General features: G+C 46.1%; 2 protein-coding genes across 4 annotated transcripts; one reads left to right on the top strand and one right to left on the bottom strand.

The window, feature by feature from the left end:
* Positions 1-5,035: 5,035 nt before the first annotated feature.
* LOC138665669 (WASH complex subunit 2C-like) lies at positions 5,036-157,745 on the bottom strand. 3 transcript variants are annotated; one of them, XM_069753347.1, is made up of 30 exons: positions 157,379-157,668; positions 153,831-153,995; positions 151,493-151,558; positions 148,183-148,356; positions 147,458-147,551; positions 142,288-142,358; positions 139,854-139,901; positions 139,024-139,116; positions 131,118-131,205; positions 130,949-131,020; positions 130,710-130,846; positions 121,503-121,572; positions 121,361-121,420; positions 119,069-119,224; positions 117,509-117,636; positions 115,945-116,034; positions 115,708-115,812; positions 102,666-102,788; positions 93,460-93,614; positions 85,059-85,149; positions 68,846-68,986; positions 38,682-38,855; positions 38,258-38,389; positions 28,881-28,982; positions 20,400-20,510; positions 11,299-11,361; positions 10,820-11,023; positions 7,878-8,474; positions 6,691-6,871; positions 5,036-6,070 (listed from the first exon to the last, which is right to left on the bottom strand). In XM_069753347.1, exons 1-30 carry the CDS (start codon positions 157,487-157,489, stop codon positions 5,934-5,936), a joined length of 3,939 nt encoding a protein of 1,312 aa, XP_069609448.1. In that variant the 5' UTR covers positions 157,490-157,668; the 3' UTR covers positions 5,036-5,933. The 3 variants fall into 3 exon arrangements, with proteins under 3 accessions (XP_069609448.1, XP_069609449.1, XP_069609450.1); XM_069753348.1 differs by lacking the exon at positions 11,299-11,361 and having other exon boundaries at positions 157,379-157,745; XM_069753349.1 differs by lacking the exon at positions 102,666-102,788.
* On the top strand, positions 155,208-230,655 carry LOC138665670 (beta-microseminoprotein-like). Its single transcript, XM_069753351.1, has 5 exons — positions 155,208-155,360; positions 216,724-216,813; positions 218,033-218,135; positions 229,818-229,923; positions 230,404-230,655. The coding sequence occupies exons 1-5, from the start codon at positions 155,229-155,231 to the stop codon at positions 230,513-230,515; spliced, it is 543 nt and encodes a 180-aa protein (XP_069609452.1). The 5' UTR covers positions 155,208-155,228; the 3' UTR covers positions 230,516-230,655.
* Positions 230,656-246,289: the final 15,634 nt, after the last annotated feature.

Genomic DNA, 246,289 nt, shown 5'->3' with positions numbered 1-246,289 from the left:
TCATGAACAAGTTCCCCCTGGGGAGTTTTAGGCTGATCTCTCACCTTCCTCATGATCAAGGGTACCCCAGATTGGTCGATTGACAGTGATTTTGTATTTCTTCCATTTTCTTACTATTGCACCAACAGTTGTCTCCTTCTCACCCAGCGTCTTATGGTTTTGTAGCACATTCCAGCTTTGTGCAGGTCTATGATCTTGTCCCCGACATCGTTATAAAGCTCTTTGGTCTTGCCCATGTTGTAGAGGTTAGAGTCTGACCGAGTCTGTGGACAGGAGTCTTTTATAAGGGTGACTATGTCTTTAATACAGGTAACGAGTTGATTAAGAGCGTCTAACTGGTCTGTAGGAGCCAGAACTCTTAATGGTTGGTAGGGGATCAAATACGTATTTCTCACTGCAAAATGCAAATAAATTTATATCATTTATACAATGTGATTATCTGGATATAATTTTTGATATTCTATCTCTCAATGTTAACATTAGCCTACCCTTAAAATTATAGACTGTTCACGTCTTTGTCAGTGGGCAAACTTACAAACACAGCAAGGGATCAAATACCATATATACTCGAGTATAAGCCGAGATTTTCAGCCCACTTTTTTGGGCTGAAAGTCCCCCTCTCGGCTTATACTCAAGTCATACCCAGGGGTCGGCAGGGGAGAGGGAGCGGGGGCTGTGTAATTATAATCACCTACTCCTGGCGCGGTCCCTGCTTCTTCCAGCGCTGCAGCTTCTTCCTGTACTGAGCGGTCACATAGAGGTGGAGCCGCATATTCATTACTGTAATGAGCGGTAACTGTGACCGTTCAATACAGGAAGAAGATGCAGCGCTGAAAGAAGCAGGGACCGCGCCAGGATTAGGTGAGTATAACGTGGAGGGGAGCGCTGCGCGATATTCACCGCTCCTCGTTGCGGTGCGGCTCAGTCTTCAGCGTCCTCTGGCTGTGACGCTCAGGTCAGAGGGCGCAGTGACGTGGTCAGTGCGCGCCCTCTGCGTGAACGTCAATGCTGAAGACGGAGCCTCACCGGTACGAGGAGCAGGTGACTATTGAAAGTGCCGGGGGTCCTGAGCGACGAGAGGTGAGTATGTGATTTTTTTTATCACAGCAAAAGCATATGGGGCAAGTGACTGTATGGAGCATCTTATGGGGCAATAACGTTTGTGCAGCACTATAAGGGGCAAGTGACTGTATGGAGCATCTTATGGGGCAATAACGTTTGTGCAGCACCATAAGGGGCAAGTGACTGTATGGAGCATCTTATGGGGCCATGTGCAGCACTATATGGAGCAAGTGACTGTATGGAGCATCTTATGGGGCCATGTGCAGCATTATATGGGGCAATTATCTGTATGGAGCAATTTATGGGGCCCTTATTACCCTTTATGCAGGATTATATGGGGCATATTTTAATATGGAGCATCTAATGGGGCCCATCAAAGTTTATGGAGCATTATATGGGGCTCCTGATTCAATATGGATATTCAAAAAAACTTAACCTACTGATGTCTCAATTAATTTTACTTTTATTTGTATCTATTTTTACTTTTGTCATTTACCGGTAGCTGCTGCATTTTCCACCCTAGGCTTATACTCGAGTCATTAAGTTTTCCCAGTTTTTTGTGGCAAAATTAGGGGTCGGCTTATACTCGAGTATATACGGTACTTATTTCCCTCACCGTACTCACCCAAATCTGAGTCCAGAGAGCTGAACTTTTCAGTTCGGTGCATTTCTGCAGCCAGGTTATCTTTTTGGGTACCTCAGATGAGACAGGATTTACAGTGCTGTAAAAAAAAAAAAAGGTTTATGCAGGTGTAGAAAAAGTGCTGCAAAGAAAGGACTGGCAGTTTATTTTTTGCAAAGTGAGTGAACAAAAAAAGAAATCTGAGTCACATCAATATTTGGTTTGTCTGCACTTTGCGTTAAAGCAGCATCACTTCTTCTAAGTACGCCTGCATGCAGTTTTTGAAGGAACTCAGCATGGAGGTTGTTCCCAACATCGTGGAGAACTAACCGCAGATGGTATATGGATGTCGCTTGTGCAAATTCTTCTGTCTCTTCATGTAGTCCCAAATAGTCTCTGTGGTTGAGATCGGGGCTCTGTGGGGACCAGATCATCACTTCCAGAACTCATTGTTCTTATTTATGATGGAAATAGTTCCTAATGCATTCACGGTGTGTTTGGGGTGGTTGTCCTGCTGCAGAATACATTTCAAGCCAATCAGACGCCATCTTTATGGTACTACATAATGGGTTAAGATCTGCCTGTATTTCTCAGCATTGAGGACATCATTAATCCTGACTAATCTCCAACTCCTTTTTGCTAAAAATGCAGTCGACAACGTGCAGGATCTTCCCCTATGCTTCATGTTGCCCCTACAGACAATTTTTATTATACCACTTTCCAGCCGCAGAGCTGTGTGCACGCCATGTACCAGGCAGATCTACGCGCTGCAGAGCTGTGTGCGCGCCATGTACCAGGCAGATCTACGCGCTGCAGAGCTGTGTGCGCGCCATGTACCAGGCAGATCTACGTGCTGCAGAGCTATGTGCACGCCATGTACCAGGCAGATCTACGCGCTGCAGAGCTATGTGCACGCCATGTACCAGGCAGATCTACGCGCTGCAGAGCTATGTGCACTCCATGTACCAGGCAGATCTACGCGCTGCAGAGCTATGTGCACGCCATGTACCAGGCAGATCTACGCGCTGCAGAGCTATGTGCACGCCATGTACCAGGCAGATCTACGCGCTGCAGAGCTATTTGCACTCCATGTACCAGGCAGATCTACGCGCTGCAGAGCTATGTGCCCGCCATGTACCAGGCAGATCTACGCGCTGCAGAGCTATGTGCACGCCATGTACCAGGCAGATCTACGCGCTGCAGAGCTATGTGCACGCCATGTACCAGGCAGATCTACGCGCTGCAGAGCTATTTGCACTCCATGTACCAGGCAGATCTACGCGCTGCAGAGCTATGTGCACGCCATGTACCAGGCAGATCTACGCGCTGCAGAGCTATGTGCACGCCATGTACCAGGCAGATCTACGCGCTGCAGAGCTATTTGCACTCCATGTACCAGGCAGATCTACGCGCTGCAGAGCTGTGTGCGTGCCATGTACCAGGCAGATCTACGTGCTGCAGAGCTGTGTGCGTGCCATGTACCAGGCAGATCTACGTGCTGCAGAGCTGTGTGCGTGCCATGTACCAGGCAGATCTACGCGCTGCAGAACTGAGTGCGTGCCATGTACCAGGCAGATCTACGCGCTGCAGAGCTGTGTGCGCGCCATGTACCAGGCAGATCTACGCGCTGCCGAGCTGTGTGCGCGCCATGTACCAGGCAGATCTACGCGCTGCAGAGCTGTGTGCGCGCCATGTACCAGGCAGATCTACGTGCTGCAGAGCTGTGTGCGCGCCACCCACGTGCCAGGCAGCTCTACGTGTTGCAGTGCAGCGTGTGCACCACGTGCCAGGCAGATCTACGTGAGGCAGAGGTGTGTGTGCGCGCGCCATGTGCCAAGCAGCTCTACGTGTTGCAGAGCAGCGTGCGCGCCATGTACCAGGCAGCTCTACGTGTTGCAGAGCAGCGTGCGCACCATGTGCCAGGCAGATCTACGTGTTGCAGAGCAGCGTGCGCGCCATGTGCCAGGTAGATCTACGCGCTTCAGAGCTGTGTGTGCGCCATGTACCAGGCAGCTCTATGTGCTGCAGAGCTGTGTGCGCGCCATGTACCAGGCAGCTCTATGTGCTGCAGAGCTGTGTGCGCGCCATGTACCAGGCAGCTCTCTGTGCTGCAGAGCTGTGTGCGCGCCATGTACCAGACAGCTCTTCGTGCTACAGAGCTGTATTCGCGCCATGTACCAGGCAGCTCTTCGTGCTACAGAGCTGTGTGCGCGCCATGTACCAGGCAGCTCTACGTGCTGCAGAGCTGTGTGCGCGCCATGTACCAGACAGCTCTTCGTGCTACAGAGCTGTGGGCGCGCCATGTACCAGGCAGCTCTTCGTGCTACAGAGCTGTGTGCGCGCCATGTACCAGGCAGCTCTACATGCTGCAGAGCTGTGTTCTTGCCATGTACCAGGCAGCTCTTCTTGCTGCAGAGCAGTGTGCGTGCCATGTACCAGGCAGCTCTTCGTGCTACAGAGCTGTGTGTGCGCCATGTACCAGGCAGCTCTACGTGCTGCAGAGCTGTGTGCGCGCCATGTACCAGACAGCTCTTCGTGCTACAGAGCTGTGTGCGCGCCATGTACCAGGCAGCTCTACATGCTGCAGAGCTGTGTTCTTGCCATGTACCAGGCAGCTCTTCTTGCTGCAGAGCAGTGTGCGTGCCATGTACCAGGCAGCTCTAAGTGCTACAGAGCTGTGGTCGCACCATGTACCAGGCAGCTCTATGTGCTGCAGAGCTGTGTGTGCGCCATGTACCAAGCAGATCTTCATGCTGTAGAGCTATGTGTCATGCGCACGGGGCCGAGCTGCACGTTTCGTACTCACAGGGTCGAGAGAACTGGATCACAGTACACAGACACTCAGATCAAACTCTGATTAGAGTGTCATTAGCATAATCAACCCGATTCTCTCAGATGAACCTATGGTTCAGGGAAGGTAAAATTAGCTATTATTTGAACCAGTGGTCATCCCCCTTGTTATCTAATTTGTGTATGAGTGATTCATTACTAAAATGTAAGAGGGGACTGGATGCCTTTCTTGAAAAGTATAATGTTACAGGATATATACACTAGATTCCTTGATAGGGCGTTGATCCAGGGAACTAAGTCTGATTGCCGTATGTGGAGTCGGGAAGGAATTTTTTTCCCCAATGTGGAGCTTACTCTTTGCCACATGGGTTTTTTTTGCCTTCCTCTGAATCAACATGTTAGGGTATGTCAGGTTAGGCTATGGGTTGAACTAGATGGACTTATAGTCTTCCTTCATCCTTAATAACTATGTTACTATGTAGTTAGGTATGTTACACAAGTTTTCATAAAAGACATACAATAATCTTGAAATTCGATTACAAAATAATTTTGACCCCCTGGTATAGAATTAGTATTTATTAGTTAGACATCTGGATAGAATTATAGTTTTCAGATAAAGATGTTACAGTATTTTAGAAATGTCCTGCATCATGGATACAAGTTGGAACTGAACACTACAACACTGTATGCAATCCTTCCTGATGCGGATTTGGTTAGAATAAATATAATAATACAGCTGGAAATATGGAAATAGTATTTGGTGAAATGAAATGGCGAGAACAAGCTACTCAACATTTGCTGAAGATATGCGAGACTGGAGAATGTGCATAGTGTCACTGAAGGATGGTCTGCCATTGACAGTCAACTTTCCAACTTGAACCACATTGTGTGTAAATGCCGCTGTCAGTGGCTCCTTATCTAATTAGGTGCAATGTCACCCTTGTGGTGTCACACACATACAATGTCGTGCTAGGCCAATAAGCCAAAACAGAAGCAGTGGATACTGGCAAGTAGGAGGCGGTTTGCAGGGTTTGTATCTATCGACCACAGAAAACTGACCTGTGAATCAATTCGCCTGTCTCAGCAAGTTTTTCACTTTCTTTGCAGTTTACAAGAAGGTATTTCAAGGTAAGAACTGCTTTGAGAATGCACCAGAAATACATAAGACTGTACTCGGCGCCAATGCCAATAGAAACCACTAAAGAGCACGCGAGTAATGGAATGTGTCCTGCAATGGCCGATCCACCAGCCCTCGTTCTACACAACACGAGAGATGAGCCCGTCGTCCGGGTAAGAAAGTTTGGCACAGACATTTAAGTGCTTATAAAAACTAAAACCATTCCGACTTTAGCCTAAAATGTAAGTAAAATATCAGACTATTGATAATATTCCTGGAGTATGGAGTAATGACAAAGTTGTGCAAAGATTCTGTTGTCTGACGGCCGGCCGTTCCCACTCATTATCCAAGAGCGTTTAAGGGATCATCAAATGTTGTGGAAACCTTGCTGTCTGGCTTTGCTTCAGGCCCTGGCTGACTTGACTTAGATTTCGACTTGGTTTTCTTTACGTTAGGCACGGTTGCTGAAAATATATCATCTGCAGGGAAAAAGAAATTCACATGGTATCAAAATACATTATTGAGAAAGCAGCATCTTTTAGAGTATGTGCACATGGCGTCCTTTAGACACCAGTGTACCTCGATCGTTTTTTAAGCAGAAGACACTTCAGGAAACCGCTGGAGATGGTTTCCCCGAATTGTCTTCTCTTGAGGTGGCTTAGCCGTCGCTGTTTTTCTTCTTCTATAAGTAACAGTCGTGGCTTGGAAGCTGGCCAAAGAATGGACCAGTCATTGCTTTTAGCCATTTCACAGTATTCGAAGCTTGAAGAGGTTAAAAGTCACAAAAGACAGAACATGTGTCCAACATGTTCACGTTATTTTAGTGCTTTTTCAGGAGGGTTCCAGGGAGAATCCACCTGAAAAAGACACCGCGCACATACCCTTGTATAAGAATACTCATTGCAAAAGCTGCCTGCTAATTAAAACATTAACACGAAAGTCCCCTAGGATTAATTAACCACGTTTTTTCCTTCTCTTCTTCTGGGAACCATCAGTTTGTTATTGTTTTGTAAGCACAGATAGATGCAAACAGCAGAACACGGTCAGTATAGACCAAGCAGACATTGGCTGAATTATGCCAATGATTGTACCCACATACCCATGTCATCATCAAATATGGATTTAGGCTCGCTCTTCTTTTTGGATTTCTTCTCCTTAGGTTTGTGTGTGAAATCGGCAAAAATATCAGCATTTTCATCAAACAGATTAACTTCTGATGACGCTTTTTTCTCCTTTGGTTTCTTTACTGGTTTAAAAGCTTCTGCTGCAAATATATCATCCTTTAAAACAAAAGATGCCAAAAAGATATTAGTGGCATCGTCATTACTCGTTTATTGACATTCTTGATACATTGAATGCAAAAAGTTTTTTGTTTAGACATCTGGAGAGAAATTATCTATTGTCAGATCACTACATTTAGATATTTACATATGCAGCCATTTTAAGCTTTTTTTTTTAAATGATGAAATAATGCTCCTTGCTCTTCTTTATCACTTTATTGGGAGATCTGATGATCAGCGATTTAGGTATTTTTTATATTGGTTTCACAGTGTTTACAAATGTGGCAAGATCAATTATGTATCTTTTTTTCATTACTATTTCATACAAATAATCAAGGACATTAGATTTTCATTTTCTATATTTAAAAGTACTTTATTTCTTTATTTTTTTAAGTCTCTGGGATTTGTAAAATAAATAAATAAATACAATAAAACAATCCTTTGCTCACTCATAATATACTGCAATACTTCTGCATTACAGTGTATTATTGACCTGGATGTGCTGGATAGGATGACAGGAAGAGCCCCTTCCCTCTATCTAAGGGTGGGGTCACAGGGGCGTTAAAAAATTCAGATTGGTGCATTTCTGAGATAGGAGATGGCAGTTCCTACTGATTAGCGTTTATGTAGATGGAGGCGGAGAAGGAGGCAGGCGCTAGAGACAGCTCCACCCTCCTCCTCTTCCGTCTACATAGAATCCTAGTAGTAGCAGCTGTCATCTCCTATCTCAGTAATGTAACAATCTGCCTTCACCGAATACAGATTTTACCTGTGAATTGAGCATTTTGAAAATGAAAGATCATTCATGAGGGGAGAAATAAACATTTCTCTGATAAAATATATTATAAAGTTGCTTATTTTCATGGGTGCTATTGATTTATGAAATAAAACGACAGTTACTTAAAAAAAAAAAAAGTTACAAGAAAAAGCAAGAAATTGTAAAGAGTAGTAGAAATTCCAAATTAGTAAAAGAAAAGGCATCAACTTGATAAGAAACATCACTTACGTCAAACATGTCGCTGGTTGTGGACTTATCTGTTGAAACAGCTGGCTGAACATCTACTTTCTTCTGAGGTTTCTGAAACCCAAAAAGATCATCATCAGGTTCTTTGTCCCTTGGAGAGCTGGACTGAGAGGTCGTCTTGGGTTTGCCCTTAACAGACTTGAATAAGTCATCATCACTGCCATCACCATCAAACAACACTCCAGAAGATTTCTTCCCCCGCTCCAGGAAAGGCTTTTTAGAAAATTCACTTGTTGGAGACTCTTCTTTCTGCTGTTGAGATGCAACTGATTTAGGTAGTGAGTTATCTGCAAAAAGGTCAGATCCAAATAAATCATTTACATCAGGAGTCAGCGGATTTACAGCTGCTTTTGTGTGTGTTCTGGGCTGAATATCGTTTTCTGAGAAGGATAACTTCATACTAGAAATCTCCTCTCGATCTGTTCTCAAGTTTGATTCCAATAGTCCAGTTTCAGGCTTAGCAGCTGATGTAGACCATTCTGGAGAGGACAGATCTTCATTCTCCCCAGATTCTTGGGATGCAAGTTTTCTGTTCGCTCGTGTAGGGGGTCTTCTTTTACGACCAACTTTTGCACGAGTCTGATGAAAACAAAGCCATAAAGCAAAGAATACTTAATAAATTGGTACAAAAAAAACTCAATAAAATAATATAAATCTGATATCAAATTGTTCTGGATGATCGGATATTCGGCTTATTTTGCAGAATGCTAATCATATTAGTCTCATAGGTAACAATCAGGATGAAGCAGAAGTCTGTACACTTACTACCGAAATGATTGCTAGCATTGCTCTAGAGATAGAAAATGAGGTGCTCCAATACTTCCAACTCCTTGTTGTGCCGCCTTTCCTCTATTATTCCTCCTAAAAATGTATAAAATAAATTGACAATAGTGTTCTCTGGGAGGAAGCCACTGATGGACATCTTTGGTGGTGGCTTAAGGCCCCTTCACATTAAGCGACGCTGCAGCGATACCGACAACGATCCGGATCGCTGCAGCGTCGCTGTTTGGTCGCTGGAGAGCTGTCACACAGACAGCTCTCCAGCGACCAACGATGCCGGTAACCAGGGTAAACATCGGGTTACTAAGCGCAGGGCCGCGCTTAGTAACCCAATGTTTACCCTGGTTACCATCCTAAAAGTAAAAAAAACAAACACTACATACTTACCTACCGCTGTCTGTCCCCGGCGCTCTGCTTCTCTGCACTCCTCCTGTACTGGCTGTGAGCACAGCGGCCAGAAAGCAGAGCGGTGACATCACCGCTCTGCTTTCCGGCTGACCGACGCTCACAGTCAGTGCAGGAGGAGTGCAGAGAAGCTGAGCGCCGGGGACAGACAGCGGTAGGTAAGTATGTAGTGTTTGTTTTTTTTTACTTTTACGCTGGTAACCAAGGTAAACATCGGGTTACTAAGCGCGGCCCTGCGCTTAGTAACCCGATGTTTACCCTGGTTACCAGTGAAGACATCGCTGGATCGGTGTCACACACGCCGATCCAGCGATGTCCGCGGGAGATCCAGCGACGAAATAAAGTTCTGGACTTTCTTCAGCGACCAACGATCTCCCAGCAGGGGCCTGATCGTTGGTCGCTGTCACACATAACTATTTCCTTAACGATATCGTTGCTACGTCACAAAAAGCAACGATATCGTTAACAATATCGTTATGTGTGAAGATACCTTTAGTTCTTAAGAAGAAGAGTGGCCATCCGGCAAGCCAGATCCTTATCTCCCTCAACTTTATGTGTCAGAGGAAGAGTTTAGAGGCCACAATGTGCATTAGATTGTTGCACGAAGCTGTCGATATTGGCGGGTTTGTACTGGGAGGAGAGGTGTGAAGTAAGGGAGACAGGAGCAGAGTCCCCACTACGTACATTGACCTTAGTGGTTGGCTTCAGGAAAATGGCGCCAGCGTCCACACACACGCAGATTTAGATCTCGGCTTAATCACCATTTTACTGAAGACCTCAAGGGGGTCAATGTGAGCATGTGCCAACACCAGCACCATTTTACTGAAGCCCATTGCAAGGTGAATGTTTTTCAAGCACCGTCCACAGTTAGGACTGTGTCAGCGAGAAATTTAAACCAGTAACAAGATACTGATCCTACCCACAGTCTCGCCCCACAAGCCCGGACAACCAGGCTACGGATTTTTACAGTGAAGGTACCTATTAAACCAGTAGGACAGCGACATTATGCCCATACATTTAGTTTAATGTGCCTGATCCTGATGACAGGTTCAACATTTTTTTCCTCCTCTAAAACCTAAGTACATCTTATAGTCTGGTGGCTTAATACCATATTTTTCAATCTTGATTTTTCACATTAGGATGATATATTTAATTGTCAATTTCTAGAAAGATTAAAAGGTGTTGTTCCACTATATGTTCTACGGCCTCCTTCCCCACCATCCTGTAGAATGTAAGCCCGCAAGGGCAGGGTCCTCGCCCCTCTGTCAGTCTGTAATTGTTAGTTTTGTTTACTGTAAGTGATATTTGTGTTTGTATGTAACCCCGTCTAATGTACAGCACCATGGAATCAATGGTGCTATATAAATAAATAATAATAAATGTATGATTACTGGGGGCCAGACACTGTGAAACCCACTGACCATGAGAAAAGGGATCCTAAAATTCCCTGTATAAAAGGCACAGTAGCCTGCATGCATGTGTGAATGATGGAAAGGCCATCTCCGTCAGTTCCACGGGTGTGAATGGAGCGGAATTAAAAAATGCACACTACTGCAATATGCACAAAGAGGACTGAGATCTAATTGTAGGGATTTGTGGGGTCCCATTGGTTGGACCCTTAAGGTGTGAATAGTTGATGAGAAAACCCTTTCAATACTGGTCTATTCTACAATACCTTTGCCTACATTTTATATACACCCACTGATCAATATATAACTGAGAAAAACATTGTGACATACCTTATTAGCATTATGAAGGGTATCTACTTGCGCTGGGGTCTCGAAGCTTGCGCCCTCTAAATATTTGCTGTTAGATTTTGAATCCAAGTGGTCTTCTGCAAATGATGAAGATGCGGCTTCTGTCTCGACAGCAACAGTTCTGGGTCCTGACAGTTTTGGAATAGCGCCCGGTAACAATGCCGCTGGATTAATAAGCAAATTTGCCTGGAAAAAAAATTGTATATAGATGATGATTTTTTTTTTTTTATGTAGTTCTTATCAAGATTTTAAGATGGTAAGCTCCTGTAGTAGTAGTAATAGAGATATGGAGGAGTGTCGCATTGGTAACAGAATAAGCCACATGCACTATGCAAACAAAAGGTCAGCCCGGTTCCAAGCATCGCTAGTGGGAGAAAAAGGAAAATTGGAGGAATTTTAGATTTTAAAAATAGAAAAATCTGAAGAGGAAGAACAAGAGAATGGCAATATTTAATAGTTACTTGAAGTTTTCCAATCCGAGAGGAAGGACTTTTTGTTTTAATTGGTGCTGGGCCTGTGGTTTTCTGGTCAAGATTAATATAAAAAAAAAAAAGCAAGATTAATAAATTTCTGAAAATAATTATGAATGTGTATGGTAATTCATATAGACGTTCTCACAAAGTGTACAGATTGTCCTTGAATTTCTAGTGACAGGTAGGAAGTCTTTAAGACAATGGTCTGCGGTAAGAGTGTATGAGATAGCGCTACTTCAGAGAGAAGACAAATGTCTCACAATGCCACCCAAGGGTAAAATGTCAGATGCCACCAGACCATGTTGACTTACAATGGGGACCCTCTGGATTCTACTTTAGTATCCATTGGTTTAACATAAAACTAGTGCGGTTTCCAATGTAAGCGATTCTTACAGTCAAATCCAAATGGAGTACCCGACACAAATGGGAGCAGAGTCTGTACATGTTTCTTGATTGAAACATTCCCCAAAAAAATTGGAACAAGGGCAGTGGGCTAAAGTCTAGCCAAAGTTTTCTCAAATGAATTGTCTAATCAAAATCATAAGCCCATACAAGAATAGGTGTTAGGCACTTCACAAGTTCATTAGAAACACTAAAGAAAGGTGGTGGGTAAAAACCACCCGTTAAGAAGAGCTTCCAAACATTTTAGCGATAAAAATATATATTTTAATTGAAATACAAAATTAAAATTACTTTAAAACCTCAAAATAAGGAGGGGAATCTACTGGTAGACACTGGGAAGGTAGGACTGGTGGTGGAGTGAGGCTGTAGACAAGTATACTCTTTGGAATCTCTTCTTAACAGGTGGTTTTTCCCCACCACCTGTCTTTAGTATTTCTAATCAAATGAATTGTCTGATAATAATATTGTAAAATTATTATTATTTTTTTTTTGGCATGGATTGATTAAAAACAGGGATTTTTGTGTACTCACCGTAAAATCCTTTTCTCCGAGCCAGTCATTGGGGGGACAAAGGACCATGGGTGTTATGCTGCTACCACTAGGAGGACACTAAGTAATACAGAAAGAATAGCTCCTCCCCTGCAGTATACACCCTCCTGCTGGCTCCAAGTGAACCAGTTCGGTAACAAAGCAGTAGGAGCTTAACATTTAACCAGGATGAACTACATCAAAACCAAGCCAACACAGAAAATGAAAAGCCGTTAGGCTAACAAGGGTGGGTGCTGTGTCTCCCAATGATTAGCTCGGAGAAAAGGATTTTACGGTGAGTACACAAAAATCCCTGTTTCTTCTACGCCTCATTGGGGGACACAGGACCATGGGACGTCCTAAAGCAGTCCCTGAGTGGGGAACAATCAACTGTAATTGCTCCTTGTACCCACAGGTTGCAGATGCGGCACAGCCGCCTGCAAAATTCGTCTGCTGACAGTCGCATCTGCCGAGGCCTGAGAATGAACATGGTAATGTTTTGTAAAAGTATGCAGACTGGACCAGGTCGCAGCTCTCCAAACTTGTGCTGCCGAAGCTTGGTGGCGGATGGCCCAAGAAGCACCCACTGACCGAGTGGAATGAGCCTTAATCCCTGCTGGGACAGGATGCCCTCTGACTCGGTAGGACTCCTGAATAGCTGAACGAATCCATTTGGCTATTGTCGCCTTGGAAGCGGGAAACCCCTTCCTTGGCCCTTCCGGGAGCACAAACAGGGCATCTGACCTGCGGAATGACGCCGTCCGTGAGATGTACCTCTCACTAAATCCAGTGTGGAGGGCCTTCTCGAAGCGATGTACTGGTGCCGGACAGAGTGACGGTAAGACAATCTCCTGATTGAGATGGAAGGATGAGACAACTTTTGGCCGGGGATGTTCTCAAAACCACCTTATCCTGATGAAAATTCAGGAACAGAACTTGACAAGACAAAGCCGCCAGCTCTGAGACTCGTCTAATGGACGTGACCGCAACTGGGAAGGCAACCTTCCATGAAAGAAAGGACAGGGAAACCTCCTGTAGAGGTTTGAAAGGAGCTTCTTGCAAGACTCCGAGGACCAGATTAAGGTCCCATGGTTCCAACGGCATCCTATAGGGCGGCACTTTATGGGAGACTCCCTGAATGAACGTCTTCACTTGTAATCTGTTGGCAATACTGCGTTGGAAAAGAATGGACAGGGCTGAAATCTGCACCTTGAGAGAACAAAGGGTGAGACCCAAGTCGAAACCGGTTTGTAAAAATTCGAGAATGGAAGAAATGGGAAATTAAAGAGGAGAAAGTCCCCGGTCGTTGCACCAGGAAAAGAAGGTTTTCCAAGTGCGATGATAAATACGCATAGACGTAAGCTTTCTAGCGCTGATCATAGTAGAGAGGACTTCTGGAGAGAAACCTGCCTGGGTTAGAAACCAGGACTCAACGGCCATGCCGTCAAACACAGGGCCTCGGAGTTCTGGTGGTAAAAGGGGCCCTGTGATAGCAGGTCTGTGCGATTCGGTAATCGCCAGGGAACATTAGCGACTAGTTGAACTAGTTCCACGTACCACACCTGGCGCGGCCAATCTGGCGCAATCAGGATTACTGGTACTCCCTCTGCTCTGATCTTCTTGATGACTCTCGGCAGTATGGGTAGCAGGGGATATATGTACGAAAGCTGAAAATGATGCCACGGGAGTACGAGTGCATCTGCCCCGATGGCTGTTGGGACCGTGGGACCGAGCTATGAAGTCGGGAACCTTTGAATTTAGCCGTGAGGCCATCAGATCCACGTCCGGAGTTCCCCAACGACAGCAGATCTGGTGGAAAATCTCCGGATGGAGAGACCACTCCCTGGAGTCGAGGCTTTGACGACTGAGGAAATCTGCCTCCCAATTGTCCACTACCGGGATGTGAACCGCAGAAATCATTGAGCGGTTTTCCTCGGCCCAACAGAGAATATAGCCTACCTCGCTCATGGCTGCCATACTGCGGGTTTCCCCCCTGTCGGTTGATGTATGCCACTGCAGTGGCATTGTCGGACTGAATCCTGATGGGACGACCCGCCAGGAAGGGGTGAAACTGGAGAAGAGCCAACCTGATTGCCCGAATTTCTAAGATGTTCATCGGAAGGCGTGATTTCTGAAGTTACCAGTGGCCCTGAGCAGTGTGATGTAGGAACACCACCCCCCAGCCTAGAAGACTGGCATCCATTGTCACAACTAGCCAATGTACTGGAAGAAAAGACTTCCCTTGATTCAGGGAGGACTTCAATGTCCACCACCTGAGAGACTGTCTGACTTGCTGGGGAAGAAAGAACCAACGGTCGAGGGAGGACGGGTTCCTGTCCCAAACAGCCAGGAGGGCATGCTGTAAGGGGCGGAGGTGTAATTGGGCAAATGGAACCGCCTCCATAGCTGCTACCATCCTGCCGAGGACTCTCATACTGAAGCGCAGAGAGTGAGTGCGAGGTTAAGAGAGCTTCTGAGCTTCCCGCTGTGAGGCTGAGATCTTTTTCGGGGGGAGAAGCACCAACCCCTGGGACGAATCCAGTATCATTCCCAGACAGGAAATTTGCTGAGCCGGTACTGGGGAAGATTTTTTGAAGTTTATCTTCCAACCCAGGCGAGAAAGAGAATCCATTGTGATGTTTACGGCCTCCTTGCAGGCGCGGAAAGAGGAGCCTTTGATGAGGATATCGTCTAGATACGGTGGCACCACCACGCCTCGGGTGTGAAAGATGGCCACGGCGGCCGCCATGACCTTGGTGAATACGCTGGGAGCGGTGGCGAGGTGAAGGGCAAAGCAACGAATTGGAAGTGCTGTTCCTGAACTGCGAAGCGAAGGAACCTCTGGTGAGAGGGGAAAATTGGAATGTGGAGGTACGCGTCCTGGATGTCTATAGACGCCAGAAACTCGTCTTTTTCCATGGAGGCGATGACAGAAAGAAGCGATTCCATTTGGAACCGTTGTACCCTGACGAACTTGTTCAGCAGTTTTAGGTCCAGTATGGGCTTACTGTACCATCCTTTTTTGGAACAATGAACAGGTTTGAATAAAAACCTTGAAACCTTTTGCTCTGAGGGACAGAGATAATAACCCCGTCTTCTTTTAGAGAGCTTATGGCTTGGAAGAACTCTGATGCGCTTGCCCTGGGAGGAGAAGACAGGAAAAAATGATTTATTGGGAGAGAGGAGAATTCTATCTTGTATCCGGAGGACACTAGGTCGCGGACCCATTCGTCGTGAACGACAGAGACCCACGCGTCGCTGAAGGAAAGCAGGCGGCTGCCTACTTTGAGGGTGTCCCCCGGATACCACAGGGAGTCATTGTGTGGGAAATCTGCCCGGTCTGGACCCCCTGGATCCTGACGGCCTAGGCCTGCCTCTCCATGAAGAGGAAGGTTTGTAAGAGGTCTGGGGACTTCTATACCTACATTGTGCCCGGCCGGGTCCGGAAGATGTGGAAGTAGAGGACCAATTTGAGTTGGAACGAAAAAAATCAAGACCGAGCCTGCTGTTGCTGGTTCCGAAAGGGCCGACAGGGTCTCTGTTGTGGGAGAAATTTACTCTTCCTTTTAGAGGCGAAGGAAATTAAACCCTTAATCCCATTGGACGTACTATCCCGTCAAAGTGACCTGGGACTTAATTTACAGTGACGGGATAGTACGTCCAGTGCGATCAGCCGCGCTAACGGAGGGAGCATGGCCGATCGCGGCCGGTGTCAGCTGACTGTCGCAGCTGCCATTCAGCACTATGTGCCAAGAGCTGTCACGGACCGCCCCTGACACATTAGCCCCCGGCACACTGCGATAAAACATGATCGCAGTGTTCCGGCGGTATAGGGAAGCATCGCGCAGGGAGGGGGCTCCCTGCGGGCTTCCCTGAGACCCTCGGAGCAACGCGATGTGATCGCGTTGCTCCGAGGGTCTCTTACCTCTTCCTCCCTGCAGGCCCGACTCCAAAATGGCCGCAGGGCTGCATCCGGGTCCTGCAGGGAGGTGGCTTACCAGCACCTGCTCAGAGCAAGCGATGGTAAGCCTCCCTGCTTTGCCTGTGTGATCGTTGATCTGACACGGTGCACAGTGTCAATATAATCTGATGTCCCCCCCAGGGCAAAGTAAAAAATTTAAAATAATTTTTTTTACATGTGTAAAAAAAAAAAAAATAAAAAAAAAAATTCCTAAATAAAAAAAAAAATAAAATATTGTTCCAATAACTACATTCCATTATCTAAATTTAAAAAAAAAAAACAATAAAAGTACACATATTTAGTAGCGCCGCGTCCGTAACGACCCCACCTATAAAACTGTCCCACTAGTTAACCCCTTAAGTGAACACCGTAAAAAATAATTAAAAAAAAACGAAGCAAAAAACAACCCTTTATTATCATACCGCCGAACAAAAAGTGGAATAGCATGCGATCAAAAAGACAGATATAAATAACCATGGGACCGCTGAAAACGTCATCTTGTCCCGCAAAAAACGAGCTGCCATACAGCGTCAGTGAAAAAGTTATAGTCCTCAGAATAAAGCGATGCAAAAATAATGATTTTTTCTACAGTTTTTATCGTATAAAAGTGCCAAAACATAAAAAAATGATATAAATGAGGTGTCGCTGTAATCGTACTGACCCGAAGAATAAAACTGCTTTATCCATTTTACCAAACGCGGAACGGTATAAACGCCCCCCCCCCTCCCCCAAAAGAAAATTCATGAATAGCTGGATTTCTGTCATACTGCCTCACAAAAATCGTAATAAAAAGCTATCAAAAAGTCACGTGCCCGAAAATGTTACCAATAAAAACGTCAACTCGTCCCGCAAAAAACACAACACCTCACATGACTCTGTGGACCAAAATATGGAAAAATTATAGCTCTCAAAATGTGGTAACGCAAAAAAATATTTTTTGCAATAAAAAGCGTCTTTTAGTGTGTGACAGCTGCCAATCATAAAAATCCGCTAAAAAAAAACACTATAAAAGTAAATCAAACCCCCTTCATAACCCCCTTAGTTAGGGAAAAATAAAAAAAAAAATTAAAAAATGTATTTATTTCCATTTTCCCATTAGGGTTAGGGTTAGGGTTGGGGCTAGGGTTTGGATTACATTTACGGTTGGGATTAGGGTTAGGGGTGTGACAGGGTTAGGGGTGTGGTTAGGGTTGGGGTTAGGGGTGTGGTTGGGATTAGGGGTGTGTTTGGGTTAGGGTTTCAGTTAGAATTGGGGGTTTCCATTGTTTAGGCACATCAGGGGCTCTCCAAACGCGACATGGCGCGTTGAAAAAGCCAATTCTGCGTTGAAAAAGTAAATCAGTGCTCCTTCCCTTCCGAGCTCTCCCATGCGCCCAAACAGGGGTTTACTCCAACATATGGGGTATCCGTGTACTCAGGACAAATTGGACTACAACTTTTGGTGTCCAATTTCTCTTGATACCCTTGGGAAAATAAAAATTTGGGGGGCTCCAAAACCATTTTTGTAGGAAAAAAATGATTTTTTATTTTCAAGGTTCTGCGTTATAAACTGTAGTGAAATACTTGGGGGTTCAAAGTTCTCACAACACATCTAGATAAGTTCCTTGGGGGGTCTAGTTTCTAATATGGGGTCACTCGTGGGGGTTTCTACTGTTTAGGTACATCAGGGGCTCTGCAAATGCAACGTGACGCCTACAGACCAATCCATCTAAGTCTGCATTCCAAATGGCGCTCCTTCCCTTCAGAGCTCTCCCATGCGCCCAAACAGTGGTTTACCTCCACATATGGAGCTAAAGTACATTTTTTGTGAAAAAAAAATTAAATGTTCATTTTTTTTAAACTTTCCAAAACTTGGGGTGTGTGTCCTGACTGCCTATGTGAGCGGATGCACAGAAGAGCGCTCCCGCTGCTAACCTGCTAAAATCCTGTGCGGACGCTGCTGACCAGACCTTTCTGCCCCATACTGGCTGGCTGAGGGTCTTTGGAGTGCGGCGGTGCCGAGCGGTGGTCCCGGTGTGAGAGGAAATGACCAGAAGGCGGCAGAAGGACGTGGGAGCTGGCGATGCGGGAGCCAGCCAAGATGGCGCCAAGGCAAGAGAGGACGCTGATAAGATGAACGCCGCATGTCAGAGGCGCATGGAGGTGGCAGCGAAGCTTCAGCAGTTTGCCAGAGTGGAAGGAGCGGAGGAGGCAGAGAAGGAAACCGGAGCTGGAGCCGATATGGAGGAGGAGGATGTGAGCCTGGCAGGACAGCATGAGGTACAGACGGGGAGGGAGAAGAGCAGTATGGCGGGTGCAATAGGGGGACCTGAAGATATGATCCCAGGAGCTGAGCCGACCCTCAGGAGGTTAAAGGAGACACAGTACAGATAAGCGCAGTCCTGCAGAGGATGGACAGACGCATGGGGGTGGTGGAGGAGAGGGTGAGCACTGCAGAAGACCACATAATAAAACTGCAAAAAGCGGAGAAAAAGTTCGCCCAAGCAATATCAGAGCTGACCGCCAAAAATGAGGATTTGGAAAACAGATGGAGGGCTACTCCATGTGATCGCCTGCTATGGAGGGGAGATCGGAACGCGAAGGAACCGTCGCCCGTAAAGTGAGCTCAGGGCTGGCATCCAACGGTGCAGGAAAGGATACCGGGAGGGACGCTCCGCGTTCTTGCCTGTTGATGGTTCGGGGGAGATCGGAACCTGGAAAGGATCCGTTGACCCCATTCGCTCCATAAAGGGAAAAATAGAATAAAAATAAAAATGGTGGGGTCTGAAAGCAGACCCAAGTGCCTCTTAAGGCCCCGTCACACATAGCGAGATCGCTAGCGAGATCGCTGCTGAGTCACAAGTTTTGTGACGCAACAGCGATCTCAGTAGCGATCTCGCTATGTGTGACACGTACCAGCGATCAGGCCCCTGCTGTGAGATCGCTGGTCGTGTCGGAATGGCCTGGGCCATTTTTTGATCGTTGAGGTCCCGCTGACATCGCTGAATCGGCGTGTGTGACGCCGATTCAGCGATGTCTTCGCTGGTAACCAGGGTAAACATCGGGTAACTAAGCGCAGGGCCGCGCTTAGTAACCCGATGTTTACCCTGGTTACCATCCTAAAAGTAAAAAAACAAACGCTACATACTTACCTATCGCTGTCTGTCCTCGGCGCTTTGCTTCTCTGGTCTGGCTGTGAGCGCCGGTCAGCCGGAAAGCAGAGCTGTGACGTCACCGCTCTGCTTTCCGGCCGCTGTGCTCACAGCCAGACCAGAGAAGCAGAGCACCGAGGACAGACAGCGATAGGTAAGTATGTAGCGTTTTTTTTTTTTTTTACTTTAACGATGGTAACCAGGGTAAACATCGGGTTACTAAGCGCGGCCCTGCGCTTAGTTACCCGATGTTTACCCTGGTTACCGGGGACCTCGGGATCGTTGGTCGCTGGAGAGCTGTCTGTGTGACAGCTCTCCAGCGACCAAACAGCGACGCTGCAGCGATCCGGATCGTTGTCGGTATCGCTGCAGCGTCGCTATGTGTGACGGGGCCTTAACAGACACTAAGCAAGAACTGGTTCACTTAGAGCCAGCAGGAGGGTATATACTGCAGGGGAGGAGCTATTCTTTCTGTATTACTTAGTGTCGTCCTAGTGGCAGCAGCATAACACCCATGGTCCTGTGTCCCCCAATGAGGCGTAGGAGAAATAGGGTTGATCGAAGAGCTTCGTATAAGTGCTTACCTTCCAGCACCCCACTGATGCAACACGGGCTTCTCCGGAGGTCTGCATTGACTCCGACTGTGTCTGCTCCATTTGGATACAACAGGGTTACTGCAGCCTGTGACTGGCTGCAGCGGTCAGGTAAAGGAGCACATCATTGGATGTTTCTCCAAAGACATGCTCTTCTAGTCACTAGAGCATTGCAGCCAAGTACAGGCTGCACAGGAGATTTGACTTTCAAAAGGGGCAGACACTGCTTAGAAGCAGCCAGACAGCTTTTGGAGCATCTGCCCACCTCTGAAGTGGGCTATTTAGGAAGACGAGTATACCACACATTATTAATTTGTAATCAATACATGCCTAAAAAAAAATTAAAAAAAATAGTAATTTACTGTTGCTACTTTTGTTCATAGCAGGGCAGACTGATACACACTGTTTCAAGCAAGCAAACTGGTGTGACATGTATCACTATCTTTCCTCTTTAATTTCCATTGAGATACGAACCTCGGCCTCTTCATGTTTCACAACTGCCGCCTCACTAACTTCTGATGGTCTGACACATTCTTTAGGAGTTTCCAAGCCTTTGCTTTTGATAATGGTTTTCTTCTCTGGAACCTGATACAGTAGGAAAATATATATATATTACATCCATGAATAACGTGACAATAGAAAGCTGTGATCTTACAGATGTATTCACCCCTAAGACGAATAGCTGCTACTCTTCAGCTCTTCCATAGAGCAATTATTAAGACAGGCTCCGTTATTGCAAATATGTAATTTTCACTCTTAAACGCTGAACAAAAGAGTGTGTCCAATAGTGTTGGCTGCAAAATCATATAAATCATATATATGTGATCAGCTGTAATCACAGATATCACACCTTGATACTCATTAATATACATGGCCGTACGTGCATGTTTGGTCTATTGTAAGGGACGGAGAGGGTTTATCAGTTATGCTTTTTGTGAATGAAAAGTTAAAATGCCACAAACACTACCTACCATGGTAGCCAATCATTAGATATGTTATTCAAGTCATGTGCATAAAAACATGGTACAGTATTCTTAATATTGCACAGTAGATATTAGTTATTACTAGTGATGAGCGAATATACTCGTTACTCGGGATTTCTTGAGCATGCTCGGGGGTTCTCCGAGTATTTTTTAGTGCTCAGAGTTTTAGTTTTTCTTGCCGCAGCTGAATGATTTACATCTGTTAGCCAGCATAAGTACATGTGGGGATTCCCTAGCAACCAGGCAACCCCCACATGTACCGTGTATACTCGAGTATAAGCCGAGATTTTCAGCCCAAAATTTTGGGCTGAAAGTGCCCCTCTCGGCTTATACTCGAGTCACGGTGGGCGGCAGGGTCGGCGGGTGAGGGGGAGAGGGCGCTGAGGCATACTCACCTAGTCCCGGCGATCCTGACGCTCCCTCTGCCGTCCCACGGTCTTCGGTGCTGCAGCTCTTCCCCTGTTCAGCGGTCACATGGGACCGCTCACTAGAGAAATGAATACGTGGCTCCACCTCCTATAGGGGTGGAGCCACATATTAATTTCTCTAATCAGCGGTGCCGGTGACCGCTGATAGAGGAAGAGGCTGCGGCACCGAAGACCGTGTGACAGAGGGAGCGGGATGCCGGGAGCAGGTAAGTATGTCATATTCACCTGTCCACGTTCCACACGCCGGGCGCCGCTCTGTCTTCGCGTCCTCTTGCACTGACTGTGCAGGTCAGAGGGCGCGATGACGCATATAGTGTGCGCGGCGCCCTCTGCCTGATCAGTCAGTGCGGAGAGACGCCGGGACCGGACGCCGGGAGCTGCAAGCAAGAGAGGTGAGTATGGCATTTTTTTTTTTATTGCAGCAGCAGCAATGGCACAGCTTTATATGGCACAGCTATGGGGCAATACTGAACGGCGCAGAGCACTATATGGCACAGCTATGGGGCAATAATGAACGGCGCAGAGCACTATATGGCAGCTATGGGGCAATAATGAACGGTGCAGAGCACTATATGGCACAGCTATGGGGCAATAATGAACGGTGCAGAGCACTATATGGCACAGCTATGGGGCAATAATGAACGGTGCAGAGCACTATATGGCACAGCTATGGGGCAATACTAAACGGCGCAGATCACTATATGGCACAGCTATGGGGCAATAATGAATGGCACAGAGCACTATATGGCAGCTATGGGGCAATAATGAACGGTGCAGAGCACTATATGGCACAGCTATGGGGCAATACTGAACGGCGCAGAGCACTATATGGCACAGCTATGGGGCAATAATGAATGGCGCAGAGCACTATATGGCAGCTATGGGGCAATAATGAACGGCGCAGAGCACTATATGGCACAGCTATGGGGCAATAATGAACGGTGCAGAGCACTATATGGCACAGCTATGGGGCAATACTGAACGGTGCAGAGCACTATATGGCACAGCTATGGGGCAATAATGAATGGCGCAGAGCACTATATGGCAGCTATGGGGCAATAATGAACGGCGCAGAGCACTATATGGCACAGCTATGGGGCAATACTGAACGGCGCAGAGCACTATATGGCACAGCTATGGGGCAATAATGAATGGCGCAGAGCACTATATGGCAGCTATGGGGCAATAATGAACGGCGCAGAGCACTATATGGCACAGCTATGGGGCAATAATGAACGGTGCAGAGCACTATATGGCACAGCTATGGGGCAATACTGAACGGTGCAGAGCACTATATGGCACAGCTATGGGGCAATAATGAACGGCGCAGAGCACTATATGGCACATCTATGGGGCAATAATGAACGGTGCAGAGCACTATATGGCACAGCTATGGGGCAATAATGAACAGTGCAGAGCACTATATGGCAGAGCTTTCTATGGCACATCTATGGGGCAATAATGAACGGTGCAGAGCACTATATGGCAGAGCTTTCTATGGCACATCTATGGGGCAATATGCAGCATTATATGTGGCACAGCTTTATATGGAGCATCTTATGGGGCAATAATGAACGGTATGGAGCATCTATTTTTATTTTTGAAATTCACCGGTAGCTGCTGCATTTCCTACCCTAGGCTTATACTCGAGTCAATAAGTTTTCCCAGTTTTTTGTGGCAAAATTAGGGGGGTCGGCTTATACTCGGGTCGGCTTATGCTCGAGTATATACGGTAATTATGCTGGCTAACAGATGTAAAACATTCAGCTGTGGCAAGAAAAACTAAAACTCCAAGCACTAAAAAATACTCGGAGGACCCCCGAGCGTGCTCAGGAAATCTCGAGTAACGAGTATATTCGCTCATCACTAGTTATTACCATGAATGTAATATATTTAGATTATGAAGATTATAGAAACTTAGAATAGCCTGTAATCCCAGAAATACATTTAGTTCCCCCTACAATATACAGTCCTTAACATTCCACATTGTGGAATTATGGAAATCACAGTCTGGATAGACATTTTTGTGATCTGCAAATGATGAAAAACTGGAGATAAAATGTTATTCAGTATGGAGTATGAGCTTCATATGCAGAAATCCCAGCATTTAAACACCTTGGCTGCCATCAATAGTTGTCTGAGGAATTTTCTACCACAATCAGTGCACTTTATCAAGATCCACTGCTGGCAGCCCCTTTGCAATCGCCGACCAGTGATGTACCAGATGTGCTCGATGGTACAGAAATCTAGAGCTGCTGTAGGCCATGGTAGCACATTTAGGGCAAACGGGCTGCTCACAAAGGTCATTTATGCAAAGTGTCCCAGGAGCCTTTTTTCAGCATGACAAAACCAGGCTGCATGTTGCTCATGCTATTGTTAACAGCTTGCATGGCCTAAATGTACTTACCATGGCCTGCAGTGTCTCCAGACTGGTCTCCTATCGAGCACATCGGGGAGGTCATTAGTTGGTAATTGCACAGGGATCTGCCAGCAGCGGATCTTGATGATTTGCCAAACTGCATTCAGCGTGGCAAGAACATTCCTCAGACAGCCATTAGTAACTTCAGTGATAGCAGCAAAGGCTCTAGGTTTGGGGATTTCTGCACTTGCTGCTTATACTTAACTAGATGGTAGCCCGATTCTAACGCATCAACAAGGAAGAAAAAGACTAGACCAATAACAGTATGCACACCCATAGAATATACAAAATATCAAAAACTTTTATTCACCTCAAAAGGACAAGTACACAGTAAAATCATTTAAAAAGGCCTGGATACAGAACCATAGGCCGCCACTCCTGAATCCATGTTACAAAAAAATTATAACACACATAGATAAGGTGCTTAATATTAAATATATACAATGTCTCCTGTTTATGCAAATAATATTTTAAATCACAAAATAATACATGTCACAACCAATGAACCTACACTGGCCAGTAATCAATTTGCTGAGATTCTATAGACAGAACATATCAGTATAGTGATCACAAAATAATACAGTGGGGCAAAAAAGTATTTAGTCAGTCAGCAATAGTGCAAGTTCCACCACTTAAAAAGATGAGAGGCGTCTGTAATTTACATCATAGGTAGACCTCAACTATGGGAGACAAACTGAGAAAAAAAAATCCAGAAAATCACATTGTCTGTTTTTTTAACAATTTATTTGCATATTATGGTGGAAAATAAGTATTTGGTCAGAAACAAACAATAAAGATTTCTGGCTCTCACAGACCTGTAACTTCTTCTTTAAGAGTCTCCTCTTTCCTCCACTCATTACCTGTAGTAATGGCACCTGTTTAAACTTGTTATCAGTATAAAAAGACACCTGTGCACACCCTCAAACATTCTGACTCCAAACTCCACTATGGTGAAGACCAAAGAGCGGTCAAAGGACACCAGAAACAAAATTGTAGCCCTGCACCAGGCTGGGAAGACTGAATCTGCAATAGCCAACCAGCTTGGAGTGAAGAAATCAACAGTGGGAGCAATAATTAGAAAATGGAAGACATACAAGACCACTGATAATCTCCCTCAATCTGGGGCTCCACGCAAAATCCCACCCCGTGGGGTCAGAATGATCACAAGAACGGTGAGCAAAAATCCCAGAACCACGCGGGGGGACCTAGTGAATGAACTGCAGAGAGCTGGGACCAATGTAACAAGGCCTACCATAAGTAACACACTACGCCACCATGGACTCAGATCCTGCAGTGCCAGACGTGTCCCACTGCTTAAGCCAGTACATGTCCGGGCCCGTCTGAAGTTTGCTAGAGAGCATTTGGATGATCCAGAGGAGTTTTGGGAGAATGTCCTATGGTCTGATGAAACCAAACTGGAACTGTTTGGTAGAAACACAACTTGTCGTGTTTGCAGGAAAAAGAATACTGAGTTGCATCCATCAAACACCATTCCTACTGTAAAGCATGGTGGTGGAAACATCATGCTTTGGGGCTGTTTCTCTGCAAAGGGGCCAGGACGACTGATCCGGGTACATGAAAGAATGAATGGGGCCATGTATCGTGAGATTTTGAGTGCAAACCTCCTTCCATCAGCAAGGGCATTGAAGATGAAACGTGGCTGGGTCTTTCAACATGACAATGATCCAAAGCACACCGCCAGGGCAACGAAGGAGTGGCTTCGTAAGAAGCATTTCAAGGTCCTGGAGTGGCCTAGCCAGTCTCCAGATCTCAACCCTATAGAAAACCTTTGGAGGGAGTTGAGAGTCCGTGTTGCCAAGCGAAAAGCCAAAAACATCACTGCTCTAGAGGAGATCTGCATGGAAGAATGGGCCAACATACCAACAACAGTGTGTGGCAACCTTTTGAAGACTTACAGAAAACGTTTGACCTCTGTCATTGCCAACAAAGGATATATTACAAAGTATTGAGATAAAATTTTGTTTCTGACCAAATACTTATTTTCCACCATAATATGCAAATAAAATGTTAAAAAAACAGACAATGTAATTTTCTGGATTTTTTTTTTCTCAGTTTGTCTCCCATAGTTGAGGTCTACCTATGATGTAAATTACAGACGCCTCTCATCTTTTTAAGTGGTGGAACTTGCACTATTGCTGACTGACTAAATACTTTTTTGCCCCACTGTACATGCCACAGCTAATGGTAATACACTGACCAGGCATTGATTTACTGAGACTCTATAGGAGAGCTCTCGCCTCACCCCTGAGCTTGTCTCCTGCTTTTGCCAGGCATCCTGCTTCATGGTATACCATTACTTAGCATTGGTGCTGTATTTTTTGGCACATTCTTTTCTCCCTTTTTCATTCAATTCTATGCAGGCTATTGTGCCAGACTTGCGACAGATCTCTTTCTGCTCATTTCAATTAATAGGGGGTGACTAGTATGTGCTTGGTCAAGGTCTTGGGCGTATAGTCTATGCTCATGCTCAGATAGTCTTATTCATGCCATCAATACACTGGGCAAAGAGCATGCTCATTTAACACTTCATGCCTTTATTCTATCTATACTGAACAGGATAGTGAGCACGCTCATTTAAAACTTTATACTTTCATGTTCCACCTATAGAGTATCAGTAAATCAATGACTGGTCAGTGTATTACCATTAGCTGTGGCATGTATTATTTTGTGATCACTATTCTGGGCAAAGAGCATTCCCATTTAACACTTTATGCCATAATATTCTTTACATTGAACAGGACAGTGAGCATGCTCATCTAAAACTATACTGATATGTTCTGTCTATAGAATCTCAGCAAATTGATTACTGGTCAGTGTAGGTTCATTGGTTGTGACATGTATTATTTTGTGATTTAAAATATTATTTGCATAAACAGGAGACATTGTATATATTTAATATTAAGCACCTTATCTATGTATGTTTTTATCTATTTTTGTAACATGGATTCAGGAGTGGCGGCCTATGGTTCTGTATCCAGGCCTTTTTAAATGGTTTTACTGTGTACTTGTCCTTTTGAGGTGAATAAAAGTTTTTGATATTTTGTATATTCTATGGGTGTGCATACCATTATTGGTCTAGTCTTTTTCTTCCTTGTTTATGTATTCTACTTAACTGGCTAAGTTTTGCACCCCATTTTTCATGATCTGCGCAGGAGTGCACTGCCTATCTATATTTATACGATTCTAACGCATCGGGTATTCTAGAATATGCATGTCCATGCAGTATATTGCCCAGCCACGCAGTATATTGCCCAGTCACGCAGTATATTGCCCAGCCACGTAGAATATTGCCCAGCGACGTAGTATATTGCCCAGCCACGTAGCCACGTAGAATATTGCCCAGCCACATAGTATATTGCCCAGCCACGTAGTATATTGCCCAGTCACGTAGTATATTGCCCAGCCACGTAGCCACGTAGAATATTGCCCAGCCACATAGTATATTGCCCAGCCACGTAGTATATTGCCCAGTCACGCAGTATATTGCCCAGCCACGTAGTATACTGCCCAGTCACGTAGTATATTGCCCAGCCACGTAGTATATTGCCCAGTCACGTAGTATATTGCCCAGCGACGTAGTATATTGCCCAGCCATGTAGTATATTGCCCAATCACGTAGTATATTGCCCAGCCACGTAGAATATTGCCCAGCGACGTAGTATATTGCCCAGCCATGTAGTATATTGCCCAATCACGTAGTATATTGCCCAGCTACGTAGTATATTGCCCAGCCATGTAGCCACGTAGAATATTGCCCAGCCACGTAGTATATTGCCCAGCCACGTAGCCACGTAGAATATTGCCCAGCCACATAGTATATTGCCCAGTCACGCAGTATATTGCCCAGCCACGTAGTATATTGCCCAGCCACATAGTATATTGCCCAGCCACATAGTATATTGCCCAGCCACATAGTATATTGCCTAGCCACATAGTATATTGCCCAGCCACGCAGTATATTGCCCAGCCACGCAGTATATTGCCCAGCCACGTAGTATATTGCCTAGCCACGTAGTATATTGCCCAGCCACGTAGAATATTGCCCAGCGACGTAGTATATTGCCCAGCCATGTAGTATATTGCCCAATCACGTAGTATATTGCCCAGCTACGTAGTATATTGCCCAGCCACGTAGTATATTGCCCAGCCACGTAGTATATTGCCCAGCCACGTAGTATATTGCCCAGCCACGTAGTATATTGCCCAGCCACGTAGTATATTGCCCAGCCACGTAGTATATTGCCCAGCCACGTAGTATATTGCCCAGCCACGTAGTATATTGCCCAGCCACGTATGTCACAGGTTAAAAAATAAAAAATAAACATACTCACCTTCGGATCCGAGGGCCCATTGTAGTTCTAACATACGGATCTGGCGCAGGCGATGAGCGCGCGGCTGCCGCCATCTTCCGTTCCCAGGTTGCATTGCGAAATTACCCAGATGACCGCTAAGTCTTCTGGGTAATTTTGCAATGCATCGCCGGGAACGGAAGATGGCAGCTGGCTCTGCGGACAACGGAGGGTGAGTATAGCAGGTTTTTTTTTTATTATTATTATTTTTAACATTACATTTTTTCACTATTGATGCCGCATAGGCAGCATCAATAGTAAAAAGTTGAGGACACACAGGGTTAATAGCAGCAGTAACGGAGTGCGTTACCCGCAGCATAACGCGGTCCGTTACCACCGGCATTAACCCTGTGTTAACGGTGGCTGGAGGGGAGTATGCGGGCGCCGGGCAGTGACTGCGGGGAGTAAGGAGCGGCCATTTTCTTCCGGACTGTGCCCGTCGCTCATTAGTCGTGGCTTTTTTTTTCCGCGACTAATCAGCGACATGGATTTCCTTGACAAACAGAGGCCGCGACCAATGAATATCCGTGACAGACAGAAGGACAGAAAGACGGAAGTGACCCTTAGACAATTATATAGTAGATACTGAATTAAGATGTTTTGAAAATGTTGTTTCCATTTTTTCATAATTTCCAGATCATTAACATATCTATCCTGTGATAATTCCACGGCTTCTCCTTCTTGGTGTTGCAGTTTCAATGTTCACGATTGAATAGTAAGAGTGATACATTTAATATTTATAAAGAAATACTTACTGGGGGCTTTTTTAATTTAGGTGAACTGAAGAGGTCATCATTGTCATCATCACAAAATAATCCAGCTCCAGTTGACAGTTTGGTGCTTTGGGATTTTTCGGACTGAAATGGAACAGTTTAATTTAAAAGGTTAAAAAACAAACCATCAAAAAAACTGAATAAGATACTGGCGCGTCTCCTGCAGGAAAGAAATTGGCCATAAGACATACTGAAATACAAGAGTCCCATCCCTCCTTTCCCCCAACATTTACCACTGGGCATAGTAAGGACATCACATACGCAGAGCCGTACAGTCCTGCCAAAAATCGGAAAACCTCACCGACTCGCATATAATGTGATCTGGCCACCAGAGTACTTTTTATGTGACTGTCCAAGTGTGGTAATGAGAACATATCTGCACAAGATAAATATATATGCAAAGGAAAAAGGAAGGGGAAATGTCCAGCTTACCAGTTTGAAGCAGAAGTCCTTATGTGCAAACTCGCACAGGAACAAAAGTCTTGATTGACTTAGAATGAAATTCACGCATGGAGGTGCCAGGATCACAGGCGTTGTCCACAACAGAGAAAGAAAGGAAGTAAATCCCCAGCGTGGAACTTGGATAAAAACAGGATTTTTGGTTGATTACCGTAAAATCTGTTTCTCGGAGCCTTCATTGGGGGACACAGAAACGCATGGATGTATGCTGCTGACACTATGCACAAAAAAAGCTAGCTCCTCCTCTGCAGTGTACACCCCACCGACAGGAAGTAGGATATTCAGTTAGTGAGAAAGCAGTAGGAGAAGCAACATGTAAAACAGAAAGAAAACTAAAACTGTAACAATATAACACAATAAACAGAGCTGTTCAACTTGGGAGGGTGCTGTGTCCCCCAATGAAGGCTCCGAGAAACAGATATTACGGTAAGCAACCAAAAATCCTGTTTTCTCTATCGCTTCATTGGGGGACACAGGAACCATTGGACGTCCCAAAGCAGTCCGTGGGGAGGGTACTCCAATCAGGTCGGAGAAACTCACCACCGTCGCCTGCAAGGTCTTTCTACCTAAACCGGCATACGCCGAAGCCAGGCATGGACTCTGAAATTTTACTTATTTATTTTCTTGCGACCATGTGGAGGACCGATCAATGCTCTGTAGAAGTGCAGGGCGGAGGTCCTATGTGTAATGCCAGGAGGCGCCCACTGCCCGAGTAGAGGGCGCCTTAAACCCAGAAGAAGGAGCTCTCCTCTGACCTGGTAAACCTAAAAATTGCTGACCAGATTTAGCGAGCATTCGTTGACCTGGAGGCCGGAGGGCCTCTCTACGCCGAGTCTGTATACTGAAAAGGGGGAGGGGTGGCTTTAGCTGGATAGACGCACGTCGCCCTGGCCAGGTAGCCTGATGAGAGAACTCTACGAAGGATGAGTCCGAGCCGGACGAAAGGAAGGGAATCAAGAATGATGGACAGATCCATGGAGAACCTCAGCAAGGGAAGAGCACTGAACTGCGATCCACAGAATGTGCAAAACTGCTGTTGCAGACTCTGCGAGACTCTGGGAGTGGTTGAGAGCCCAAAAGGGAAAGCTATACAATGAAAATGGACCCAACTCTCGCCAAATGCAGGAATCTGGAGCTGGAGGTTGGTCCCAACACTACAGTAGTGAAGGGGAAGGAGCAGCTCCCCTCTCTAATATATGCCAGAGCTCTAAAATCATTGTGTTTAGAGTAATGGCTGAGCCTTGCTCTGCTGAAACCAAGGCACAGAAATCTAATAGGGGAAAAACACAACAGCAGAGTGATGTAGTGGAAAACGTGCAAGTCAAGCATTCCTCAGAGCAAACAGCGTACGGCAGGATTTATAATGCCCATCTCCCTGTTAAGGGCGCAGAGCGGGCAGTGATACAGATGACGGCAGCCTGGGGTGCACCGCCTTACCCAATACTGCTGACTGCATGGCTCAAGACCACTTAATGCACCAGTGACTGCACTGCGCAGCACTAGAGCATTTATTACACCCGTCACTGCACGGCTCAAGAGCACATAATACACCAGTGACTGCAGGGCAGAAGAGCACTTATTGCACCAGTGACTGCACGGCTAAAGATCACATAATACCCCAGTGACTGCACGGCTGAATAGCACTTAACCCCAAGGGTGGTTTGCACAATTTTTACAATTCTGACCACTGTCCCTTTATGAGGTTATAACTCTGGAACGCTACAACGGATCCCGGTGATTCTGACATTGTTTTCTCGTGACATATTGTACTTCATGATAGTGATAACATTTCTTTGATATTACCTGCGTTTATTTGTGAAAAAAACGGAAATTTGGCGAAAATTTTGAAAATTTCGCAATTTTCCAACTTTGAATTTTTATGCAATTAAATCACAGAGATATGTCACACAAAATACTTAATAAGTAACATTTCCCACATGTCTACTTTACATCAACACAATTCAAATTTTTTTTTTTGTTAGGGAGTTATAAGGGTTAAAAGTTGACCAGCAATTTCTCATTTTTCCAACACCATTTTATTTTAGGGACCACATCTCATTTGAAGTCATTTTGAGGGGTCTATATGATAGAAAGTACCCAAGTGTGACACCATTCTAAAAACTGCACCCCTCAAGGTGCTCAAAACCACATTCAAGAAGTTTATTAACCCTTCAGGTGTTTCACAGGAATTTTTGGAATGTTTAAATAAAAATTTAACATTTAACTTTTTTCACAAAAAATTTACTTCAGCTCCAATTTGTTTTACTTTACCAAGGGTAACAGGAGAAAATGGACCCCAAACTTTGTTGTACAATTTGTCCTGAGTACGCCGATACCCCCATATGTGGAGGTAAACCACTGTTTGGGCGCATGACAGAGCTCGGAAGCAAAGGAGCGCCATTTGACTTTTCAATGCAAAATTGACTGGAATTGAGATCGGACGCCATGTTGCGTTTGGAGAGCCACTGATGTGCCTAAACATTGAAACCCCACACAAGTGACACCATTTTGGAAAGTGGACCCCCTAAGGAACTTATCTAGAGGTGTGGTGAGCACTTTGACCCACCAAGGGCTTCACAGAAGTTTATAATGCAGAGCCGTAAAAATAAAACAAAAATTTTTTCCCACAAAAATTATTTTTTAGCCCCCAGTTTTGTATTTTTCCGAGGGTAACAGGAGAAATTGGACCCCAAAAGTTGTTGTCCAATTTGTCCTGAGTGCGCTGATACCCCATATGGGGGGGGGACCACCGTTTGGGCGCATGGGAGGGCTCGGAAGGGAAGGAGCGCCATTTGGAATGCAGACATAGATGGAATGGTCTGCAGGCGTCACATTGCGTTTGCAGAGCCCCTAATGTACCTAAACAGTAGAAACCCCCCATAAGTGACCCCATATTGGAAACTAGACCCCCAAGGAACTTCTCTAGATGTGTTGTGAGAACTTTGAGCCCCCAAGTGTTTCACTACAGTTTATAACACAGAGCCGTGAAAATAAAAAATCTTTTTTTCCCACAAAAATTATTTTTTAGCCCCCAGTTTTGTATTTTCCTAAGGGTAACAGGAGAAATTGGACCCCAAACGTTGTTGTCCAATTTGTCCTGAGTACGCTGATACCCCATACGTTGAGGCAAACTCCTGTTTGGGCACACGGGAGAGTTTGGAAGGGAAGGATCACTGTTTTACTTTTTCAACGCAGAATTGGCTGGAATTGAGATCGGACGCCATGTCGCGTTTGGAGAGCCCCTGATGTGCCTAAACAGTGGAAACCCCCCCAATTATAACTGAAACCCTAATCCCAACAGTAACCCTAACCACACCTCTAACCCAGACACACACCTAACCCTAATCCCAACCGTAAATGTAATCCAAACCCTAACTTTAGCCCCAGCCCTAACCCTAGCCCTAATGGGAAAATGGAAATAAATAAATTTTTTTTATTTTTCCCTAACTAAGGGGGTGATGAAGGGGGGTTTGATTTACTTTTATAGCGGGTTTTTTAGCGGATTTCTATGATTGGCAGCCGTCACACACTGAAAGACGTTTTTTATTGAAAAAAATATTTTTTGCGTTACCACATTTTGAGAGCTATAATTTTTCCATATTTGAGTCCACAGAGTCATGTGAGGTCTTGTTTTTTGCGGGACGAGTTGACGTTTTTATTGGTAACATTTTCGAGCACGTGACATTTTTTGATCCCTTTTTATTCCGATTTTTGTGCGGCAGAATGACCAAAAACCTCATTTATATCATTTTTTTATGTTTTGGCGCTTTTATACGATAAAAACTATTTTATAGAAAAAATAATTATTTTTGCATCGCTTTATTCTGAGGACTATAACTTTTTTATTTTTTTGCTGATGATGCTGTAAGGCGGCTCGTTTTTTTGCGGGACAAGATGACGCTTTCAGCGGTACCATGGATATTTATATCTGTCTTTTTGATCACGTGTTATTCCACTTTTTGTTCGGCGGTATGATAATAAAGCGTTGTTTTTTGCCTGTTTTTTTTTTTTTTCCTAACGGTGTTTACTGAAGGGGTTAACTAGCGGGACAGTTTTATAGGTCGGGTCGTTACGGACGTGGCGATACTCAATATGTGTACTTTTATTGTTCGTTTTTTTTTTATTTAGATAAAGAAATGTATTTATGAGAATAATATTTTTGTTTTCTTTAGGATTTTTTTTTAATTTTTTTAAAACATGTGGAAATTTATTTATTTTACTTTTTTACTTTGTCCCAGGAGAGGACATCACAGATCGCTGATCTGACAGTTTGCACAGTACACTGTCAGATCACCGATCTGTCTGAGAGCACTGCAGGCTTAGCAAGCGCCTGCTTTGAGCAGGCACTTGGTAAGCCACCTCCCTCCCTGCAGGACCCGGATGCCGCGGCCATCTTGGATCGGACCTGCTACAAGGAGGGAGGTAAGGAGACCCTCGCAGCAACGCGATCACATCGCATTGCTGCGGGGGTCTCAGGGAAGCCCGGAAGTGAGCCCCCTCCCTGCGCGATGCTTCCCTATACCGCCGGCACACCACGATCATGTTTGATTGCGGTGTGCCAGGGGTTAATGTGGCGGGGGCGGTCCGTGACCGCTCCTGGCACATAGCGCTGGATGTCAGCTGCGATAGGCAGCTGACACCCGGCCGCGATCGGCCGCGCTCTCCCCGTGAACGCGGCCGATCGCCTTGGACGTACTATTCCGTCCTTGGGAATTTAGGCCCACCCCACATGGACGGAATAGTACGTCCAATGACAAAGGGGTTAATGCACCAGCGACTGCACTGCTCTAGAGCATCTACAGGTCCTTCTCAAAAAATTAGCATATAGTGTTAAATTTCATTATTTACCATAATGTAATGATTACAATTAAACTTTCATATATTATAGATTCATTATCCACCAACTGAAATTTGTCAGGTCTTTTATTGTTTTAATACTGATGATTTTGGCATACAACTCCTGATAACCCAAAAAACCTGTCTCAATAAATTAGCATATCAAGAAAAGGTTCTCTAAACGACCTATTACCCTAATCTTCTGAATCAACTAATTAACTCTAAACACATGCAAAAGATACCTGAGGCTTTTATAAACTCCCTGCCTGGTTCATTACTCAAAACCCCCTTCATGGGTAAGACTAGCGACCTGACAGATGTCAAGAAGGCCATCATTGACACCCTCAAGCAAGAGGGTAAGACCCAGAAAGAAATTTCTCAACAAATAGGCTGTTCCCAGAGTGCTGTATCAAGGCACCTCAATGGTAAGTCTGTTGGAAGGAAACAATGTGGCAGAAAACGCTGTACAACGAGAAGAGGAGACCGGACCCTGAGGAAGATTGTGTAGAAGGACCGATTCCAGACCTTGGGGAACCTGAGGAAGCAGTGGACTGAGTCTGGTGTGGAAACATCCAGAGCCACCGTGCACAGGCGTGTGCAGGAAATGGGCTACAGGTGCCGCATTCCCCAGGTAAAGCCACTTTTGAACCATAAACAGCGGCAGAGGCGCCTGACCTGGGCTACAGAGAAGCAGCACTGGACTGTTGCTAAGTGGTCCCAAGTACTTTTTTCTGATGAAAGCAAATTTTGCATGTCATTCGGAAATCAAGGTGCCAGAGTCTGGAGGAAGACTGGGGAGAAGGAAATGCCAAAATGCCTGAAGTCCAGTGTCAAGTACCCACAGTCAGTGATGGTGTGGGGTGCCATGTCAGCTGCTGGTGTTGGTCCACTGTGTTTCATCAAGGGCAGGGTCAATGCAGCTAGCTATCAGGAGATTTTGGAGCACTTCATGCTTCCATCGGCTGAAATGCTTTATGGAGATGAAGATTTCATTTTTCAGCACGACCTGGCACCTGCTCACAGTGCCAAAACCACTGGTAAATGGTTTACTGACCATGGTATTACTGTGCTCAATTGGCCTGCCAACTCTCCTGACCTGAACCCCATAGAGAATCTGTGGGATATTGTGAAGAGAAAGTTGAGAGACGCAAGACCCAACACTCTGGATGAGCTTAAGGCCGCTATTGAAGCATCCTGGGCCTCCATAACATCTCAGCAGTGTCACAGGCTGATTGCCTCCATGCCACGCCGCATTGAAGCAGTCATTTCTGCCAAAGGATTCCCGACCAAGTATTGAGTGCATAACTGAACATTATTATTTGATGGTTTTTTTGTTTGTTATTAAAAAACACTTTTATTTGATTGGATGGGTGAAATATGCTAATTTATTGAGACAGGTTTTTTGGGTTATCAGGAGTTGTATGCCAAAATCATCAGTATTAAAACAATAAAAGACCTGACAAATTTCAGTTGGTGGATAATGAATCTATAATATATGAAAGTTTAATTGTAATCATTACATTATGGGAAATAATGAAATTTAACACTATATGCTAATTTTTTGAGAAGGACCTGTATTACAAGAGGCACTGCATGGCTGAAGAGCACATAATACACCAGTCACTGCACTGCTGAAGAGCATTTATTACCCCAGTCACTGCACTGCTCTAGAGCAGATATTACGCCAGCACCGCTGGGTTGATGGCTACTCTCAGCCTTGAGCCTGCAGATAGTGCTGCCCCTCAGCTTTATTTCGCTGTGCCTGGCTTGTGCACTAGCAGGTGCCAGAAGGTTAGAGAGAAGATACAGAGGTAATTCTGCAGCGCAGCTACTCACAGTAGTTGTCCTGTTTTCAGCTTCCAGGCTGTAGGACAGCTGGAAGAGGAAGGTCCCACAGGGAAGGCACTATTCAGTCCCAGGAGGCGGAACATGGTGGCCGTGAGAGGATGCCCTGGCTTCGGAGGGTAAAAGTGCACGTTACAGGGACACATGCTGAAAAACTCCACTCTGTACAAGGAGACTGACAGGCCTGGAAGAGGGGCAGAGCCAAGCGCCGGGTTCAGGAGGCTAAACATGGCGCCGGCTCAGAGGAAGAGATGAAGCCGAGGGGGGGGCGGGGCTGTAACAGGCCGGGTGTGCCAAGCTACAAAGGCCAGGAGGAACTGAGCAACGGGTGGGAAAAAATCCTGTCTGAAGGGTAGGAAGAAGGGGGCGGAGCCAGCGCTGCAGCTAGGCCCGAGTGAAGCCGGGACCTAGATTACTGCTGGTGACCGCCGGACCATGGGGGGAGCGGCGTGGTCACTGTTAAAATAGAGGAAAAATTGGTCTTCTTTCTTCTTTGATCTTCTTATCTTCTTCGCCGCACCTGGGGGGGAGAGAGAAAGTACCTCCCCATCCAAGAAAGGTCGGAAGTCCGATAATCCAGCGTTGTGAGACATCCGCGTCTCCTCAAACTGACAGGCTCTGGTTGGCGAGTGGGTGGGAGACGGAGGCAGGACCGACAATCGGATCACCTCAATATGCTTCTGTGTTAGGCTACTTTCACACTTGCGTCGGTACAGGTCCTTCGCTAAGCGTCGGCGCGACACACGTTGTGAAATTTATGCACGACGTGGGCAGCGGATGCAGTTTTTTGACGCATCCGCTGCCCATTCTAAAGTCCGGGGAGGAGGGGACGAAGTTCCGGCAGCACATGCGCGGCAGAAAATGGCGGACGCGACATACGAAAAAACGTTCCCTTGAACGTTTTTTCGTGCCGATGGTCCGCCAAAACACGATGGATTCAGTGCACAACGGATGCGGGGTATGGCCATACGTCGCGATCCGTCGGCAATACAGGTCTATTGGAAAAAACCGTATCCTGCGGGCATATTTGCAGGATCCGTTTCCCCCTTCCCCCCCAAAAAAAAAAAACAGATGGCGACGTATGTCACGCGACGCAAGTGTGAAAGAAGCCTGGGGAGCTGGGGTCCTGCCGACCAGACGTATGAGGATACGGGGTGGCATTACACGCCGTACTCATAGTCTATGTGGGAGTACAGTAGTGACCGTTCACACTGTATCCCTCCGTGGTACCTGAAAAGGAACGACCCACACTGAGGTAGATAGGGGTCTAATGAAAGACCAGTGTCCACCTCCTACCGACACTAAGCTAAACTGAATATCCTACTTCCCGTCGGTGGGGTGTACACTGCAGAGGAAAGGCTAGCTTTTTTATTTGCATAGTGTCAGCCTCCTAGTGGCAGCAGCATACACCCATGGTTCCTGTGTCCCCCAATGAAGCGATAGAGAAAGTTCATTTTATTTAGACAAATCCATTCAGATCCTTATTTCATATTGGTACAGCAAATAATGGAGTTCATGATGCGACCAATGTGTTTCGACCTGTTAAGGTCTTAATCATGGTATGGTATATGGTCAGAACAACAAAACATATATAGGAAACATTAAACTCACAACAGGTGCTTGCACCTATTGTGTGTTTAATGTTTCATATATATGTTCTATGAAATAAGGATTTGAATTTATTTGTCTAAATAAATTGAACTTTTTATCCAAGTTCCACGCTGGGGATTTACTTCCTTTCTTTCTCTGCACACCATAAAGAGGCATCCAAATTTAACTATGTCATTTCAGCCATTTACGGATCTCAAGTTAGGTATCAGTTTACACTTTTCTGTGTGGTGATATTCCATTGCAGGGTTATCTGCATTCTTTTAACCATGGCTACTAGTGATGAGCGAACGATAAGGTGTAATCTGATCATGCTCGGGTGCTAACAGTGTTTTCAGTGTGCTTGAATGAGATGTTCGAGTCCTCGCGGCCGTTAGACAGGTGCAATACATGCAGGGATTGCCTGTTTGTTAGACAATTCCTGCATGTTTCGCGGCTGTCGATTAGCATGTAGCACAAGCCATGTAGCTGCGAGGACTCGAACATATTATTCATGCATATGAAGACACCCCGTTAACACACAAACATGCTCGGATAAGACCTTATCCGAGCACAATTGCACATCACTAATGGCTACCTCTATTACACCAGTAATCACTAAAACAACTTACTGATTTTTTATTGGTGCTGGCGAATAGATCTACATCCGGGTCATTGTCCTTCTGTAGCTCTTGACTGAAGAGAAGTTCCTCATCTTGAAATACCCCAGTGCTTTTCCCCTGAGTGTTTTTTTCCACAGAATCCTAATAGAGTAAAGAAAAATGGTGTCAACGCTTTCAATTCAGGAAATGTTTTGCACAGTCCGCCTTACACACAGTATATTACCATACATCTATTAATGATTTTCTGTGACTTATATCTAGGATGCTTCAATCCAGACATATCTGTGGAGCTGGTATATTATCCTTGAATTTAAGGACTATCCAATAGTGCACCTTCAGTGTAAGATGCAGGAGATCTGGTATTGTGACTGCATAGCATTACTGCCAGAGATCGAACCCTACTCTCATGGGAGAACATTACACCCATTCTTACCTTTGGAGACCCCGACGGTACAATATTAGTTGCAAACTGATCTTCCATATCATCCTCTTCATCCCCAAAGAGACTCAGTACATTCTTACTTTTCACCTTACTTGCTTGCTTGACAGGTTGTGGTGATGCAAACAGATCCTCGCTATCTGATTCCTCAAGAGAAACTGGTTTTACCTGATAGGAGTGGAAAAAATAATCAAAAACAAATAAAAAACAAAGTCTAAATAAAGCAGTAATTGAAGACACACATTTTATGACGTCTGCACTTCTCCTTTTGTCCCTTTTTTGTTTAACCTGAATAGGTAAAGAAAACAATGTTGTGTCGACTAATTGTACAAGTTTTTTTGTAAAGGGAACCTGTCACCCCCCCAGGGCGTTTTTAAGTTAAAGAGCCACCTTCAGCATCACTAAGGCTACTTTCACACTAGCGTCGTTTGGCCTCCGTCACAATGCGTCGTTTTGGAGAAAAAACGCATCCTGCAAAGTTGCCCGCAGGATGCGTTTTTTCTCCATAGACTTTCATTAGCGACGCATTGCCACACGTCGCATCCGTCGTGCGACAGATGCGTCGTCTTTTGGCGGACCGTCGGCACAAAAAAACGCAACATGTAACGTTTTTTTGTGCGTCGTGTCCGCCACTCCCGACAGCGCATGCGCAGCCGGAACTCCACCCTCTCCTCCCCGGACCTCACAATGGGGCAGTGGATGCGTTGAAAAACTGCATCCGCTGCCCCCGTTGTGCTTTTACTTCACTTAATGCGTCAGTACGTCTGCCTGACGCACTGCGACGGGCCCGTACCGACGCTAGTGTGAAAGTAGCCTAAGGATGCATTCTGTGAAGGTGGCTCTTATGTTTAGCATCCCTAGGAATGCTGAATTAATTACTTTTATAAATTTGCCTGCGCAGTGGGGCGGGTCATCGTGCTCCATTGAAGATAGTGCTGAAGTCTTGCGAGACTTCACAGATCTCGCAAGACTTCGGCACTATCTTCAATGGAGTACGGTGACCCGCTCCACTGCGCAGGCACCCGATTCCCAGCCCCACAGTGTGAATACATCATAACACACTATGGGGCGGGATCTGGGGCCTCGGCTACACGAAGGCGCCGGTGACATCACTACAGAGAGGAGGCGGCGTCCGAGGGATGATGGACAGCTGCGAGGCGCTTGTGTCAGGGAGAAATCATACCTCCCTGACTCATAGAATGTTAGAGTTGGAAGGGACCTCCTGGGTCATCTGGTCCAAACTCAATAGAGGTATGGCGCCAAATTTATAAAAGTGATTAATTCAGCATTCCTAGGGATGCTAAACATATAAGCCACCTTCACAGAATGCAGCCTTAGTGCTGCTGAAGGTGGCTCTTTTACTTAAAACCACCCGGAGGGGGTGACAGTTTCCCTTTAAGTTACAAATCCTGTTATTTCAAAGCCATAAAGCTTAATTTGACTCATTAATAAATGATAACATTCTATTGGTCTCTCGGGGAGGGAAAAGCAGGTAGATTTATTAAGGTCCATGTGAGCGATATATACACGTGGAAGTTGCTGTATGGATACAGGATAGGAACATATTTTTGTCAATATCGATAGAGGGAAAATAAAGGAAGTACGTATCTTTTGCATTTTTATTATTTACCCCAAAGGACTATTTTAATATTTGTTCCCCTTTCTCTAGCAATTATTTTTCTACATAATTTTTTTCCAACAGATGTTGAGCTACCAATAGTGATTTGGATTGACAATATGTGAAAAAAATAAATACAAAAAAGCCAGAAATAAATAATGTTCCCCACTATAAGGTCAGAAATTACACATAGGGGTGGAGGAGGGCATTTCAACATTTAAATACTTTTTTCTCTCTTGCTTCATTAGGGACACTGGAAACCATGGTGTGGGGGAAAAATGGGAAGAAAAAGATTTTATGATGAGTACCCCAAATCTTACTTTTTTTTAAATCCGATTTCGCCTGTAACTGTTATATTAGTTCCAGTTAGGGTCCATTTATTGGTACAGCGGCAGTAAATGACCACTGATCTGTAAATATTTAATGATCAGTAGTCGTTTTAATAGCCTGCGGTAAATAATGCGCAATGTACCACCTATAGTAGATCGTTTAGTGTGCATCTGCTACCATTGTTATCGGCAGTGCTAGTATTTTTTATTTTATTCACACAAGGACGACGAGCTGCCGAGAACTTTATCCTTTTTGTGAAAAATAAAAGAGCATTTTACCCAATGAATGAATGTTTTCCTCATTTATCACTGTTAGCACTTCCTATATACTATGGACACAGTGCTTGTTCAGCTCTGTGTTTACAGCGATAGGGAAGGCAAAAAGGAGATTTTTGTGTACTCACCGTAAAATTTCTTTCTCTTAGCCTCTAATTGGGGGACACAGGACCATGGGTGTTATGCTGCTGTCCACTAGGAAATGACACTATGCATAATCTGAAAAAGAATAACCGTGGCTCCTCCTCTGCAGTATACACCCCTGGACGGCGTCAGCCTTCTCCAGTTTTAAAAGCATTAGGAGGAACGTAACATGAATAACATAACCAAGCCTATAAGAAGGCACCTTATGTACGAGCTCAAGAAAACAATATTGAGAACTCAACAGTAACAAAGGCCCGGAAAGGGCAACAGGGTGGGAGCTGTGTCCCCCAATTAGAGGTTAAGAGAAAAAATTCCACTGAGGACTGGGTATGAACCCTGTAGTGTTTAGTAAACGTGTGTAGGCTAGTCCAAGTGGCCGCCTTACACACTTGTTGTACCGAAGCCTAGTGCCGAATGGCCCAGGAGGCCCTTACCACCCATGTAGAGTGTGCCATAATACCGGCTGGAAGATAATTCTTAAGGCGGTAGGCCTCTTGTATGGTGGATTTGATCCACCTGGCAAAGGTAGCTTTGGAAGCTGGTAGACCCTTGCAGCCACCTTCCGGAAGAAGGAAAAGAGAATCAGACTTCCGGAAGGACGCAGTCCTAGACACATATATACGCAATGCCCTGACAAGGTCAAGCGTATGCAGAGCCTTCTCCACTCTATGAACCGGGACTGGACAAAGGGGAGGCAGAGAAATTTCCTCATTGAGGTGGACGTTGGACACAACCTTCGGAAGGAAGGATGGGACCGTACAGAGGACTATCTTGTCCTGGTCAAAAACCAGAAAAGGTCGTCTGCAGGAGAGTGCTGTCAGTTCAGACACCCAGTGTAGCGAGTTGATTGCCACCAGGAAAACCACCTTCTGGGATAGAAGGCGGAGCGGGACCTCCTTAAGGGGTTCGAAGGGTGGTTCCTGAAATGCTGTCAGGACCAGGTTGAGGTCCCACGTTTCTAGTGGTCGTCTGTAGGGGAGAACCAATCGGGAAACCCCCTGAAGGAATGTCCTTACTTGTGGATTGGTAGCAATGCGCCTTTGAAAAAGCACTGAGAGGGCTGACACCTGGCTCTTAAGCAAGCCCAGAGACAGCCTGGCCTCCAGACCCGATTGGAGAAAACCCAAGTAGTTTGGGGAGGGAATAAGGGAATGGGGTCTGGCCACAAGATTCGCACCAGGTAAAGAAAGCTTTCCAGGTACGGTAATAGGTCTTGGCAGAGGCTGGCTTCCGTGCCCTGATCACGGTCCTAATGACGTCCGGTGAGAGCTCTGCCTGGGTTAGAACCCAGGTTTCAAGGGCCACGTCGTCAAATTGAGGGCCCCTGAGTTCTGGTGGTAGAACGGGCCTTGTGATAGAAGATTCAAGTGGTCGGGGAGGTGCCAGGGGGCGTCTGCTGTAAGTTGTACGATGTCGGGGTAACATGTACGTCTGGGCCAGTCCGGTGCGATTAGGATGGTTGGAACTCCCTCTTGCTTGATCTTCCTCACCACTCTGGATATCAGGGAGAGAGGTGGAAAAATGTACAGAAGCTGGAACTGGGTCCAGGCCTGAACCAGAGCGTCTGCTCCAAGCGAACACAGATCGTGTGTTCTGGCCATGAAGTTGGAGACCTTGGCATTGAAGTGGGATGCCATTAGGTCCACATCCGGGGTCCCCCAGCGATGGCAGATCTGGAGAAAATTTTCGGGATGGAGAGACCACTCTCCCGAGTCTATTCCTTGTCGGCTGAGGAAGTCTGCTTCCCAGTTGTCCACACCTGGAATGTGGACCGCCGAGAGAACCAACCCTGTGTCCTCCGCCCAGTGGAGGATGTGTGACACGTCTCGCATCGCCTGGGTGCTGCGGGTCCCCCCTTGGTGATTCACATATGCCACGGCCGTGGCATTGTCCGACTATTCTGATGTGAGAGGCTGCCATTAAGTGATGGAAGGCCCTCAATGCCAGGAGGATGGCACAAATTTCCAGGATGTTGATGGGCATGGTCGCTTCCTCTGGTGACCACTTGCCCTGTGCCCTGTGGTGTAGGTGCACCGCACCCCAACCCGTCAGGCTCGCATCGGTGGTCAAAACCTTCCATTGACCTGTGAGAAAGGATTTCCCCTTTGCTAGCGAGGTTGGCTTGAGCCACCAGTGCAGGGACCTCCTGGCTGACGACATTAGCTGGAACTCCCTGTCGAGAGAAAAGGGATTCCTGTCCCAGGACTTGAGAATGGCTAGTTGGAAAGGCCTGAGGTGAAACTGGGCAAATAGGACCGCTTCTATTGCTGCCCCCATCCTGCAGAGGACTCTCATGGCAAACCGGAGAGATCGAGGGGGTGTGCGTAGGAGGGTGCGAACTCCTAGGCGGAGAGCCAGTGCCTTGTCCTTGGGAAGGAGCACTAGACCCTTGGAGGTGTTGAATAGCATTCCCAGGAAGGTCAGGGACTGACTCTGGGTTGGTGATGACTTTTGTAGGTTGATTAACCAGCCCATGCGACTCAGAGTGTCGATTGTGATTGAGACGCTGAGCTCGCAGTCCTTGAAGGTGGGAGCCTTGATGAGTAGATCGTCCAGGTATGGAACGACTACTATGCCTCTGGAGTGCAGGACGTCCATGGTGGCTGCCATGACTTTGATAAACACTCTGAGCCGTGGCGAGTACGAACGGGAGAGCCACGAACTGGTAGTGGTCCTGGTCGATTGCGAACCTGAGAAGTTTCTGATGGGCGGGTGCAATAGTTATATGCAGGTATGCGTCTTGTATGTCTATGGAGGCGAGATATTCTCCCTTCTCCATGGACACAATGATGGATCGAAGGGACTCCATGCGGAAGTGACGGACCCGTACATATTTGTTGAGCTGTTTTAGGTCCAGTATGGGCCGTACGCTGCCTCCTTTCTTGGGAACTACGGATAGATTGGAGTAGAACCCTCGGAAGCGCTCGGCCGTGGGGACCGGCACTATGACTCCTGTTTGAAAAAGCGAGGCGACCGCTTGGTGGAAGGCACGAGCCTTGGCTGGTGGTTTTTGGGGGGACAGAGAGGAAGAATCGGTCCGGTGGGTTGGAGGTGAGCTCTATCTTGTATCCGGAAGACACTAGTTCCCTGACCCACCTGTCTTCTGTAATAGGCAGCCAGACTTGATGAAAGCGCAAAAGTCGGCCGCCTACGGGTGTGGTGTCTTCCGGAGTCTGTGAGTCATGATGAGGAGAAAGTCTGAGATTTTCCTCCTCTGGGCTTAGACTGGCTTGCTTTTGACTGCCAGGTCTTGTCCGACCTTTGTGTCGATCGTGAGGTGTCACTGCATGGGGAACGGTTACGATTTTGTGCTGGATGCGAGACGGACCAGCCCCAAGTTTTCCGAGAGGATCGGAATAGAGTTTGGTTACGCTTCTTGTATGTGCGTTTAGGTTTCAGTTGGGGAAGAGAGGTACTCTGACCCCCGGTGGCGTTGGATATCATCGTGTCCAACTGTTCACCGAAAAGTCGCCCACTGAGATAGGGGAGGTGCGTGAGGGACTGCTTTGAGGCTGTGTCCGCTTTCCATTCCCGCAGCCAGAGGATAAGCCGAATGGCATTTGATGCTATCCCCGCTATACCTCTTGCTGAATCCAGAGCTGCATGAAGCATGTAATCTGCTACAACTGCTATTTGAACCGCTTGGTCCGACAGCGCAGGAGCGGATGCTTGGAGGCCAGCTTGTAAATTTTTGGTCCAGGCCAGAATGGCCTTGGCAGCCCAAACTGAAGCTAACGCGGGAGCCAGGGATGCCCCTGCAGCCTCAAAAATTGAACGAGCCATGCGTTCTACCTGCCGGTCTGCTGCGTCCCTGAGGTTTGAGCTATCTGGCAGTGACAGGAGGGTTTGTGCTGCTAGCCTAGAGACCGGGGGGTCAACTTCGGGTGGATCTGTTCATTCCTTGGTGTCCTTCTGCGGGAAGGGGTACCTCGCCTCCAGATATTTGCGATTAGCGAATTTTTTCTCAGGTTGTGAGAGCTGCTTTTTAAGGATCGCCTTAAACTCCGGGTGGTTAGAGAAATTCTTAGGCGGCTTCAGAGGTCCTTTAAAGGAAATCTTGTGTTCTGGGGCCTCTAGTGGCGGATCAGAAATGTCCAGCACCCGATGGATGGAAGAGATTATGTTCTCAACTAGCGCTGTATTGCTAGGGGGGATTGGGATCAGGGACCCCTCCGTTTCCTTGTCTGAGTAGGAGTCACATATGCCTTCCGAATCCTGTGTATCACTGAGGCGTCCCCTGCTGGGTGAGCTGGGTCTCTGGTCGGGGATTGCGGAGATCTGCATCGTCTACCCCTGGAAGGGGACGGTCTAGATGACCTTGAACTACGGTGCCTCTCCCTAGAAGGGGATGACCGTGTGCTATGGGATGACGCAAATGGACTTGACCTATGGGTCTGCTTGCGTCCTGAGCTAGACGTGGATGTGCCAGGGTTGTCCTGTTCCTGAGTCAAGATCTCCCTTTGCTGGGTAACGGTCATAGCCGAGGCATGACTCTGCAGAGCCTGAAGCAATGTGGAGGTTAGGTTATCTATAGACTGCGTCATAGATTGCGACATCTGAGTGACCCATTCCGGCGTGGCATTAGACACCGAAGCATTGGCAGGGGCTTCTTGGGGCTCTGACACAGTAGTCTGGATGCAGTCCTGGCAGTGCGGGTACGTGCTGCCACTGGGGAGAGCGGTCCTGCAGGCTGTGCAGAATGCATAATAGCAGTCCTGCCTGGTTCTCTTGGACCTTGAGCCCGGCAAAGTGCACAGAGTGCAGAAGGGCTGGCTATGCAGAGGAACCTATAGGGGAGCCTTATAGGGAATATGGATTCAGAGCCGAGTAACAAACCCAGCTGTGATCTTACCCCACCAGTTTGCCCCTAGGTCCAGTGCCGAAGATCCACAGTCCTGTGCCCCCCCGGAGACAGGCTGGCCTGGTCCTGCTGACTGGGAGATGCATGGTTAATCCTTGTGCTGCAGCAGAAATGACTGCCGAGAAGAAGAGGAAGAAGGGCGCGGAGAGCTGAAAAAGGGCGGCAGAGCTGTGTAAAAACGTGCCCTTTCAGTCTCAATCCGCCCCCTCTATGACACTGTAGAGTGTCATATTTGTCATCCGGGGGGGCGGAGAGGAGGCGGCAGCTTCAGCTAGGCCGAAGCCGGGGCCTAAATTAGATGCCTGATGCCCAGAAAGGCTCCAGGCTGGCGCGAAAGTCCGGGAGGGGGTCTGATCTGAACCGGACCCCCCCAGATTTAAAGGCAGGATAGCGGTAGGGCTATAAGCGGAAGGGGGGCCCGGTGAGGGGTCCCCCTGAGGCAGTATAGAGATGGTGCTGTCGCTATAAGCGGAAGGGGGGCCCGGTGAGGGGTCCCCCTGAGGCAGTATAGAGCTGGTGCTGCCGCAGAGACAGGGGCACAGGGAGCCCTGTGTCTCTATTGTGCCATGCCTGCCTGCACTCCCTCTGGCCCCAACAGGAGCCCATAGCTGGGCTGGGGTCCCGGGATGCAGCCGCAGTGTGCTGGCCCATTGCTGGGAGCTGCAGAGTGCTGCCTGTACATGCCCTACCTGAGGCGTCTCAACCTAATGCCCCCAGAAGGGGATTAGGGAGGGTGCTGTGTCACCATCAGGGGGCTTTATCCTCGCCTCGACCTCAACCCAGAGACCAAAAGGAATTGGGGAAGGAGGGGGGTCTCGACTTCGAACCAGCACCCGAGGGACTGGGAAAGGAGCGACATGGGGAATAGCCATCTCGACTTCAACTGGGCACCCTGTAGTAGGGGGCCGAGGAAGGAGCCATGCCGGGAGTCTCACAGTAGACCCACTTTTCTTCATCTGTAATCCCGTCGGAAAAAACGGGAGTAAAACATTTTAGGTGTGCCTCCTATAAGACACTAAGCAAAAACTGGAGAAGGCTGACGCTGTCCAGGGGTGTATACTGTAGAGGAGGAGCCACAGTAAATCTTTTTCAGATTATGCATAGTGCCGACTCCTAGTGGACAGCAGCATAACACCCATGGTCCTGTGTCCACCAATGAGGCGACAGAGTAAAGGGTAATAACCAATCTCTGCCTATTGCCTTACGATTAGTATGAACATCTTAGATAATGAGGTTGAAGAGCTGCATAAAACTATCAAGAAACAGTTGGCTGCTGATAATGCAGCGCCCCAGAGACCTGGTCGTTGCAGTATGGCGCTCTGCCGCTAAGGGGAGCAGCGGTACGTCTGATGGCACTAAGGAGTTCTCCTGACCAGGTATCACTAGAACACATTACACTTCACACTCTGGCCACTAGGGGAAGAAAAAGGCTTTATTTATTGGGCCACTCCTCACACTGGTAAAACTAGGGGCTGGGGAGGAAGTTAGTCAGAAGCTGACTGGGTTGGAACCAGGCAACATCCCGTGGCAGGGGGTGTTGCAGGGAGAAGGCACAGGGGGGTCCCTGTCAGGCGTGGGAACCTGGCAGGTGCCTAGCGACAGAACAGAACGTAACGGAACCGCGCCTGCACACCTTGCGGTGGTATCCTAAGAGAGAGACAAGAGGGGAAGAATACTGTGGAACAGTGTAAACGAGATCAGCACAAAGGAGAGCCAGTAAGAGTCGTGCAGAGAGAGGAAAGCGCGTAGTACTGAGGCGCGTAGTCGGTGGCCGGATCACCGTAGGAGTAACTGACTTCAGGCCTTACTTCAAATTCCGCTGGACAGTTGATTATAGGTTGGCTGTCTACCTTTTACACCTACGAAGACATAGGGGGCAACATTGGGAGAGGGGCGTCTCTAGGGTCCCGGAAGACCTCCAAGCCTTCCCGTCAAACGGGTGGCGTCCTAGCCATAACTTACCTGGGGGACATTAGAAACTAGTAACATCTGGAACCAAAGAACGAGAGAGAGAGCTGTAGAGAACGAACGAAGAGAACAGCAGTTGTGAGGACTATTTCGAATGCTCAGCAGGGTAGGACTACAACACACAGGCGCTATTGGTAGGCAACAATTTCCATCTGCGAGGGAAACTCTGGATGTGTCCATCGGACCGGCCGGTCTCTGAGAGCCCTGTTAAACATACTCTGGATTGAGGATCCTGAAGCCTTCAGTAAAGAGGTAAAGAGACTGCAACCTTGTGTCCTCGTTATTGCCGGCTCCTCACACCATCACCATCCACCTTACTGGGAAGCCCTGGGGATATACTTCACCTGTGGGAAGGTATACCATCCGGCTGCCATTCCATCACCCCAGCGGACCCCATAGCAGCGTCGGTCCCCCTGACCGAACACCACAGGTGGCGTCACGAACCATTGATAGACTGTACAAATCCCTTTACTGGACGCCCCTTAGCAGGGTCACGGACCGGGTCTAGCCACCGTGACAGCCTCAGAACCGAACCAGAGAGGCCCGGTACCGAGAACTCGTGGCCCTGTGTCTGGGGGCGATCCAATAAGATGGAGAGCTTTATAAAACAACAGAGAAAGACATTGATAAGTGGGAAAGTGAAATCAGTGAGCTTAAATTAACCCTGCTGTTCTGTTCGGGGGTCATAGTGACCCGAACAGACTTTTTGCGGCCCTGTAGATTTTTTTCTGTAAGTCTCTAAAACTTGAGACTCCTTGACTTTTCCTCATTTGGGGGGACCTACCTATGAGTATTTTTTTTTTTTTTCGTTTACTTTTTGCTACACGCAAAAAGTTACACTTGTTGTGTTCGGGTCATAGTGACCCGACATGGTTTTTTACAGCTGTGAGGCCATATTTTCAGTGAAATAAAGGAGTTATAACCCTCAGTTGGGTCTATTTATTGCATCTACTATTGTATATCAATTGATTTATTTCCTAAATTATTTCAATGGGGTCGTACACGCGCTTTGCCGGGGGTATGCATTGAGATGTGTGCACCATAAAAATGGCTTTATATTGATTATTTTTGGTGCGCAGTCTATTATAAAATGTAGAGTGCATCCGGAGAGATCACTAGGTGTGCACTACACATGTATATTATGCGCAGAACGGACTGCTCAGAATGCGCTGTCTAAGACGCTTTTTTTTTGTAAAGCTGAGCTGTAAAGTCTTGCAAATAATTTTTTTTTGCTAAGTAAGTCTGTCTTCCTGGCTTATCTGCTTGTTTTCAGAAGGGTTCTTATCTTCTCTGCTCTTATCAGTACACATATGCTAGCCCAGACATGTTACCTTTCAGTTTCTTTGGAGAGCAGCTGTGTGCTTCTACCCCCATTGCCTCTTCCGGCATCAAAAGAAAAAGATGCAGCTATTGCCCTTCTACTTGTGACAACAAGACGACTATAACATGTTCTGGCTGTAAAACATTTCTATGCAAAAATCATGTGTATTGTTTTTCATGCAAGAATCCGTAAATTTATATGATCATGTAAATATATTCACATTGTAATGTTTATTATCTTTATTTTTTTATCACAAAATGTTTGATTTGATTGTTTTGTTTTTTGTTTTTTTACAAAATATGTGTAGTTTTCTATTTTCGTTTTGCTCATTGGATGGATCTGTTTTTTCAGAATAAAAACAAAAAAAAAAGATTTCTAGTTCATTTTTTTTTTTTTACTACCAAACATGTTCACAAACAATCTAGTAAGCAAAAAGTATAAAAAAATGGAGTTAGAGTGTCTAAAATCAAGGTTTAATAAGCCGGGTCATAGTGACCCGGAACACTACAAGTGTATAGTAAATGCAAACAAAACAGCAGGGTTAAAGAAATGTATGAGAGATTCAGCTGATTTTGAAACAGACAAGATTTTTAGATGGCAATTTCCAAAGAAAAAAATCTGTGGTTGCTGGAGGAAAATTTAATGGTTCAGGATGTGAACAACCATATGCTGAGAGAAGCACTTCATGTAGTGAAGCAGAAAGTATTAATGATTACCGTATGCATACAAAGACAAGTAACCGTGAGAACCGTGAAAACAAGAAATATCCGGATATCTTTAATCATAAAGCCTTGACTACTGCAACATCCTTTTCTGTGGCCTCCCTGCTAACACCCTTGCACCTCTCCAGTCCATCCTTAACTCTGCTGCCCGACTAATCCATCTCTCTCCTCGCTACTCCTCCGCTTCCCCCCTCTGCAAATCTCTTCACTGGCTCCCATTCCCTCAGCGTATCCAGTTCAAATTGCTAATACTGACCTACAAAGCCATCCACAACCTGTCTCCTCCATATATCTCTGAACTAATCTCTCGATATCTTCCCTCACGTGACCTCCGGTCCTCCCAAGACCTCCTTCTCTCCTCCACACTTATTCGCTCCTCATCCAATCGCCTCCAAGACTTCTCCCGAATATCCCCCATCCTCTGGAACCCTCTGCCCCAACACGTCCGACTATCAACCACAGTCGGATCCTTCAGACGGAACCTGAAAACTCATCTCTTCAGGAAAGCCTACAGCCTGCACTGACACCGCTGCTGCCTCATCACCAACGAAGCTACCGCCTCACCAACACCGGAGCTACCGCCTCACCAACACCGGAGCTACCGCCTCACCAACACCGGAGCTCCTGCAACCCTCAACCTACTGTCTCCTTCCCCATAATCCTGTAGAATGTAAGCCCGCAAGGGCAGGGTCCTCGCCCCTCTGTATCAGTCCGTCATTGTTAGTTTGTTTTCTGTATGTGATATTTGTAACCCCTTCTCATGTACAGCACCATGGAATCAATGGTGCTATATAAATAAATAATAATAATAAGAAAATGAATAGGCGACATAATGATAAATCCAAGGTAATTAACCTATCTAATCATGTCTTAAGTGATTCGCAAATAAAATTGTTGGAAAAGGGTCTGACATTTTCCCCCTCCTCATATTTAGATAAATAAAGTAGTGAAGGATTTACACTTATTTGCACGTAAAATTATCTTGCAAAAGTTACATTATAGAAGTGATTTGACCATATGTTCCATACTGAGGTTGAAATGGAAGCCTTGAAAAATTTGGAGGAACTATTGGAAGAAAATGAAAAAAAATGAGGAGGGTAAGTTTTCAACTCACTTGATTGGAAAATCAAATACATTTCCAAGTTTGAGTGCACGCTTTGCTGTGGAAATATTCACAAAAATAGTCATGGAAGAGGTAGAGAATTTACCACTAATTCCGAACTGGGTCTCTAATTTAAATGTTAATGAGAATAAAGCACTGTGGGAATTACAGGTGTTAGAAGGTGTGGTTATAAACAAGGCCGACAAAGGTGGGAATACAGTAATATGGCCTAACGTAATGTATGAGAGGCAGGTAGATAAGATCTTAAATAACAATAGATGCTATAAAAAATTACATTACAACCCTTTGACACAGTTCCAACAGAAGCTAATCAGTATCCTTGAATCAGCTTATGAGGATTGGATCACCCCAAAAAGGCTAGTTGAAACAGTAAGCAAACTGTAACCAAAATTGGCCACCTTTTATATTCTACCGAAGTTGCATAAAGATCCTGTGGATCCACCCAGAAGGCCAATATTGTCTCGCATAAACCACCAATGCCAGACACTATGTGCAGTAATCGATCATTATCTTTAACCGCTAGTGCAAACATTACCGTCATACATAAAGGATACCACCATGATGTTAAAAAGGTTAGATTCTCTACAGTTGGAGGAAGGTGCAGTCTTTGTCACAGCTGATGTTCAAGCGTTCTATTCTTCAATCAGACATGTTGATAGCCTAACTGCAGCCTCTCATTATGTGTATGAAAGTAATTTGGATCCACTTTTGATGGAGCTAATTTTGACATGATTGAAATTTGTCTTAGAGCATAATATCTTTACTTTTAATAAAGATATATACTTGCAAGAACAGGGGACAGCAATGGGGGCCATGTGTGCCCCCGCATATGCAAACCTATTTATGGGGTTCTGGGAGCGGATGATTTTCCAAGAAGATGGGATTTTGGGAAATGAAGCCATACATGGGTGGAGTCGTTATATTGACGACATTATCTTTATTTGGGAAGATTCTACTATAAATCTATTATGCCTAATGGAAAGACTAAACCAAAATAATCAATATAAAATTGAAGGTTTAATTATGGCAGAAAGGTAAAGTTCCTTGATTTAAACATAGAGGTACTCCCACATGGTAAAGTTGTCACAGTTGTATTCAGAAAGAAAACGGCGACCAACACCTTGCTACATGCTTCCTCTGCTAACCATAGATCAACGGTAAATGGCATTCCCACCGGTCAATTTATGAGAATAAGAAGAATCTGTACTACAGATGAGGATTTCAAACATCAAGCATCGGATTTTATTCGAAGACTAAGCGACCGGGGGTACAGCAATAGGCAAATAAAAAAAGCATCAAAATTCACCAGAGAAGAGCTTTTGCATAAGTATAAGAAAAAGGATGAAGTAGGGGCAGTTAATTATGTGAGATTTATTACAGAGTACAACAAGTAATGGCCAGAATTGGTAACAATTATGCAGAAGCATTGGGGTATATCACAAACAGACCCAATATTAAAGAAAATTTTACCAAATTGCCTGTTGATGACTCCAAGACGTTAAAGAAATCTAAGTGATTTCTTGGCACATAGCCACTACTCGGTAATTCCACCAAAAAGAATAAAGTCAGAACTAAATGTTTTTTTTTCCCCTGTAACACCTGTAAGGCCTGCAGTAACCATTTTAAAAGTAACGCATTTGAAAATCATGATGGAACCAGAGTGTATAAAATATGGAAGACGCTGACTTGCACCTCAAGTGTATCATGCCCGCTGTCCCTGCAATAAAATTTACAAAGGTCTAACAACACGAGAAATAAGAATAATAACTAGAGAGCACATAAGGGACATAAAAAAAATCAGCCACAATTGAGGATATTAATTCTCTTAACCCCTTCATGACCCAGCCTATTTTGACCTTAAAGACCTTGCCGTTTTTTGCAATTCTGACCAGTGTCCCTTTATGAGGTAATAACTCAGGAACGCTTCAACGGATCCTAGCGGTTCTGAGATTGTTTTTTCGTGACATATTGGGTTTCATGTTAGTGGTAAATTTAGGTCAATAAATTCTGCGTTTATTTGTGATAAAAACGGAAATTTGGCGAAAATTTTGAAAATTTCGCAATTTTCACATTTTGAATTTTTATTCTGTTAAACCAGAGAGATATGTGACACAAAATAGTTAATAAATAACATTTCCCACATGTTTACTTTACATCAGCACAATTTTGGAAACAAAATTTTTTTTTGTTAGGAAGTTATAAGGGTTAAAATTTGACCAGCGATTTGTCATTTTTACAACGAAATTTACAAAACCATTTTTTTTTAGGGACCGCCTCACATTTGAAGTCAGTTTGAGGGGTCTATATGGCTGAAAATACCCAAAAGTGACACCATTCTAAAAACTGCACCCCTCAAGGTACTCAAAACCACATTCAAGAAGTTTATTAACCTTTCAGGTGCTTCACAGCAGCAGAAGCAACATGGAAGGAAAAAATGAACATTTAACTTTTTAGTCACAAAAATTATCTTTTAGCAACAATTTTTTTATTTTCCCAATGGTAAAAGGAGAAACTGAACCACGAAAGTTGTTGTCCAATTTGTCCTGAGTACGCTGATACCTCATATGTGGGGGTAAACCACTGTTTGGGCGCACGGCAGGGCTTGGAAGGGAAGGAACGCCATTTGACTTTTTGAATCAAAAATTGGCTCCACTCTTTAGCGGACACCATGTCACGTTTGGAGAGCACCCGTGTGCCTAAAAATTGGAGCTCCCCCACAAGTGACCCCATTTTGGAAACTAGACGCCCCAAGGAACTTATCTAGATGCATAGTGAGCACTTTGAACCCCCAGGTGCTTCACAAATTGATCGGTAAAAATGAAAAAGTACTTTTTTTTTTTTTCACAAAAAAATTCTTTTAGCCTCAATTTTTTCATTTTCACATGGGCAACAGGATAAAATGGATCCTAAAATGTGTTGGGCAATTTCTCCTGAGTACACCAATACCTCACATGTGGGGGTAAACCACTGTTTGGGCACATGGTAAGGCTCGGAAGGGAAGGAGCGCCATTTGACTTTTTGAATGAAAAATTATTTCCATCGTTAGCGGACACCATGTCGCGTTTGGATAGCTCCTGTGTGCCTAAACATTGGCGCTCCCCCACAAGTGACCCCATTTTGGAAACTAGACCCCCCCAAGGAACTTATTTAGATGCCTAGTGAGCACTTTAAACTCTCAAGTGCTTCACAAATTGATCTGTAAAAATGAAAAAGTACTTTTTTTTCACAAAAAAATTCTTTTCGCCTCAATTTTTTCATTTTCACATGGGCAGTAGGATAAAATGGATCATAAAATTTGTTGGGCAATTTTTCCCGAGTACGCCGATACCTCATATGTGGGGGTAAACCACTGTTTGGGCACTCGGCAGTGCTCGGAAGGGAAGGCGCGCCATTTGACTTTTTGAATGGAAAATTAGCTCCAATTGTTAGCGGACACCATGTCGCGTTTGGAGAGCCCCTGTGTGCCTAAACATTGGAGCTCCCCACAAGTGACCCCATTTTGGAAACTAGACCCCCCAAGGAACTTATCTAGATGCATATTGAGCACTTTAAACCCCCAGGTGCTTCACAGAAGTTTATAACGCAGAGCCATGAAAATAAAAAATAATTTTTCTTTCCTCAAAAATGATTTTTTAGCCTGGAATTTCCTATTTTGCCAAGGATAATAGGAGAAATTGGACCCCAAATATTGTTGTCCAGTTTGTCCTGAGTACGCTGATACCCCATATGTGGGGGTAAACCACTGTTTGGGCGCACGGCAGGGCTCGGAAGGGATGGCACGCCATTTGGCTTTTTAAATGGAAAATTAGCTCCAATCATTAGCGGACACCATGTCACGTTTGGAGAGCCCCTGTGTGCCTAAACATTGGAGATCCCCCCAGAAATGACCCCATTTTGGAAACTAGACCCCCAAAGGAACTAATCTAGATGTGTGGTGAGGACTTTGAACCCCCAAGTGCTTCACAGAAGTTTATAATGCAGAGCCGTGAAAATAATAAATACGTTTTCTTTCCTCAAAAATAATTATTTAGCCCAGAATTTTTTAATTTTCCCAAGGGTAACAGGAGAAATTTGACAACAATATTTGTTGTCCAGTTTCTCCGGAGTACGGTGATACCCCATATGTGGGGGTAAACCACTGTTTGGGCACACGTTGGGGCTCGGAAGTGAAGTAGTGACGTTTTGAAATGCAGACTTTGATGGAATGCTCTGCGGGCGTCACGTTGCGTTTGCAGAGCCCCTGATGTGCCTAAACAGTAGAAACCCCCCACAAGTGACCACATTTTAGAAACTAGACCCCCCAAGGAACTTATCTAGATATGTGGTGAGCACTTTGAACCCCCAAGTGCTTCACAGACGTTTACAACGCAGAGCCGTGAAAATAAAAAATCATTTTTCTTTCCTCAAAAATGATGTTTTAGCAAGCATTTTTTTAGATTCACAAGGGTAACAGGAGAAATTGGACCCCAGTAATTGTTGCGCAGTTTATCCTGAGTACACTGATACCCCATATGTGGGGGTAAACCACTGTTTGGGCACACGTCAGGGCTCGGAAGTGAGGGAGCACCATTTGACTTTTTGAATACGAGATTGGCTGGAATCAATGGTGGCGCCATGTTGCGTTTGGAGACCCCTGATGTGCCTAAACAGTGGTAACCCCTCAATTCTACCTCCAACACTAACCCCAACACACCCCTAACCCTAATCCCAACTGTAGCCATAACCCTAATCACAACCCTAACCACAACCCTAATTCCAACCCTAACCCTAAGGCTATGTGCCCACGTTGCGGATTCGTGTGAGATATTTCTGCACCATTTTTGAAAAATCCGCGGGTAAAAGGCACTGCGTTTTACCTGTGGATTTTCCGCGGATTTCCAGTGTTTTTTGTGCGGATTTCACCTGCGGATTCCTATTGAGGAACAGGTGTAAAACGCCGCGGAATCCGCACAAAGAATTGACATGCTGCGGAAAATACAACGCAGCGTTTCCGCGCGGTATTTTCTGCACCATGGGCACAGCGGATTTGGTTTTTCATATGTTTACATGGTACTGTAAACCTGATGGAATACTGCTGCGAATCCGCAGCGGCCAATCCACTGCGGATCCGCAGCCAAATCCGCACCGTGTGCACATAGCCTAATTCTAAAGGTATGTGCACACTGCGGAAAACGCTGCAGATCCGCAGCAGTTTCCCATGAGTTTACAGTTCAATGTAGACCTATGGGAAACAAAAATCGCTGTACACATGCTGCGGAAAAACTGCACGGAAACGCAGCGGTTTACATTCCGCAGCATGTCACTTCTTTGTGCGGATTCCGCAGCGGTTTTACAACTGCTCAAATAGAAAATCGCAATTGTAAAACCGCAGTGAAATGCGCAGAAAAAAACGCGGTTAATCCGCCATAAATCCGCAGCGGTTTAGCACTGCGGATTTATCAAATCCGCAGCGGAAAAATCCGCAGAGGACCAGAATACGTGTGCACATACCAAAACCCTAACCCTAGCCCTAACCCTAGCCCTAACCCTACCCCTAACCCTAACACATTAGTATTTCCAGCCATGGCCGATGATATTGCAGCATCGGCCATGGCTGGATTGTAATATTTCACCCGTTATAATAGGTGAAATATTACAAATCGCTCTGATTGGCAGTTTCACTTTCAACAGCCAATCAGAGCGATCGTAGCCACGAGGGGGTGAAGCCACCCCCCCTGGGCTAAACTACCACTCCCCCTGTCCCTGCAGATCAGGTGAAATGGGAGTTAACCCTTTCACCGGATCTGCAGGGACGCGATCTTTCCATGACGCCACATAGGCGTCATGGGTCGGATTGGCACCGACTTTCATGACGCCTACGTGGCGTCATGGGTCGGGAAGGGGTTAAAACCTTACCGAGGCATTTTAGATTGCATCACAATTGTGATCCGACTGGCTTAAAGATTCAAGCCATTGCTCAAGTATGCTTAGGTCTTAGAGGAGGCAACCTGGGGAAAGCTTTAGCGCAAAGAGAGAGTAGATGGATTTATTTACTAGGCACTATGGCTTCGCAAGGCCTTAATGAAACTCTGGGCTTCAATGCATTTCTATAAAAATATAGGGTCCCTATTATTAAAAAATTCCCCGTTTTTCAGTTTTTTAAAATTTGTGTAGTTGTGTGTTGTATTTCGTTGGTTTTAATTATTTATTTAATTGTTCAGTGAAGACATATTATAGGAGGTGTCTCTTTGCTATGGTGTGGATAGGATCCATGATGTCTGAATATTAGAAATTCCATTAAATTTTTGAATCCAGGAGCCCTTTCTCTTCAGCAACTCATGGAAATAGGGAATTTTGTGTACTCACCGTAAAATCCTTTTCTCCGCGCCACTCATTGGGGGACACAGGACCGTGGGTGTATGCTGCTGCCACTAGGTGGCTGACACTAAGTAAATACAAAAAGGGTTAGCTCCTCCTCTGCAGTATACACCGCCCACTGGCTCCGGATAATACCAGTTCGTAGCCAAAGCAGTAGGAGATTAACAAGATTTAACCATAGGAACAACATGTCAGAGACTAAAACACTCATCATAGGCAACAAGCCAAAATGGGTGGGTGCTGTGTCCCCCAATGAGTGGCTCGGAGAAAAGGATTTTACGGTGAGTGCACAAAAATCCCTATTTTCCATCGCCACATTGGGGGACACAGGACCGTGGGACGTCCAAAAGCAGTCCCTGGGTGGGAAATAACAACCCAACAGTGTAAACTTATGGCACCTGCTGTCTACAGGTGCGCTACCGCTGCCTGCAGAACATGCCTACCCAGGCTTGCATCTGAAGATGCCAGAGTATGGACATTGTAATGCTTTGAAAAGGTGTGCAGGATAAACCAGGTCGCAGCTTTGCAAACCTGCTCTGCAGACACTTGATTCCTTATGGCCCAGGAAGCACCCACCGACCGAGTGGAGTGTGCCCTGAAGCCCGCAGGGATAGGCTTGCCTCTGACGTGGTAAGCCTCTTGAATAGTCGACCGAATCCATCTGGCGATTGTCGACTTGGAAGCGGCCAGTCCCTTCCGGCGTCCCGCCGGGAACACGAACAGAGCATCCAGCTGTCGAAAAGATGCCGTCCTGGACACTTACTTCCTGAGAGCTCTAACAAGATCCAAGGACCTTGTCCCGAGGAAGAGGCACCAACCCTAAGGAGGTGTCCAGGGTCATGCCCAGGAAGGAGATCCGTTGAGCTGGAACAGGAGATGATTTTTTTAAAAATTGATCAACCAGCCCAGCCGAGAAAGAGTATCCAAGGAAATGCAGATGCACTCCTCGCAGCCTCGGAAAGATGGGCCTTTGACCAGTAAGTCGTCTAGGTAGGGAAGCACGACTAGACCCCGAGAATGCAGAATGGCCATGACCACCGCAATGACCTTTGTGAAAACTCTAGGGGCGGTGGCAAGGCCGAAAGGCAAGGCCGTGAACTGAAAATGTTCCTCTCCGACGGCGAAGAAACCTTTGATGAGGTGGGAAGATTGGGATGTGGAGGTACGCATCCCGGATGTCGATGGATGCGAAGAATTCGCCATGTTCCATCGAGGCATTGACGGAACGGAGAAATTCCATCCTGAAATGACGGACTTTGACAAATCTGTTCAAGAGCTTTAGGTCTAGGATGGGTCTTACTGTTCCATCCTTTTTGGTGACCATAAACAGATTTGAATAAAAATCGCAGAACCTTTTGTCCTCTGGGACAGGGACAATCACTCCGTCTTGTCGGAGCGACTGGATGGCCTGGGAAAAAAGCCTGAGCGCGCATTCCCACTTCGGGAGGGCGGGAAGCGAAAAACCGAGTTGGAGGAGGAAAGGAAAAATTGATTTTGTAACCGGAGGACACCAGATCCCTGACCCACTCGTCGTGAACGACTGCGAGCCAGGCATGACGAAACAAGAGAAGGCGTCCGCCTACTTTGCTGGTGTCGTCCGCACGAGGTTGTGAGTCGTTCAGAAGATGGTTGGGGTCTGGATCACCTGGACCTAGACTGTGTGGAGCGGCCCCTCCAGGAATGGTTGGGTCTGTATGAAGCCTGAGGGCTTTTGTCTCTGCCGGCGCAGCGCCCCGAACCAGGGGAACTGGCTGAGGAATGCCATGCGTAAGTTCCACGAAAGGGCCGAAAACGAGCCTGCGGCTGTCGTCAGAACGGTTGCCTGAATCTCTGCTGGGGAAGGCAAGTACTTTTTCCCCCTGTAGCATCTGAAATCAGTTTGTCCAGCTTTTCACCAAATAGACGGCCACTGAGATATGGCAGAGACGTGAGGGACTTTTTAGATACGGAGTCCGCTCGCCAGTCCCTCAGGCATCGCACTCTCCTAATCGCCACAGCGTTTGAAGCCATAAGTTCAGAGCAGTTTACCGCGTCCAAGGAAGCGTTTACTAAGTAATCGCCAGCCAAGGAAATTTGATTTGCTAGCTCCGCTATGTCAGAAGGAAGGTCACTGTTCTATAAGGCCTTATGCAGAGAGTCTGCCCAACAAGTCACGGCTTTGGCTACCCAGGTAGCAGCAAAGGAGGGAAAGAGTGCCGAGCCAGAAGCCTCAAAAGCTGAAAGGGCGAGACTGTCAACTAGGCGGTCTGGGGGATCTTTGATAGAAGATCCATCCGGCACGAATAGGATAGTTTAGAGGACAAACATGAGACAGGAGGAGCCACAGGAGGGGATTCTCTCCATTGTTTATGGCGATCAGGAGAAAAAGGATATTTGGACCCCAGAGATCTCTGGCCCTGAAAGCGTTTGTCTGGACGCTCCCTATGTCCCTGGACTATGTCCTGGAACTCCAGGTGATTGGCAAACACCCTGTGAGTATGTTTGGTCCTTTTGAAAGACACCGAATTATCCGTACTGGAGGTCGCCGATTCCTCATCAACCTGAAGGGACTGGTTGATGGCCTCAATGAGACTATCTATAGTGCTCTGATAACCTGGCGACTCCAGATCTTGAGGCCCATCAGACTCAGGATCAGAGTCCTGGTCGGAAGAAGTGCCTGGGGAGCGAGAGCGGGAAGAGGAGCTAATGGACGCCGAGGCACCAGAGGGCCTGGGGGACGAGCTACGGACGCGCTTCCTAGATGGCCGCTTGTGCTTAGAGTGAGAGCGGCCCCTGCAGGCTGAAGATTCCGCAGCCGTAGGGGGAAGCTTCCTGAACAGGCGGATTAGTGGTCCTGAGCCTGGTTGGATCCTGGAGGGACTCAATAGCTTTAGTCAAAGAAGCCATAGATTACGAAAGTGACAAAGCCCACTCAGGGGGACTGGTCACCGTGGGCTCGTTTGCGGCAGGGGGCTCCTGAGCGCATTTAGGGTCACAAGCATTACAGAGCGGAGCAGTATGCCCGCTTGGTAGCACAGCCTGACAGGAGGTGCAAGAAGTGAAGAACACTATGTGTTTTTGCGCACTTTTTGGGTTTAGGCAGAGACATGTCAGTTAACCTCAGTGCAGGGCTGTGGGGCACCTGTGCAGCTAGAAGGTGGAGCACTGTGTGCAGGAGTATGAGGGCCTGTGTCAGCGTGCCCCTACCCAGGTCCTGTGTCCTGTCGCAACGCTGTGACAAAGAAGGTTGATGTTGGGGGAGATCGGCCCCCTTAAAAGGGTCCGACACCCCCTTCATCCTCTTGCGCAAAGTAAAAAATAAATTAAGAACGTCTGGAAAAAACTGACGCAGTGTGCCTCCTACGGACACTAAGCAAGAACTGGTATTATCCGGAGCCACTGGGCGGTGTATACTGCAGAGGAGGAGCTAACCCTTTTTGTATTTACTTAGTGTCAGCCTCCTAGTGGCAGCAGCATATACCCACAGTCCTGTGTCCCCCAATGTGGCGATGGAGAAAATTGAAGTCATCTGGGTTGCCATCAAACTCCCCTTTTTCTTTCCTCATTTATCTACCCATGGTGTGGTTGTTCAATCGAGGCTTATTGGGGTTGCTATCAATTTCCTCATTTTTCTTCTTTTTTTGTTGTTATTATTGTATAATAATAACCATATAATGTGTTATTTAGCTAAAAAATCATGTGTATATTTAATTTATTAATTGATCTGGTAGTAAATGTCACTAGTGTAGTTCGTGTATTTAATAATTAATAATTATTTATGATTATTCACTTTATTATATGTTAATACTTATATATGAAATTTATTATTAATTTATTAATCCTGTATATTTTAGTTATTTAATAGGTATTTTTGTGTTTCTCCACTTTATTTACTTATTAGCACATTACTAGGTACACTGTTTCCTTTAATACATTTAACCCCTTAGCGACCGCCGATACGCCTTTTAACGGTGGCCGCTAAGGGTACTTAAACCACAGCGCCGTTAATTAACGGCGCTGTGGAAAAAGTGAATAGCGCCCCCCAGAGTCGGATTTTCTCCGGGGTCTCGGCTGCCGGGGGTAGCCGAGACCCCAGAGAACATGATTCGGGGGGTTTTTAACCGACCCGGCATTTGCGATCACCGGTAATTAACCGTTTACCGGCGATCGCAAAAAAACCCCCAAAAAACGCGATCTCTTTAATTTCTCTGTCCTCCGATGTGATCGCACATCAGAGGACAGAGAAAAGGGGTCCCAGATAGCCCCCCGATACTGACCTATCTCCCCAGGTGCTCCTCGTGGCTCCCGGTGGGCGCCGCCATCTTCAAAATGGCGGGCGCATGCGCAGTGCGCCCGCCGGCCGGCACCGGGAGAGTCTTTGGGATCTCGGCTGCCGGGGGTAGCCGAGACCCCAAAGAACATGATCGGCGTCGGTTTTACCGACCCCTGTTTTGCGATCGCCGGTAATTAACTGTTTACCGACGACCGCAAAAAAAAAAAAAAAAATCAAAGTGTAATTCTCTGTCCTCTGATGTGATCGCACATCAGAGGACAGAGAAATAGGGGGATTCGGGGACCCTATCATACTCACCGGTGTCCCTGGATCCTCCTGCTGCTCCTCCTGGCTGCCGGGGAAAAGAAAATGGCGGGCGCATGCGCAGTGCGCCCGCCATCTATCGCCATCTGCCGGCCGACAGAAGAGCAGTTGGGGCTAAAATTAGGGTTAGGGCTAGGGTTAGAGCTAGGGTTAGGGTTAGGGTTGGGGCTAAATTTAGGGTTAGGGTTGGGGCTAAATTCAGGGTTAGGGTTCTTTCACACTTACGTCGGTACGGAGCCGTCGCAATGCGTCGGCCCGACATACCGACGCACGTTGTGAAAATTGTGCACAACGTGGGCAGCGGATGTAGTTTTTCAACGCATCCGCTGCCCAATCTATGTCCTGGGGAGGAGGGGGCGGAGTTACGGCCAGGCATGCGCGGTCAGAAATGGCGGACGCGACGTACAAAAAAAGTTACATTGAACGTTTTTTCTGCCGACGGTCCGCCAAAACACAACTGATCCAGTGCACGACGGACGCGACGTGTGGCTATCCGTCACGATCCGTCGGCAATACAAGTCTATGGGAAAAAAAAACGCATCCTGCGGGCACATTTGGAGGATCCGTTTTTTGTCCAAAACGACGGATTGCAACGGATGCCAAACGCAAGTGTGAAAGTAGCCTTAGGGCTAGGGTTAGGGTTGGGGCTAAAGTTAGGGTTAGAGTTCTGATTAGGGTTAGGGTTTGGATTAGGGTTGGTATTAGGGTTAGGGTTGGCATTAGGGTTACGCTTGGGATTAGGGTTAAGTTTGGGATTAGGGTTAAGGTTAGGGTTGCGATTAGGGGTGTATTGGGATTAGGGTTAGGTTTGAGGTTAGGGTTGAGATTAGGATTAGGGGTGTGTTGGATTTAGGGTTTTAATTAGGATTATGGTTAGGGTTGACATTAGAGTTGTTTTGGGGTAAGGGTTGTGATTATCGTTAGGGTTAGTGATTAGGATTATGGATCGGGTTGGGATTAGGGTTAGGGGTGTGTTGGGGTAAGGGTTGGAGCTAGAATTGGGGGGTTTCCACTGTTTAGATACATCAGGGGGTCTCCAAACACGACAGCCAATTTTGCGCTCAAAAAGTCAAATGGTGCTCCCTCCCTTCTGAGCTCTGCCGTGCGCCCAAACAGTGGGTTACCCCCACATATGGGGCATCAGCGTACTCGGGATAAATTTTGGGGTCCAATTTTTCCTGTTACCCTTGTGAAAATAAAAACTTGGGGGCTACAAAATCTTTTTTGTGGAAAAAAAAATATTTTTTTATTTTCACGACTCTGCATTCTAAACTTCTGTGAAGCACTTGGGCATTCAAAGTTCTCACCACACATCTAGATAAGTTCCTTGGGGGGTCTAGTTTCCAAAATGGGGTCACTTGTGTGGGGTTATGTTGTGAATTCTGTTTTCGAACTCCCTCCTGTGGTCATGAATGGTACTTCGGCGAGTTCTGTTCATGCACTCCCTGTGGTGGCTGTGAGTGGAGCTGCTGCTTCTGAGGTTCCTTCCACAGGTGACGTAGTTTATTCTTTAGCAGAAAAAAGAAAAAAATATATGCCAGCTCACCTGTCGGCATGTGTTGTGGGGAAGCACGGATAACGTGTAGTCATCACGTGAGCAAGCAATCCAAAAAAAGAGAAAAAAATCCAGCTTCCAAAAACTTACAAATTTATTCAGGATAAAAGGCAAAGTCCAGTCCAATCCAATAAATCACATAGTGAAGAGTAGCAAGCTACGCGTTTCGAACAATGGTATGTCCTTTCTCAAAGCTAAGGTTCATGCCTTTCATTTGGCTCGTCCTGATCGGCCTGGGAGCTCTGGTGAGGGTTCGGTGAACCCTCCTCAAGGGGGGGGGTACTGTTGTGAATTCTGTTATCGAACTCCCTCCTGTGGTCATGAATGGTACTTCGGCGAGTTCTGTCCATGGACTCCCTCTGGTGGCTGTGAGTGGAGCTGCTGCTTCTGAGGTTCCTTCCACAGGTGACGTAGTTTATTCTTTGGCTGGCTGTTCTATTTAACTCCACTCAGATCGTTACTCCATGCCAGCTGTCAATGTTCTTGTACTGGTTCAGTTCGCTCTTGGATCTTTCTGGTGACCTGTCTACTCCAGCAGAAGCTAAGTCCCTGCTATTAATTATTTGTTCTTTGTTTCCTTGTCCAGCTGTCTATGATGATCTTGCCTTGCTAGCTGGAAGCTCTGGGATGCAGAGTGGCACCTCCGCACCGTGAGTCAGTGCGGAGGTCTTTTTGCACACTCTGCGTGGTCTTTTGTAGTTTTTTGTGCTGACCGCAAAGATACCTTTCCTATCCTCAGTCTGTTTAGTAAGTCTGGCCTCCCTTTGCTGAAACCTGTTTCATTTCTGTGTTTGTGACTTTCATCTTAACTCACAGTCAATATATGTGGGGGGCTGCCTTTTCCTTTGGGGAATTTCTCTGAGGCAAGGTAGGCTTTATTTTCTATCTCTAGGGCTCGTTAGCTCTTAGGCTGTGAAGAGGCGTCTAGGTCGTGTTAGGTACGCTCCACGGCTATTTCTAGTTGTGTAATAGGATTAGGGGTTGCGGTCAGCAGAGCTCCCACTTCCCAGAGCTTGTCCTGTGTGAGTTTAACCATTAGGTCGTTCCGGGTGCTCCTAACCACCAGGTCCATAACAGGGTTACTACTGTTTAGGTACATCAGGGGCTCTGCAAACGCAACATAACGCCCACAGACCATTCTATCTAAGTCTGCATTCCAAAACAGCGCTCCTTCCCTTCCGAGCTCTGCCGTGCGCCCAAACAGTGGTTTACCCCCACATATGGCACATCAGTGTACTCGGGATAAATTGGGCAACAACTATTGTGGTCCAATTTCTCCTGTTACCCTTGTGAAAATAAAAACTTGGGGGCTACAATATCTTTTTTGTGGAAAAAAAAATATTGTTTATTTTCACGACTCTGCATTCTAAACTTCTGTGAAGCACTTGGGCATTCAAAGTTCTCACCACACATCTAGATAAGTTCCTTAAGGGGTCTAGTTTCCAAAATGGGGTCACTTGTGGGGGGTTTCCACTGTTTAGGCACATCAGGGGCTCTCCAAACTCGACATGGCGTCCAATCTCAATTCCTGCCAATTCTACATTGAAAAAGTAAAACGGCGCTCCTTCACTTCCAAGCTCTGCGGTGCGCCCAAACAGTGGTTTACCCTCACATATGGGGTATCGACGTATTCAGGAGAAATCGCACAACAACTTTTGTGGTCTAATTTCTCCTGTTACCCTTGTGAAAATAAGAATTTGAGGGCGAAAAGATCATTTTTGTGTAAACAAATGCGATTTTTTATTTTCACGGCTCTACGTTATAAACTTCTGTGAAGCTCTTGGGGGTTCAAAGTGCTCACCACACATCTAGATAAGTTCCTTAAGGGGTCTAGTTTACAAAATGGTGTCACTTGTGGGGGGTTTCCACTGTTTAGGCACATCAGGGGCTCTCTAGACGTGACATGGCGTCCGATCTCAATTCCAGCCAATTCTGCATTGAAAAAGTCAAACACGCTCCTTCACTTCCAAGCTCTGCGGTGCGCCCAAACAGTGGTTTACCCCCACATATGGGGTATTGGCGTATTCAGGAGAAATTGCATAACAAAATTTATGGTTACATTTCTGTTTTTACACTTGTGAAAATAAAAAAAATGGTTCTGAATTAAAATGTTTGCAAAAAAAAGTTAAATGTTCATTTTTTCCTTCCACATCGTTTCAGTTCCTATGAGGCACGTAAAGGGTTAATAAACTTCTTGAATGTGGTTTTGAGAACCTTGAGGGGTGTAGTTTTTAGAATGGTGTCATACTTCATTATTTTCTATCATATAGACCCCTCAAAATGACTTCAAATGTGATGTGGTCCCTAAAAAAAAAGGTGTTGTAAAAATGAGAAATTGCTGGTCAATTTTTAACCCTTATAACTCCCTAACAAAAAAAAATTTTGTTTCCAAAATTGTGCTGATGTAAAGTAGACATGTGGGAAATGTTATTAACTATTTTTTGTGACATATCTCTCTGATTTAAGGGCATAAAAATACAAAGTTTGAAAATTGCAAAATTTTAAAAATTTTCGCCATATTTCCGTTTTTTTCATAAATAATTGCAAGTAATATCGAAGAAATGTTACCACTAACATGAAGTACAATATGTCACGAAAAAACAATCTCAGAATCAGCGGGATCCATAGAAGTGTTCCAGAGTTATAACCTCAAAGTGACAGTGGTCAGAATTGCAAAAATTGGCTCGGTCATTAAGTACCAAATTGGCTCTGTCACTAAGGGGTTAATGATAAGCACTATATACATGGTTCTAATGAACATCGCAGTATTATACTAACGAGGTATTGGCAGCACACTAGTTCATTTGATTTTATTCCATTAACCAACACTATTATTACCCGTATATCCTCTCCGGTTTGTAGTATACTGATTCTTTTCATTGATTCATCTCAGCATCCGGTTGATGCATGCGCAGATCAGAACAACCCCGTGACTTCCTGCTCTACTCAGATATGGTGACGTAGAGCGTTTCACGGTTGCGGTCCAGGCGCGGAGAACAGGAAGTCACTGTTTACATTGAAGGAAGTTCATGGATCAACGCATGTGCAAATATGGGACGGTAACGCTGACATTGAGATCAGCTGTGTGCGTGGGGATAAATAGATGGGCACAATGCGGCGTACACATAAGCCCCTATCTGAGGAAGCCATTACGGCGAAACGGTGCTGTCGGGGTTACTGACGGGCATCCAGGACAGGACATATACTTATGTGAGTAAGAGGATACATGGGCTGGAGGGGGGGTAATGCTTATTGAAGCACCCTTTCTGCACTAGACACTTTATCTAACAACTTGCAGCATGAATTCAGGATTACCGTATATACTTGAGTATAAGCAGAGATTTTCAGCCCATTTTTTGGGGCTGAAAGTCCCCCTCTCGGCTTATACTCGAGTCATACCCAGGGGTCGGCAGTTGAGGGGGAGCGGGGGCTGTCTAATTATACTTACCTACTCCTGGCACGGTCCCTGCAGGTCCCTGGCTTCCCGGTGCCGGCAGCTTCCTCCTGTACTGAGCGGTCACATGGTACCGCTCATTATAGTAATGAATATGCAGCTCCACCTCCCATAGGGGTGGAGCCGCATATTCATTACTGTAATGAGCGGTAACGGTGACAGCTCACTACAGAAAGAAGCTGAGGCAACGGGGAAGCAGGGACTGCACAGCGCCAGGAGCAGGTATGTATAACGGGGAGGGGAGCGCTGCGCGATATTCACCTGCTCCTCGTTCCGGCGCCGCTCCATCTTCAGCAGTGGCGCTCAAGTCAGAGGGCGAGGTGACGTGGTTAGTGCGCGCCCTCAGCCTGAACGTCAGTGCAGAAGATGGAGCGGCGCCGGAACGATCAGCACGTGAATATTGAAAGCGCTGGGGGCCTGAGCGACGGAGAGGTATGTGATGCAGCACTATATGGGCCCATAATGTTTGTGCAGCACTATAAGGGGCCATAACGTTTGTGCAGCACTATATGGGCCCATAATGTTTGTGCAGCACTATAAGGGGCCATAACGTTTGTGCAGCACTATATGGGCCCATAATGTTTGTGCAGCACTATATGGGGCCATAACGTTTGTGCAGCACTGTATGGGGCAAATATCTTTATGGAGCATCTTATGGGGCCATAATCAGCATTTGCGCAGCATTATATTGGGCAAATATGTCTATGGAGCATCTTATGGGGCCATTATTAAAGGGACTCTGTCACCTGAATTTGGGGGGAACAATTTTCAGCCATAGGGGCGGGGTTTTCGGGTGTTTGATTCACCCTTTCCTTACCCGCTGGCTGCATGCTGGCTGCAATATTGGATTGAAGTTCATTCTCTGTCCTCCATAGTACACGCCTGCGCAAGGCAAGATGGCCGCCCCTATGGCTGAAAATTGTTCCCTCCAAATTCAGGTGACAGAGTCCCTTTAACCTTTATGCAGGATTATATGGGGCATATTTTAATATGGAGTATCTTATGGGGCCATAATGAACTGTATGGAGCATTATATGGGGCTCCAGATTCAATATGGATATTCAAAAACACTTAACCTACTGATGTCTCAATTAATTTTACTTTTATTGGTATCTATTTTTACTTTTGACATTTACCGGTAGCTGCTGCATTTCCCACCCTAGGCTTATACTCAAGTGTAGTTTTCCCAGTTTTTTGTGGCAAGATTGGGGGGGGGGGTTCGGCTTATACTCGGGTCGGCTTATACTCGAGTATATACGGTATTTGATTATTTTGCTCTTAGGTTAAACTATCTAGCATACTGCATATAGCAGCGTTTAAGTGGAAGTTTTTGTACTTGGTATCCCCTTTAGCCTTTACGATTTTTTCCTGGTTTATCCTCAGTAGTTTTATGAAATTTCCTTGTCTGGCTTTATTTCTATGTTAAATAAACTGATGTTTTTATAACGCATTTATTTGCCAATGCCTTTTTTTCACCTGCAACGGGCATGGTGTATGTGAGAAGTAACTTCACTATGGGGAGTCCGGCTGTGTCTGACAGCTGGCTCTCCTCTCCTGCAGCTGTTTTAAAACATCACTGCAGAACAGAATGTGGACCACCCAGAGGATTATCATTTATGGATGATCCAGAAATAGGTAAAATACATTTCATTTGATGTTTGCCAAACTAAATAAGCAGTTGACTTCTAGTGTTGCTTGTGTTCCTAGCAAACAATGAGATTAGGCCAGTTTCCCCAGATTGTAGCCCTTGGGCAACGGTATGACTGACTCCACGAACAATCATTTCACCTACTTTCACTTTGTTATCACAGAGTTTAAAGAATATCGGTTTTCATACATTTGTTTGAAGCTTACCTTATTTTCTTCTGTCAGTGGAGGCAACTGTTCCTCCACAGCTTGTATTTTTACTTTAGGTTCGTGTTTCTTATATGAATGATCGGTTATGGATGTGTTCTCATTTTCTTCTTTTACAGTAACAGATGTCTTTGGCTGATCCTATGATAAAAGAAAAAAAGTTAGTAATTAAAAACATCCCAAAAACTTTTAAATTTGCTGAACACTGTAGCTAGCGTCATTTGCTGAAAATAAATCCTGGAATACAGTTACTAAATAACATTTTCAGATCTCAACTTGTGGATATTTCACTAGCACCGGGAGTAAATTTCAGAGGACTACATAATCTGATCATCAGCAACAAAGAAAAAACAAGAGACAGAAAGTTCCAAAGATAATTTAAATAATCAAAATTAAGTTTATTAAATGACCAGGTACAGATGGAAAAAAGGAAGAACGGGAAGGGTTAAACCCACCAACACATGCTGAGAATAGGATACTCAGGGGACATTATTGGCATTGACAGCACAGGCTGCAGGGACATATAGAGTCTTATAGAGTGTGATCACATATATATTGCACGTTACCCAAATAGCCTAGTGAATCAATATCCTAGGTCCTGTAATACAAAGCAATAAAACAGCCACATTAGCTCATGTCATTACCGGTAATCAGCCAGGAGTATGTCCACGAGCATCCTCCCCGACGCGCGTTTTGGCAATATAGCCTCTCAAGGCTCCAGGGCACCGCCATGGGTGCTTCTTTCGCACCGGCGTATGCAAATCTGTTCCTGGGCTGTGGGAGCTGGACCTCTCCCTGTCAGATCAGTCGTCGATGGACCGCATCCCCATTTTCATGCGGTATATCGACAACATATTTTTGATCTGGCAGGGAACCAGTGATCAGCTGCAGGAATTCATAAAATCATTAAATAACAATGACAAAAATATCTTCGTCACCTATCATGGTGATAGAGATAGGATTGACTTTCTTGATGTGACGATATGGAGAGATGAGAATAACATGCTGCAAACCACGATCTATAGGAAAGAGACCTCCACCAACAGCTTACTGCACGCCTCGTCTGCCCACCCCAGACACATGATTGATTCTATCCCCATTGGACAGTTCCTTCGATTACGAAGGATCTGTTCCAATGATGAGGACTTCGAGATGAAAGCTAAAGATCTAAGTGAGAGGTTCTGTGAGAGGGGTTATGGTGGACGTACTATCAAACGGGCCTACCAGAGGGCGAAATATTCTATTCTTTATGCTCGGGAGGGTCGTAGGAATACTTCCAATAAAATACGATTTATTACGAATTACCATACCCAATTCTCTCGGATGAGAGAATGCCTCCAGAAAGCATGGCCCATTTTACAAACAGACTCTATCCATAAACAGATCCTCCCAGAAACACCAAGTGTAGTCATCCGTCGTTCTAAAAATTTGAAAGACTGTCTTGTTAGGAGTCACTACAGGGGGTGTTTCTGGATCTGGATTTATTGATGGTGTGGGCCCCAGGTGTGGATGTGTGCCTTGTGGCCGGTGTGTCGCATGTCCCAATATACATTGCATTGACACATTTACTAATTCCTCTGGATCGAGGATATATGAAATTAGGAAACATATCACATGTACCACCAGGAATGTGGTTTATTTTGCTATGTGTCCTTGCAATCGGATTTATATAGATCTTAATACACGCCAATTAAAAGTGCATGTACGAGAACACGTACTTGGGATTGAGGCGGCCGCCGGCCATGATGACACATCCACACTTCGGACTTTACCTCGTCATTTTAAGTTGCATCACAACTGCGACAGTTCCACACTCAGAGATAGGGGGATTGATATGGTGGATCCGGGGATTCGTGGTGGGAAAATCAGTTCCAGATTGGCCCAGCGGGAAACCAGGTGGATCTGGACACTGGATACCGTGCATCCCAAAGGGCTGAATGAGAATATAAGTTTTGTCCCTTTTCTATAAATTACTGGTGGTTGAAATTTATACGTTTTATATGTTTTTATATTTATTTGTGTTTGTTTTATTTCATTTAGTCCCACCAATCTCTGCCTTCCTGTGATGAAGTGTTCAATATACTATGGAGATCTCTGACGGTATCATATTGATATATCTAAGTCTAGCAATGAACAGTATGATGGTGTGTCACTTTAAGGATACAGGATATTGAATGACATACAATCCTTCGTAGATCATCATACTACAGTTTATACCACCATATATTATAACTCTAACGCTATCGAAGTCCATTAATGAACAGTATGATGTTGTGGCACCAAAAGGATACTGGATAGCGAATGACAATCTTTGGTAGATCATCATACTACAATTTATACTATTATGTATTGCAACTATATAATGTATGGGGTACCTGTGACTTATGTCTCCTGTTTATATTACCATGTGGATGTACCATGACTAATTTATGATTATGGATATGAGTGTATTAACATGCGTTGGGCTATTTATGTTATTTATTGCTTTATTATATTGGAGATTCAGCTGTACATTTACTAATAACTGTATCCATAGAACATCATTCCTGTCTGAGATGTATACCACGTATTATTCAATTCGAGACTCCATTTATAGCTTATAGAGACCCAGCCATCTGTATCTAGTTATCTCATCCCGGTGAATGAACATTGCCCTTATAAGCCACAGCACGCATGCGCGCCATGGTCTCGGCCCGCCTGTCAGCTCTCGGCGTCTATTGTTGCTGCAGCGACGGTCATGTGACATGACGTCGCGCGGCAAGTGATGCTGCCACCGTCTGGCGTCCTGTCACCATGGCGCTGCACCATGCGTCACAGGAAGTGGCTGTTAAGTGTTCCGGGTGCAGGGCATCGCTGGACTCCATGTATTGAAACTGATCGTGATTGGTGTCTGGCGTCTTTGGGCACCTGTTCATTACGGAATTGGGTTCTGATTGGTTCTTGGGGCTTTTTATACCCTCACTTCCCCTCTTTTCCTTCACCCCTTGAGAAAGGCTATACTGCCGAAACACACGTCGGGGAGGACGCTCGTGGACATACTCCTGGCTGATTACCTGTAATGACATGCGATGATGTGGCTGTTTTTTTTTTGTATTACAGGAGTTAGGATATTGATTCACTAGGCTATTTAGGTAATGTGCAATGTATATGTGATCACACTCTATAAGACTCTATATGTCCCTGCAGCCTGTGCGGTCAATGCCAATAATGTCCCCTGAGTATCCTATTCTCAGCATGTGTTGGTGGTGTAAGACTCATGCTGGTGTGGTAGTTGGAGGCAGGTATATCTCGCCCAGGTGTTTGTCCTATGTGAATTAGGCCACTCAGTATCTTCAGGGTGCTAAGGGGTTAATGATTGCAGGAATAAAAGATGACCAGCTGGGGGTTTCCAGTGTCTGCCTGGGGCACACAGATTGCCTGTCTGTGTGAGACAACCGTGAGTGAGAGCTCTGCTCAAGAATTGTGTGATGTTAGCTGGGTGGGAGAAGCCCCCCCAGTTGTTAAGTTAGCAACGTGTTTGTTTAGTTAGTGCCGGACAGGCTAGGATTTATTTTTATGTTTTGTTTTTCTGTGTTGCTTTCACTTTAATAAATCTGACCTGAGGTCAGCCTACTTGGAAACCTGCTGTACGCCTCAGAAATTCAATGCACAAACCACGTGACCTTTGACCCCAGCAAAGGCGATCCCGGAGTGTTTTGTCACATTGTGGTGGAGAACGCGGGCATACCGTGGCACAGGCGACAGCATGGAAGCCGTGGTGAAAGCCTTAGTACAGTCCACTGCCGTACAGCAGCAGGCCACTGCCACACAGCACGAAGCTAATCGCTTGATGGCCGCACAGCTGAAGGAGTTAGTGGACATGACGGTTGCAGACCGCCAACTTCTCCAACAGGTGGTGCAGCGCCTGGTGAGCATGCCTGACGCTGACCCGGAAGCAGAGTCCAGAAGGATCCATGTGAGTCGATACTGGCAAAAGCTGACTGCAGAAGATGACGTCGAGGCATACCTGACAACGTTTGAGCGGACGGCATTGAGAGAGAAGTGGCCGAAGGCACGATGGGCCGATTTGATTGCCCCGTTTCTCTCCGGCGAGGCCCAAAAAGCTTACCATGATTTGGACCCGGAGGTCGCTCAGGACTTTGAGAAACTGAAAGCTGAGATCCTGGCCCGGCTGGGTGTGATGACGGCTGTCCGGGCACAGAGGGTACATCAGTGGACATACCAGCAAGATAAACCGGCGCGGTCTCAGAAGTTCGACCTGATCTACTTAAAGAAATGGCTGCAACCCGAGGTACTGACAATACCCGAAATAATCCAGCGGGTTGTCCTGGACAAGTACCTGAGAGTACTACCCCCAGCGCTGAAAAGGTTGGTAAGCCAAGGAAATCCCACGACAGCGGATCAACCTGTGGAGTTGGTCGAGCGTTATTCCGTGGCAGAAGGACTTCCCGACGACACCGCCAACCCCGGTCTGTGCCTCCTCCTCGTGGAACCGGTAAGACTGTTCCAGGGACTACGGGTGAAGGAAAATCGCTTAAAACTGTGGGGGAGGAGTCCGGGACTGCTCGCACTCCGAGTCCAAGAGTATTGGACGGTGGTCTCAGTAGGGGACCTGTTAGGTGTTTCCGCTGCCATGAGAAGGGTCATGTTTCTGCGAACTGTCCTGTTACCGCTGAACCCATGCAGTGCGACGTTATAGACTCTAGAAAACGCATGTCTTTGGTTACACAGCTAGTGAGTGTGAATGCGGGTCAAAATGATACAGTGAAACACCTGTGTGAATTATCTGTTGATGGGAAAAATGTTGAGGCATTACTAGACTCTGGAAGTGTGGTGACTCTGGTGAAAGCTAGTCTGGTGGCACTTCCGTCTGGTCCGTCTGACAAGTTTTCTGTGACGTGTGTGCATGGTGACACCCGCTCGTACTTAACAGCGGTCATATGGATTTCCACTCCCTATGGGTTGGTGCAACACAAAGTGGGACTCGTTCCCGCATTGTTGCAGGATGTAATCCTGGGCAGGGATTTTCCCTATTTCTGGCAGTTGTGGGAGAATCAGTTGCTCCTTCACGGTAGCTGTACCCGTGAATCTTCTCCCATGCCATCTGGAGGTCCCGAGTCCCTAGAGGAGACCCCACAGGAAGATGTTGCTGGGGAGGTTAGTGAATCTAACCTTCAGCACCCCTTCTCCGTCATGGCGGGGGAAACGGAGGAAACTGAGGAACCTCAGCGAGAGGCGGAGGCAGACAGCCATCCGGCACCCTGCCTGCCAGATTTGGGAGTCCAGGTGGATGACTTCCACAGCGAGCAAATGAAAGATCCTACCCTGACTCTGGCTAGGAAAAATGTAAAATAGGGATTTTTGTGTTACTCACCGTAAAATCCTTTTCTCCGAGACGCTCATTGGGGGACACAGGACTGTGGGTGTATGCTTCTGCCGCCAGGAGGCTGACACTAAGTAAACTTGAAAAAAAGTTAGCTCCTCCTCCATCGTATACACCCTGACACTGGCTACCAGAGACTCCAGTTTGGTGCAAAAAGCAGTAGGAGAACAAAAACACAAAAAATAGTATAACCGCATAAATACAGAAACTTTATGTCTAGAAAAGATCCTACTGACTAATGTAATAAGATATAACCAAAGCAGCCATAAGGCTACCAGGGAGGGAGCGGTGTCCCCCAATGAGCGTCTCGGAGAAAAGGATTTTACGGTGAGTAACACAAAAATCCCTATTTCTCCTTCGCCTCATTGGGGGACACAGGACTGTGGGATGTCCTAAAGCAGTCCCTGGGTGGGAAAAATAACTCACCAGTAAAAGACATCCAGATAATGTTTGTCTACAAATGCGCCACTGCCGCTTGAAGAATTCTTCTACCCAGACTTGCATCTGCAGAGGTCTGGGAGTGAGTATTATAATGCTTAACAAATGTGTGCAGACTAGACCAGGTCGCAGCCTTGCAAACCTGCTCTGCTGAGGCCTGGAGCCGAACGGCCCAGGAAGCCCCCACCGCTCTAGTCGAATGAGCCTTGATTCCGGCCGGAACCGTCATGCCCATGGAGCGATAAGCCTCCTGGTCGCCCTTATCCACCTGGCCAAGGTAGATTTTGAAGCCGCGCATCCCTTCCTGCGACCCTGCGGAAGGACAAACAGAGCATCTGTCTGGCGAAAAGGAGCTGTACGGGAAACGTACCTCCTCAGAGCCCTCACCAGATCCAACGTATGGAGAGCTTTTTCTACACGGTGCGCAGGTGCCGGACAAAAAGAGGGCAGAACAATATCTTCATTGATATGAAATGATGAAACAACTTTCGGCAAAAAGGACGGTGATGGTCTGAGCACCACCTTGCCCTGATGAAAACGCAAAAAAGGAGGACGACAAGAAAGGGCTGCCAGCTCCGATACCCGTCTTATGGACGTTATGGCCACTAAAAATACGACTTTCCAAGAAAGAAACATCAAAGAAACCTCTTGAAGAGGCTCAAAAGGAGCGTCCTGTAAAGCCCTTAAGACCAGATTAAGGTCCCAAGCTTCCAAAGGAGTCTTATAAGGAGGGACCTTATGAGCTACTCCCTGAAAAAAAGTCCTGACTTGACGATTAGGAGCAATCTTGCGCTGAAAGAGAACTGATAAAGCCGAAACCTGCCTTTTAAGAGTACTAGGAGCAAGCCCAGAAACCAGGCCTGCTTGAAGGAAGGCTAGAATGTTTGGAACGGAAAAATGCAGAGGAGGCAGCCCGCGTTCTCTACACCAGGAAAGAAACACCTTCCAAGTGTGATAATAAATCCTGGCCGAGACGGACTTACGTGCACTGATCATGGTATCAGCCACTTCTTGAGAAAACCCAGCCTGAGTTAAAACCCAAGATTCAACGGCCAGGCCGTCAAACGTAGGACCTCTGAGTTCTGGTGGTAGATCGGCCCTTGAGATAGAAGATCCGGCCGATCGGGGAGCCGCCAAGGAACCCCGGCGAGAAGTTGTACCAGGTCTGCATACCAGGTCCGTCGTGGCCAATCCGGAGCTATCAGGATGGCCGGCACTCTCTCTGATTTGATCTTCTTGATTACTCTCGGGAGCAGTGCCAGAGGAGGGAACAGATAAGCGAGACGAAATTGGTTCCAAGACAGTACCAGCGCATCCACAGCGATAGCCTGGGGATCTCGGTAACGAGAGACAAAACTGGGCACCTTGGCATTCAACTTGGATGCCATTAGATCCACGTCTGGAGTTCCCCAAAGATGGCGTATCTGCAAAAAAACCTCGGGATGGAGAGACCATTCCCCGGAGGCTAGACCCTGACGGCTTAAGAAATCTGCCGCCCAGTTTTCTTCGCCCGGAATGTGGACAGCCGAGATCACAGAGTGATTTCTCTCCGCCCAGAGTAGAATCTGTTTTACCTCCTGCATGGCTGCCTTGCTGCGGGTGCCCCCCTGGTGATTTATGTAGGCTACCGCCGTTGCGTTGTCCGATTGAATTCGGACAGGGCGACCCGCCAGAAGGTGGTGGAAAATCAACAAGGCTAGCCGGACTGCTCGAATCTCTAAGATATTGATGGGGAGATCTGATTCCTGAGGAGACCAGCGTCCCTGAGCTGTATGATGGAAGAACACTGCTCCCCAACCCAGGAGACTGGCATCTGTTGTGACCACTAGCCAATTGGTTGGGGGAAAAGGCTTTCCCCTGAGTAGAGATGAGCTGTTCAGCCACCAAGCGAGAGCCTGCTTGGTCTGGAAAGACAACTGAAATTTGCGGTTGAGAGAGAGAGGATTTCTGTTCCATACTGATAGGATTGCACGCTGGAGGGGTCGAAGATGAAACAGTGCAAATGGAACCGCCTCTATGGTTGCAACCATCTTTCCTAACACCCTCATCCCGGACCGAATCGTATGAGGGTATGGTTGTAGAAGATTCTTCACTTCCCGCCGAAGGGCTAAGACCTTGTCCTGGGGAAGGATAGTTAGGGCTTGAGAGGTGTCGAAGATCATGCCTAAAAAAGAGATTTTTCGAGACGGCTGTAGGGAAGACTTCTTTAAATTTACCACCCAACCTAGACGGGAAAGGGTGTCCAGAGTGATGCCGACATTTTCCCTGCAAGATAGAAATGTCGGTCCCTTGATCAGCAGATCGTCTAGGTATGGCAAGACGACTATACCTCGGGAGTGCAAAATGGACACCACAGTTGACATTACTTTTGTGAACACCCTGGGAGCGGAGGCCAGTCCGAAAGGTAATGCCGTGAACTGGAAGTGTAGATTGTTTACGGCAAACCGGAGAAATCTTTGATGGAGCGGAAAGATGGGAATATGAAGATAAGCATCCTGAATGTCTACTGAGGCCAAAAATTCTCCCTTTTCCAGAGAAGCGATGACCGACCGTAGAGACTCCATCCGAAAGTGACGAATGCGGACAAACCTGTTTAAGAGCTTGAGATCTAGGATAGGCCTCACTGCTCCATCCTTTTTGGGGACTACAAAAAGATTGGAATAAAAGCCCTGAAACCTTTCTTCCTTTGGAACAGGAGAAATGACACCGCTGATACGGAGAGACTCTATGGAATTGAACAGGCTTTGACGAAGAGATTTGCACCTGGGAAGACGGGATGGGAAGAACCGGGGAGGGGGCAGCTGAACCAGCTCTATCTTGCAACCTGAAGATACGAGCTCTGCCACCCACTGGTCGTGGATTACCTGACACCAGACCTGGCGAAATAAAAGTAGACGTCCGCCTACTTTTTTGGAGACGTCCGGAAGAGGCCTCCAGTCACTTGGCCGAAAATCTTTGCGTCCTAGAACCTCTGGATCTAGAGGACTGGGGACACATTCTTCCCCCCTGGCTGGCTGTATAAGGGGTCCGACCGTCTCGGTCCTGCTTGGGCCGACCCAGCGCAGGAGAACCTGCTGCTGGGGCCCATCTGACATAGCGAAAGGTTCTGAAACGGGCCTGGAATTGGCGCCGAAAAGGCTGTCTAGCCCTCTGCTGAGGAAGAAACTTACTTTTCCCTCCTGTGGAGTCAGAAATGAGCTGATCCAGCTTTTCTCCGAACAAACGACCACCCTGATACGGCAGGGATGTAAGAGATTTTTTAGAGGTAGAATCAGCCCGCCAGGACCTTAACCAAAGGGCCCTTCTGATGGCAATAGCATTAGACGCAGCCGAAGAAGCACAATCTGCCGCGTCCAGAGATGTGTTAATCAGATAGCTACCGGCCATAGCTACCTGAGACGCCATTTCAGCCAATTCTGCTGACACATTACCTTCTTGGAGAGCCTTAGATAATGAGTCTGACCAAGAAATCATAGCCCTGGCAACCCAAGTTGCTGCAAAGGAAGGAAAAAGTGCTGAACTTGAGGCCTCAAAGACGGAACGAGCCAAGCTCTCTATAAGGCGATCCGTAGGATCCTTAATTGATGATCCATTAGGGAGAGATAGCAACGTGTTAGAGGCTAAACGGGACACTGGAGGATCTACAGAAGGATTTTCTGCCCAATCGCTACAAAGTTCCGAAGCAAAGGGATACCTAGCCTTCAGAGCTCTTTGCCCTGAAAAGCGTTTGTCCGGGTGCTCCCGATTTCGAGGACCCGATTCGTCGCACTCAGGATGAGAGGAAAAAACTATATGGGCCCGTTTAGTCCGCTTAAACGAGACCTTATGATCGGAGGCAGAGACGAGCTCGTCCTCTATCCCCAAAGACTGATTGACAGCTTCAATTAGGCTGTCTACTGACTCCTGAAATCCAGGTTTATCAAAATTAAGAGACCCTTCCGACTCGTAGTCAGTCTCAACTTCACCGCTTTCTGCAGGGGAAGGAGAGCGAGATACGGAACTCCAAGATGCGGAAGCACCTGAGTGCCTGGGAGACGCTTTGCGAATCCGCTTTCCATGCGTCTGTCGAGTGAGAGCGCGGCCCCTGCAGGCCGAAGACTCCTGAGATCCCGAGGCCCTCTCTGAGACAGGTGGATTATCGGTCCCGACCGCCGGGGTCTGCAGAGATTTGATCGCTTCAGTAAGGGACGCCATGGATTGTGACAAGGACGTGACCCATTCCGGTGGGGCTACCACAGCGTCTGCCTGAGGGACCGGAACCGGAGAGACTACTGGAGGACTGGCAGGGGGGGCTCCTGGACACGTTCAGAGTCACAGGCCTCACATAGGCGACTAATTTGGGCGTGCGGAAAAAGGGTACTACAAGATACACAACTGGAAATAAGAACCGTGTGAGTCTTAACCTTTCTAGACATAACAATCCGTAATGCTATACCCAGGGCCAGAGACTGGGACAAAAAAGAATGCTTCAGCCAGATGCAGGAAGAAGCACTTACCCCAGTCCTGTGTCCCCACGAGTACCGAGATGGATCCTAAAGGCACGATGTGAAGCCCAACAAACGCTGTCTTAAATGTACAGCAGGCCTTAGGGGGAGGGACCGCCAGAGATGCTGCGGCCTGGAGCAGGCCCAAAGCCGGGGCTTCAATTTTCCCCCCGTACGGCACGGAGAGCCGGAACCGGAAGTGACGCGCCGGAGCCTCACAGCGTGGTCCGAAGGCCGGAAGTCCTGGCTCCAGGAAGTTGCCCCATGAGGAGAAGCAGCCAGGCAGGTCCGAAGCCTATGGGGGGATAGCGGCGCTGTACCTGCAGCGCCGCTCCTAACACCGCGCACCGCCGGACCACGCTGCAGCGCCGACAACGCTACAGCGCCGCATGACACAGCAGCCGGGACCACCCGGATCATGCCACAGCGTCGCGCCGGCCGCTGAAAAGAGGTACCGCACTCCCGGAGGATGTACAGGTAAAGCCAGGAGCCCCCCTTGTGAAGACACCGCCTCCTATAGATATTGGGGGGGGGGGGGGCTGTGAACAAATCTGGACATATCCTTTCCAGCACAAACCAGTGGACAAAGAATCCACTGGATAGACGCCGACTGTTAGATTGGTGCCGACGTCCCCGCCACTAGATCCCTCAACGAGGGGTAGAAAAAATGACGGTGCAGGAACCCTATCTCCATTATCCCCAGGATAAGGAGAGGGACCGTCATCACCCCAGCTAACACCCACAGGGGTGTAGAAATCAGGGGGAACACACGGACAACTCACAGGCACCTGTACAGCCTGGAGTCTAGGTACCTCAGGGTGGTCAGGGCTAAGTCCGGTGAATAATCCCACGTAGCGGGAAAGGATACGTGGAGAAATATCGCACGTACTTGCCCGTTGATGGTTTGGGGAGATCGGACCCTCAAAAAGGTCCGTCGCCCCTTCAATCCAAAGGTGTTGAAAAATCGGGTCCACGATCCAGGACCCAGAGATGTGCCTCCTTGAGACACTAAGCATAAACTGGAGTCTCTGGTAGCCAGTGTCAGGGTGTATACGATGGAGGAGGAGCTAACTTTTTTTCAAGTTTACTTAGTGTCAGCCTCCTGGCGGCAGAAGCATACACCCACAGTCCTGTGTCCCCCAATGAGGCGAAGGAGAAAATGATAGATGGGGTACCCGTAGAACCTGACACTAGGCTAGCGTACCCGTATATGGTTCTTGAAAATGATTTGCTCTACCAGGTAGAAAAAAAAGGGGAAGACACAGTGCAACGGTTAGTGGTACCCAAACCTTATCGGCGGAAGGTACTGGATTTGGCCCGCGGACATATAATGGGGGGACATCTGGGGGTACAGAAAACCACAGAAAGGATATTGCATTGTTTTGTGTGGCCTGGAATACATAGTGATGTGCGTAACTATTGTGAGTCCTGTCCAGAGTGCCAAATCGCGGCCCCTAAATCTCAGTTCCGTAGCCCTTTGGTACCCCTTCCTATCATCGGGGTCCCTTTTGAGAGAATTGGGATGGATTTGGTTGGGCCCCTTCCCCGATCCGCACGTAGGCACCAACATATCCTCGTCATCGTGGACTATGCCACTCGTTCCCCGGAAGCCGTCCCTTTGCGTAACACAGCTACCAAGACAATCGCCAAGGAATTGGTACAAGTGTTTAGTCGGGTGGGAATTCCAAAACAGATACTCACCGACCAGGGGACTCCCTTTATGTCGAGGGTAATGAAGGAGCTCTGCAGGCTCTTACAAATAGACCCGTTGCGTATGTCTGTCTATCATCCTCAAACAGATGGCCTGGTTGAGCGCTTCAACAAAACCTTAAAACAGATGCTCCGGAAGGCGATCGACAAAGATGGGAAGAACTGGGATTACTTGTTACCCTATTTGCTGTTTGCCATTAGGGAAGTTCCCCAGTCTTCCACAGGGTTTTCGCCTTTCGAACTGTTGTACGCCCGTCGTCCCCGGGGACTGCTGGACGTCGCAAAAGAAACCTGGGAAGGTCAAGTCACTCCCTTTAAAATGGTGATCGACCATGTAACCCAAATGCAGGATCGTATTGCCGCTGTCATGCCCATTGTTAGGGACCATATGTTACAGGCCCAGGGAGCCCAGAGGCAAAGTTATGATAGAGGCGCTAAGGTCCGTACATTTGCACCCGGCGATAGGGTGTTGGTCCTAATCCCTACGGTGGATAGTAAATTCCTGGCGAAATGGCAGGGCCCATTTGAGGTCCGAGAAAGAGTTGGTGAAGTGAACTATAAAGTGTACCAGCCGGGTAAAAGAAAACCGGAACAGATTTATCATGTGAATCTGATAAAATCCTGGAAAGACCGCTCTGCCCTAACGGCGGATCTGCCCCGTCCGGTTTGTTCACCTACTGTACCGGAGGTGCAGGTTGCCGAGACTCTCTCAGAACGACAAAAATCTGAGGTTAAGCAATTTTTGTTACAGAACCGACAGTTTTTTTCCGAAAAACCTGGCCGGACTAAGTTGGTGAAACATGAGATTGTCACAGAGCCTGGCGTCACTGTTCATGTGAAGCCCTACCGGATTCCGGAAGCCCGCCGTGAAGCCGTCTCCCGGGAAGTGATGGCAATGTTGGACTTAGGAGTCATTGAGGAGTCGCACAGCGCCTGGTCCAGTCCAATTGTGTTGATACCTAAACCGGATGGCTCCATCCGGTTTTGTAATGACTTTAGGAAACTGAATGCAGTTTCTAAATTTGATGCGTACCCTATGCCCCGGGTCGATGAGTTGATCGACCGGCTTGGTAAAGCCTGATACATTACGACCCTGGATTTAACAAAGGGGTACTGGCAGATTCCTCTGGCCGAGGCGGCCAGAGAGAAGACGGCATTTGCTACACCGGAAGGTCTGTTCCAGTATGTCTATATGCCGTTTGGACTTCACGGAGCTCCCGCAACGTTCCAGAGATTGATGGATCGAGTCTTGAGGCCTCACAGACAGTACGCTTCTGCCTACCTGGATGACATCGTAATTTACAGCATAGACTGGGAAACTCATCTCCAGAAGGTACAAGCGGTGATTGATGACCTGCGAGATGCAGGTTTAACGGCAAACCCCAAGAAATGCCACATCGGGCTTGAAGAAGCCCGATACTTGGGCTACGTGATTGGCCGAGGAGTGGTTAAACCCCAGATCGACAAAATACAGGCAATTCAGGGCTGGCCACAACCAGTGAACAAAAAACAAGTACAGGCTTTCCTGGGGATTGCCGGCTATTATCGCCGGTTCATACCCAATTTTGCAGCCATGGCTACTCCCTTGACGGATCTTACCAAGGGGAAGGGTTCCGTCACGGTAAAATGGACCTCAGCTGCTGAAGAGGCCTTCCACAGCCTGAAACGGGCTTTGTGCTCTCAGCCCGTACTAGTGACTCCTGATTTCAGCAGCGAGTTTGTGGTACAAACTGATGCCTCTGATACTGGTGTCGGAGCTGTACTTTCCCAGGTGAGGGACGGAGTCGAACACCCGGTCCTCTATCTCAGTCGGAAACTGAATGTACATGAGCAGAGATATGCGGTGGTTGAAAAAGAGTGCCTCGACTCCCTCAAGTATTACCTGGCCGGTAGGAAGTTTAGGCTGGTCACAGACCATGCCCCTCTCAAGTGGATGCACCTCCACAAAGACCGTAATAGTCGGGTAACCCACTGGTTCCTTGCCCTGCAGGCTTACTTTTTTACGGTGGAGCACCGACCTGGGGTGCAGATGGGGAACGCAGATGCCCTATCCCGAGTGCACGGTTTCAAGAGTGTTCTTGCTCGACCGGAGTGGTCTGAGCAAGGGGGGGGGGGGGGGGATATGTAAGACTCATGCTGGTGTGGTAGTTGGAGGCAGGTATATCTCGCCCAGGTGTTTGTCCTATGTGAATTAGGCCACTCAGTATCTTCAGGGTGCTAAGGGGTTAATGATTGCAGGAATAAAAGATGACCAGCTGGGGGTTTCCAGTGTCTGCCTGGGGCACACAGATTGCCTGTCTGTGTGAGACAACCGTGAGTGAGAGCTCTGCTCAAGAATTGTGTGATGTTAGCTGGGTGGGAGAAGCCCCCCCAGTTGTTAAGTTAGCAACGTGTTTGTTTAGTTAGTGCCGGACAGGCTAGGATTTATTTTTATGTTTTGTTTTTCTGTGTTGCTTTCACTTTAATAAATCTGACCTGAGGTCAGCCTACTTGGAAACCTGCTGTACGCCTCAGAAATTCAATGCACAAACCACGTGACCTTTGACCCTAGCAAAAGCGATCCCGGAGTGTTTTGTCACAGTGGGTTTAACCCTTCCCGTTCTTCCATTTTCCATCTGTACCTGGTCATTTAATAAAATTAATTTTGATTATTTAACCCCTTAATGACCGCCAATACGTCTTTTAACTGACCTGAGATATAAGAGAATAGCCTCACCATACAGGTGACAATCCAGCATCTGTCAGTTGTACACTATAGCTGACAACTTGCTGTACCAGCCACGATCAGTATTTGCACCATCTAAATCTGTTTAACCCCTTAGATGCTGCTGTCAATAGTGACTACATCATTATAAATGGTTAACAGAGCGTGGGGGCTTCTTCTTTGTCCCAATTGGTGCCCTCATATCATGATTTTGTTGTCCTGATGTTTGCCATGGCAATTCATGGCCAAATAGCGGCCTTAGAGTCTGTCGGCTGTAGTAATCTGTTTAGAAGTTAGAGACATTTAGGTGGTAAAAATACACATTTTCATTTCTGTCATACCACTTTGCATTAATTTCTGTAAAGCACCTGAAGGGTTAATAAACTACCTGACCGCAGTTTTTGATATGTCAGGGGGTGCCGTTTTTAAAATGGTATCACGTTTGTGGGTTTCCCAATATATGGGACCCCTAAAGTCACTTCAAACATGGATAAGTCCCTAAAAAAATAAATTTTGTAAATTTCTTTGAAAAAATGAAAAATTGCTGCTACATTTTTAAACCTCCTAAACTGCTAACAAAATAAAATAATATTTTACAAATGGTCCTGATGTAAAGCAGACATGTGGGAAATGTTATTTATTAATGGTTTGCTGTGGTATGACCATCTGGATTAAAGGGATAATCATTCAAATTTAGAAAATTGCTAATTTTTAACATTTTTCTCAAATTTTTGATATTTTTTATAAATAAACAAAAAATGTAGAACAAAATTTACCATTATCATAAAGTATAATGTGTCACGAAAAAACAATCTCAAAATCACTGGGATTTGTTGAAGCGTTGCAGAGTTATTACCACATAAAGTGACACTGGTCAGATTTCAAAAATTTGCCTCGGTCACTAAGGGGTTAAATTATCTTTGGAACTTTCTGTCGTTGTTTTTTCTTCGTTGTTCATGAGTATTTGCGACTGTTCCCTCTAATGTCCATGAATGTATGATCACAGTATATTAATATTAGATCTAATGATATAACTACTGTGATGTTTGTTAGTCTCATGTGGTGGTTTGATTTCACAATCTGATCATCGTAAATTTGACAGAATGCTGGCGAATTCTGTGCTGGGAAGTATGGCGCTTAGAGACAGTAACTGGCCTCAACCTTCATGTCTCCAGACAAACTTGCTGTGACTATTGGGCGATGGGCCACAAGGTCACTGCCTTCTAAAGAAGGTAGGGTAGGCAGGAAGAATCAGTTGCAAGTTGTGTGGACTACAATGTGTGATTGCTGGCTTCTAGACCTGTGTAGTCTCAGCCCCAGTATATTCACATAAAAAAATAACCCATACCGAACAGTTATAATTTGCATACTAAATACTTGATGCACCTACATTCATTTTCTTTGCATTTTGCATCATACTTAATGCAGAGCACAGGGCGCTGATGAATGCAGCACAGCAACCGAGCTGATATTTTATCACCTTTTAAGACTTACGGAAGATTTGGTCACGCCAGATGAAAACAAAGGCTCTTCACTGCCAGCATCATCTTCAAATAGCAAGGAAACACGGTGACTTTTCTTCTGACTATAAAGAAATAATGCTATCAGATCTGGTAATTACTCCTCTCCTAGCTTTAATATATATCAACAGATTGACAAGGGACAGGTGTACTGCTGGGGCCAGTGAATTGTGCCACCGTTGGCTCTGGTGATCAATACCTCGGAATATTCCTTTTATTGGCCCCTTGATTAAATGTTTATGAATTAGGAAAAAGGAGTTGGGATTAGAGAGTATAGTGATTAGACAGTACTGGTGGTAAGCGAGTGACAAGGATCCCTTCACAAGGATCTGTTAGGTGTGTCTGTCCTTTTTGATACATAGCACTATGTATTTCGGGAGTTTGCTTGTTTGACCCAATCTTTTTGTGATTCTATTGTTTCTAAGAATATTACAACATATTGAGTTTAACCCACTGTGGTTCAGTGATAGATTTTGTTTTATTTATGTACATGGGAGATTTGGCCAAATGAAATTCTCACTGCACAATCTGTAAGGGTATGTGCACACGTTGCGGATTCTCTGCGGATCCGCAGCGTTTTTTTGCGTTTTTTTGCGGTGCAGAAATGCTGCGATCCACAATTGATTTACAGTACAATCTAAATCAATGAGAAAAAAAAATCCTGTGCACTTTGCAGAAAATCCGCTGCGGAAACGCTACGGTTTAAAAGAAGTAGCATGTCACTTTTTTGTGAATCTGCAGCGTTTTTGTACCCATTCCATTATAGAAAACCGCAGGGGTAAAAAATGCAGCAAATCTTCAAGAAAACCGCAGCAAAAACCCCCAAAAACCGCTGCGGAACCGCACAAAAAACGTGACAAATCCGCAGGTGCGTTTTCTGCCAGGAGAGGCAGAATCCGCACCAGAAATTCCTAAGCCTAATCAGCAACGTGTGCACATAGCCTAACAATCCCGAAAAGAAAGAAGAATTGGAAGCATTTAAAGACCAGGATGGATGAACACAGAACTTAAACACTTGCTAAAAAGGAAAAAAGAAATGTACAGTAAATGCAAAATCGGGAATGCAGAGCAAGTGTAGAAGAGCTAATGCCAGTAATGAAGTAAAGCTTGCAAGGGAGACCAAAAGTAGCAAAAAAAGATTTTGGGGGTATGTCAAAAGCAAAAGAAAAGTCAAAAGATGCTTAAGAATTTTTACAGGATGAAAAGGGTGAAGTGGTCAAAAATCATGTTGAGAAGGATGAATTTTTAAATTCCTATTTCTCTATCGCCTTTCATTGGGGGACACAGGAACCATGGGTGTATGCTGCTGCCACTAGGAGGCTGACACTATGCAAATAAAAAAAGTTGGCTCCTCCTCTGCAGTGTACACCCCACCGACAGGAAGAAAGATCTTCAGTTTAGCTTAGTGTCAGTAGGAGGTGGACACGGGTCTTTCATTAGACCCTTATCTACCTCAATGTGCGTCGTTTCTTTTCAGGTTTTCCGGAAGGGATACAGGGTGAGCAGTCACACCCGTAGTCCCACAATACGGACTATGAGTACGGCGTGTACTGCCACCCCGTATCCTCATAGATCCCTCACCAGGACCAAGATCCTAGCACACAAGCGTGCTCAGAAGTCCGGTCCTGCACTGTGCCCTTTTCCCTCAGCGTGGCGGCCTTGCAGGCAACCGCGCCGCTTTTCCTGACATCGGCACTTTACCCGCCGCCGCCGCGGCCCTTCCGGGTGGCCTCCGGCCTCAAATTTAGGCCCCGGGTTCTCCCGGGGCCTACTTCCGGCTTCCTCCTCCGGCCACACCGTGCCCCTTTGCCGCGGCGCGGCAGCCTTGCAGGCAACCGCGCCGCTTTTCCCGCCGCCGCGGCCCTTCCTGGCGGCCACCGGCCTCAAATTTAGGCCCCGGGTTCTTCCGGGGCCTACTTCCGGCGCCGCGTCCCCTCCCACTTCCTCTCTCTCGGGCGGGCTTTTCTCCCGCCCGATTATCACGGCAAGCTCCGCCCACCGCCGCCATCTTGGTGCTCCTGGCCTGGCGGTTAAGCCCGCCCACCACTCCCAGGCAGCCACAGATACTTATTTCTGAGCCAGGAACGTTTCTCTTTGCCCATCTCAAGAGCGCAAATTTCTGGCATCCTCACATCTCACACTGGCCTGCAGGCAAGCTACATCGGACAAGAGAGTGCATCAGATGTCTGCCTGTTCTCCTAGGGGCTATCGTTCCTGAGGAGCATCTTCCAAGCCGTGCAGCCTTCCATCCGGAAACCGCAGCGTCTGCCGTGAGTACCTCTACACCGCAGTTTTACTTAATCCCCTGCCAGACCACCCCCCCCCCCCTCCCCTCCCCCTCCCCACCCCTCCCCCCCCCCCTGTCCCCTACTCTCCAGACATTTCCCTCAGGGGCCCCTTCGGGCTAATTTTAAAGGTGGTCTCTCCCGGCATCCTACTTCATCCTGTGCCTTACTGAAACACTTTCAGGGTTCGTCTTGTAACCCCAAGCTTCCCTCAGGCAGGCCCGCAGCAACCCACATTATGTTCACCGCCTAAGACTCCCTTGCTGCTCCGCCTCAGAGCGAAGTCCCCTCCCCAGGCTGGGCCTCCCCTCTGTCTCTATCAGTAGCGAATCTCACACGGGTGTCCCAGACCCTTGTGTCCGTGCTCGATCAGTTGCCCCTGCAGACTTCCGTAGTAGCCAGCGGGTCGCTAGAAGCTCCGTCCGAGTCTTCCATGCAGGCCGCGAAAGATCCAGACGGGAACGCCGGTCTGAGTTCTCTTCTCGGTCCATCTCGCCCCACGGTCCTTCTCTGTGGTCGACTTCCCCCTGATCCCCTCCCCGGAGTCAGCCGAGGCCTCGGAGGATAATTTGGGGCCGAAGTTGAACCAAATCATAGCATGAGGGATATGGTTCAAACCTTCATTGGAGCGTCCAATCTGACCTGTGGCATCAAAGATCCCTCTACGGAACCTGCAGATCAGGCGGTTTCGTTTAGACGGTCTAAACTACCTCCCAAGGGATTCGCTCCTCATCCTGACTCGAGGAGCTTCTGGCCAGAGAAAGAGAGAATTCGACCAGACATTCTCAAAGAGGCAAGCGTCTTGGAGTCTCATATTTCCTTCCTCCGGATCTCATCGCCAATCGGAACGAGAGGCGATAGAGAACGACCTCTCCCTCTGTGGATCCGCCGACTGCTAGACTTGCCACCAGCACAGTCCTCACGCTGTCCGGTGGGGCGAATCTGACAGATTCCATCAATAAGATCATGGAATCCTTTGCGAATTCAGTTTTCGCAGCTGCCGCATCATCCCTATGCCCGGCTTTCGCTTCCATTTGGGTTTCGAAGTCTATCCGAAGGGGCTAAACAACTCCGTTGGGGCATTCAGGCTGGAGCTCCACCAGACTTGCTGGCGAAAGTTGCCACCCAGATTACTCGCTCTGTTTGGCTCAAGGGTCATCAAGAAGTCCCTTACGAGCCTGCCTTTTTCAAGGATCACGTCTTTTCGGTTCCAAGCTGGACTAAATTATCAAGGATGCCACTGGTGGCACCAGTTCTCTTCTTAGGCGGCAACTTCGGTCCTTTCGGCCCTCTTTTTCGTCGTTTTCGCGGCATCTGACCCCTTTTTCGCAACAGCAGAGGCCACAGGCACGTTAAGAGAAGAAGGTAGTCTTCGACTCACTCCTTCCTGGCGTTCCCGCTACTCCTAAGGTGGATTCGCCAGGTCCAGGACTGGAAATTCTACCTAGGCAGGACCCACGACTAGGCCCCAGCCCGTTTCCTAGGCTGGGCAGCCGTTCTCCTGTTCCCCAGGGATGTCTTTGTCTCCTCAACAGAGAACGCATGGGCCAGGGAACTTGTATCCTCTGGAGACAAAATAGATTAATTTCACGGTCCTGGGATCGTTTTCTCTAATCCCAACCTCCAAGAGAACCCGTTCTAGTCCTGGGTTTCTTTACAGCCATTGTTTCCCTCCTTAAATCCGGGGTAACATTCCCGTCCCTGAACAGGAACGGTTCAACGGTTCACAGGCTTCTCTTCGAACCTATTTGTACTGAAAGAGGACGACAAGGTTCGTCCCAGTCCGGATCTGAAATTGCTGAACAGGAAGTTTCGTCTGAGACTCTTCAGGTTGATATTCCCTCGTTCAGTAATCACTTCCATGGAGGCTCAGGAATTTCGGTTTCAGGCTCCCGAAAGTCTATCCCTCTTCCCCGACAGTCTTGCCGTTGCGGTGGCTCGTCAACAGGAAGAAGTTCCGTCTTGTTGCTCCAGGGTTCTCGGCTCCCCTCCTTTCTGATGGACCATAAAGGTCCTAAGGAGGTTGGTTGCAAGATCGGAAGCAATTTTTCCCTTCGCCCGTTTCATTCAAGACTTCTTCAGCAGGCTATTCTATCACAGGAGGACAGGTCTGTCTTCTCCCTGCATCGTCCGATCCGTCTTTCTACCGGGATCAAACTGTTCCTCCACTGGTGGCCGAGGTCCCTGCTCTTATCCCAGAGCACATTCCTCACAGCATATCCTTCCTTCCAGTTTCCTGGCAGGTGGTGACGACAATCTCCAGCCTTCTCGGCGGAGGCGTGGGGCTTTGTCACCTGTTCTTTTCATGGTTGTTGGTCGGCACAGGAGTCCTCTCTGCCAATCAATGTCCTCGAGTTCCGGATCTTCTTTCTATCTTTCCTTCACTGGGGTAAGGATTCTCAGCAGCCTGCCAATTCGAATTCAGACAATGACACAGCAGTGGCATATGTCAACCACCAGGGGTGGACGCGGAGTTCTCTGGCCTTGGCCGAGTTTCCAGGATCCTCTTTTAGACAGAGGCAACGGTCCTGGTGAGATCCTCAGTGCAGGTCCCTGGCATGGACATTTTGGCCGCCGTCTTCCTCGGGCCTCGCGGCAGGGGAATGGTCCTTACTTCAGAAGGTCTCTTATCGGATTGCTCTTCGTTGGGGGACTCCAGAGGTGGTCCTCACGGCGTTCCGATTGAACAGAAAGGTCCCTCGGGTCGTCCCAAGGTCCCGCGATTCTCTCGCAGTGGTGTTGACATTTTGGCCATTCCTTGGTCGCAGTTCCTGCTCCCCTATTGATTCCCACACCTTCCCTTGCTTTCCAAGCTATCGTAAAAGATCAAGGTGGGATGGGTGCCGGTCATTCTGATCATCCCGGATTGGCCCAGGAGGTCTTGGTTTGCAGGCATCGTCAATCTTCTCGCGGACACCCCTGGTGCCTTCCAAACAGACCCGATCTGCTGTCTCAGGGTCCGATCTGCCACCCGAAATATCGGTCGCTCAGTTTAACGGCGTGGCTGTGGACTCCACAGTTTTAAGAGCGTCCGGCCTTTCGGCCCGGATGAGTCACACTATAATCCAGGCTAGGAAGCCTTCGTCTTCTTCCAGGATCTACTATTGTACCTGGAAGGCTTACTTTCGTTGATGCGAGTCCAACTGCTTTTCACTTATGTCCTTTTTCCCTGCCTTCCATTTGGTTTTCCTTTAGGCAGGACTGGATTCGGGCTTCGTTCTCAGTTCCCTAAAGGGCCAGGTTCCTGCGCTCTTCTTCCCTTTAAGAAGACTTTATCTTCTCAGCCACAGGTTAAGACCTTCCTTCAAGGAGTAGTCCAGGCTGTCCCTCCGTACAGGGCCTCTGTCGATTCATGGGAATTAAAGGTTGTGTTGGTTCTTAGGGGTTCCCCCCTTTGAGCTTCTCAGGGAGTTTTCCCTGTCAGTTCTATCTCGGAAGGTGGCTTTTCTCAGGTCCATCTCTTCGATCCGCCGCGTTTTTGAGTTGACGGCCATTTCCTGCCGACCTCCTTTCTTGATTTTCCACCAGGATAAGGTGGTCCCAGGCCTCCGCCTTCCTTCCTTTCTCGAGGTGGTTTTCATCTTTCCACCTCAACGAGGACATCGTTCTACCTTCCTTTTGTCCAGCTCCGACTCATCCTCTGGAGCGATCGTTGAACAGGCTGGACCTCGTCAGGGCAGTGAGGTTCTCCCTGGCTAGCACGGCTGCTTTCCGAAAGATGGATTCTCTTTTCACCATCCCTGATGGCGTGCGTAGAGGCCTGCCGGCTTCCAAGGCGACGATTGCTCGCTCGATCAGAACGGCAATTTTGGAAGCTTACCGGGTCAAGCACGGGAGGGCCCCTCCTGAGATGAAGGCTCACTCTACCCGGGCAGTCGGCGCTTCCAGTGCGGTACGTCACAGGGCTTTCGCCGACGGCTTTGCAAAGCGGCAACCTGGTCTTCCATCCACACGTTTCGCCGAACTACGGCGGACTCCAGCCTGGGCAGAAGGATCCTGCAGGCGGCAGTGGTGAGTCCTCGGACCTGATGGAAGTCTGTTTTTCCCACCCCAGGGACTGCTTTGGGACGTCCCATGGTTCCTGTGTCCCCCAATGAAAGGCGATAGAGAAAACAGGATTTTTGGTTGCTTACCGTAAAATCTGTTTCTCGGAGCCTTCATTGGGGGACACAGCACCCTCCCAGGTTGAACAGCTCTGTTCACTGTATACGTTTGAGTTCTTTGAACACTCTTTGGGTGTTTGAATCTGTTAATCTGTGAAGTGCCGCGGATTTTGTTGGCGCTATATAAAGTTTATTATTCTTATATTATTATTCTCTTTTACACGTTGCTTCTCCTACTGCTTTCTCACTAACTGAAGATCTTTCTTCCTGTCGGTGGGGTGTACACTGCAGAGGAGGAGCCAACTTTTTTTATTTGCATAGTGTCAGCCTCCTAGTGGCAGCAGCATACACCCATGGTTCCTGTGTCCCCCAATGAAGGCTCCGAGAAACAGATTTTACGGTAAGCAACCAAAAATCCTGTTTTTGCATCAGTGTTCTCTAAGAAAGCAATTGTAACATCAACTTATCTTCACATTGACATCGAAGGAATAAAATAATCCACTCTATCTATAAACAGAGAGATGTTAAGGGAACACTTAGCTAATTTAAATTAATTTAAATCTCCTGGTCCAGATGAATTACATCCTAGGGTACTTACAGTGTCTGCAAATTGAGATTCTGGTTTGGCTATTATCCTAAGTCATGTGACAAGGCTCGTTAAAGGGTCAACATTGACTTGTAGGATTGCTACCTTCCAATAGGTGGCACTAGAGTTCAAGCTCTCTTCCTCTCTGAAGAGACAATTTGCATAATTAGCATATTACCCAGAGGAGCATTGCGGCTTTAAGTCTCCTCATCTCGGCATGCTTAGCATGTCGATCTCCGCAAGGAGAAAAGATACTTCTTGGATAACGGTCTGATGCCTCTCACACAGCCAAACCAGATCTCTGCTTTGCACTCACGAGGGGCAGTACTCCGAAACACAGTGTCTGCAAATTGAGATTCTGGTTAGGCTTTCATCCTAAGTCATGTGATAAGGCTCGTCAAAGGGTCAACATTGACTTGTAGGATTGCTACCTTACAATAGGTGGCACTAGAGTTCTAGCTCTCTTCTTCTGTGAAGAGACAATTTACATAATTAACATCCTAGGGTACTGAGAGTTAGAGGAAATTGCAAACCATTTGCCCAAATCTTTGAAAATTCCTGGAGAACAGGAGAAGTCCCATAAAACTGAACACAGGAAAAGGTTGTCCCTATCTTCAATAAAGGAAAAGATGGAGGCAGGAAATTTCAGGCCAGTGAGCCTTACTTCTATACCAGGAAAGATCTTTGAACAAATTATTACACAGCATGTATGGAAGTACTTGAATAATTAACCAGAGTCAGCATGGGTTTGTAGTCTGGCATGACATGTTTGCTAATCTACTTTCCTTCTATGATGGAATCACCGACTGGGTAGATCAGGAAAGCATTTGATAAAGTATCTCATATTATCCTTATTGAAAAAATGACCAAGTACGGGATTGACAAGGCTAGGTGGATTCATAACTGGCTCAGTGATCGTACTCAAAGAGTGGTAATAAGTGGTTGCACCTTCAATTAGAAGGGTGTTGTGTTTCAAGTGGGGTACCACAAGGCACTGTCCTGGCCCCAGTGTTGTTCTATTTTTTTTTTTTATAAATGACCCAAATAAGGGAACTGAAGGTAACCTAATTAAATTTGCAGATGATGCAAAGCTAGGAGGGATGGCTCACAAGGTAATAATGCAGAATAGTCTAAAGGCACACCCCAGAGGATCATCTGAACAGCACTCCCTTGAAAAGACCAAATAAAATAGAACTAAACAAAATGGCCTATATATCTGGAACAGTGTTCAGAATTTAAAAAAAAAAAAATCAAGACTGTCATAAGCAAATACTGGACACTATTGAACTGGTGACATGTGACCTGTAAGGGAAAGTCATGCAAATCAGGACAAAGTTTTCTGGAGTTCTGGTGACAAGTCCTTTTCAAAAGACGGATCACATGGGGAGAAAATAAGCATACCTCTCTCTTGTAATTGCAAATAGATCATCATCATTGTCATCAAACACACTAGATTTCTTCCTGCTCTTCTCTTCTTTCTTGTGCTTTATTGGACCATCAGTATCCTTTTTATTTTTCTCAGTTGGTTTTATGCTGACAGACTGAGCAACAGGATCCTGCAGAAAAAAACAAAGTATGGTCGAATGAAAGTCTGAAATCTTTACTCGGCTCATGTATGGTGTCTCCTTGCCCATTTTTTGACTACTGGTCATTGCAGGTCTAGTTACAGTGGCATGTAAATGTTACGACACCCCTCGTCAAAATAGGGATTTTTGTGTACTCACCGTAAAATCCTTTTCTCTGAGCCACTCATTGGGGGACACAGGACCATGGGTGTTATGCTGCTGCCACTAGGAGGACACTAATTTAACACAGAAAAATTAACTCCTCCCCTGCAGTATACACCCTCTCACTGGCCAATATTCAACCAGTTCGGTAATAATGCAGTAGGAGTATTAAACACTAGAACACTAGATGGTGGCCCGATTCTAACGCATCAGGTATTCTAGCGTATGTATGTATGTATGTATGTATGTATGTATGTATGTATGTATGTATGTATGTATATAGCAGCCACATAGTATATAGCACAGGCCACGTAGTATATAGGAGCCATGTAGTATATAGCAGACACGCAGTCTATAACACAGCCCACGCAGTATATAGCACAGCCCACGCAGTATATAACACAGCCCACGCAGTATATAACACAGCCCACGCAGTATATAACACAGCCCACGCAGTATATAACACAGCCCACGCAGTATATAACACAGCCCACGCAGTATATAACACAGCCCACGCAGTATATAACACAGCCCACGCAGTATATAACACAGCCCACGCAGTATATAACTCAGCCCACGCAGTATATAACTCAGCCCACGCAGTATATAACATAGCTCACGTAGTATATAACACTGCCCACGTAGTATATAGCAGCCTCGCAGTATGTAACATCGTAACATAGTTAGTAAGGCCGAAAAAAGACATTTGTCCATCCAGTTCAGCCTATAACATAGCCCACGTAATATATAACACAGCCCAAGTAATTTATAGTACAGCTGACCCAGTACAAAAGACAGGCCACATAGTATATAACACTGCCCACGTAGTATATAACACTGCCCACGTAGTATATAACACTGCCCACGTAGTATATAACACTGCCCACGTAGTATATAACACTGCCCACGTAGTATATAACACTGCCCACGTAGTATATAACACTGCCCACGTAGTATATAACACAGCCCACGTAGTATATAACACAGCCCACGTAGTATATAACAGCCCATGCAGTATATAACACTGGCCACGTTGTATATAGCAGCCACGCAGTATATAACACAGCCCACATAGTATATAGCAGTGTGGCCACCATATTCGCTAAGTCTTCTGGGTAATTTTGCAATACATCTCTGGGAACGGAAGCTGGCGGCAGCAGCGCACACAACGGCGGACGACGGAAGGTGAGAATAGCAGGTTTTTTGTTTGTTTTTTTTAATTATTTTTAACATTAGATCTTTTTACTACTGATGCTGCATAGGCAGAATCAATAGTAAAAAGTTGGTCACACAGGGTTAATAGCAGCGTTAACAGAGTGCGTTACCCGCGGCATAACGCGGTCCGTTAACGCTGCCATTGTGTCAGCGCTGACTGGAGGGGAGTATGGAACGGGCGCCGGGCACTGACTGGACGGAAGTAGGGAGGGACTAATTCTCGGCCGGACTGTGCCCGTCGCTGATTGGTCGCGGCCTGGCGCCTGGCCAATCAGCGACGTGGGATTTCCAGGACAGACAGACGGAAGTACCCCTTAGACAATTATATAGTGAAAAAGACAATAAAACTATGTCAAAACCCAAGAAGTAACAACAAGCCAATAGGCTAACAGGGTGGGTGTTGTGTCCCCCAATGAGTGGTTCGGAGAAAAGGATTTTACGGTGAGTACACAAAAATCCCTATTTCTCCTATGCCTCATTGGGGGACACAGGACCATGGGACGTCCTAAAGCAGTCCCTGGGTGGGGAGCAACATAGCTGCTAATACCCCATGTACTATAGACTTATGGCTAAGGTACTACCGACTGCAGAATGCGCCTGCTAAGGGCAGCGTCTGCAGAGGATAGAGAATGGATGTGGTAGTGTTTTGTAAAAGTATGCAAGCTGGACCAAGTCGCAGCATTGCAAACCTGTTGTGCTGACGCATAGTGCCGGATGGGCCAAGAGGCGCCCACTGACCGAGTAGAATGGGCCTTAATCCCTTTTGGGATAGGAGCACCCCTGACACGATAGGATTCCTGAATAAAACGATCAAATCCATTTGGCTAGAGTAGCCTTGGAAGCGGGTAAGCCCTTCCTTTGTCCCTCTGCAAGTACGAAGAGAGCATCTGACTTGCGGAAGGGAGCTGTCCGTGAGATATAGCGTCGAAGGGCCCTAACCACATCCAGAGTGTGCAGAGCTTTCTCAATGCGATGGACAGAATGAAGGCAGGACAATCTCCTCATTGAGGTGGAAAGAGGAAACGACTTTGGGTAGAAAAGTGGGAGAAGTCCACAAGACTACCTTATCCGGATGAAAAAACAGAAATGGAGGACGGCAGGAGAGAGCCGCCAACTCCGAGACTCGCCTGATTGACATAATAGCCACTAGAAAAACTACCTTCCAGGAAAGGAAGGTCGGAGAGATGTCCTGGGTGGCTCGAAAGGAGGCTCCTGAAGAGCTCCAAGGACCAAATTAAGATCCCATGGATCCAAAGGCATTTTATAGGGAGGCGCCGCACGGGAAACTCCCTGAAGGAACGTCTTAACCGGTAATCTGGTGGCAATTTTTTGTTGGAATAAGACTGACAATGCTGACACTTGTCCTTTGAGGGAGCTAAGTGCAAGGCCCGACTCTAGTCCTGATTGGAGAAATTCCAATATGGAAGAGATGGAAAATACTAGAGGAGATAGTCCACGGGCGTTGCACCACGCAAAGAAGATTCTTACGGTGATAAAGGCGCATGGACACGGGCTTTCTAGCACTAATCATGGTGGAATACATCTCAGGGGAGAATCCAGCTTGGGCCAGGGCCCCGGAATTCTGGTGGTAAATCGGGCCCTGAGAGAGAAGGTCCATGCGATCTGGAAGCCGCCAGGGGACGTAAGAGACCACCTGAACCAGTTCCGCGTACCATGCCCGGTACTGGTACCCCCTCTGCCCTGATCTTCTTGATGACCCTCAGTAACAGGGGAAGAGGAGGAAAAATGTATGGAAGGCGGAATTGATGCGACGGTAGGACCAAGGCATCTGCTCCCATGCACGAGGATCGAGTGATCAGGCAATGAACTGGGGGACCTGGTTGTTTAGCCTTGAGGCCATGAAGTCCACATCCAGAGTCCCACCAGCAATGGCAAATCTGCTGGAAAACTTCTGGGTGGAGGGACCACTCGCCCGAGGTGAGACCCTGGCGACTGAGGAAGTCCGCACCCAATTGTCCACACCTGGTATGTGGATCGCTGAGATTGGCGAATGGTTGCGGCCCAGCGGAGGATGTGGATCACTTCGAGCATGGCCGCCTTGCTGCGGGTTCCCCCTTGATGGTTGATGTACGCCACCGCTGTGGCGTTGTCGGACTGGATTCTGATGGGGTGACCTGCAAGGAGATGGTGAAAACTGAGCAGAACTAGTCTAATCGCTCGTATTTCCAGGATATTGATGGGGAGACACGATTCTCGAGTGGACCACCGCCCCTGAGCTGTGTGGTGACTGTAGACTGCACCCCAGCCCAAAAAGCTGGCATTGGTGGTCACCACCAACCAGCGTACTGGGAGAAAAGACTTCCCCTGGTTCAGGGAGGACTTGAGTGTCCACCACCTGAGGGTCTGCCTGACCCGCCAAGACAGACGGAAACGACGGTTGAGAGAGGACGGGTTCCCGTTTCATGCTGACAGCAGCGCATGCTGTAAGGGACGGAGATGGAACGGCACGAACGGAACCGCTTCCATGACTGCTACCATTTTCCCGAGAATGCGCATGCTGAAACGAATGGAGTAAGAGACTGGGCGAGAGAGACTCCGTGCCCCCTGCTACTAGGACAAGGCCTTTTCTGGTGGGAGAATGACCAAGCCTCGGGAAGTGTCCAGAGATATTCCCAGGAAAGAGATCAGCTGAGCTGGGACTGGGAAAGATTTTTCGAAGTTTATCTTCCAACCCAGGCGAGAAAGAGAATCCACCGTGATGTCGACGGACTCCTCGCTGGATATGACGGGCCTTTTATCATCAGGTCGTCCAGTGCCACCACTCCCCGAGCATGAAGGATAGCCATGACGGCTGCCATGACCTTGGTGAAAACTCTGGGAGCGGTGGCAAGGCCGAAGGGTAAGGCCACAAACTGGAAGTGTTCCTCGCAAAAAGTGAAGCGAAGAAACTGTTGATGAGGAAAAATTGGGATGTGGAGGTAAGTATCCTTGATGTCTATGGATGCTAGGAACTCTCTCTTTTCCATGAATGCGATGACAGAACGGAGGGATTCCATTCTGAAGCGTCGGATTTTTACAAAGTGGTTCAGGAGCTTTAGGTCCAGTATCGGTCGTAGCGATCCGTCCTTCTTTGGGACCACGAAAAGTTTGGAATAAAACCCATTGAACCTTTAGTCTAGGGGGACCGGAATGATGACTCCGTCCTCTTGTAGTGCCCTCATGGCATGGAGAAAAGCCGTTGTTTTTGTTTTGGGAGGACAAGACTGGAAAAAACGTGTGGAGGGGGGGGGGGGGAAACTATTTTGTAACCCGGAGGACACCAACTCTCTGACCCACTCATCATGGACGACCGAGAGCCAGGCTTGGCAGAACGAAAGTAAGCGGCCGCCTACTGTGACGATGACCTCCGGATGTTGCAACGAGTCATTGAGTGGAAGATCTAAGGCATCTGGATCACTTAGGTCCAGATGACCTCGGTCTGGGTTTCCAGCTACGGTTAGGTCTGTATGAAACCTGGGAACCTCTATCTCCACACGAACCTCGTCCTGATCCGGAGGAGGTAGAAGACCAATTGGGATTGTTACGAAAAGGCAGGAATCAATGTTGTTGTTGATACCGAATCAGCCGGGCAGGCTTTTGTTGAGGAAGAAATTTACTCTTTCCTCCGGTGGCGTCAGAGATAATTTAGACCAGCTTTTCTCCGAACAAGCAACCAGCTTGGTATGACAGAGATGTCAAAGATTTTTTGGAAGCAGAATCTGCTCGCCAATCTCTGAGCCATAGGGCTCTTCTGATGGAGATTGCATTTGCGGAGCCTGTGCAGCGCAATTGGCCGCGTCTATTGAGGCGTTAACTACGAAGTCCCCAAGCTTGGGCTATCTGGTTAGCCAGGTTGATTGCATCTGGAGGGAGATTAATGTCGTGGATGGTTGAGGTCAGAACCTCAGCCCAAGCGACCAGTCTTAGCCACCCAAGTAGCGGCGAAAGATGGAAAGAGTGATGCTCCTGTCGCCTCGAAGACAGAGCGAACCAGATAGTCAATTTGGCGGTCAGAGGGGTTTTTGACTGAAGAACCGTCAGACAAAGAAAGGATCGTTTTGGAGGCGAGATGCGATACTGCAGCGTCCACTGAAGAAGACTGCAGCCAGTCCTTCATTAGTTCCTGAGAAAAGGGGTATTTGGCCTCAATAAGCTTGTGACCCGTGAAATGTTTACTGGGCCGGTCCCTGTGTTTCTGGACAATGTCCTTAAATTCAGGATGAGTGACAAATACTTTTGGGACACGTTTTGTCTTTTTAAAAGACACCATGTGTTCCTGAGTGGATACGGATTCCACGTCCACCTTCAGGGTCTTGTTGACCACCTCAATAAGAGAATCAAGCGTCTCTTGAGAAGTTGAGGAATCCTGGACTAAAGATGCATCGGACTCATATTCCAAGTCATGTGTATTGCGGTTCTCAGGAGAAGGAGAACGAGAAATTGACCTCGCTGAAGCTGAAGCACAAGCGTGGCCGTGTTCAGGGAATGTGACATGGGTCTGTTTTCTGGAGCCCTGAGCCCTTAGGGATAGAGTACGCCCCCTGCTGATGGACGGATCCATACCGTCGCCAGAGTCCTCTGTGGTAGGTTACATGGCATTCTGACTTGGAGAGGAACCCCGGAGGGAATCTATTGCCTTGGTCAGGGAAGCCATAGAACGTGATAGGGAAGCAGCCCACTCAGGGGGACTAGGTTCAGCCGGGTCAGAGACGGCACTGGCAGCGGCAGGAGGCGGCTGCACACAGGCCGGATCACAATCCGCACATAACGGGGTATTGTGAGCTCAGGGCAAGGCAGTATTACAAGTGGCACATGAGGTAAAAACAGTGTGCTTTTTGTTAGCCTTTTTAACCTCTTTGGGGGTGAGACATAGTGAGTCTTAAAAGATAAGGGCCAGATAGGCAGGGTATGTGCTTGCAGGGAAGGGGTTAAGCTCTCCTGTGCACAGCTTACCCACGGTCCTGTGCCTTGTGTCCCCAGGGAAGAATAGGAGAAGATCGGCGCCCTTGGCTGTCAGGTCAGCGTTTTCAGCGGGTTTTCCCCCGCAGAAGTGAGTCCCAATATGGCCCCCGAGATTTGCGGGGAGCTTCTCATTACAAACGAGAAGCGCCGAGATAGTGGGCGGAGCTCCGGCGGTGGGCGGAGAATTAAATCGCAGCCTAGTCCAGCCTCCTACAGACGCTAAGCAAGAACAGTGAGAGGGTGTATACTGCAGGGGAGGAGTTAATTTTTCTGTGTTAACTTAGTGTCCTCCTAATGGAAGCAGCATAACACCAATAGTCCTGTGTCCCCCAATGAGGAGTAGGGAGTAGGAGAAATTACTGTTATTGTGAAAAGTCAAGCAAGTTGAAGATGCAATAATCTCTAAAAGGCATCAATTTAAAGATGATACATTTTCGAATTTTAGGCAAAAAACAAATACTTTAATCTTTTACATTTTAAAAATTACAAAAAGGAACAAGGACTGAAGCAAAAGTTTGAGGACACTGCATGGTTAGTACCTCTGCCAGTATACTATGGGTAGTACCTAGTAGCACTCCCTTTTGAAAGTACCACAGATTATAAACACTTCTTTTAGCCAGCCAAGAATTGAAAGACTATTGACTGGCTACCTCATCGGTCTACAGGACTTTTTTAAAAATGGCTTGTTTAGATGTTCTTTTGTATACTTGTGATGCTGAATTTTATAGTGAGGATGCAGGAGAGGTTTTCTTCTGATGACTCTTCCATGAAGGCCATATTTGTGCAGGTGTCTCTGAACAGTAGAACAATGTACCACAACTTCAGGGTTTGCTCAATCTTTACAAAGGTCTTTTGCAGTCAAGCGGAGGGGGTCTGGTTTGACCTCTCTAGTAATCCTACGTACTGAAATTTTGCTTCTTAATTACACTTCGAACTGAGGAAAGGGCAACTTGAAAATGTTTTGCCATCTTCTTATAGCCTTCTCCTGCTTTGTGGGCATCCACCATTTTCAGAGTGCTAGGAAGCTGCTTAGAAGAACCCATGGATGCTGGGGTTTTTTTGGCACAAGGTTAGAGGCTAGGTTTTAACAAAGCTCTGAAACTTTCATCACTTGCCTTTTCTAACAATGATAGTGAACATCCCATATCCATAGCAGGCTAATTAAGGTCTGAAACCTTGGTCAAAGTTATCTGAGCACACATATCCAAGGGTGCCCAAACTTTTGCAGCAGCTCATTTTCCCTTTTGTCATTTTTAAAATGTAAAAGTTGAACGTATATATGTAAATAACAGTAATTTTCACCAAGGGTGCCAAACTTCTACATGCCACTGTATGTGATAACACTATTGCTAGCTTCATACCCTTGACCACAATCCAGACCTTGTAAAATAATGGTCTCTTTTCTTGACCAATGAAATGTAATACAGTTTTAAATAAGTAAGGAACAAATAAGCAAAGAGTAAATGACACTTCAAGATTCTCACTCACTTTGCTGGCATCAGGAAACCCCTCAGGTTTTGTGACAAATCTGCCAGAAAAACACAACAAATCTGCAAAATGTGCACAAGCCCTCAAGGGATTTTGCCATGAAGAAAGTACATTTGAATCAATAGATGTTGGAATAATAATAAGTTCCACAATTTGATGTGTTAAAAGAAATGTTCCTGTGCTGAGATAATGTGCCCCTGTTCTCTGTACTGTATAATGGTCGTGTCCGACTGCACAGCTGCTCCAGTTCATGGTCGGCACATACCACAGCTCCTAGCACAGCACAAGTCACTTATGATAAGTGAGTATACAGACGATGCAGCAGGGGCTGGCAGCTCCTGCATTCTGAGGTATCACATTCACAGACTTTTTATTTAGTCCCATTTTGTATGGTCTTTACCAAGTGGGCGTAGCTCACAGGATTTTCTTGTGTGCATTTAGGCAGCTCTGCATTATAACCTATTAGCCATGCCCCCTTGGAAAAACCATATAAATTTGCAGCAAAAAAAAAAAAGGCTCGTAACTTTGGAAATGTATGGTGGATTTAAAAAACAAAAAACACCACACATTACTCGGGATCAACGTAGGAATAAAACAAAACAAAAAACAACTGGCTGCTTTTGACCTTGTTGCAGTTTCTTTTTAAAGGGGTTGTCTACTAGTCCTATAACCCCTTCGGAATCTCTGTTGCCCCCTTGTAAAATAATAACGCCTATACTCTCCACTGGAGATGTTCCAGCAGTGTTGGCACAGACTCTCCCATGGGGTTGTGTGCCATTTTTCTAGCACGCAAACATTCTCCTCTCCTATGGACGTAATTGACTTCTGGAGAAAGTGACGGCAGCCATAGCTCTCACCTCCTCTGGATTTGTACGACAGAAGAGAAATGATGCCAGCACCGATTGGCCGCAGGATCACATGACATAATGACCCAATGCCAACACTCCTGCAATGGCGCCAGCACCAGAGGGGTGTATAGTTGTTATTATTTTACTGGGGGAAACAAAGGGATTCAGAAGGAGTTGTCTTCGTAGTGGACAATCCCTTCGAGGTTGTACTATAAAAAGGTACATATCTGTATGGTGCTTGGGTATCAGATTTTAATTTTTTCTTCATATTCTAAATCTTATCTTCCTAAATCAAACATTCAGAAGCTAAAACTAGCGGCACAACTGTTAAATTTATAAAAATCGGACAATTAATGAAAATCATTACCTCCTCGTCACTACTAAACAGGCCTGATTTTGGAGTCTTCACTTCAGCGGGCACAGCAGATTTTGGTACTGGCTTTGAGGCAGCGTTTGAAGCCTTTTTTTCAGGTACTGAACCAAAAAAATCCTGAACAAAAAAAAAATGTACTAGTTGACCTTAACAGGGAAGAAACAGATCTGACAGTTTAGTTTCACTTTTTTTGTCTCCTAATAATAAGCTGAAAGGAGTTCACTTTAGGCCATCAGGAAAGAAGCGGAGCAAGAAGCGGCTTTCTTTGATTCTGCCTCATACATGGCCACTGTATTAGTCACAGAAGGCAGGGAAGACAAATGTAACGTTCTGTATTTTTAGGCTAAAAATGAACATGAAAACTTGAAACATGAACACCTTTAAAGAATGAGAATATTCGCAGTACTTCCAACGTCTTACCTGCCCTCCAAATAAAAAATTACTGCACTTCTTAGAATCAAGATTGAAAGCTGGGGTGAGCATCAGCAAAAGTCACAAAATCACATAAAACCACTCACATAATGGAGAGTGAATTGAGAATGAATATCATGCCCCTTATGTTTTAGACTTTATTTTCCTGACAGGGTAACTTTCTGCAGAACCACAGGACCCCATTATAACATTTTAAAATCTTATTTTCCATGTTGAAGGTGTCCTTAGCCTTTAACCCCTTAGTGAAAGTACCAATTTGGTACTGAATGATTAGCCAATGTTTACAATTCTGACCACTGTCACTTTATGAGGTTATAGCTCTGGAACGCTTCAACGTATCCCACTGATTCTGAGAATGTTTTTTTGTGACATATTGTACTTCGTGTTAGTGGTAAAATTTATTCGATATAACTTGCGCTTACGAAAAAAAAAAATGGAAATTTAGCAATTTTTCATTTTTTACTTTTCATTTTTGTCCCCTTAAATTAGATTGGTGTCATACAAAATAGTTAATAAATAACATTTCCCACATGTCAACTTTACATCAGCACAATTTTGGAAACATTTGTTTTTGTTAGGATGTTATAAGGGTTAAAAGTTGACCAGCGATTTCTCATTTTTCCAACAACATTTACAAAACTTTTTTTTTTTTTAGGGACCACTTCACATTTGAAGTGAGTTTGGGGGGTCAATAAAAACAGAAAATACCCAAAAGTGACACCATTCTAAAACCTGCACCCCTCAAGGTGCGCAAAACCACCTTCAAGAAGTTTATTAACCCTTCAGGTGCTTCATGAGAACTAAAGCAATGTGGAGGGAAAAATGAATATTTAACTTTTTTTTTTTTTCACAAAAAAATTAGTTTGGAACTAAATTTTTTTATTTTCACAAGGGTATCAAGAGAAAATGGACCACAAAATTTATTGTGCAATTTCTCCAGAGTACTCCGATACGCCGTATGTGGGGGAAAGCCTCTGTTTGGGCGCATGGCAGGATTCAGAAGGGAGAGAGCATCATTTGACTTTTTGAATGCAAAATTGGCTGGAATCAACGGTGGGTGCTATATCGTGTTTGGAGACCCTAACCACAACCCTAACCCCAAACTAACCCCTAATCCTAATCCCAATACTAACCATAATCCTATCCCTAATCCTAACCTTATTCCCAACCATAACCACAACCACAACCATAACCTTAATCCCAACCCTTGCCCCAACCCTAAAGGAAAAATGAAAATAAATACAACTTTTTAATTTTATTATTTTACCTAACTAAGGGGGTGATAAAGGGGGGTTTGATTTACTTTTTTTTTTTTAATCACTGTGATAGACCCTATCACAGTGATCAAAATGAGCCAATAGGAAAGATTTCCTATTGTTGCCGGGTGCCGGCCGGCAGATCTCTGAAGGCGCACTGTGCAATCACCCACCATTTTCTTCCCGGAAGAAGACGCCGACGGTCAGGGGACTGGATTGGGGGATGCATGAAGGTCCAGGGACACCGGGGGTACCAGGAGGGCCCCACTTCTCTTTCCTCTGGTGTGCTAGATCATATCAGAGGAGAGTGCAATTAAATGGAAAAACAGGATTTTTGGTTGCTTACCGTAAAATCTGTTTCTCGGAGCCTTCATTGGGGGACACAGAAACCATGGGTGTATGCTGCTGCCACTAGGAGGCTGACACTATGCAAATAAAAAAGTTAGCTCCTCCTCTGCAGTGTACACCCTACCGACAGGAAGTAGGATATTCAGTTAGTGAGAAAGCAGTAGGAGAAGCAACGTGTAAAAGAGAAAGAATAATAATAACATGATAAACTTTATCCACATAGCGCCAACAAATTCCACGGGGCTCCATAGATTAACAGTTTCAAGCACTCAAAGAGTGTTCAAAGAACTCAAATGTATACAGTAAACAGAGCTGTTCAACTTGGGAGTGAGCTGTGTCCCCCAATGAAGGCTCCGAGAAACAGATTTTACGGTAAGCAACCAAAAATCCTGTTTTCTCTATCGCCTTTCATTGGGGGACACAAACCATGGGACATCCCAAAGCAGTCCCTGGGGTGGGAAAAACAGACTTCCATCAGGTCCGAGGACTCACCACTGCCGCCTGCAGAATCCTTCTGCCCAGGCTGGAGTCCGCCGTAGTCCGGCGAAACGTGTGGATGGAAGACCAGGTTGCCGCTTTGCAAAGCAGTCGGCGAAAGCCCCTGTGACGTACCGCACTGGAGGCGCCGACTGCCCGGGTAGAGTGAGCCTTTATCTCAGGAGGGGGCACTCTTCTTGACCTGGTAAGCTTCCAAAATTGCCGTTCTGATCGAGCGAGCAATAGTCGCCTTGGAAGCCGGCAGGTCTCTACGCACGCCATCAGGGATGACGAAAAGAGAATCCATCTTTCGGAAAGCGGCCATGTTAGCCAGGGAGATCCTCACTGCCCTGACGGGGTCCAGCCTGTACAACGATCGCTCCAGAGGATGAGTCGGAGCTGGACAAAAGGAAGGTAGAACGATGTTCTCGTTGAGGTGGAAAGATGAAAACCACCTCGTGAAAGGAAGGAAGGAAGGCGGAGGCCTGGGACCGCCTTGTCCTGGTGGAAAAACAAGAAAGGAGGTCGGCAAGAAATGGCCGCCAACTCAAAAACGCGGCGGATCGAAGAGATGGACTTGAGAAAAGCCACCTTCCGAGATAGAACTGACAAGGGAAAAACTCCCTCAGAGGCTCAAAAGGGGGGAACCCCTAAGAACAACCAGCACAACCTTTAAATCCCATGAATCCACAGAGGCCCTGAACAGAGGGACAGCGTGGGCTACTCCTTGAAGGAAGGTCTTAACCTGTGGCTGAGAAGATAACGTCTTCTTAAAGGGAAGAAGAGCGCAGGAACCTGGCCCTTTATGGAACGGAGAGCGAAGCCCGAATCCAGTCCTGCCTGAAGGAAAACCAAATGGAAGGCAGGGAAAGGACATAGGTGAAAAGCAGTTGGACTCGCATTAACGAAAGTAAGCCTTCCAGGTACGATAGTAGATCCTGGAAGAAGACGAAGGCTTCCTAGCCTGGATTATAGCGTGACCCATCCGGGCCGAAAGACCGGACGCTCTTAGAACTATGGAGTCCACAGCCACGCCGTTAAACTGAGCGACCGATAATTCGGGTGGCAGATCGGACCCTGAGAAGCAGATCGGGTCTGTTTGGAAGGCACCAGGGGTGTCCGCGAGAAGATTGATGATGTCCGCAAACCAAGACCTCCTGGGCCAATCCGGGACGATCAGAATGACCGACACCCATCCCGCCTTGATCTTTTCGACAGCTTGGAAAGCAAGGGAAAGGGGTGGGAACCGATAGGGGAGCGCGAACTGCAACCAAGGAATGGCCAGAGTGTCAACACCACTGTGAGAGGATCGCGGGACCTTGGGCCGACCCAAGGGACCTTCCTATTCAATCGGGACGCCATGAGGTCCACATCTGGAGTCCCCCAGTCAAAGAGCAATCCGATAGGAAACCTCCTGAAGTACCAGTCCCCTGCCACAAGGCCCTCGCGGCCGAGGAAGTCGGCGGCCTAAATGTCCACGGTGGGGACAAGCACTGCGGAGCTCACCAGGACCGTTGTCTCTGTCCAAAGGAGGATCCTGGAATCTCGGCCGAGGCCAGAGACCGCCGAGTCCACCCCTGGTGGTAGACATATGCCACTGCTGTGTCATTGTCTGTCTAGGCTGCTGAGAATCCTTACCCAGTGAAGGAAAGACAGAAAGATGATCCGGAACTCGAGGACATTGATCGGCAAGGAGGACTCCTGCATCGACCAACAACCCTGAAAAGAACAGGTGACAAAGCCCCGCGCCTCCGCCGAGCGGGCTGACGTCCGTCGTCACCACCTGCCAGGGAACTGAAAGGAAGGATATGCTGTGAAGGATCTACTCTGGGATAAGAGAGGTGACCTCGGCCACCAGTCGAGGAACCATTTGACCCGGGAGAAAGCCGGATCGGACGATGCCGGGAGAAGACAGACCTGTCCCCCTGTGATAGAATAGCCTGCTGAAGAAGTCTTGAATGAAACGGGCGAAGGGAAAATTGCTCCCGATGTTGCAACCAACCTCCTTAGGACCTTTAAGGCCCATCGGAAAGGAGGGGAGCTGAAAACCCTGGAGCAAGCAAACTTCCTGACAAAGGAGGGATATCCTGTCTTCGGGAAGGAAGACTCTGGTCCGACAAGCGTCGAAGAACATGCCCGGATATACGAGGCGCTGAACAAGACGGAACTTCTTCCTGTTGACGAGCCACCCGCAACGGCTAGAGTGTCGGGAAGATGGATAGACTTTCGGGAGCCTGAAACCGAAATTCCTGAGCCTCCATGGAAGCGATTACTGAACGAGGGAATATCATCCTGAAGTGTCTCCGACGAAAACCTCCTGTTCAGCAAATTGAGATCCGGACTGGGACGAACCTTGTCGTCCTCTGATTTGAAGAGAAGCCTGTGAACCGTTGAACCGTTCCTGTTCTGGGACGGGAACGATTACCCCGGATCTAAGGAGGGAAACAATGGCTGTAAAGAAACCCAGGACTAGAGCGGGGTCTCTTGGAGGTTGGGATTCGAAGAAAACGATCCCCGGGCCGTGAAATGAAGATTTTGTATCTAGAGGATACAAGTGCCCTGGCCCATGCGTCCTCTACTGAGGAGACCCAGACGTCCCTGAGGAACAGGAGAAACGGGCTAGAGTCTAGTCGTGGGTCATGCCTAGGTGGAACTTCCAGTCCTGGACCTGAAGAATCCACCTTAGGAGTAGCGGGAACGCCAGGAAGGAGTGAGTCGAAGAACACCTTCTCTTCTTAACGTGCCTGTGGCCTCTGTTGTGAAAGGAATCTGATGCCGCGAAACGACGCAAAAAAGGCCGAAAAAGGACCGAAGTTGCCGCCTAAGAGAACTGGTGCCGCCAGTGGCGTCCTTAATAATTTGGTCCAGCTTGGAACCGAAAAGCCGTGATCCTTGAAAAAGCCAGGCTCGTAAGGGACTTCTTTGATGACTCTTGAGCCAAACAGAACGACGGCTGGCAACAACATTACAGGGTGTCTGAGCGGCAGAAGACACGACGTCCAGAGAACAAATTATTCCCCGGCATGAGTAATCTGGGTGGTAACTTCCGCCAGCCAGTCTGGTGGAGCTCCGGCTTGAATGCCCCAACGGAGTTGTTTTAGCCCCTTCGGATACCGACTTCGAAACCCAAGCGGGCATAGGGATGATGCGGCAGGTTCGAGAGCCGAATTCACAAAGGATTCCATGATCGATGGAACCTGTCAGAGTCGCCCCACCGGACAGCGTGAGAACTGTGTTGGTGGCAAGTCTAGCAGCCGGCGGATCCACAGGGGGAGAGGTCGTTCTCCATCGCCTCTCATTCCGGTTGGCGATGAGATCCGGAGGAAAGAGATATGAGACTCCAAGACGCTTTCCTCTTTGAGAACGTCTGGTCGAATTCGCTCTTTCTCTGGCCAGAAGCTCCTCGATTCAGGATGAGGAGCGAATCCCTTGGGAGGTAGTTTAGACCGTCTAAACGAAACCGCCTGATCTGCGGGTTTCGTAGAGGAATCTTTGTTGCCACAGGTCAGATTGGACGCTCCAATGAGGCTTTGAACCATATCCCTCATGTTAAAGTATGGTTCGACGGCCCCAAATTATCCTCCGAAGGCACATCAGAGAAAGCCTCGCCTGACTCCGGGGGGGAGGATAAGGGGGAACTCGACCACAGAGAAGGACCGTGGGGCGAGATGGACCAAGAAGAGAACTCAGACTGGCGTTCCCGTCTGAATCTTTCGCGGCCTGTATTGGAAGACTCGGACAGAGCTTCCTGCGACCCGCTGGCTACTACGGAAGGCTGCAGGGGCAACCGATCGAGCACGGACACGCGGGTCTGGGACACCCGTGTGAGATCCGCTACTGATAGAGACAGAGGGGAGGCCCAGCCTGGGGTGGGGACTTCGCTCTGAGGCGGAGCAGCGGGAACAAAATGTGGGTTGCTGCAGGCCTGCCTGAAGGGAGCTTGTGGTTACAACGCGAACCCTGAAAGTGTTTCACTAAGACACAGGAAAAGGTAGGAGGCCGGGAGCGACCTCCCTTAAAATTAGACCGAACGGGCCCCTGAGGGAAATGTCTGAAGATTAGGGGTTTGAGTCAAACTGCGGTGCAGAGGTACTCACGGCAGGCGCTGCGGTGTCCAGATGGAAGGCTGCACGGCTTGGAAGATGCTCCTCAGGAACGATAGCCCCTAGGAGAACAGGTAGACACATCTGGGGCACTCTTGTCCGGAACTTACTGCAGGTCTGAAGAACAGCAGTGGAACAGAAAGATGGAGCTGCTGCCCTGCGGCCTCTGGTGTAATCCGCGCAGATGATGTGCTGTGCCCCCAGGAGAAAATGCGGGCACGTTGGAATCTCCTGCCCTGTGCTCAGCAGCGATGTGGAGGAAGGGGCGGAGACAGCCCAGATGGCGCCGGTGGGCGGAGATTGCAGGGCACAGTTTGTCGGGCGGGAGAAAGCCCGCCCGAAGAAAGCGGAAGTGAAGGAGCGCGGTACCGGCGGGAGCCGGGACCTAAATTAGAGGCCGGTGCCGCTGGAAAAGAGACCGCGGCCCCGGAACAGTGCACCGCAGAGCAGCGCGGCAGCCTGCCAGGACCGCAGGGAGAACGGTATAGTCGGGACGCGGCGCCGAAGTAGGCCCCGGCTGAAGCCGGGACCTAAAGTAGAGGCCGGCGCCGCTGGAAAAGAAACCGCGGCCCCGGAACAGTGCGCCGCAGAGCAGCGCGGCAGCCTGCCAGAGAACGGGACGCGGCGCCGAAGTAGGCCCCGGCAGAAGCCGGGACCTAAATTAGAGGCCGGCGCCGCCGGAAAGGGGATCGCGGCGCCGACGCCCGCAGGGCGGCCGGAGCGGTGCCGGTGTCGCCAGAAAGGTGACATTGCGGCCGCTACGCAGTGCGGCCGCAGGGAGGGCACTGCGGCCCCGATGAAGGGGATAGCCCGTAGTGCAGAGCCACTGCTCGTCTTGGTGCCCCTAGGATCCCTTTTAAAATAAAATCAGCGCCGCCATAGAAGATTGAAGCGTATTTAGGGACAACTACTCCCCCACACCGTGAGAGAGTAAGGGGAAGATCTGGAAATTTAGGGGAAATACTCACCTAAACATCCCACGCAGTTACTAACCTGAAGGTATCAGACGTCCACGGAGCTGTGATGGACGTCCTCGTCTCCTCCAACCGACAGGCTCTGGTGGGCGAGTGGGTGGGGGACGGAGCCAAGACCGGACTTCTGAGCACGCTTGTGTGCTAGGATCTTGGTCCTGGAGAGGGATATATGAGGATACGGGGTGGCAGTACACGCCGTACTCATAGTCCGCATAGTGGGACTACAGGTGTGACTGTTCACCCTGTATCCCTCCGGAAAAAAACCTGAAAAGAAACGACGCACATTGAGGTAGATAAGGGTCTAATGAAAGACCCGTGTCCACCTCCTACTGACACTAAGCTAAACTGAATATCCTACTTCCTGTCGGTAGGGTGTACACTGCAGAGGAGGAGCTAACTTTTTTATTTGCATAGTGTCAGCCTCCTAGTGGCAGCAGCATACACCCATGGTTTCTGTGTCCCCCAATGAAAGGCGATAGAGAAATCTGACTTTTTTTTTTTTTTTTTTTGCGGTCGCCGTTATTCCGTGAATAAAGGTGATCGCAACACTGAGTCGGTAAAAATCAACCCAAATCATGTTCTCCGGGGTCTCAGCTATCCCCGGTAGCCGAGACCCCGGAGAATTTCCAACGCTAGGAACACTATAACCTTATTTCTCAGCGCCATTAAAAAGCGGCGCCGAGGAATAAATACCCTTAACTGCCACTGTTAAATGGCGTAGCGGCAGTCGTTAAGGGGTTAAAGGGAATCTGTCAGCATGTTTTTATTACTTCATCAGAGAACAGCATGATGCAGGAAAGGAGACCCTGATTCTATGGAAGCATCACATCATCATATCAGAGTTCTTATATGTAGAATGCAGCAGAGCTAAGAAAGTTGATCCTGCCCACACCAGGTTGTGTACATTGTCTATTAACAGTGAGCTGCTTATCAGAGGAGGAGGCGTGGCAGTCTAGCAGTGTGAGAGCTGTAGCCCAGGCAGGGATAAACTTCATTGTAAATAAACAACAGCACACAGCAAGATAAGCGACATCTCTGAATTCAGTGTTTTAACCCCCACATCTCGCTGTCCTTAGATTAAATAGCAAAACCTGCTGACAGATTCACTTGAAATGTGTTTGTGGATTATGCCCCAGTTTAGTGGGTAACTTGCTTTATGTTAAAGAATTGTTTGCATATGCTCTTTAATGGTTTGGATAATACTTGCAAAGTAATTTACTGTTACCTGCTGGATACAACTACTGATTACTTGGCTAACTTTATTGCACTCCAGTCCCAATTTATACTTATTAAGGAATATTACCATACTTCCCAATTAGGTATGAGATTTTGCTGGCCCACTGCCCCCAATTTTATTACTGTGTTAATATGAATTTTGAAAATGGATTGCATTATTTGCACATATTTACCTTATCGTTTGATTTATTATTATATTTATTTAAAAGGGGGTTGAGTCACTATCACAATTATGATAAAACAAGATTATGGCTCTGAGTCTTCAGTGGGGGACACAGGAAACCATGGGTGTATGCTGTTGCCACTAGGCTGAAAAAAAATTAACTTGCTCCCTAGCCGGCTACACCCACTGACTTGAACCAAGCTAATCAGTTAGTAAGAAAGCAGTAGGAAGAAGAAACAGAGTTAACATAAAACTTTAACCAACAATGGCAAAACTGAAAGCGGGTGCCGTCTTCCCCCAGTGAAGGCTCAGAGAAAAAGATTTTATGGCGAGTACCAAAATCTTGTTTTCTCTATCGCAGACCCAGGAAGCCATGGGACATCCTAAAGCAATCCCTAGGTTGGAAAAACAACTCAAGATCTAAGACCAGTCCACTGATGTAAGCAGAACCTTCCTGTCCAGGCTGGCATCAGCCAAGGCATAGGTGTGAACTCAGTAGAATTTGGAAAAACTATGGACTGAAGACCAGGTGGCGGTCTTGCAGAGCTGCAATGCAGAGGCCTGATGGTGAACTGCCCAGGAAGCCCCCACGTGTGGCGTGATCAGTGACCCCAAGTGGGGATGGTCTTCTCTTCATTTGATACGTTTCCAAGATGACAGAATAGATCCAGAGGACAATGGTAGCCTTAGAAGCAGAGAGAACTCTATGAGAACCTTCAGGAATCACAAAATGAGAATTTGAATGTCTGAAAGATGCTGTAGGGGAAACTGAGATGCAAAGCTCCTACGAGATCCCTTTTGTGTTGAGACCTCTCAAGAGGATGAGCAGGAGATTGGCGGAAGGAAAGACAATGTCCTCATTGAGATAAAAAGAGAAAGCCACCTTAGGAAGAAAGGATGGAACCGGACGTAGAACCACCTTGTTCTCGTGGAACACAAGGAAAGGCAAAAGACTAGAAATAGCTGCAAGCTTGGAGACAAGTCTTATGGAGGTGATCACTACAAGGAATGAAACCTTCCAGGAGAGAGAGAAATATCCAGAATTGGCTCAAAGGGTGCACCCTAAAGAACAAATAAGACCAAATTGTGACCCCACAGCACTACGAGAGCAGATAGGGCGGGATGGAGTGAGCCAATCCCTGCATTAAAATCCTGATTTGGGAGTAAGAAGCCAAGGCCTTGAGGAGAGAAAGGGCGGAGATCTGAGACTGGCCAGAGTCCAAACCTGACTGCAGGAAAGCCAGAAAGGAGGGAAAAGAAATGGACAGTGGAGCGACTGGATTGGAAAGTCTTTTTTCCAAAGTACGCGACTACAGTACGATGGCTTATGTGGGAGAAAGACTGGTTTCTTACTTTGATAATGTCTAAATAACTTGGCTGGAGAATCCTGCGGCTTTAAAAACTCTGTAAGGCCATGTGCACACGTACAGTATTTTTCACTTTTTTTTGCGTTTTTACGCTATAAAAACGTGATAAAAGCGCGAAAAAAACGCTTACGTATGCCTCCTATTATTTACAATGTATTCCGCATTTTTTGTGCAGATGTTGCATTTTTTTCCGCGAAAAAAATCGCATCGCGGAAAAAAAAAGCAACATGTTCATTAAATTTGCGGAATTGCGGTGACTCCGCACACCTAGGAATGCATTGATCTGCTTACTTTCCGCATGGGGCTGTGCACACCATGCGGGAAGTAAGCAGATTATGTGCGGTTGGTACCCAGGGTGGAGGAAAGGAGACTTTCCTCCACGGACTGGGCACCATATAATTGGTCAAAAAAAAAAAAGAATTAAAATAAAAAAATAGTGATATACTCACCCTCGATGTCTTCCCGCCTCTCAGCGGTGCACGCTGCCGGTTCCGTTCCTATAGATGCTCTGTGTGAAGGACCTGCGATGACTGGTCGCGCGACCGCTCATGTGACCGCTCACGGCTGTTTGCAGAGGGTGAGTATAACTTTTTTTTTTTTTGTATTATTTTTAACATGATATCCTTTACTATTGATGCTGCTTAGGCAGCATCTATAGTAAAAAGTTGGTCACACTTGTCAAACACTATGTTTGACAGGTGTGACCAACCTGTCAGTTTTCCAAGCGATGCTACAGATCGCTTGGAAAACTTTAGCATTCTGCAAGCTAATTTCGCTTGCAAAATGCTAAGAAAACCACAAAAAAACGGGGGAAAAAAAAAACGCAAAAAAAAATATGCGGATTTCTTGCTGAAAATTTCCGGTTTTCTTCAGGAAATTTCTGCAAGAAATCCTGACGTGTGCACATACCCCAACGCCCTGAGACAATCTTCTTAAGGAGTTTGGGAATTAGAGGGAGGAAACAGATAAGGGAAGCTGAACTGAGCCCAGGATATTGCCAGAGCATCAGAATCAATCGCTAGGGGATCACAAGACCTGGATAAGAACAGCAGAACGTTGCTGTTCATTCTGGACACCAACAAGCCAACATAGAGGGTGCCCCACCAGAGACAAATCTGGGAGAAGACAGTAGGGTTTAGAGACCACTCGCCGGCTGAGGTAATTATAATAATCTTTATTTATATAGCGCAAACATATTTTGCAGCGCTTTAGAATTCAAGCTCGTGGCTGAGAAAAATCGGCGGGCCCGTTCTCCATCCCGGGAATGTGTACTGTGGAGAGAGTCGGGACATTCTGTTTGGCCCAAGCCAGGATGCAGGACACCTCTGACAAAACTTGTCAGCTCCATGTTCAGCCCTCTTGGTTGATGTATGCCACAGCTGTGGTGTTTCTGCATTGAATGCGGACTGGGCGGCCTGTCAGGAGGTCCTGCCAATGGAGGCGGGTCAGGTAAATGATTCTGATCTCCAGCAGGTTGATAGTAAGAGGTTGATAGTAAGAGTATGCCCTTGAATCACTTCATGTAAGAAGTGATTCAAGGACATGATCAACCTTTCCCAATGTGAAAGAAGGGTTAGCAGACAGGATGCGTGAACTGAGCAAATGGAATGTTTCCATAGCCGCCACCATCAGGCAGAGCTAAAGAGAGCAAAGGAATAGCTCAGAGACTGAATCCCGAGAAGAAGAGCTGTTGACCGGTAGGTAGCTTCGACCTGTTGACCGGTAGGTAGCTTCCTTTTACAGGAAGAACGAGCAAAGAGTAGGATTATAAGGAGCACAGGATGAGAGGAAGAGGCCCTAATGTTAGACATATAGGTAAAACGCGTTCCAGCTGTGGGGCTGCTGAGAGGAGGCCCATGTGCCTGTAGCAGAGTCTACCAGTTCCTGAAGAGGAGCAGAACCAGATGAGGATATGACCCCAGGAGAGCACAAAAACCTATTTAGTGGGTGAGCAGGCCGGAGATAGATGGAAAGTACCAGTCCATGTGTCCTTCTGTGTGGATGCCCCAAACACTCTTGATGTATTGGGGGGATAGGGTCCTGTCTGGTAAACACGAGAGGGTACTATGTGGATCAGACCAAACTGTTCACTTGGTCTCTAGGTGGGATGACAGGCTGAGCAATTACACCCTGCTGTATATAAAAAAAGGGAAATCATTAATAAAACACAACAACAAGGTAAAGATGGGTCTGAACGCAGACCTATGCCTGCCTCCTTTGGACGCTAAGCAAAAACTGATTGGCTCGGTTCCAGCTGGTGTGGTGTACACTGCTGGGGAGGCGTTACTTTTTTTGCCTAGTGTCAGTCTCCTAGCGGCAGCAGCATACACCCATGGTTTCCTGTGTCCCCCAATAAAGTGATAAAGAGTAAAGTACCTTTTCAATTAATACATGTTAATACCAATGAATTGTTGTAAACAAAAAAAACAAACTTTTTTTTATCTCGGTGCGAATAGTGCTTCTCACAAAGCTCTGATGTACAGACAAGGGAGTGCTAGTAATGCCAGGGGAGGTGTACTAATGGTAAATCATGAATATCTATGTAACAAGGGTTTGGATTTGATAGGTGTAATAGCTAAAATACTTTTTGTTTGTTTTTTTTTACTATATATGGCATGAGGGCACAATGCCTTAATGGATTAACAGTGGCAGTAGTTTTATTATATAAAAATTAACTTACATCATCTTCATCATCAAACAGAGATAAGGATTTGCTAGTCTTGGCTGCGGGTACACTTGATGGTTTCGGAATGCTGGCAGCTTGAATTGGTGAAAACAAATCTGACTATTAAAAAGAAAGCACTAAGATATAGAAACGTGAATGTTTTCTAATATTATGATATCACCGTATAAAAGTATAAACTTGTCTTCTTCATGAATATTCTGTTCTTTAATTAGGAATCTTACCCTACCGTACCTCAGAATCCTCCTCATCAGAGAAGAGACCCTTGGTTAGCTTTTTGATTGATGGTTCAGAAGGAGCTTTTTCTGTAGGGATCTTTATGTTCTTGAAGGAAGCAAAGCAAGTTATTTAGAACAAAAGCAGCAAAATACATTTCTAGTTCAGGGTCTGTTCACATTACAAGTGCAGACATATGGTGTATTTGCCGAAAGAAGCCTCAAATACATCCATTCTGCTAATTTGAGGGATGCCAGGAAAGTGCAGTTTGGGCCCGGTTTAGCCCTGCAAACATTGCTATACATTTACGGCAGTATGGAATAGTGTAGTAAATTAGGCTGTTGACGTTTAGGATCTCGGCTTCCAATAGGGGGTGGGGAAGTTCTAGTCCTCTTCCTCTCTGAAGAGACAATATGCATATTTAATTTCCCAGAGGAGCATGCATGGCTTATGAGTCTCCTCACTCTGACATGCCAGGCTTGTCTCTCTCCACAAGTAGAAACGTTAGCCCTTATACCTATAGTCTACATGCATATGTTTTAAAGGGTAAGCTACTTCCAAGTAATATTTCAAAAATATAAGCCATCTTGTGTTTGTACATAAGGAATAACACCATTTGTGGCCATTATACGACTGGTATCCTGAATTTTCACCAGATTACAGTATGCAGGCTCTAGCATTGCATACTACAGTCATGACTCGCTGATCTACCAAATTCATAAAGAGGACTTCTCAGGGGCGTGCGTCTCGCCAGAAGTGCTACTGAAAACAGTGATTAGAGTACCATTTCTGTGGTAAGAAACACTGACTCGTTTGCTGAATTTCAAGGATGGACACAGTCAAGATCCGTCTCTTCACCATCTCTGCCCCTTTTGTCAGAGTTGCTTCAAATTGGCATGAAAACACCAAAAGCCGCATTTTGTAACTTTTCAAAGCGTTTTACGAGTTTTCTTGTACAAAAGTTTTGACGAATTGGGCCCCATTTCTTAATTTGCAATCTACTCTGAGCTGGTGGGAGGAGACTTGCTGCAATGATTTTTCTCATACATAGTAAAGCACACTGAGAGGGATTCCTACTCTTCATTCGTTTAGCACATAGAGGCAAACCGTGTCATGGAGGATTTTATACAGCATTGCTGACCGGTCTAGATGTGCATCAGCTCTGGAGTGAGATAAAGGACTTATTAGAAAGGTCACCACAACCTTTGTATGCTTCCCTCTGCCTGCTTCCTCACCCTGCTCCCACAAAGAGAGGCATAAGGCACCACAGGGAGCTGACAGTCCATCTTGTAGGAGCAAGACAGATATGTACATTGTTTTTTTGTTCTTTTTTTACAGTGGATGGTGGGTCCAAGAGGTGGAGGCAAAGAAGTGACTGATAAATGGGAAAGGAAGCAGATTTCTCCAACAACATATGTTACAAATGTTCTTATATTCACCTATATATGTATTAAAATACACCAAGTTTGATGAAACCACATTTCCATTTTAATCTCCACCAATGGTAGGCTGACGTAATCTATTACTTTCCAGCTAATCATGTGAGAATCCAAGTGATTACACAATGTATCCACGGTCATACCTTTTTATCAATGGTTTTCGGATCTGGCACGTCAGTATCTTTTGATTTAACAGTTACAGTACTGATAGAACTATGGTCATTAAACAAGTCGTCTTCATCAGCAAAGAGATCTGGTAGTTTAGATTTTCCTGTAGGAAATAAAAAGGAGAAAATTGTAAATGTATGGATAAACAGACAAAAAAGAAGGATTTGGGCCAATTTAGACGATGAACTGGAAGAAAAAGATTGTCAGGGTGCAGGATGAGTCCTGAAAATACTGGAAACCCCTTTATTAAAAACAATCTTCATTTCATATATTAAAACGAACAAATGTAGCCATATAACGTAAAAAAATAATAATTGGTGACTGATACAGTAGTTACTTGTTTAGGGTCACAAAAAGATGGCCTCATAAACCAACGTCAACAAACCAATAATAAAAGGGTTTAGGTCGGTGGGAACTTCACTGTTGTGCGCTTGCCACTCAGCCTTATTCTTATTGGTGAATACTTGGCACCTCACATTCTGGCACACAACAATTTGAAGCATGATCGTTGGAATGACCGGCCAGTCATTGTGTGAGTGCCTAGAAAGATGGCAACTTTCACCTGCCCATTAATGCTTCTTTAGGGCAAACTAGTCCTAAATACTTGGATCTTGTTCTCTGTTGGCCCCCTAAAAATGAGCAAGGAAGGTCCGGGAGAATGGCATCAGGAAAGGAGGCGTGAAAATAGGGTCACAACCTCTGTGACTAGCTAAGGCTACGTTCACATTAGCGTTGTGCGGGGCAGCGTCGGCGACGCAACGCACAACGCATGCAACAACGCATGCACAACGCAGCTTTTTGTGACGCATGCGTTCATTTTTGCATGATTTTTGGCGCAGAAAAAGCTGCATCATGCAGCGTCCTCTGCGCCCTGACGGTTGCGCCAAAATGACGCATGCGTCACAAAACGCAAGACAACGCATGTCCATGCGCCCCCCATGTTAAATATAGGGGCGCATGACGCATGCGTCGCCGCGGCTACGCCCGACGCTGCCCCGCACAACGCTAATGTGAACGTAGCCTATGGAATCTAATAAGAGATTTCAGTGGACAGTCTATACCAGTATGTTGACCCATAAGATACAAATACCGGTTCCTAACACCGTCGATATTGGGTGGTCCCATTCTATTATAGACTTATAACAATGGAAACAGCAAATTAGTGTCTTATTTTTTGCTTTGGGGGCATTGATTTATGGGGTCACAAGCAACTACTGAAAATGTGTCCAATTATAGTCTGTTACATCTGAATCACTGCTTTTGTGATCTCAGGGCTTAATCTTTTTAATATTAGTAAAGATTGGAAACGCCTTCTTATAAACAATCCCTTTCAGTAAGCTTATCATTTATTAGCCCCCTTGATATCTACACTGTGGAAGCGCTTTTTAATAGATAACCAGTTTTCCCTTCCAAGACTGTATTAATCAATATATTTCATAAATATCAGATGAATGGTAACCTTCACTATCTATATAGGACTAAAAACAGACCTGGTTAAAAGGAAAATGCTGGCAAAATAACGGAGCGGTTTATACCTGAAGTTTGTGTTGAAGCTGCGCCTGTAAATATAACATCATCGTCGTCAAACAGCCCTGAAGCAGCTGAAGGATTCGGGGCAGTATCTGTCGGCGTGGGATGTTTCTTTTTATCCTTCTCTGTGAGCACCGATGAGTTGATCACTTTCTCCCCACCTGTAACATAGGCACAGTGTACATCTGACATAGGACTGCAGATTATTACTCATCACATTGGACGAGGCCGCAAAGATCACATTCTGATTGCTTTTAATAAAATATTCCATATGTACCTTATTTTTCGCTTTATAAGACGCTCCGGATTATAAGACGCACCCCAAATTTTGAGGAGAAAAAAAAAGGAAAAAAACTTTAAAATAATAAAATGGTGGTGCTTCTTATAATCCATGCGTCTTATTGCTTACCGGGGGTGGAGGCTGAGGTGAAGCGGGGGTCCCAGGGTGGCTGGTGGAGGAGGCAGGAGTGGAGCTGTGCCGCAGGCTGGGATAAGTGGATGTTCCAAAGTGCGGCACGCCGCTGTGGGTGTCCCGGAGGCGGTGCTGCACTGTATCCACTGTCCACAGTGGCTGTGCTATGCGGTGCTGTGTCCCCGATGCTGCGGGGGGCTCTGCCGACATTTTGTGAAAGGCCAGAGCCCCCGCAAGTTCTTCCATGGTTTCCTGACTCCTGTGCGGCGGTGAACTCCAGGAAAATGGCCGCCGGGAGGTGGCGCATGCGCAGATCGAGATTTTGGCGAAGAGATCTCGGGAGATGAGATCTCAATGCTGAGATCTCATCTCACGAGATCTCAGAGCCGAGATCTCAATCTGCGCATGCGCCACCTCCTGGCCACCATTTTCCCGGAGCCCACCGTTGCACAGGAGTCAGGAAACCATGGAAGAACTTGCGGGGGGCTCTGGCCTTTCACAAAATGTCGGCAGAGCCCCAGCAGCACCGGGGACACAGTACCACACCGCCACTGTGGACACAGCACAGCACCGCCACTGTGGACACAGCGCAGCACCGCCACCGGGACAACCGCAGCGGCACGCCGATAAGGTATATCCGCATTATAAGACGCACCCCCATTTTCCCCCCAAATTTGGGTGGAAAAAAATTGCGTCTTATAATCCGAAAAATGCGGTACATCTAATATAAACAACCTGATATCCGAGAGTGATAGCAGTTAAAGAAAGTGTCAAACAAATGGGGGAATTGACAAAGAAGTTTGAGCCTGCCCATAAACTGTAGTGCTACATACCTGAAAAACGCCAGCATCAAATGCAAGCAAATCCTCAAATGCCACCTGCCATGTCCAGACCACCTGAATGTCTTCGTAATCTTTGTTAAAGGAGTTTTCCATCTTTAGAAAACACTTGTCTCCCCTTTCTCGACTGTGGTTTTTTATTTATTTTTTTTAATCCTGTGCCCCACTCAGCCACCCTAGATCCAGTGGTGAGTGTCGACATCATGTTTACAGCACTGCACTCAGTAACTGAGCTTAGTGACTCTGCTCAAGTTGATGGCACGTAACACTCAAAAATTGAGTCTAAATGCCGCTGTCAATGATTGAGAGCGGATTTTAAAGGTTAAACAGCAGTGATCAGTGCCAAGTCTGATTACTGCCATTATAGTAAAAAGGTGGCTGTGCGTCACAGCCGGCATCTCCCAGGTATGATGCAGGCTCAGCACCTGAGCCTACTCCACACACAGGCACACAACATGTGACATGCTATTATGTCATATGGTAAGGGGTTAACATATATTAAAAAGATAGATGAATTTGTATTCTCATTTTATATTTCTTTTCTTGAGCCCCACCTACTTGGGCTCCCCCCTCTATTTCCTCCTCTTTCTATCTCCCCCCTGGGTGAGCTGTTCTCCTTCCACCAGTTCGGTGTGATAGGTCTGTACCATGATTTACCAGTTACTTTTATAATTATAATAATACTATTTGCGTACATGTCTCGCTCTTGAGGACATGGGCGATCTGATTTTAGGTATGCTTTCTTTTATTTACGGTTTTGAAAGTCCTCGCCTGTTGCGGGGGCAAGGAGTTTTTGCTTATAAGTTAAAGTTACCGTAGTCATTCTGGAGGGTTTACTCCCTCTAATTTTTTTTTCCTTTTCTCTCTTTTATGTAAGATTTATGCAAGGTTTGTGAATGAGTGTTTTTTGTGTTACTCTTCTCAAATTGTATATTATAAGGAAAAGTACTTTGCTCATTGTCATAGTTTTTAACTACTGTTTTTCTTGTAAAATTCTCTTCTCTTTAATAAAAATATATTTACACAAAAAGATAGATGAATTTTACCTGGGAAAAGGGAAACTCCTCCATATGGTGGTTTCTTTTTCCCATCTGATGGTAAGGTTTCTACAGTAAAGACAGAAGTAATGACTTACACAATCTGCACACTGAGAGGTGAGAACATATACTAAGCACACACACTATGTACCTGGCCTTGCTGCCGGAGTTGGCTCTATTTTTCTGTGTTCCTTTTCCTGAACATGAGAGAACAGGTCGCCCTGCAGCCAACAAAAAGTAGAAAACAGTTTACACGTCAGTGAGAGGAGTAACCACATACCGAGCCTGATGGACAAACGACAAAGTGGCTACAACTAGGCCAAAATGTCCCCAATAGACACAGTGTTTTGGTCCTAAATCACAGCTTTTTTGTAACGCTGCATGACATGATAGTAGTTTAACCCCTGAATGCAGTTGTCTATACACTTTTAGAAAAGGAGATTTTTGTGTACTCACCGTAAAATCTTTTTCTCCGAGCCAATCATTGGGGGGGACAGGACCATGGGTGTTATGCTGCTTGCCACTAGGAGGACACTAAGTAAAACACAAAGAGTTAACTCCTCCTCTGGAGTATACACCCCTTGACTGGCCAGTAACGACTCAGTTCGGTAGTAAAGCAGTAGGAGTATAAGAAAACCAAGACAAGTAAACCATGTCAAAAACTGAGGAACAAACCACAACAACAATCAGCCATAGGCTAACAGGGTGGGTGCTGTGTCCCCCAATGATTGGCTCGGAGAAAAAGATTTTACGGTGAGAACACAAAAATTTCCTTTTCTCCTACGCCTCATTGGGGGACACAGGACCATGGGACGTCCTAAAGGAGTCCCTGGTTGGGGAGCAATTGCACTGCTAAAACCCCATGTACCACTGGCTTACTGAGGTACTGCTGTCTGCAGAATGCGCCTGCTAAGGGCAGCATCTGCCGAAGCCTGGGTATGAACGTGATAGTGCTTCATGAAGGTATGCAGACTGGACCAAGTCACAGCTTTACAAAGCTGTTGTGCGGAAGCCTGGTGCCGAATGGCCCAAGAAGCACCGACCGACCGAGTCGAATGTGCCTTCATCCCTGCTGGGACAGGGGTGTTCCTGACGCGGTAGGATTCCTGAATAGTGGAGGGAATCCACTTGGCTAGAGTGGCCTTTGAGGCTGGTAGACATTTCCTACGTCCCTCCGGAAGCACGAACAGCACATCCGACTTACGGAAGGGAGCCGTGTGAGATATGTACCGCCGAAGAGCTCTAACCACATACAGAGTATGGAGAGCTTTCTCGATACTATGGGTTGGTGCCGGACAGAATGACGGCAAGACAATGTCCTCATTTAGATGAAAGGAGGAGACGACTTTGTAGGAAAGAGGGAGAGGTTCTCAAAACTACCTTGTCTGGGTGAAATATCAGGAAAGGGGGACGGCAAGAGAGAGCCGCCAACTCAGAAACTCTCCTGATTGACGTAATCGCCACGCGAAAGACCACCTTCCAAGAAAGGAGGGTGAGAGAAATGTCCTGCAATAGTTCGAAAGGGGCCTCCTGAAGAACTCCGAGAACCAAGTTAAGGTCCCATGAAGTCAAAGGCATTCTATAGGGAGGGACCACCCGGGAGACTCCTTGGATGAACGTCTTAACCGGCAGTCTGGAAGCGATCTTTTGTTGGAATAGAACAGACAATGCGGACACTTGTCCCTTGAGCGAGCTTAGGGCAAGGCCTGACTAAGCCTGATTGGAGAAACGCCAGAATGGACGGAATGGAAAAAACCAGAGGATAACGTCCATGGGCATTGCACCATGAAAAGAAGATGCGTTAGGTGCGATGATAAATGCGCATGGATACGGGTTTCCTAGCGCGAATCATGGTAGAAGAAACCCCTGGAGAGAATCCGGCTTGGGCTAAAATCCAAGATTCAACGGCCACACCGTCAAAGACAGTGCCCGGTGTTCTGGTGGCAAATCGAGCCCTGTGAGAGAAGATCCGTGTGATCTGGAAGCCGCCAGGGGACATCGGCGACCACTTGGACGAGTTCCGCGTACCATGCTCGGTGCAGCCAGTCCGGCGCGATGAGAATCTCCTCTGCCCTGATCTTCTTGATGACTCTCGGGAGCAGAGGAAGAGGCGGAAATATGTATGGCATTTGGAACCGATGTCACGACAGGACCAGAGCATCTGCCCCGATGGCGCAAGGATCGCGGGACCGTGCAATGAACTGGGGAACCTGGTTGTTGAGCCTCGAGGCCATGAGATCCACATCCGGCGTCCCCCAGCGAAGACAAATCTGCTGGAAGAATTCCGGATGGAGGGACCACTCGCCTGAGGCAAGACCTTGACGACTGAGGAAGTCCGCTTCCCAATTCTCCACACCCGGTATGTGGATCGCCGAGATGAGCGAGTGATTGGTCTCGGCCCAGCGCAGGATGTGGGAGACTGAGCATGGCTGCCCTGCTGCGGGTTCCCCCTTACCGGTTGATATACGCCACGGCTGTGGCGTTGCCGGATTGGATTCTGATGGGATGGCCTGCGAGAAGGTGGTGAAAGTTGCGTAAGGCAAGAGTGATCACTCGAATCTCCAAGGTATTGATTGGAAGATGCGACTTGTGGACCAACGACCATGTGCCGTGTGGTGATTGAAAACTGCGCCCCAGCCCAAATGGCTGGCATCGGTGGTCACCACTAACCAGCGCACTGGGAGAAAGGACTTCCCTTGGTTTAGGGAGGACTGTAGCGTCCACCACCTCAGGGTCTGCCTGACCTGTGGGGACAGGCGAAAACGACGGTCTAGGGAAAACGGGCTCCTGTCCCAGGCTAACAGAAGCGCCTGTTGCAGAGGACGGAGATGGAACTGCGCAAACGGAACGGCTTCCATTGCCGCAACCATTTTCCCCGAGAATGCGCATTGCGAAGCGAATGGAGTGAGGGACTGGACGGGAGAGCTTGCGCGCTCCCTGTTGTAAGGACAAGACCTTCTCTGGAAGGAGAATGACTAACCCGCGGGAAGAGTCCAAAATCATGCCCAAGAAGCAGATTTGCTGAGCCGGCACTGAAGATGATTTCTCGAAGTTGATTTTCCAACCCAGGCGAGAAAGAATCCACAGTGATACTTACAGACTCCTCGCAGGCAGAATGGGACGGACCCTTGATTAATAGGTTGCCAAGATAAGGCAGAACTACCACTCCCCGAGTGTGAAGAATGGCCATGATGGCTGCCATGACATTCGTGAAGACTCTGGGGGCGGTGGCGAGTCCGAAGGGCAAGGCCACAAACTGGAAGTGTTCTTCTTGGACTGCGAAGCGCAGGAACTGCTGATGAGAGGGAAAAATTGGAATATGTAGATAAGCAACCTTGATGTCTATGGATGCAAGGAACTCTCCTTTTTCCAGGGACGCGACAACGGAATTGAGCGAGTCCATCCTGAAGTGCTGGATCCGTGCGAACTTGTTCAGCAGTTTAAGGTCCAGTATGGGCCGTAGAGTCTCATCCTTCTTTGGGACCACGAAAAGGTTGGAGTAAAACCCCTTGAACCTTTGGTCTCGAGGGACCGGAGCGATGACACCGTCCCTTTGAAGCGTCTGTATGGCCTGAAGATGTGATGCCCTTGATTTGGGGGGAGAAGACTGGAAGAAGCGTGGCGGGGGGGGGGATGGAAGAAAACTCGATATTGTATCCGGAAGACACGAGCTCTCTGACCCACTCGTCGTGAACGACCAAGAGCCAATTTTTACGGAACGAAAGAAGGCGGCCGCCTACTTTGTCGGTGTCCGCCGGACACGTCGACTAGTCATTGAGTAGAAAGTTTAAGGGATGCGGATGGCTTAGGGGCAGAAGGTCTCTCTCTGGGTTTCCAGGAACGGTTTGGTCTGTATGAGACCTGGGGATTTCTGTTTTCCCGCCATCCCGAACCAGGGGAAGAGGAGGACCAACTGGAGTTGTTACGAAAGGACAGGAATCAAATCTGCTGTTGACTCCGAAAAGGCCTGGCAGGTTTTTGCTGGGGAAGAAATTTATTCTTCCCTCCAGTAGCGTCAGAAATGATTTGGTCTAGTTTCTCCCCAAATAAACATCCAGCTTGGTAAGGTAAAGAAGTCAGCGACTTTTTAGAAGCAGAATCAGCTTGCCAATCGCGGAGCCATAAGGCCCTCCTGATGGAAATTGCGTTTGCAGCCGCTTGTGCTGCGCAATTAGCCACATCTATGGAAGCGTTAACTACGAAATCTTCGGCCTGAGCTAACTGGTTAGCTAGTCTGGCCGCCTCTGGGGGAAGATTACTGTCATGGATGGTAGAGGTTAACACCTCTGCCCAGGCCACCATTGCCTTAGCCACCCAGGTAGCGGCAAAAGATGGAAGGAGTGCTGCTCCTGAGGCCTCAAAGACTGAGCGAGCCACATAGTCAATTTGACGGTCAGAAGGATTTTTGACTGATGAACCGTCGGACAGGGATAAGACTGTTTTGGATGCAAGCTGCGATACGGCAGGATCCACAGAAGGAGAGAGAAGCAACTCTTTCACCAGATCCTTCTAGAAAGGATATTTCGCTTTGGTGGCCTTTTGAGCCGTAAAACGCTTCTCCGGGTGTTCCCTGTGTTTTTGGATAATGTCCTGAAACTCAGGGTGATTAGCAAATATCTTTTGGACGCGTTTAGTCTTTTTAAAAGATACGTGTTCCTGAGTGGAAACAGATTCGTCATCCACCATGAGTGTTTTGCTGACTGCCTCAATAAGGGTTTCAAGTGTCTCCTGACCTGAGAGGCATGTACGCAGTGACCCTCAGGGGAGGGGAAGCGAGAAGATGAGCTGACAGACACTGAAGCTCGAGCATGGACGGGAAATGAGGGAAGGGTTCTTTTTCTGGCACCCCGGGGGGTCCCGTAGTACGGTACGCCCCCTGTGGTCGGACGGCCCCGCACCGTCGCCAGATTCCGTCGCAGCCGACAGAGGTGAGTTCTGGCTTAAGGAGGACCCTCGGAAATAGTACAATGCCTTGACCAAGGACTCCATTGAACGTGACAAGGACGCGGCCCACTCAGGAGGGTTAGGCTCGGTGGGGGTCGGTGGACACATTGGAGGTGGCGGCAGAAGGTGGCTGCGCACAGGCCGGGTCACAGTTCTGGCACAAAAGGGTATTGTGGGCTCGTGGCAACGCAGAATTGCAAGTAGCACATGAAGTAAAAAACACAGTGTGCTTTTTATTGCCCCTTTTTGCCTCCTTAGATTGAGACATATAGTGAATGTCTACACTTCAATTAAACTGCGATAGCAGGGCTATGGGAGCAGAGAAGGGGTTAAGCTTTTCCCTATGGAGTGGAGCAGCTTACCCACGGTCCTGTGCTGGTGTCCCCGGGGAGGCAGAGAGGGAAGGTAGAGTTTTCGCTGAGTTTTCCCTGCAGAAGTGGAGTCCTAAGATGGCGCCCGAGATTTGCAGGGCACTTCTCGTTCAGAGCAAGGAGCGCCTGAGTAGTGGGCGGCGCTTCGACGGTGGGTGGGAATTTTAAGTTGCGGCCTAGTCCGGCAGTAGAAGCCAGGGACTAAATGTATGGAGCCAGCCGGCGGAACGCACCGGCGGGCGCGCCGCCGCGCCTGATGACCATCGCTGGCATCTAGCCAGCGGTATCTCTCCCCAGGGACCCGGACAGCACCTCCCTATGCAGGCAGCGTGAGGAAGGGTAGTACTCACCAAGGAGGGGTGCCTGCAGCTCAATCGATCCTCCCTATGCCGGGGGATGGAGAGCGTCTGCGTCTTAAGATGTGCCTGCCGCAGGGGACTAATGGCTGTGCCTGCCGCAGGGGACTTACGGGAATGCCTGCCGCAGGGGACTAAGGCTATGTGCACACGTTCAGGATTTCTTGCAGAAAATTCCTGTGAAAAACCTGAAATTTTCTGCAAGAAATCTGCATGCGTTTTTTGCACGTTTTTGGTGCGTTTTTTTCCGGACATTTCCCAATGCATTTATAGTGGGAAATCCCCCCCCCCCCCCAAAAAAAACGCAAAATTAATGAACATGCTGCAGGGACAACTCATGGTCGACGCAAAGGTCGGACAAGACCTGGCAGTCAAAAGCACGCCAGTCTAAGCCCAGAGGAGGAAAATCTCAGACTTTCTCCTCATCATGACTCACGGACTCCGGAGGACACCACACCCGTAGGCGGCCGACTTTTGCTTTTTCATCAAGTCTAGCTGCCTATTACAGAAGACAGGTGGGTCAGGGAACTAGTGTCTTCCAGATAAAAGTAGAGTTCACCTCCAACCCACCGGACTGATTCTTCCTCTCTGCCCCCCCAAAACCACCAGCCAAGGCTCGTGCCTTCCGACAAGCGGTCTCCTCGTTTTTTCAAGCAGGAGTCATAGTGCCGGTCCCCACGGCCGAGCGTTTCCGAGGGTTCTACTCCAATCTATTCGCAGTCCCCAAGAAAGGAGGCAGCGTGCGGCCCATACTGGACCTAAAACAACTCAACAAATATGTACGGGTCCGTCACTTCCGCATGGAGTCCTTTCAGTCCATCACTGCGTCCATGGAGTAGGGAAAATATCTCGCCTCCATAGACATACAAGACGCATACCTGCATATACCGATTGCACCTGCCCATCAGAAATTACTCAGGTTCGCAATTGACCAGGACCACTACCAGTTCGTGGCTCTCCCATTCGGACTCGCCAAGGCTCCCAGAGTGTTGACCAAAGTCATGGCAGCCGCCATGGACGTCCTGCACTCCAGAGGCATAGTAGTCGTTCCATACTTGGACAATCTACTCATCAAGGCTCCCACCTTCAAGGACTGCGAGCTCAGCGTCTCAATCACAGCCGACACTCTGAGTCGTATGGGCTGGTTAGTCAACCTACAAAAGTCATCACCAACCCCGAGTCAGTCTCTGACCTTCCTGGGAATGCTATTCAACACCTCCAGGGGTCTAGTGCTCCTTCCTAAGGACAAGGCACTGGCTCTCCGCCTAGGAGTTCGCACCCTCTTCCGCAAACCCCCTCGATCTCTTCGGTTTGCCATGAGAGTCCTCGGCAGCATGGGGGCAGCAATAGAAGCTGTCCCATTTGCCCAGTTTCACCTCAGACCTCTCCAACTAGCCATCCTCAAGTCCTGGGACAAGAACCCTTTCTCTCTTGACAGGGAGTTCCGGCTAACGTCGTCAACCATGGGGTCCCTGCTCTGGTGGCTCAAGCCAACCTCGCTAGCTTTGCTGGGTAACGGTCATAGCCGAGGCATGACTCTGCAGAGCCTGAAGCAATGTGGAGGTTAGGTTATCTATAGACTGCGCCATAGATTGCGACATCTGAGTGACCCATTCCGGCGTGGCATTAGACACCGAAGCATTGGCAGGGGCTTCTTGAGGCTCTGACACAGTAGTCTGAATGCAGTCCTGGCAGTGCGGGTACGTGCTGCCACTGGGGAGGGCGGTCCTGCAGGCTGTGCAGAATGCATAATAGCTGTCCTGCCTGGTTTTCTTGGACCTTGAGCCCGGCATAGTGCACAGATTGCAGAAGGGCTGGCTATGCAGAGGACCTTACAGGGGTAGCTATGCAGAGAAACCTATAGGGGAGCCTTATAGGGAATATGGATTCACAGCCGAGTAAAACAACCCAGCTGTGATATTACCCCACCAGTTTGCTCCTAGGTCCAACACTGAAGATCCACAGTCCTCTGCCCCCCGGAGACTGGCTGGCCTGGTCCTGCTGACCGGGAGGTGCAGGGTTAATCCTTCCTGCAGTAGAAATGGCCGCCGAGGAGAAGAGGAAGAAGGGGGCGGAGAGCTGAGAAAAAAGGTGGCAAAACTGTGTTAAAACGCGCCCTTTCTGTCTCGATCCGCCCCCTCTGTGACACTGTAGAGTGTCATATTTGTCATTCGGGGGCGGGCCGGGGGGCGGAGAGGAGGCGGCGGCTTCAGCTAGGCCGAAGCCGCGGCCTAAATTAGATGCCCAGAAAGGCTCCAGGCCGGCGCGGAAGTCCGGGAGGGGATCTAAACCGGACCCCCCCAGATTTAAAAGCAGGATAGCGGTGGGGCTATAAGCAGAAGGGGGGCCCTGTAATGGGTCCCCTGAGGCAGTATAGAGCTGGTGCTGCCGAAGAGACAGGGGCGCAGGGAGCCCTGTGTCTCTATTGTGCCATGCTTGCCTGCACTTCCCCCGGCCCCGACAGGAGCCCGCAGCTGGATGCAGGCACAGTGTGCTGGCCCATGGTGGGAGCTGCAGAATGCTGCCTGTTCAGGCCCTACCTGAGGCGTCTCAACCTAATGCCCCCAAAGGGGGATTAGGGAGGGTGCTGCTGTCACCTTTACCCTCTCCTCGACCTCAACCCAGAAACCAAAAGGAATTGGGGAAGGAGGGGGGTCTCGACTTCGAACCAGCACCTGAGGGACTGGGGAAGGAGCGACATGGGGAAAAAAACCATCTCGACTTCAACCAGGCACCCCATAATAGGGGGCCAAGGAAGGAGCCATGCCGGGAGTCTCACAGGAGACCCACTTTTCTTCATCTGTAATCCGTCGGAAAAAAACGGAATAAAAAAATCTTAGGTGTGCCTCCTATGCAAAACTAAGCAAAAACTGGAGAAGGCTGACGCCGTCCAGGGGTGTATACTGCAGAGGAGGAGCCACGGTTAATCTTTTTCAGATTATGCATAGTGTCGCCTCCTAGTGGACAGCAGCATAACACCCATGGTCCTGTGTCCCCAAATGAGGCGACAGAGTAAAAGGTTAACAGGTTGTCATCTGGCCTTTTATAGCCGCATAGCCCCATGCGGGAAGTAAGAGGATCAATGCATTCCCATGTGTGCAGAATCCCCGCGATTTCGCACAAAGAATGAGCATGCTGCGTTTCTTTCCGGAATGCGATTCTGCTGTGGAAAAAAACGCAGCAAGGGCATAAAAAAATGTGGAATGCATTCTAATAATAGGATGCTTAATGTATGCGTTTTTATCACGTTTTTGTAGCTAAAAAACGTGAAAATTCCTGAACATGTGCACATAGCCTAACAGCCGTGAATCATGCAGCGTTCCTCGAGCATGCCCAAGATACTCGGCTAACACAATATCTGAGCACGTTCGCTCATCACTACTGCTGATGTCTTTTTGATTGACAGCCGGCTCCCTGCTGCCCAACTGTTGCAAGCCAGCTGTCAATCAGAATGACGTCAGCAGTCACGTCCCATCGCAGAGCAGCCTGGAAGAAGAGCTGCTCTGATGATATGGAACAGCTGTATCGCTGGTGATCGCTTTGAGTCGGCGCCAGGTGAAACAGGCAGGTAGTTGCCTCTGTTACCAATTACCTACCGGTTAGCTTTTAGGCCCATAGTAAAAAAATAAAATAGTCCTGGACAACCCCATAAAATATTTATAGCAATTTAAAGTGCAGTTCACCAACCTGTCCTACATCATTATCATCATCATCATCATCGTCATCATCAAAAAGTCCCTTCCCTCCACTGAATAGCCCTCCTTTATTGCCAAAGAAATCTTCATCTGTAAGTTTGGGTGGCTTAAAAATGTCATTATCTTCATCTTTAAAAGGAAAATAAAGAGGCTTTTAATCAAATTCAAAAGGATGAGAAACTTGATCTGATGAGCGCTTTGTACGTCTATGTCCTTCAAAGTACATCTTACCATCAGAGGGAAGTCTCCGCACTTCTTTTATCTCCTTCTCTTTTTTGCTTTTGATTTTTAGGGATGATATGGCTGAAGGAAGTTAAAAATCAAACAGAAAAAAAACTCATATTGCAAAACAAATTTCTACTTTGACAAAATGATATACAGAATAGTTTTTGCAACGTACATGACTGATCCGTCTCCTGCTGCTTTGGAACTTCCGACTGTATACGAGCTGCTAACTCATCGGCAAAGGATTTTGTTCTAGTCTTTATCTAAAAGAAAGAAAAAAAATATAAACAACATCAGTCACTGCTTCAGGTAACATTAACCCCTTAGTGACCGAGCCAAATTTTTTAAATCTGACCAGTGTCACTTTATGTGGTAATAACTCTGCAACGCTTCAACAAATCCCAGTGATTTTGAGATTGTTTTTTCGTGACACATTATACTTTATGATAATGGTAAATTTAGTTCAACATTTTTTGTGTTTATTTATAAAAAATATAAAAAATTTGAGAAAAATGTTAAAAAATTTGCAATTTTCTGAATTTGAATGATTATCCCTTTAATCCAGATAGTCATACAACAGCAAACCATTAATAAATAACATTTCCCACATGTCTGCTTTACATCAGCACCATTTGTAAAATGTTATTTTATTTTGTTAGCATTTTAGGAGGTTTAAAAATGTAGCAGCAATTTTTCATTTTTTCAAAGAAATTTACCACATTTATTTTTTTAGGGACTTATCCATGTTTGAAGTGACTTTAGGGGTCTCATATATTAGGAAACCCCCAAACGTGATACCATTTTAAAAACAGCACCCCTAGACATATTGAAAACTGCTGTCAGGTAGTTTATTGACCCTTCAGGTGCTTTACAGGAATTAATGCAAAGTGGCATGACAGAAATGAAAATGTGTGTTTTTACCACCTAAATGTTGCTAACTTCTAAACAGATTACTATAGCCGTCAGACTCTAAGGCCGCTATTTGGTCATGAATTGCCATCGCAAACATCAGGACAACAAAATCATGATCTGAGGGCACCAATTGGGATAAAGAAGAAGCCCCCACACTCTGTTAACCATTTATAATGATGTAGTCACTATTGACAGCAGCATCTAAGGGGTTAAACAGATTTAGAAGGTGCAAATATTGATCGTGGCTGATACAGCAAGTTGTCAGCTATAGTGTACAACCGACAGATGCTGGATTGTCATCTGTATGGGGAGGCTATTCTCTTATATCTCAGGTCAGTTAAAAGACGTATTGGCGGTCATTAAGGGGTTAAACATCTCAATATAAAGGCACCCTATGGGCAAAAATCAACTATTGATAAGTACTGTATATACTCGAGTATAAGCCGATCCGAGTATAAGCCGAGACCCCTAATTTTGCCACAAAAAACTGGGAAAACTTAATGACTCGAGTATAAGCCTAGGGTGGAAAATGCAGCAGCTACCGGTAAATTTCAAAAATAAAAATAGATACCAATAAAAGTAAAATTAATTGAGACATCAGTAGGTTAAGTGTTTTTGAATATCCATATTGATTCAGGAGCCCCATATAATGCCCCATAAAGTTTATGATGGCCCCATAAGATGCTCCATATTAAAATATGCCCCATATAATGCTGCACAAATGTTGATTATGACCCCATAAGATTCTCCATACAGACATTTGCCCCGTATAATGCTCCACAAATGTTGATTATGACCCCATACAGATGCCCCATACAGATATTTGCCCCCATATCATGCTGCACATGGCCATATAAGATGCCCCATACAGATATTTGCCCCCATACAATGCTGCACATGACCATATAAGATGCCCCATACAGATATTTGCCCCCATATAATGCTGCACATGACCATATAAGATGCCCCATACAGATATATGCCCCCATATCATGCTGCACATGGCCACATAAGATGCTCCATACAGATATTTGCCCCATATGCTGTTGCTGCGATTAAAAAAATAAAAAAAATTACATACTCACCTCTCAGGCCCCCGGAACTTGGTATACTCACCTTTCCCGTTCTACTGCTGACCGCTGCTGTGTCTTCCCATCCTCTGCGCCGACGTTCAGGAAGAGGGCGGCGCGCACTAATCGCGTCACCGCGCCCTCTGACCTGTGCGTCACTGCGGAAGACACAGCGGCGCCGATGGTGGAACGAGGAGCAGGTGAGTATCGCGCACTGCCCCCGTCATACTTACCTGCTCCTGGCGCCGTCGCTGCACGTCTGTTCCCCGGCGCCGCATTTTTTTCCTGTAGTGAGCGGTCACCGTTACCGCTCATTTCAGTAATGAATATGCGGCTCCACCTCTATGGGAGGTGGAGCCGTATATTCATTACTGTAATGAGCGGTACCATGTGACCGCTCACTACAAGAAGAAGTTGCAGCGCTGGAAGAAGCAGGGACGTGCAGGGACCGCGCCAGGAGTAGGTGAGTATAATTAGACAGCCCCCGCTCCCCCTCCCCTGCTGACCCTTGGGTATAACTCGAGTATAAGCCGAGAGGGGGACTTTCAGCCCATAAAAGTGGGCTGAAAAATCTTGGCTTATACTCGAGTATATACGGTAACTAGTGAATCTGCTTTTTTTCATAAAATAATGGCTGCCTGAAACTGCCACTAGGGGGAGCTCACTAAAAAGCAATGTAAATAGATCCAACCAGCACAAAATTAAAACTTTTCTTGGATTTCAAGGGAAATTTTTTAACCGATTGCAGCCTGGAATGTTTTACTCTGAAATGCTCCGGCGTTCCTGAGTATACAGTACATACTTTGTAATGCCAGCGGCAACTGTATCTTGGGAAGACATATTACCGTAGTTTACAGGAACAGGGACCGTACCAAACATAACCCCTGGCCGGCTTTCCAAAGTATGTTTTCTCAAGATGTGCCCAGTAAGCTATAAAAAACAATAAAGTGGACATGGTGCTGGAGTATTATTTGGCCATCAGTATTAACCCCTCGAGACAAGCCAATTTCCAATTTTGCATTTCGTTTTTTCCTCCCCTTCTTCCCAGAGCCATAACTTATTTTTCTGTCCACAGACATACAAGGGATTGCTTTTTTTTTTTTTGCGAGAGGAGTTGCACTTTTGAATAACATCGTTCATTTTACCTCGTAGAGTACTGGAAAACAGGGGAAAAAAAATTTCATGTGGGGAGTTATGACATTGTTTTTCTGGAATTGTTTTTACGGTGAACATTTAGTGGCAAAAATGACCTTGGAATAGGATACTGCTCATCAGTACGATTGTGGCGGTACCAAAACATGTCCAGTTTTTTTTATTATTATTTTAATGGGGGCAAAAAGTTTTGGAGGTTCGGTCGCCATTTTCAGAAACCAGTAACATTTTTATATTTCGGTCGATGGAGCTGTGTGATGGCTTAATCCATATTTTATAGATACCATTTTGGGATAGAAGTGACATTTCGATCATTTGTTATGGCATTTTTAGTGGAATTGCAGTAACTAAAAAAGAAAAGGGAAAAAAAAAAACCACGTAATTTTGGCGTTCTTGATTTTTTTTTTTAATTACTGTACTTACGGCATTTACCGATGGCGTTAATTATCTTTATATCTTGATAGATCGGAAATTTCTGAACATGGCGATATCACTTGTATGTTTTTAATATCTTTATTTATAATGGGGCGTTAAAAAAGCCACGTGATTTGAACTTATGTTTTTTCATATGTTTTAAAACATGTTTTTTTTTTTCACTTTTCACTGTTCTTGTTAGTTCCCTTAGGGGACTTGAAGCTGCGATTGTCTGATCGCTTCTGCTATCTACAGTGATGCCACAGCATATAGCAAAAATTACGTTCTCCTTTCAAGCCCGGCCGCCGGTAGTGTTTCAAAGGAGCGCCATAATAAGAAGCAACGGTTATCAGATCTCCGGCTGTCAAAGCAACCCCGATGGGCGCACAAAATGATGCACCGCATACCGGCATGTGTTAAATGCCACTGTCAGAGTTTGATGTTCCTGTGAACATTATAACAGTGGCATTTAACAGGTTAACAATTGTTACAGGCAGGTCCTGGCTGTAAAAACACAACCATCACCTGCCGGTATGGGGCGAGCTCACCCCGTGACTTTGCTCCTAACACCTGCTTCCATCTTGTGCCGTATACATGTATAGTGGATGTTGTGAAGGGGTTAAAAACCCCCCCTAAATAAAAGAACTTTAACCCCTTCATGACCCAGCCTATTTTGACCTTAAAGACCTTGCCGTTTTTTGCAATTCTGACCAGTGTCCCTTTATGAGGTAATAACTCAGGAACGCTTCAACGGATCCTAGCGGTTCTGAGATTGTTTTTTCGTGACATATTGGGCTTCATGTTAGTGGTAAATTTAGGTCAATAAATTATGCGTTTATTTGTGATAAAAACGGAAATTTGGCGAAAATGTTGAAAATTTCGCAATTTTCACAATTTGAATTTTTATTCTGTTAAACCAGAGAGTTATGTGACACAAAATAGTTAATAAATAACATTTCCCACACGTCTACTTTACAACAGCACAATTTTGGAAACAACATTTTTTTTTGCTAGGAAGTTATAAGGGTTAAAATTTGACCAGTGATTTCTCATTTTTACAACGAAATTTACAAAACCATTTTTTTTAGGGACCACCTCACATTTGAAGTCAGTTTGAGGGGTCTATATGGCTGAAAATACCCAAAAGTGACACCATTCTAAAAACTGCACCCCTCAAGGTACTCAAAACCACATTCAAGAAGTTTATTAACCCTTCAGGTGCTTCACAGCAGCAGAAGCAACATGGAAGGAAAAAATGAACATTTAACTTTTTAGTCACAAAAATTATCTTTTAGCAACAATTTTTTTGATTTCACAATGGTAAAAGGAGAAACTGAACCACGAAAGTTGTTGTCCAATTTGTCCTGAGTACGCTGATACCTCATATGTAGGGGTAAACCACTGTTTGGGCGCACGGCAGGGCTTGGAAGGGAAGGAGCGCCATTTGACTTTTTGAATGAAAAATTGGCTGCACTCTTTAGCGGACACCATGTCACGTTTGGAGAGCCCCCGTGTGCCTAAAAATTGGAGCTCCCCCACAAGTGACCCCATTTTGGAAACTAGACACCCCAAGGAACTTATCTAGATGCCCAGTGAGCACTTTAAACCCTCAGGTGCTTCACAAATTGATCTGTAAAAATGAAAAAGTACTTTTTTTCACAAAAAAATTATTTTAGCCTCATTTTTTTCATTTTCACATGGGCAATAGGATAAAATGGATCCTAAAATTTGTTGGGCAATTTCTCCCGAGTACGCCGATACTTTATATGTGGGGGTAAACCACTGTTTGGGCATACGGCAGGGCTCGGAAGGGAAGGAGCGCCATTTGACTTTTTGAATGGAAAATTAGCTCCAATTGTTAGCGGACACCATGTCGCGTTTGGAGAGCCCCTGTGTGCCTAAACATTGGAGCTCCCCCACAAGTGACCCCATTTTGGACACTAGACCCCCCAAGGAACTTATCTAGATGCATACTGAGCACTTTAAACCCCCAGCTGCTTCACAGAAGTTTATAACGCAGAGCCAAGAAAACAAAAAAATAACTTTTCTTTCCTCAAAAATGATTTTTTAGCCTGGAATTTCCTATTTTGCCAAGGGTATTAGGAGAAATTGGACCCCAAATGTTATTGTCCAGTTTGTCCTGAGTACGCCGATACCCCATATGTGGGGGTAAACCACTGTTTGGGTGCATGGCAGGGCTTGGAAGGGAAGGCACGCCATTTGGCTTTTTAAATGGAAAATTAGCTCCAATCATTAGCGGACACCATGTCACGTTTGGAGAGCCCCTGTGTGCCTAAACATTGGAGATCCCCCACAAATGACACCATTTTGGAAACTAGACCCCCAAAGGAACTAATCTAGATGTGTGGTGAGGACTTTGAACCCCCAAGTGCTTCACAGAAGTTTATAACGCAGAGCCATGAAAATAAAATAAAAAATTATTTTCTCAAAAATGATCTTTTATCCTGCAATTTTTTATTTTCCCAAGGGTAACAGGAGAAATTTGACCCCAAAAGTTGTTGTCCAGTTTCTCCTGAGTACGGTGATACCCCATATGTGGGGGTAAACTACTGTTTGGGCACATGCCGGGGCTCGGAAGTGAAGTAGTGTTGTTTTGAAATGCAGACTTTGATGGAATGGTCTGTGGGCGTCACGTTGCGTTTGCAGAGCCCTTGATGTGGCTAAACAGTAGAAACCCCCCACAAGTGACCCCATTTTGGAAACTAGACCCCGAAAGGAACTTATCTAGATGTGTGGTGAGCACTTTGAACCCCCAAGTGCTTCACAGAAGTTTGTAACGCAGAGCCGCGAAAATAATAAATACGTTTTCTTTCCTCAAAAATAATTATTTAGCCCAGAATTTTTTATTTTCCCAAGGGTTACAGGAGAAATTGGACCCCAAAAGTTGTTGTCCAGTTTCTCCTGAGTACACGGATACCCCATTTGTGGGGGTAAACCACTGTTTGGGCACACGTCGGGGCTCAGAAGTGAAGTAGTGACTTTTGAAATGCAGACTTTGATGGAATGGTCTGCAGGCGTCACGTTGCGTTTGCAGAGCCCCTGGTGTGCCTAAACAGTAGAAATCCCCACAAGTGACCCATTTTAGAAACTAGACCCCCCAAGGAACTTATCTAGATATGTGGTGAGCACTTTGAACCCCCAAGTGCTTCATAGACGTTTACAAAGCAGAGCCGTGAAAATAAAAAAATCATTTTTCTTTCCTCAAAAATGATGTTTTAGCAAGCATTTTTTTATTTTCACAAGGGTAACAGGAGAAATTGGACCCCAGTAATTGTTGCGCAGTTTGTCCTGAGTATGCTGGTACCCCATATGTGGGAAGTGAGGGAGCACCATTTGATTTTTTGAATACAAGATTGGCTGGAATCAATGGTGGCGCCATGTTGCGTTTGGAGACCCCTGATGTGCCTAAACAGTGGAAACCCCTCAATTCTACATCCAACACTAACCCCAACACACCCCTAACCCTTATCCCAACTGTAGCCATAACCCTAATCACAACCCTAATCGCAACACACCCCTAACCACAACCCTAACCCCAACACACCCCTAACCCTAACCACAACCCTAATTCCAACCCTAACCATAAGGCTATGTGCCCACATTGCGGATTCGTGTGAGATTTTTCAGCATCATTTTTGAAAAATCCGTGGGTAAAAGGCACTGCGTTTTACCTGCGGATTTACCACGGATTTGCAGTGTTTTTTGTGCGGATTTCACCTGCGGATTCCTATTGAGGAACAGGTGTAAAACACCTCGGAATCCGCACAAAGAATTGACATGCTGCGGAAAATACAACGCAGCGTTTCCGCGTGGTATTTTCCGCACCATGGGCACAGCGGATTTGGTTTTCCATAGGTATACTTGGTACTGTAAACCTGATGGAACAATGCTGCGGATCCGCAGCCAAATCCGCACCGTGTGCACATGGCCTAATTCTAAAGGTATGTGCACACGCTGCGGAAAACGCTGCGGATCCACAGCAGTTTGCCATGAGTTTACAGTTCAATGTAAACCTATGGAAAACAAAAATCGCTGTACACATGCTGCAGAAAAACCGCACGGAAACGCAGCGGTTTACATTCCGCAGCATGTCGCTTCTTTCTGCGGATTCCACAGCGGTTTTACAACTGCTCCAATAGAAAATCGCAGCTGTAAAACCGCAGTGAAATGCGCAGAAAAACCGCGGTAAATCTGCCATAAATCTGCCCCCCCTGGGCTAAACTACCACTCCCCCTGTCCCTGCAGATCGGGTGAAATGGGAGTTAACCCTTTCACCGGATCTGCAGGGACGCGATCATTCTGTGACACAGCATATGCGTCACAGGTCGGATTGGCACCGACTTTCATGACGCATACGCTGTGTCACAGGTCGGGAAGGGGTTAAATTCTCATGCAACAAGATCCCATAATGTGAACGTGGTACAAGGCAGAGGAGCAGACACTGAACTCAATATATCATTTTCCCAAGAAGCACAGGTGACTAACGAAAGGAGTTTGCATATGAAGTCTTACAGATTTGTCATTGTCCTCTTCATCCTCCTTGTCCGAATCAACAAACAGGTCTGATCCATTATCCTCGTCCTCGTCACTCAGGGCTGGATGGTGCTAAACAGGGGGAAATATGGACTTAGACATAATGCTCATTCACTGGAGAATATTTCCAAATTTGAACATAACCTAATTGCTGATCAGATGGTAAGAATAGATATAGAGACTAACAGAAGAACTCTCCAGTAGCGAACACTGGCGCTGTTCACACTAGGCGTATTCTGCATAGGGTAGTCTCTCTTCTGTTGTAGAACCAAAACAGAGAAACCTCCCCAATAATTTTACAGGATTTTTTTTTTTTTATCGTAAATGCAGTAAATCGGTAGCCCTGGTTCCATAAGGTAGACTTACTGGTAGCAGGCTAGCTACTTTTAAAAGGGGCAGTCCTGGGTCAGAAAACAAGGCTACTGTATTAAAAAACAATGACACCCCCCCCTTCCCACAGGTTGTGTGAGGTATTGCAGGTCAGGATCAATTAGGCTAAACAGTGACATCATCATAGAAAAAAAGGCAACCGATGGCTGCTACTGCGCAGGAAATTACCTGCACGGCAAGCACCTGCCTGCAGAAGCGGGTTTTTTTTTTTTTGTTTCTCTCTTTCTTCAGTATGTTAGGTATTCATTATGTAAACTAGGGGGTGGGTCAGTGAGGGATCAGTGACCTGTCAGCAGGCTGCGTTATGAATATATAATCAGAGCACCACATGCACCAACCCCGAGCTGATCGGCGCCGCAGCTGCATGTGTCGCGGCTGTGTCCGGAAAACATAACATAAGAACAAACAGTATATCTCACTGGCTTCTTTTCTTCATCCGAGTTGTTGCCATAGTATTCTTCGGACTCCTGTTGTTGGAAACAACAGATTAATGTTTTGTCCAAAATATTCCAAGGAACCATATAATCCGTACCAGCAAGAAAACGCATGAAAAATAGAATTACAGCAAACACTGCCCGAGAGAAGCAACACAACTATGTATACACCAACATTACTGCATAAAAAGAAAAATGACTTCAGGAAGTGACAGCAGGGCCGGTTCCAGCTCTATACAGAATAATGAGCCCCATATATTGCTCCATACAGAATAATGAGCCCCATATAATGCTCCATACAGAATAAAGAGCCCCATATATTGCTCCATACAGAATAATGAGCCCCATATATTGCCCCATACAGAATAATGAGCCCCATATATTGCTCCATACAGAATAATGAGCCCATTATATATTTCTCCATCTACTATATAATTGTCTAAGGGTCACTTCCGTCTGTCTGTCCTTCTGTCTGTCACGGATACTCATTGGTCGCGGCCTCTGTCTGTCATGGAATCCAAGTTGCTGACTGGTCTCGCCAGCTGCCTGTCATGGCTGCCGCGACCAATCAGCGACGGCCACAGTCCGATTAGTCCCTCCCTACTCACCTGCAGTCCGTGCCCGGCGCCCGCTCCATACTCCCCGCAGTCACCGCTCACACAGGGTTAATGCCAGCGGTAACGGACCGCGTTATGCCGCGGGTAACTCACTCCGTTACCGCTGCTATTAACCCTGTGTGTCCCCAACTTTTTACTATTGATGCTGCCTATGCAGCGTCAATAGTAAAAGGATCTAATGTTAAAAATAATTAAAAAAAATAGAAAATCATTATATACTCACCTTCCGCCGCCTTTCCCACTCCTTGCGACGCTCCGGTAACCGTTCCATGCAAGCGGCAGGTTCCGGTGGCAAGGATGGTATGTGCTAAGGACCTGCCATGACGTCACGGTCATGTGACCGCGACCTCATCACAGGTCCTGCACGCCTGCGCGAGAAGGATTTGCCATGACATCACGGTCATGTGACCGCGACGTCATCTCGGGTCCTGCGCTACCAACCCTGGGACCGGAAGCTGCCGAGTGCACCGCACACAGGCGACATGACTACAAGGGCTCCCTCGGAAGGTGAGTATATGTTTATTTTTTAACCTGTGACATACGTGGCTGGGCAATATACTACGTGGCTCTGTGCTGTATACTACGTGGCTGGGCAATATACTACGTGCCTGGGCAATATACTACGTGCCTGGGCAATATACTACGTGCCTGGGCAATATACTACGTGCCTGGGCAATATACTACGTGCCTGGGCAATATACTACGTGCCTGGGCAATATACTACGTGCCTGGGCAATATACTACGTGGCTGGGCAATATACTACGTGGCTCTGTGCTGTATACTACGTGGCTGGGCAATATACTACGTGGCTGGGCAATATACTACGTGCCTGGGCAATATACTACGTGCCTGGGCAATATACTACGTGCCTGGGCAATATACTACGTGCCTGGGCAATATACTACGTGCCTGGGCAATATACTACGTGCCTGGGCAATATACTACGTGCCTGGGCAATATACTACGTGCCTGGGCAATATACTACGTGCCTGGGCAATATACTACGTGCCTGGGCAATATACTACGTGCCTGGGCAATATACTACGTGCCTGGGCAATATACTACGTGCCTGGGCAATATACTACGTGCCTGGGCAATATACTACGTGGCTGGGCAATATACTACGTGGCTGGGCAATATACTACGTGGCTGGGCAATATACTACGTGGCTGGGCAATATACTACGTGGCTGGGCAATATACTACGTGGCTGGGCAATATACTACGTGGCTGGGCAATATACTACGTGGCTGGGCAATATACTACGTGGCTGGGCAATATACTACATGCCTGGGCAATATACTACGTGCCTGGGCAATATACTACATGGGCTGTGCAATATACTACGTGGACATGCATATTCTAGAATACCCGATGCGTTAGAATCGGGCCACCAGCTAGTACAGAAAAATGAGCCCCATATATTGCTCCATACAGAATAACGAGCCCCATATATTGCTCCATACAGAATAATGAGCCCCGTATATTACACCAAACAGAATGGGCCCCATATAGCCATATATAATTTGGCCCCATAAGATGCTCCATATAGAATTGGCCCCATAAGAATTGAATTACTGATTACTATAATTTTTATGGCAACGTGAATCATGATAAACCATTATTGCTGATCTTCTCCAGCATACCATATTTGTAATAGACCAGAAAAAATGCAAATTGTGCTAACATGCAACGTACATAGGGCCATAAAGGTAGAGACTACACAGCAATAATGGCGAGTGTTCTGTAAACATCAGCCAAGGAGAAATGCTGACAACATTGTAAGAAATAAACAAAAATACCTCGTCATTATCTTTGTCGTCTTCCTCCTCACTGTCAATAGCGCTCCCTCGATCATTATCTACAGACCCTTCTGTGGGAATATAAAAGCATCACTGAGCATCATCAGTAATACAGTATGTACTCTACAAGAAAAACACACATGGGTATCTTATATAAACCTGCATAAGAAAACAGTAAATTACATTAATGCTAAAAACGGAGGAGGATGGAATATTCGCCATTTTAACCCCTTCCTGACCTTTGACGTATATTTATGTCAATGGTCGGGTCCCTGCCTTTGATGTGGGCTTGCATGCCTAGCCCACACCTATCCCCGCACATGACGGCTGATTTAATCAGTCATAATGTGCCTTTCGCGAGTGGAGCAGTTCTCTGCCCATGGCTGTTAACCTGTTAAATCTCGTTGTCAGTCTCTGAAATCGAGAGTTAACATGCACCGGCAAAAACAGGATTTTTGGTTGCTTACCGTAAAATCTGTTTCTCGGAGCCTTCATTGGGGGACACAGGAACCATGGGTGTATGCTGCTGCCACTAGGAGGCTGACACTATGCACAAAAAGAGTTAGCTCCCCCTCTGCAGTATACACCCCACCGACGGGCATTGTGAAACTCAGTTTTCCGGGTTCACATTGCGTTAACAGCAGCCCGTTCAACACATACGGTAACGGGCTGCTGTTAACGCAAGTGCCAGTACGGCAGCACGCTAGCGCAGATAGAGCACCTGCTAGCTCTATCTGCACTAGCAGTGACGGACCTGGAAACGCTGCAACCCGCGTCTCAGGGTCCGTCACTCACTGACGGCACATCCCTAGCGCACGCCCATTGTGGGCGTGTGCTAGTGATGCGTCCGACATAGGAATTAATGGCGGACTTAACGGACTACGTTAGACCGCGTTTATGCCACGGTGTAACGTAGTCCATCTAACGTGCCATATAAACGCAGTGTGAACCCAGCCTTAGTGACAAAGAAGTAGGAGAAAACAATAAAGCCGAAAGAACACAGATATTTGAACTGGTAACATGGAACATAAAAGAACCAAACATAGAACACAGAACACCAAGGAACTGAACAACATGGGGGGGGGGGGGCGCTGTGTCCCCCAATGAAGGCTCCGAGCAACAGATTTTACGGTAAGCAGCCAAAAATCCTGTTTTATCTATTCTTCTTCATTGGGGGACACAGGAACCATGGGATGTCCCAAAGCAGTCCCTGGGGAGGGAAAACCGACTTCCATCAGGTCGGAGAACTCACCACTGCCGCCTGCAAGATCCTTCTGCCTAAGCTGGCATCCGCCGAAGCGTAGGTATGGACCTTATAAAATTTGGCAAACGTGTGGATGGAAAACCAGGTTGCCGCTTTGCAAAGCTGTAGGGCAGAAGCCCTGTGGTGTACCGTCCAGGAGGCACTGACTGCCCGGGGAGAGTGAGCCTTAACCCCAGGAGGGGGCACTCTGTTCTTGACCCAGTAAGCCTCCAAAATTGCCGTTCTGATCCAGCGAGCAATAGTCGCCTTGGAAGCCGGCAGGCCTCTACGCATGCCATCAGGAATGACGAAAAGAGAGTCCGTCTTCCGCAAAGAAGTCGTTCTAGCCAGGTAAATCCTAACCACCCTGACAAAGTCTAGCTTGTTCAAAGAACGCTCCAGAAAATGAGTCGGAGCAGGGCAAAAAGAAGGTAGGACGATGTCCTCATTGAGGTGAAAGGTGGATACCACCTTTGGGAGGAAGGAAGGAAGGCGGAGGCCTCAAGGTGAGGTCAGCCACCAATTGAGGGACTGTTTGACCAGGGACAAAAGCAACTGATCAAGTACGGACACGAGGGTCCGAGACACCCTGGTGAGATCCGCCACAGATTGTGACAGAGAGGAAGCCCAACCTGGGGTAGAGGCGTCACTCACAAGCGGAGCAGCAGGGGGTTCCTGGGCGGTGGGCACAGTGGGGTTGCTGCAGACCTGACAGGGGGGAGAGGACTGACCTGAGGGAAGCCTGCCATTACAAGACGAACAGACAAAGTGTTTGACTAAGGCAGAGGAAGTAGAGGAGGAAGGAGGAGGACAAGAACGACCTCCCTTAGGGTTAGACATGGTGAGCAGACCCACTAAGTGGTGCCAGTAGGTTAGGGGGCAGAAAGGCAGAGCAGAGCTACTCACAGTACTGTGCAGTCCTGGTTCAGCATTCAGGTGCAGGGCTGCTTGTACAAAAAGAGGGTCTTCAGAAGGAGGCACCAGGAAATTGCCGCAAAGGAATGCCCAGTCACAAGGGGAGACAAAGCGTGCTGAAAAGCCCGCTCTTGAAAACAGGAAGAGGGGGCGGGGCAAGCCGCAGGACGAGGAGGCGGAGCCAAGCACAGGGGCAGAGCCAAGCATCGGCAGAAAGGAGCCGAGTAAGGCTACTTTCACACTTGTGTCGGTACGGGTCCGTCGCTAAGCGTTGAGCCGACATACCAACGCACGTTGTGAAATTTGTGTAGTTTTTCAACACATTCGCTGCCCATTCTGAAGTTCGGGTAGGAGGGGACGGAGTTCTGGCCGTGCATGCGCAGTAGAAAGTGGCGGACGCGACGTACGAAAAAAACGTTCCCTTGAACGTTTTTTCGTGACAATGGTCCGCCAAAACACGGATCCGTTGCACAACGGACGCAACGTGTGGCCATCCGTCACGATCCGTCGCTAATACAAGTCTATGGGCAAAAAACGCATCCTGCGAGCACATTTGCAGGATCCGTTTTTTGCCCAAAACGACGGATTGCGACGGATTGCTAAAAACTCAAGTGTGAAAGTAGCCTTAGAGATGGGCGGGAGAAAAGCCGGCCCGAAGAGCAGGAAGAAGAGGGGCGGAGCCAGCCATGCAGCTAGGCCCGAGTGAAGCCGGGACCTAAATTAGAGCTGGTGACCGCCGGAGGATGGGGGGAGCAGCGCGGAGGATCGAAAAAATTCGCAAAAGAATGCCTGCAAGCCCCAATACCCCAAAAATTGAAGGGGAAAAGAACGGGACCTAGATTACATCAGATGACAGTCGGAGCCTGGCAAAACAGCGAGGAGAGCCCTAAAAACGCAAAGGTAACCTGAGTTAAGGGGCCCACTATTAAATAAAGGAATTTTTTTTATTTTTTTTATTCTGATCTTCTTTCTTATTTGATCTTCTTATTTTCCACTCTGTACCTGGGGGGAGAGAGAAAGTACCTCCCCATTCAAGAAAGATCGGACATCCGATAATCCAGCGTTGTGGGACATCCGCATCTCCTCAAACCGACAGGCTCTGGTGGGCGAGTGGTTATGAGAAAGACAGGACCTGGTTCGGATCACCTAAACACGCTTCTGAGTTAGGGGCTGGGGTCCTGCCGAGTAGACCTATGAGGATACGGGGTGGCAGTACACGCCGTACTTCTAGTCTTTTGTGGGAGTACAGTAGTGACTGTTCACACTGTATCCCTCCGGGTACCTGAAAAAGAACGACCCACACTGAGGTAGAAATGGGTCTAATGAAAGACCAGTGTCCACCTCCTGCTGACACTAAGCTAAACTGAGTTTCAGAATGCCAGTCGGTGGGGTGTATACTGCAGAGGAGGAGCTAACTCTTTTTGTGCATAATGTCAGCCTCCTAGTGGCAGCAGCATACACCCATGGTTCTTGTGTCCCCCAATGAAGCGATAGAGAAAAGCACATCATTCATACAGCACATAAGTGCCCCGTCACGTGATCCCAGGCACCGATGGGTTGTTCAGACAGCCAGGGGTCAGCTGAAACCCCCCACGCCTGTCATTACGATACTCCTGTGAACGCTGGCCCGTGGCATGGAGATCTGATTTCATAGCAGTACCGAAGGCCTGCTATGCACAGCACAGGCGATCGGACGATCACAGCTTCAAGTTTTCTAAAGGGACTATTAAATAAAGTAGAAAAAAAAAGTAAAAATTAAAATTCAACTCGCCTCCTTTTACCTCATTGAAAATAATTAACTATAATAAATAAATAAAAAAGAAATCTAACATTTGGTAATGTTATGTTCATAAAAATTCTGATAAAAAACAAGTATAAAATAAATCTGATCGGTAAATGGAGTAACAAGAAGAAGAAAAATAATTAAAAAAAACAAAAAACGCCAGAATTAGTTTTTTTTGGGCTGCAGGAACAGTGCAATAAAATGCAACAAGAGGAGATCAAAACATCACATACACTCCAAAATGGTATCAATAAAATCGTGAGCTCAGTACGCAAGTCACAAGCCCTAACCCAGCCCCCGATCTTAAAAAAGTGAAAACGTTATGGGTCCTGGAAAATGGCGATACAAGCAAATATTTTTTAACTTACAAATTTCTGATTTTTTTCACTATTTAAATAATAAAAATAAATTCTTACATGTTTGGTATTTGTGTACGTGTAGTAACCTGGAGGATTATAATGCCAGGTCAGTTTTTCTATATATAGCAAATATGGTAAATAAACAAAAACAATTGTGGGATTGCACTTTTTTAAAATTTAAATGCATTTAGATTTTTTTTCCCCTCACTTTCCAGTGCGTCAAATGGTAAAATGAACGGGCTCCTTGAAAAGTACAACTCGTCCTGAAAAAACAAAAAAACAACCGTCATATGACTCTGGAGAAGGAAAAATGAAAAAATGATGGTTCTTGAAAAAAGGGGAGGAAAAAACGAAAATGCAAAAATAAATAAATAAAATTGCAAGGTCATAAAGGGGCTAATGATACTCCCCAGTCAAAGTATTTGTCTAAAGTTTCTTTTTTTTCTTTCCCATGACATCTGCCATCAAGAGAGACGCCCCAATACACATAAAGTTGGATGGTTTAGCCAAAATCAGAGGGGTTTGACTGACTTTGCTCTTATGTGCATGGGGACAGCAAACAAGGCACACAATGTCTGAAAGGGAACCTGTCATGTCAAAAATGTTATCTGAACTGCCGGCAGGGGAGGAGCGATCAGCGTAGCATATTTCATTATGGGAACATTTTCAGGAAAACTGGCATTGTAATCTCTGGTGCTTGCATGCAAGAGTCCAGTGGGCGGTGCTACTCAGTGACTGACAGGTTTCTCTGTATCACTGTGCAGTAATCAATCACTAGTAGGACTTCTGACGGATTCCCTTTAACTAACTGGGTGTTAACCTCCGCTTTAGGGAAATAGTAGACAAAAAACAACAAAAAAAACATATTACCTTCACTTGATAGGTCCCCAAGACCTACATCTTCTTGCTGCATGAATAACTGAGAGCCAATTAAATACGGTAATGGGCGATCTATGTATAAATCCTAAAAATAAGCCAGACAAACTTGTTATTCAGACAAAGTAGTTTCATCACATGAAAACTTCCAAAGTGTATAAAAACACAGAAGTGAGTGAGCGAAGCAACGGATGTCAATGACCCCTCATCTGCTGCATATCTACATGCATAGATGTAATGGCCACTGCCGTTCACAGATGTGCGGCAATACATTTCTGGCAATTTTACTCAAAATTGACTATCCGCAAATCAATGTACTTATCTCTACTACTGATGTGCCTATAAAGAACGCAATCAACTAAAGCCAAATCCGCCCTTGATGTCTGCTAGCGATGGCCATTATATTTGGCAGTGACAGTTCGCTCGTGGCTGTCATCATATACAGGACAATGTGCATAATACAGCAATGTAATTTTACAATGGAACCTAAAAGGGAACCTGTTAGTTTATTCCTGCCATCCAGGCTACACGATTACAGATCGGCATGGTTTTCTCTGAGAAGATACCGATGACTGACAGGTCTCTCCCTACATACAGAGATGGAAGAGATTTGTCAATCACACGGAGCGGTACGGGAAAAATCCGCCCAGGGAGCGCATCGAACTCAGCTCATCTTCTCTAATTCCAACTAGGTTTGCTCTGGCGGAGTGGTACTTCACCTTTGGCTCCAGAATAAGTTCCACTCTTTCATTCACTTCCTCATCTTCAGAATCAGAGTTTCCTGCCTTGATGTCAAGTTGCTCAAATGCAGTTTCCAGGACTTGTAAACCAAAATTTACAGCTTCCTGGATTTTGGGGATTAATTCTACTTCCTTCTGTTCTCTGGTTTTCTCCTTTCAAAAACGAAGAAAAGTTATCAAATCAATATGAAAAACAAAACATTTAGAGAGAAGAGTAATAAAAACACTGAGAATGGTGCAAATAATGTTACAGGTACAAAATAAATGTCTAAAGATCCATTTCACCTCCTCACTTTACTTCTGTCATGTCTTCCCTGTTCACCAGGAACATCGCCACATGTTTTATAGTGGCTGTGCCAGGTATTGCAGCTTGGTCTAGAGCACATGACTAGGGCTGAGCCATAAACCTCTGAAATATTAGGCTCACACAAAAAAAAAGTACGATGTACCGTGGTGGGTCTAATTAAGCAGCTGATTACCAGGGATGCCTGTGGTTAGACACTTGCCAATATGATACTGATGGCTTAGTCTAAGTAAGGACCATCAGCATTAGGGCATGTCCACATTGCGCCTTTTTCAACCATTTTTTGTGCAGGAAAACGCTGCAGAAAGAGGGGTTTTTTATTTTCAGATAAAAAAAAAATCAAAAAGTTTGGCACGTTGTGTTTTAAGTAAAATAAGAGGAATAAATAAAGGATATATCATAGAAAACCCATTAATGTAGCTGAGTGTTTTCGTTGTCGATTGTCAGGCAAAGTTCAAGTGCTGCATATTTCACTTTTTTTTTGGTCGCCAAAACTAGCATTGACCTTCTAGACTTCCATCTTAACAAAAAAGAAGAAAACAAAATGTTTGCAGTTGAACGTGGGGTCGGCCAGCTCAGAACATTTCATTGTAAATTCCAGTGTTATCAGATAATAGCTGAATTGCATTGTATATACTGGATGCTACAGTAAGGCGTCCTGCAAACATTAACTTGAAGAGTAACTAAACTTGTATTTATTTTTGTTAATTTTGCGCAGAATGGAAAGTTAGGAAAGTTTGCAAATGACTTTATCATGGGATTTGTCTTCATTCCTGTAACATGTGTTTTCCCCAATCTATTTGCCTGCCTTCAGCTGCATTACAATCAGATCGTTCCCATTTGGAGCACAGATGATGGCAGTGCGGGTCAACACTTGTGTCCCGAGTTTTAGGCTTACCAGAGCAATCTCCTGCAACATCAGCCAGTGCTCCTGTCTCTGTGCGGTGTGAGAGGCAGAACCCACAGCAACGCATCCAGTAAGATAAAAACATCTGGATTGTGCTACAATAAACAGACCCTCGCTGCCCCCCGTGTACTGTCAGGGAAGCATTGGCTTTGCTTTTCCACAAGCACCCTGCATGCATCACTGGGAAGGACAAGGTGGAAGCAAATCCAATGCTTCCATTACTGTATACTAGGGGCTGGGGGCCTGTGGAGCAAATCCAATGCTTCCATTACTGTATACTAGGGGCTGGGGGCCTGTGGAGCAAATCCAATGCTTCCATTACTGTATACTAGGGGCAGTGAGGGCCTGTGGAGCAAATCCAATGCTTCCATTACTGTATACTAGGGGCCTGTGGAGCAAATCCAATGCTTCCATTACTGTATACTAGGGGCAGTGAGGGCCTGTGGAGCAAATCCAATGCTTCCATTACTGTATACTAGGGACAGTGAGGGCCTGTGGAGCAAATCCAATGCTTCCATTACTGTATACTAGGGGCCTGTGGAGCAAATCCAATGCTTCCATTACTGTATACTAGGGGCCTGTGGAGCAAATCCAATGCTTCCATTACTGTATACTAGGGGCAGTGAGGGCCTGTGGAGCAAATCCAATGCTTCCATTACTGTATACTAGGGGCAGTGAGGGCCTGTGGAGCAAATCCAATGCGTCCATTACTGTATACTAGGGGCAGTGAGGGCCTGTGGAGCAAATCCAATGCTTCCATTACTGTATACTAGGGGCAGTGAGGGCCTGTGGAGCAAATCCAATGCTTCCATTACTGTATACTAGGGGCAGTGAGGGCCTGTGGAGCAAATCCAATGCTTCCATTACTGTATACTAGGGGCAATGAGGGCCTGTGGAGCAAATCCAATGCTTCCATTACTGTATACTAGGGGCAGTGAGGGCCTGTGGAGCAAATCCAATGCTTCCATTACTGTATACTAGGGACAGTGAGGGCCTGTGGAGCAAATCCAATGCTTCCATTACTGTATACTAGGGGCAGTGAGGGCCTGTGGAGCAAATCCAATGCTTCCATTACTGTATACTAGGGGCAGTGAGGGCCTGTGGAGCAAATCCAATGCTTCCATTACTGTATACTAGGGGCAGTGAGGGCCTGTGGAGCAAATCCAATGCTTCCATTACTGTATACTATGGGCTGGGGGCCTGTGGAGCAAATCCAGTGCTTCCATTACTGTATACTAGGGACAGTGAGGGCCTGTGGAGCAAATCCAATGCTTCCATTACTGTATACTATGGGCAGTGAGGGCCTGTGGAGCAAATCAAATGCTTCCATTACTGTATACTATGGGCAGTGAGGGCCTGTGGAGCAAATCAAATGCTTCCATTACTGTATACTAGGGGCAGTGAGGGCCTGTGGAGCAAATCCAATGCTTCCATTACTGTATACTAGGGGCAGTGAGGGCCTGTGGAGCAAATCCAATGCTTCCATTACTGTATACTAGGGGCAGTGAGGGCCTGTGGAGCAAATCCAATGCTTCCATTACTGTATACTATGGGCTGGGGGCCTGTGGAGCAAATCCAGTGCTTCCATTACTGTATACTATGGGCTGGGGGCCTGTGGAGCAAATCCAGTGCTTCCATTACTGTATACTATGGGCAGTGAGGGCCTGTGGAGCAAATCCAATGCTTCCATTACTGTATACTAGGGGCAGTGAGGGCCTGTGGAGCAAATCCAATGCTTCCATTACTGTATACTAGGGGCAGTGAGGGCCTGCTGAAGGAGATGGAGTGATATGACTATCAGGACAGAGAAGGGCACAAGTGTACAACCTCTTACTGCCATCACCTGTACTCCAAATGATTATGTTCTCATATCAAGGCAGCCAAAGACCTGCAAATAGACTGGTGAAAAGCAGGGGTTTAAAAGACACATGCAATTTATTTATTTATTTTTACAGGAATAAAAGATACATCTACTCATAAACTGATTTGCAAAGTTTCGTAACTTTTCAAGCTGGACAAAAACTTAGAAAAATAAATAAAAAAACTAATACAGATTTCGAAAATAAGACAAGACATACCTGTTCAGGTTTCTCTCCTACATCAGTCTTTACAACATGTTCCTCAACCTCTTCATCATACACCCTCTGGGGAAAAAACATTACGTGTTACAAATCCAAATAAAGGGAGTTTCATCCGAAAATGACTTATTGAGCAAGTCAGATTATTATGTTAAACATACCTTTTTTTAATGTTTTCACCCTGGCCACTTGGAATATTTTAGATTTATACTGCATATTCTTTCAGGAAATAACTTGCACATTCCTAACAGACTGAATCAGACAAAATTTGATATCTTGGAGACTATAATGAATGCGAGCAAAGGTAATATGGAACAGAGGGGGAGTAGGGTCATCGATGATATCATGCATGGAGATTACTAATTTTGGTTTTTAGATTGTGAAATGGCAAAAAAATATATATAAAAAAAAGAAGTTCTGCTGTTATGTTACCTCTTCATTGTAACCCTATCAGTATACTTTTCTTTTGATGAGGAGGAGGGGAAGGGGAAGTGTAGAACAATGGCAGCTGTTAGCAAGAAAAAAAAAAATCAGAAACTGGATAACCCCTTTTATGATCAAGTAATTTTTTTTCTTTGCATTCAAAGACCCATAATTTTTATATTTTATAGTCAATAAAGCTATGTGCAGGATTGTTTTTAACATGATGAACGATTCCAGAATGTAGGTGTAAACCCAGTTTAACAAGTTATGATGTTCTCTACAAATGTAGACATGCCAAATATGTATATTATTTTATGTCTTAAAAGGAATGTCAGCAGGTTGTCGCTATGCAATCTGATAGAAGCATGATCTAGGGATAGAGACCCTAATTCCAGCAATGTGTCACTTAGTTTACCGAGTGCAACAGTTATAATAGAATTACAGTTTTCTCTGCTGCAGACTTAGCAGATCTCGTCATGCTGAGCTGTGTAACTTGCCCACACCACTTATTGACAGAAAGCTGCTAATCAGTGATGAGGCTGGACTAGGAAGCACTACACCCAGTCATCTAGTGATCATCTAGTACTGATAAAACAATGATTATAACAGTAAAACACAGCGCAGTAAGTGACACATTGCTGCAATGAGGGACTCATTCATCAGGGTTCTTTAAAAAAAACCAAAAAAAAAACACAACACCTTATTGAATTTGAGCTTTATTTTTGCTGTGTCTTACTAGGAGATGTGAACCAGCAAGGTCCCTTGGATAATATACTGTGGTATCCATAACATTTCAAAGCATTATTGATTATGGTTCAAAAGGCAGACCTGGCCATTGTTAGGCCCCTATCTGCCATGGTTACGCTTCAGCACCTTACAACTTCATCCCTCTCAAACTCCTTAATACTGGGATTGGAGGCAGTGGTGGTGGGGGGGGGGGGGGCTGGCTGTATATTACAGCTGTGCTCTGGTAGAGATTTGGCGAGTATGGTGGGCAGAACCAACAAGATCATTATAACAGAATGTGGAAGCAAGTATCTCACTCTCGACGGATGCACACGACATCCGAGCTTAAAGGGGCTGGCCACTATTCATCTATTGTAGCTGTGGAACTAGTTTACGTAAAACAAGCATTTCATCAATACTCTACACATTATTTAAACACAACCATTTACTTTCCCCATAACTCCAGCACCAAGGCGCGATATGGACACTGATTCGCCCATAAAATAGGGGATCATGTGACCGCATTGTCCAAGAAGAGATGCACGTTCACGAGTAGTCACATGGTCTCTAGTGATGAGTGTAAGTGCGCATTACTCGAGGTTGCCTAGGGTGTTTGGGTATGCACCTAGTGTTGCGGGTGCTCGAGTGACATGTTCGAGTTCCCGTGGCCACAAGTTTCACGGCTGTTAGCCACAAACGATGCTGCAATTGCCCGTGATTGTCAGGCAATCCCCACATGTTTTGTGATTAACAGCTGCAAAACATGTGGCCATGTGGGGAACTCGAACATGTCACTCGAGCACCCATGATACTAGGTGCGGGTATGCATCCTTGGCAAAATCCAGTAACGCGCACTTGCACTCATCACTAGTGATTTCGGTACTACCTCTAGCCACTTTGCCACTTCCCCACAGTCCAGGCTCAGAAGAAGATGGAGGAGAAAACCTCCTGACCGCCGGCGCCAGTGTTCATCACTAAGAAAGATTTACTCTCCTACAACCTCCTTTAATAATAATGAAGCCCGCTTACGGTAGTTACCTCAGGTGCTTGAGCTAGTGACGTGTTTACAACATTTTACCACATAAAATATATAAATCGTACAGAAATAGTTAATAAGCGAGACGAAAAACAGACAATGTTTCATACACTCATGTGTACTTAGCCTAAAGATGGCAAAACAGTCACTCACATTCTCTATAAATTGAGTATTGGATAGCATGAGGAAATCATTGAAGATGTTGTGCAGCCGGCACTCCGTGCTCTTGGCTTCATGGACGAGGCCATCCAGCTGCTTCTCAATCTCGTGTGTCCTGGAGATGGTCTGGTGGGAGAACTCTTGGAGATAGTTCAGGAGCTAAAAGAAAAAACACAAACAATAAGGACATTGTGGTTTATGGTGCCGCAATAGAAGAGCACTCCAATGGGAAACTACAAGCCAGACACCTCACAGGAAGATCCATGTGTATAGAAGGGAACCCCACCTGCATCACCAGCATGTAAGCAAAACCTTCACTTTAACTCTTTTCTGGAACAAGAAAGGGTTAAAGTTTTTGCACTTTAGCTTTTTCCTCCCCTTCTTGCAAGTGCCAAAACTTTAATTGTTTTCTGAATGGCAGCATATACTGAGAAACGTAGAGAAAAAAAAAGCAAAGTGCATTACGATTGTGGGAAAAAAAATGCAATCTGACTTCATTTTTTGGATTTCTTCTTTTCAGCAGCGTGCGGTAAAATGTCCTGGCAACCTGGTTCTCCAGGTCGGTCCGATCACCGTGCTACTAAGTCGATATATACATTTATATAATTGTTTAAAAAAAAATTTCAGAAACATTAAAAAATGGGGCTTGTGCTGCCATTTTCTGAGACCCGGAACTTTTTCATTTTTTTTTTGTTGACGGAGCTTGAGGGCTTGTTTTTTGCATGCACAGATGACCCTTCTATTGATACTATTTTGGGGTACATATGTTTTGATTTTTTTATTGCATTCTTTGATGCGGGTGGAAAACGTGGTGATAAAACAAACTCTGGTGTTTTGATGTTTTTCTTTATGGAGTTTCCTATATGGGTTAAATAATTTTACATTATGATAGCAAACTTTTGTGGATGTGACTATAACTAAATTATTGTTTTTTAATGTATTCTGAACAGGGGAAAATCACATTTTTTGCTTTTAATTTAATAGATTTTTCAAACATTTTTTTTCCCCCCCCTTTTGCTTTTTTGAGGCAACACGGTGGCTCAGTGGTTCGCACAGCAGCCTTGCAGCGCTGGAGTCCTGTGTTCTACTCCAACCCACATCTGCAAAGAGTTTGTATGTTCTCCCCGTGCTTGCGTGGGTTTCCTCCGGGAACTCCGGTTTCCTCCCACATTCCAAAGACATACTGATAGGGAATCTAGATTGTGAGCCCCATCAGGGACAGCGATGATAATGTGTGCAAACTGTAAAGAGCTGCAGAATATGTTGGCGCTATATATAAAGATTATTATTTATTATTACTTGATTGATTACAAGTGCTGTATACTCCCAATACTTCAGTATATATTAAATTTAAGAATCTCCCCACAGGTTTGGCATCATAGGAGCGCAAAGATGGCGGTGAAGATAATACCTGGCTACCATGACAACCCATCAGTACCCTTCCATTGCACCACTTGTGGGGGAGGGACATCCATGTTAGCATGTCTGATGGATCAAGCTTGTGACGGACAGCAGAATTTTAAGGTAAACTGCAGTGGTTGGGGCTTGTGCCAGTATTTGTGGTTAGCAGCAGGTGCTGGCTGTGTCCGGTCACGTTCAGTATTTGGTCAGTATTTTACATCAGTATTTGTAAGCCAAAACCAGGAGTGGAATAATCAGAGGAAAAGTATAATAGAAACATATGCACCACTGCTGCATTTATCACCCACTCCTGATTTTGGCTTACAAATACTGAGGTAAAAAAACTGACAAAATACTGAATGTGTGAACACGGCCTAAGGTTATGCTTCCACTGTCCAGATTCCTTCAGTGTTTGCTGCGGATTGTACATCCAGAGCATCCAATCTGCAGCGTCCAGATGTTGCAGCACAGTGGAGGGGATTTGATGAAATCCCGTCTTCACTATACGTGCAGGACCGCATCCGGAAGCCCTGTGTAAACAGACATACGGTGCGTCTTTTCAGACTGCAGCAGGTCTATTTATCTTTCAGAGACGCTCAATCTCCGCAAGAAAAATAACCCAGTCTATGAATACAATGCGGTAAGCACCGCGCGTACAACAGGAAGCGGCGCTTTGGGCGGGGCGGGGTATCCGATGCATCCAAGGCGCAGGGAATCCTGATGTTGGAAACGTAGCGTAACAGTTGGCACTTGTGCTGTGTGGAGTGGGTTGGCAAGAGCCATAAATGTCAGGCAGAGGTTAATATGGTGATGGAATAAATTGTTGGGAGCCATAAACAGTAGATAGAAGTTGGTTGATGGTTGATCATTTCTCTGATGCAGCCATAATGGACATGAGCCAGCAGATTAGCGTTGTTATTGTTTGGCATCTAGCCCGGTCCTTCATGGCAGCCGGTGTTCACTCCTGTGCCCGGCATACTAGGTGCCTCTGGCGCTTACTAACCTGTGACATGAACACTAACCTGTAACATGAACACACATCATGACATCGGGGGGCCCGATAACCGCAGAGGTGCCCAGAACGCCGGGTGCAAGAGTGAACGGCTGTCATGGAGGATCGGACTGGAGGCCGGACCAGGACTTGTGCATTGAATTGCTCATCTCTAAGCATTCACGTTCTAGCCCATGGCAGCGGTTACAGGACAGACGACACGCGCCATAGAGAAAGAATGAGGTGGGCCGGTGTGTGCACTGCTGCTCCATAGGATACCATCCCCCGGTCACACACCCATACAGCCCCCCGGTCACATACCCATACAGCCCCCCGGTCACACACCCGTACAGCCCCCCGGTCACACACCCGTACAGCCCCCCGGTCACACACCCTTACAGCCCCCCGGTCACACACCCTTACAGCCCCCCGGTCACACACCCTTACAGCCCCCCGGTCACACACCCATACAGCCCCCCGGTCACACACCCGTACAGCCCCCCGGTCACACACCCGTACAGCCCCCCGGTCACACACCCGTACAGCCCCCCGGTCACACACCCATACAGCCCCCCGGTCACACACCCATACAGCCCCCCCGGTCACACACCCATACAGCCCCCCGGTCACACACCCATACAGCCCCCGGGTCACACACCCATACAGCCCCGGGTCACACACCCATACAGCCCCCGGGTCACACACCCATACAGCCCCCCGGTCACACACCCATACAGCCCCGGGTCACACACCCATACAGCCCCCGGTCACACACCCATACAGCCCCCCGGTCACACACCCATACAGCCCCGGGTCACACACCCATACAGCCCCCGGTCACACACCCATACAGCAGCAATCCTGCAGAGGGCAGTTCTGCTTCTCTGGACAGCTCCTTTAAGTGCTGGGGGAGGGGATAAGGAGGCGTCTGTGGCCATTGCAGGAGTTGCTAGGGCTGACATGCTCTGTGTGTGTGTGGATCGTGCACACGACTCCCGGGTCTCCTGTACACAGACCGGACCACACGGGCTGCAGGTGTTGATCGCGTGCAATCACATCGCCCGATTTCTCCTGCCTGGCTGTGATCGGATTGCCGCTATCAGTGCATGGAGGGCGGAGTGCAGGACACGAGCACAGACATCGCGCTCACCCCAGCATCGGCCGCAAGAGACCAGTTCTGGCTGCTCCTCCCGATCTCCTCCAGGGACCACGGTCTCTGCCACACGGGCTCCTCCGTCCCGCCGCTCACGGGGCCGTTCATGACTTCGGAGCACACGGCCTGGAGCAGCGTCGTACGATCCGCACAGGATGTGGAGAGGACGGGGATCCCGGCGTCACATCACTTCTGGGGTGTAGTCAGCCCGGGCCGCCATATTAGAGCGGAGCTCAGGTGACCGCCGTCATGTGACATTGTGGACACGTGACCCTCCTAACGGCCGCAGCTGGGCGGGGAGATGTCACTGCTGCTGAGAGAGAGAAGCTGAACGTCAACGCTGCGACATTCACCAATCCTGTACGGCATAAACCCGGCACATGCGCCCATATAGCGCTGCCCCCAACAAGGCAGAAGTACAACGCTCTCTAATGCCTGCCAGTGTCAGGCTCTTAGACTGTGTGCACACTGTCAGTGTTACCAGCGTTCTGGACGCAGCATATTTTCGCGGCGTTGTACAGTACAAGCATGGTCGGATTAATGCAAACGTCGTGCCTTCTGTGCTGGGAAGGGTCCATAGTTATTGGACCAGGGGCAGACACTGACAGCCTGGGGCCCCTGTGCAAGAAATGGGTCTGGGCCCCCTTCCTTTAAAGGGAACCTGTCACCCCGTGTTTTGAGATTGAGCTAAAAATACTGTTAAATAGGGCCTGCGCTGTGTGTTCCTATAGTGTATGTAGTGTACTCGGCTTTGGGAAAATGGCCGCCGCGATCTCTAATGCGCACGCGCGGCATCCCGCGGCCATTTTCCTGAAGCCCCGTGCAGCAGAGCACTCGATCTGCGCACGCGCGGCCCCAGGAAGATGGCCGCCCCCACCGACGAAAGGGATGACAGCGCAGATCGCGCGCTGCTTGTTCGCCACTACGCCACCAACGTAAAGCTGAGGAAGAACCAGCGCTGTGAACACGCCCTCCCGACCTGACCAGCCTGATTGACAGGCGAAAACGGCGACTTTGGTTAGTTATTTCTCAGCATACGTGGGGAATCGGGGTACACTACATACACTATAGTAACACACAGCGCAGGCCCTATTTAACAGTATTTATAGCTCAATCTGAAAAAACGGGGTGACAGGTTCCCTTTAATGGAGAGAGGGAGAAGAGAGAGAGCTGCTGCTAGAACTCTGTGTGGCATTGACCTGGTCTCTACTGGTCTCTAATCTGAGCTGCTGTTAACCTGCGATTTCTGAGGCTGGTGACTCGGATAAACTTATCCTCAGAAGCAGAGGTGACTCTTGGTCTTCCTTTCCTGGGGTGGTCCTCATGTGAGCCAGTTTCTTTGTAGCGCTTGATGGTTTTTGCCACTGCATTTGGGGACACTTTCAAAGTTTTCTCAATTTTTCGGACTGACTGACCTTCTTTTCTTAAAGTAATGATGGCCACTCGTTTTTCTTTACTTAGTTGCTTTTTTCTTGCCACAATACAAATTCTAACAGTCTATTCAGTAGGACTATCAGCTGTGTAGCCACCAGACTTCTGCATAACACAACTGATGGTCCCAACCCCATTTATAAGGCAATGAATCCCACTTATTAAACCTGACAGGGCACACCTGTGAAGTGAAAACCATTCCCGGTGCCTAGCTATTGAAGCTCATCAAGAGAATGCCAAGAGTGTGCAAAGCAGTCATCAAAGCAAAAGGCGGATACTTTGAAGAACCTAGAATATAAGACATACCGTATATACTCGAGTATAAGCCGAGATTTTCAGTCCCAAAAAATGGGCTGAAAGTGCCCCTCTCGGCTTATAGTCAAGTCATGGTCGGCGGGTGAGGGGAAGCGACGACTGTCAAATACTTACCCTGCTCCCGGCTCTCCTGACGTGGTCCCTGCATGTCCCACGTTCTTCGGGCATGGCAGCTTCTTCCCCTGTTCAGTGGTCACTGGTACCGCTCATAAAAGTAATGAATATGGACTCCACTCCCATAGGGGTGGAGCTGCATATTCATTATTGTAATGAGCGGTATCTTGTGACCGCTCACTACAGGAAGAAGCTGTCACTCCCGGAGACCGTGGCACATGCAGGGACCGCATCAGGAGCACCTGGAGCAGGTGAGTATTTCATATTCACCTTTCCGCGTTCCACCGACGCTCCATCTTCCGCGTCCTCGGCACTGACTGTTCAGGTCAGAGGGCGCGATGACGTATTAGTGTGCGCGCCGCCCTCTGCCTGAACAGTTACTGCGGAGAGACGGGACACTTGAGGAGCAGCGACGAGAGGTATGTCATTTTTTTTTTTTTTAGTGCAGCAGCATTACATGTGGCACAATGTTATATGGAGCGTCTATGGGGCCATAATGAACTGCATGAGGCATTACAGCGTCGGACTGGAGCACCTTGGGCCCACCAGAGAAAATCATTCTTGGGGCCCACAATGTAGCTACATAGAAATAGATACAAGACTCCCAATTGTGCGGTAAAAAGCTTTAATATCAGGGTATAATATAAGGTAGTTCACAACTTAATAATGTAGCAAGGGTTGGGGTAGCCCCCTCACAGAATATAATGTCCCCTGAGAGAATGCAGTTCCACCACAGAATATAATGCAGCCCCCCATAGAGTATACTGTAACCCCTCATATAGTATGATGTAGCCCCCCATAATATAATGTAGTACCCTGAGTATAATGCAGTCCCCCCACAGAATATAATGCAGCCCCCCCAGGGCCGTATTTAGAGTTTCTGCTGCCCTAGGCACTTTTAGTGCTGCCTCCCCTATTGGTGAGTATGACACTATCGGCAGTGACTTTGGCAAGAATCGCTGATGTGAAAGTCGCCTTTTGCAGCAGATTGGGCAGTTTTTCTGCATCTGCTGCGTAACGGATCATTTACAGCAACACTGCGTTCGGCCTCATTCATTCCCTATGGGATTTGCGGCACTTTGCCGTGATCTGGCAAATGTGGTACCATACCTCCCAACTTTTGAAGAAGGGAAGGAGGTATAAAGTTTGCTGCTCACGTAGTGCGCCGTAGCAAATTTTAGGCCACGCCTCTGACCACACCCATTTCACAACTAGTCACACCCATATCCACGTCCAAACCACAGCCATTTAGCACTGCTGATCACACTGTTTTATATACAATAATTATAAACAAAAAGAAATATGGCCACACATAATAGCCACACATGATGCTTCATACTGTATAATGGCCACACATGATGCTCCATACTGTATAATGGCCACACATGATGCTCCATACTGTATAATGGCCACACATGATGCTCCATAGTGTATAATGGCCACACACAGTTCTCCATACTGTATAATGGCCACACATGATGCTCCATACTGTATAATGGCCACGCACAGTTCTCCATACTGTATAATGGCCCCACATGATGCTCCATAGTGTATAATGGCCACACATGATGCTCCATAATGTATAATGGCCACTCCGTGAGACCTGACGGAGTACAGCATGAGACCCAGCAGTGGCTGGTGCTCCAGTCTATGGGGCTCCATGTACTGGAAGATGGAGACAGATTATCATGGGACCTCCATTTATACTACATCGAATTGGTGGGTTTTTTTTTAAATAAATGGGTGAAAGAGGGAAATTGTGGGGATTTTTTTTTTAAATAATGATTTTTTTATGTGTGTTTATTTCTTTTGACTACTGGGTTAGTAGTGGGAGTGTCTGACGGACACCTCTCCATTACTAACACATGGGCTTGATGTCAGCCACAGTTGACACTAACCCCACAATCTCATAACCCCGATTTTCAGCACACTAGGGCAATCGGATGCGCTGGGGTGACTGATGGCTGGTCTTATTTGGATGAGAAGGAACCAATATATGGTTCTTACCAACCTATTACTATCAGCCTCCAGCTGTCAACTTTGCCTTAGCTGGTTATTTAAACTAGGGGGGATTTTTTTAGGGTCCACCAATTTTAATAGCCAAAGAAAGCAGACAGTTGGAGGCTGATATTAATAGGTTGGGAAGGTCCATGGGTATTGACCACTTCACATCAAAATAAGACCCCTCACAGCTGTCTGCTTTCCCTTGGCTGGATCTTAAAAATAGGGGTGACGTCACATGGTTTTTTAAATTTATTTATTTTACTCTGTCAGGCTGGGTCATGTGGTGTGCCAACCAATCGCAGCCATGCCATTATTTGGTATTGCAGTGATGGGGCTGGAAGTGACCACAGCCTTAAAGTTTGTTGATTGGCTACGCTGCGGCCTTTCATCAAGCTTTATTAGGGTGCGGAACCCAAACAGTATCCTGGAAGTACAAACCCAGAACTTTACCATTCTGGTTCACTCATCCCTAAATCTTATGTAGTTTTGTGCATTTTTGTTCATTTTTCAGCAGTTTGTCATAGGTTCTTATTTGCCTACACATATTGTTGGATTTTTTTTTATGCATTGACCATTTTAGGCATTTTCTAATGTTGTAATGTTTTATTTTTTGCTATTTATACACTATATTGGTTCCTTTGTTATTTACAAGAACTTCCAAAAATGTGATGGAAGAGAGACTCAGATACACCCTGTATTAGACATATTGGAATACCTCATACACATTCTGTTCAAATTGTCATGTTATCGTACTCCTAGGCTCATAAAGGCTATACACTAAGTGGAAACCCTACCAAAAATAAAAAATACAAGCAGGGTCATACATACACCCTTCAAAGACCCCAGCTGTAGTACCTCATTCAAAAATTGTGAACAAAGTGTAGTTGTGGAACTTCTACACTCATAAAGCTCTGCACACAGTGCAAACCCTGCTAAAAATTACAAGAATGGTTATCCATATACCTTTGAAGGCACCAACTGGAGTGCCTCATAAAAAAATAAAGTGTAGTTGTCGCAACTCTACACTCATAAAGGCTCTGCAGAGAATGCAAAGCTATGAAAAAATTATAAGGAAATTAATACAGCCGCCCATAGACTCTTGAAGGCAACAACTTGCACGCCTCATTAAAATATTTTGAAAGTGTGTTTGATGTACCCCTACACTCAAATATTTTGCACAAACTGCAAAGCCAGGAAAAAAGTATAAGTAGGGTCATCCAGCTATCCATAGACCCTTGAAGGCAACAACTGGTGGGCCTCATTCAAATATTGAAGAATAAAAACACTTTATATGCTGCTGTCATCTGGTGGTGTGGAATAATTAGGCTAATCCAAGCCTCGTTCATTTTTATTAGAGTAAGCCTGTCAGCAATTTCTGTTGACAGGCGAAAGCCCCTGTCTGTTTTGACCATCACAGTGGCACTAAAAATCTGCTCAGACAAGACACTAGCAGCAGGGCAGCACAACACCTCCAACGCTTACGGGGGCAGCTACTGCCAGGTGTTCGGCTTTGAGAACCAATAGCTTAAGGTTGCAGAGGAATTAGGGAGTATGCTGGTTTTGTCACCCAAGTATTGCTTGACCACCTTTAAAAGTTTTCTTCCATGTAAAAAATACCTGCTCATCAGGGCCTTGACACTGGGATGTTATGAAATTGGCCCAGGCCTTTGACAGTGTACCCCTGACTCTGCTGTACCTGGTGTGTGTCTCCCTCACCTCTCCTTTGCTGGGCAAGGAAGCTTGCCCCCTGCCGCTAGCATTTTTTGATGGGAATTTTTTCAACATATTTTCCTCAATCGCCTTCTGCTATAACAACATTTTAGTAGATCTCTCCACTAGGGTTGAGCGAAACGGGTCGAACATTTTCAAAAGTCGCCGACTTTTGGCTAAGTCGGGGTTTCATGAAACCCGATCCGACCCCTGTGCGGGGTCGGCCATGCGGTACGCGACTTTCGCGCCAAAGTCGCGTTTCAATGACGCGAAAAGCGCCATTTCTCAGCCAATGAAGGTAAACGCAGAGTGTGGGCAGCGTGATGACATAGGTCCTGGTCCCCACCATCTTAGAGAAGGGCATTGCAGTGATTGGCTTGCTGTCTGCGACGTCACAGGGGCTATAAAGAGGCGTTCCCGCCGACCGCCATCTTACTGCTGCTGATCTGAGCTTAGGGAGAGGTTGCTGCCGCTTTGTCAGAAGCAGGGATAGCGTTAGGCAGGGTCCATTAACCACAAAACCGCTTGTGCTGCAGCGATTTGCACTGTCCAACACCACCCTCGGTGTGCAGGGACAGTGGAATTTTTTTTTTTTTTTTTTTCCCCTCAGCGCTGTAGCTCATTGGGCTGCCCTAGAAGGCTCCCTGATAGCTGCATTGCTGTGTGTACGCCGCTGTGCAAACCAACTGCTTTTTTCAAAGCACAAATCCTCTTGTTCCTTCCTTTCTGCACAGCTATCTTTTTTGTTTGTCCACACTTTTTATTTCATTTGTGCATCAGTCCACTCCTTATTGCTGCCTGCCATACCTGGCTGAGATTACTGCAGGCAGGGAGATAGTAGCTGCCTGCCATACCTGGCTGAGATTACTGCAGGCAGGGAGATAGTAATTGTAGGACATTCCCTGTTTTTTTTTTTTTTTTTTTTTTGGTGGGAGATTAAGATTGGCAATTTGGCATTTCTGCTAGAGTGCCATCCCTGTGTGTGCCATCTCTCTCACATAGTGGGCCATAGAAAGCCTTTTCATTTTTCTGTATTTTTTTTTGTGGGGTGTATAAATTCTCCCTGATAAAAATACAGTGGGAGATTAATATTGGCCTTTGGGCTTGTGTGCCAGTCCTGAGTGTGCCATCTCTCTCACAAATAGTGGGCCATAGAAAGCCTATTTTATTTTTTTTTGGGTTTTATAAATTCTCCCTGAAAAAAAGGGAGATTAATATTGGCCTCTGGGCTTCTGTGCCAGTCCTGAGCGTGCCATCTGTGCCAGTCCTGAGCGTCCCATCTCTCTCACAAATAGTGGGCCATAGAAAGCCTATTTAATTTTTTTTTTGGTTTTATAAATTTTCCCTGAAAAAAGGGAGATTAATATTGGCCTCTGGGCTTGTGTGCCAGTTGTGAGCGTGCCATCTGTGCCAGTCCTGAGCGTGCCATCTCTCTCACAAATAGTGGGCCATAGAAAGCCTATTTAATTTTTTTTTTGGTTTTATAAATTTTCCCTGAAAAAAGGGAGATTAATATTGGCCTCTGGGCTTGTGTGCCAGTTGTGAGCGTGCCATCTGTGCCAGTCCTGAGCGTGCCATCTCTCTCACAAATAGTGGGCCATAGAAAGCCTATTTAAATATTTTTTTGGTTTTATAAATTCTCCCAGAAAAAAAGGGAGATTAATATTGGCCTCTGGGCTTCTGTGCCAGTTGTGAGCGTGCCATCTGTGCCAGTCCTGAGCGTGCCATCTCTCTCACAAATAGTGGGCCATAGAAAGCCTATTTAAATATTTTTTTGGTTTTATAAATTCTCCCAGAAAAAAAGGGAGATTAATATTGGCCTCTGGGCTTCTGTGCCAGTCCTGAGCGTGCCATCTGTGCCAGTCCTGAGCGTCCCATCTCTCTCACAAATAGTGGGCCATAGAAAGCCTATTTTATTTTTTTTTTGGGTTTCAGAAATTCTCCCTGGAAAAAAAAAGGGAGATTAATATTGCCCTTTGGGCTTGTGTGCCAGTACTAAGCGTTCCATCTCTCTCTCTCTCTCAGTCAGTGGGCCATAGAACGCATATTTTTGGTTTTATTTGTTTTCTAAATTCTCCCTGAAAAAATCATTTTATTTTATTTGGTTTCTAAATTCTTCCTGATAAAATCATATTTTTTTTATTATTTTTATTTCTAAAGTCTCCCTGAAAAAAAAAAAAAAAAAAAACAACCAAAAAAACAGTGGGAGATTAATATTGGCCTTTCTGCTTGTGTGCCAGTCTTGACTCCTGGGTGTGCCATCTCTCTCTCTCTCTCTCTCTCTCTCTCTCTCTCTCTCTCTCCAATTGTGGTCCATAGAAAGCCTATATTTTTTTTCCTTGATTTGGGTTCTAAAATCTACCAGAGAAAATAACTACATCAATCATTGGTAGAAAAATATTGGCCTCTGGGTTTGTGTGCCACTCCTGACTCCTGTGTGCGTCATCTCTCAGTCAGTGGGCCATAGAACGCCTATTTTTGGTTTTATTTGTTTTCTAAATTCTCCCTGAAAAAATTATTTTATTTTATTTGGTTTCTAAATTCTTCCTGATAAAATCATATTTTTTTTATTATTTTTTTTTCTAAAGTCTCCCTGAAAAAAAAAAAAAAAAACAGTGGGAGATTAATATTGGCCTTTCTGCTTGTGTGCCAGTCTTGACTCCTGGGTGCGTCATCTCTCAGTCAGTGGGCCATAGAACGCCTATTTTTGGTTTTATTTGTTTTCTAAATTCTCCCTGAAAAAATCATTTTATTTTATTTGGTTTCTAAATTCTTCCTGATAAAATCATATTTTTTTTATTATTTTTTTTTCTAAAGTCTCCCTGAAAAAAAAAAAAAAAAAACAACCAAAAAAAACAGTGGGAGATTAATATTGGCCTTTCTGCTTGTGTGCCAGTCTTGACTCCTGGGTGCGTCATCTCTCAGTCAGTGGGCCATAGAACGCCTATTTTTGGTTTTATTTGTTTTCTAAATTCTCCCTGAAAAAATCATTTTATTTTATTTGGTTTCTAAATTCTTCCTGATAAAATCATATTTTTTTTATTATTTTTTTTTCTAAAGTCTCCCTGAAAAAAAAAAAAAAAAAAACAACCAAAAAAAACAGTGGGAGATTAATATTGGCCTTTCTGCTTGTGTGCCAGTCTTGACTCCTGGGTGCGTCATCTCTCAGTCAGTGGGCCATAGAACGCCTATTTTTGGTTTTATTTGTTTTATAAATTCTCCCTGAAAAAATCATTTTATTTTATTTGGTTTCTAAATTCTTCCTGATAAAATCATATTTTTTTTATTATTTTTTTTTCTAAAGTCTCCCTGAAAAAAAAAAAAAAAAAACAACCAAAAAAAACAGTGGGAGATTAATATTGGCCTTTCTGCTTGTGTGCCAGTCTTGACTCCTGGGTGCGTCATCTCTCAGTCAGTGGGCCATAGAACGCCTATTTTTGGTTTTATTTGTTTTCTAAATTCTCCCTGAAAAAATCATTTTATTTTATTTGGTTTCTAAATTCTTCCTGATAAAATCATATTTTTTTTATTATTTTTTTTTCTAAAGTCTCCCTGAAAAAAAAAAAAAAAAAAACAACCAAAAAAAACAGTGGGAGATTAATATTGGCCTTTCTGCTTGTGTGCCAGTCTTGACTCCTGGGTGTGCCATCTCTCTCTCTCTCTCTCTCCAATTGTGGTCCATAGAAAGCCTACATTTTTTTTCCTTGATTTGGGTTCCAAAATCTACCAGAGAAAATAACTCCATCAATCATTGGTAGAAAAATATTGGCCTCTGGGCTTGTGTGCCACTCCTGATTCCTGTGTGCGTCATCTCTCACTCAGTGGCCCATAGAAAGCATATAGTTTGTTACATTTGTTTTCTAAATTCTCCCTGCAAAAATCTATTTTTTTTTTTTTGGGGGGTTTCTAAAGTGTTCCTGAAAAAAATAAAAATAAAAAAAAAATAATAGTGTGACATTAATATTAACATTTGTGCTTCAGTGACAGTCCTGCGTGTGGGGCATCTCTCTAATTTGCAGCCACCAAAAAAAGAGTGTGTAACATTGGGCCTGATTTTCGCTGTGGTCTCACCAACCTGTAAAGGGGTAGCTAAATCATACAGAAGTTATAGCTCACCGTGTAAGTTGTGTGACTGCAACAAATAACGTTAGTTTGGTTACGTTTTTAAAACAATGAGGAAGTCTAGTGGAAGAGGTCGTGGCCGGGGGCGTTCATTGTCAGCTGGTAATGAGGGTAGTGGTAGTGGTGGAGCATCAGGTGGTCGTGGGGGAAAAAATATTGCACCTAAGTCTGGAGCTGTGGAGCCAGGTTCGTCGTCCGGCTACACAAGGCCTCGAACGCTCCCTTTTCTGGGATTAGGAAAACCGCTTTTAAAGCCGGAGCAGCAAGAGCAAGTTTTGGCTTATCTTGCTGACTCAGCCTCTAGCTCTTTTGCCTCATCTCGTGAAACTGGTAAAAGTAAAAGCAGCGCGTCGTTAGTGGATGTTCACGGTCAGGGACAAGTCACTTCCTTGTCCTCTTCAGCAAAAACAACAACAGAGAAGAATGCAGCAGGCGACACAACGGGTTACTCCATGGAGCTCTTTACACATACCGTCCCTGGCTTAGAAAGTGAAGCAGTTAACAGTCCATGCCCATTACAAATTGAATCTGACATGGAGTGCACTGACGCACAGCCACAGCCAGACTACTATGCTGGTCCTTTGACTCAGACCACAACATTGCCCTCGCAGGGTGCTGATCAAGAATCAGACCCTGATGAGACTATGTTGCCCCATCACGAACGCTATACCACCGAACGACACGGTGACACAGACGAAGTTGCGCAGGAGGTACAAGAAGAGTTATTAGATGACCCAGTTCTTGACCCCGATTGGCAGCCATTGGGGGAACAGGGTGCAGGCGGCAGCAGTTCTGAAGCAGAGGAGGAGGAGGGGCCGCAGCAGGCATCAACATCGCCACAGGTTCCATCTGCCGGGCCCGTATCTTGCCCAAAACGCGTGGCAAAGCCAAAACCTGGTGGAGGACAGCGTGGCCATCCGGTTAAAGCTCAGTCTGCAATGCCTGAAAAGGTATCCGATGCTAGAAAGAGTGCAGTCTGGCATTTTTTTAAACAACATCCAATTGATCAGCGCAAAGTCATCTGTCAAAAATGTTCTACTTCCTTAAGCAGAGGTCAGAATCTGAAAAGTCTCAATACTAGTTGCATGCATAGACATTTAACCACCATGCATTTGAAAGCTTGGACTAACTACCAAACGTCCCTTAAGGTTGTTGCACCCTCGGCCAATGAAGCTAGTCATCAACGCAACATCCCTTCCGGCAGTGTAGGACCACCATTTAGCGCACCACCTGCTGTATCTGTGCAGGTATCTTTGCCAGGCCAAAGCAGTCAGGGTCAGGGAATCACCAGTTTCGTAGTAGGAAACACTGCATCTAGGGCACCGGCGGCAACAATACCATCTCCCACCGTCTCTCAGTCTGCCATGTCCACCGGCACCCCCGCTAGTTCCACGATCTCCAGCTCTCCAGTCCAGCTCACCCTACATGAGACTATGGTTAGAAAAAGGAAATACTTAGCCTCGCATCCGCGTACACAGGGTTTGAACGCCCACATAGCTAGACTAATCTCGTTAGAGATGATGCCCTACCGGTTAGTTGAAAGCGAAGCTTTCAAAGACCTGATGGACTACGCTGTACCACGCTACGAGCTACCCAGTCGACACTTTTTTTCCAGAAAAGCCATCCCAGCCCTCCACCAGCATGTTAAAGAGCGCATCGTCCATGCACTCAGGCAATCTGTGAGCACAAAGGTGCACCTGACAACAGATGCATGGACCAGTAGGCATGGCCAGGGACGTTACGTGTCCATCACGGCACACTGGGTAAATGTGGTGGATTCAGGGTCCACAGGGGACAGCAAGTTTGGGACAGTTCTGCCTAGCCCACGGTCTAGTAAACAGTTGTCTGTAGCCGTTCGCACCCCCTCCTCCTCCTCCTCCTCGTCCTCCTGCAGAAGCAAGAGCTCGTCCACAGACCGCAGTCGCACAAACACTCCATCCGCACCTGCCACTGTTGCACACCAGGTCTCCCATTATGGGGCAGCTACTGGCATACGTCAGCAGGCTGTATTGGCTATGAAGTGTTTGGGCGACAATAGACACACCGCGGAAGTTCTGTCCGAGTTCTTGCAGCAAGAAACGCAGTCGTGGCTGGGCACTGTAGATCTTGAGGCAGGCAAGGTAGTGAGTGATAACGGAAGGAATTTCATGGCTGCCATCTCCCTTTCCCAACTGAAACACATTCCTTGCCTGGCTCACACCTTAAACCTGGTGGTGCAGTGCTTCCTGAAAAGTTATCCGGGGTTATCCGACCTGCTCCTCAAAGTGCGTGGACTTTGCGCACATATCCGCCGTTCGCCTGTACACTCCAGCCGTATGCAGACCTATCAGCGTTCTTTGAACCTTCCCCAGCATCGCCTAATCATAGACGTTGCAACAAGGTGGAACTCAACACTGCACATGCTTCAGAGACTGTGCGAACAGAGGCGGGCTGTTATGTTTTTGTGGGAGGATACACATACACGGGCAGGCAGTAGGATGGCAGACATGGAGTTGTCAGGTGTGCAGTGGTCGAAGATTCAAGACATGTGTCAAGTCCTTCAGTGTTTTGAGGAATGCACACGGCTGGTTAGTGCAGACAACGCCATAATAAGCATGAGCATCCCCCTAATGCGTCTGCTGATGCAAAGTTTGACGCACATAAAGGATCAGGCGTCTGCACCAGAGGAAGAGGAAAGCCTTGATGACAGTCAGCGATTGTCTGGTCAGGGCAGTGTACATGACGAGGTACCGGGCGAAGAGGAGGTGGAGGATGAGGAGGATGATGGGGATGAGTATATTTTTAATGAGGAAGCTTTCCCGGGGGCACGGGAAATTGGTGGCGTGGCAAGGCCGGGTTCTGGTTTTTTGAGGGACACAAGTGACGTAGATTTGCCTGCAACTGCCCCTCAACCAAGCACAACCGCAGATTTGACAACGGGAACTTTGGCCCACATGGCGGATTATGCCTTGCGTATCCTCAAAAGGGACACACGCATTACAAAAATGATGAACGATGACGATTACTGGTTGGCCTGCCTCCTTGATCCTCGCTATAAAGGCAAATTGCAAAATATTATGCCACATGAGAACTTGGAACTAATATTAGCAACAAAACAATCAACTCTTGTTGACCGTTTGCTTCTGGCATTCCCTGCACACAGCGCCCGTGATCGTTCTCACACGAGCTCCAGGGGCCAGCAGACCAGAGGTGTTAGAGGGGCAGAAATCAGAAGTGGCGTTGGACAGAGGGGTTTTCTGACCAGGTTGTGGAGTGATTTTTCTATGACCGCAGACAGGACAGGTACTGCAGCATCAATTCAAAGTGACAGGAGACAACATTTGTCCAGTATGGTTACAAACTATTTTTCATCCCTTATCGACGTTCTCCCTCAACCGTCATTCCCATTTGATTACTGGGCATCCAAATTAGACACCTGGCCAGAATTGGCAGAATATGCATTGCAGGAGCTTGCTTGCCCGGCAGCTAGTGTCCTATCAGAAAGAGTATTCAGTGCTGCAGGTTCAATACTAACAGAAAAAAGGACTCGTCTGGCTACCCAAAATGTAGATGATCTAACCTTCATTAAAATGAACCACAACTGGATTTCAAAATCTTTTGCCCCACCCTGCCCGGCTGACACCTAGCTTTCCTATGAAAAGGTCTTGCCTGTGGACTATTCTGAATGACTTTTCCAATCTCGTAATTTTCTTCACCTGATTGTCCAGCATACGACATGTTTCCACCTCACGAAATGGCCAAACTCCCCACACGGGGCCGTGCTATCGCCACTTTGCGCTTGGACCCTTGAGAGTGCTGTTTGTCTGAAGAGGTGGGTGTGGCCGCTTTTGGTCGACGGCACTGCCACTGGGTCCCTCATAGTACAATAAAGTGTCTCTGGCGGTGGTGGTGCGCACCCAACGTCAGACACACCGTTGTAATATGAGGGGCCCTGTGCCTGTACCGCCGGCCACAAGACAGTTCCCCCCCCCAGCTCAAACAGTGCTGTACCACTAGCAAAATTATCTCTCACAGCTTCACCAATGTGTAGTCTAGCCGCTGACATCCTTCAATGCCTGGCACTGACAATACCATTGTTTTGACATTTTTGTTATGTTAGGCCTTCGAAGCCTGTCTGCGGTCCCTTCTTTCTACAACTACTACACTGACCAGGCCACTGCTGGCCGTGTTACCCTGGAACCAATTTAAAAGTGCCTACAGTCAGCCCAATTTTGTTATGTTAGGCCTTCGAAGACTGTCTGCCGTCACTCCTTCCACTAGACTTCCACTGACCATACACTGCTGCCCATGTACCCCTGGAACCAATTTAAAGTGCCTACAGCCAGCCCAATTTTGTTATGTTAGGCCTTCGAAGCCTGTCTGCGGTCACTCCTTCCACTAGACTTCCACTGACCAGACCACTGCTGCCCGTGTACCCCTGGAACCAATTTAAAAGTGCCTACAGCCATGTGTTATTATTTTAGGCCTTCGATGCCTGTCTGCGGTCACTCCTTCCACTAGGCCTCCACTGACCACACCACTGCTGCCCGTGTACCCCTGGAACCAATTTAAAATTGCCTACAGCCAGCCCAATTTTTTTATTTTAGGCCTTCGATGCCTGTCTGCGGTCCATTCTTTCAACTACTACTACACTGACCAGGTCACTGCTGCCCGTGTACCCCTGGAACCAATTTAAAATTGCCTACAGCCAGCCCAATTTTTTTATTTTAGGCCTTCGATGCCTGTCTGCGGTCCATTCTTTCAACTACTACTACACTGACCAGGTCACTGCTGCCCGTGTACCCCTGGAACCAATTTAAAATTGCCTACAGCCAGCCCAATTTTTTTATTTTAGGCCTTCGATGCCTGTCTGCGGTCCATTCTTTCAACTACTACTACACTGACCAGGTCACTGCTGCCCGTGTACCCCTGGAACCAATTTAAAATTGCCTACAGCCATGTGTTATTATTTTAGGCCTTCGATGCCTGTCTGCGGTCACTCCTTCCACTAGGCCTCCACTGACCACACCACTGCTGTCCGTGTACCCCTGGAACCAATTTAAAATTGCCTACAGCCATGTGTTATTATTTTAGGCCTTCGATGCCTGTCTGCGGTCACTCCTTCCACTAGACTTCCACTGACCAGACCACTGCTGCCCGTGTACCCCTGGAACCAATTTAAAAGTGCCTACAGCCAGCCCAAGTTTGTTATGTTAGGCCTTCGATGCCTGTCTGCGGTCCATTCTTTCAACTACTACTACACTGACCAGGTCACTGCTGCCCGTGTACCCCTGGAACCAATTTAAAATTGCCTACAGCCAGCCCAATTTTTTTATTTTAGGCCTTCGATGCCTGTCTGCGGTCCATTCTTTCAACTACTACTACACTGACCAGGTCACTGCTGCCCGTGTACCCCTGGAACCAATTTAAAATTGCCTACAGCCATGTGTTATTATTTTAGGCCTTCGATGCCTGTCTGCGGTCACTCCTTCCACTAGGCCTCCACTGACCACACCACTGCTGCCCGTGTACCCCTGGAACCAATTTAAAATTGCCTACAGCCAGCCCAATTTTTTTATTTTAGGCCTTCGATGCCTGTCTGCGGTCCATTCTTTCAACTACTACTACACTGACCAGGTCACTGCTGCCCGTGTACCCCTGGAACCAATTTAACATTGCCTACAGCCAGCCCAATTTTTTTATTTTAGGCCTTCGATGCCTGTCTGCGGTCCATTCTTTCAACTACTACTACACTGACCAGGTCACTGCTGCCCGTGTACCCCTGGAACCAATTTAAAATTGCCTACAGCCATGTGTTATTATTTTAGGCCTTCGATGCCTGTCTGCGGTCACTCCTTCCACTAGGCCTCCACTGACCACACCACTGCTGTCCGTGTACCCCTGGAACCAATTTAAAATTGCCTACAGCCATGTGTTATTATTTTAGGCCTTCGATGCCTGTCTGCGGTCACTCCTTCCACTAGGCCTCCACTGACCACACCACTGCTGTCCGTGTACCCCTGGAACCAATTTAAAATTGCCTACAGCCATGTGTTATTATTTTAGGCCTTCGATGCCTGTCTGCGGTCACTCCTTCCACTAGACTTCCACTGACCAGACCACTGCTGCCCGTGTACCCCTGGAACCAATTTAAAAGTGCCTACAGCCAGCCCAAGTTTGTTATGTTAGGCCTTCGATGCCTGTCTGCGGTCCATTCTTTCAACTACTACTACACTGACCAGGTCACTGCTGCCCGTGTACCCCTGGAACCAATTTAAAATTGCCTACAGCCAGCCCAATTTTTTTATTTTAGGCCTTCGATGCCTGTCTGCGGTCCATTCTTTCAACTACTACTACACTGACCAGGTCACTGCTGCCCGTGTACCCCTGGAACCAATTTAAAATTGCCTACAGCCATGTGTTATTATTTTAGGCCTTCGATGCCTGTCTGCGGTCACTCCTTCCACTAGGCCTCCACTGACCACACCACTGCTGCCCGTGTACCCCTGGAACCAATTTAAAATTGCCTACAGCCAGCCCAATTTTTTTATTTTAGGCCTTCGATGCCTGTCTGCGGTCCATTCTTTCAACTACTACTACACTGACCAGGTCACTGCTGCCCGTGTACCCCTGGAACCAATTTAAAATTGCCTACAGCCAGCCCAATTTTTTTATTTTAGGCCTTCGATGCCTGTCTGCGGTCCATTCTTTCAACTACTACTACACTGACCAGGTCACTGCTGCCCGTGTACCCCTGGAACCAATTTAAAATTGCCTACAGCCATGTGTTATTATTTTAGGCCTTCGATGCCTGTCTGCGGTCACTCCTTCCACTAGGCCTCCACTGACCACACCACTGCTGTCCGTGTACCCCTGGAACCAATTTAAAATTGCCTACAGCCATGTGTTATTATTTTAGGCCTTCGATGCCTGTCTGCGGTCACTCCTTCCACTAGGCCTCCACTGACCACACCACTGCTGTCCGTGTACCCCTGGAACCAATTTAAAATTGCCTACAGCCATGTGTTATTATTTTAGGCCTTCGATGCCTGTCTGCGGTCACTCCTTCCACTAGACTTCCACTGACCAGACCACTGCTGCCCGTGTACCCCTGGAACCAATTTAAAAGTGCCTACAGCCAGCCCAAGTTTGTTATGTTAGGCCTTCGATGCCTGTCTGCGGTCACTCCTTCCACTAGGCCTCCACTGACCACACCACTGCTGCCCGTGTACCCCTGGAACCAATTTAAAATTGCCTACAGCCAGCCCAATTTTTTTATTTTAGGCCTTCGATGCCTGTCTGCGGTCCATTCTTTCAACTACTACTACACTGACCAGGTCACTGCTGCCCGTGTACCCCTGGAACCAATTTAAAATTGCCTACAGCCAGCCCAATTTTTTTATTTTAGGCCTTCGATGCCTGTCTGCGGTCCATTCTTTCAACTACTACTACACTGACCAGGTCACTGCTGCCCGTGTACCCCTGGAACCAATTTAAAATTGCCTACAGCCATGTGTTATTATTTTAGGCCTTCGATGCCTGTCTGCGGTCACTCCTTCCACTAGGCCTCCACTGACCACACCACTGCTGTCCGTGTACCCCTGGAACCAATTTAAAATTGCCTACAGCCATGTGTTATTATTTTAGGCCTTCGATGCCTGTCTGCGGTCACTCCTTCCACTAGGCCTCCACTGACCACACCACTGCTGTCCGTGTACCCCTGGAACCAATTTAAAATTGCCTACAGCCATGTGTTATTATTTTAGGCCTTCGATGCCTGTCTGCGGTCCATTCTTTCAACTACTACTACACTGACCAGGGCACTGCTGGCCGTGTACCCCTGGAACCAACATCAGAAAATATAAAAATAAGTATTTTGCTTATAAAAAAGAAAATACTGGTGAGATATCAAATGCAGACATTTTAACATTAAAAACAAACACACAACTCTAATCTGGTACAGTACTAAAAATGGCCACCAGCTACAATTACTTTCTCCTGCAAGTAGTTAACTGAAAGTTTTTTTAAATTGAAAACACACATATGGCATCCACCGAGTGTTGTCCTGTCGCGTCTTCTTTATATTATTGCCGAGAAGATGCAAAATAATGAAAATAATAAAATCATTAATTACCAAAATAATAGAGAAAGTCAACACCACATTGCAAATAAACATTCATTCCAAATAAAGAAGCAGGGCGCGTCCGAGGGTGAGTATATACCTAATAAGAATATAATCACCCTCGGACGCGCAATGCTTATTTCCAACAGCCTTCCTTCCTAAGAATCAGCCCTTCCGTCGTGTAGAGAGACGTTGTGTTACACTCCAAGGTGTTCCCCAGGTTGCCTTTCCTGAGCTTCGATCTTCCGGCTCTCGTTTAGTAGTTCTTGGAAACTACTCTGCATTAGGCCTTCAAATTGGGTATGGGGTGTAGAGAGATGGTGTGTTCCACTCCAAGGTGTTCCCCAGGTTGCCTTTCCTGAGCTTCGATCTTCCGGCTCTCGTTTAGTAGTTGTTGGAAACTACGCTGCATTAGGCCTTCAAATTGGGTATGGGGTGTAGCGAGAGGGTGTGTTACACTCCAAGGTGTTCCCCAGGTTGCCTTTCCTGAGCTTCGATCTTCCGGCTCTCGTTTAGTAGTTCTTGGAAACTACACTGCATTAGGCCTTCAAATTGGGTATGGGGTGTAGAGAGAGGGTGTGTTCCACTCCAAGGTGTTCCCCAGGTTGCCTTTCCTGAGCTTCGATCTTCCGGCTCTCGTTTAGTAGTTGTTGGAAACTACGCTGCATTAGGCCTTCAAATTGGGTATGGGGTGTAGCGAGAGGGTGTGTTACACTCCAAGGTGTTCCCCAGGTTGCCTTTCCTGAGCTTCGATCTTCCGGCTCTCGTTTAGTAGTTCTTGGAAACTACACTGCATTAGGCCTTCAAATTGGGTATGGGGTGTAGAGAGAGGGTGTGTTACACTCTAAGGTGTTCCCCAGGTTTCCTTGCCATTGCTTCGGTCTTCCGACTCTCGTTTAGTAGTTGTAGAAAAGTACACTGCATTAGGCCATACAAAATGGGTATGGGGTGGAGAGAGATGGTGTGTTACACTCCAAGGTGTTCCCCAGGTTGCCTTTCCTGAGCTTCTATCTTCAGGCTCTCATTAAATTGTGGTTAAATGGAACAACTGCATTTGGCGTACTAGTTGGTTTGGGGCCTACTATCGGTGTCTGCCACTCCTTGCTGTTCTCCTCCACTGAACAAAGCTGTGCCGCCTGTTTACTACGGTTGCCAATTTTGAACTGCATTTCGACTACTTACTGATTTGGCCCTACTCTCTGTGTCAGCCTCTCATTCCAGTTGTCCTCCACTGCAATGCCCCCTGGTTATTCCTGTGTTACCAATTTTGAACTGCATTTAGCCCACTTTCTTCTTTGGGCCTATATCTGTGTTTCCACTTCATCGTGCCCATTGCCCAGCCAGTGATAGATGAGTCTGCTGGTACATTGACTCATAACGCAACATTCCCCGTGCACGCTACACAACAACATTGTGACCCTGCTGAAAGTCAGGTTGCTCTTCCCGCATACCATACCACCTTACACGGGGACAAAGAGGAAGGTGCAGATGAAAGTGCAGGTTCCTTCATCAGGTGGGGGGAGGAATACTAGTTGGCGACGTCACTGGCACAGGGCCTCTCATAGTACGCAAAAGTGTTGCTGCCGGTGGGAGGCGCCCCCGCCGTGCAAACACACCGCTGTACTTTGAGGGGCCCTGTGCCAGTGCCAATGCCAACGAGTGGGCCCCCCCTGCTTGCTCAGGTTCACAGCACTTGCAAAGTTGAAATACTTACCTCTCCCTGCTCCACTGCCGTGACGTGGTCCAGATTTCCTGGGCCCACTAATTACTTGAACCAGCCCTACCCCCCACAACTTTAGCCAAATGACCCCCAATTTCAAATGCCTTCCAATTATTATAAGGTAAATTACGCTTGACAAGCTTCATTAAGAAGAATGGATGGTTTTGACATTAAAATGGCCACTCTAGGTGTTTTCCTGGCCCCCACTCACTGCCGACTATGCTGCCCCATTGACTTGCATTGGGTTTCGTGTTTCGGTCGATCCCGACTTTACGTCATAATCGGCCGATTTCACTCGACCCGACTTTGGACATAGTCGGGTTTCGCAAAACCCGGCTCGACTCTAAAAAGGTCAAGGTCGCTCAACTCTACTCTCCACCTCAGGAAGGAGAGATGCAAGATTCTCCTTGTAGTATAGCAAGGTGAAAAAACAGTACTCTTTTTTTGGCCAAGAGGAATGTAACGCGAGGGTCATGGGAAAGGCAGCAGAACATTGTCTGCCATATGTCCAAAGGTCCCTATAGCCAACAATTCCCTGTCTACCCCATGATGACTATGGAGCATCCGCTAGAACCGTGGGGTACTGGAAACTGGGCCGCTTCTTAAAGGGATGTGTTACGGTGGCAGTGACCTGGTCCATAGCCCTGGGTGTCCAATAAAAGGGAAAAGTATATGGGAATAAAGTCTATTGTAGTAATGTTTGTGACGCCACCTGTGGTATTCGGTCAGGGATGACCGACGCTGCTTAAAGGGGTCCACTGGGGATGATGTTATTGCAGCAATGATGGTGTGGCTTCCCACAGGTGAAGCATAGTCCCCAGGGCACCTGGTGTAGTAGCAAAGGTGATAGATGGTGTGGTTCCAGAAAGAAGTGGAGGACACAAGGTTGCAGTCTTTTTACCTTTTACTGGTATACAGCCACAGTCCAGGGTACGGATCACAGGTGATAATAATAATAATAATTTTATTTATATAGTGCCAACATATTCCGCAGCGCTTTACAAATTATAGAGGGGACTTGTACAGACAATAGACATTACAGCATAACAAAAATCACAGTTCAAAATAAATACCATGAGGAATGATGGCCCTGCTCGCAAACTTACAAACTATGAGGAAAAGGGGGCGACACGAGAGGTGGATGGTAACAATTGCTTTCGTTGTTCGGACCAGCCATAGTGTAAGGATCAGGTGTTCATGTAAAGCTGCATGAACCAGATAACTGCCTAAGTATGTAACAGTACAGACACAGAGGGCTATTAACTGTATAAAGTGTATGAGAACATGATGCGAGGAACCTGATTATGGTTTAAGTTTTTTTTTGTTTTTTTTTAATGGGCCACACAGGGATAGTTAGGTTAATGCGTTGAGGCGGTAGGCCAATCTGAACAAATTAGTTTTTAGGGCATGCTTAAAACTGTGGGGATTAACCGTATTAACCTGGGTAGTGCATTCGCTGTGCAATATACTACGTGGCTGTATGCTGTAGCGCATTTACAGGTGTCCCTTCTCGTGGTGACTCTGGGCTCTATATGCTGCTGTTCCTTCAGATATAATGGTGGACAGGTGACTTGAAATCTCCTGCCCGTCGGTCTCTACTGTGGGGCATACAGTTACCCCCACAACCTCGGTATTCCGGCCATCGGTTTCTTGCGCTGATTCTGGAGTGAGCCCTTTCGCAGCTCCACTCCCAGTGTCTTTCCTCTCTTTTGCCTCTTCTTCGCTCACAGTCTCTCACAGACTGCTCTGACAGGAGCTGCAGCAACTCGTGTCTGCACGGCCCCAGCTCTTCTCTAGACTGACTACCTAACTCCTCCTCCAGCCAAAATATATAGGGAAGCCACCCACAAACTGGATCAAAGCTCCCCCTTCTAGCTTGGAGTCAGAACAATGTTGTATGTACTTGTTACCTGTTAAAGGGATCCTTGTCGCTTCCAGGCATGGCATCACACTCGCCGAAAGGAAGGCAACACCACTGTAACAACCGGCTTCCTGGGGTTTTACAACTACTCTCCATCTCCTATTCCTCCATCTCTTCCTCCTCATTTCCCTCCTCAGCCAACTCCCGTTCCTCTTTTACAGCCTCCACCTTCTCATTATTACCAAATCCATACTGAACTGATGAGATGAAGCTAGTCTATCTCATGTTTTCCTCCACCTTGTCAGCATGGAAAGCTTCATATTTAATTGTCAGCAGTAACTGTTTAAGTAGGCACAGAAGGTGGATAGTTGCTTTGATTATAGCCTCATCGCCGCTCACCATCTCTGTGGAATCCTCAAAGTCTTGGAGAACTGCACAATTGTCAGACATCTATGCTATCTTTTTAGTTGTTATGTGCAGGGGCTGACCAGAATACCAATGGGTGTGTTGGATCTGGTATTCTACAACTGACTTCTGCTGCTCACAAAGCTTTGCCAGCATGTGCAATGTGGAGTTCCTGTACGTGGAGATGTCGCACACCAGTCGGTGTTCTGGCAGCTGCATGCACTGCTGTAGCACTGCCAGACCGGTGACAGCTGTAGCTGACTTGCAGAAATGTGTGTCGATGCGGCATACCTTGACCAGAAGGCCTGGTAAATCTGGGTAGGTTTTCAGAAACCGCTGAACTACCAACTTGAGCAAGTGGGCCAAGCATGATTTGTGTGTGAGCTTGCCAAGCTTCATAGCCGCCGCCAAGTTATGGCCATTATCACACAGGACCACGCCTGGTTTTGGTTCAGCGGTGAGAGCGACAGATCTGTCTGGCCTGTTATTCCTTTTAATAACTTTGCTGCAGTGTGCAGTTTGCCTCCTTGACAAATTAGCTTCAGCAAATACTGCTGCAGCTTTGCTGAGGCAGTGATGCATAGCTTACGGCTGATGTGGTCAACATCCTCCGAGCTAGCACATCGGACATGGAGGATGAGGAGAAGCAGGAGGGGGGTGCTGGAACTGGTGTTAGAAGTGGAGTGAAACCTTGAAAGTAGTAGGGCTATCCATCCTCGCGTCGGTAGCACATGAGGGACTCTGCTCCAGCCTCCACAATTTAGGCTGGTTTCACATTTGCGGATTTTTTTTTGCGTTTTTGCTGTAAAAAACGCATGCGTTTTTTTCCCTATATTTAACATTAAAAACGCATGCGTTTTTGCATGCGTTTTGACGCGTTTTTGCAACGCATGCGTTTTTTCTCTGCATGTGTTGTGTTGCAGAAATGCAACATGTAGTAATTTTTGCGGCGTTTTTTTGCCGCAAAAAAAAGCATGCTTTTTTTGCGGCAAAAAACCTATTGATGTCTATGTAAGCGCATGCGTTTTTAAGCACATGCGTTTGTTTGCGTTAAAAACGCATGCGTTTTTATTAAAAAACACAGAAAACACACTGATATGCCACCCCCCACCATAAAGGTGATAAAGGGATCCTAACCCTAACCCTAAAGGGATCCTAACCCTAAAGGCATCCTACCCCTAACCCTACGCCTAACCATAACCCTAAAGGGATCCTCACCCTATCCCTAACCCTACCCCTAACCCTAACGGGATCCTAACCCTACCCCTAACCCTAATCCCTTTAGGGTTAGGGTTAGGATCCCTTTAGGGGTAGGGTTAGGGTTATGATCCCTAACCCTAACTATTTCTGTTTATAGTGGGTTTTTTACTTTAATTTGATGATTGGCAGCTGACACACATTTCTCAGCATGCGTTTAAAAAACGCAAACGCATGAAAAAACGCATGTAAACATGTCAAAACGCCGCGTTTTTTTCACCACATGCAAAAACGCATGCGTCAAAAAAACGCAGCGTTTGCACGCGTTTACATGCGTTTTTTCACCATGCGTTTTTTTTTAAAACGCATGCGTTTTGAAACGCAAGTGTGAAACCAGCCTTACCCAGAGTGCCGTCAGGGAAATGTAGCGTCCCTGGCCACAAGCACTTGTCCACATGTCGATCTTTAAGTGGATAATCCCAGTAAATTTATACACCTGTAGCAGGCCAATTTTTCATTTTATTTCAAACAACTGAAATTACACACAAACCATATTCTACAGTATATATGACAATAGTCAATTTTTGAACAACCAAATTTGTACACTTGTAGCAGGCCAAATTTTCTTTTTTATTTCAAACCAACGAAATTTCACACAAAGCAGGTTCTACTACCTCTTGAAGCTCATCAAGATAATGCCAAGAGTGTGCCAAGCAGTCATCAAAGCAAAAGGTGGCTACTTTGAAGAACCTAGAATATAAGACATAATTTCACTTGTTTCACACTTTTTTGTTAGGTATATAATTCCACATGTGTTAATTCATAGTTTTGATGCCTTCAGTGTGAATTTACAATTTTCATAGTCATGAAAATACAGAAAAATCTTGAAATGAGAAGGTGTGTCCAAACTTTTGGTCTGTACTAATATACACACACACACACTGTATATATATATATTTATATACACACACATATACACACAATTATGTTGTGAATAAAAATCCCTCGCACTGCACCTGTGACTACAAATATGTACCCCTCCTTAATATATGTAAGCCATGCACTATTAAAAATACTAACTGATTAGCCAGCACTGTTCCCCCATTAACTATAATCTCTGCCGCCCAATAAATATAAATTATTCAGTCTCTGTGACTCTTTCCCCCAATTAATTTGAGTCATGATTTACTTAGGAACATTAAAAAAAAAACCTTTCGGACAGTAACAGACTTTCATCAGACTAAAGGTGCAATGGATAACAAAAAGAAGAATAACAGTCATATGGGGAATTATTTGGTCAGGCTAAAGTGCACAGTATAGCATCAGGAATATGAGGATATTCAAAATTGATTAAGTCATACATAAGTAAATGGAGCAGATATGCATTAGCAATATTATAGACATACGGTATGTAAGGCTATGCACAAATAGTGATCTCTATCACAGTATAGCTCATATCTACTATATAATTGTCTAAGGGTCACTTCCGTCTGTCTGTCCTTCTGTCTGTCATGGTTATTCATTCGCTGATTGGTCTCACCAGCTGCCTGTCATGGCTGCCACGACCAATCAGCGACGGGCACAGTCCGGAATAAAATGGCCGCAGTCAGTGCCTGGCGCCCGCATACTCCCCTCCGGTCACCACTAACACAGGGTTAATGCCGGTGGTAACGGACCACGTTATGCCACGGATAACGCACTCCGTTACCGCCGCTATTAACCCTGTGTGTCCCCAACTTTTTACTATTGACGCTGCCTATGCGGCCTGCGCGCCTGCACTAGAAAGACCTGCCATGACGTCATGGTCATGTGACCTCGACATCATCACAGGTCCTGCGCTCATACCAACCCTGGGACCGGAAGCTGCCGTGGACTACAAGGGGCCCTCGGAAAGGTGAGCATATGTTTATTTTTTAACCTGTGACAAACCTGGCTGTGCAATATACTACATAGCTGGGCAATATACTGCGTGACTGGCCAATATACTACGTGGCTCTGTGCTGTATACTACGTCGCTGTGCAATATACTACGTGGCTCTGTGCTGTATACTACGTCGCTGTGCAATATACTACGTGGCTCTGTGCTGTATACTACGTCGCTGTGCAATATACTACGTGGCTCTGTGCTGTATACTACGTCACTGGGCAATATACTACGTCACTGGGCAATATACTACGTGGCTGCGCAATATACTACGTCACTAGGCAATATACTACGTAACTGGGCCATATACTACGTGGTTGCGCAATATACTACGTCACTAGGCAATATACTACGTAACTGGGCAATATACTACGTGGCTGGGCAATATACTACGTGGTTGGGCAATATACTACGTGACTGGGCAATATACTACGTGGCTCTGCTATATACTACTTCGCTGTGCAATACACTACGTGGCTCTGTGCTGTATACTACATCACTGGGCAATATACTACGTAACTGGCCAATATACTATGTGGCTCTGTGCTATATACTACGTGGCTCTGGGCTGCATACTACGTCACTGGGCAATATACTACGTCACTGGGCAATATACTACCACTAACACAGGGTTAATGCCGGTGGTAACGCACTCCGTTACCACTGGTATTAACCCTGTGTGTCCCCAACTTTTTACTATTGATGCTGCCTATGCGGCATCAATAGTAAAAAATGTAATGTTAAAAATAATTTAAAAAAAAAACCTGCTATACTCACCCTCCTTAGTTGCTCGCGCCGGCCGCCATCTTCCGTTGCAGGTTCCGGTGGCAAAGATGGTATGGGAGAAGGACCTGCCATGACGTCACGGTCATGTGACCGCGACGTCATCACAGGCCCTGCGCGAGAAGGACCTGCCATGACGTCACGGTCATGTGACCGCGACGTCATCACAGGTCCTGTGCCCATACCAACCCTGGGACCGGAAGCTGCCGTGGACTACAAGGGGCCCTCGGAAAGGTGAGTATATGTTTATTTTTTAAACCTGTGACAAACCTGGCTGGGCAATATACTACGTAGCTGGGCAATATACTACATGACTGGCCAATATACTACATGGCTCTGTGCTGTATACTATGTCACTGGGCAATATACTACGTCACTGGGCAATATACTACGTGACTGGGCAATATACTACGTGGCTCTGTGCTGTATACTACGTCGCTGTGCAATATACTACGTAACTGGCCAATATACTACGTAACTGGCCAATATACTACGTAACTGGCCAATATACTACGTGGCTCTGTGCTGTATAATACGTCACTGGGCAATATACTATGTAACTGGGCAATATACTACATGGCTCTGTGCTGTATACTACGTCACTGGGCAATATACTACGTGGCTGCGCAACATACTACATCACTAGGCAATATAATACGTAACTGGGCAATATACTACGTGGCTGGGCAATATACTGCGTGGCTGGGCAATATACTACGTGACTGGGCAATATACTACGTGGTTGGGCAATATAATACGTGGCTGGGCAATATACTACGTGACTGGGCAATATACTACGTGGCTCTGTGCTGTATACTACGTCTCAGGGCAATATACTATGTAACTGGGCAATATACTACGTCACTGGGCAATATACTACGTAACTGGCCAATATACTATGTGGCTCTGTGCTGTATACTACGTCGCTGTGCAATATACTACGTGGCTCTGTGCTGTATACTACGTCACTGGGCAATATACTATGTAACTGGGCAATATACTACGTCACTGGGCAATATACTACGTAACTGGCCAATATACTACGTGGCTCTGTGCTGTATACTACGTCGCTGTGCAATATACTACGTGGCTCTGAGCTGTATACTACATCACTGGGCAATATACTATGTAACTGGGCAATATACTACGTGGCTCTGTGCTGTATACTACGTCACTGGGCAATATACTACGTGGCTGCGCAATATACTACATCACTAGGCAATATACTATGTGGCTACGCAATATACTACGTCACTAGGCAATATACTACGTAACTGGGCAATATACTACGTGGCTGGGCAATATACTACGTGGCTGGGCAATATACTATGTGACTGGGCAATATACTACGTGACTGTGCAATTTGCTACGTGGCTGGGCAATATACTACGTCGCACAGGCGAGAAGGACCTGCCATGACGTCACGGTCATGTGACCGCGACATCATCACAGGCCCTGCGCACCTGCGCGAGAAGGACCTGCCATGATGTCACGGTCATGTGACCGAACTACAAGGGGCCCTCGGAAGGTCAGTATATGTTTATTTTTATTTTTTTTACCTGTGACATACGTGGCTGGGCAATATACTACGTAGCTGGGCAATATACTACGTGACTGGCCAATATACTACGAGGCTGGGCAATATACTATGTGGCTCTGTGCAGTATACTACGTGGCTCTGTGCTGTATACTACGTCGCTGTGCAATAAACTACATGGCTCTGTGCTGTATACTACTTGACTGGGCAATATACTACGTGGCTGGGCAATATACTACGTGGCTGGGCAATATACTACGTGACTGGGCAATATACTACGTCACTGGGCAATATACTACGTGGCTGGGCAATATACTACGTGGCTGGGCAATATACTACGTGACTGGGCAATATACTACGTCACTGGGCAATATACTACGTGACTGGGAAATATACTACGTGGTTGGGCAATACACTATGTGGCTGGGCAATATACTATGTGGCTGGGCAATATACTACATGACTGGGCAATATACTACGTGGCTGGGCAATATACTACGTGGCTGGGCAATATACTACGTGGTTGGGCAATATACTACGTGGTTGGGCAATATACTACGTGGCTGGGCAATATACTGTGTGACGGCAATATACTACATGGCTGGGCAATATACTACGTGGGCTGTGCAATATACTACGTGGCTGGGCAATATACTACGTGGCTGGGCAATATACTATGTGGCTGGGCAATATGCTACGTGACTGGGCAATATACTACGTGACTGGGCAATATACTACGTCACTGGGCAATATACTACGTGGCTGGGCAATATACTACGTGGCTGGGCAATATACTACGTGACTGGGCAATATACTACGTCACTGGGCAATATACTACGTGACTGGGAAATATACTACGTGGCTGGGCAATATACTACATGACTGGGCAATATACTACGTGGCTGGGCAATATACTACGTGGTTGGGCAATATACTACGTGGCTTGGTAATATACTATGGGGCTGGGCAATATACTACGTGGGCTGTACAATATACTACGTGGACATGCATATTCTAGAATACCCGATGCGTTAGAATCGGGCCACCATCTAGTGAGAGTATAAATCCAGAAGTGTAGTCACATATTGTAGTTACTAATTACAAGAGTTCAGAGAATAACAAGGGTGATGTTCAGAAATAAGACACCAGAGGGAGACTGAAACACATTGTTGCGGGTTCCCAAACAAGGATTAATAATAATAATCTTTATTTATATAGCGCCAACATATTCCGCAGCACTTTACAATTAGGCGGGGACATGTACAGACAATAAATTGAATACAAGTTAAGACAATTTAAACAGTGACATTAGGAGTGAGGTCCCTGCTCGCCAGCTTACAATCTACAAGGATTCATGATATGTGGGAATGGAAGTAAAAAAAAGGGGTAAAGAAGGTACCAGGGAAAGATATAATGGAAATACAGGCAGAACATGTCACCAACCAAAAACCATGCAAGAGGCTAAACGGATTGCTGAAGGAAAAAGCAAAGTGGTGTAGCTCAAGGAGGAAACGGTAGCAGCCAGTGATGAGCAGATTTGTTCTGAAATGGTGTTATCTAAGCATGGTCGGGTGTTATCTAAGCATGGTCGGGTGTTATCTAAGCATGGTCGGGTGTTATCTAAGCATGGTCGGGTGTTATCTAAGCATGGTCGGGTGTTATTTAAGCATGGTCGGGTGTTATCTAAGCATGGTCGGGTGTTATCTAAGCATGGTCGGGTGTTATCTAAGCATGGTCGGGTGTTTTCCGAGTATCTTAGGCGTGCTCTAATAATTTGTTTGCGTTCCTGCAGCTGCATGTTTTGCAGCTGTTAAACAGCTGTAACACATGCGGGGATAGCCTAACAGACAATCCTCACATGTGTTGCGGCTGTCTAGCATCCACGAATCATGCAGGCACAGGGACTCGAACAGATTATTCGAGTATGCCCAAGATACTCAGATAACACCCGAGCATGCTCGGATGACACATTGCCCGAACACATTCGCCCATCACTAGCAGCAGCCTAAAGAAGTGTTCCTAAATAGTCCCAGACAGTGCCAATTTAAAAAGCTCAGTATGATTGCTGTTTCAAGTGTTTGGCGTGGGTGTGAATCACAAGCATCACAATAGCAGAGGCACCGATAGGGCTAAGATTGAGATGACGTCAGCGGATTTAGCGGGATCCGGAAGTCATATTACTGTGGAAGTATGAGGGACTGAAGGATGAATCAGTGGAGGCTTCCATGGTAAACTACATTGTAAAATGGGATTGAATGACAAACAAAGGCATCAAAAAAATAATTGAATATAAATAGCAATGGAAAAAAGAAGCAGACATGTAGAGAGTAATACAAAAGAAAAAGGAAGGAACAAAAGGGAATAAGAGAAAAAGGGGAAGAAAGAAGGGCATACTGGATGGGAATAGAAAAATAAAGGAAAAAATATAAATAAACAAATCGGCAATGTGTACAATATAAAACATTGGTATATACAAACTTTGCCTCAAAGGATAAAATGTCATATGGAATGCCACATTAGATCCCTTGGCTGTGCCTTGTGTCTGTAAGTAAAAGGTATCTCTGAAAAGAAAAAAGTTTTCAGAACAAGTTTTAAGAGATCCATGTAAAAGGTGGTTACCCTAGATTCAGTACCCGATTGGGATTATTGGGCTGCTTTAATGCCGTTGTGGTGCAATATGGAGTTATAGGTTATTTTCAGATAAACCTTTTATTTTCAGACACAAGACATTTCCATGGGATCTAACATGCCATCCCCATTTGTCAACTGCTACATGTCGTCCTATGAGACAAAGTTTGTCTGTACCAATGTTTTATATCGTACACATTGCCAATTATGCCGCAGATACATTATAACATTTTTTGTCTATGGAAGGGCACGTCAGATTCCTTCAAGTGTTTTCATACACAACTGAACCAATCTGACCTGAGTTATAATTCACTGTACATAGTGTTTCACAACAAATCAGTTTTCTCAATACTATGGTTATTATCAAAGACATGAGTGTCTTATTATCAAAGACATTGATCTTTATGTCAAAAACACGGATCGGAACAACCTGCTTGTTTATGACAGTTGCCCTCCCACTGCAGTAAAAAGGTCCATCCGTGCCTCTCAAATTAACAGGGTTAACAGAATAGTTTCCCATCATGACACTCAAACATCTTGATGAAATGGAGTCTAAATTCCTACAAAAGGATACCCCCAAACTTTACTTTAACACTTCTGTAATTCACCGCTGTCTGAACGTCATCACATCACTGCTAATTACTTTCGTATATACTTTCCACCCATTTGTATAGAAATTACATAAACACATCCGCAGGCATTGATCCTTGTTACATTGGGTCTACCCACACATTCCTGAGTTCCAATTACCCTTTCTACCTTGCTTCAGAGGACCAGCTAACAAATTGGTCAGAGCCGATGAAGGTTTCGCACATAGAACTGCCCAACAACACTTTCTTAGTACTGAAAAAAAAGGCACTTTTCCATCCTTACAGTGCGCACAATGCACTTAAGAGGGATAAGATCTTCCATCCTCAAACAGGCAAAGGGATGCCCATCCAAGGATTTTTATACCTGTAAATCTAAGTATGTCAATTATGCAATAAAACGCTCATTCTGTAAAGTTTACGTAAAGGACAACTGGTAAAAGACTGCATATCTCTTTTCCCAATATTTTTTATTTGTTTTAACAAATGTAAGCAACAAGGAGGAGGGGTTGGGGGGGGGGAGGATTTTAATTAGGGTGGCCTTAGGAAGGCAAGGGGTATATAACAAACAAAACACACATAAGAGTGCGGATTGGCTACACGATCTAGGAACAGCCAGCAGAGGGCGCCTCACCGCAAATGAAGCTAAATATAGATCATTGACCTATATTTAGCTTCATTCGCCGGGGTTTTGCAGAAATGAGCATCCTGCATTAGCGGAGCTCGTGTCTGCAAAATATTTTAACCCCTTCAGATGGATCTACATCGTTGGACGTGCCAGATCCTCGGAAGGTATGTATATTGTTGGTTTATTATTTTTTTTTAATTTACAGATCGAGGGTCTTCAGTGAGTGGATTGAGAGTAGAATAAATTAATACAACAGCCTTTGTGATTTTTTCAATAAATTAATTTTTAATAATGTGTGTGTGTGTGTTTTTTTTAACCCTTTACTAGTATTGGATTAATAATGGATAGGTGTCATAATTGACGCCTCTCCATTATTAATTAGGCTTAATGTCACCTTACAATAGCAAGGTGACATTAACCCTTCATTACCCCATATCCCACTGCTACACGGGAATGGGAAGAGAGTGGCCAAGTGCCAGAATAGGCGCATCTTCCAGATGTGCCTTTTCTGGGGTGGCTGGGGGCAGGTGTTTTTAGCCAGGGGGGGGCCAATAACCGTGGACCCTCTCCAGGCTATTAATATCTGCCCTCAGTCACTGGCTTTACTACTCTGGCGGAGAAAATTGTGCGGGAGCCCACGCCAATTTTTTCCGCCATTTTACCCCTTATTTTACTAGCTAGAACGGCCAAATTTTGAATACACACACTACTAACATTAGTAGTGTGGAATATGCAAAAAAAATGGTGATATGAGATGGTTTACTGTATGTAAACCATGTCTCATATCATGTCGGGTTTAGGAAGGAGAAAGCAAAAGCCGGTAATTGAATTACCGGCTTTCTGCTATCTCGCGCTGTATGAAGTAATAATATATATACATATATGTGTCTACTGACATATATATATATATGTATATATATATATATAGACAGTATATATGTTTTTTTTTTTTTTAACACATGGATCCCTTGTTTAGCCGTATGTCGGTTTTGCAAGCCTGCGATAAAAACACGCATTACGGCTGCCATACGGATTACATACGGAGGATGCCATGCGCAAAAAACGGTGACACACCCTGCCTACGGAGGAGCTACGGACCACTATTTTCGGGACTTTTCAGCGTATTACGGCCGTAATATACGGACCGTATTTTCATACGCTGTGTGTGTGACGCCGGCCTTAGAATGTGAATTACCGTCATGAACTTTAAGCTTGATGTATGGTAAATGGTAGTTTATCCTGCACGGGAACACCCTTGGGTGATCCTGAGACCCTGTGGGCAGCAAAAAAGTCTGGCTCAATATCAAAGCTAATCATTGGGAAGAAATACAATTGTAACCTATAAGCGTAATATGGATATATGTTTTTATGTAAAGGACGGGACTGGAAGTCAAGTAGGACCCTTGGAGGCTCTAGAAGGATTCAGACCATGTCGCTGTAAAAAGGCCATACCCTCCTCCGGTGTTGCGATATGTACAGTTCCGGACAAGAGTTTCACCAAAAGAGTAGAGGAAGGCGACCATGAATAAGCAAAATGGGACCTCCGGAGCTCCCGTGTGACGGATGAAAAATCACGTCGCTTTTTCAAAGTTTCTTTAGACAAGTCTCTGAAGAATGTTAGGTGGCCATATGAGGAGAGCAGAAAGCTTTTTTCGGAGGAGACGTCAAACAATTTACCCCTAACCCAGGCTGGGAAAAAGGAGACTATAATGTCTCTTGGCACATCTGATGGGAGGGACACAGGTCTTTTAATTCGGTGGACTCTTTCTATAATATTGGGTTCGTTGACGTCAGGAAAGAATCTAGAGATCATTTTGTGAATATAGTTTTTCAAGTAGGGGGGTTTAACAGATTCCGGGACACCTCTAATTTTCACGTTGCTTCTACGTCTATGATCTTCGAGAGTCGCCAAGTTACATTTGAGTGAGTCTATGTCTCTTTGCAGACTTTCTAGTAGGGCTGAGGATATAGGAGGGGCTGATGAAAGATCCGAATGGGGAAAATCGCATCCCCCAGGGGAAAAATCCTCCATACTGCTGTCTGAGGAGAGTACAGAGGGTTCGTATGAATCATGTGTTAGTGAATAATGATCGCAGAGGGAAGATCTTGAGGAAGATAAGGACGAGGAGGAATCCAGGCTTTCCGCAATGGATGCCAACGCTTCTTTTATGTATGACTCTGATGCTATATCCGTACAAGATGATCTAGTGCTTGGCGGATTAAAAGAGAGTGAGAATTGTTCCTCCATTTTTCTGTTAAGACAGTCACAGAAATTCCTCATCAAATTGTCTATAAATAATTCAGTGGGAAGTCCCAGTATAGCTCTCAATCCCTCTGTATCAGAGGAAAGGCATGATGACTCTGATGGGATTCTCCCCCCCCCTTTGGTTGGAACAGACATTTGGTCTCTGTAATTGTGCCTTTTGTGGTTGATTACTTGATTGTGGTGCACCTTCCGGTCTGGCTGGTGTTATTTTTGGACCGTTATCTTTAATCCCCTCTCATCTGGGGACTGGAATGGGGCACAAACTCTGGGGCATCATAATTTAATGCTCGGTTGGCAGCCTGTTTCCTTGCCTCCCTAGTTGTTGGATTGCTGTAGTCTGTGTGCGGAGTAGTGGGCGGGGTTTCCTCCCTTCCTTCTCCCCCTCCTCGCCAGCACAGACGCAGCTGCCGCTATGTTTTTGAGTGTTGTGCCGGTCTGGGGGACCGGTGCAGAGGGACCAGGGCACTTAAGAAAAGGTGTCGCTCGTGGTGAGAGCTGAACTGGTGTCTCCCCTGCAGCTGTGGCAGTCCTTCTCCCTCCGGGAGCGGTGCCGCCGCTAGTTGTGGGCGGAGTTGTGGGCGGGACTCCTTTCCCGCCTCCTCTCCCCGGCTTCACTAGCGCGAGCTGTGCCACAGCTGAGGGTCTTGTCCCAGAAGTCGCGCTGGCCCTGGAGCGGTGATCGGAGGGTCCCGGGGTCCCGCGGCACGAGTTGCCTGGAGCGCCGACTCACCCGATATCCTCTTCACCGTCAGGTTGCGGCTCTGTCCTCTTGGGGTGGAGCCGCTGCGTATCGCGGGCAGAGCTGTGGGCGGGTCAATGGGCGGGGTCTCCTCCCCTCTCTTGCTTCCCGGGCTTGCCAGCTCAGGCGAGGTCGCGGCTTTGGGCCTACCTGCGACGGAAGCTCCGGTTCTCGTTGGGATACTGGAGGGTCCTGCAGATTTCAGTGCGGGAGTCGCTGTGGACGGGGGCTTGTCCAGGGGTCCTCCTGTGGACGAAACTGGCCTGGGGCTTGATAGCTCCGATGAGTGCAGCCTCTTGTCCTCTTGTGCACGCAGGCCTGCAGCAAGGCCGCAACTGGGGTCCACATGTCCCTGTATTGCTTGTGCCTTCTTCAAAGTCGCTTTTTTCATATTGTGTCCTAGTCTTGAACACCTTGAATAAAGTTTTGTGCAGTTTCTTCCCAAAACGTATTAAAATTGCCGCTAATAATAAGGGATTTAGCGGGAGCTCCTGTGATACAGGTCTGCTCCCGATCCCTAGCAAGCCACGCCCCAAGACTGCATATCTCAACACAAATCTGACCTCGGATGTGACAGACGCACATTGCCTAGTCTATACCACTTCCATTCAGTCGGTAATACTATTGCACAGATAAGAGATCGAGTTTTGGAACAGGTACAGTATAAAGTAATAGGAGACGGGTTAATCGGATTAAACAACTTAAATACAAAGAGGCATATTGGATTCGTTATCTCCAAACTTTAGAACCAAAATGATTTAATAGTTATGATGTAATGAGTTTCTATTAACTCTCTTTTTCCCCTTTTTCTTCTTGGTCCTGTAATGTAGAAACGATAATAACGCTTCTTCAGAAGGATATTTATACTTTTTTAATTCCTCCCGTTTGCATTACAGATTGTCACGTTTTATTTCCATCTTATACAGTACATCCACATTTGTTTGTCTATATGTTTTCCTTTATTTTTCTATTCCCATCCAATATGCCCTTCTTTCTGCCTCTTTTCCCTCCTTTCCTCTTTGTTCTTTCCTTTTTTCTCTTTTATTTCACTCTCTATATTTCCTCTTTTCCTTTTACCATTAAAATTTGTATTCCCTTTGTTGTTCGATTTCTTTGTTTCTCATTCAATCCCTTTTATATTGTAGCTTACCACTGAAGCCTCACCCATTCATCCCTCCTACTTCCACAGTAGAGCATGCCCTGTACATTCCATGGTTATGTTCAACTAATTGTCACTTTTCGTTCTGGCTGTATCCGCTGATGTCATTGCAGTCTTCAACTTCTCAGCGCCTCTATGGTGCGGTCCACACCCACACTATACACCGAAAACAACAATCATACTGAGCTATTTATTCCCTCTGGTGTCCTATTTGTGAACATCACCATGGTTATCCTCTAAACTTTGGTTATTAATAACTACAATATGTGACTACACTTATTGATTTATACTGTCATGTGAGCTATACTGTGATAGAGATCACTATTTGTGCATAATCTTACATATGTCTATAATATTGCCCAGGATCTAAAGGATAACATTTCTCCTTGTGGTGAGTGACAAGCCAGGCCTAGCATGTCAGAGTGAGGATACTTATAAGTCACGCATGCTCCACTGGAAAATTATATATGTAAATTGCCTATTCAGAGAGGAAGACTAGAATTCTTATGCCACCTATTGGAAGTAGCAATACTAAAATTCAATATTGACCCTTAAAAAAGCCTTGCCATATACGGTAATAATAATCTTTATTTATATATAGCGCTAACATATTCCGCTGCGCTTTACAGGTTGCACACATTATCGTCACTGTCCCTGATGGGGCTCACAATCTAAATTCCCTGTCAGTATGTCTTTGGAATGTGGGAGGAAACCGGAGTACCCAGAGGAAACCCACGCAAACACAGTGAGAACATACAAACTCTTTGCAGATGTTGTCCTTAGTGGGGCTTGAACCCAGGACTCCAGTGATGCAAGGCTGCTGTGCTACCCACTGCGCCACCGTGCCATATGACTTAGGATAAAAGCCAAACCAGAATCTTAATTTGCAGATATTGTGTTTTGGGGTATTGCCCCTCGTTTGTGCAAAGTATGAGATCTGATTTGGCTGAGAGGCTTAAGACTGGGTGTAGCAATATGTTATATGTTCATGTGGCCTCTAGGGGTCTCACTACTTTTATGTGTGTTCTATATTCTTTGTTTGGAACTTGTTGGATGTTGTTGTACTAGGATTTTCATGTAATGGAGGTTGAGACATGATGTGAATAAAGAGCCTGGAGATACTCACAGAGTGTGATTTATGACAGGATTCATCAAACAGAACACTGGGATCTAGGGGAAAATGTTTCTCCTTATGCAGAGTGACAATCAAGGCCTGGCATGTCGGAGTAAGGAGACTTGCAAGCTGTGCATTCTCCTCTGGGAAATTAAATATGCAAATTGCCTCTTCAGACAGGAAGAGAACTATAAGTCTAGTGCACCTTGGAAGTAGCAATCCTAAAAGTCCACCGGCGTTCTGCTTCCCTGCACTGTGTCAGCGCCGGCCGGCCGTAAAGCAGAGCACAGCGGTGACGTCACCGCTCTGCTTTACGGCTGGCACTTACACAGTGCAGGGAAGCAGAACGCCGGGGGACGCGACAGACACCGGAATGTAAGTATGTAGTGTTTGGTTTTTTTTACATTTACACTGGTAACCAGGGTAAACCTCGGGTTACTAAGCGCGGCCCTGCACTTAGTAACCCGATGTTTACCCTGGTTACCCGGGGACTTCGGCATCGTTGGCCGCTGGAGAGCTGTCTGTGTGACAGCTCTCCAGTGACCACACAGCGATGCTGCAGCGATCGGCATCGACGTATGTCTCGAGTATTGCCCAGGATCTAAGGGGTAACATTTCTCCTTGTGGAGAGTGAGAAACCAGTCCTGAAATGTCAGAGTGAGGAGACGTTCTATGCCATACATGATCCACTGGGAAAATATATATGCACATTTTCTCTTTAGAGAGGAAGAGGTCTAGAACTTTAATGCTACCTACTGGACGTAGAAATCCTAAAAGTCAACATCAACCCTTGCATATGACTTAGGATAAAAGCCAAACCAGAATCTCAATTTGCTCAATTTGCAGACCCAGTGTTTCATGGTATTGCCCTCGTCAATGCAAAGTATGAGATCTGATTTGACTAGGTGAGAGGCTTAAGGCTGGATATATGGGGTAACATTTCTCCTTGTGGAGAGTGACAAGCTAGGCCTGGCAGGTCAGAGTGATGAGACTTATACACCATGCCTACCGCTCTGGGAAATTAAAATCTAAATTGCCTCTGCCGGCAGAGCAGGGGAGAATGATGAGAGCCGGGTTCAGCACCAGCTGCCGGGGAACAGCGCTTAGTGTAGCGTTTCTTCCCCTGTGGCTGTCCGTGTGGTACTGGTGCGGCACACAGGTGGCACACTGTTGCCACATGTAGTACATACACAGAGATGGATATCTCTGGTACCGTTTTTTTTCCAGTACCGTTAATAAACGGACGTGTGAAACTGGCCTAAATGCTATAAAAACAAAATCCAAGCAACAATTGTGTTTTTTTTTTAACTCTTAAACCCTTCAGGATTTTTTATTTGTTTTTCAGTATATTATATGGAAAAATAAATGGTGTAATTCAAAACTAAAACTTGTGCTTAAAAACCAAGTCTTGTATGGCAATGATAATGGAAAAATAAAAAAAATTATAATGTTTTGAAGATGGGAAAATTAAAATTGGATAAGGTGAGAGAAGGTTGTAACAGCACAAAAACATTGAACTTTTCCTTAAAAAAGAACACTACTCTTTCATGTGAGCTGGAATTGCAGGTTAGACAAGTGACACTGTTTTAGAAAGTAAACTGAAATGCTTTTCCAATATATTTGTTTAACGTGACTTGAATTGATAGTGAGTATATATACAGTGTGGCACACACCCATGATTGATGTTTATAGTGTGACACACTGTTTAATTTTTAAAGTACAAGCAAAAACAATGTTCATTGTGTACTTTTATAAATTCTTGGGAAAGTGAGAAGAGGAAATATTGCACAATTAATTTTTACACACATAGTTATAACTCGAGTATCTATTCAACTTACCAAGACATTTTAGTACAGATGCACAGAATGATGGTTTAAGCAGGTTGAGGGATGCAGTGACAGACAACCCAAAGCAAGGGTTAACCAAATGTAACAATTTAATAGAACAGGGTATTCACTCCTCGCAGGGAGGTTAAATGGTTAAAGAATGGTTAATAAGAATAATGAAAGTAAAACAATAGCAGAACTTATCGTCCTTATGCTTCTTCTCATCAGGTGATCCCGCACGGGTTGCAGTACCGGGAGCGTCTGGGGAGATATCCTCAGATGGGGTCCTTTAACCCCTTAGCGACCGCCGATACGCCTTTTAACGGCGGCCGCTAAGGGTACTTAAACCACAGCGCCGTTAATTAACGGCGCTGTGGAAAAAGTCAATAGCGCCCCCCAGAGGCCGATTTGCTCCGGGGTCTCGGCTGCCGGGGGTAGCCGAGACCCCAGAGAACATGATTCGGGGGGTTTTTAACCCACCCCGCATTTGCGATCACCGGTAATTAACCGTTTACCGGCGATCGCAAAAAAAAAAAAAAAAAATGCGATCTCTTTTTAATTTCTCTGTCCTCCGATGTGATTGCAAATCGGAGGACAGAGAAAAGGGGTCCCAGGTGGCCCCCCAATACTCACCTAGCTCCCCCGATGCTCCTCGTGTCTCCCGGTGGGCGCCGCCATCTTCAAAATGGCGGGCGCATGCGCAGTGCGCCCGCCGGCCGGCACCGGGAGAATCTTTGGGGTCTCGGCTGCCGGGGGTAGCCGAGACCCCAAAGAGCATGATCGGGGTCGGTATTACTGATCCCTGTTTTGCGATCGCCGGTAAATAACTGTTTACCGGCGACCGCAAAAAAAAAAGTAAAGTGTAATTCTCTGTCCTCTGATGTGATCGCACATCAGAGGACAGAGAAATAGGGGGATTCGGGGACCCTAGCATACTCACCTAGGTCCCTGGATCCTCTTGCTGCTCTTCCTGGCCGCCGGCAGAAGAAAATGGCGGGCGCATGCCCAGTGCGCCCGCCATCTGTCTCCATCTGCCGGCCGGCAGGAGAACAGCAGTTGGGGCTAAAATTAGGGGTAGGGTTAGGGGTAGGGGTAGGGTTAGGGTTAGGGGTAGGGTTAGGGCTAGGGTTAGGGCTAGGGTTAGGGCTAGGGTTGGGGCTAAATTTAGGGTTAGGGTTGGGGCTAAATTTAGGGTTAGGGTTGGGGCTAAATTTAGGGTTAGGCTTCTTTCACACTTACGTCAGTACGGGGCCGTCGCAATGCGTCGGCCCGACATACCGACGCACGTTGTGAAAATTGTGCACAACGTGGGCAGCAGCTGTAGTTTTTCAACGCATCCGCTGCCCAATCTATGTCCTGGGGAGGAGGGGGCGGAGTTACGGCCACGCATGCGCGGTCAGAAATGGCGGATGCGACGTCCATAAAACATTTCATTGAACGTTTTTTTGTGCCGACGCTCCGCCAAAACACAACTGATCCAGTGCACAACGGACGCGACGTGTGGCCATCCGTCACGATCCGTCGGCAATACAAGTCTATGGGCATAAAACGCATCCTGCGGGCACATTTGCAGGATCCGTTTCTTGTCCAAAACGACGGATTGCGACGGAATGCCAAACGACGCAAGTGTGAAAGTAGCCTTAGGGCTAGGGTTAGGGTTGGGGCTAAAGTTAGGGCTAGGGTTGGGGCTAAAGTTAGGGTTAGAGCTGGGATTAGGGTTAGGGTTTGGATTAGGGTTGGTATTAGTGTTAGGGTTGGCATTAGGGTTACGCTTGAGATTAGGGTTAGGTTTGGGATTAGGGTTAAGGTTAGGGTTGTGATTAGGGGTGTATTGGGATTAGGGTTAGGTTTGAGGTTAGGGTTGAGATTAGGATTAGGGGTGTGTTGGATTTAGGGTTTTGATTAGGGTTATGGTTAGGGTTGACATTAGGGTTGTTTTGGGGTAAGGGTTGTGATTATGGTTAGGGTTAGTGATTAGGATTATGGATCAGGTTGGGATTAGGGTTAGGGGTGTGTTGGGGTTAGGGTTGGAGCTAGAATTGGGGGGTTTCCACTGTTTAGGTACATCGGGGGTCTCCAAACACGACAGCCAATTTTGCGCTCAAAAAGTCAAATGGTGCTCCCTCCCTTCTGAGCTCTGCCGTGCGCCCAAACAGTGGGTTACCCCCACATATGGGGCATCAGCGTACTCGGGATAAATTGGACAACAACTTCTGGGGTCCAATTTCTCTTGTTACCCTTGTGAAAATAAAAACTTGGGGGCTACAATATCTTTTTTGTGAAAAAAAAAATATTTTTTATTTTCACGACTCTGCATTCTAAACTTCTGTGAAGCACTTGGGCATTCAAAGTTCTCACCACACATCTAGATAAGTTCCTTGGGGGGTCTAGTTTCCAAAATGGGGTCACTTGTGGGGGGTTACTACAGTTTAGGTATATCAGGGGCTCTGCAATCGCAACATAATGCCCACAGACCATTCTATCAAAGTCTGCGTTCCAAAAAGGCGCTCCTTCCCTTCCGAGCTCTGCCGTGCGCCCAAACAGTGGTTTACCCCCACATATGGCGCATCAGCGTACTCGGGATAAATTTGACAACAACTATTGCAGTCCAATTTCTCCTGTTACCCTTGTGAAAATAAAAACTTGGGGGCTACAATATCTTTTTTGTGGAAAAAAAATATTTTTTATTTTCACGACTCTGCATTCTAAACTTCTGTGAAGCACTTGGGCATTCAAAGTTCTCACCACACATCTAGATAAGTTCCTTGGGGGGTCTAGTTTCCAAAATGGGGTCACTTGTGGGGGGTTACTACAGTTTAGGTACATCAGGGGCTCTGCAATCGCAACATAATGCCCACAGACCATTCTATCAAAGTCTGCATTCCAAAAAGGCGCTGCTTCCCTTCCGAGCTCTGCCGTGTGCCCAAACAGTGGTTTACCCACACATATGGCACATCAGCGTACTCGGGATAAATTGGACAACAACTATTGCAGTCCAATTTCTCCTGTTACCCTTGTGAAAATAAAAACTTGTGGGCTACAATATCTTTTTTGTGGAAAAAAAAAATATTTTTTATTTTCACGACTCTGCATTCTAAACTTCTGTGAAGCACTTGGGCATTCAAAGTTCTCACCACACATCTAGATAAGTTCCTTGGGGGGTCTAGTTTCCAAAATGGGGTCACTTGTGGAGGGTTTCTACTGGTTAGGTACATCAGGGGCTCTGCAAACGCAACATAATACCTGCAGACCATTCTATCAAAGTCTGCATTCCAAAACGGCGCTCCTTCCTTCCGAGCTCTGCCGTGCGCCCAAACAGTGGTTTACCCCCACATATGGGGTACCAGCATACTCAGGACAAATTGGACAACAACTTTTGGGGTCCAATTTCTCTTGTTACCCTTGTGAAAATAAAAACTTGGGGGCTAAAAAATCTTTTTTGTGGAAAAAAAAAATATTTTTTATTTTCACGGCTCTGCATTATAAACTTCTGTGAAGCAGTTGCGCATTCAAGGTTCTCACCACACATCTAGATAAGTTCCATGGGGGGTCTAGTTTCCAAAATGGGGTCACTTGTGGGGGATTTCTACTGTTTAGGCACATCAGGGGCTACCCAAACGCGACATGGTGTCCAATCTCAATTCCAGCCAATTCTACATTGAAAAAGTAAAACGGCACTCCTTCTCTTCCAAGCTCTGCGGTGCGCCCAAACAGTGGTTTACCCCCACATATTGGATATCAGCGTACTCAGGAGAAATTGCACAATAACTTTTGTGGTCTAATTTCTCCTGTTACCCTTGTGAAAATAATAATTTGTGGGCAAAAAGATCATTTTTGTAGAAAAAATGCGATTTTTTTTTTTCACGGCTCTACATTTTAAACTTCTGTGAAGCACATGGGGGTTCAAAGTGCTCACCACACATCTAGATATGTTCCTTAAGGGGTCTAGTTTCCAAAATGGGGTCACTTGTGGGGGGTTTCCACTGTTTAGGCACATCAGAGGCTCTCCAAACGCGACATGGCGTCCAATCTCAATTCCAGCCAATTCTACATTGAAAAAGTAAAACGGCGCTCCTTCACTTCCAAGCTCTGCGGTGCGCCCAAACAGTGGTTTACCCTCACATATGGGGTATCGACGTATTCAGGAGAAATCGCACAACAACTTTTGTGGTCTAATTTCTCCTGTTACCCTTGTGAAAATAAGAATTTGTGGGCGAAAAGATCATTTTTGTGTAAACAAAAGCAATTTTTTATTTTCACGGCTCTACGTTATAAACTTCTGTGAAGCACTTGGGGGTTCAAAGTGCTCACCACACATCTAGATAAGTTCCTTAAGGGGTCTAGTTTCCAAAATGGTGTCACTTGTGGGGAGTTTCCACTGTTTAGGCACATCAGGGGCTCTCTAAACGTGACATGGCGTCCGATCTCAATTCCAGCCAATTCTGCATTGAAAAAGTCAAACGGCGCTCCTTCACTTCTAAGTTCTGCGGTGCGCCCAAAAAGTGGTTTACCCCCACATATGGGGTATTGGCGTATTCAGGAGAAATTGCATAACAAAATTTGTAGTTACATTTCTGTTTTTACACTTGTGAAAATAAAAAAAATGGTTCTGAATTAAGATGTTTGCAAAAAAAAGTTAAATGTTCATTTTTTCCTTCCACATTGTTTCAGTTCCTGTGAAGCACGTAAAGGGTTAATAAACTTCTTGAATGTGGTTTTGAGAACCTTGAGGGGTGTAGTTTTTAGAATGGTGTCACACTTGGGTATTTTCTATCATATAGACCCCTCAAAATGACTTCAAATGTGATGTGGTCCCTAAAAAAAAATGGTGTTGTAAAAATGAGAAATTGCTGGTCAACTTTTAACCCTTATAACTCCCTAACAAAAAAAAATTTTGTTTCCAAAATTGTGCTGATGTAAAGTAGACATGTGGGAAATGTTATTTATTAACTATTTTTCGTGACATATCTCTCTGATTTAAGGGCATAAAAATACAAAGTTTGAAAATTGCAAAATTTTAAAAATTTTCGCCATATTTCCGTTTTTTTCATAAATAATCGCAAGTAATATCGAAGAAATGTTACCACTAACATGAAGTACAATATGTCACGAAAAAACAATCTCAGAATCAGCGGGATCCGTTGAAGCGTTCCAGAGTTATAACCTCATAAAGTGACAGTGGTCAGAATTGCAAAAATTGGCCTGGTCATTAAGTACCAAATTGGCTCTGTCACTAAGGGGTTAAATGATGGTCTTCTGGTGGCAGCGATCGATCTCCGGTACCTTCCGTTGAGTCCCTAGTCCATAAACACGTGTGTTGCCGAAGCGCGTTCACATATTGGGTCCCTTTGTATGCGGCTAAACAAGCATATCGGCAATTCACCGATATCTGTGGGGTCCCCATGCATCTCTTCCAAGATCTGTAACACTTTGGTGAACGTGTTCCGCTCGTGCGGGGGTCGGAACATAACAGAACATCTGGCTTCCCCGTCTAGGGCCATCACAGCAATCTTCGCCTGTATACTGGGGGTCAGGGGGTGCATCCTTACCATGCCCTTAACCCGCTCGGACCAGTCCCATAACAGTAAATTGCTCCCTGTATACTTTGGAAGATTGCTGAGCATGGCCCCCAATGGTTAGCTGGCCCTTGGGACACCCACTGCCACTTGGTCCGTCACCTCTGTACTTGTGGACTGCATCCTGCCGACTACGCCAAATGTAAGTGCAACACCCGCTAGGACCGTGGGGTACTCGGAACCGGGTTGGACGGTCCTTAAGGGGTGGTTACGGCAGCGGTGACCCGATCCGTGGCCCTGGGCGTGCAATGAAATAGATATGGATGATGGAAATAAAGTTTATAGGCAATAAAGGGAACTGTTTATGATGCCATCTGTGGTATTCGGCCAGGGATGGCCAATGCTGCTTAAAGGGACCACTGGGGCTGATGGTGTTGTAACACCCCAGGTAACCGGTTGTTACAATGATGCTACCTTCCTTTCGTGGAGGGCGATATCATGCTTGGAGGCAAGGAGGATTCCCTTTACCAGGTAAAGCACGCACATTCAACATATTCTGAACCCAGGCCAGAGGGGGGAGCTCTGAACCCGGATTCAGGGGAGCTTCCCTTAGATAGATATATCCTGGTCTGGAGGAGGAGCTAGACAGTTGGTCCAGGGAGACCAAGAAAGCAAGTTGTTTAGAGACAGTGGACAGAGAGGAAGGAGAGCAGACAGTGGAGCCGTGCAGCCAGGACTGAGCTGCGGCTCCAGGGAAGGAAGTGAACCCGAGGGGCTGGAAGTGGTGGAGCTACTGAGGAAAGGAGCACAGAAGGAGGAAAGGGGCTCAGAGGGGAATTGTGACTGGGCACCCTCAAGGCCGAAGTGCAGGAACTGGGCACCGGGAGCTGGAAGTCGTGTTGTACTCAGGACACACGGCAGAACCGGAGCGAATAGGACTGTATGTTATTTGCCCACACCACACCTGGAGGTGAAGCAGCACCTGAAGAGCCCGGGTCATGATAGAGACCCTATAAAACAGCTCAAGCTGCCCACCATACAGGTACCAGCCTCAGGACAGGAAGGAGAGGACTTTGCCAGCAAGCTACAGGCAGCAGGGACCTCACATATTAGCACAAGTAGGAAGGCTGACGGACCTCACCTGGGAGAGGTATCCACTATTGCCTCCAGGCCGGCCGGACCATACCACCACCTCTTCCTGGTACCCTGGACTGTGGACTGCTACTGCGAGTAAACCAGGTAAAGACTTTACAACCTTGTGTCCTCCACTTATGTGCCAGCATACACCACCCTTGCCATACACATTGGGAGTCCTATGGACCCCGCTTCACTTGTGGGAAGCGTCACCATCTTGCTGCAGTAACATCACCCCAGAGGACCCCTTTAAGCAGTGTCGGTCCCCTCTGACTGAGAACCACAGGTGGTGTCACAAACTTTATTAACAAAACCCCCTTTAAAGACTAACCCCCTTTTATTGGGTGCCCAGGGCCACGGACCGGGTCTCAGCCACCGTGACATCCCTTTTAAGTGTGACTGGACCCGGTACCGAGTACCCCACTGCCCTGGCGGACGACTCAGTGTTGCAGCAGAGTTGATATAGCTCAGCACAGTTGGAGCGGGGCCCCAGGGCAGCCAGTGGAGTGTGGTAAAGTTCTGATGGTGGTAGTGGTGCAGGGCAAGCATCGTAGGAAAGAATTGAGAGGACACAGCAAGATGCAGTCTTCACGTTTTACTCACAGTTCACATGTTATCACCCCAGCCGGGGTGCTGTGTCCTTCAGGTCAGTGGTCCAGGAAACTCTCTAGTAACTTGGGGCACCTGGCCATCTTACTGCGCTAGCTGACTCCTCTTCTGCCCTGTGCTTCACACCCAGTGTCCCGAGCCAGTAGATGCGGGTCCTTTCAGGAGACATCTTCACTGTCCATATTTTCAGCGAAGAAGGTGCGAGTGTGGCTGTCACACTTACAGACACGACAGCCTCCGGGTTCCTAGTTAGGAACTGTAGTTCCTCCACTAGATCAGGGGCCGGTTCCCCTACTGCGACCTGGTCCCTCCACCTGGTGATGATCAGCATGGATGCGGGCCCCACGGGTGGTTTTCACACTTCCCGTGCCCCTAGAACCCCTTTGGTCTTTCTGGAAGCTTCTTTCCTTTCTCTCTCCCTTCATACTGTCAGGAGCTTCAGAGCCACACGTCTGCTCTGCTCCACTTCTCCTCACCAACTCTCTAACTCCTTCCTCCTGTCTCCCCTGACAACTCCTCACTCTCCACCCACACCTTCTACCTAATCCCTCCCTTGCCTGGGGAGGTCTAGAGTTGGGTGCAAGTGTTAGGGTTCTGTACAGTGTTCCTTCCTTACCAGAGAGTTTGGGTACTGCACCTCTGGCTGAGATGCAGTACCTCTGTGGCGACTGGACCTTCAGGGGCGCTACATACCCCCCATTAAACACAGCAAGTCTCGGGCTGGAACAAAGCAAAATAGGTGAATACATACAAAAATTTTGTGGAATGCATTCCAACAGGTAACACGTAAGATCAACTCATCTTCCCTTTATGGGAGGTGCTTTTCTTAAACATTACATTTAAACATGCAAAACATTTTGAAAGTATAAAACATTGAAATTGCAAACATTTTGAAAAGTGCAAAACATTCATTTAAGTGGAAGAGTTTGGGAGATCCCGTAACGGGGTGTACTTCGTTCTCACTAACAGTTCCTGGTGCAATATGGGGGACCCATCTCAAACCCCCAATGTAGGTCCCGGGCGTGGCTACAGGGCATAGCTGGTCTCCACTTTGGACCACTTCTTCAGCCAAGCCAGACGGTTTTTGTTCGGTGGTACGAGGTCAAACTAAAGAAGGTTCTACTCATACTGACTATGTGAGGTAAAACCAATAAGAGGCGCTTTAAGAAGTGCTAACTGATTACATTAGAGTTCTGATCATTCACTGTTCATGATCACAATGTCTTTGCATTAACTAGAGCAACACCTTTCTTAAGAAACATAACCAGGCAGGGGCGGATTATCAGAGGGTCAATATGGGCGGTAGCCCAGGGCCCAGTGGTCTGGGGGGGCCCTGGGCTACCGCACAGATTGACCCTCCACTAATTGTCTGAATGCCCGCCGGCATTTGTGTGCCCCCGGACCAGGTGGGCAGAGAGAGGGGGCCCACATTGGTTGGGAGGTGCGTGTATCAGCCGGTCAGCTGAGAGCTCCGAGTCCCTGCACAAGGCCTGCACAGCAGCACACCACATAATGGCTGCTCTGTGCACAGGACCTGTGATGAGGTCACAGGATGGGAGGAGTCAGGGGTCACATGATCGGGAGGAGGCCCTCCGTGTACAGGACTTTGCTGGTTGCCATGGCGCCGGAGGAAGGTAAGGCAGCGTATGTGTGAGGTCAGGAGGTGTTTACAGGGTGGATGTAGCAGAGCCGTGTGTGTACGAGGTGTATGGATCAGAGCAGCGTGTGAAAGGTCTATGGAGCGGAGTCGTGTGTACGATGTGTACGGAGCCGTGTGCATGAGGTGTACGGAGCGCAGCCGCGTGTGTACGAGGTGTACGGAGCAGAGCAGCGTGTGTATGAGGTGTACGGAGCAGAGTCGTGTGTACAAGGTGTACGGAGCACAGCCGCATGTGTACGAGGTGTACGGAGCACAGCCGTGTGTGTATGAGGTGTACGGAGCGGACCCGTGTATGAGGTGTATGGAGCAGAGCCGTGTGTGTATGAGGTGTATGGAGCAGAGCCGTGTATGAGGTGTATGGAGCAGAGCCGTGTGTGTATGAGGTGTATGGAGCAGAGCCGTGTATGAGGTGTATGGAGCGGAGCTGAATGTGTACGGAGCGGAGCCGTGTGTGTATGAGATATATGGAGTGGAGCCGTGTGTACGGAGCGGAGCCGTGTATGCAAAGTTTACGGAGCGCAGCCGCGTGTGTAGGAGTAGCTATGTGTGGCCATTATCATGTGCGGCCAATATACAGTAAGGAGCATCATGTGTGGCCATTATACAGTATTATTGAGCATCATGTGCGGTCATTATACAGTATGGAGAATCATGTGCGGTCATTATACAGTATGGAGTATCATGTGTGGCCATTATACAGTATGGAGTATCATGTGTGGTCATTATACAGTATGGAGCATCATGTGTGGCCATTATACAGTATGGAGCATCATGTGTGGCCATTATACAGTATGGAGCATCATGTGCGGTCATTATACAGTATGGAGCATCATGTGCGGTCATTATACACTATGGAGCATCATGTGCGGTCATTATACAGTATGGAGCACCATGTGCGGTCATTATACAGTATGGAGCATCATGTGCGGCTATTATACAGTATGGAACATCATGTGTGGTCATTATAAAGTATGGAGCATCATGTGTGGCCATTATACAGTATAGAGCATCATGTGCGGTCATTATACAGTATGGAGCATCATGTGTGGCCATTATACAGTATGGAGCATCATGTGTGGCCATTATACAGTATTGAGCATCATGTGCGGTCATTATACAGTATGGAGCATCATGTGCGGTCACTATACAGTATGGAGCATCATGTGTGGCCATTATACAGTATTGAGCATCATGTGGGGTCATTATACAGTATTGAGCATCATGTGGGGCCATTATACAGTATTGAGCATCATGTGGGGTCATTATACAGTATTGAGCATCATGTGCGGTCATTATACAGTATGGAGCATCATGTGCGGTCACTATACAGTATGGAGCATCATGTGTGGCCATTATACAGTATTGAGCATCATGTGGGGTCATTATACAGTATTGAGCATCATGTGTGGCCATTATACAGTATTGAGCATCATGTGGGGTCATTATACAGTATTGAGCATCATGTGTGGCCATTATACAGTATTGAGCATCATGTGGGGTCATTATACAGTATTGAGCATCATGTGGGGCCATTATACAGTATTGAGCATCATGTGTGGCCATTATACAGTATTGAGCATCATGTGGGGTCATTATACAGTATTGAGCATCATGTGGGGCCATTATACAGTATTGAGCATCATGTGGGGTCATTATACAGTATTGAGCATCATGTGGGGCCATTATACAGTATTGAGCATCATGTGGGGCCATTATACAGTATTGAGCATCATGTGGGGTCATTATACAGTATTGAGCATCATGTGCGGTCATTATACAGTATGGAGCATCATGTGCGGTCACTATACAGTATGGAGCATCATGTGTGGCCATTATACAGTATGGAGCATCATGTGTGGCCATTATACAGTATGGAGCATCATGTGGGGCCATTATACAGTATGGAGCATCATGTGTGGCCATTATACAGTATTGAACATCATGTGTGGCCATTATACAGTATTGAGCATCATGTGGTCATGTGGGGTCGTTATACAGTATGGAGCACTGTGTGGCCATTATACAGTATCGAGCACTTTGTGGCCATATTTTTTTTTTTATAATTATTCTTTATGAACAGTGTGATCAGCAGTGCTAAATGGGTGTGGTTGAGACATGGATATGGGTGTGACTAGTGAATGGGTGTGGTCAGAGGTGTGTCCTAAAATTTGCTGCGGCGCGCAATGCGCGCCGCAAACTTTGTCCCTCTTTCCCAACTTCAAAAGTTGGGAGGTATGGTAATATGTGGTCTGGAAATGGTGCGGTGGTATTTGTCCCTTGTATGTGCTATTATTCGATCACTGTGGTTGTAATTTGTGGTCTGGTCATGGTGCGGTGGTATTTGTTCCTTGTATGTGATATTATTGGTCAAGATATACCGAAATTGTATTGCAGATTTTAACAAATATTTCCTAGGTTACAGTAGAGTAGGGCCCGGCCCTTTTTCTGGAATAATCTGGTTCGGGTATATCATGACCCCCGTCACATGACCCCCGTCACATGACCCCCGTCACATGACCCCCGTCACATGACCCCCGTCACATGACCCCCGTCACATGACCGGGGGGGCCCACAGTGTGTGAACAGCCCGGGGCCCTGGCTACCCTTCATCCACCCCTGTAACCAGGTTAGCCAACTTTTAACATTGTCTATCTGCCATCTTATTCACTTTCTTTTCCAGGGCATTTCCTGTTGTCCACAGCTTCCTGCCTGGGGAAGTTCTTTCTCAGATGGGACTAGTTCAGCAACCGGGGTTTGTGTTGCCTGTGACCGCACTGAATCTGTATGCTCCCCCATGTATCTTTGCACATTAAGGGCCTACCATCCCCTTTGTGCCGAGTAAATGTCAATTGATCTCCCGGGTAAAGGTCACGTACAGGTGTCCCTTTAAGAGATGCGACTCCACATCCCAGCGGTTTACAAAAAGTAAATACCCAGCCCTTGTTCAGATTAAAAGAGACCACAGTGCCCTGCTTTAGCGGACCTTGATCAGCAGGACTGACTTTGCGGGTCCGGGCCTTGGCCTGCATGTTTCGCTCCTCCATAGCCTCCCCCTTGGCCCTGCGCTCCCACTCCTCTGCTTCTAATTTCAGCAGCTGCCACTGGCAGAAGTCCTTTTTTACAGTGTTTACATGGTTTGCCCTTGCTGGAGCCTCCTCCAGAAACCCCATTAAGCCTGTCTCTGGGTGTCTCCAGTGGATCGCCTCCCCTTTACCGCACACCCCCAGGGACAAAAGTTCGGGTATCAGTGGATCTACTAGCGCAACTCCCAGGTCTGCCATCTGGTCCCAGGTTACATCCGTCACTACCTGGCCAGGTTCTAGGGTCGGCAGGGGTCTCAAAGGTCCCACCAGGGTCTCCTCCGCTACCATGGCAATGTCCATACCTGCTCCTAGGGTGCTGGTAACATAGTAACATAGTTAGTAAGGCCGAAAAAAGACATTTGTCCATCCAGTTCAGCCTATATTCCATCATAATAAATCCCCAGATCTACGTCCTTCTACAGAACCTAATAATTGTATGATACAATATTGTTCTGCTCCAGGAAGACATCCAGGACATCGACTGAGTTCGCCATCACCACCTCCTCAGGCAAGCAATTCCAGATTCTCACTGCCCTAACAGTAAAGAATCCTCTTCTATGTTGGTGGAAAAACCTTCTCTCCTCCTCCACCTCTGCTGGGGCCGGGGATGTCGGTGGCAAGGTCTGTTTCTGTGCAGTCCCCCTTCTCAGCAGGGCCTCTTTCCATGCTGTTACCACGGCCAGCTGCGACCGCAGAAGTTGTCGTGTCAGCTCCTCCATTTCAGCGCTGAGGAGCTCCAGATCGACCACTGGCAGCTGGTCCGGGGTTTTATCTTGCTGGTCGGGGAAATTCAATTTTCCTTCTGTACATTCCTGCGGCTCTTCATCGCCGCCCGCCATTGCATCCACCGGGTAGTGCTCCGCCATGCTTGCTTCACACTTTCCCATGCGCTTTTCCTCCGCTCTACCCTTTCTCCTTTTCCACCAACCATGTCGGGAGGTAGATCCATCTCCCTGATGGACAAGTTCCTTTTCCATTAAAGTCCTTACAGTGGGCGGGTCCAGCTTTTGCGCCATTTCTCGGGCTCTGCCCATGACAACACATCTCCTACGTTCCTCACATGCTATATGGTGCGACAATGGTGGCAATTGAACAATTCAATAAAGTTCATGGCACACAGGACTTGATTTTTTGGGTCAGTCCATCCTGTTCGTGATGCCAAAAGATGCAACACCTGCTAGGGCCCTGGGGCACTTAAAGGGGTGGTCACGGCAGCGGTGACCCGGTCAATGGCCCTGGGTGTGCAATGAAATAGAGATGGATGATAGAAATAAAGTTTGTAGGGAATAAGGGAAATTGTTCATGACGCCACTTGTGGTACTCCCCACAGGTGGAGCGGGGCCCCAGGGCAGCCAAAGGACTGTGGTAAATTTCTGATGGTGGTAGTGATGCAGGGCAAGCATCGCAGGAAAGAATTGAGAGGACACAGCAAGATGCAGTCTTCACGTTTTATTCACAGTTCAGATGTTATCCCCCCAGCCAGGGTGCTGTGTCCTTCAGGTCAGTGGTCCAGGAAACTCTCTAGTAACTTGGGGCTCCTGTCCAGAACTCCCTTTTGTGTGCCTTCCCTGGCCGTCTCACTGCGCTGGCTGCCTCCTCTCCTGCCCTGTGCTTTACACCCAGTGTTCCGAGCCGGTAGACGTGGGTCTTGTCGGGTGACGTCTTCACTGTCCCCTTGACCCTCATTGTCCACCTTTTCAGTGAAGTAGGTGTGAGTGTGGCTGTCGCTTTTACAGACATAACAGTCTCCGGGATCCTACTTGGGACCTGTAGTTCCTCCGCTAGATCAGGGGACGGTTCCCCTACTGCAACCTCGTCCCTCCACCTGGCGATGGTCAGCGTTCATGTGGGCCCCACAGGTGGTTTCCCCACTTCCCATGCCCCTAGGACCCCTTCGTTCTTCCTGGGAGCTTCTTTCCTTTCTCCTTTCACACTGTCAGGAGCTTCAGATTCACACGTCTTCTCTGCTCCACTTCTCCTCATCAACTCTCTGACTCCTCCCTCCTGTCTCCCCTGACAACTCACTCTCCACCCACACCTTCTACCTAATCCCTCCCTTGCCTGGTGAGGTCTAGAGTTGAGTGCAAGTGTTAGAGTTCTGTACAGTGATTCATCCTTACCAGAGAGTTGGGGTACCGCACCTCTGGCTGAGATGCAGTACCTTTGTTGCGACTGGACCTTCAGGGGTGCCACATAAGCAGGTTGCGTGATGCAATGACAGACAGAAAGCAGAGCAAGGGTTAACCAAATGTAACAATTTAATAGAATAGGGCATTCACTCCTCGCAGGGAGGTAAATGGTTAAAAAAAGTTTAATAAGAATAATAAAAGTAAAACAATAGCAGTCTAGTTAAGGAACTTATCGCATCCTTTATGCTTCTTCTCAGCAGGTGATCCCGCAAGGGTTGTAGCATCAGGGGTGTCCGGGGAGATGTCCTCAGATGGGGTCCTTTAAAGGATGGTCCATCTTCTGGCGACAGCGGTCGGTCTACCGTACCTTCCACTGGGCCCCTCGTCCATAAACACACGCAGCTGAAGCAAACAAGGCTGCAGCACTTCCAGTGTCAAATGGAATGGGCGCAAAGTCACTGGCTTGGAAAGCCGCACGATTCTGCCCGGTGCTCTGCGTTCTCTCCTCTGCTCGTGCACAGTACTTTCAGTCATTGAGAGCATGGTACCTCCTCAGCGGTCCTGCTGGAGACGGCGGGGACCAACCATTTCAGCCTGTCGCAACGCCGGTTCTCAGGGGACAGAGCACATTGCTCATCTGGCTGCGCGCTGCTGCTAGTTCACACCAAAACTACCGGCTGCTACGCGCTTTTGATTTCATCTTGCCCCTCCTACCTGGGTCATGAGGTTGGTCCAGCTCCTCATTCTTTCCCCCAGGCAACAAGGGAGGCAGCCTCAATAGTTCCGGACCTGGCTCGGTACAGGTACCGGCAGTCCGTTCTTCCTCCTTACAATGGCACCATGTAACAGCGCATTTCACGCTTTTGCAGTCCTTAGTTATAGAAATCATAAAAAGTTGCTCCAATCATCTTGTAAGACAAAGTCACATGACATGGTTCAAGTACCATGAATCAAATTTGTACATTTTCCATAGCAAAAAACTGGCAGTTCTTCAATATAGGATCTATCTTTTTTATACTATACAAAGGCACAAGTGGCAATTTCATTTTTGCATGCTTCTTTTTCAGATACCGCAGTGCTCCAACATATTGTTATAGTTAAATGTAATCTTTCCCCAGGTTTTTGCCACGTAATCTGAGAGCAGCATAAAGTAGAGGCCGAGACCCTGATTGCAGCGATGTGTCGCTTACTGGGCTGCTTGGTGTAGTTTTAATAAAATCACTGTTTTATCAGAAGGAGAATATCACTACAGGAATAGTAAATTTTCTGCCAGGTAATCAAGTATATTCATAAGATCTGTATAACCCCTCCCCCACCACTGATTGGCAGCTTTCTGTGTGGGGAGAAAGCTTTCAATCAGTGCTTTGGGCGGGTTATAGAGTGCTCAACATTCAGAGAACTGATAGATCTGCAGTAGAGAAAACAGTGATTTTATCAAAATGAGAGCAAGCAGAACAGTAAGTCACATATTGATGAAATTATTGTCTCTGTTCCTACATTATGCTGCTCTCAGATGAGGTAGCAAAAACATGGTGACAGATTCCCTTTAACTCTTTATTTACAAAATATATTGCATAAAGAAACTAAACCGTTTTAAAATAACTAAAGAACTATAACTTATTAGTTGCCCTGTATATACAGGTGCTTCTCACAAAATTAGAATATCATCAAGTTAATTTATTTCAGTTCTTCAATACAAAAAGTGAATCTCAAATATTATAAAGTCATTACAAACAGAGTGATGTATTTCAAGTGTTTATTTCTGGTAATGTTAATAATTATGGCTTACAGCCAATGAAAACACAAAAGTCATTCTCTCAGTAAATTAGAATAATTGTCAAAAACACATGAAAAGGCTTCCTAAGCATTTAAAAAGGTCTCTTAGTCTGTTTCAGTAGGCTCCACAATTATGGGTGTCACGGATCCCTTCTCCGTGGTGTCACTTATTCGTCACGTGCCTGCTCTCACACGTGACTTGGGGTTGTGCCTGCAAGGGTTAATCTATCTTCCCACTCTCGGTCCAGCATTCAACCTCCTTCCTATGCTGTAATGGGAGCATAAATCACACACCAACCCAGGCCACACACCAGCTCGTACACGCTGCCACCACTCACCGAATACATGGGCGATGAGTCCCAGACTATTAATACTCGTAATGTCTATCACTCATAAGGCTCACACACCTTAGGCTATGGATTCTTTTAGAACATTCAAGGTTCAACTTGTTACAGTTTTATACTTTAATAACAAAAGGGTCAGTGCTTACAATAAGAAAAAGGTATAAAAATATGATAATAAAAAGACATACAACGTATGCAAAACAGTAAAAAATAAAGAGGAGAACTTACAGAAATGATCTAACTGGTAGTTGCTTCTGCTCCCTGAGGGTAGGACGAATGTAGATTGGATCACACCAGCTTCTCAGGCTGCCCCCATCATGTGAACACAATTCTCTGTCTGCAGCCTAAATTTATAACTTTGGTCTGGAGGTCAGGTTTCTAGACCAGCCCCTCAGGTTAATATCATAATTACTGGCTTTCTGATTGGCCATGGCCGCGCTACTAATGAATATATTATTTTTCTCTTGAGACACTTGTGAAAAGGTTCTCAGGAATAGATACCCTCAGGTCGCAATTAACACCTCCCCTCCAAGACCTAGGAGGTGCCAAATGTTAGCTTTCTTCTTGGCCCTAGCTAGACCTCCTGGTGAGATATGGAGACACAATTTCTACTAGTCCCAAGGAAGTACCTATTAACACCTAGGTGCGACTTGCCTTCAGGACAGATGTTACATCATCACTAGTCACACATATAACCCTAGACATATGTCACTACACATATATAGATATATATATACACATATTTCACCACAATGGGGAAGACTGCTTACTTGACAGATGTCCAGAAGGCAGTCATTGACGCACTCCACAAGGAGGGTAAGCCACAAAAGGTCATTGCTAAAGAAGCTGGCTGATCAGAGTGCTGCATCCAAGCATATTAATGGAAAGTTGATTGGAAGGCAAAAGTGTGGTAGAAAAAGGTGCACAAGCAGCCGGTTAACTGCAGCCTTGAGAGGATTGTTAAGAAAAGACCATTCAAAAGTGTGAAGGAGATTCACAAGCAGTGGACTGCTGCTGGAGTCATTGCTTCAAAAGCCACCACACACGGATGTATCCAGGACATGGGCTACAAGTGTCGCATTCCTTGTGTCAAGACACTCATGACCAATAGATGCCAGAAGCGTCTTAACTGGGCCAAGGAGAAAAATAACTGGACTGTTTCTAAGTGGTCCAAGGATTTGTTTTCAGATGAAAGTAAATTCTGCATTTAATTTGGAAATCCAGGTCCCAGAGTCTGGAGGAAGAGTGGAGTAGCAAATAATCCAAGTTGCTTGAGGTCTAGTGTGAAGTTTCCACAAACAGTGATGGTTTGCGGAGCCATGTCATCTGCTGGTGGAGGTCCACTGTCATTGCATTCATCTACCAGGAAATTTTAGAGCACTTCATGCTTCCCTCTGCCGACAAGCTTTTTAGAGATTGAAATTCCATTCTCCAGCAGGACTTGGCACCTGTCCACACTGCCAAAGGTACCAATATCTGGTTTAAATACAACAGTATCACCGTGCTTGATTGGCCAGCAAACTCGCCTGACCTTAACCCATAGAGAATTTATGGGGTATTGTCAAGAGGGAGATAAGAGACACCAGACCCAACAATGCAGAGGAGCTGAAGGCTGCTATCAAAGCAACCTGGGCTTCCATAACGTCTCAGCAGTGCCACAGGCTGATCGCCTCTATGCCACGCTGCATTGATGCAGTAATTGATGCAAAAAGAGACCCAACCAAGTTTTTAGTGCTTTTACTGAACATACATTTCAATAGGCCAACAATTTGGATTTTAAAATCAGTTTTCAAGCTGGTGTTGTAAAGTTTCTAATTTACTAAGACACTGACTTTTGGGTTTTCATTGGCTGTAAGCCACAATCATCAACATTAACAGAAATAAACACTTGAAATACATCACTCTATTTGTAATGACTCCATATAATATGAGTTTCACTTTTTGTATTGAAGAACTGAAACAAATTAACGTTTTGATGATATTCTAATTTTGTGAGAAGCACCTGTGCATGCCAGGTGGTTTTTTTCTGCAGGAGGATCACAAGGAAATAGACAGCATGTGACGTAAATATGAGTGACTGAGCAAAGGGTCTGAATACTTATGACCATGTGATATTTCAGTTTTTCTTTTTTAATAAATTTGCAAAAATTTGCAAAAATTTCAACATTTCTGTTTTTTTCAGTCAAGATTTGGTGCAGAGTGTACATTAATGAGAAAAAAATGATTTTACTGAACGCTGCACATGAATTACCGGCATTTATTCTATCTTTTACCGAATGTTACCGACTTTTTCCGATTTTAAGAAAAATGCTACGTGATGTTACCGATCATGTATCCGAACGTACCATATTCGTGCCGAATTTATGTTTGGCGATCGTTTTTCCAACACAAAGCTCCCAGGCTTTCTAGGAAAGTTCCCACGATCTATGAACATCCAGCAGAGGGCGCCTCACCGCAAATGAAGCTAAATATAGCTCATTGATCTATATTTAGACTCATTCCCCGGGGTTTTGCAGCGAGGATTAGCATTGCATTAGCAAAGCTCCTTGCTGCAAAATGTTTTAACCCCTTCAGAAGGATTTACATCGTTGGACGTTACAGATCTGCGGAGGGTAAGTATATTGTTGGTTTATTATGTTTTTTCTTTCACAGAACGAGGGTCTTCAGTGACTGGATTGGGCGTAGAATAAAATACTCCAACAACCATTGTTTTTATTTCATTAAAATAATTTTAAATAATGTGTTTGTGTTTTTTTTAACCCTTTACTACAATTGGATTAATAATGGATAGGTGTCATAATTGACGCCTCTCCATTATTAATTAGGCTTAATGTCACCTTACAATTGCAAGGTGGCATTAACCCTTCATTACCCCATATCCCACCGCTACACGGGAATGGGAAGAGAGTGGCCAAGTGCCAGAATAGGCGCATCTTCCAGATGTGCCTTTTCTGGGGTGGCTGGGGGCAGATATTTTTAGCCAGGGGGGGGCCAATAACCATGGACCCTCTCCAGGCTATTAATATCTGCCCTCAGTCACTGGCTTTACTACTCTGGCAGAGAAAATTGCGCGGGAGCCCACGCCAATTTTTTCCGCCATTTAACCCTTTATTTTAAGAGCTAGAACGGCCAAATTTTGCAGATACACACTACTGACATTAGTAGTGTGGAATCTGCAAAAAAAATGGAGAGAAGACATGGTTTACTGTATGTAAACCATGTCTCAAATCATGTCGGGTTTTAGGAAGGAGAAAGAAAAAGCCGGTAATTGAATTACCGGCTTTCAAGCTGTATAGCTCTGGAAAAAATAGTAATATATATACATATATGTGTCTAATGACATATATATATATTTTTTTCTTTTTGGGACACATGGATCATTTCTATAGCGGTATGTCGGTTTTGCAAGCCTGCGAGAAAACCACGCAGTATGGATGCCATACGGATTACATACGGAGGATGCCATGCGCAAAAAACGCTGACACACCCTCCCTACGGAGGAGCTACGGACCACTATTTTCGGGACATTTCAGCGTATTACGGCCGTAATATACGGACCGTATTTTCATACGCTGAGTGTGAAGCCGGCCTAACACAAACCCCTATAAAGCCCACAGGAGGCCTATATAAAAAGGGGGGGACATAATAATTACTGTTTAGGGGAGTAGCCGCCACTGCTGGACACCGTGCGTCTGCCCCGACGCGCGTTTCGGACTCCTTTTTCAAGGGGCCTGCTGAGTGCAGTGATCCCTGTCATTTATAGTTCCAGGATCCAGTCGCGTGACCGCGACATCATCTAAAGTCCTACGCTCAATGCATTCTTAGGAGCGGAGGCCGCCGCTTGCACCGCTGAGAGCCAGGGGCCGTTGGAGGGTAAGTATATCCCTTATTTTTTATTTGTATTCTTTTTTTTTACATGAATATGGATCCCAGGGCCTGAAGGAGAGTCTCCTCTCCTTCAGACCCTGGGAACCATCCAGGATCGCTCCCTGCACACGTCGTACCCGGCGTATAAGACGACCCCGACTTTTGAGACGATTTTCAGGGGTTAAAAAGTCATTTTATATGCCGGAAAATACGGTACTTGCGTTTTTTTATTGCATTTTTGTGTGCATTTTTTTAATATGCATTTTTATTGTGTTTTTGAAACTTCGTGGTATTTGGCTTTGGCAAAAGTTTATTAATATACTTAGGTGCGAATTACTTGTGTTTTTGATGCGTATCTGCCATGGAAACGCATGTGCATCTTTTACCTGTGTAATTTCTGCACCTTATGCAAGTCTATGGGGAAATCCCGACAGAAAACTCAGTGTACCTGCAAAGAAAAAGGGAAAAATCCCATCCACTTTGCTGGAACTGTAAGATGCTTCGTTTTATATGCAGCAAAAATACAGTGTCAGAAACGAACCAAACGCTCATCGTAGGAACACAACCTCACTTTCCAGGTAATGTAAAACTGCTGCTTCTTTATGGAAAAAGCATCAAGAATGCAGCGTGTGAACAACGTTATAGTCATAGTGTCAGGGTTCCTAATATGATTAGCTTGGAATATATATTTCTATAATGTTTTTTTTACTATTTTTTAAAATATCTCCTTTATTTATCCCAAACTTTCACTAACATTTTCAGAAAAAGCTATTGGATAACATGATAATAAAAAAAATAATATTTTTTTTACATTTATATATTGGATGGGGATGTTGTGTTTTTTTTGAGAATCAAGAAGGGTCTGTCTTACAGTTCTACTATGGACCCTAACATGCTGTTTGCTCTGTATTATGGACCAGTTTGTAAATGAACTATTCCAGCTTAGCATAGTCATAGAGTGGGTGTGTTCAGATCACAAGAACAGAACAGTAAATATAACAGCTTAAGTATATATTTGATTTCAACCACATATTATATGATGTGACGTTACAGAATTCCAATGAAGTTTACAAAATATGTATAAATACCCCAGTGCAAAGCTCGGATAAAGTACAAGGAGCTTTCTCACCGATAGAGAAGATGGTAAGTATGTCATATCTGCTCTATTTATTCATACAAGAGTAAAACATATTTTGCCTTTTTTTGGACATGATTTGCTCTTTGATTACCTTATGATTCCTTCAAGCACAATATTCCTGTAACATTTTTATTGCTTGTAAAAGTGCCATACATCCCAAGTGCTTTGTTTATTTATAGTGTATGTCATAGCTACTCGATTTATTCATTCGAGTAGAACATATTTTGCCTTTTTTTGGACATGATTTGTTCTTTGATGACATTATGATTCCTTCAAACCTTCAAACACACTATGCCTGTACCATTTTTATTGCTTATAAAATGCCATGCATTGCAATTGCTATGTTTATTTATAGTGTTTTTAGATAGTCAGCTTGAATTTTTTTTAATTTGTATCATTTTATATATGTATTATTCTGGTGTTTCACAAGTCCCATGGAGAAGTCTATGCCAACAAAATGCTGCATTTTGGAATAAAAAATGCAAAAATTTCCAAATCACCACAATGTGAACGAGAAAAATGTTGTGATAAATGTTTTTAATTATTTTCTGTGGACTTTGAAGTATCATCTGGCTGCAGAGTTTTTGATAAAGGTATTCAAAACATCAGTACACATGTTGCACAAAAAAGCTACAAAATGCTGAAGACTGAATTGTGTCCTCCCGAGCTTAAAATCTACAGGGTATTGGGGCGGTGGACAGTAGGGTAAGGGATTGGAGCAGCTCCGGAGGTAGTCAGGTGGCAGCAGGGATATTGCAGGCTGCAGGCTTCCTGAAGACATGAGTTTTCAGGTTGCGACTGAAGATTTCAATTGTGGAAGACAATCTGATATTCAGGGGTAGTAAGTATCATAGGATGGGGAGGATCGGAAGAAATCAGGGAAATGGATGGAGAGATGTGAACATTCATTACAACAATGACATTTGAGGAATGTTGGAAATCGTGATGTAGATGGAAATAAACGCGGTAAATGAGGGAGATGGATGATGAGATCATGAGATAGTAAAGGTCAGATAGGAGAATATCATCCTTGAGATTACATTGCTTGTATATTTCTAATGTGCACATATAAAGCTAAACTCAAAGGGGCATTAGGAATAGACCAAGATCACCGGTATGGAGACTGAAGATTTTATATTATTGTGCTACTACTAATCAACCGTACACACCTATTAACAGAAGGGATTGAATGGTTTTCATTAGATTTATTTTTGTACCCTTTAGAAACACCTTTTGGTGATCGTGTTTGCTGCTGCGATTTGCCTGACTGTTTGCAATGCGGCTTGTTTTACGGCAGAGCCTGGATTTCAAGGAAAACCTATAAATGGTAAGTAACAGTATATGCTTAGCTACAGCATATCTGATTGATAAGGTAACATACCTCTGAATAATAAAGTGAAGCACAGCTATCAAAAAATACTGCTACACAAGTAAAGGTAAACGCCAGTTCTACACAGACACTCGTATAAGTGATGATTGTACAGATAAATCCAGTGACTCATGGGTGATGTGTCCTATGATTATAGTCGATTGTTTTGTCTTCTCCATCAGGCCCTGATCCCAATAATACTGCATCCTCAGTAATAGTTCTTTTGCCTCTGCATTGTAATACCGTCCCTTTAATTCCATCGCAGTAATATTGTCCCCTTAGTGCCTCCAAGCAGCATTGTTACCACATTGTACCACCATACAGTAATAATGATCACATTTTACTGTTAAACAAAACTAAGGACTCTGTTGTGAATTCTGTGGCTGAATTCACTCCTGTGGTCACAAGTGGTATTGCAGCCTCTGGGCTTCCTCCCTCAGGTGTTTTGGTGAGCTCGTTGGCTGCCTTGCTATTTAACTCCACCTGAGTCTGTCTTCCTTGCTCCTTGTCAATGTTCCAGTGTTGGATCTGAGCTACTGCATCTTTCCTGTGGCCTGCTGCTCTGCTAGATAAGTGTTACTTTGTTTTTGTTTCCGTTTTTTCTGTCCAGCTGTGCTATTCTCTTTTGCTGGAAGCTCTGAGACGCAAAGGGTGCACCGCCGTGCCGTTAGTTCGGCACGGTGGGTCTTTTTGCCCCCCTTTGCGTGGTTCTGCTTTAGGGTTTTTTGTAGACTGCATAGTTCTCTTTGCTATCCTCGCTCTGTCTAGAATATCGGGCCTCACTTTGCTGAATCTATTTCATTCCTACGTTTTGTCTTTTCATCTTGCTAACAGTCATTATATGTGGGGGGCTGCCTATTCCTTTGGGGTATTTCTCTGAGGCAAGTCAGGCTTGTATTTCTATCTTCAGGCTAGTCAGCTCCTCAGGCAGTGCCGAGTTGCATAGGTAGTGTTAGGCGCAATCCACTGCTGCTTTTAGTTGTGTGAGGATAGGTTCAGGTATTGCAGTCTGCAGAGATTCCACGTCTCAGAGCTTGTTCTATTGTTTTTGGGTTATTGCCATATCACTGTATGTGCGCTGATTACTGCACACTGTGTTGCCTGATAGCACAGCATAACAGGTCTCTTTGGTGCCCCATATAATAGTTATGTTCACCTTTTTAATTTTATACAAAAGTAATGCCACTCTTTTTGCCCACCCCATGCAATACTACAATAGCAATGCAGCATGTCATAGTATTGTCTTCTCATATGAGCCCTCCTGCACTTTGTTTGTGCCAATAAAAATAAAAGTCATCTAATTTGCAAAGGAAGCATTAAAATACTGTGGCACACAAGGGGGGCATTTGTACTGTGTGGGGGTACAAAGGGGCAATTATCACTATGTGAGAACCCAAAGTGGTACTGGGCAAGCTCCAGATTTGGCGCATCTAATAGATGCGCCTTTTCTGGGCAGCTGGGGGGCTGCTGTTTTGAAGCTGGGGGGCCCATATCCATGGCCCCTTTCCAGCCTGAGAATAGCAGGTGACACCTGTGAGTTTTGCCAGGTTGGTTTTAAAATATAAAGGGGACCCCATGTAGTTTTTTTCTTTCATCCCTTCTCCTCTGCTCGTGCAGCTCACCGGCCGAGCAGCCGAGCAGGTGACAATGGATAAAAGCCGCATTCAGCACCACACGCAGGGGAATAGTGGCTTACAGTAGCGCTGCTTCCCCCTGGCAGTCCGTGCACACGGAGGACAGTGTACACTGTTCTCCGTGTGCATGTGTGCGGGACGTTTGGCACCTGTGTATAAACAGACATGTCTGGGTGTCTTGCACGCGGACACATGGTCCGTCAAAACACTCTGACATCTGCATAGACCCATTCATTTTGAATGGGTCTACATGTGTCAGTGTCTCTGGTACGTGAGAAAACTGTCACTACACGTACCAGAGGCACTGACATGTGAAAGAGGCATAACAGTACATGTGTTTCTCCTGGCAGATTTTTCAGGCTCTACAAAGAAGCCTATTGGAAAAATGTCTATAAAATTCCAGCACACACTTAAAAAAAATTAAACACCGATGTCCTGTGCTTAGAATAGAATTATCAATATCAGATCAGTGAGGAGACAACACCCGGTGTAACAGGCCAGATTAACCCCCCATCCAGAATATACCCTGGGTTAAATTGGCCTAGGCTAGTTTATACCGCTCTGGGCCAGAATATTCGCCAGCTGCTGTAGATCAGACATTTCATGCTTTTGAGAACCATTGAGTGATATACTTAATAACAGGCCCCAGTCAGTGCACAGGGGCCTCAGGCAGCGCACAGGGTGAAGAGGCAGCTCATGGGGCCCCAGACAGCGCAAGGGGACCCAGACATTGCACAGGGGCCCCAGATATTGCACAGGATTGAGTGATATACTCAAGAACGGGGACCCAAACAGCATACAGGGGGGCAAAGACATCGCCCCCCTGTGCGCTGTCTCTGCCCCCCTGTGTGCTATCTGGGACACCCTGTGTGCTGTCTGGAACACCCTGTGCGATGTCTGGGGTAGGTTCTTGAGTATATAACTCAATCCTGTGAGATGTCTGGGCCCCTGTGTGCTGCCTGGGGCCCTGAGTGCTGCCTGGGGGCCCATTTGCTGTCTCTGCCCCGTGTGCTGCCTGGGGCCCTGTGCGCTGCCTGGGGCCCCAGGTGCTGCCTGGGGCCCCGTTTGCTGCCTGGGATCCCCCGTTTGCTGTCTCTGCCCCCCTGTGTGCTGCCTGGGGCTCCGTTATTGAGTATATCACTCAATGGTTCTCAAAAACCTGAAAAACCTGATCTACAGCAGCTGGGGTATATTCTGACCCAAAGCGGTATAATCTGGCCTAGGTCAGTTTATACCTCGGGTATATTCTGGGCAGGGGGTTAATTTGGCCTGTTACATCGGAACTCTCACCAATCATTTGTTATCACTAGGGTTGAGCAACTTTTAGTTTTTTAGGGTCGAGTCGGGTTTCACGAAACCCGACTTTCTCAAAAGTCGGGTCGAGTGAAATCGGCCGATCCTGTTAAAAAGTCGGGGTCGGGGATCGGCCGAAACTCGAAACCCAATGAAAGTCTATGGGGTTTTTTTTTTTTTTTATATTTCCTTCAGGGCGATATAGCTTTAAAGCCGGTAATTCAATTACCGGCTTTTGCTATCTCCTGCCAAAACCCGACATGATATGAGACATGGTTTACATACAGTAAACCATGTCATATCCCCATTTTTTTTGCATATTCCACACTACTAATGTTAGTAGTGTGTATATGCAAAATTTCGGCGCTCTAGCTCTTAAATTTAAGGGTTAAATCGCGGAAAAAATTGGCGTGGGCTCCCGCGCAATTTTCTCCACCAGAGTAGTAAAGCCATTGACTGAGGGCAGATATTAATAGCCTGGAGATGGTCCATGGTTATTGCCCCCCCCTGGCTAAAAACACCTGCTCCCAGCCACCCCTGAAAAGGCACATCTGGAAGATGCGCCTATTCTGGCACTTGGCCACTCTCTTCCCATTCCCGTGTAGCGGTGGGATATGGGGTAATGAAGGGTTAATGCCACCTTGCTATTGTAAGGTGACATTAAGCCAGATTAATAATGGAGAGGCGTCAATTATGACACCTATCCATTATTAATCCAATTGTCTCAAAGAGTTAAAAAAAAACACAAACACATTATTAAAAAGTCTTTTAATGAAATAAACACACCATTTGTTTTAATATTTTATTGTACGCTCAATCCACCTGAAGACCCTCGCTCTGTAACAAAAAAAAAATACCGTATTTTTCGGACTGCAAGACGCACTTTTTCCCCCCCAAAAATGGGGGGAAAATTGGGGGTGCGTCTAATAGTCGCAATGCAGGCTTACCATGGCGGCAGAGGTGCGGGGATGAGGAGGCGCAGTAAGCGGGGTCACTTTCTCCGGTGAGGTGATGCAGAGCCGGGTGAATTCTGTTGTTATCGGTGGGGGCGGCCATCTTCCTGAAGCCGCGCGTGCGCAGATGAAGCGCTCTGCTTCCCGGGGCTTCAGGAAAATGGCCGCCACGATCTCCATCTGCGCACGCGCGGCCTCCCGCGGCCATTTTCCTGAAGCCCCGGGAAGCAGAGCGCTTCATCTGCGCACACGCGGCTTCAGGAAGATGGCCGCCCCCACCGATAACAACAGGATTCACCCAGCTCTGCTGCTTACCGGGCTGCTGCATCACCTCACCGGGGAAAGGGACCCCTCTCACGCCATACCTCTCACTGCGCCTCTTCATCCCAGCACCTCCTCATCCCAGCACCTCCTCATCCCAGCACCTCCTCATCCCAGCACCTCTGCCGGTAATCACTGCTGCAACCCTCCCATGGACACCAGGCCGTGGCATCGCCCACCTAAGCAGGAAGGAACCCTGCTCAGGTGCACGCCACACCGCATCACCCCACCTCTGCCGACACCATGCCTCCTTTGACCCTGCTCTGCCACCGCCAGCCCTCAGGTAAGATAATGTACATTTGGACAATAAGACGGACCCTCATCTTATAAAAAATCTTTTTTTCTGCAATTTTCACCCCAAATTTGGGGTGCGTCTTATAGTCCGAAAAATACGGTAATAAACCAACAATATACATACCTTCTGAGGATCTGTAACGTCCCACGTTGTAAATCCATCTGAAGGGGTTAAAATATTTTACAGCCAGGAGCTCTGCTAATGCAGCGCTGCTCGTGGCTGTAAACCCCAGCGAATGAAGGTAATGTAGGTCAATGACCTGTAGTTACCTTCATTCGCGGTGATGCGCCCTCTGCTGGTTGTCCCTGGAGCGTGGGAAAAGTTCCAAGGCTCGAGGTCATATGAGGACATCTGTCATGATCCCAATGGCAGGGGATCACAAAAGGACAAGCACAAAAAACAAAACAAGCTCTAGGGTGATGGAAACTGAGCTGACCGCGATCCTGAACCTAAACACACAACTAGCTGTAGCCGGGGAACGTGCCTACGATGATCCTAGACGTCTCGCTCCAGCCGAAGGACTAACTTCCCCTATTAGAAGAAACACAGACCTCTCTTGCCTCCAGAGAACACCCCACAGAAATAGCAGCCCCCCACATATAATGACGGTGAAATGAGAGGAAAGCACATACGTAGTTATGAAAACAGATTCAGCAAAATGAGGCCCGCTAAAGCTAGATAGCAGAGGATACAAAAGTGAACTGCGCGGTCAGCGAAAAACCCTACAAAAAACCATCCTGAAATTACTTGAACTCATGTGCCAACTCATGGAACATGAGGAGTAATATCAACCCACTAGAGCAACCAGCAAAAAGGAATCACATATCTGCAAGCTGGACTAAGACAAAAATTAAGCAAAACGTGGAACAGGAAAATCAAAAACTTAGCTTGTCCTGAAGATTTACAGAAGCGGGAAGCAGAGGTAACAAGACACACTGATTACATTGATAGCCGGCGAGGAAATGACAAGAAAGCCAGGTTAAATAGGAAACTCCCATATCCTGATAGAACAGGTGGACACCAGAGACCGCAGAAAACACAAGTCACCCAGTACCATCAGTAACCACCAGAGGGAGCCCAAAAACAGAATCCACAACAGACATCCAGCAGGGGGCGCATCACCGCGAATGAAGGTAACTATAGGTCATTGAACTACATTACCTTCATTCGCTGGGGTTTACAGCCACGAGTAGCGCTGCATTAGCAGAGCTCCTGGCTGTAAAATATTTTAACCCCTTCAGATGGATTTACAACGTGGGACATTACAGATCCTCGGAAGGTATGTATATTGTTGGTTTATTATTTTTTCTTTGTTACAGAGTGAGGGTCTTCAGGTGGATTGAGCGTACAATAAAATATTAAAACAAACGGTGTGTTTATTTCATTAAAAGACTTTTTAACAATGTGTGTGTTTTTTTTTAACCATTAAATGCAATTGGATTAATAATGGATAGGCGTCAGAATTGACGCCTCTCCATTATTAATCTGGCTTAATGTCACCTTACAATAGCAAGGTGTCATTAACCCTTCATTACCCCATATCCCACCGCTACACGGGAGTGGGAAGAGAGTGGCCAAGTGCCAGAATAGGCGCATCTTCCAGATGTGCCTTTTCTGGGGTGGCTGGGGGCAGGTGTTTTTAGCCAGGGGGGGCCAAAAACCGTGGACCCTCTCCAGGCTATTAATATCTGCCCTCAGTCACTGGCTTTACCACTCTGGCGGAGAAAATTGCGCGGGAGCCCTCGCCAATTTTTTCCGCGATTTAACCCTTAAATTTAAGAGCTAGAGCGCTGAAATTTTGCACATACACACTACTAACATTAGTAGTGTGGAATATGCAAAAAAAGGGGGATATGACATGGTTTACTGTATGTAAACCATGTCTCATATCATGTTGGGTTTTGGCAGGAGAAATGAAAAGCCGGTAATTGAATTACCGGCTTTCCTGCTGTATCGCGCTGAAGTTAATATAAATATATATATATGTGTCTGAATGACATATATATATATATATATATATATATATATATATATATAATATATAAAGCTGAATGTGTGTGTGTGTATGTGTTTGTGTGTGTATGTATGTATGTATGTCCGGGATTGGCATCTGCAGCGTCGCAGCTACAGCCACAAAATTTTGCACAGTCACACGTCTGGACCCCGAGAGCGTCATAGGCTATGTTGTGAGGCGAAATTTGAACCCCGCGCGTTCCAATTCACCAAACAATTTTGCCCCTATCTACATAATGGGTAAAAAGTGAAAGGAAAAGTGTTGGAGGCGTCGCAGCTACAGCCACAAAATTTTGCACAGTCACACGTCTGGACCCTGAGAGCGTCATAGGCTATGTTGTGAGGTGAAATTTTAACCCCGCGCTTTCCAATTCACCAAACAATTTTGCCCCTATCTACATAATGGGAAAAAATGAAAGGAAAAGTGTAGGAGGCAAATTGACAGCTGCCAGATGTGAACAAAGGGGACTTAAAGAATGAGAGCGATGGCGCCAAAGAGTATATACCGTACAGTTGCTAAGGTGGGGCCCCGACATGGGATACTCACCACACACGGGGATATGAACACACACACAAAATGCGCCACACACTACCACGTGCTTGAACACATATTACCCTCAGCACACATTTCACCAGAAATACACCAACCTCGCCACATAAAAGTCGAAACACAAAAGTCGCCACTCAAAACTCGCCACGCGCAGAACTCGCCACATGCAAAAACTAGGCTCTTGCAAAACTCGCCACAAGTGCAAAACTCACCTCATGGAAAACTCGCCACACACAAAACTTGCACACGCGGAAAAATTGCCACATGCACAAAAGTTGCAACACATGCAAAAGTTGCCTCACACAAAACTTGCACATACTCAAAAGGCACCACACATAAAACTCGCCACGCACAAAACTCGCCATGCGCAAAACTTGCTGCACACAACTTGCTACACTAACCTGTCACATGCAACTCGACATACAAAAAGTTGCTACACGCATGTTGCCACACAAAACTCATCTCACAAAAGTCGCTACATGCATGTCGCCACACGCAACTCAACACACACAACTTGACAAACGAAACTCGCCCTAAAACACACACAAGTCTGGTATTATCCTTCAAAAATAAAAATCTGATTAATAAGCAGACAAATTACAACAAATGTACCATATAGGAAATACGGCAGCTGTCAGTCACATGACTTATGTGTATGTGTGAGCTGATATATACTGCCAGGGGGAGGGCTTCCTGTTGGCTGGGGATTTATCAGGCTGCCAATTTAGCTTACAAATACTGAGGTAAAAATACTGAGCAAATAACGTGTGAACGAGGTCTAATACAGGAGGAGATGACACACAGATATATACTATATACAGGAGAGATGACACACAGGTATATACTATATAGAGGAGGAGATGACATACAGGTACATATATATACAGGAGGAGATGACATACAGGTTTATACTATATACAGGAGAAGATGACACACAGGTATATACTATATACAGGAGCAGATGACCTACAGGTATATACTTTATACAGGAGGAGATAACATACAGGTATATGCTATATATAGAAGATGACATGCAGGTATATACTATATACAGGAGGAGATGACACACAGATATATACTATATACAGGGGAGATGACACACAGGTATATACTATATATAGGGGAGATGACACACAGCAGGTATATACTATATACAGGGGAGATGACATACAGGTATATACTATATACAGGGGAGATGACATACAGGTATATACTATATACAGGAGATGACATACAGATGTATACTATATATAAGGGAGATGACAAACATGTATATACTGAGGTGATGAGGTAAAAATGAGAGGTGTGAGGTGAAAATGAAAAGGTGTGATTGCAAAATGAGAGGAGTGAGGAAAAATAGTGGAGTGATCAGAAAATGACAGATGTGAGGTTGAAATGACAAGTGTTAGGGGGGAATGAGAGGAGTGAGGGAGAAAATGAGAGGTGTGAGGGAGAAAATGAGAGGTGTGAGGGAGAAAATGAGAGATGTGAGGGGGAAAATGAGAGGCGTGATGGGAAAATAAGAGAAGTGAGGTGCTATAACTAACCACAGATATTTACTATGCCCAGGCAACGCCGGGCTCTTCAGCTAGTATATATATATATATATATATATATATATATATATAAACGAAACCCGACTTTTCATTAGATCGGGTCGGGTGGGATCGGGTCGGGTTTCACGAAACCCGACTTTGCTAAAAGTCGTCGACTTTTGAAAAGTGCCGATCTGTTTTGCTCAACCCTAGTTATCACCTTTGGTGCCTGCCAGATAAAAACAGTGTACGGGACAGAAAAGCACAACCATGTACACTGTTTAGAGGCTGCTGATTTGTACTACAGATTAGCTCCTGAACCCTTCAATAGGAGCTGATCTGCAGCATCCAGCAGTGGTCACTACACACTGAACTGATCTGTGCTGTTGTATGGGTGGTGAAAACAGTTCAAAGTAGTTTAACTTAGTGACGGAGACAAATTTTTAAAATCTGACCAGTTTCACTTTATGTGGTAATAACTCTGGAATGCTTCAACAAATTCCAGAGAATTTGAGAGTGTTTTTTCATGACACATTATACTTTATGATAATTATAAATTTAGTTTGATGTGTTTCGTGTTTTTTTTATAAAAAAAATATCAGAAATTTGCATAAAATGTAAAAAAAAATATCATTTTTGAAACTTTGAATGATTATCCCTTTAGTCCAGATAATCATACCACAGCAAAACATTAATAAATAACAATCCCACATGCCTGCTTTACATCAGCACCATTTGTAAAATGTTATTTTATTTTGTTAGCATTTTAAGAGGTTTAAAAATGTAGCAGCAATTTTCATTTTTTCAAGGAAATTTGCAAAATGTATTTCTTTAGGGACCTATCCATGTTTCAAGTGCCTTTAGGGGTCCCATATATTGGGAAACCCCCCCAAACTTATATAATTTTAAATACAGCACCCCCTGACATATTGAAAACTGCAGTCAGGTCGTTTATTAACCCTTCAGGTGATTTTCAGGAATTAATGCAAAGTGGCATAACAGGAATGAAAATGTGCATTTTTACCACATACTCTAAGGCCACTATTTGGTCATGAATTGCCATGGCAAACATCAGGACCACAAAATCATGATCTGAGGGCACCAATTGGGTTAAAGAGGATGCCCCGACACTCTGTTAATCATTTATATGTTGTAGTCACTATTGACAGCAGCATCTAAGGGGTTAAACAGACAAGGACGGTGACAACACTGATCGTGGCTGATGCAGAAAATTGTCAGCTATAGTGCACAGCCGACAGCTGCTGGATTGTCAACTGTATGAGGATGCTATTCTCTTATATCTCAGGTCAGTTAAAAGACGTATTGGCTGTCATTAAGGGGTTACAATTAATATACCCGTATATACTCGAGTATAAGCCGACACGAGTATAAGCCGACCCCCCTAATTTTGCCACAAAAAACTGGGAAAACTTATTGACTCGAGTATAAGCCTAGGGTAGGAAATGCAGCAGCTACTGGTAAATTTCAAAAATAAAAATAGATGCTCTATACCGTTCATAATTGCCCCATAAGATGCTCCATATAAAGCTGTGCCATATATAATGCTCCATACTGTTCATTATTGCCCCATAGATGTGCCATAGAAAGATCTGCCATATAGTGCTCTGCACCGTTCATTATTGCCCCATAGCTGCCATATAGTGCTGTGTGCCGTTCAGTACTGCCCCATAGCTGCCATATAGTGCTGTGTGCCGTTCAGTACTGCCCCATAGCTGCCATATAGTGCTGTGTGCCGTTCAGTACTGCCCCATAGCTGCCATATAGTGCTGTGTGCCGTTCAGTACTGCCCCGTAGCTGCCATATAGTGCTCTGCACCGTTCATTATTGCCCCATAGCTGCCATATAGTGCTGTGTGCCGTTCACTACTGCCCCATAGCTGCCATATAGTGCTGTGTGCCGTTCAGTACTGCCCCATAGCTGCCATATAGTGCTGTGTGCCGTTCAGTACTGCCCCATAGCTGCCATATAGTGCTGTGTGCCGTTCAGTACTGCCCCGTAGCTACCATATAGTGCTGTGTGCCGTTCAGTACTGCCCCATAGCTGCCATATAGTGCTGTGTGCCGTTCAGTACTGCTCCATAGCTGCCATATAGTGCTGTATGCCGTTCAGTACTGCCCCATAGCTGCCATATAGTGCTGTGTGCCGTTCAGTACTGCCCCATAGCTGTGCCATAGAAATCTCTGCCATTGCTGCTGCTGCTGCTGTAATAAAAAAAAATGCCATACTCACCTTTCTTGCTTGCAGCTCCCAGCGTCTGGTCCCGGCGTCTCTGCGCACTGACTGATCAGGCAGAGGGCACCGCGCACACTATATGCGTCTTCGCGCCCTCTGACCTGAACAGTCAGAGCGGAGCGAAGTCGGGAAGATGGAGCGACGCCCGGCGGCTGGAACGCGGACAGGTGAATATTACATACTTACCTAGTCCCAGCGATCCGGACGCTCCCTCTGCCTGTCACAGCTGGTCTTCGGTGCCGCAGCCTCTTTCTCTATCAGCGGTCACCGGCACCGCTGATTAGAGAAATGAATACGCGGCTCCACCCCTATGGGAGGTGGAGCCGCCTATTCATTTTTCTAATGAGCGGTCCCACGTGACCGCTGAAGACGGGAAGAAGCTGCAGCACAGAAGACCGTGGGATGGCAGGGGGAGCGCCAGGATCGCTGGGACTAGGTAAGTATGCCTCAGCGCCCTCACCCGCCGACCCCACCGCTACCGTGACTCGAGTATAAGCCGAGAGGGGCACTTTCAGCCCAAAATTTTGGGCTGAAAATCTCGGCTTATGCTCGAGTATATACGGTAAGTGTAGTGTAGTACCGTAGTTTAAAATAGGTAAGAAAGGTGTTAACACCACATCATTAAATGTCATCTAGCATTGTGAATGCTCTTACAGATTATGTTAGGCAAAGTCACACGACTACCTAACTTCAAATGATTTGAATTAAGATCACATTGCTGATATTTTTTGATCCTCCTTAAAAGTTTTAATATTATTCTTTCTTAAATTAAATGTCTTTCAATTACTTGCAGGTTGTTTTTTCGAGGATGAAGTCCATCCATTTTCCAGTGACTGGGTAACAAAGGATTGTATGGATTGCAGTTGTGATTCTGATGGGATATTGAGCTGTTGTACTAAGTAAGTTAAATATTTTATTTGAAAGAATAAAAGCTGTAGTCCACAGACCCATTTTAAAAAATAAAAAACTGAGTGTACAGTCTACTGGATTCAATGCCCTGTACTTTTTCACACATCAGTCCCTGTCCCCATTAGAGTTCAAAATCTAATTTTCCAAACTCTTTATTTTTTTTCGAAGTGGGGGAGGAACAGGAAACCTTCCTCCCCAATGTTTACATGGAGAACATACAAATTCCGCATGAAGACATTGTCCTTGATTATATTCAACCCCTTGTGCCCCAGCAATTCAAGGCAATAGTTCTAATGACTGAACCAACATGTTGCCGTTAAACATTATGTAGGCTGTGTTCTGTTAACTTAGAAACAGGGGAGTATGGGAAAAAGTAGTGCATTTTTAAAACATTTAATCTGATTAACCATCAGTTATCACAAGTTAATACATCGGTTCTAACACACAGCGTGTATTCTGTTTGCACACAGGCTTGGTTTGCCAATGGAGATTGAAGGAGACGAATGTGAAGTCTTGGAAGATAAAGAGACCTGCACTATGAAAATTGTTTACAAGGATGATCATTCAAAAGAATGCTTCTAAAGCCTGCCCAATTTCAATATTATTACCTTTTTTGAAAGTTCAAATAAAAAAATCCTTAACAAAAATTGCAGAGAAAGCTATAGAAACATCTGCGGAAAACTTTGTCTTTAAATAATAAATAAATACAATCGTTAATTGTATTGATTGGTTTGGGGTCTTATTTCTATATCATTAAATGTTTGGGATTCTAGATCAGAAGACCGAAGAGGTGGCACTTCACAGAAAATGGATGGTATATTAAAGTGTAGTTCTGGACAAATCTGAAATAGTGACTCAACTGAAATGCATATCATTATTCATATGTGCTTGTACATTAACCCCTTCCCGACATGCGCCGTACATGTACTGCTCTGTGGGAGCTGTGTTCCCACATGAAGTATAGTCACGGCGCACCAATCACGTGGCCTCACGCTGAGCACCACGGCGATTGGGTACAGGTGTCAGCTATGTGTGGGAGCTGACACCCCATAGCAACCCTCAAGATCGGTGCTAGCACCAAACGCGGGCATTGAACCCCTCTGATGCTGCTGTCAGTAGTGACAGCGACATAGAGTAGCATTGCGCAGGGAGTGGGCTCCCTGTGCCCTTCCATCAGGACAATACAATGCAATCACGTTGTCCTGATGGTTTCCATAGAGACCCCTGGCCGCAAGATGGCAGCAGGGTCCTTCAGGAAAGGTGGCGTGTCTGTGCCTGCTCAGAGCAAGACCTGAGATGCCTCCTACCTCCTGTCAGATGCTGGTCTAATGCCCTTCAGTGCAGATGCATTGCAGAACATCAGATCAGGTATCTGATAATATACAGTAATGTCCCATCCTGAGACAATGTAAAAAAACGAGAAAAAAAATTCAAATGTGTAAAAATATGTTTTAAAAAATCCCCAAAGACAAATAGAACAAAACAAGCATTTTTCCAATAAATACATTAATTTATGTAAATAAAAGAATAGACAATAAAAGTACACATATTTGGCATCGCCATGTCTGTGACGACCCACTCACCGAAATGCCTTGCACCTTGTTCATGAATATCATCTGCGTGGAGCAGTCCCAGTCTCAGACTCAGTCAATGAAGGAAGAAAATGAAGGAAAGTTCTCTTGCGATGAAGAAAAAAATTGTCCCAATAAAGGGATAAAGACAGCTTTTTATTTAAACCATTTAAAATCATAAATAACCAGTATTGCTGGTTTCTGTTCATTCTGCCTCCCAAAAATCAGAATAGAAAGTGATCAAAACATTTCATGTGCCCGAAAATGGTGCCAACAAAAATGTGTCAGCTCGTCCCACAAAAAACAAGCCATCACATGACTGTCGGCTGACACTATAAACGTGCTGGCCCGAATTGATGGTATGGTATTGGAGAAAAATATGTTGTTGGTAACAGCAGACATAGATTCCTTATATACTTGCATCCATCATCATGATGGATTGGAGGCATGTCAGTTCTTTCTGGCTGGTTGCAACTGGGATGGCCAAATATGTGATCTAGTCCTCGAATTACTTAACTATATTCTTACTCATAATTTTTTTAGTTTTTCGAGACAGCTTTTATTTACAGCGATGCGACACTGCCATGGGTTATGGCCTGTACTCCCTCCTTCGCTAACCTCTTTCTGAGGTACTGGGAGAGGGAGGTTTTTTTGGGGGGGAGGATGCCGAGGCTGCCGACCATGTGCAGTTCTGGTTACGTTACATAGATGATGTGTTCATTGTGTGGCAGGGGACCAAACATCAATTGGAGATTTGAACTGTAATAGATTTAACATCAAGTTGACCTATACATGCAGTGATACTGAGGTCGACTTCCTGGACATCAAAATTCAAATTTACCAACATCTACAGCTACAAACCGATGTCTTTCGGAAATCAACTCCCTCCTCCATGTGGGCTCCTGACACCCATATGCAACCATCAAGGCCCTCCCAACTGGCCAGTATTTAAGAATGCTTTGCATTTGCTAATTAGAGGACAAATTTAAAAACAGGCGGTTGATCTTAAAGGGAACCTGTCACCCCCAAAATCACGGGTGAGATAAGCCAACCTGCATCAGGGGCTTATACAGCATTCTGGAATGCTGTAGATAAGCCCCTGATGTATCCTAAAAGATGAGAAAAAGAAGTTAGATTATACTCACCCAGGGGCGTTCCCGTTGTTGGCCCGGCGCCTCCCATCTTCATCAGATGATGTCCTCTTCTGGTCTTCCCGCTGCAGCTCCAGCGCAGGCGTACTTTGTCTGCCCTGTTGAGGGCAGAGCAAAGTACTGCAGTGCGCAGGTGCCGGGAAAGGTCAGAAAGGCCCGGCGCCTGCGCACTGCAGTACTTTTCTCTGCAAAAAAAAAGGGAAGAAGCCAGCACTGCTTATGGTCAGAACGCAATAACTGAAGTGCAATTGCACATAAATTCTAACTGTATTTCAAATATGAGACATTTAGCAAACAATTGATCAATTCTTTGAGCTACCCCGCCACTTCACGGCAATCTCATAATGGGGCAGTCCTAATCTTCGTATTTTATTTACGTTGTGCCATTATGGCTTCCTGAATGTATAAAAAAAAAAAAAAAGGACCACATTAAATGCGAACTGTACCTGGAGCATTTTCAGAATCACTCCCTTGGTGCCAGGAAAGGCAAGCGCAGGTAAAGGCCGATCAGGTCCAGTGCGGACATTTCAGATCTGGCTTCCACACTGCCAAACCCGCACCAAAGATGAAGGGTGAGACAGGCTGAGACACAGGTGCACAATTAACTTGAGCCTGAGGCGGGGCAGGGCTGCTGTGTGTGTGCACAGCAGCCTATCAATCACAGTGAACACAGAAAGAATGGCGCACATAACCCAGCGTGCGCGGCAACAGTGGTGGTCAGCCACATACCAATGCAAAGCAAAAAAAAAGGGAAGAAGCCAGCACTGCTCATGGTCAGAACGCAATAACTGAAGTGCAATTGCACATAAATTCTAACTGTATTTCAAATATGAGACATTTAGCAAACAATTGATCAATTCTTTGAGCTACCCCGCCACTTCACGGCAATCTCATAATGGGGCAGTCCTAATCTTCGTATTTTATTTACGTTGTGCCATTATGGCTTCCTGAATGTATAAAAAAAAAAAAAAAAAAGGACCACATTAAATGCGAACTGTACCTGGAGCATTTTCAGAATCACTCCCTTGGTGCCAGGAAAGGCAAGCGCAGGTAAAGGCCGATCAGGTCCAGTGCGGACATTTCAGATCTGGCTTCCACACTGCCAAACCCGCACCAAAGATGAAGGGTGAGACAGGCTGAGACACAGGTGCACAATTAACTTGAGCCTGAGGCGGGGCAGGGCTGCTGTGTGTGTGCACAGCAGCCTATCAATCACAGTGAACACAGAAAGAATGGCGCACATAACCCAGCGTGCGCGGCAACAGTGGTGGTCAGCCACATACCAATGCAAAGCAAAAAAAAAGGGAAGAAGCCAGCACTGCTTATGGTCAGAACGCAATAACTGAAGTGCAATTGCACATAAATTCTAACTGTATTTCAAATATGAGACAGTTAGCAAACAATTGATCAATTCTTTGAGCTACCCCGCCACTTCACGGCAATCTCATAATGGGGCAGTCCTAATCTTCGTATTTTATTTACGTTGTGCCATTATGGCTTCCTGAATGTATAAAAAAAAAAAAAAAAAAAAAAAGGACCACATTAAATGCGAACCGTACCTGGAGCATTTTCAGAATCACTCCCTTGGTGCCAGGAAAGGCAAGCGCAGGTAAAGGCCGATCAGGTCCAGTGCGGACATTTCAGATCTGGCTTCCACACTGCCAAACCCGCACCAAAGATGAAGGGTGAGACAGGCTGAGACACAGGTGCACAATTAACTTGAGCCTGAGGCGGGGCAGGGCTGCTGTGTGTGTGCACAGCAGCCTATCAATCACAGTGAACACAGAAAGAATGGCGCACATAACCCAGCGTGCGCGGCAACAGTGGTGGTCAGCCACATACCAATGCAAAGCAAAAAAAAAAAGGGAAGAAGCCAGCACTGCTTCAACAGGGCAGACAAAGTACGCCTGCGCAGGAGCCGCAGCGTGAAGTCATCTGATGACCAACAGCGGGAACGCTCCTGGGTGAGTATAATCTAAAGTCTTTTTCTCATCATTTAGGATACATCGGGGGCTATTCTACAGCATTCCAGAATGCTGTAGATAAGCCCCTGATGCCGGTTGACTTACCTCACCTGCGATTTTGGGGGTAACAGGTTCCCTTTAAAGAAAGATTCTAAATGAGGGGCTAAAGTAACAGATGTATTAGACAGGGTTACAACAGAGCTAGAACAAGCAGTCAAGAAGCATCACTATATAACCCATCAATAAAAAATAAAAAAAAGAACACAGGATAAGATATGCTTTATTTCCACCTATAATAGGTAATGGTCCTCTGAGGGAATGCCTTCAACGTCACTGGAACATCTTAAAGACTGAGCCCACTTTGTCCAAACATCTGTCACAACAACCGCTCATGACATCTCGGAGAAGTAGAAACCTGGGTGACATCCTGGTGCACAGCCTCTATGTCCCAATTATCAGAAACCCATTTAACTCATGTAAGAAGAGAGACCTGATCGGGGGTACCTTTTTCGTGGCGGGGCAGAAACTGTCGGGACTGTCACCTTTGTTATCCGGGGAAAAGCTTTGAGACCCAAACTGACCTTTGCACTCAAAAGCAAGGGGTGTAGCCAGGATAAAAAGGGCAGAGAGCGCAAAACAGTAGACAGACTTGGTGGGGACACGCAGCAAGCAGCAGAAGTTTGGTGCTCCATTCTCTGAGCACCGTGACAGCGCAGGTCTTCACTACTTGGTCCCTGCTGCCACCTACAAAGACTGTGACCGGAGAACTGTATTTTGCCCATTGGCCCCTTTTGCTCAAGGTACTCAATGCCATGGGTCAGTGAACAATGTGTGCATGCCGCCCAAGAGATACCGGTGACTTACAGAGAACTTAACCCTTACTCACCCACATACTACTGCCGAGCTTTGTCAAGTACTTACAGTGTGGGAGACTACTCTTCTCTTGGCGACTCAGGACCCCACACAAGATGTTGAGGACTCTTCACCACCAGGAACCAGATGGTCAACGCCTGCACGTCTACACCACCGTGTCGGGACCACCGTGTATATCAAAGATTCTGAACGCAGGAAGCCGTCGGAATGATAAGTTTTCTCTTAATGAACAGTTGTTATATCTTTTGCCCTCCCTCATTACTTCCCCCAGCACACCGATTGTGGTAATATCACCTGCCTATACTTTTCCCTTTCCCTGCGTGGAGTATACCCCTGTTACAGTAAAGTTAACTTTAACCCTTGCTCTGCGTCCTGTCCATTACTGCATCCCGTAACCTGCTCACACTCACATGATCCCCCCCAGGGATGTTTCTCCTGTGGCAATTACATTGCCTGTAAAAACATCCAACGGGCATCCTCCTTTAATGCAGTGGATGGCACAAAAACCTATTATATTAGATATAATTACCTGTACAACTATACAAGTAATTTATTATGCTGTATGTGGCAGTTGAGAAATCGCACAAGAGAGCATGTACGCGATACATTGGCAACTGAAACTGCAACTGCTTTGAATCATCTAAAAGCAGTACCTCGGCATTATAAGATGTTCCATAAATGTAACACCAAATCATTTAAAGTAAGAGCCATTCAGCATATTCAGTGTGGGGTCAGAGGAGGGGATATAAAATGTCTCCTTGCACAAAAAGAGTGCAGATGGATTACCATCTTGGGGACAATGACACCCCGTGGCCCAAATGAGTCTCCAGTAGTGATGAGCGAATATACTCGTTACTCGAGAATTCTTGAGCACGCTCGGGTGTCCTCCGAGTATTTTTTAGTGCTCGGAGATTTAGTTTTTATTGCCGTATCTGAATGATTTACATCTGTTAGCCAGCTTGATTACATGTGGGGATTCCATAGCAACCAGGAAACCTCCACATGTACTTATGCTGGCTAACAGATGTAAATCATTCAGTTGCGGTAAGAAAAACGAAATCTCCGAGCACTAAAAATACTCGGAGGACACCCGAGCATGCTCAAGAAATCTTGAATAACAAGTATATTCGCTCATCACTAGTCCCCAGGTTTTGCCTCCCTTCTGTAATATGATAGAATAGCAAATTCCACCTATTCTTGTATGGCCCCATTAGTCTCTACCTCTACTTTATCTAATATTTTAATGGCTTTTAATTTTGTTTCTCTTTTTTTATAATTAACTTCATGTTTATTCTTTCTATAGTGACACAGTCTAACTTCTGGTACTATTCTAGCCTTTGGATACTCACCTCATTGCCATATATCTTCGAATTGCATGCCTGGATAAAGTGCGCTCTGCTTTTGGTGGAAACTCCCAAACATCCAAGGGACTGTAAAACATCTTACTTAACTGTTTGTCAATGTGTATATCATAACTCTCAGTGCTATAATGTACAATATTTATATTTTGTTATGCATAAAAGTATTACATTGGTGGTGTGAAAGATATATACAAATGTGCTTTAACATGCAATGTATATTTGGAACTGCTATTTCCTCTTTGAGCACATTACACTAAGTATGTTTTGTCCCATGTACTATCCAAATCTTGTACTAGCGCACTTTATTCACATGCATCTATTTATATGTGTCCTTTTCGTGATGCATGCGCGTGCGTCCTTCTATCTCTTTCATCTGGTACGGCTGCGTGGTTGTGGCCAGGCGCTGGCCACCCCACGTAATCGCGCCAGAATGATGGATGGAGCACACTTGCAGGACCTTTCAGGCTCTGGTGATCGGAGGAACCGGACATATATTGTATAGAAGAACAACTAAAATGTGAAGCCATGCCCCCCGAGGAAGCTACCGGAAAGCGAAACGTGCTTTGGGGATAGAGAGCCGGAGTTCTGCTCCACCTATACCAATGGGTAATGGCCGCTGTATTTGACATATGCCGTTATGTTATTGCCATCCTTTATTTAAACTTTCGATTTATATAACTACATGTCATGGGTGGTACTATGCATATTTTTACTTTTAGCTTCCAGTGCGGGGGTTAAGATGGATGGACAATTGCATGTGATTTAGCTTTATTATTTACATTAATACACATTTGCAATCCATATAACGCGGCACTGAATACTTTACGATATATGTGCAATATAACTGGTTATTGTATATATTTATTCTGTTTCTATTGTCACTTTCTCATCTCTAAGCTTGCTCACTTTTTGTCTATATGTTTGTATGTTTAAACCTTTTTATGAATTGTTACAATAAAATATATATTTTTATCAAATAGCATGGTCTGGCATTCGTCTTTGTATAAAGCTTTAAGATGCTATTAACCTGCAAAATAACCCCGTAACTGCAGAATACATTTTGGGTAACAAGTTCACATTAAAAAATTTTAACACTTAATACAGTGTTCTATCTCAAAGAATTGCAATGGAGCCGTAAAAATTGGATGCTATATGGTGGCCCCATATTGAATCCAATTTTTTTCTGCACAGTTATAGACTTGAATGGGAGACCCACTTCCGTCACACAGAAGACAATAGTGCATACTGCTATTTTTCCCTTATGTAAATTCAGTCTTTCAAAAAATTTCTCATCTGCCCTGTGCCATTAATTAACATTAGTTTGAGTGCTGTTTGCGTGCTGTCCATTTTTTCATGGATAGCACTGGGACCAAAATATGCTCATTGAACCTAGGACCTGTTAACAGTTGAGCTGTTGTCTGTTATTTTATAATCGCCAAGCATCAGGGCGAAAACACTAAGTGCCAAGCGTTTGTGCTGATAGACTGTAATGGTGAAGTCTTTGTACCTTATGTCATAACCGGAAAGCTAAGCTCTAGTATTTGCTAACTGTGTAAAAGGAATCTCTCAGCATAAATTCACACCTCCAACTATTTACATGCTTATGAAGTTCTTTAAAAAACATGCCCAGCAAAATCTTTAAATAGCCGGTCCGTTCCTTCATTACTGAGAAATCAGCATTTGAAATGATATGCAAATGAGGCTGAAGAGCTTTGGTAGATCTCAAGCCACTATCACTCTGCCTCAATGAGTGACTTTGGGATGGGGGTAATATCATGATGACAGATTTCCTTTAATGTTTGTGCTTAGTTTGAGTAAAATCTGATACTATACTATTACTATTATCTGTTCCTATATAACATTTATAAGCATAACTATATATAAAAATAACTTAGTTACAGTATAAAGAACTAATAGATCATTTAAACAAACGTAAAAAGATCATAACCCCTAGTAAAGAATGGTGATGGAAGTCCTGTTCGCTAGGACAAATACTTTTTCTCTGGAAAATAAAAAAATACTCATAGGGAACTGAAAGTTCACTCACCTTAGCAATAGTCGAAGGCTACAAACAAAAACCTGCACACTGCACCTACACTACCGTTCAAAAGTTAAGGGTCACTTAGAAATTTCCTTATTTTTGAAAGAAAAGCAGTTTTTTCCAATGAAGAAAACTGATTTCCAATGAAGAAAAATGATTCAGAAATACACTCTATACATTGTTAATGTGGTAAATGTCTATTCTAGCTGCAAATGTCTGGTTTGTAATGCAATATCTTCATAGGTGTATAGAGGCTTGTTAAATATTCATTATTAATTGAATTATTCATATTCTCAATTCTGTACTGAGCACATTGCCTCTTACTGACATTACAAAAGCTATTTCTGTATATGTAGCTCAAAGCATAAGTCAACACCATATAGAGGGAACACGTGGTCTGTGGGACATATAAATAACGTCTCTTAGGAGGGTGTGGGGGACTGTCACGTGGGAGCTGTCACCTCCTGCCTTCACCATCATTCTCCATGGACATCAGACAAGACACACAAGGAAGGAACAGCTGGTAGCCATGATTCTACTCTATGAAAGGAAGATGACTTCTACTCCATCTCAGAAACGATGAGTAACAAGCGCTGATATTTACAAATGGACAATCTGTTCGTAACTATTTCATCTATTTTTATGTTTTGCTGCAATGTGGTTTTTCTGTGGACAATTCAATAAACCACTACATTTTTTATGAAAATATCATGATATTTTTTCTTTAAGAGTAATGCACCTGGTAAAGTCCTAATTAAATAAATGTGCGAAATAAGCATATTTAACAAGGCTCATTTCCAACATCCATCACTTCAGTGTTCTTATACAAAAAAACCCTGTTTGGGAGAGAAGAACAGACAAATCGCGGCGCCCTAAGTGCGTAAACACAATATTATAGTCTTTAAAGGGTGCACAATTTTATGCACTCACCTGATAAAAGACTAAAATGGCTTTAGATCGTGTATCCTCCAAATTCACTCTGAGATACTTTTCAATATACAGGGCTTGCAGCTTGCCTCGGGTGGATCCAAGTGAGAGAGCCAGAGTAAGGCTCACACAGGATGAGTAGTTCAAGAAAAGCACATCCAGCCCATGAATGGCAGCGCTTCCCAGGACTCACATTCAAAGATGATATTTCATATTTTTTTATTTCATAACTTAAAATAGAAGAGATACAACGCGTTTCGGATACAGTATATATCCTTCTTCAGGTATCATAAAAACACAGTACAAATCCTACTAGTATAAAATTCAATTACCTATTCAATTCAGTGTTCTTATGGTACTTTGTGTTTGCGAACTGTGTAAGTAGGCTAATGGATGGTTATAATACCCTTGAAAACCCTTGTGCAAGTATGTTAGCACAGCTGAAAACAGTTTGGCTGATTAGAGAACCTATAAACCTAATCTTCCTTTGAGCTAGTTGAGAATCTGAAGCATTACATTTATTGGCTCCATTAATCTCTCAAAATGGCCAGAAAAAAAGAACTTTCATGTGAAACTCGACAGTCTATTCTTGTTCTTAGAAATGAAGGTTATTCCTTGTGAGAAATTGCCAAGAAACTGAAGATTTCCTACAATGGTGTGTACTACTCCCTTCAGTGAAGAGCACTAACAGGGTCTATCCAGAGTAGAAAGAGAAGTGGGAGGCCCCGCTGCACAACTGAGCAACAAAAAAAGTACATTAGAGTCTGTAGTTTGAGAAATCAATGCCTCACAGGTCCTCAACAGGCAGCTTCATTAAACAGTACAGGCAAAACGCCAGTGTCAACATCTACAGTGAAGAGGCGACTCCGGGATGCTGTCCTTCAGGGTAGAGTGGCAAAGAAAAATCCATATCTGAGACAAGCTAATAAAAGAAAAAGATTAATATGGGCAAAAGAACACAGACATTGGACAGAGGAAGATTGGAAAAAAGTGTTATGGACAGACGAATCCAAGTTTGAGGTGTTTGGATCACACAGAAGAACATTTGGGAGATGCAGAACAACTGAAAAGATGCTGGAAGAGTGCCTGACGCCATCTGTCAAGCATGGTGGAGGTAATGTGATGGTTTGGGTTTGCTTTGGTGCTGGTAAAGTGAGTGATTTGTACAAGGTAAAAGGGATATTGAATAAGGAAGGCTATCACTCCATTTTGCAACACCATGCCATACCATGTGGACATATAACAGGACAATGACCCAAAGCACACCTCCAAATTATGCAAGAATTGTTTAGGGAAGAAGCAGGCAGCTGGTATTCTATCTGTAATGGAGTGGCCAGCGCAGTCACCAGATCTCAACCCCATTGAGCTGTTGTGGGAGCAGCTTGACCGTATGGTAAGTAAAAAGTGCCCATCTGGCCCAGAACGACATGACAACTTCTCCAGCCAGGACACGGCTGCAGAGAATACAACAAAGACACATTTCCCTTCTCGTGTTCCAGCCCCATCACCATCTATTCCCAACCTGCACAACTCATCATCCAGCTGATACCCCAATACTGAGCGGCTGCTGCCGTATGTGTCCCTATTACTGCACCTGATACCCCAATACTGAGCCGCTGCTGCCGTATGTGTCCCTATTACTGCACCTGATACCCCAAGACTGAGCCGCTGCTGCCGTATGTGTCCCTATTACTCCACCTGATACCCCAATACTGAGCCGCTGCAGCCGTATGTGTCCCTATTACTCCACCTGATACCCAAATACTGAGCCACTGCTGCCGTATGTGTCCCTATTACTCCACCTGATACCCAAATACTGAGCCGCTGCTGCCGTATGTATCCCTATTACTGCACCTGCTGTGTGTTACTATGTGCCCTCTAAATTCTAAAGCACCCCTCTATAATATAGTAATGCTGGGCACAAGTGCCCTAGAAAACAGTGCCCATATTTTGCCCTATTACTCCACCTGATACCCCAATACTAAGCCGCTGCTGCCGTATGTGACCCTATTACTCCACCTGATACTCCAATACTGAGCCGCTGCTGCCGTATGTGTCCCTATTACTCCACCTGATACCCCAATACCTATTACTCCACCTGATACCCCAATACTAAGCCGCTGCTGCCATATGTGTCCCTATTACTGCCCCTGATACCCCAATACTGAGCAGCTGCTGACGTATGTGTCCCTATTACTGCACCTGCTGTGTGTTACTATGTGCCCTCTAAATTCTAAAGCACCCCTCTATAATATAGTAATGCTGGGCACAAGTGCCCTAGAAAACAGTGCTCATATTTTGTCCTATTACTCCACCTGATACCCCAATACTGAGCCGCTGCTGCCGTATGTGACCCTATTACTACACCTGATACCCCAATACTGAGCCACTGCTGCCGTATGTGTCCCTATTACTGCCCCTGATACTCCAATACTGAACCGCTGCTGCCGTATGTGTCCCTATTACTGCACCTGATACCCCAATACTGAGCCGCTGCTGCCGTATGTGTCCCTATTACTGCACCTGATACCCCAAGACTGAGCCGCTGCTGCCGTATGTGTCCCTATTACTCCACCTGATACCCCAATACTGAGCCGCTGCTGCCGTATGTGTCCCTATTACTCCACCTAATACCCAAATACTGAGCCACTGCTGCCGTATGTGTCCCTATTACTCCACCTGATACCCAAATACTGAGCCGCTGCTGCCGTATGTATCCCTATTACTGCACCTGCTGTGTGTTACTATGTGCCCTCTAAATTCTAAAGCACCCCTCTATAATATAGTAATGCTGGGCACAAGTGCCCTAGAAAACAGTGCCCATATTTTGCCCTATTACTCCACCTGATACCCCAATACTAAGCCGCTGCTGCCGTATGTGACCCTATTACTCCACCTGATACTCCAATACTGAGCCGCTGCTGCCGTATGTGTCCCTATTACTCCACCTGATACCTCAATACCTATTACTCCACCTGATACCCCAATACTAAGCCGCTGCTGCCATATGTGTCCCTATTACTGCCCCTGATACCCCAATACTGAGCAGCTGCTGACGTATGTGTCCCTATTACTGCACCTGCTGTGTGTTACTATGTGCCCTCTAAATTCTAAAGCACCCCTCTATAATATAGTAATGCTGGGCACAAGTGCCCTAGAAAACAGTGCTCATATTTTGTCCTATTACTCCACCTGATACCCCAATACTGAGCCGCTACTGCCGTATGTGACCCTATTACTACACCTGATACCCCAATACTGAGCCGCTGCTGCCGTATGTGTCCCTATTACTGCCCCTGATACCTCAATACTGAACCGCTGCTGCCGTATGTGTCCCTATTACTGCCCCTGATACCCCAATACTGAGCCGCTGCTGCTGTATGTGTCCCTATTGCTGCACCTGATACCCCAATACTGAGCCGCTGCTGCCGTATGTGACCCTATTACTGCACCTGCTGTGTTACTGTGTGCCCTCTAAATTCTAAAGCACCCCTCTATAATATAGTAATGCTGGACACAAGTGCCCTAGAAAGCAGTGCCCATATTTTGTCCTCTAGAAAGTAATATTGCCCTGTGTGCTCCTTTGACAGTCACAGTAACCTGAGTTACTATAACAATAAGTGCCCACTGTACATTCAATAATGTCCCGAGTCTCCCCCCTGTACAGCTCCCCTATACACAGTATGATGCTCTCTTATACACAGTATACTGACCCCTTAGTAGCCTCCAAACTGTTTGATGGCTCCAACACTGTAATCCCCACACTGTATGATGCCCCTCTAGATAGTCTCTTTATGGTATAATTCACCAGATAGTCCTCAATATAGTATAATGCACCAGATAGTCCTCAATATAGTATAATGTACCTGATAGTCCTCAATAGATTATAATGTACCAGATAGTCCTCAATATAGTATAATGTACCAGACAGTCCTCAATATAGTATAATGCACTCCCCATAGGCCTAATCTATATTGTATAATGCACTCCCCATAGGCAGACTATGTAGTATAAGGCAGCACCCCATAGGCAGACCCTTAAGTATAAGGTAGCACCCCGCAGGCAGACCCTGTAGTATAAAGCAGCACCCCTATAGGTAGACCCTGTAGTATAAGACAGCACCCCCATAGGCAGACCTGGTACTATAAGGCAGCACCCCCATAGGCAGACCCTGTACTATAAGGCGGCACCCCCATAGGCAGACCTGGTACTATAAGGCAGCACCCCCATAGGCAGATCCTGTACTATGAGGCAGCACCCCCATAGTCAGAACCTGTACTATAAGGCAGCATCCCAATAGGCAGACCCTGTAGTATAAGGCAGACCCCCCATAGGCAGACCCTGTAGTATAAGGCAGTACCCCCATAGGCAGATCCTGTAGTATAAGACAGCACCCCCTATAGGCAGACCCTGTAGTATTAGGCAGACCCCCATAGGCAGACCCTGTAGTATAAGGCAGACCCCCCATAGGCAGACCCTGTAGTATTAGGCAGACCCCCATGGGCAGACCCTGTAGTATAAGGCAGACCCCCATAGGCAGACCCTGTAGTATTAGGCAGACCCTGTAGTATTAGGCTGACCCCCCATAGGCAGACCCTGTAGTATTAGGCAGACCCCCCATAGGCAGACCCTGTAGCATTAGGCAGACCCCCCATTGGCAGACCCTGTAGTATTAGGCAGACCCCTATAGGCAGACCCTGTAGTATAAGGCAGACCCCCCATAGGCAGATCCTGTAGTATTACGCAAACCCCCTATAGGCAGACCCTGTAGTATTAGGCAGACCCCCATAAGCAGACCCTGTAGTATAAGGCAGACCCCCCATAGGCAGACCCTGTAGTATAAGGCAGACCCTGTAGTATTAGGCAGACCCCCCATAGGCAGACCAGGTAGTATTAGGCACACACCCCCATAGGCAGATCCTGTATTATAAGGCAGCATCCCTTAAAAAAAAAAAAATACTCACCTCTTTTCTTCCTGGTTCCTGCACTGCTCTGAGCTCCCGCTTGTCTCCTGACAGCGGGCGCCGGGCAGTGACATCATCGCGCCCCCTGTCAGCGTCGCCGACGTCAGACGCTGACAGGGGGATGCACTTAAAGAGAACACCTCATATACTATGAGAAACTACCAAACAAAAGGGGGATTTTTTCCTCCACATGAATGCATATACCAATAGAGAAACTGAAGGAGTAATTCCCAATATAGCAATATTTATTATTAAAATAGTTATGATACAAAATACATAATGTACGAAATCAGTCAAAAGAGTACATATCAGATGGTACAACCATCTATAAGCTAGTAGCAGCAGAAAGAGAAAATACACAAGTACATCATACCAGGTTCAAAATGACCTACTAAAATAATACAGGATGCCTAGCACAAATGAACATGTCATATGAAACACAAGATGATGGATATAAGGTGATAAAGTAATATCTGTCCCACCAATATCAGTCACCAACACAAGTATTGCTCCATACCCATTAGCCTGAAATAACATCTATGGCTCATAGTAAGCTGTAGCTACAGTGATAAATGAATAATACCTGCGGTCATGATGGCCCTGGTATAGTGTATGAAACCCATAGAATAAACGCCTCGATGCGCGTTTCACCGCGCCAATGGCTTTGTCAAGCAGCACCCCCATAGGCAGACCCTGTACTATAAGGCAGCACCCCCATAGGCAGAACCTGTACTATAAGGCAGCATCCCTATAGGCAGACCCTGTAGTATAAGGCAGACCCCCATAGGCAGACCCTGTAGTATAAGGCAGTACCCCCATAGGCAGATCCTGTAGTATAAGACAGCACCCCCTATAGGCAGACCCTGTAGTATTAGGCAGACCCCCATAGGCAGACCCTGTAGTATAAGGCAGACCCCCCATAGGCAGACCCTGTAGTACTAGGCAGACCCCCATGGGCAGACCCTGTAGTATAAGGCAGACCCCCCATAGGCAGACCCTGTAGTACTAGGCAGACCCCCATGGGCAGACCCTGTAGTATAAGGCAGAGCCCATAGGCAGACCCTGTAGTATTAGGCAGACCCTGTAGTATTAGGCTGACCCCCCATAGGCAGACCCTGTAGTATTAGGCAGACCCCCCATAGGCAGACCCTGTAGCATTAGGCAGACCCCCCCATAGGCAGACCCTGTAGTATTAGGCAGACCCCCATAGGCAGACCCTGTAGTATAAGGCAGACCCCCCTATAGGCAGACCCTGTAGTATTACGCAAACCCCCCATAGGCAGACCCTGTAGTATTAGGCAGACTCCCATAGGCAGACCCTGTAGTATAAGGCAGACCCCCCATAGCCAGACCCTGCAGTATTAGGCAGACCCCTATAGGCAGACCCTGTAGTATTAGGCAGACCCTGTAGTATTAGGCAGACACCCCATAGGCAGACCCTGTAGTATTAGGCAGACCCCCCATAGGCAGACTGTTGTGAATTCTGTTGTCGGGCTCCCTCCTG

The sequence above is a fragment of the Ranitomeya imitator genome, chromosome 2 (assembly GCF_032444005.1).
Source record: "Ranitomeya imitator isolate aRanImi1 chromosome 2, aRanImi1.pri, whole genome shotgun sequence".
In the NCBI taxonomy this organism is placed as follows: domain Eukaryota; kingdom Metazoa; phylum Chordata; class Amphibia; order Anura; family Dendrobatidae; genus Ranitomeya; species Ranitomeya imitator.
Note: the sequence above shows the minus strand (reverse complement) of the source record. Positions and strands in the feature narration are given on the sequence as shown.

Excerpts from the sequence above, each read along its gene's own strand:
- LOC138665669 (XM_069753347.1), bottom strand. The coding sequence starts at position 157,489 with ATGAACGGCCCCGTGAGCGGCGGGACGGAGGAGCCCGTGTGGCAGAGA. Across the intron at positions 147,552-148,182 it reads AACTTATTCTGGAGCCAAAG|GATTTATACATAGATCGCCC; the intron begins GTGAAGTACCAC and ends GCTTATTTTTAG. Across the intron at positions 11,024-11,298 it reads CTCGGATTGGAAAACTTCAA|GCAAATTTGCTTATTAATCC; the intron begins GTAACTATTAAA and ends TTTTTTTTCCAG.
- LOC138665670 (XM_069753351.1), top strand. The coding sequence starts at position 155,229 with ATGGCGGTGAAGATAATACCTGGCTACCATGACAACCCATCAGTACCC. Across the intron at positions 216,814-218,032 it reads TCTCACCGATAGAGAAGATG|AAACACCTTTTGGTGATCGT; the intron begins GTAAGTATGTCA and ends TGTACCCTTTAG. Across the intron at positions 229,924-230,403 it reads ATATTGAGCTGTTGTACTAA|GCTTGGTTTGCCAATGGAGA; the intron begins GTAAGTTAAATA and ends GTTTGCACACAG.